Source organism: Macrotis lagotis, chromosome X (genome assembly GCF_037893015.1).
Source record: "Macrotis lagotis isolate mMagLag1 chromosome X, bilby.v1.9.chrom.fasta, whole genome shotgun sequence".
Taxonomy (NCBI): Eukaryota; Metazoa; Chordata; class Mammalia; order Peramelemorphia; family Peramelidae; genus Macrotis; species Macrotis lagotis.
In genome coordinates this window covers 666462217-666702396 of record NC_133666.1, presented here as the reverse complement: position 1 = coordinate 666702396, position 240180 = coordinate 666462217, and the positions used below count along the sequence as shown (strand labels likewise).

Here is a 240180-nt window from a genome sequence, read left to right as displayed (position 1 = left end):
TTAATAATTACCTAGCTGTGTGGCCTTGGGCAAGCCACTTAACCCCATTGCCTTGCAACCCCCCCCCCCCACAAAAAAAACAAGTTCAAAAGCCCAAGTACTAGAGGAGAAAAGAATTTGAAAATCACGTTTTCAATCCCAGTTCTACCATCTATTAGATGTGTGACTCTGGCCAAGTCACTGAGCTTCTCAGGGCTTCAGTTTTCCCTTCTGTAAAAATGCAGGCCCACAACACATCACCTACTTCAGAAGGTCATCATCGGGAGCAATCTAGTAGATTATAGGAATAGACTGACAACTGCAAGGCCTCAGAGGTCATCGAGTCCATTTTTACTCATGAAAAAGTGAAACCCAAGGAGTTTCGTGACTTGGCCAAAGGTCATCCAGATAGTAGGCACCAGAGACCAACATAGGAGATGAGCTCAGGTCCTCTGATTGCAGAGCCAACATTAATACCACCGGACCACACTTGAGCAGCTAGGAGACTCCATGGTGCACAGAGCACTGGGCCTGGAATCAGAGGACATCTTGAGTTCAAATCCAGCTTCAGAAACTTACTAGCTGGGTGACCCTGGACAAATCACTTCAGACCGTTAGCCTCAGTTTCCTCATCTGTAAAATGAGCTGGAGAAGGAAATGACAAAACCACTCCAATATCTGTCAAGAAAGCCTCCAAATAGGGTTATGAAGAGGAGGACACAACTCAACAACTACACTGATAGAGAAAGGCTATTGACAGAGTTTACCCAAATTTTAGCAAAATATATATGACAGATTCCCTCATGGTTTTAATGATGAAGAAGATGAATGGAGATAGTTGTCTAGATAACAATTCAGTTAGATAGACTCGGATTTGGCTGAATGAATAATCATTAAGGGTTTGACATCAACTTAAAAGGTCTCTAATGGAAGACACCAAAGGAGAATTCATGTTTGATCCTGTTACTGTTTAACATTTTTTTAGGTTTCTACAGGGTTAAGTGACTTGTCCAAGTTCACATAACTCGATGACCTTAAGTGTCTGAGGTTAGATTTGAATTCAGCCCTTCCAGGACTGTTACTCTACCCACTATACGACCTTGCTGTCCCAACTGTTTAACATTTTTAACTATGACCATAGTGTCTACCCTCTGAGACTATCCTTACTTTATCTTGCCCAAATCTTGCTTATAAAATGGTTGTTTGCATGTTGTCTCCTTCATTGGATGGCAAGGTCCCTGAGGGTCAGGGCTTTCTTTTAACCTGAACTTGTTTAGTATAATGACTGATTCAGAGTAGGTTCTTTAAAAATGAATGATTTCTTTCTTCCCCTGTGGGAACTGTGGAGCTCCTTGAGGGTAGGAACCATCATTTGCCTTCCTTTGTATCACCAAAGCTTAGCATGGTGCCTAGCACAACAATCAATTAATAAATATTGATTAAGCACCTACTATGTCCCCAATGCTTAGTGCACAGTAGATGCTTATAAATGTTTGTGTATTGATGGCATGTTCAATGAATTTATATTTTAGTTTTTTTGCTAGGCAGTGGGGGTTGAGTGACTTGCCCAAGGCCACACAGCTAGGTAATTATTAAATGTCTGAGGCCAGATTTGACCTCAGGACCTCCTGACTCCAGGGTGGGTGCTCTATCCACTGCATCACCTAGCAGTCCCCATGCTCAACAAATTTGCAGATCCCACAAGTTGAAAGGGATTGCTAACATAATGGTTGAGAGTCAAAATTCCAAAAGATCTTGACAGATCAGAACTTTGGAATGAATTAAATAGAAATAAATGTAAATTCCTTTCATTTTAATTTTTTTCCAATTACATGTAAAGCTAGTTTTCAACATCCATTTTTGTAAGATTTTGAGTTCCATATTTTTCTCCCTCCCTCTCTTTCTCCCTCCCTTCCCATGACAGCAAGTAATCTGATATAGCTTATGCATTATACAATCATGTTTAATATATTTCCATATTAGTCTTGTTATGAAAGAAAAATCAAAATAAAAAGGAAAAAACCATGAGAAAGAAAAAACAAAACCAATTTTAAAAAGTGAAAGTAGTCTGCTTTGATTTGCATTCAGATTCCATAGTTTTTTTCCTCTGGATGTGGATGGCATTTGCAGTCTTTTAGAATTTTGTTCATTGAACTGCTGAAAGGACATAGGTCTCTCAAAGTTGATCTAAATGTAAGTCTTATATTTAGATTAAAAAGAAATCAATTTCACAAGCACAATGTGGGCAGGGCAGGTCTGGACCACAATTATTCATCTAAATAGATCCAGGGGCATTAGTGGACTTTATGAGTCAATATGGTGACATGGGAAGAAAGTTAATGGATTCATGAGGTCTGGGGAGGAAAGTAAGAGTCTTCTTATTCTTTGTCCTGATCAGATTTCATCTGGAATGTTCTGAGTTCCACATATTAAGAAAGATATTGATACATTGAAGAGTATCCAGAGAGGGGCAATCATTATATTGTTCCTCAGGCTGATTCCAGGGGAGGAATCATGGAAAGAAAGGGTGGGCACATGATAGCCACATTCAAGCATCTAAAGGTCTATCACTTGGAAAAGGGAATACATTTGTTTGTCCTGGTCCTTGAGTGTAGATATAAGAGCAATAGATGGAAGAGTTGCCGAGAAAATTTAGGTTTATTATTGGAGAAATTGTTTCTAACAATTTGAATTATCCAATGATCTATTTTGAAAGGAATGGTATCCCCTTCCTTGGAAATCTTCAAGCAGAGAATGAACAACCACTGGTTAGCTATGTGACAGTGGAGATTCCTTTCATGTATGGTTGGACAAGATGACCACCAAGATCCCTTCCAATCTCTTAGAATCTGCTTCTGTGGGGCGGCTGGGTGGTATAGTGGATAAAGCACTGGCCCTGGAGTCAGGAGTACCTGGGTTCAAATCCGGCCTCAGACACCTAATAATTACCTAGCTGTGTGGCCTTGGGCAAGCCACTTAACCCCATTTGCCTTGCAAAAACCTAAAAAAAAAAAAAAAAAAAAGAATCTGCTTCTATGATCCTGGGTTGGACTAGATGGCTTCCTGCACCTTGCAACTCTGAGATTCTATATTGCATCCAATAAATCTGTGAATATACTCTACATTCCCTCCATTGAATCTTGGCCTCTGCTTTCCTTTTTCCTCTTAATCCAAATCCTACCCATCCTTCCATAGCCAGTCTTATATTTGACTTTCTGTCCTTCCTTTCATATGGAAAAAAGTAAATGATTTGCCCAGGATCACACAGCTAGCCAGCATGGTGGGGGGGGGGGGGCGCAACTTTTAACCCCACCTTTCTGATTCCATGTCCAACATTCTATGTAAGATATCATTACTGTCTCCTGAATCATGGCTGAATTGATCTTTCAACCCTGAAAATGAATCTCCAGCCTGCCACCTGTTACCTGTGTGACCTTGGACAAATCATTTAACTTCTAGTCACTGAACTATGACTTCCAGTTCTAAATCTATGATTCTATGAACCCATCACAGAGTGTATGCAAGAGTTATTTTTTAAAGTGCTGTGATTGAGAGGGAGGGCCATTACTAAGCAGGGCCATCAGAGAAGGCTTCCTAGAGAAGGAGGTGTTTGAACTGGACTTCAAAGAATGGATAGCACAAACAAGTGGGGGGGGGGGAGGCATTCCCAGCTTTTGGAGTAATATAAGAAGGTTTAGAGGCAGGAGAGCACTGTGTACATTCAGGAAATAGCTACTAGTTCTGTTTGTCTGCCTTTTTTTGGTAGAAATACTATGGAATAGGGATAGTTAAGTGGTTCCATAGTGGAGAGAGCACCAGGTCTGGAATCTGGAAGACTCCTATCCCTAGGTTCAAATCTAGCCTCAGACTGTATGACCCTGGACAGGTCACTTCACCCTATTCGGTCTCAGGTTTCCCCATGTGTAAAATGAATTGGAAAAGGAAATGGCAAACTACTCCAGAATCTCTGCCAAGAAAGCTCTAAATAGGGTCGTGAAGAGTTAAGAGACGAGTGAAAATGACTCCATGACAGCAACACTATGGAAGAAGGAGAAGGGGTGGAAGGAGGTAGCTTAGGAGGCAATAGGGAGCCCTTGATCATTTTTGAACAGAGGAAGGAGGTGACTCCATCCATGAATAATAGATTATTCTTCCATGATGACAGTGATCCATTAATTAGAGTGAGTGAAAGGGGACTGAAAATTTTGTTAGGGTTCATCAAGTAATCTAGAAGGGCTATCTTAAGAGTACTGGAAGGGGGCGGCTAGGTGGCATAGCGGATAAAGCACCGGCCCTGGAGTCAGGAGGACCTGAGATCAAATCTTACCTCAGACACTTAATAATGACCTAGCTGTGTGGCCTTGGGCAAGCCACTTAACCCCGTTGCCTTGCAAAAACCTAAAAAAATAAAATAAAAAGGGAATAGAAGAGGGAATAAAGAAAATAAATGGAAATAAAAGATGTCCTGGAGAATAGAGAACTATATTGAAACCTCTAGGTGCTACATAGAAGTGAAGACTTATTGTAGATGGGAGGAAATAAGAGATGGCCATTGACTGATATAGCTCCTGCGGTCAATGTCATTTGCACCATTAAGATGGGTCTCATTTTAGGAATGGCAGGGCTTCCTTGCCAACTGGCCATGGAGGAAGCTGCTGAGCACACAGACTTTCCTTGAGTCCTTGGGTAAGACGCTTTGCTTCCTTGGACCACAATTTCTTTATATGAAAAATGAATGAGCTGGATCAGCTGATCTTTAAAAATCCTGCCTCTGTCCCCAAAACTGGCTGACATCAAGGGGAGCCCATGGCCCTGACTAGAGAACAAGCTGTGGGCCTTGAGTGCCCTCCGGTGGCCCGACTAGGCATAACTTCTGACGCAGCTATCTTCTTCCAGCAGATGCTTCATTACAGACCCTCTCCCTACTCCAGGAGAGAAGAGGCCCGAGCTGATACAACAGGGTAGGTGGGCCCACCAGGAAAGGGTCCCTGCCCCCGGATACATAGCTCAAAGCTTCACGGTAGTATTTTAAGGGGTAGCCTAGAATATAGACTATACTATTGTATAATATATGCATAGAATGCAGATATGTAATATAAATATATGTGTGTATATACCTACTCATAGCTACATGTGTATTACATATATACACACACATATAGAAAGGTAGGTAAATACTATGCATATATACATACCTATATATTTATATGTAAAGCCCCTAGATGGTAGAATGGATACAGTGCTGGGCATGGAGTCAAGAAGACTATTTGAGTCCTAATGCAATCTCAGACACTAGCTATGTGACCTAGCAAGTCATTTTACCCTGTTTGCCTCAGTTTCCTCATCTAATAAAAATGAACCGGAGAAGGAAATGGCAAACCACTCCAATATCTTTGGGGTTTGGGGTGGTTAGTTTTTTGCAAGGCAACGGGGTTAAGTGGCTTGCCCAAGGCCACACAGCTAGGTCATTATGAAGTGTCTGAGGCTGGATTTGAACTCAGGTACTCCTGACTCCAGGGCCGGTGCTCTATCCACTGCACCACCTAGCTGCCCCTCCTACAAGATTTTTGAGAGTCATTTTTGGTACAAGTATGCTGGCATTGGAGTGAGGATAACCTATATTAAAATGTCTCTGATTCTAATTAGTCATGTCAAGTCACTTCATTTCAGCAGAGTAGTTATTGGAAAGAGGGCTGGAGGAATCTGTAGACCTGGATTCAAATTCCAGCTCAATCTGACACTTCCAACCTGTGTGATTTTAGGTAAATCACTTCTCTTCCCTGGGTTTACTTTTCCCCATTTGTAAAATGAAAGGGAGGGGAGGGGAGGGGAGGAGAGGGAGGGAGGGTGGAGAGGGGAGATACATGGAATATAATACATGTGTTATATATAATTATATATTCTATGATAATATATAATCTATTATGTCTACTATATTGTATCTCTAGCATTATGTATTTGTTACATAAGATATATCTAATATATCACCAAATTTGTATTGTGTGATATGGTATGATATGATACAATCTGGTATAACATGATATGATATATCATATGTATGCTATATGTGATGTGAAACAAAATATAACGTCTTTTCATTGGAGTTGTGATTGCATTGGTATAATAGGAACTCCTTTAAAGGCCCTTGATGTGATCTCAATGAAAGCAGAGCCCCCATTGCTGCCTTTCTTTGATTTTCCTGTCACTCAACACAACACCAGATGTATAGTAAATATTTCATAAATGTTTGATGTCTACCTGCCTTTCTGCCTCTAGCAGTGCAAACCAGACTTACAGCTTCTAAGGCCTTAAAAGATATCCCTGATCATATTTGAATAAAGATATGATTCCATTCTAACCCAAAAAGTAGTTTGCCCAAGGTCACTTAGTCAATTTGGAGGCACCGGGTATGAATCCAGGTTTCCTAACTCACTATTCAGTATCTATTAAAAGGTTTCTCCACATAATCTTGTTAGATCTCAGTTTCTTTATTTGTAAAAATAAAAATAAAATGAGGGGGAAGATTTGGTGATTTATTTTTAGGTTTTTTCAAGGCATTGGGGTTAAGTGACTTGCCCAAGGTCACGAGGCTAGGCAGTTAAGTGCTTGATCCCATATTTGAACTCAGGTCCTGACTCCAGGGTCAGTGCTCTATTCACTGCATCACCTAGCTGCCCCCAAGATTCACTGATTTTTAAACTTAAGATACTTTGCTCAAAATTGTTTGACCCTGGATAATTCAGTTAACCTCCTTGTGCCTCAGTTTCTTCATATGTAAAACTATGAAAGGGCTAGACCTGATGACTTCTAAGGTTTTAAGGACCAGCTCTGGTCATCCTTCCAATGCCCCCTCCAAAGTCTGTCCAAAGGTCACACCTTAGCTGAGTTAATGGCCTAACCTGCTTAGTCGATAGCCTTGGAGGAAGGAGGGTCCCAGGACCCAAGAGAAGCTCCTTGTAGTAGAGTAGAGGGGAGGGGGGAAGACTAAGACGAATGGAGATGGCCCTGGATGTGAGGTAATCAGGGTTAGGTGACTTGCCCAAGGTCACACATCTAGTAAATGTCTGAAGTCACATTTGAACACCAGTCCTCCTGACTCCAGGGTCAGTCCACTATCCACTGAACCTCCTAGCTACCCATAAGTCAGCTAATAGACATTTATTAAGAGCCTGTTATAGGCTCTTAGGATGGAGGCAGTGCCAGATCTCACCCTCCTCCTCAGGGAGGGACTAACCTGTATGTTTTCTCTTCATTGAAGACTGGAGGTGAATTCTGACTTCATGATTCTGTGGAAAGAATTGAAGCCAACACAGCATGCCTTTATTATTCTGTGTCTGGAAAGTACTAAAAGGGAAGGAAATGGACCAGTGTCCTCAAATCTCTCTAGATGCTCTTAGTTACTGATCCTGATACCTGAGGGACCCATCTAGATTCTAGGAATTTTTTTTGAATTTTTAAAGACAAAAAACAAAACTCAGTACCCGACCCCAAGAAGCTAGGAGTCCTGGAGTCTCCTAGGAGAAGGGTTTGAGAAGGTCAGTACAACCCAATGGAATGAGCTCTAGCTCTGAAATCAGAAGACCTGGATTCAAATTTCACATCTTATTCTTTCTACCTGTGTGACCTTGGGGAAGTCACTTGATTTTTCTGGGGCTTGGTTTCCTCATTTGTAAAGTGAAGGGGAAAAGAACTCCATGGCCTTTAAGGTGCTAAGACCAAATGAGTTGTGAGGTCCCTTAAGTTCTAAACCTATCAATCAATAAATAAACATTCACTAAGTGCCTACTACAGGGCCAAACACCACTGAGCCTGGGAGTCGCCAGATCAGCTAGTAATACTAGCCATGTGACTTTAGAGCAAGTCATTTTTCCTCTCTACAAAATGGGACAGCTAAATTGCGAGTCAGATAGAGATCTGGGTCTGGAATCAGGAAGGCTCATCCTCCTGAGTTCAGATCTAGTCTCAGACACTTACTAACTGGGCAAGTCACTTCACCCTGTTGGCCTCAGTTTCCTCATCTGTAAAATGATCTGGAAAGTCACTTCATCCTGTTGGCCTCAGGTTCCTCATCTATAAATTGAGCTGGAGAAGAAATGGAAAGTCATTCTGTTATCTTTGTCAGGAAGACCCCGAATGGAATCACAGAGTCAGACAAGATTGAACATCAAACAACAACAGTGGGGCTAATGCCAACTGTCCTGGTCATGCTCTAGGATCTGTTTTGCCCAAAGTGTCAAGATATCTGTCTTCCTGAATAGACTTTCACCCGAGCGCCACACCCAGATAAGAAACAAAACTGGACTTGTCCCCAAGGGCAAGAACTATGTCTTTATTTGAAGGGTGGGGAGAAAGCAGTCCTTTCCCAGAAAGAGGAAGGAGATGAAGAACCCCTGGTCACATTTCCTCTTAGTAAGTTCTTAATAATTGCCTTTTGATTCATTGATCACATGGGAGATGGAAGGGAATTGGGGTGCACAGTAACCTATGACTTCAATGTCAGGTTCCGGTACTTCTACATCTCACCTAATCGGGCAACAAACCATCCCTGCTTCCTCATCACCACCATGACTATCACTCAGAATTTCAGTTTCCTCATTAACTAAAAGCTCCCTTGCTGTTACAAGAGACAAAGTCACTAGAAGTCACTAGGACTAATACCTGTCCAAGAAAGTCCAGAACTTTAATCCCAGAGGGCCTTATGCCTTCATATTTATATATCTGTATATGTGTGTGTGTGTGTGTGTGTGTGTATGGCTGTGGCTCCTCCCTCTACAGATGCAGATGGGGGCCTTTCCTTACCAGTGCTACTCTTCAGTCAGTCAGCCAGTCAGTGTTGTTTCTCCTTTGTCCTTGAAGAAAATCATCATATCAGGGAAGTGATGGCATGCCAAGCAAGTGAATTGGATTTGAGGGAGGGGGTGCTGTGCTAAGTCATCTGCCTCGCTTTCTCCTCCACTGGACCCAATAGTCAGATATGGATCAAGACGAATGGAGATGGCTCTGGATGTGAGGTAATCAGGGTTAGGTGACTTGCCCAAGGTCACACATCTAGTAAATGTCTGAAGTCACATTTGAACACCAGTCCTCCTGACTCCAGGGTCAGTACACTATCCACTGAACCTCCTAGCTACCCATAAATCAGCTAATAGACATTTATTAAGAGCCTGTTATAGGGACAGCTAGGCGGTGAAGTGGATAGAGCACTGGCCCTAGAGTCAGGAGGATTGTTATATGCCAATGCTATAAGTGCAAAGGAAGGCAAAACACAGTCCCTGCCTTCAAGGAGCTTACAGTCTAATGGGAGAAACAATAAGAAAACATATAAAGCAAGCTATATAACAAATAAATGGGGGGGGGTTACCTTTATTCTTGAAGAAAATCAATGGCATCTCAAGTGAAGGATGTCTTGACTCATGGGTGAATTGGATTTGAGTGAGGTATAGTTGTACAAAGGTGTCAGTCTCCAATCTCTTTTCCAGAATCATTAAAATTCAGTGGCAGGAGGGGTGGCTAGGTGACGCAATGGATAGAGCACCAGCCCTGGAGTCAGGAGGACCTGAGTTCAAATGGGGCTGCAGACACTTAATAATGACCTAGCCGTGTGGCCTTGGGCAAGCCACTTAACCCCGTTGTCTTTCAAAAACCTAAAAAAAAAAAAAAATTCAGTGGCAGGACAAAGGTCAGGATGACTGATGATGGTCAGCCTGCAGGAGATGACCTTGGCATCTTTGATGTCTGACCAAGCACTATGAGCTTTACAACTTCAGGCATTTTGAAACAAATTGCTTTCATCTGCCCATTCAGAAAGAAGGAGCTAGAATTAAAAGGGATTGGGAAAGGCTTCCTGTAGAATGTGGGATTTTAGCTGGGACTTGAAAGGAACCAGGGAAGTCAAGAGGCAAAGATGAGGACAGAGAACATTCCAGGCTGGGAGAAATGAAAATGCCTAGAGACTAGAGATGGAGTATCTTATTCAAAAACAGCCAGGAGACCATAGGGCTTCTGGAAGGAAAGGACCAGTCTAAAAAGACTGGAAAGGTGGGGGAGGGAGAGATTATGATGGGCTTTTAATGTCAAACAGAACATTTTGTATTTGATCCTGAATAGGACCTCCGATAACTGTCATTGTGCTCATAGCCTTCCGTCATTTCCTTCGACATTTCCAGAACACCTTGGAAGCACAGGTTCTAGGAGTCAGTTCTTGCTCTTGTCCTGACCACAGCCCATATCCTCTTAATGTCATCTGGCTCAGTCCCTGATGTCTACAAACAAGTATCCTTTGGGGGAGAAATTTTTTTAAAGCTTTACTAGCTGTGTGAGCCTTAGCAACTTACTTAACCACTGCCTGCCTCAGTTTCCTCATTTGTAAAATGAGGACCTCCCATGGTTGAGATCAAATGAGATAGTTCTCAAGTGCTCAGCACAGTATCTGTTACTTGATATATTCTTGGTTGGTTAGTTGGTTGGTTGGTGTTCTTTGTGTTCAAAGAGGACAAATGACATCACTAAGTCGGGGTCAATGTACAGTGTGTCCAACTGTGACTGATCAGACCAATATGAGCTCAGAAGGTTCTACCGCAGGTCAGGCACAAATAGTCCAAATGAATATTCGGGGTGAAGATGGTGCTAAATTTTCACATCTCACATTTCTTTTGAGCTTCTGTGATTCTGCTTCATCCATGGAACACAAAGCCTTCTTTGATACAGGCACACCATGCTGGGTGGTCCTGTGCCAGTGTCTACCATGCTTCATAATTGATTTCAAAGTTTTTCAGAGAAACATTTACTTGTATCCCTTCTTTTGACCTCCATGTGAGTGCTTGCCTTGTGTGAGTTCTCCATCTAATAGTCTTTTAGGCAAACATATATTTGGCATTTGAACAATGTGGCCAACCTGTCGGAACTGTTCTCTCTGCAACTTTCTATTTGAATGCTTGGCACTCAGTTCAAGAAATGACCTCAGTGTCTGGTACCTTATCTTGCTAGTGATCTTCAGCATCATCCTAAGACAATTTAAATGGAAGAGATTCAGTTTCCTGATATGGCGCCAGTAGACTATCCAGGTTACATGGGCATGTAGTACTGAGGTCAGCGTGACTCTGTCAACCTACAGTTGGTAGTCACTCTGGTTGGTGGTTCTTGTCCTTTGTTATCAAAATGCCCTCACTATTTTAGAGTCTTGCAGTGTGGCTGATTGTGGCTGATCAGACCAATACAGCTCGGAATGCTCTACCACAGGTCGGGCATAAAGAGTCCATGGGAACACCTGGGGTGGGCACTCTCAACTTACAGATGTCACATTTCCTTTGAGCTGCTTCCATTCTGCCTTCCTCATAAAGTACAGCCTCCTCACCGATGAGGGCACACCATGCTGGGCAGACCTGTGCCAGTGCCTCCCAAGCTGTACAATCAGTTCCAAAGCTCTTCAATGAGACCTTCAGGGTATCTCCTATATCATCTTGGTATCGCCTCTTCTGACCCCCTTGTGAGCACTTGTCCATGTGAGTTCTCCATAAAATAGTTTTTTGGCAAACATGTGTGTCTGGCATTCTAACAACATGTCCAGCCCATTGTAGCTGCATTCTCTATAGTAATGTTGGAATGCTAGGTAGTTTAGCTGGAGAAAGGACCTCGGTGTCTGGTATCTTCTCCTTCCAGGTGATCTTCGGAATCTTCCTAAAACAATTTATTTGTTTGTTTATTTATTTACTTAGGTTTTTGCAAGGCAAATGGGGTTAAGTGGCTTGCCCAAGGCCATACAGCTAGGCAATTATTAAGTGTCTGAGGTCCCATTTGAACTCAAGTACTTCTGACTCCAGGGCCGGTGCTCTATCCAACTGCGCCACCTAGCTGCCCCTTCTAAGCCAATTTAAATGGAAGAGACTCAGTTTCCTGACATGGTGCTGGTTTCACAGACAGATAGCAATGAGGTCAACACAACAGCTCTGTAAACCTTCAATTTGGTAATCAGTCTAATACCTCTTCTCTCCTACACTTTCTTTCAGAGCCTCCCAAATACTGAGCTAGTTCTGCTAATGCATGTGTCAGCATTACTATCAATGTGTACCTCCCTTGGTAAGGACACTGTCAAGGTAAGTGAACGTGTCCACAGTACTCAAACCTTCTCCATTTGCTGTAATCGATGTAATATGGATGGTGAGATGCTGGCTGATGGAGCACCTGGGTTTTCTGAGTGTTCAATGTTAGAACAAAATTGATCCATACTTTGTTGCATCTCAGATTCAGAGGCTGCATTGAGTGCACAATCATCCGCAAACTTAAGATCAGGCACCAACACTCCCTCCACTTTGGTCTTGGCTTTTAGGCTTTTCAAGTTGAAGAATGTCATCAGTGAGGTAGCTGACCTTGAGGCCATGTTCATCCTCAGTGAAGGTGTTTGATAACATGGCTGAAAACATCATGCTAAAAACCATGAGAGCATGGACACATCCTTGTTTCACACCATTGGTGACTGGGAAATCTCAAGAGCTTATTCACTATCCAGAACCCAGGCACCATGAAATTAATGTTCAGTACTTATGAACTTCTCCAGACAACCAAATTTTGACATAAATTTCCATAAACCTTCATGACTGATGGTTTCAAAGGCCTTGGTCAGATCTACAAATGTTGTATATAGACTTCTGTTCTGTTCCTAGCATTTTTCCTGGAGTTGTTGAGCAGCAAATACCATATCGACTGATTCTCAACCCCTTTCTGAAACCACCTGACTCTCAGAGAGGTGACCATCTTCCAAGTAAAAGATCAGTCTATAGAGAAGGACTCTGGCAAAAGAATCTCACCAGCAATCCTTTGGAGCTTCCCAAACACTGAACTAGCTCTGGCAATATGTGCATCAGGGATGTGGACATCCCTGGAAAGTAGACTGCCAAGGTAAATGAACTTAAACCACCCCATGCCAATCTGGCTTCTAAACTCATTATTCAATGGCTCACTCTAAAGTTATTTAAAACATGGATCTGGCACAGGACCACCCAGCATGGGTGCCTGCATCAAAGAAAATTCTTTGCTCTAAGAGTGAAGCAGAATCACAGCAGATCCAAAGAAATGTGAGAAGTGCAAATTTAGAGACAGCTCCACTCCAAATGTTCAAATGAACATGGACTATTTGTGCCTGATCATGTTATAGATTCTTCTGTCTCTTAATAATAATCAGTCACAGTTGGATACACTGTACAATGACCCCAACATAATTATGTCATTTGTGTTCTTGTACAATGGACTTTTTTATCATTCCTCATTCTTTTTGGTTCCTCTGCAGCCTTGCACACTGCTGATAACCATCTTTTCCTCTATAGGTTTTCATGACACTGTTCCCTCATGATCCCCTTCTATCTTCTGTTGAATCTTTAAAAACACAACATGGAGGCAAAACTAAAATGGCAGAATGAAGGAAGCACTATAGTCAAGCTCTCTCCACATTTTCCTCCAGACAACTTTAAATAATGCCTCAAATTAAATTTTAGAGTACCATAGCCAACAAAAGGTCATGGTGGGACATTTTTCAACCCAAGATAACTTGGAAGGTCAGAAGGAGAGATACTGGAGTGTGGGCTGGACTGAACTACACAGGGAGACAACAGCAACTGGAGTCATTGGAACAGCAGCAGCAGTAGATGGTAAGAGGATTGGACAACTCTTCAGAAAGAGATAATAAGGAACTCCTGTGTGGCATTGGGTGAAGGACCAGGTTCTCTTGCAACTCTATTGCCCTTACACAGTTCCAGAGTGAAGAGAAGTGCTTCTAGTCAAAAGGGAGCAAGGGCCCTGATCACTGCTCTAGGGGAGAAAGAAGTGCTAATAATTATAGCTACAAGGGAGCCAGGGTTCCTTGCTAAGTAAAAATCAAACTCCAGACCAGCAGAGCAGTGACCTTACCATACCTTTCCCAAACCATACCACCTTGGAAACACTGACAACCTGCAGATCCCTAGAATTATCCCTAGAACACTGAGGCAAAAAGTCCAAACCTTGGGACAGCTACCTCTCTACTTCCAACCTTCAGTAGAATCTAACTAATGCAAAATTCAAAATCAAGAAATAAGTTGGAAAATGCTACTACTAGTAGTCCTTTGGAATGGAAGAGAACCACACCAAACAATCTGATTGGAGGCCTGAGTTGCACAATTATATTTATTATAGTGAGCAAGGTATCCTTCTCCACTTGCCTTTCCAGAATTGCTTCATGACCCAGTTAATAGGAAACTGGACTACTGGAGATGATCTGGATGCTGTGGGAGTCTCATGACTTTAAATTAGCTTCGCTTCCTCCAGTATCATCAAGGCACCATGGCACATTATCAACTCTGGCCAAGCACCAGCTTGTGATATGTGATGACAGAGCATGACTACTCAATATTTCCTAACCTGTCTCTCAATGGACTAATCAACAGTATGGCTTTCCCTCTCAGAACTTTTACCTTTGAGCTACTCATCAGTATGAAATGGAAGAATACAACAACCCAATACATCCAAGCCTGTCTCCCAGTGGATTCTGGGAAAATGAGCAAACAACCACAATAATTTGATGATTAAAAAGTTATGGATAAAAAAAATAAAAGTTATGGAACAGGAGCAGCTAGGTGGCGCGGTGGATAGAGCACTGGCCCTGGAGTCCGGAGTCTAGTTCAGATCTGGCCTCAGACACTTAATAATTACCTGGCTGTGTGACCTTGGGCAAGTCACTTTAACCCCATTACCTTGCCCCCCCAAAAAAGCTATGGAACAGGGAAAAGAAAACTCAAAGTCAGAAGAAGGCAACATGGAAACAGTTACAAGCAAAGCCTCAAAATGTAGAGTGGACAGAAGCCCAACAAAAAAAAAAACTCAAAATTTTTAAAAAGTGTGGTAGGGGAAAATGGGAAAAGAAATAAGAGTGATGCAAGATATTTATTTAAAAATAATACATAGGGGCAGCTAGGTGGCGCAGTGGATAAAGCACCGGCCCTGGAGTCAGGAGGACCTGGGTTCAAATCCGGTCTCAGACACTTAATAATGACCTAGCTGTGTGGCCTTGGGCAAGCCACTTAACCCCATTTGCCTTGCAAAAACCTAAACAAACAAACAAAAAAAAAAAAAAAACAGAATTTGCCAGTTAAGGAGGCTGAAGAAAAAAAGAACTTCTTAAAAAGTAAAGTTGGTCAAATAGAAAAAGAGATACAAAAATGTACTGAATTAAACAATTTCTTAACTGGAATTATCTGACAACAGAATGTGACTACTCAATATTTTCTAACCTCTCTCTCAATGGACCAATCATTCATACATCCTTCCTCTCAGACCTTCTGCCTTTGAGCTACTCATCAGTATGAAATGACAGAATGCAACAACTTAATACATCCGAGCCTATCTTGGGCAACAATAAAACAAAGTCAAAAGAATGAAAAAATGGAAGAAAATATGAAATATCTCATCAGAAATGCAACTGATCTGGAAATAGTTGTTAAAAAAAAAGATAATTTAAGAATTATTGTACTATTCAAAAACCTTGATCAAAAAAAAGAGCCTAGGGGGCAGCTAGGTGTCTCAATGGATAGAGCACCAGCCCTGCAGGCAGGAGGACCTGAGTTCAAATCTAGAATAATACACTTAATAATTTCTTAGCTGTGTGACATTGGGCAAGTCACTTAACCCCAATTGCCTTGCAAAAACAAAACAAAACAAAAAGAATGAATAAGAAAAAAGAAACATATGGGGAGAAGTGGAAAGGGAGAGATAGAATGGGATAAATTATTTTACATAAAAGAGCTTTACAAGAAAGAGCTTTAAGTTTTTTTTAAATTTTATTGTTTAAGGCAATGGGGGTTAAGTGACTTGCCCAAAGTCCCACAACTAGGCAATTATTAAGTGTCTGAAGTCACATTTGAACTCAGGTCCTCCTGACTCCAGGGATGTGTTACTCAGTTGCCCCAGAAAGAACTTTTATAATAAAGGGGAATGTGGGTACTACTTGAATCTTTTTCTCATCTTAAGTGGTTCAAAGAGGGAAGAATATTTACAGACACTCAGCTGAGTATAGAAATCTATCTTTCCCAATGGAGAAGTGAAGGGGATGAGACTAAAAGATGGGAGGACAGATTGGAGGAGGCAGTAGTCAGAAGAAGGTCAGAGGAGGGGCAAGATAGAAAGAGAGAAGGATAAACAAAAGAAAATGGAATGGAGGAAAAGGCTCAAGATTAGTAATCATAACTGAATGGGAATGGGATAAACTCTCCCATCAAACAAAAGCAGGGGGCAGCTAGGTGGCACAATGGATAGAGCACTGGCCCTAGAGTCAGGAGGACCTGAGTTCAAATTCAGACTCAGACCTTTAATAATTACCTACTTATGTGACCTTGGGCAAGTCATTTAACTCCATTGCCTTGCATAAAACAAAACAACAACAAAAAGCAGGTAGCAGAGTGAATTAGCAACCAGGATTCAACAATATATTTACAAGAAGCACACTTGAGACAGAGGGATATGCTAAAAGTTAAAATAAAGGCTTGGAGCAGAACCTATTGCTTCAAACTGAATTTTTTTAAAGTCATGATCTCAAATAAAGCAAAAACAAAAATATATCTAATTTTAAAAGTTAATCAGGGGGTGGCTAGGTAGCACAGTGGATAGAGCATCGGCCCTGGAGTCAGGAGAACCTGAGTTCAAATGTGAACTCAGACATTTAATACTTACTTAGCTGGACAAGTTGGACAAGTCACTTCATTCTATTACCTTGCAAAAAAGAAAGAAAAAAGAGAGAGAGAGAGAGACAGAAACAGACAGAGAGACAGAGGGAGAGACAGAGACAGAGAAAGAGAGAGAAAGGAAGGAAGGAAGGAAGGAAGGAAGGAAGGAAGGAAGGAAGGAAGGAAGGAAGGAAGGAAGGAAGGAAGGAAGGGAAAGAAGGAAGGAAGGAAGGAAGGAAAGAAAGAAAGAAAGAAAGAAAGAAAGAAAGAAAGAAAGAAAGAAAGAAAGAAAGAAAGAAAGAAAGAAAGAAAGAAAGAAAGAAAGAAAGAAAAGGTTAACTGTTACAGGAGGAAGCAAACAGTAAAACTATACTGGTGGGGAATCTCAACTTTCTCAAAACTAGATAAATCTAATCATATAAATAAAAAAGAAGTTAAGGAGATTAATTGAATTTTAGAAAAGTTAGATATGAAAGATCTCTGAAGAAATCTGAATGGAAATAGAAAGAAGTATTCCTTTTTTCCTCAGCTATACATGCATTGCACCTTTAAAAAAAACTGTCCATATGTAAGGGTATGAAAACCTCACAAGCAAATGCAAAAAAGTACAAATATTAGATGTTCCCTTTTTAGAAAACAACTCAATAAAAATTACATTAAATAAATGACTTTGGAAGTATAGATTAAAAATTAATTTTAAACTTGATGCTCTAATCTTAAAATGAGTGGGTCAAATAAATCATAGAAACAATCACATTTCATTCAAGATAATGACAACAATGAGACAACATACAAAAATTTATGGGAAGCAATCAAAACAGTACTTAGGGGAAATTTTATTTTTCTAAACACTCACATCAGTGAAAAAGAGAAAGAACAGATCAAGGAATAGACATGCAATTTAAAACAATAGAAAAAATTTAAATCCCTAATTAAATCCCAAAAGAGATATCCTAAAAATCAAGGAAGAGATTGATAAAATAGAAAGTTAAAAAAATGAACCAATAAATGAAACTGGGAGTTGATTTTATTTTTTAAAAAATCATTAAAATAGGTAAACCATAGGTTAATTTGATTCTTAGAAAGAAAAAAATTAAAATTACCAATATAAAAAATGTAGAGTGTATGAACTTCCAATGAAGATGAAATCAAAGCAATTATTAAGAGCTATTTTTGCCCAATTATAATGCCAGTAAAAACTGATAATTCAGTGAAATGGATAGACAATCACAAATATATAAATTGCATAGATTAACAGCAAGGAAATAGAATACTTAAATAACCCTGTCTTTGAAGAGACAGTTAGATGACTAAGTAGTTATAATACTGGGGGTGGAGTCAAGAGGACCTGAGCTCAAATGTGATTTCAGACTTTTACTACTTGTGTGAGACCCTGGGCAAGTCACTTAGCCTCTGTTTGCCTTAATCCATGAAAGAAGGAAATGCTAAACTACTCCAGTATCTTTCTCAAGAAAATCCCACATACAGCATAGTCTGCATGGCCATGAAGAACCAGAAACAACTGAACAACCACAGGAATCTTAGAAAAAGAAATTGAAGGAGTCATGAATGAAGTCTCTAAGGAAAAAAAAAAATAACCTGATGGATTCCAGTACTATATAAACTATTATATATATGTATATATATATATATGTATGTATATATATATGTATATATATATATATATGTCTATCAAACTCCTTCTATGATAAAATATAGTTTTGACACTTACACCAAGGTATCAAAGGAGGGCACAAACAGAAAGAAAACTATAGACCAATTTCCCTAATGAGTACAGAGGCAAAAATGTTAAGTAAAATACTAGCAAGGAGAATATAGCAAACATCACAATAATCATACACAAGGACCAGCTGGAATTTATACTAGAATGTAGCGATGGTTCAATACTAGAAAAACTATCAACACAAATGACCATATCGATAAGAAAAATAACAATTGCATGATTATATCAATAGATGTAGAAAAAACATTTTGGCAAAATACAAGACCCGTTCCTATTCAAAACCACTAGTGAGCATAGAAATGAAGAAATCCTTTCTTACAATAGTTAATATCTTTCCAAAATCATGAGCAAACATTACTGTTAAGGAAGATAAGCTAAAAGCCTTCCCAAATAAGATCAAGAGTAAAGCAAGGATGTCCATTATCATCATTACTATTTAACATTGTATTAGAAATGCTATTTATAACAAAAAGAAATGAAAAAGAAATTGGAGGATTACAATTGGCAATAAGGAAGCAAAATTATCATTCTCTGCTGACAATATGATGCTATACTTACTTCATTCTAGGGAATTAACTAAAAGCAAGTTGAAATAATGACTTTGTGGATTGAGCATCAGCCCTGGAGTCAAGAGGACCTTAATTCAAATTTGATCTCAGACACTTAATTACCTAGCTGTGTGACCTTGGGCAAGTCACTTAACCCCCATTGCCTTGCCAAAAAAAACAAAAAATGAATGAATAAGAAAAGAAACATATGGGGAGAAGTGGAAAGGAAAATGGAGAACAGATAAATTATTTTACATAAAAGAGGTGTCCAAGAAATAGCTTTATTTTTTTTAATTTTATTTATTTATTTAAGGCAATGGGGGTTAAGTGACTTGCCCAAGGTCACACAGAACTAGTAAGTGTCTGAGATCAAATTTGAACTCAGGTCCTCCAGGGTTGGTACTCTATCCACTATACCACCTAGCTGCCCCAACTACATTGATTCTTAACCTAAGGTTCATGAATTTTTTCCAATTTGTTATTGACTGAGAAATAGAATGGTGGAGCAGTAAAGCAGATTGGTACACATGGATGTCTCCATTGTCCATCTCTATAAAGGAAAGGGAACTAGGTTACCCTGTGACAATCTCTCTCTCTCTCTCTCTCTCTCTCTCTCTCTCCCTCCCTCTCTCTCTCTCTCTCTCTCTGCCAGTGCCAACAAGATTCATGCCCAAGTCCTCCTTAATTGACTGGTCCTTCATCTATCTATATATCTAATTGGTCATCTACCCATGAGCTAGCATGGCTTCAAAAAGAGCTAAGAAAAATGCCAGATGCATAATAGAGGTTGGTATAAAATGCTTGTCATCCTGACCAAGACCTTTGATATCTCAGTCATGAGAACTTGGGGAAGATCATGGAAAAATTTGTACTATCCCAGTCCATAGTGGAGTGAAGCAGGACTGTGTGAATGCTCCCATGTTTTTTGTCATGATGTTTTCAGCCATCTTATCCGATGTCTTCAATGATGATGAAGATAGCATCAAGGACAGCTACTGCACTGTCAGTTAACTATTTAACATGAAAAGACTGCAAGTCAAAATTAAAGCATAATTATGCAATCAATGTGACCACTGATACTGAGGTGCAACAGAATATGAAACAGTTCTCTTCTGCCTTGGTAATTTTGATCTAACAATTAGCACCAAGAAAACAGAGGTTCTCTACCATCCAACACCACAACACAAATCCAAATGTGGAACGAACCATCAGTTACAACAAAAGGAGAAATTATGAATGCAGTGGAGAAGTTCACTCACCTCATCAGTCTACTTTTCAAAGATGTCTACATAGATTATGGCAATGCATGAGCCATGAACTAGCTCAGTGTTTGGGAGGTTCCAAAGGAAAGTATGGAAGAAAAGAGGAATTAGAATTAGACTGACTACCAAATTGGCCTTATTATTATTATTATTATATGCCTATGAAACCTGGAGAGTCTACCAGCTCCATGTCAGGAAGCTTCCATGGAATTGCCCTGGGAAGATTTCTGAAGATTACCTGGCAAGATAAAGTACCAGACACTGAGGTCTTTTCTTTACCTGAATTGCCAAGCATTCAAACTCTATTGTAGACAGTGCAATTTCAATGGGCTGGCCATGTTACTCAAATGTCAAACATATGTTTGCCTATAAAATTAATTTATGGAGAACTCACACAAGGCAAGCATTCACAAAAGTGATCAGAAGATCGCTGCCAAGGTCTCTCTAAAAAACTTTGGAATCAATTGTGAGACACAGGAGACACTGAAAGGCATCCAGTATGGCGAATAAAGTAAAATTGTAGTAGTTTAAAAGAAATGTGGGATGGGTAAATTTAGAGATCTCTTCCTCCCAAATGTTCAGACAGACAATTTGTGCCTGACTTGTCTGTGTCTTTCAAGCTAGTATTGGTCTCATCAGCCAGTACAGTTTGATCTCAATGTAGTGATATCATTTTGTTCCTCTTTGAATAAGAAGAGTCACAACCAACCAAAGATGTATCAACATTGCACGTGGTATATAACAAGATAAGATCAAAATGGGTATATAATGTGGACCCCCAAATTAGGGCAAATTAGGAGGAGCCTGGAAAATTGCTTGTCAGATCTATGGATGTGGGAAGAGTTTATGACTAAACAAGAAATTGAGAGGATCATGGAAAGCAAAATAGGATAATTTTGTTTAAAAATTTTTTTAAGATTTTACACAAAACCAATGCAGCTAAAAATTACAAGGAAAGCAGGAAAATAGGGAACTTTGTTTACAGCAAGTTTCTTTGATAGTGATCTCATTTTTCCTTGTTTATAGGGTTTGGAGTCAAATACATAAAAATAATAATATTCCCCATTTAATATGGTTAAAGGATACAGCGAATGACAATCAGCATAACTCCCTCTTACTGAACTGAGAACAATTCTCTCTCCATCTTGTGTGAAGCATTACCTCACCAGTTAAAAGACTTCCTTGCCCATTCCTCTCCCAGTGACCCCTCCCTAACATCCTGTGTGCTAACTTCTGTTCTATAAGACTTCAAAGGTTCCCTGATTTCAGGAATCCGTTTGATCATCCAGGTCAAGGTATCTTATCTAATTAGCCGATTCTTGAAACATCCCCTCCAAATTTTCTTTTGCCTGAAGCTTTCCCCCAGAGCAAATTCAATAAACCCCAAAACAAGTTTGATACTCCTGGGTCTCTTTATTCCTGCACTACTCACAATATGAACAAAGATATTAGCGGAGAAGATCAAAGTAATAAATAGTCACATTAAAACCTGCAAATTAAAATAATTCTGAGGTACTCCCTCACACTTGTTGGATTGGCTTTAAGACAGGAAAGGAAAATGACAAATGTTGAAGGAAATGTGGGAAAATAAGGTTACTGATGGGTATTAAAGATGGGGCAGCTAGGTGGCGTAGTGGATAAAGCACCAGCCCTGGAGTCAGGAGTACCTGGGTTCAAATCTGGTCTCAGACACTTAATAATTACCTAGCTGTGTGGTCTTGGGTAAGCCACTTAACCCCATTTGCCTTGCAAAAACACTAAAAAAAGAAAAGAAAAGAAAATAGGGTTACTAATAAGTAGTCTAACTATTCTGGAGAGCAATTTGGAACTATGCCCAAAAGATAATATATGCATACCCTTTGACCCAACAATATCACCACTAGGGTTATATCCCAAAGAGATCAAAGAAAAATGAAAAGGATCCATATGTACAAAAATATTTACAGTAGTTCTTTTCGTGGTGGCAAAGAATTGGAAATCATTGGGGTGTTCATCATTTGGGGAAGGGATGAACAGGTTCCGGTCTATGTTTTGGAACACTACTGTACTATAAGAGGTGAAGAGCAACAACATTTCAGAAACGCCTGGGAAGACCAATATGAATTGATACAGAGTGAAGTGAGTTGAACCAGAACAATGCTCGCAATAATAGCAACATTACTATAACAATGATTAACTGTGAAAGACTTAGCTATTATGATTAGCACAATGATCCAAGACAATTCCAGAGAACTTATAATGGAAAAAATACTATCCAATCCAAAGAGAAAACTAATGAACTCTAAATGTACAATAATATATACTTTTTTCACTTGTTTTCTTTTTCTTTAATATGGATATATTTTGCATGACTTCATACATATAATTGATAGTATATTGTTTGTCTTCTCAAGGGGTTAGGGAGGAGCCTAAGAGAAGGAAAGAATTTGGAACCGAAAATTTTTTAAATGAATTCTAAAATAAATGAAGCATAAATAAAACCATGACATATCCCCCTAACTGTGAATAGTCTCTACCCCAACCATTTTAAAATTGAAGAAACTGAGGCAGGCAGATTTAGATTAAACATTTATTTAGCTTTTTAAGATTTCAACATCATAGATTTTAGAGTTAAATCTTAGACACCATCAAGTTGAACCCTCTCCTCACATTATTACAGCTGAAAAAACTGCAGCTCAGAGATTAGGTCATACAACTAATAAGTGTGTGAAGCAGGGCCTGAACTCAGGTCTTCCTGACTCCAACTCCAGTGTTCTATCTACTGAACCTCCAAAGTGCCACAGGTTTATTTATCATCTAATAATAATGATAATAAGTAGCATTTATATGTTTAAATCCATCAAAACTAAGTCATGGTAATTATAATACCAAACCCGACTCTGAAAAGAGAAGTAAAGGTACCACCCTTCTTTCTTTGTGGAGGTGGGGGACTATGGGTATGGAATATTGTATTTATTGTCATTTGGTGGATGTATGATGGGTTTCGTCTAATGGCCTTTGTTCCTCACTCATTATTATTAATTTTATTGTTATTATTATTTGTTTTAAGGCTAGGGTGGGGATTGTCCGGGTGGCCTGCGGGTTGCATAAGGTCCATGAAATCCTTTGGTCTGGCACTGCCAAAGCAACTGCAGGTGGGAACTAAAAACTCAATAATCTAGGAGATCTTTAGAAGTGAAGTAATTGAATGTTTGACCAAATATAACAGATGAATGATGTTATAAATATCCAAATGACCCTTGTCAGAAAAAAGGTTCCTCACTCCTGTTGTAAAAGAAATCTCATACACTTCAAAAAGATAAATTCAGGGGCAGCTAGGTGCACAGTGGATAGAGCACCGGCCCTGCAGTCAGAAGTACCTGGGTTCAAATCCTGCCTCAGACACTTGATTATTACCTAGCTGTGTGGTCTTGGGCAAGCCACTTAACCCCATTGCCTTGCAAAAACTAAAAAAAACAAAAACAAAAAACAAAAACATAAATTCACTTGAAAATAAAAATGTAAAAAAACATGTCTGAAGTTGTGACTGGCTCTCTGGATAGTGAGAAAAGGGAAGGGCATATTTGAAAATGAAGGTGATATTAAAAACAAGAGATAATATAGATTTTAAATAAGATTACATAATATATCTTCTCTCACAACCCCTAGGGCATGGATTACATACCTCATCACATTTAGTCACTATGTTGGGAATTTTTGCTTCACAGTTTTGTTTCAGTTATAGAGATTCAATTTGGGAAATGACTCTAACAACAAAATCCAGCAATATCATTTTTCAAAATTACAAGTCATTTGGGACCACTGGTGACAAGCAAAGGAAGTATCATGATAAAACAGATCAGAATCTGACTTGAAGGACCTCAGTGGCCAAAGAGATCCATCAGGAGCTGAGTGTAGAAAGTCTAACAACTCCATGGTTGAGGTCTTCCCTGACAGAGAGCCCATCAGAAGCAGCTCATTCCATTATATTCCAAGCAAATGTTTCCTTACAACTTCCATCAGCTTCCCCTAGTTCTTTCCTCTGGGGTCAAGCCAACTTGACTACAGGACAACTCTTCACATATTTATTGTGTGTCCTCTGAGACATCCCTTCTTTAAGCTAAGCCGTCACCCCCCCCTCCCACTCCATGATCCTGAACTCATCCTCTGGCCTCATCTCATGGCCATGTCAACTCTCCAAGAATCAGTTTCTTCACCCAAAAGAACAGCTAGAATTTATATTGCATTTTTAAAATTTGCAAGGCCCTTCTCAAATAGTATCTTATTTGACCCTCAGAACAAACCTGGGGAGGTGTTTTCATTATCCTTATTTAAAGGTGAAGATTATAAGGCAAAGTGGTCTGTCCAGAGTCATACAGCTAGCAGAATATCTAAAACAGTATTTGAACGCAGTTCTGTCCAGATCCACTGAGCCAACCTCACTCCAACTATAAAATGGAGATTATTAATTAATCTTTATCTGTCTCAGTCTTCTCATCTATAAAATAGGGATTATACCACCAACACTCCAGAGTTGAAGATAAGTGGATTAATATTTGAAAAACCCTTTGCAAACCTTAATAAGCACTAGCAGTCATTATTATTTGGGATGCTTACTCATCATTAGCTAAACAAAACAAAGGAGGACCGGATTCAGCCTCCACAATCCCTCTGTCCAGTCAGACTGAATTCAGCTCTCATATCACACTTCCCTTTCCCTCAATCTTTCCTCCAACTTTTTGGTCATATATCTCAATGGCCTTCACTGGGAGATGCTCCTGCCATTGTTCACAGGAACCTAAGGATAGATGATGGGTTGAGGCCAGGGAAGCAATGACCCCAGACCAAAGAGGAAGGAGTAGGGGCCAGTTCCAGGCCTCACCAGCGGTGCTGGAATGAGGATAAATTAGGGTCAAGCTCTTCCCGCTCCCAACCCTGCCCCTTACTGAAACCCTCAGCCCCAACACAGTCACAACTTCAGACATGTTTTTTTACATTTTTATTTTCAAGTGAATTTATCTTTTTGAAGTATATGAGATTACTTTTATTTCATTTTCTAGTAGAAAAAAAGTGAAAAAAGAGATAGACATTTGTCCAGGAGACCAGAAACACTGTTTGCCCAACCATAGTGAAGTGGGGCATCAATTTTCCAGTTCCAAGGGGATTGTAGGGGCCCTGAGATCTTTCTCCCCAACTCTGCCTTGTTTCCCTGGGAAAACATAGAGCACTGGGGGGGGGGGGGGATGAAGAGGGGGGGGTTTCCAGTGTTCCCAAGAATGTAAAGAGGAATCTCCCAGGACCACATCCTTCTGAAGTAGACAATATATCTCCATCTTTATTAAAAAAAACTAGACCGGTCTGTATGAAGTCTCTGGGAAGTTCAACAGTACTACAACCCCAAAAGGGATGACAACACTGCCTTGGACCACAAGTTAAGAGGTCTCCGTAACTGAAGGGGGCATCCAGCCTGTTCCCTGGGGGTGATAAAATGACCACTGGTCCTACCCTTCAGCTCCGGGGCCCGAGGGGTCCCCATCAATGGTGTCCTCGGCCTCTTGGGTGCGGCGGCTATAAAGGACCCAAGTGAGCAGCAATCTAGACCCTGGAATGAGTCTCCAAGTCCAACCTGGTCAAGCTCCAATAAGATGGAAGTGCTAGGTTCCAGAACCAAGACACGAGACATTACTACACAGGGGAGGGGAAGAAGATAGTGAACAGAGGGGTGGGATAAGCTAAGGCTCATATCAGCTTGAATTCACTTGGCTGGTTGTGCAGTACATGGTGCCTCCTGGCTCCTTTGGAGAGGACCAGATTCAACACCTTCAAGATGTTCTGGAGTTCTGGGATCTGGACAGATCAAGGGAGATGGAAGGAGCTGGAAATTCAGGTGTCAAACTCATCCCAGATTGGCTCTTATCAAACGTCCCATCCTCAAATGTACAATTTGGGAGTCTTCATTGTTGAGATCATCTCTATGCGTGCAACTCTCTCACTCTCTCTCTCTCTCTCTCTCTCTCTCTCTCTCAAACACACACACACACACACACACACACACACAGACACACACATATACACACTACGTGTGCACTCATGGCTAAACATGTAAAATGGTGGCATCACAGCCACTATGGACAGGCAGATGAGGCACGCAGGACTTGCTGGTGGCAGGTTGTCCGTCCTGGGGGGTGTCCTGGAGGAGAGGAGTCTGGGAGCCGGAAAGCTGGTCTTCTACAGGGCCTAGCCCTTCATGGAGAGCAGCCCTGGGTGTTCTCTGTGGATGAGAATGGACTAGGTTACACCTCTCATCCCACTGGTACAACCCCACTTCCCTCTGCACCTTTCCCATTACCACATTGACATGACTTTACTTGACAGGGAACCCACCTCCATCTGAGGGATTTTAAGGCCCATTCTCCTCCCTTTGGGTATGGCTTATTTTCTGGAATGACCCAGAAAATCATAAATGCATGTTATTTCTTGCATTCGATTTCATGGTGTCTCCCCCATAAGAATGTACAATAAGGTATTTTTTTGCCTTTCTGTCCCCATCACCTAGTATACACCAAGTGCCTATTAAGTGTGTGTTGGTTGATTAACATTGAATAGATCTCTTATTTTACAGATGGTGAAATAATTGAAATCCATCTAGCCAAAGTTTCTTTGTCGGTCTGGCAGCAGAGATGGAATGGGTCCCTGGCCTCCCCCTCCCAAGGCCAGCTCTCCTTTTTGCATTAGCCTGCCTCACCTCACCTCAAAAAAAGAGCATTTTCCTTATGCCTGGATCATCTTCCTAAACTTAGAGGGTATCTTTCCCTCTTGCCAGTCTGGCAGATCACCTTGCCCCAAACCTCTCTCTTAGCTCTCCCCTCTGGATACCTCTCTGGTGACTAAGAAACAGAAACCTAAGAAATCCAAGCAGAGGTATGATGGTAAATGTTTAACAACCAGCTCTCTCAAACTCATAATGTACTTTTACAGTTTAATCTGTATTTATTAACTCTTTCTAAAGACTTTTACTGTTTATTGATTCAGTGTGTATCAGAGGTCTGGCCTGGGGGAAAATAAGTCAATTAAAGCCCCTGGAGTGAGCCATCCAGCCCCATGGCCAGAATCCCAAGGGCTCTGATGTCAAAAGTATTGGGAGAGTCAGCCTCATGGAATGTATAGTCAACCCCCACTGCCTATGCGTGTGCGCACACGCACACACACACACACACACACACACACACACACACACACACACACCACCATTGAACAAGTTCAGGAATGGTTGGGGGAAGAGGGAGGGAGGAAAGCTGCCTCTTGAATCAAAAAACAAATACATATTTGGGGCTGGGGGTGGAGGTCTAGGGAGAGAAAGGGTAAATACTGCTTGCATAAAGCAGTCCCCACCAGTATCCTTGCTCAACAGGGGGAAGCAAGCATTTGAATAATCCCTCTGCAAGCCTACTCTGAGGCCCATGAGGACAGACTAATAAACTAAATTAAACTGATGCTACAAATAACCCCCCCTCCCTCCTCCCCTCCTCCCCCAGGCTTACACATCTAAAAATATGACCACAGCTGGCTGACTTCTCTTACAGTTGGTGCTTGGAAGGCCCCGCAGAAAGCCCTGCAGAACCTGTCTCTTTTTTTTTGAGGGGCGGGAGTGCATGAGGAGCTGGCACTGGGCCCTGAATATAAGAATACTGAGGCTACAGGAGCCCAGAGTCAGTGTCTCCCATATCTAGGCCTCCATGTTTTCTAATATTCTTTCTGATTCTCAGTCTGTGACGATAAAAAGCATTCTAGTCCATCCAACTTGGTTTTCAGTTATAGACTCTGGAGGCCCAGAGAAGTTGGTCTCAAAGGTGGAATTTGAACTCAGCTCAGGTTCCCATCCTGAACTTAGGTCTCTATATCACACTGCAACCCCCATCCCCCATTTCAACTCAGCCCCTGTGAGGGGAAACCCCACTACCTTCAATGAGCTTGCAGTCAGGGGGAGGCGTTCCCCTCCTCCAGAGACGTCACCAAAAAAATGATCAGCTACTAACTTGGGGTAGAGTGGGGAGAAGACCAAAGAATTTTCTGCTGCCCTTCTCCATCCCTTTCTCTCTCCATCCTCAGAGATCAGAGGCAGCACCGGCCTTGGAGTCAGGAGGACCTGAGTTCAAAGCCTATCTCAGACTCTTAATTACCTAACTGTGTGACCTTGGGCAAGTCACTTAACCCCATTGTAAAAACCAGAAAACAAACAAACAAACAAAATAATTTGTCTTGGGCCAGGAAGGAGACTGCTAAGTGGGGAACCCACCAAGTAACTTGGGAGATTGAATCAGAGTTGGTGGAGAAGTGTCTCAGAATTCTCCCTCAAGGGTCAATGCCAGCCAAAGCATGCCCAGGGAGAGTCTGCAGTCAGAGGTCCCCAGGGAGAGTATAGCCTCCAAATAGGAATAAACTCTGAAAAAAAGAGATTCTCCCATTTCATGGAGCTGGTGAAGAATGAGCTTTAGCTGAGCCTGTAGGTTATAATCCAGTAGCATTCCCCACCTCCCACATACACTTTAAATAAGAGACTTTTACAGATGGGAACCTGAGGACTTCATTTTCATGTTCTAGTCTCTGCCAAGTGATTTAAGCAAATTTGTGGGGGCAGGCAAAAGGAGGCCCCTGCCAAAGCCCCTGAGTAAGGACCAACGGAATTTACCACATCCTGTAATCAGTAGGCCCCATATTTATTTCAGAAACTTGTACCTGTTCTCTCTGTAGATTGTTTTTGAATTTTTTTTAGATCCTAAGCCAAAAGATAGAACTGCCCTCCATGGCTTGTAACCAATTTCAGAAACCAAGGAGCAAACATTCTGGGAAAGAAAATAAATGTCTACTGCTTCAAAGTCAGCAAAAATCACTTTGCCTCAGTTACCTCATCTGTAAAATAGATATAACAGCCAATCTGTGTTGCACGAATAGGATAATGAAAGGGAAATGCTTTGCAAACATAAAAAAAAAACTACAGAAATGAGAACTTTGATACCTATAAACTTCAAACTACCTTCCTCCTCTCTCCAACTTTGAGCAAGTAACCTTTTGATATCTCATTTAAAAAACAAAATCAAAAGAAGGAATATGGAACAGTGGAAAGGGCACTGGGTTTGGAGTCAGAGGTCCTGGATTCAAATCTCACCTGTCTACTCACTAATTGGATTTGATTTGAACTTGGAACTCTCTTACTCCAAAATCAGCACTCTTTCCATCTGTACCCCTTGCCACCAGAATGGCTTATTTTAACAGGTGATCTAAAGTAACAGTTGATTTTTGAAGACTACAGGTGCCCCAGAACTAGTGGAAGCTAAAGGAAATGAGAAGACATTTCTAGATTGCATAGTAAATAGAACACTGGAGCTATAGTCAGGAAGAACGAGTTAAATCTTGCCTCAGACACTTCCTAGCTGTGTGTCCTAAGTCACTTCACCTCTGTCTGCCCCAGCTTCCTCGTGTGTAAAATGGAGATGATATTAACCTCTCAACCTCTCAAGTGTGTTATAAGATTTAAAATGTTATTGAAATGTTAGCACTGATTATCATTATTATTTATACTAAGATCAATGGTGTGTGAAATGCTCAGTATATAAATTACCTGATTACCCACCTACAGTCGGGCTTCCTGTAGCACTTTCCCATTAGAAGCAGGGGTCATCAGGAATTCTGAATAGGACTGAATGGCCTCTGAATTCTTTGAGACCTTTTTATTACTACTCCAAAATAAAAAGAATGTTTCCTAGAAGATAATCAAGCTAATTTATAGTTCCAGTTGGGAATGAACAGTTGGGTTTTTTTTAAAATACGTTTTTTTTAAATACAGTTTAAATACGGTTCTTAATTATTTTTAAAACCTTGATTAGCCCCATGTAAAGGTTAATACTCAAGACAGTTGACTGATGAAGGTGACTTGTATATTATATTTTGGGGTGGGATTTGTTTCAAAGGCATGTTCAAAAATTGATTCATCTCCTTCCCCCCACCCCACTTCCATCCATCTAATGAATGGAAATCAAAAATCATATTCCACCAGAGTTCAAGTCAGTCTTAAAGGATTCCTCTAAGGATTAAAAATGAGTTGTATTTTTCACACAATGTGAAGAATAAAGACGTTTGATTCTAGGATGGCAAAGTATCTTGAGTTCATATCCTCTATGGATTGGCTGAAGGAAATGGGCATCTTTAGCCTAGAGAAGACTTGGGAGGGGAGGGACAGGATAGCTTTCTTTAAGTGTCTGAAGGGTTATTACGTGGAAAGGAGGTTATACTGGTTCTTTAGTTATCTGAAGGAGGGTTAAGGTGTGTTCCGTTTTGCCCCAGAGGGGAGATCCAGGGGTTGATAAGGGGACAATTAGCTGTAAGGAAGAGTTCTCTAATCCTTGGTGTTTCCTCTTAGTAGGCTGGGTTGCCTGGGAAAACTGTAGACTCCCCCCTTCCTTGAGGTCTCCAAAAGATGAGAGGTTTTGGAAGATGGGCCCCAATCCCTCCTAACTCTGAAGCACTAAAAACCCTTCCATTTCTGTGATTCCTCCCCAAACCATCAAGTATAAGGGAATTCACTTGGATTACGAATGGTCTCATTGAGGAATGAGTGACTTTTTTGGTTATTGCTTATGTTTTTGTGTGACTTTTTAAAAAAAAATCTGTGGAATAAAAATGGGATGGAATAGATGGTGTTTTTTAAGAAAGACTTGAACTGTGGGGGTGCCGCAAGTTTATGATGTTTGTATTCATATTTACTGAGCTAATGTTGCTCCAACTACAGTCCCAAAGCATCTTGGTCATCTTGCCACCACCAACATGTTAGAAAGGAATCAAATTAAGGACTCAGTCAGTTGTGATCAGTCATTTCTGTGAAACAGGACAAGAATTAGTTAATAGGCCTATTGGGGGCCCAGACATCACCAAGCACTTTGTTAATTGTGAATTCTTTCGGAGGGGGGGGGGAAATGACCCAATAGACAGCCAACAATCCACAGACTGGTAGGCTTCCCCCTACCCCCAATTTTATCAAAATATACATTAATGCTTCTGAACTTGGATGTCAATATTGACTTCAGGCTTGGACAAAAAAAAATGCTAAAGTGGGAGTTCAGAAAAGGATGCATCTTCAGCTTATGTTGGGCCACACTGGAAACCGTGTGGGACAAGATTTGGTTTATTTGGGGAACACTGGTCAAAGTAGCCTCAAGGGCACCAATAGGACAATCAGTGTCCACAAAGGAACAAGGTTTTGTCAGTCCAAGCCTTTGGTGATTAAAAAAAAAAAAAACAATAAACCTGGAAGTTAGAAACATCACAAGAGGTGGGGTTAGTAACACAAGGGTCTGTGAGCATGGTGAACTCACTCACCCAAATTAATCATTTAGAATGTTTCAGTTATTGTATTAGCCAGCAAGCAAGCATGAAAGAAAGCCTCCTCCTTTGATCAGAGTTCTGATGAAGAGAAAAAGAGAGGAAGAAATGATGCTGACAAATATCAGTTAAGAAGGAGAGGGTTAGCTATTGGGATAATGTTAACTCCAACAGAATTTAGTATGCTATGATTACTTAATAGATCAATAAATATTTATGAAGCACCTATTAAGACTAGTATAGTTTCTCAGCATGTTCAGAAGAACTCACTGCTTCCCTGGACCACAGAGGTCCTCCGGCCTCACATTTACAAATGGGGAACCTGAGTCAGGGGAAGAAACTTGCTTAAGGTCTCACAGAAGGATGGGTTACAATTTAAACCCATACTCTCAGACTTCAAATCTAACACTCCTTATGTTCTAATATGCTGCCTCTATTTGAAAAAAGAAATAGAATAAATCTATTTCATTATATATATAAAATCTCTATATAATTTAAAATAAATCTATTATACCTAATTCTAAAGGAACTGAGATAATGCAGAGAATAGATTAAAGCAGATTATAAGATTAAAAATTGTGAATCTCTTGGGGCAGTTTGTAGTCAAGAGGACCTGAGTTCAAATCCCAACCTCAGACACTTAATAATTACCTAGCTGTGTGACCTTGGGCAAGTCACTCAACCCCACTGCCTTGCAAAAGCTAAAAAAAAAAAAAGGAAAAGGACCTGAGTTCAAATTCAACCTCAGACACTTAATAATTACCCAGCTGTGTGACCTTGGGCAAGTCATTTAACCCCACTGCTTTGCAAAAAAAAAAAAAGAAAAGAAAAAAAGAAATTGTGGATCTCCAAAATTAAACTAAGCATATGCAAGTTAACTGTGTGGAAGGACAGACCTTGGTGAATTCCCACTAACCAAGTCATTTCAGCTATGCTAGCCAAGAATTCAGACTATTTTAGAAAAAGGATTATTCATTTTTTTCCTTCTTAGGGCTTAAGCTAAGCCAAAGACAAGAAGGTTCCTTTTCTCTTGCTTGCCTCCCCCAGGAGAGAAAAATGAACCCAAGTTGTTGGGTTTGTTTGTTTTTTCAAAAGGGGGGTAGAGGATATGGAGTGCCTACACAGGTTTAATTTTAAAAGATAGTTTGGAGTTGAGGACAACATTTTGAACAAAGGAAGCAGAAGGCAACCAAGGATTTAGGATACTAAGAATTCTTCTTCCTCCAAATTATTGGTTTCATAACTTTGATACTTTGGGCAGGGGGCTTAGTGGAGACCCCAGAGAGGGCTTTTTCCTTGCCACAAATAAGCCCCACCACACACACACACTCAAAAAAAGGTGGGGCTCAACAAAGTACCAGACAAATCTCAGGAATCCTAACATTTCAGATGTGCTGATATGTTCAAACTGTTTTTTTGGCAGTGGGAAGAGGGTTTAAAAACTATCTCAGCTTGGGGAAATGAGTAAGACAAAGACAGAGACTTCAGTGATTCAGAAAATGTGTCTCAGAGCTCATCTCCATCCCTTTTCAGGAAGAGAAGTTGACTCATTCTTGAAACAAAGATTTCTCGGTCATAGAGCCAGGAGTGAGAATTGGATTTGGGCCAGGTGGGGCATCAGTCAACCTCTGAGGTCCCTCCAAGAGCAGAAGGGGGGTGGGCAATGGCCCATCCTTCCCCTCTGGGTCTCCCAAATGGCTAATCGCGACTCTCCCAAATCAAGGTAAATGGGGGAAAAAACCAGATGGGTTCTCTAGAAATCCCATCACAAAGAGACTCAATCATGAAAGAGATGTGAGTGATGCTCTGGTCCAATTCCCTCATTTTACAAAAAGGGTAAACTGAGGTGTACAGAAAAAAAGAGATTTGCCCAAGTCCACAGAGCTTAATGAGTAGCAGGGCTGGGATGAACACATTGCCTCTTATTAGACCACACTACCTTTGAGTAAAGGCAAGTCACTCAATTCCTGCTGCCCCCTCCTCAAAATTACTTTACATCACTTGTTAGGAATATTTTCTTTTTTTAGTGAGATCTAATTAATAAGACCAGTGATCTCACTAGAATAAGGAATTCCTGAAATTCCCCCTACATAAAATCCTAAAATCCCCCCTACTTAGAGTTCTGACTGAGACCCTGAGTGGTTTAAGTGATTTATCTGGGCTGAAACAATCAATGATGGGTCTGAGGACTCCTCCTAATGCCTTCCTTTAGAGAGGGCAGAATTTGGACCCTCCACTATGTATCTGCTGCTCTAACTGGTTTCAATTCCATGAAACAAGATAGTCCCCCCCCCTTCCATCAAGGTTATCCCCATCTTGTGGCTCCACCTCTTCTGTCTTCCTTTAGTGTGATGTCTTTTCCCATCAGACTGTAAGCTCCTTGAAGGCAAGGACTATTCTTTATTTGTATAACCAACATTTAACAACGTTTAACATAATATCAGTTTATTGAATTGAATTGAAAGAAGTAGGGCTTGAACTCAGGTCTTCCTGACTGAGGTCAACTCTTCATTCACTATACAGCCTAATCTCTTATTATTTATTTATTCTTTAGATATTTTACATTTACTTATCATTTGGGGAGTATTTACATATTATCTTGTAGAATATCAGCTTCTTGAGGGCATGGATAGTTTCATTTTTTTTGTCTTGGCATCCCCAGTGCCAACACATAGCAGTCACTTTAAAAATACTTGAAGGGGTGATGGCGCAGTGGAAACATTACTGGCCCTAGAGTCAGGAGGACCTGAGTTCAAAATCCGACCTCAGACACTTAATAATTACCTAGCTGTGTGGCCTTGGGCAAGTTACTTAACCCTAATGCCTAAAATAAAAAATAAATACTTGTTTAAAAACACTTGAATAACTCAGTAATATTTTATTCATTCAAATGAATGAGCAGATTCTCAATAGATACGTGTTACACTGAATTGCTTTTGCTATGTTTCAGTTGATTTTTTTTTGGTTGCGCCTGTGTTGTCATGACCCTTCTTTGGGGTTCTCTTGGCAGAGATACTGGAGTGGTTTGCTATTTCCTTCTCCAGCTCATTTGACAGAGGAGGAAACAGAGGCCAACAGAGTTAAGTGACTTGTCCAGGATCACACAAGTAGGAAGTATCTGAGGCCACATTTGAAGTCAAGTCTTCCAGACTCCAGGCCCAGCCAGCGCACTATCCACCAAGCCGCCCAACTGCCCTAGATTGCTGTTGTTGTTCACTGAAAACCTGCTAATTCAACTAAATGTGTTGCCTAGTAATTCAGTTCGATAAGCATTCATTAACTATCTTCTATAAGACAGATACGCCACTAGACACTGGGCAGGATACCAATAATAAATAATTGTAATAAAAATAAAAATAAAAGCCATCCACAGTTCCATCCCTCCGGGAGCTCACATTCTCAAAGAACCAACTTTTGACTATTACGTCAAATTGAAAGTGTGCTAAGGTCCCACAGTTTTAATTTGGAAGTTGTCTGCACTTAGATTTTTCATTAATTCAGACTAGCCTCCTTCTCACAACCCACCACCTCATTCCTCACCCACTTGGTCTGAAAGGCTTTTTTTCTCCTCTATGGTTTTCTTGCTTCCATGGGAGAGAGGGTGGGCAACTTAACTCCTTCCTAGCCCTTCTATTAATTCCTAAGTAAGGCGTCTTCTGCATGGATCACTGGCAGGAGTACCCATCTTAATAGAAAACAGAGCACAGGAGAAATATAAAATTGAGTTTTTAGTCTAGGGTATTCTGTCTATTCTGGTTTGTAAAGAACCCAGAAAACCTAGATTACTTTGAATAGATTTTTTTTCCTGAATGAGGAATCATGCTGTAGAGATCTCATGGGAACAATTGCTCACTTCAGACCTAGAAAAAAATTTGACACCATCCTGGAAGTTTGCTAAGCCCCTTCCCAGTCAAGTGTCCTGGACCCCCTCTATCAGTCTGTGAAAGTTTAGGGACCCTTCCTCAGAATCCTGCTTTCAAATACATTAAATAAAATCTACAGGGTTCCAAAAGAAACCAATTCTATTGGAATTTAGTTATCAAACTTCTTTTTTTTAAGTTCACAGGCTTCAGGTCAAGAATCCCTGACCCACATTAAGCACCAGGTGTCTATATGCAAAACTCATTTCTAGTCACTATTAGGAGTGCCTCTGAGACATCTAGAGAAGATGGAAGTCAAAAGGAAGTAGCAGAAGGAAGAAGGCAGCTGGGATCTTACAGGGAGCCGTGGAAAGGAAGATCAATTTCTTGCCTCAAAGGAAAGAGCAGGAAAAGGATGCTCCCCAAAAGCCATGGGGATGAGCCCACCAGCCTGGGAAGGACCAGCCAAGGACAAGCTCTAGGATGGTCCTGCCCCTCTCACCCAGGCAGAAGCTGGCAAAGAGGCCAAGAGGGTTAGCGGGAGCTCAAGCTGGGCCGGCACTAACCTGATTCTTGAAGATGAGGATGATGGTGATGAGGATGAACAGGCAGCTAAATGCGTATAAGACATATTGAATGTACTGTATCAGCTGGGGCACTAATACCAGTCTGGTATAGAACGTGTCGAGGGTCTGGCCTTCCATTGCACCACGCTAAAAAGTAAGACAAAAAAAAAAATGAGAGGACCAAGGAGAATGGTCAACATATGAACACATTACATATTTATTTGTACATGTAATACAATATATTTATTTATAATATATTATATATTATATCATATTAATGTATTTTTATTTAATTTATAGATAAATAATACATATTTATATATCCTCTGATGGGACTGGGTCAACTTAATATGTAACAGTGGGAGGGCTTCCCTCTCCTTTGGGGATCTGTAAACCTTTTTGCGTGATAAACTCCTTTGATGAAGCAGAATCATGTTTTTAAATTCATAAATATGTAGATTAACCAATTATATTGAATATATTTACATACGTATTTTATATATAATATGTATATACGATTGTATGGAGTTTTAGGACAAAATATGTGTGTGCTTATACAAACATGTGGATACACAGTGTATAATAAATATAGAAATATAGAAATATAATATATAATTATAGAAATATAGAAATATAATAAATATATAATTATATTAATACATAATGTGTTGTCTGTGTATATATATTCATGTATGTCAATCCCTAAAGAGCTGGAGAAGAGGGATTCATTTCTTTCTACTTGGCCTCAATGGGAAGAACCAGGACTTGCCATGATGCAATGAGTTCTCTAGTCGGTCCCTTTTCTGCCTCTTACTATTTCAGATGTGGGTGAGTCACCTCTCTGGGCCTCAGTTTCCTCATCTGTAAAATGAAGAAGCTGGCCTAGAGACCCTCTGGGGACCCTTCTGATTTGACACTACAACCTCATGTTCAATTGATAAAAAAAAAAAGCCAAAAATGTACTTTTAGGGGAGATGTAAGGAAAAAAAAAACTTCCTAATGCAGAGATTAATAATCTGGGGTCTGTGGACTTTTAAATATAAAAATAAGATACAAATATATCCAGCTATTTTGAAATAGTCATTAAAATATATATTTATTATTGTGTTTATTTAATTAGTTATTTTTAATAACTTTCAAAATAGCTGCTTACCTTTGTATCTTATTTTATGCATTTAAAAACACGGTTCTGAGAAGTCTGTGGACTCCACCAGCCACTGACAAAGGGTCCAAAATGCAGAGAAGGGTAGGAATCCCCCCTGCCTCTAAGCAATCCCAAAGTCAATCAGGTTGCTTTGGGACATAGGGGCTTCCTCCTTCTAGATCCAGGTCTTCAGGCAAAGGATAGATGGATGCCAACTTCTTTGTTGTGTTCTAGATTGGGATCTTTATTCAGGTACAACCTGGTCCAGAAGGCCTTTGATATCCAGAGGTTCTGACTCATCAAAACACATTTGAACAATCTCGTTTCAGCATTGCTAGTGCAATCCCTTGGGTAGCAAGTGGTGTGGGGAAAGAACTCAAGTCTATTCCTCTATAGGACCCAAGGCCCTAGTTTGGAACACTGGGCTTTCCATCACGGTGGTCAACTAATCCACAGTAAAAAGGCTCTGGAAAAAAGCAGCTCCCAGACTCATAGGAGTCTGCTTAGATTCGAAAGTTAACCAAATATATGAGAGTAAGAGAGATCCTCTCCACTTCAGAGGTATGTAATCTTTTTTATATCATTAACCCCTCAGGCAGTCTGGTGAAGCCTATGGACTGCTTCCCAGAATCCTGTTTGTAAGTTCATAACAATACAAAGGATTAACCAGTTTCATTGACATACAATTATCAAAATTTTTTTTAAATAAGTTCATACATCCCAGGTTAAGGCGCCCCAGTAAAACTTGTATGTATTGATTTATATATGTTCTATTCCCCAATCAGATGGTGAGATCCTTGAGTGTAGGGATTATTTTTGGCTTTCTATCTCTCCTCCTCCCTCCTCCCCCAGTGTATGACATATTAAGTCAATATTTTATCAAGGGCCTATTAATAAGGCTTAATAAAAACTCATTGTCTGACTAATGGCAGAAGAATCAAATTAAAACCAGAAGGCTCACAAGAGGTACTGCCTATAAGATCAGAATTAGAAAGGAATGGTATCTCACTAGGCCTGGACAGCCCACCCAAGGTCCTCTCCAAATTCTCAATCGCTCTGACCACGGTAGCTTCGGGTGATATGGATGTTTCTGCCCTAGCGGCCTCATGTTGCCTCTGGAAATGAAGGCCCCTCTCCATCTACCACGGACAATAAGTTCTAGATGATCCTCTCTCCCTTGAAGGCTTTGGGTAGAGCCCCACCTATGCAGAGTCTCAGCCAAATTGGCTCCTAGTATACAAGTCCAGACTTGGGGGAGGCCGTCTGTCCCTAACTGAGTCGTCACAATAAACAAAGTGGGTCCTCCTCCCTAATATCCACCACCACCACCGACTAGATTGTTGTCTGAAATCTAAAAGAACTACATTGTGATTTCTGAGCCACTGTGGCACTACCTTCCATAAAAAAAAAAAAAAAAAAATGATGCCATAAGACAAAACAGCCTTGATGAAATAAATAGAAAACTTCAGAGTCAGGAGAGAACTCAGACACCAGTTAGTCCAATCTGTACGCGAACCAAAAAAATCCTCTAAATCATTTCCAGCATACGGTCACCCAACCTTTGTTTAAAGACCTCGAGTGAAGGCTCCTTCACAAGGCAACCCATTCAACCATTCAGCTCTCTCAATTTAGAGTCTAAACTGAGCCCCTGTGTCACTTCTACCCAATTCCTCTTGGCTCTACCCTTTGGGAACCAAAACAAAAAGTCTAAAGCATCCTTTAAGAGTCTATCTTAGGGGCAGCTAGGTGGCGTAGTGGATAAAGCACCGGCCTTGGAGTCAGGAGTACCTGGGTTCAAATCCGGTCTTAGACACTTAATAATGACCTAGCTGTGTGGCCTTGGGCAAGCCACTTAACCCCATTTGCCTTGCAAAAACCTAAAAAAAAAAAAAAAAAAAAAGAGTCTATCTTAAACATCTTCACTCCTTCATCCCATCTTCATAGGATGAAGGCTCTTTGCCTTCCTTGGTAACTATTCAGTTGAGCAAAATCTTTTTAAAATCATGGAGACCAGGATAGTAAACAATATTCCAGAGGACCAGATCAGAGTACACATCTGGATTTCCATTTCAATACCACAACTTTCTTAGTACAGTTCAAGATCACATGAATTTCTTAGTCACTACTATTAAGTCATCCTCCTCTTAAAAGACCCCTGTGAGGTATATCCATGTTATTCCCCTTAGACAAATGAGGAAACTGAGGGTCAGAGTGACTTTGATGACTAATCCTGGATGGTAAAAAGAATTAGGAAAAGAGCCAACAAAGATTGCAGATGGGCTGCTTTCCATTCCCAGACTATTTCCATATCCTCAGTGCAAGTGTAGAATGAATTTAATTTTCCCAACCATAGTCTGAGCTGCACAGAGGGAGAGGTTGGCTTGCCCTGGTCTCTGCCTTTTGGTCCTATTGTCTAACTGCCCACCCCTCCAACATTTCCCTCCCAGAATAAGATGCCCAGGATCTGGTCAAGGGACAGAGATATAACTTTACCTCTTCAAACCAAAGGATAGGAAGAACGACTGGCTTGATTTTTCCTGTTTGCCTAAAGAAAAATAGCAAGAAAAACCAGTCACATTTTAATAAAGTTGAAGACATAATTCCATAAGAGAGTAAGGAAGACCTGGTCCACCCCTGAAAACAAAGTAGCCAAGTGGTCCCAACCCTCAAGCACTGTGCTAAGCACTTTGAGAATAATACCACTTCTAAGATATGGGTGTTATTAATATCCATATTTTACATTTGAGGAAACTGAGGCAGAAAAAGGTGAAGTGAATTGCCCAAGGTCAAACAACTATTATTATAACTTGCAAAACAGGCTTTAATCTGCATGGAGTGAGGCACAGAGGAAGAGGTGGAGTTCCCTCATTGGGAATTGCTTTCATCAATGCAAATCACAGCCTCAGGCCTTAAAAATTACAATAAATTATATGTGTCATCAAGATATAGTTTAAGGCACAAGAGATCAAAGAATGTCATAGGATCGTGAGTCTAAAACTGGAAGGAACATAAGAGATATTCTAGGCCAACCCTCTCATTTTACAAATGAGAAAAATCTGTCCACATATCACAAAGATAGGATATGAACTCATATCTTCCTAATTCCAGGTCCAATGCCCTTACCCCTAGGGCCCTGGTATATCTCACCCTTTGTTAGTTGGCAGAATGGAAAAAGCTTAGAGAAGTGAAATTTTCATCAGGAGGGAAGACATCATGGCATACTAGAAAGAATCTTGCCCATCAGGAAGGCCTTGAATAACTCCTTTAGAATCCTAAATTTTGAGGACTTTGGAGGTCAAATCATGTCCAACTAACTCAGTTTAGAGAGGAAGAGGGGCGGCTAGGTGGTGCAGTGGATAGAGTACCTGCCCTGGAGTCCAAGAGTACCTGAATTTAAATTGACCTCAGACACTTAATATTACCTAGCTGCTTGGCCTTGGGCAAGACACTTAACCCCATTGCCTTGCAATCAAATAAATAAATAGATAGATAAATGAATGAATGAATGAATAAACAAATAAATAAATAAAGGAAGGAAGGAATAAATGAATAAATGCATGTGTATATATATATCAGTTTAGAAAGGAAGAAATCAAGACCCATAGGATTCCTCTAAGAGTACTCACAAGTGAGCCCTCAGACTGGCACTCTTCCCATTCCCTGGGTCCCCACATCAAGAAACTTGAGGGGAAGGGGAGTGGGTGAAGAGAGAGGGAAAAAAAGGCATTCCTATGCCTCAAGTTCTTCTCCCGGGGCAGAACCAACACATGGAGATACTACAAAGATCATCTTTTGGAGGCATATTTTAACCTTTAGGGTTAGTCGGGGCAAGTGACAGACAGATAATCAGTCCTGAGACAAAGACAAGGTGGCTGGTTAGACTTGGGAGCCAGGAAGACATGGGTGGGAATCCTGCCACAGGCACTTATTGACTCCTAGGTTTGGGCAAATCTGCTCCCTTCTTTGGACTCTAGCTCTTCCAAAGATAAAAACGAGGGCTTCGGCAATTTTGAATTTTAAAGGCCAACCTACAAGTCTAGGGTACATCCCTAACTAGCTTGGGGTTCATAAAGGAAATAAGGACTTGGGACACAGTCAAAGAGTTCTGACCTTTAAATTCAACCTTTAAATTATTCCTTGGTATCTCAAGTGAGGGAAGACTAGGAATGGCAGGCACTTTAAGTTTGGGCAGCTAGGTGGTGCCAAAGTGCATACAGTACCTGGCCTTGAGTCAGCATCACCTGAGTTCAAATGTGAACTCAGTCACGTAACAGCTTGGGAGACCCTGGGCAAGTCACTTCACCCTGTTTGCCTCGGTTTCCTCATTTATCAAATGAGCTAGAAAAGGAAACAGCAAACCAGTATCTCTGCCAAGAAAACCCCAAATGGGGTCATAAAGAATTGGACATGGTCAAAATGATTGAATAACAAATTAAAGTTTTCTTTTTTTGTGTTTTCAATTGAAATTTTATTTTATTTTTCCAATTACATGCAAAGGTAGTTTTCAACATTAATCCATTTGTAAATTTATGAGTTCATTTCTAACACTGTCCCTTCCCTCTCTCCTCCCTTTGGTGGCAAACTACTTAAAGTTGGTCACGTACAATTGTGTTTAAATATTCCTATATTAATCATCATTAATCATTAATCATTTCTATATTAATCAGGTTAATCATTAATCACGTATACTATTATCTACACTTTCTATGTTAATCATGTCAATATTAATACGTGTGTGTCAAACACACTTACAAACACAAAACTTAATGGGATCCCCCCAACAAGCCAGTGTGATTCATTGTTTTCACTTGTGTCAGATTCTTTGTGACCCCCATTTTGACTTTTCTTGGCAGAAATATTGGATGACTGACCATTTTCTTCTCCAGCTTATTTTCCAGATGAGGAAACTGAGGAAAATAAGGTTAAGTGACTTGCCCAGGGTCAACCAGTTAGTGTCTGAAGCAGGATTTGAATTCAGGAAGATGAGTCTTCCTTATCTCTAGGTCTGACATTAGTATTTCCATTTTAGAAATAAGGAAACTGAGGCTATGGAAGGAGTGAAAATGATTTGTCCAATTAATTCTAGTGGTTAAAACATGTCCACAAGAGAGGGTCTTTCTAGTATGTTCATGTTAGTTTTGCTCCAGGAGAAGAATAGTTTGAGGCTAGAAATGTCCCTTTTTATTTCTCTTCACCCACTATCCTCAATTTTGTTGCTTTCTTTCTAGAGTTGGGGACCCAGGTAATGGAAAGAGCCCTACAACTAGGAAGTTGTCTTGACACAATAAAACTGAGTCTGAGGTATAGACTGACCCCCGGTCTTCCTGACTTCTAAGCCAGTTTTTTCACTTCTACTCAGTCAGAGCCAAATTCTAATATCCATCCACTAGGACCAGTTCCTATAGACTTGTGGCTAGGTGGACATGGGGAAAATCTAGTGCCCACCTGTACTCACCCAATGCCAGGGATGGCCTTTGCATACAAATTCAGTTGAAATTTGACAGAACAGTTCATGGGGATGCCAGTGACCTGCAGATGGGACGAGAGTCAAAACAATAATGTTAGAAAGAATGAACAATGTAGGCTATTATTTACCCAGCCCTTGAAGGTCTAACGAGCACTTCTCCATCCCTACCATCTTCAGACAGACTTAGGGTCTTTCCAACTTTGGATTGTGTTTATGAAAGAGTCAAGGTGGGACAGTTTGGGGGAGAACCTGCTTATTCTCCCTAAAACCAATCCCACATGGCTGTGGATCACCACCCAAGTGGCAAAGTGAATGGAATTTTGGATGGAGTCAGGAAGATCCAGCCTCAGCAGGGTGACCCCTGGGCAAATCATTTCATTGGTTTTTGCCTCAGTTCCTTCATCTGTAAAAGAGGGAGAATAAGATATTCGACTTTTCTTAGCCTCAATTTCCCCATCTGTAAAATGTGGAGAATAGCAACAATTTCCCAGGGCTGTTGCAAGGATCAAATGTGATAAAGACATTCTGCAAACTTTAAGGTACTATATAAAAGCCAGCTGATATTGTTACCGCTATCATTATTATTATGTGGCTATACCCCTTGATTGGAATCTTCTCTCAGAATTATATTAGTTGTGTAACCTTGAGCAAACTCAGCCCCAGCTTACCCATCTATAAAATGGGGGTAACAGAAACTATCTCACTCAGAGTTCTGTGAGGACTTCTCATACAAAATCCACTAGAAGCACATTGAAAACCTTAAGGGACTTTAAACCATAAATATCAACTCCCATCATTATCCATGAATTGAGGGGCAGAATAAAGAGGTAGAAAAATGATGTATTTGGAGCAAGTCGAGAACTACTTTGCATGACTGCATTTATTTGTATGGCACTTTCAGACTGGGGGGCACTTTGCCAGTATCATCTCATTTGAAGCACACAACAACCCTGGGAGATGGAAATCATTATCCAGTCATAACAAAGGTGAAGTGATTTGCTGTTTTTAATTCCCATTTTACAGATGAGAAAACTGGGACAGAGGTGAAGGGATTTGACTAAGGTTACACAGTTTGTAAAGCATCAAGGGTAGTTGGAGGAGCGGCTAGGTGGCACAGTGGATAGAGCACCGGCCCTGGAGTCAGGAGCACCTGAGTTCCATCTGGTCTCAGACATTTAATAATTACCTAACTGTGTGGCCTTGGGCAAGCCACTTAGCCCCATTGCCTTGCAAAAAAAAAAAAAGTGTTAAGGGTAGGATTTGAACTCAAATCTCACTGACTCTAAGCCCAGGCTCTCTATTTACTGCATGTTAGTCTTGCTTCTGAAGGTTATTAGGTATATGACCAAGGGCAAAGGTATTACCCCACTCCAGATCTCCTGGGGATGGATCTCCCAGGTTCAATCACAGGCTTTTGGAGGACATGGGCTATTTCTGCCCTTCTTGGGACCTCAGAGAGTGTTGACCAATGTGCTTGGCAAGTTATTGTTAAGTCATATCTGACTTTACATGATCCCATTTGGGGTTTTCTTGGGAAAGATACTGGAATGCTTTGCCACTTCCTACTCTGACTCAATGTACAGCTGAGGAAACTGAGGCAAACAGGATGAAGTGATTTGTCCAGGGTCATTGTCTGAGGCCACATTTGAACTCAGGTCTTCCTGTCTCCAAGATCTGAGTCACCTAGCTGCTGGCATACCAGACCTAAAAAATATTTAGCTGATTGATTGACGATAGTACCAAATTCAGAGGACTGTGGGATGGGCAAAGGGACATTGATAATGTTCTCTTCGTTTAGTCTGGATCATGATATGCATGGGCCCCCATCCTCTAAATATTTCAGTGGTTTTAACCTGGAGTCCATGAATTATTTAAAAAAAATATTTGGAAAGCTATATCGCATGCTATTTGTGACATGACTCTGAATTTCAACTTAAATATTTAAAATATGGTTCTGAAAAGGGGTCCCTAGGCTTCACCAGACTGTAGCCCAGTGGGTCCAGAACACAAATAAGGAAAGAAAGCCTAATAGAATTATTTTCAAATGTCTTGAGATGTCATGATCTGCTCTGCATCAGACTTTCCAGATGGAGTAGGCCAGAGAATATTAGAGGAAAAGTCCAGATAAGAGCCACTTGTTTATATGCCAAAATGGGCAAAAAGGTGGATAATGTACCAGTGATCTGTGCACAACTGCCTTCAACCCCAAAATGACTGGGGGAAAGAGAATAAACAATATGACCCAAGGTCATAGCTTGTCTCATGAAAGTTTATATTTAAACCCCACAGAGACATATCATGTCCCTGGGTCCATTTGTCAGTTATTGTAAGATTATCTCTAATCAGGCAAGGCCTCTCCCGTTAGATAAATTCATTAAGTCTAGATAAGGAGTAATCTAATGAGAGACTGGCCCAACATCCAATATCTAGACCGCAATCTTCCTCGTAACTAGTATGGGTTGATATGAAGGGCCAAAGGCTCCCGTGAGCTAAGGTAGCTTCCCAAAGGTCTTCTGATGTCAGGAAGAATGACAAAGATCTCACCCTGTTCTCCTTAGATTTTGGCCCTCCCCGTTCATCCTCAGCCCCTGTCTCCTACAATCTGCCACTTCTCTTTGGATCTGGGTTCAAATCCCACTCTGAGCACATTAGCTATGTGTCCATCTCATCTGTAATATAATAAGGCTGATATTTGAGAGAAATGACTATTAACAACCAATGACTTAGGGGGATTTAGAGTTGGCCCCTTTTCTCCATTTTCTTATCAGGATTCCATTGAACTAACCTTCTTCTCTATCAGACCCTACCCAACCTTACTAGGAATCTCTAGTCTAAGGTGAATTCCATTCAATCAAGTTTGGCTGGAGACAAACCCTTTTGTCTAAATTAACCAAGGCCTGAGATGGTCTGGGAATCCCACTCCAAGGGTGACAGTATCACTCCTCAAGCCCCTTGTTGTAATATTCCTTTTCTCCTTCATTGATAACTTTTAAATCCCAGAAGAGAAGCTAGTTGGTGCAGAGGTTAAAGCACCAGCCCTGGAGGCAGGAGGAGGACCTGAGTTCAAAACTGGTCTTGCATCAGGGGCCATCTCCAGTTGTTCTGATCCATATCTGGTCACTGGACCCAGATGGCTCTGGAGGAGAAAATGAAGCTGGTGACTTAACCCAACCCCTGCCCCCTCACTCAAATTCAATACATGCCCTTGTTATGATATCACCATCCTGATATCATGAGAATGAAGGACAAACATCATCAATTGTTAATCAATCAGAGTTGATTCCTTTCCTGGGGAATACCTCCTCTTCTTTGAAGGGCAAATAAACTGCAAACCCTGCCATGATGATCTTTGAGAGAGACAGTCAAATGGTCATCATTTTATTAAAATGCTGGCATTATTAATAAAATGATTAGATTACCTAAAAATGATATAGCAAAAATTTTTAAATGCCACACCTTAATGATAATAACATTAGTTAAAGTTATATAGGATACAGGGAACCCCTGGCCTAGAGTGTGTGTTTCAGAGGAAGAGAAGGGGAAGGGACAGTCCTCACCTCCCATTTTGGGAAACTATACACTAGAGGGAAAAGTGGAGAAATCAAGGATCCTATTGCTAAATAGGGCACCGCTGTGGAGGGTACCACACCATCCTCCCCAGGTCAACCTCAACTCCTCCCTCTTCTCAGCCCACACAGTACAGCATCAGTTTCTCCCTTCCCCTCTTTTCTCCTCTCACCCAGTCACCACCCTGGCTCAGGCTCCCATTACCTCTTGCCTCGATGACTGCACCTCCTGGTTGATCTCAATGCCTCAAGCCCTCTTACCCTAAGGCACAGGTCTGACCTTGCAGCCCCATCCTTCTGTACCAGTGTCTCTCTATGAACTTCACCATCAGAAATAAAGTCTTTCGTTTGGTGTTTCGAGTTTTTCATAAACTGCTCCCTTCTTAGCTTTCTGTCTTTTTGAAATTTATTATGCAATCCAATCCTATTGACCTAAGGACTATTTGTTGTACAGGGCACCATCCTCCATGTCTCCAACACCCACCCCCACTTAGTCTGGAGTCAGGAAGACTCAGAGTGACAATGCACAAGTCACTTCCCCGTGTTTGCCTCAATTTTCTCAACCGTGAAATGAATTGGAGGAGGAAATATTGAACCATTCTTTATGACATGACTGAAACAACAATCTCATCTTCACCTCTTAGCATCAAGGGCTTACTTCAGGACTCAGCCCAACGACCATCTCCTGCAGGAAACTTTCCCTTCTAAGGTTTCCTTTTACTTAGTATATACATCTTTTCTCCCCCCATTAGATTGTAAGCTCCTAGAGGGCAGGGACTGTTTTTGTCTTTATTTGTATCCTCAAGTAGCCAGCACATGATGATGATGATGATGATGATTGATTGATTGATAATGATGCTTGTCCTTTGTTCTCCAAGAAAACCATGACAAGCAAATGTATTGGATTTGAGTGGGGGGGGGGGCTGTGCTAAGTCCCCATTCTCACTTTCTCCTCTAGAGCCAACTGGATCCAGTGCCAGATAGGAATCTGGATGACTGGAGATTCCCTGGATGCAAAGCAATCAGAGTGAAGTGACTTGCCCAAGGTCACATAGCAAGTGTCTGAGGTCAGATTTGAACTCAGGTTCTACTGACTCCATGGCTGGTACTCTATCTATGATACCACCAAGTTGCCCAGAATAAACATTCAAAAATTGCCCTCTGACTAATGAAATCACAGATCCAGATCACCCTCACCCAACCCCTTCTCAGCCCCCTCATTCCCAATAACTACTCTTTTATTTTGAATATTTTGGATTTGAGCTTTCATGAGTCGATGTGAATAATGGTAAAAAGAGCTAACATTTATGTAGCATCTACCATGTGCCAGTCACTCTGCCAAATGCTTTACAAATGTTACCTCATTTGATCTTTACAATAACCTGGGGAGAGAAGTGTGTTATTATTTCAATTTTACAGATGAAGTAGACCAGAGTCAGCCCAGAGTCAGCCAACTAGTGTCTGAGAGCAAATTTGAACTAAGGGCTTTGTCAGAGAGTAAAGATTCCTGACTCCAGGCTCACCACCCAATTGCTTCTATGACAAGTCTCTCAGGTATGGTTTTTATAAGAGATGAAGAATAGTGGGGGAGGGAGGGAGGAAGCAGCCTGGATTTGGCCCTGGTTCTTCTACCCGTGCTCTCCGGGTCCAGGACCATGTCTATATGGAAGAGAAGGGGCAAAGCTCCCATGTCTACAGCCTTCTCCAAGCCTCAGGTGGAGGCTTCTTGGCAAAATGCCCCAGGCCCAAACTGAACCTCGGAATCTTGCTTGATAACTAAAGTGCAGGGCTGCTAAGTTCCAAGTCAGAGTGTTGCTTCTGTTTCCTTGGCGGCCTAGGATCCGGGCAGACCAATAACCATTAATTAGTTTACCGCTTTATAGCCCTTTTATAGAGGCAATTCTTCCACAAAGCTCTGTAAATCTGTATACGCTGGAGTCTGGAGGAGGGAAACAGCTTCACTATCTGCCTCCAATAAGTATCTCCAAGGGTAATCAGTCAATAATCATTAGTAAGAGCCTACTATGGGCTACGATGGTGCTTAGAGCTTTCTGTTTAATTTTTAAATCTCCTTGATGAGGAGTGAAATGTTGGTAGGGCATCCAGGGGAGGTTTTCAGCAGGCAATGCATGATGTGGGATTGTGATTAAAGTGGGTAAAGACATCTGAATGGGTGACTTTGGGGGTAATATCCACAGAAGTGATCATTCAACTTATGAGAACCAATGATAGCACTTCAATCCACGGCTTTTTAACCTTTTCTGTGTCCCGGACTCCCTTGGCAATAGGGATTTGAAGCCTCTCTCAGCACAATCCTTTTAAATGTATGAAATGAAATGAAATAAAATAAAAGAGAAAACCAAGCATAGCAAAATGTAGTTATCAAAATTTTTTAAAAAGTTCATGGATTCTCTGAACTTCTACTATAAAAGGGTGAGAGAAGAGAGAGCAAGGCCTACCCACACAGCGCCTATGAGACATGAAGGATCTTTTGAAAAAGAAATTGAAAAGAAGCTGCTATAGAGCATCAGCCCTGGAGTCAGGAGGACCTGAGTTCACATTTGGCCTCAGATACTAACTAGTTGTGTGACCTTGGCCTTGCAAAAAAAAAAATACAGGAAAGCAATATCATGAGGAAGGAGCAGGCAGGCAGCAGAGTCAGAAGTCACTAAAAAAAAAAAAATCAAGAAAGAAGGAAGAGCCCCAGCAATGAGATGCTCAGACACCCAGTGGAGGTGACCTTAGAAAGAATTATCTCCATAGAGTAGAAGAGCTAGAAGTCAGCCCACCATGAATGGAGAAGTGTGTGGGAGTCAGATGTGCGGGTACCCAAGTTTAGGAAAATTCTAGAGTCTGACTGAGAAAGAGATCTGTGGCTTGAGAGGATGGTAGAGCCCAGTGAAGAGTTCGGGGTTTTCTTTTTAAATGGGATTGATCTGGGCACCCTTGTAGGCAACAAGAAGGGATCCAGTAAAGAAGGAGAGACTGAAGAAATGAGAAAGAAATAATTTGTTTTTGCTGTTTAGTGCTTCAGTCGTGTCTGATTCTTCATGATTCCATTTGGGGTTTTTTGGCAAAGATATTAGAGTGATTTCCTGTTTCTTCTTCTAGTTCATTTTACAGATGGGAAAACTGAGGCAAACAGGGGGAAGTGACTTGCCCAGGGGCACCCAACTAGTAAATGTCTGAGGTCAGATTTAATTTTTTTTTTCTCAGCAGAGATGTTGGAGCACTTTGCCATTTATTCCTCCAGCTCATTTTATGGAAAAGAAAACTAAAGCAAATAGGGTGAAGTGACTTGCCCAGGGTCACACAGCTATTAAGCATCTGAGGCCAGAGTTGATGTTCTCTTGGTAAAGAACGTGGTTTGCCACTGCATCTTCTAGCTAATTTTACAGATCAAGAAACTGAGGCGAAAAGTGTTAAATGAGGTCACACTGCTAGTAAATGTCTGAGGCCAGATTTGAATTCAGGTTTTCCTGATTTCAGACCCAGAACGCTTTATCGATTGCCTACCTAGCTGTCTCCAATAATGAAGCCCATGCTTGGCAAGCCCCTCCCCAAACACAACAGCAACCCAGGACCTCTTCCTGCTGAGGGAACAGGTGTTGACTTACCGGGTGTACCTCAAGGAACAGGGAATGTTTTTCCTTGTCGGGATGAAGGCCAATTACATCCTCAAGAAGCATCGGATCAGCATTGTAGAAATGTGGCTGGGAGAGGAAGAGGGGGGCATCTGGGGAAGACAGAAGAAAGGGTAAACTCTCCCAAGGTTATCACCAGATCATCAAGGAAGTCAGACCCACACAACCATGCCAACTGGTTGCCGAACCGTTTTCCAACTGAAGTGGGGCTAACCCCAGAGCTGGGCAAAGAAGGAGCCACCTTCATAATATCCTTTCAACAAGACTGGCTGAAGGGGCAGCTACGTGGCACAAGCAGATGGAGCACTGGTCCTGAAGTCAAGAGGATCTGAGTTCAAATCCAACCTCAGACACTTAATAATTACCTAGCTGTGTGACCTTGGGCAAGTCACCTAACCCCATTTGCCTTACAAAAACAAAAACCAAACAAAACAAAAAGACCAGCAAGCTTTCCAACTCCTCCATCAATAGTGGGGGAACCTGTGAAATGGGCTCTTCCATTCACTCAGACATGAAAAGAGGGCAATTCCAGAGTCACAAAGTCTCACTTTCAATCAATCATAGAGGGCAGGCCCATGACCAGCCATCCCCAAAGAGAGTCAACAGTGATCTCCAAAGAGAACCTTTCCCCAGACTCAGTTTTTAGTCAAGTAGTATATTCACCTATATATGGAGATTTTTAAAAAATCCTAAGTCTGTCCCTTACCTGTGTGACCTTGGGCAAGTCACCTTCTCTCTATTTCTTAATCGGTGAAATAAGGGTATTGGACTTGCTGATTCATATAGTCAATCACCCCTCAACAATCAGAGCCTTGTGTGAAATAATAATGACAATAACTAACTTTTATAGAGAGTACTTCAGGGCTGGCAAAGTATTTTACATGTCATCTCATTTGACCCTCACACTAACCCACAGTGGGTGAGGTGATATTATTATCACTATTTTCATAACTGGCTAACAGAAGGCTTGTCACATAGTGAGACTGGAGGCAGGATCTGAATTCAGATCTTTCTGATTCCAAGTCCATCACCTAATAAATCTTTGTTGAATTAAGGTGGCTTCCAGTCCTTTGATCCAGGACATAGGGAGGGCAACAGACACCATTCCCCACTTCTAATGATATTTTTGGTTATGTCTGACTTTATGATCCCGCTTGGGATTTTCTTGGCAGAGATACCAGAGTAGTTTGTTATTTCCTTCTCCAACTCATTTTACAAATGAGGAAACCGAAACAAAGAGGATTAAGTGACTTGTCCAGGGTCACGTAACTAGTGTCCGAGATCACATTCAAACTCAGGTCTAACCGGACTCCAGACCCAGCCTTGTCTCCACTGAGCCACCTAGCTGCCTAACAAAGATCCTACTGCATTTCAATTTCAAGCAGAAAGGAAAAATAGACCCCATCAATTTGCCAATGGGTTTTTCTTGCTGAGGTCATTATCAGCCTGGCAGGTTAGCCCTCATGATGGCAGAGAATCACAACTCTGCATAAGCCTCTCTGGTGTTTTTCAGGCAAAGTGCAAGAGATGGACCTGGGTGATAATTATTAATTAATTTATGCCTCCCACGTGGCTGCCAGCCTCACCACAGAGCTGAAGCAGCTCATTCATCCTGTACCTAGTACGACCTGTTTGGCGTGTGTGAGATGCCTCCAAAGATATCACAAGAGACACTAAGCCAATAACTCATAATTAATTTACAGCTTTATAGGCCTTTTATACCAGCAATTCCCCCACCATCAAAGGATGATTAGGATATGCTGGCTGAGCAAAAAATCTGGTCCGGGCTCCAGAACCAAGGCACGATTTTCTGAAAGTTCTGAAGGTGAAATTTTTCTTCAAGATTTTCTTCTCTGGTTTCATAATGTTCTTGGAACCCTAAAAGGGAAATTCTATAATATCTCTCTTATAGCTGACATCTCTGACCCTTACTGCCTATGTGATCTTGGGCATGGTCTGGGTCACTCTCTCTCTCTCTCTCTCTCTCTCTCTCTCTCTCTCTCTCTCTCTCTCACTCTCTCTCTGTCTCTTTCTGTCTCTGTCTGTCTGTCTGTCTGTCTCTCTCTCTCAGTCTCTCCCCCTACCTCTCCCCTCTGTCTCTCTCTCTCACCCCCTCTCCCTTTTTTCTTTCTCTCTCTCCCTCTTCCTCTGTTCTCTCTCCCCCTACCCCATCTCTCTCTCTCTCTTCCTCTGTTCTATTTCTTTCCCTCTCCCTTTGTTCTCTCTCTTTCTCTCAGTCTTCCTCCCTCTCTTTCTCACTCTTTCCTTTTCTTCTCTTTTTGTCTCTCCTCTGTTCTGTGTCTCTCTTCCTTTCCCTCTCCTGTTGTTCTCTCTCCCTCTTTCTCTTTGTATCTTCCTCCCTTTTTCTCCCTCCCTTCCTTTCTCTCTCTCTCTCTCTCTCTCTCTCTCTCTCTCTCTCTCTCTCTCTCTCTCTCTCTCTCCCCCTCACTGTGTTTTCTCTTTCTATCTCCCCTCCTTCATTTTCCCCATTTCTCTCTCTGAAGCACATGAAAATTGAATAATTTGGGGTTTTTTTAATTTATTTAAGGGCCAATAGGGTTAAGTGACTTGCCCAAGGTCACACAGCTAGGTAATTAAGTGTCTGAGGATGGATTTGAACTCAGGTCCTCCTGACTCCAAGACCAGTGCTCTATCCACTGCTCTACCTAGCTGCCCCTGAAAATTGAAGAATCTGGACTAAAATTTAGCAAAGTGTGATCTGCAGACCCCGAGGGATTCCCAAGACTCAGGGAAAGGAGTCCATGAGATCAACATTATTTTCACAATAATTCTAAGTCTTTTAGAGTTCTCATAAATAAATGTCAATAGATATAAGACATATAAACAAAAGTTCTTTGGGGTTGGAAATGGGGGGCACAATCCTTAATGATTTCTAAGAGAGTAAAGAGATCCTGACCAGGAAGGCTGAGGACCACTGGAGTGAATGATCTCTGAAGACCGGTCAAGTTCTAAGTCCTTACCAAAAGGAAAGCTCCTGGGCGTTGGCACCTCTCAGAGCCATAACCAGGATGGGACAGAGTGACTAAGGCTCAGGCCCAAGCTGCCTAAATGGACTGGGTGCCTCCAACAACACTTTTAGACCTTCTGCAGTCTAGAAGCAAACAAACTCTGCATTTAATTAGCAGTAAGAGCCAACATTTACATAGCAAAGCATATTACAACCCCAGGAGGGAGATGTTATCATTATTCCCATGTCATAGATTAGAAAACTGAAGCAAACAGAGGTTAAGTGACTTTGCCCAGGATCTCACATCTCAGCAATAGTTTGAGGTCAGATTTTGACTCCAGATCCAATGCTCCATCCACTGAACCAACTGGCCTCCCCCCTCCCCCCCAAAATGGGTTAAACTAGAAATGACCAAATATCTTACTACTCGTCATACCATGACTAGGGTTTTCCCTGGCTCCCCAGCAGCCTTCCCAGCAGTGTCTGAGGACTCCCACCATGCTATCTGTACCCTAGATTTATTACTGTGCTATTTTCCTTGGGAGGGGGGGAGGACAAGTTATAGTCTTGTGGCCTTTGTAAAAGAAATCTTACGGAAAATCTTCTGTTTCAGCAGGGAGGAACAAGACCCATCCAATCATTGCCCAGGGACACTGACTGGGAGGATAATTTACCAGTGGAAGCCAGAGCAGGTATAGATATTAAAGGGAGTCTGGAAGGAGTAATAACTGGGGCACCACAATCAGGGCTTTGCCCAAGGGTATGGAATTAGCAGGGTGCCCACTGGTGGCATTTCAGCCATGAAGAAATATACTAGGGCTAACAATCTTCTCTAAAAATGAGGAAGAAAGGGGCAGCTAGGTGGCGCAGTGGATAGAGCAACAGCCCTGGAGTCAGGAGTACCTGAGTTCACATCCGGCCTCAGACACTTAATAATGACCTAGCTGTGTGGCCTTGGGCAAGTCACTTAACCTCATTGCTTTGCCAAAAAAAAAAAACCCTAAAAAACAAAAAAATGAAGAAGAAAAACAGATCTTGGCAGGTTAAATCATTGGGTAGAATCAAGTAAGAGAAAATTAGGTGGCACAGTGGATGTAGTCCGATTTGTGCTTAGAGTCAGCAAGATGAGAGTTCAAATCTTCATTGACTTACTAGCTGTGTGATCCTGGGCAAATAAATCACTTCACTTCTGCTTGCCACACTTTCCCCAGCTATAAAATGGGGGATATGAGAACCCCTAACTCCCATTTTTGTTATGAAGATCAGATGAGGTAATAATTGCAAACCACTCAACACAGTGATGAGCACTATGTAAATGTTAGTTGTTCTTACTATAATCATTACTTAACTTCTGTTGGCCTCAATTTTCTCACCTGTAAAATGGGAATTAGAATAGTACCTACCTCCCAGGGCTATTAAGAAGATCAAATGAGATAATAATTGAAAAATGCTTAGCACATAGTAAGTACCAACAAATATTAGTTGTTATTACTTAACACTATTTGCTTCAATTTTCTCAGTTATGAAATAGGAATTAGACTAGCACCTACCTTCCAGGGTTATTAGGAGGATAAAATGAGATGATGTATGTTAATTATTTCTATCCACTGCATCACCTAGATGCCTCAAAGAGAATTAGCTAAAATAGAGGACCACCAAATAAGCTGTGGCTTGCCCAGACCCCATCTGAGCTCTTCCTTGGCAGGCTTTGCAAATTCTAATGTATGAATGCTAGCTATAATTATTATGACCTAGCTAGGGAGAGGGTAAACACATTTACATGAAATAAAAAAAAATTATCAAACTGCTCAATTAGAAGTCACTGAATAATCAATGTGGAGGTGGTACAAAGGATGAAACTTCATCTGGCCCAACTCTTTCATTTTTACAGAAGAGGAAATTGAGACTGAGTGATTTGTGCCAGGAGAAGAAAGGGGAAGCCAAAGAGAAAAGGAACAGGGAGAAGAGCTAATATTCGAGGCAGGACTGCAACTTGGGAGAGCCCTCTCTTCCCCCCACCCTGCTTCCCCTACTCTGGATCCCGTCCAGCTGACCCATGTCCTTCCCTACACTGATCACTGAAGGAGAAGGTTGAGCTCAGTGTGGGTGGAGGTGACTTTGGAACCTTAGGGAACTTCTAGCCTTGGGGCTCGCCTACATTGGCAGAGTATTTGTGCCAATGGGAATTCTGCCAACCCATGAGTTTCATCATGCTGGCAAGGAAGACATAGGAAAAAGGGATGGAATAATACAAAATTATTCTGCCACCTATTCCACACCTATACTCAGAGCTCAGAGTACCTTAAATCTAACTTATGTGTCAATGAATTTATTTTCATTATGTTTCTCATAACCAGCTTTTCGAATCTCCCTATTAGAATGGGGTTCCCCAGAAGACAAGTTTTTTGCCTTTCTTTGTATTCCTAATACTTACATGTGCCAACATATTATGCCTCATAAAAAGAATGATCCAGATTCTTAATGACTAAGAGGATGACAGAATGACCAGTGACTAAAACTGATCCCAGAGGATGTTTTACTTACTAAACTGACAAGAGCTCATATTCTGGATTCCTGATGCCAGGCAAGGACAGAAGCCTTCATTCGGTGGGTAGACAGACCCATTGGCAAATAAAGTCTTTGGGGCCACAAAGCGAAAGGTAGGAATTCCTTCAAAATTTCCTGATTTTTCATATTCAAAGTTCAGAGACCTAGATGGTTAAAAGAGGAAAAATAAAGTATTATCGACAACTACAAAGATAAAAAAAATCAGTCCATTAGCTCCTTAAGAAACCAAAAGTGGGAGCACGAGAGTTGGCAAAATTGGTTCTACCACAAACCTAATTTGACTTCAGGCATTATTCTTCAGATTTATGATAATCCCTCTCTTCACTGATCAGGTGAAGGGGTGGAGATTACTGCAGAGGCTGACAAACTCAGTTGCCAGTAGTTTGTTAAACCTTATTTTTTTATTCATTGGTTAAAAAATCAGAAGGTCCAATGGATAGGGGAGGGACAAGAACTAAATATGGAAATGACTGTAATGCAAAGACAAAGGGCATCAATACAATTTTTTAAAGACATGGTAATAATGCAAATGCAAGTTACACACACACACACACACAGACAAACACACAACCCACCATAGGACATGGGAGCAAGTTACTTCCTCCTTTCTAGGACTTGATTTCTTTTCTGTATCAAATGAGGAAATTGGGATAGTTGGTTTCCAAAGTCCCCTTTTTAGCTTTGTCACTGTGATTTTGCCCAATACAAGCTCAGATAGGATGATCTTGCTATTGTGGCAATCACTTGGGCTACCTCCCCAAATCCATTTATAAATAAGAGTCATAGGGGCAGGTAGGTGGTGAAGTGGACAGAGCACTGGCCCTGGAGTTGGGAAGACCCAAGTTCAAATCCTGCCTCAGACTCTTAATAATTACCTAGCTTGTGTGACCTTGGGCAAGTCACTTAACCCCACTGCCTTGCAAAGGCAAAACAAAGCAAAAAAAACAAGTTATTACCGGCAAGCCTCCGGGCTGTAGAATTGAAGGTTATATTCTGGAGTCATGAAAGGGGCCCACATCTGTCCAGATGTCCCATTAATCATATTGCACTGGTCTGAATTCCAGAAGCTTAACTAATAACAACAAATCAACAAATTTATTTGTTAGCAGAAACAGATTTGTTAGTAATAACAAATTAAAGAGGGAAAAGATGACTATAAGAATTAATTCTCAAAAAAAAAAAGAATTAATTCTCTTCTGATGCAAATGAGTTTCCAACATATGTCCTGTAGAAAGTTTCATGAGTTATAGTGCTCTAAAAACTTCAGTCACCCATGGGCAACTTTCTGGAGATAAGACTGTGAAATGAGCTAGACTAGTCCATGAATCAATTCAATAAACATTTAAGATTCGAATCCCACCTCAAACATTTATTAGTTGTATAACCATGGACAAGTAACCTTTATGAGTTATCACTTCCCCATATAGCAAGTAAGCATAATAACAACTATTCATGAGGACTATTCCCTTCCTTAATACACAACGTTCATCCTGTCCCCACTGGTTGCCCACCATGCCTAGGATGCTCTCCCTTCTTTCCTCATCTTTTGGAAATCCTGGTTCTCTCAAAGTTTGCCCAAATTCCACGTTCTTCATGAGGCCTTTCCTGGTCCCCTCAGCTACCAGTTCCTTTTCCTCCAAGGATATCTGTCATCTGATTTGTAAATACTTAGAGATTTCCAAGTTTTCTCCCCTTTTAGAATATAAGATCCTTGAAGGCAAATATTGCTCCTTTTTTGAGTCTGGAATTCCCCAGAGGTTTAAACACTCATTGAATTGTAGTATATGAACATAATAGAATTCTATTATGCCGAAATGATGAAGGGGATAGTTTCAAAGAAACCTATGAAGGCTTATATGAACTGATGCAAAGTAGTAAGCAGAACCAAAAGAACAATTTCTGCTATATTAACAAAACAGCAAAAATGAACAATTTTGAAAGGCTTAAATTCTGATCAGTGCAACAATCATTCATGATTCCAGAAGACTGATGATGAAGGATGTTCCCCACCTCTTCACATAAGGGTGATAATTAAATTGAAGAATGAGATACAGTTTTTGAACATAGTCAATGCAAGAATTTAGTTTGCTCAATGATGAATATTTGTTACAAAATGTTGACTTTGCAAGAATTGCCAGGAGCTTAATGAAAAAAAAGTGCAAAAGAAGGTGGCTTAGCCCTACCTGATCTAAAATTATATTATAAAGCATCAGTCATCAAAACTGTTTGGTATTGGCTAAGAAATAGAGTGGTGGACCAGTGGAATAGACTAGGTGTAAAAGCAGGAGATGATTATAGTAATCTGCTGTTTGATAAACCCAAAGAGTCTGGCCATTGGGATAAAAACTCCCTCTTTTGATAAAAATTGCTGGGAAAATTGGAAGTTAGTATGGAAGAAACTTAGATTAGACCAACACCTCACACCCTTTACCAAGGTAAGATCCAAATGGTTACAGGACATAGACATAAAGAACAATACTATAAGCAAATTAGAAGATCAAGGACTAGTCTACCTGTCAGATCTATGGAAAGGGGAGCAGTTTATGACTAAGGAAGAGTTGGAGAACATCACCAAAAACTAATTAGATGACTTTGATTACATTAAATTAAGAAGTTTTTGCACAGATAAAACCAATGTAACCAAGATCAAAAGAAATGTAGTAAACTGGGAAATGATCTTTACAACTAATGATTCTGACAAAGGACTCATTTCTAAAATATATAGAGAATTGAGTCATATTTTTAAAACAAAAATTCATTCCCCAATTGACAAATGGTCAAAGGATATGCAAAGGCAATTTACAGATGAGGAGATCAAAGTAATCTATAGCCATATGAAAAAATGCTCTAAATCATTAATTATTAGAGAAATGCAAATTAAAGCTTCTCTGAGGTACCACCTCACACCTCTCAGGTTGGCCAGTATGACCAGGAAGGATAATGATCATTGTTGGAAGGGATGTGGGAAATCTGGGACACTATTACACTGTTGGTGGAGCTGTGAACTCATCCAACCCTTCTGGAGAGCAATTTGGAACTATGCCCAAAGGGCAACAAAAATGTGCATACCCTTTGACCCAGCAATACCACTACTGGGTCTATACCCTGAAGAGATGAGGAAAAAGGGTAAAAGCATTACTTGTACAAAAATATTTATAGCAGCCCTGTTTGTGGTGGCAAAGAATTAGAAATCCAGTAAATGTCCTTCAATTGGGGAATGGCTTAGCAAACTGTGGTATATGTATGTCATGGAACACTATTGTTCTATTAGAAACCAGGAGGGATGGGATTTCAGGGAAACCTGGAGGGATTTGCATGAACGGATGCTGAGTGAGATGAGCAGAACCAGAAAACACTGTACACCCTAACAGCAACATGGGGGTGATGTTCAACCTTGAAGGACTCGCTCATTCCATCAGTGCAACAATCAGGAACAATATTGGGCTGTCTGCAAAGGAGAGTGCCATCTGTATCCAGATAAGGAGCTGTGGAGTTTGAACAAAGTGCAAGGACCATTCCCTTTAATTTAGAAAAAAAACAGATATCTTATTGTCTGATCTTGTTACCTCTTAGACTTCTCTTTAAGGATATGATTTCTCTCTCATCACACCCAATTTGGATCAAGGTACAACATGGAAACAAAGTAAAGACTGACAGATTGCTTTCTGTGGGGCGGAGGGGGGAGGGAATCAAGACTGGGGGAAAAATGTAAAACTCAAATAATATCTTTAATAAAAATAAATTTAAATTAAAAAAAACTGCTTTCAGAATAAAAACTAGAATTCATATAGCAAAAAGAAATGTTGACTTTGGTTTGAGTTTAAAACATAAAAATAAAAAATACCTGCTGACTGATTATAAGGATCAATTGAAATCATGTAAAAAAAGTGACAGTTTTTAGCATTAGTTATTATTATCCTGCTTCTTACCTTGCTTTTACCATTCCACTTGTCCACTTGATGGATTTTACTGAAGTCTTTGACCCCCGTAAACACAGTGAACAATCCTGAACTGGAGCCGTTTAACTATAGATAGAAAGACACAAGTTAGTCTTCTGAGGGAAGAACTCAGTGAACGTGTAAGATTATTCAATTTAACGCAACAAGCCTTTATTTATATTAGTATGAACAGAATTGGTATATTCTGAGATAAAGAAGAAGAGTGCTCTTCCAAGAATTATACCATCAGATTCTCATTCTTGTTAATGAGAGTATTTCATGTAGTCGATGTCTACTGACTGACTGATTTTTTTTTCAGTCGTAGCAACTTCAAGAGTTGAGATTTGGTGTTTATAATAGAGTTTAGATTTAGGTCTTAGTTCTGCAGTCAGAGATCTGGAGTTTAAATTCTATCTCTAACACTCAGTTATTTTCATAACCTTGGTCAACTCACTTAGTTTCCCTAGGCCTCAGTTTCACTATTTGTGAAAATAATAAGATTAACCTAAATGGTCTCAAAGAACTCTGAGATGACTAAGTTTAAAGCTGTAGGAATTCTACATCCATGGAGGGAACACTCACAATTGATAAAGGTCATTATCCCTGAAGTTAGATAAAGGTACTGGGGATGGTTAGCCTGGGGAAGAGAAAACTTGATAGGGAGGATGTCATATAAAGAAGGGATGAGACTTCAGCCCCAAAAATACAGTGGCAATGGGTGGATTGTTGTTAAGAAGGCAAACCTCTGGGTCAATGTCAGGAAAAGCTTCTGAACAATCAGGGCTGCCTCAAAGGGAGGCAGTTTAAGATGGAGGCTATCATTGGGATGGAGGGGGATGGGGGTACTCTAGCATAGAGAACAGATGATCCTTGGTTGGAGATTCTCCTTGAGTATGGGTGGATGACTAACATAGAAATGTGTTTTGCACATGGATAACCTCTGTCAAACAGTGTGATATGATTAATGGGACAACTGGACAAATGTGGGCCCCTTTCATGACTCCAGAATATAAGGGGTAGGAGAAGGAGAGAGGGAGAGAATATGGAACTCAAAAATTTTAAAAAAGCCAAAGTTAAAAATTGTTTTAATATTAAAATATTAAATTTGACTAACAACTCTCAAATTCGGTGATTCTGACATGCTGGTCCATCACAAGCCTAAGGTCACAACAAAAACAGCTTAGAATAGCAGAAATAAGACTTTCCCCATTCTTCTGCTGCAAACTTTCTGGATGATTTTGAACAAAAAACTTCCTCTCACTGTGATGGGATACATGACTTCCCTTCTACTGCTAAAGGTCCATGGGTCGAATTCTAAAGTGCAACAGAAAGATGCCAGACATTGAGGGCATCATCGTTGAGATGGTTGAACTATCCTATCCATCTCAGATACTCTGTGGAACAGTTTAATTCATCAACCAATGATCATCATTAAATACCTGCTAAATATTTGCCAATGACTCTCTTTACAGCATGCACCAAGGCTAGTGGCAAGAGCTTTTGGGAGACCGGGCAAGGAATGTTTTCTTTACTTATTCATTTGGGGTTTTTTGTTTATTTATTTATTTAGTCATGCTAATTTCCCACCATATCTAGCAAAGATATCTAACATTTGTTCATCTATTTATTGGTTTATTTATTTATCATTGTTCATGCTAACTTCACACTTTATCTAGTAAAGAATGTTTCATTTATTTGTTCATTTATTTATTTATTATTGTTCATGCTAACTTTACACTTTAGTAAAGAATGTTTTATTTTTTTTGCTCATTTATTTATTATTGTTCATGCTAATTTCACACTATATCTAAAAAAGAATGTTCCATTTATTTATGTATTTGTTTGTTTGTTTACATATTTGTTTTGTTCAACCTAATTTCAAACTATCCCTGGCAAGCCTATACAAAGCAGCAGAAGCTTCCCTCTTTCTGTTGGAGAGGTTGGGGATAAAAATGGAGAATGTTCCATAGGCTCTCAAGGCCATTGGGAGGTCAACTGGCTTTTCTGGGGTTTTTTTTTAAATCTTTGCCTATAAAGGAGGACTTATTAGGATAAAATTGGATGGGGAACCAACATAAAGAGGGGAAGAATGTGAAATGAAAGCAAAAGACATAGATAAATTTTAAACACAAAATAACAGCAATTGATCAGTTTGGGCTATTTGCTTTCAAAGAATGAGTTGATCAGCCTTGTGTATGTGGGTGATGCTTTGACACATTCCAACTCACCTGGGAAAATAAGCCAAATTTATCCTTAAATGGAAACTTGCCAGGGAGCTGTTTATTCATCATATTAATGAAGGGCTCCTGATAACCCCACATGATCTCCCCCACTGTGCGGTTCATGAAGGCCCTCTGGCCAAAAGTGGTAAAGAACAGGCTCAAAAGCAGCTTCATGGTCAAAGGTTTGTGTTCCATCATCATTGAGGCCGCCTAGAGAAGAAGGGAGAAGACACTGATATCATCAGGAGATCTGGGGTTCAAGACTGGGGGAGGAGGGATCCTCTCTACCACCCACCATACCCTTGGAGACTCTGACATATATTCTTATTAAAAATGTTTTCAAGTCCCAGATAAACCCCACCTTCTTCTTCAAGAAATTTTTTTCCCCATCCCCTTTAAGTCTGATTATCTCCAAATTTTTGTCCTTTGTTCTTGACATCAGGGAGGTGATTTGGATTTGAATGAGGGGGACTGTGTTAAGTCACCAACCTCACATTCTCCTCCAGAGTCACCTGGTCCAGTGGCCAGATATGAATCAGGATGACTGGAGATGGCCCTGGATGCAAGGTAATCAGGGTTGAGTGACTTGCCCAAGGTCACACAGCTAGAATAATCATCATCATCATCATCATCATCATCATCTATCTCCAATTTATTCTGCCTGTCAACTAGTCACTTTAGAATTGTTTGCATGTGAGATCCCTGAGAGCAAGGAGGATCTACTGTCTTTCTTTGTCTCCTGAGCTCTAAAGTTTAGTTCCTATCACACCCTTAATAAATGTTTATTGACTGAACAAAAGAACAGGAAGTTGATCTGGTTTCATTTCCTGAGATTCAGGGCAGATTTTCAATTCCCTTCCTCCCTTCAACCCAACAGTCCAGAAAGACCACAAGAAAGGTAAAGGAGAGTTATGGTGGAAAGTGCAAGAGCTTCCATCTGAGACTAGTCAAAAAGCATTCTTTAAGGGCTTCCTTTGAAGCATTATCCTAGGACAAAGGAAGGCAAAAGCAAGGTCCCAGTCCTCAAGGCGTTTACGATCTAATGTTTTAAAGGAAACTAGGAATTCAAAGAGGTGGGAGTCAAAGAAGGTGGGAAGATCTGGCAAATGGAACAGGTAGGGCAAAGGCTTAGAGACTAGAGATGAAGCATCATGTGAGAAGAACATTTAGAGGCCAGTTTGACTGGATCACAGAATATGTGAGGAGGACTAGTGTCTAATAAACTGTGAGGAATATGTGGGTGTGTTTGGCTTCCACAAGAATGTGAAGGGAGATTGTTAAAGGAGACATTTATACCATAGCACAAAAAGATAAGTGGTAGTCAGGTCTGGAAAATGGGGTTTTTTAATTTTGGGGGTTTTTTTAATTTTTTAAATATATTTTGCTTCTATGTCACTACATTTAAAAAAATTCTTTAAGATTTTATCTATTTTGAATTTTACAATTTTTCCCCTGATCTTCCTTCCCCCCACCCCCACCACAGAAGGCAATCTGTTAGTCTTTACATTGTTTCCATGGTGTACATTGATCTAAGGAAGAAGCATAAAGTATAAGAGATAGCAGAATTATATAGTAAGATAATGGCTTTTTTTTCTAAATCGAAGGTAATAGTCCTTGGTCTTTGTTCAAACTCCACAATTCTTACTCTGGATACAGATGGTATTCTCCTTTGCAGACAGCCCCAAATTGTCCCTGATTGTTGCACTGATGGAATGAGCGAGTCCATCAAGGTTGATCATCACCCCCATGTTGCTGCTAGGATGCACAGTGTTTTTCTGGTTCTGCTCATCTCACTCAGCATCAGTTCATGCAAATCCTTCTAGGCTTCCCTGAATTCCCAACCCTCCTGGTATCTAATAGAACACTAGTGTTCCATCACATACATATACCACAGTTTGCTAAGCCATTCCCCAATTGAAAGGACATTTATTTAATTTCCAATTCTTTGCCACCACAAATAGGGCTGCTATGAATTTTTTGTACAAGTGATGTTTTTACCCTTTTTCACAATCTCTTCAGGGTATAAACCCAGCAGAGGTATTACTGGAACAAAGGGTATGCACATTTTTGTTGCCCTTTGGGTGTAATTTCTGGAAAGGTTTTAAATGTTAAGCAGAGAAGGAGTTTAGATTCAATCCTGGAGATAATAGGGAGTCACTGAAGTTTCTTGGGCAAAGGAGTGACTCATTCAGTTTTGGTTGCTGTCTGGATGATGAACAGAAAAAACACTAAATCTAGGAAAGTGCTGAAGCAAGCTCATGTTATATTTCCAATGTAAGGATTTACACCTCAGAAATCACCTTGATTGTTTTATTGATTATCTTCACTTAAGAAAGCGATGGGGAAATGTTAAGAATGTAGTATGTTGGGAGAGTATTTAGGGAAGATGGCGGAGGAGGCCAGAAAAGTTTTGGTTCTCCAAATGTCCTCTACCAAAAAAGACAGAACATGGCCTCAAAGCAGGAGAAGTAAACAAGAGTAAGGCAGTGATCCTCCTAAGTCAACTTGGAAAGACTAGGAAAGGAAAGCAACCCCTGGAGTGGAGATTGACCTGAGTGAAAGGCAAACATCTCCAAGTCAACTGTGTTGAAATCAACCCCAACAAGGCCTGGGGGCAGCTGGGGATGGGAGGCCACCTCAACCTTAGAAACTATCATCAGTGTTGGGGTCTGATGGCTGAGCAGGAAGAGACGAAGGGTCTTCCACTGTGGAGGATCACCAAGCACAGCTATGCTGACCAGACCCTTCTTGGACTGTGGCTGCAAGGGAAAAAAGAAAGTACATCTGGAAAGTGCAGGTTCAGAGTTGTGGGCATTTGTGGAGAACTGCGTCCTTGGTTTCAGTTCCAGAGCGGAGAGGACAGCTGTGGTTTGGGAGGGTGGGGGAAGGAAGTCTCTAACCCTAGGAGTAGAGAGCTCAAGGTTGAACCCCAGGTTCAGACAGCAGAAAATACTAGTAAGAAGGAACCGAGCCTTGGGGCATAAAGTCTCAAGACTAGAACTTCAACATATTAATAGTTGCGAAATAATAATAATAATTAATAATAATAATAATAAATGACAGAAAAATGGGCAAGCAAGGGGGCGGCTAGGTGGCGCAGTGAATAGAGCACTGTCCCTGGATTCAGGAAGACCGCAGTTCAAATCCGGCCTCAGACACTTAATAATTACCTAGCTATGTGGCCTTGGGCAAGCCACTTAACCCCACTGCCTTGCAAAATCTAAAAAAAAAAAGAATTGGGCAAGCAAAGGAGGAAAGAACCCAATCCTAGTTACTACAGGGATGAAGAAGACCTAAGTTCATATTCAGTGGAAGATGATGGAGCTAAAAGAGCAATTCCTTTTTCAGTGAGAAACATCAAATGATCCCAAGCATAAAAAGATTTCCTGGAAGAACTTAAAAGGGACTTTAAAAATCAAATAAGAGAGATTGAGGAAAAACTGTGGGAGAAAAAGAGCAAGAAAATCAAGAAAATGATGAAAAAAGTTAACCAACTTGATCTAGAGAATCAAAAACTTGAAGAAAAGAATCCTTTAAAAACTAGAATTTAGCAAAAGGAAGCTAACGGCATTCTAAGACATAAAAAACATACAACTAAGCAAAAGAATGGAAAAATAGAAGAAAATGTGAAACCTCTCTGAAAAACAACTCATCTGAAGAAGAGATCAAAGAAAAATAATATAAGAATAGTTGGACCACTTGAAAATTATGATTAAAAAAAGGATTTTGATACAATGTTACAAAAAATTATTAAGGAAGTCTAGATGAAGAAGGCAGAGTAGAAGTAGAAAAAAAAATCCACCAATCACCACTTTTAAGAGATCCCAGGAGGAAAACTTATAGGAATATCATAGCCAAGTTTCAAAGTTCCCAAGTTGAGGAGAAAATATTGGAAGCAACAAGAAAAATATCATGGAGCTACATGGAGCATTACATAAGACCTAGCAGTTATTATGTAGAAAGACTATAGTTCTTGGAATACTATATTTCATAGAGCAAAAGAGGTGGGGTTGGGGGTGGCCAGGTGGTGCAGGAGATAGAGCACTAACCCTGGAGTCAGGAGGACCTGAGTTCAAATTTGACCTCAGACATTTAATTACCTCACTATGTGACCTTGGGCAAGTCACTTAACCCCACTGCCTTGCAAAAACAAAAAAGAGGTGGGGTTATAACTAATTTAAAAGTTAAGCATAGTCCTGAATTTAAAAAAAAAAACTAGAAATTTAATAAACTGAAAGACTTTTAAGATATTTGTGAAAGGAAAAATTTGACATATAACAACTGGGAGAAATATAAAGTAAACATTACAGACCAATTATAAGGGACTCAATCAGGTCAAACTGTTTATTTCTATATGGAAAATATCAGTTCTTTTATGACTTTGGGTAGCTTGAAAGAAAAATGGGTTAAGTGGAAGGAGTGAGTCAAAAATAAAACAAATGGTCTAGGGAGAGATTAAAAGGAGCAATTATCTCATTGAAATGAGGCAAAAAAAGGAAAAAGAAAAACTAATGGGGGAGGAGAATGGGTAGTGATTGAAAATGGGTTAAAGAGAGAAATAGATAGATAGATAGATAGATAGATAGATAGATAGATAGATAGATAGATAGATATACATGAAGATGTATGGATGTATAGATATATACAAATATATGTATAAAAGTCTTTTAAATTCAGAAACAAGAGGTCAAGGGGATAGGGTGGGGATGGTGAAAGGAGGGAATCTTGGAGAGGTGGTAGGTAAAAAAATAGAAGTGCAAGGATAGCAGGGAGAACTAAAGCAGAGGAGAGAGGAGGGATAGGAATAGGGTGAGATAGTGAGGAAAATAGGAAGGAAGAAAATACATAACAAGTAATTATGGCTTAGAATGTAAATGGGAATCATTCACCTATAGGGAGGACACTGACAGCAGATTAAAAATTTGAATTCAACAATATGCCACTTTCAGGAAATACTATAAAAAATGAGAGATGTGTACAAATATTTAAAAAGAAAAGTTCAAGAGTAGAATTTATTATGTAAAAAGAGTAGTAATATGATTTCAGACAAAGTTAAAGCTAAAATAGATTTAATCAAAAGAGAAAAATAAGGAAACTACACTATATGTCAGTCATACTATTCAATATTGTTTTAGATCATTTAAAATAACTGGTCAGTATAAAATACTTTAGATTATATCTGCCAAAACAGATATAGGAATTATATGAACATAAACATAAAAGACATTTTATACAAAAAATTAAAGTAGTATTTACTGTTCATGGATAGGTAAAGTCAATATAATTTTTTAAATGAGAATTTTAAGTAACTAATCTATTTGTGTAAAGCCATCCTAATTAAATTACTAAAAATTTATCTGAGTTAGAAAAAAATCATAGCAAAGTTCATTTAGAAGAACAAAGGATCAGAAACTTCAAAGAGACTAGGGAAAGAACAATGTCAAGGAAACAGATTCAGCAGTATCAGACCTTAAATCATATAAGGTGAGAATATTGCTGAAGTATAAAATGGATAATTTTGAACATTTTAAATTAAAGTGTTCTTGTATAAATAAAACATGCAGCTAAGAATAGCAGGAATGCAGAAAATTGGGAAGAGGCTTTCGTGGACAATCTCTCAGCTAGAATGTGATTGAGTTGGAATATCAGTATAGGAAATGATGAGCTGACTGATTTAGAAAAGACTTGGACCAGGGTGGCTAGGCGGTGCAGAGCACCAGCCCTGGAGTCAGGAGTTCAAATGCGACCTCAGACACTTAATACTTACTCAGCTATGTGACCTTGGGCAAGTCACTTAATACATTGCCTTGTAAAAAGAAAAAAGAAAAGATAAGACTTGGACCTATGAAGGAAGATGCTGTCTACCTTCAGAGAAACAGAGGACAGGTGGAGATCAACATGATATGAACTTACATATATGTGATTCAATGTATATAGGGTATATATTTGTATAAATATCCATGGATACATGTGCATGGGTATGCTGTATCTATATATATATATATATACATATATATATATACATATATATGTATATATATACATATATATACACATTATATATATATTGTGTAGATCTAAACAAAGAAAGATATACATATTATATTATATATATTATATATAAATTATAACCTTCTTTGACAGTAGTAGTAGTAGTAGTAGTAGTAGTAGTAGTAGGGCTTAGGGAACGAAAGAGGGGAAAAAATAAAATAAAAAGTGCCCAGCAGAGAACAAAAGAAAACCTGCAAGGAAGCAAAGAAAAGCTGTACAGCTTTGAAGGCAATGAGCAGTGTTTACTATACAGGCTTTCTCAAAATGGAAATTATTTTATATTGAATCTTCTATGTTCTGCTATGTACTTGACAATGTTATTTTATCTTTTCTTATTTTGCATTTAAGTTCAAAATCTTTTAAAATTATTTTTTAAAATACAGTATATTTGGGGTGGAACAGTATTTAAAAAACTTTTACTAGCAAAACTCTGGCTAAGTGCCTTTATCTCAAGTATATCTCAGTCTTCCCATCTGTTAAATGGAAAGAGTTCCTAACCTCCCCACCTCTTCCCCACTACTTACCCCTTAGGTAAGTGGTGGGATCCTGCACCCTAAGGAATGTCATGATTAAGACATAAATATTTCTAAATATTTCTAAAATATATAGAGAACTGAATCAGATTTATAAGAATACAAGTCATCCCTCAATTGATAAAAGGTCAAAAGATGATAGGCAATTTTCAGGTGAAATCATCAAAATTATCTATAGTCATACAGAAAAATACTCTAAATCACTCTTGATTAGAGAAATTCAAATTAAAACAACTCTGAAGTGCCACCTCACACCTATTAGATTGGCTAATGACAGAAAAGGAAAATGACAAATGTTGGAGCAGCTGTGGCAAAACTGGGATACTAACACATTGTTGGGAGAGTTGTGAACTGATTCAACCATTCTGGAAAGCAATTAGTAATTATTTTCAAAGGGCAATAAAACTGCATAAAACCTTTGGCCTGGCAATATCACTAAAAGGTCTATATCCCAAAAAGAAAAACAAAAATGTAAGGGACCTATATGTACAAAAATATTTAGAGTTCCTCTTTTTGTGGTGGTAAAGAATTGGAAATTGAGGGGATGCCCATCAATTGGGGAATGGCTGAACAAGTTGTGGTATATGAGGACAATGGAATACCATTGTGGTATAAAAAAATGACAAGGAGGATGTTTTCAGAAAAATCTGGGAAGTCTTACATGAACTGATGCAAAGTAAAGTGAACAGAGCCAGAACATTATACACAGTAACAGCAATACTGTATGATAATCAGCTATGAATAACCGAGCTATTCTCACCAACAAAGTGATCCAAAACAATGAAAAATTCTTTTTTGTTGTTTGTAATGTCAAATGTTTATTTCTGTGCCATAATTGCCTCAAAGACAAAAAGGAAAGAAAAGTTTTTCCTCAATTTTTTCATGATATTTTCTCTATAGCTAAAACAGAGGAAAAGAAACATCATGGTACCATAAGCATCGTTGCTTTCATATTATTCTCAAAAGCTGCATCTAAATATTTTTCGTGGATGCTATTTTTCAGTTGAGAGAAATTTTCAGTGATAGGGAAAATGTTTTTCCGGAATCAGGAAACTAAGCTGGGAATACCCTTGTGCAAAGAATATATTTGCAACATGTCAGATTAATAATGAAAAATTCTATCTACCTCCAGAGAAAGAATTGATGGGGTCTAAATCAGATAGAAGCATACTATTTTTCACTTTTTTTCTCCTGGGTTTTTTGTTTGTGTTTTCTTTCACAACATAACTGATATGGAAATATGACTGCCCATGTATAAATGAAATCAGATTATTTGCTTTCTCCAGGTTTGAGGGGATGGTGTGACATGATCAGACCTGAGCTTTAGGAAGATCAGTTTGTCAAATGTCTGGAGGATGAACCAGAGAGAGAAGTGACAATCAGCAGGCTCCTGCAATAGTCCAGGTGGGAGGTGATGAGGACCTGCATCCCAGTGGCAGCAATGTCAGAGTGATGTTACCAAGGAAAGAGGAGAGGTCTTCACAATCGAGTAGATAGAGGGGATGAGAGAGTATGAGAATTCAAATGGATGATTTAGAGGATGGCGATATCTTTGACAGTAATATTTACTGTCATACTCTCCCATTACTAACTGAGGGAAGGTTTTGGGGAAAAGATAATAAGTTCCAGTTTGCACATTTACATTTAAAATGTCCACATGGGCGGCTAGGTGTCGTAGTGGATAAAGCACCCGCCCTGGAGTCAGGAGTACCTGGGTTCAAATCCGCTCTCAGACACTTAATAATTACCTAGCTGTGTGGCCTTGGGCAAGCCACTTAACCCCATTTGCCTTACAAAAACCTAAAAAAATAAAATAAAATAAAATGTCCACAGACTGCTTTCTGTGGGGTGTGGGAGAAGGGAAACAAGATTAGGGGAAAATGGTAAAATTCAAAATAAATAAAATATTTATTTTATAATGAATAAATAAATAAATAGATAGATAGACAAATAAATGTATGAATAAATAAATAAGCAAATAAATAAATGAATGAATAAATAAATAGATAGGTAAACAAACAAATGAATAAATAAATGAATGAATGAATAAATGAAGGAACAAACAAACAAACAAATAAATAAATGAATAAATAAATAAGAGAAGTGTCCACAGGATGGTCCAAGAGGCAGTCCTGGATGAAAATCTAGCAAAAGAAGATTAAGGAATGGTCAGACAGATAGAAAGAGAAATGGGAGAGATCAGTGTCCCAAAAACCTAGAGAAGACAAGAGGATGCTCAAAGAGAGAAGACAAGAGCAAGGATCTGAGATTTGAACACAGATTTTCCTACCTCTGAATCCTGCCCTGTTACCCACTGAACCATCTAGTGTTTGTGGCAATGTGTACTGGACTCACCATGACCAAGATGTTCGGCATCACGATGTAATCCGTTTCTAAACCCTGGGACATTTGAGGCTGGAATTCAAAGGTCCGATATTCTAAGAAGGATACCGTGTCATTATCATAGAAAGTGATGTTTCGTTTCTTTCTGTATTCTCTGTGAAAACAAAGAGGACCCATGAGCACCCCCCTTCTGTCAACACCTCTTACACACTCTTTCCATTCACAGTTATGTGCTCTAGATCAGCCCTTCCCATAGACTATTCTTAAGAATCTTGTTATATGTGGACAACTTTGACCAGATTGTTCGTCACCAAGGGGAGGGGAGAGGGAAGGGAAGGTGGTAGAAAAATGTGGAACTCAAAAACTTGCAAGTGGATGACTGCTGAGAACTACCCTTGTATGTAATTGAAAAAAATAAAATAAAATTTAAGAGTTTTATAATAGGACTCTATGTTTTAAGTGTCTCCCCAATTAGATATGGGGAGCTTGAGAGTAGAGACCATCTTCCTTTGTTATGTATATTCCTAGAACCAAGCAAAAGGAGTAAAAATAAGTTGACACTGAATCCCATTCTCATTTGCAATAACACCACCACCACCCAGCCCCAGCTCACCTCCCCCAGACATTTTGACTTAATATTCCTTAGCATCCATCTCTTCTGCACTAACAAAAATCCAGAATTCAATTTGCATGTCCCCGGCCAGTCCTGTCCCCACATGCTCCTAACCTAAGCTCTTTTTAGAGATTTGTGGTATAGGGTATACTTAGACAAACTCCCCATGTGACTAAGATTCCAGGGATCCCATCCAGGGCTATATAATTCTCATAAGCACAGTCTCAATTTCTCCTCTTATGGTAATTAAAAGCTCAAAGTTCACCTGTTACATTTTTTCATGAAAAAAATCTCAATGCTACCACTAAAAAAAAAAAAAACAAAGCAAAACAAAACAAAAAACAATTGTGCTTTCATTGGTATGTGGTTGTTTGTCCTACATTCTTGAAGAAGACCAAGAGATAGGGAGGCGATGCCATGACACGCAAGTGAATTGAATCTAAATGAGGGAGAAATATGCCAAGTCTTCACTCCAGAGCCATCTGGGGCCAAGGGCTATAGATCAGGACTACTGGATATGACGCTGGGTGCAGTGGGAAACCTTGGTCTTTTTAAGCTAGAGTCTTTAACAGGTCTCAGTCTGACTGAGGCAACATCCATTTAGTGATTAAGGCTAGGTAAGAAATGAAGCAAAGAATGGTCTCTTATCTAATCAAAAAAAAAAATTACCAAGCTAGAAAGGGAAGACTCTGGGATAGAGCAAGGATTCTTAACATGCCCTAGATCCCTTAAACAATCAGCCTGATGAAGTCTATTTAAGGATCCCTTCTCAGAACCATGTCTTAAATGAAGAAAATCAAATACCTAGGATAACAAAGGAATCTAAACATCAGTAGAAATAAAGATGTAACTTTTTTCCTACCCAAACTGACAAACCCCTGAAATCTGTCTAAGGGGATCTGGGGAAGAAAGGAGAGAGAGAAAGTACCAGTGTACCCCAAATTTTAAAAATATGCCTTAGTATAGTCTAGAGAATTCCCAGTGAGGAAGTCCATTTATCAATGAAGATCCATGCTAGAACAGGATTTGGGAATCTGGGACTGTGAACTTTTAAAATAGTTGGATAAGCATATCTTTTAATTTTTATACTTTGGAGACCTTGGTGACATGGGTATGGTGAGCCTTGTGACCTTATTGTTGAGGGGGCTGGCATTGGGATGCCTCTGATGCGGCGTTCCAAACTGTCCTACCTTCCTGAAGAGTGGCAGATCTCTTTTGGGGAGGAAGCTGGAATATTTGGATTACCCTGACCCTGCTGACATCACATGATCAGAAATTTAGAACTAGAAGGATAGGCCAGTCTTCCCATTTTACCTTAAACAAAATAAAAACCTTTCTCCATTTAAGGTACAGGGGAGAGGGCTGGATAGGGAAAGGATTCAGGAAGACCTGAATTCTAATTTGACCTCAGATGTTGACTAACTATTTTGATTTGGGGCAAGTCAACCTCCATATGCCTCAGTTTCCTCATCTGTAAAATGGGGAGAATTGCTACACCCATTTCCCAGGGCTGGTTTGAGGATCAAATGAGATAATAATTGTAAAGTGCTTAACACAATGACTGGTGCAAAGTAAACACTATGTAAATGTTCGCTTTTATTATTATCTTCATCATCATCACCATAATCTGTAAGATGGGCATAATGACAGCACCTCCTACCTCCCAGGGCTGTTGTGAGAATCAAATGAAATAATAATTGTAAAGCACTGGTGCAAAGTAAACATTATGTAAATGTTAGCTATCATCAGCAGCAGCAGCAGCATCTGGAAAATGGGCATAATAGCAGCCCACAACCCTTCCTAGAGATGTTGTAAAGATCAGATGAGATAATAATTATAAAATGCTCAGCATAACGTCTGGCACCTAGTAATTCCTATAGAAATATTAGCTGCTATTATTATTATTATCATTATTATAATGCTTTGCAAGTTTTAAAATACTTCTATAAATTCTAGTTGCTATTGCTTGCTCGATTTAATATTTCATTAGCTAACATTTAATAATTGAGTTAAAAAATCACAAATAAAAGAAGTAGCTTAATAAATCCATAAATATTATTAATTTTAATAATTATACTCAAATTATCCAACTTACATATATCATTCACTTGTACCACATATTCATATACATATAATACACACACATCCATTATAACGCATATATGCACATAGACGTACTTACCAATGTTTATTCACTTCATTGACCTCGGACATGGGCAAGGTCCCCGATTCCTAACCTCTCAACTCTCTACCTCAATCAATCTCGCTCAGAGGATGTAAAATCATTTTATTATCTTAGGACAAACATAGAGTACCACAGATACAATGATTTTTGGGGGGAGTCAGAGATGCAAAAAGGGTTAAGTGACTTGCCCAGGGTCACACAGCTAGGAAGTATAAATTATAAAGTCAAATTTGAACTCAGGTTTTCCTGACTCCTGGACTGGTGAGCTATCTTCTATGCCATCCAGTTTCCCCATCACCTAGCTGTGCCCCAATAATTTTCTTCACTGAATCATAACCCTGATAATCCTGAAGAAGCATGTGGTAGGCACAAAACCCCCCACTTTTTTTAAGGCTTTGCCACCTGACAAATGAGCAATCACACAGAAGAAGCAATATTTTTTTTTTTGCAAGGCAGTGGGGTTAAGTGGCTTGCCCAAGGCCACACAGCTAGGTAATTATTAAGTGTCTGAGGCTGGATTTGAACTCAGGTACTCCTGACTCCAGGGCCGGTGCTCTATCCACTGTACCACCTAGCCACCCCTAGAAGAAGCAATATTAAGGACGTTCATGGAGAAATATATATCTGGGGAAAAAATGTGAACCAGATATCCATCGACATCCATATAATATCAAGAGAGCCAGAGAAAAGTGTTTGCCATGTTGAATAGACCAGCCTGTGTCTGGTGACTAGTGAGAAAAGGAGGTGAAATGGATGGAGAGGAGGGCTGATTGTGGATAAAAAGTGCGTGTGTGTGTATGTGTGTGTGTGTGTGTGTGTGTGTGTGTGTGTGTGTGTGTGTGTGTATTTGGATCGGCCCCATGAGGAACAGCTGTATCACCAGCATGGGAGAGATAGGAAGTGCAGCTCAGAGAGGTTAAATGCTTTGCCCCTGGGTCCACAACACTAATTCGGGCGGGGGGGGGGGGGGGTCTCTTGATCAGTTCACTGCTCTCTCCCCTCCACTGACCACCCTGAGCCCCTTGGCACAAAAACTCCAGGATCCTTGGCAGCGTCCTCCCAAGCCATCCTAAGCAAGTCAGAGCTGAGTGATTCCCAAGCTCCTCAAAATCACTATTTTACTTAGAAACCACTTTGTTCTGTGAATCCACCTGGACATCTTTTGACATGAGGCAAAGGCTTAGGGTGAGAGGCCAGAGCCGGGGACCTCACCCATGCAAGGGCTTCCAATGCCGACCTGCCAGAGCATCTCTGATGCCAGTTTCCTCATCTGTAAAGCCAATGGCTCAGTGGACATTGGGGCCCCTTCCAGCTCTAAATCAATGATTCTAAGACATAAAAAGGAGCCTCCTCAGGAAGAGCCCTAGGCAAAGAAGAAGAGACTTGGCTCTGTTCTTTCCAGTTCTTGCTAATAACTATATCACCCTGGGTAAAATTGTCCCCTCCTTGGGCTCTCTGATTCTTCATCTCTAAAATGAGGAGTGGACTAGGTGGCCTCTGAGCATCAAATCTGGATGGAGTCAGGAGAACCCAAGGTCTAATCTGACTGTGTGGCCCTGGGCAAGTCACTTGACTTCTGCCTGCTTCCATTTCCTCATCTGATAAGAATAACCCCTCTCTCCCAGGATTGTTGTGAGAATCCAATGAGAGAATAATGATAAAGTGCAACAAGTGCTAAATGAATGTTAGTAACTGTTGTTATGCCAGCCCCAACAGTCTGTGCTCTAAAATGATTTTAATATGATATAAACATACACATATATGATGCTATCATGATATATTATATGCTCATATAGATGGTGTTAGGGATGTTATTATTGTGGCTCTTATTCCAGCCCCAACAATCTGTGACCTAAGAGGCTTCCTAATACATGATGTACAAACAATAGCCAGGCGGTAATTCATATAGTATGTTACGTCCACACACACATCATTATTATTGTTGTGGTCGCTGTCATTCTAGCCCCAGTCTGTGCTCCACGATGATTTCTAATGTATATCTATGAACTCATACAAAGACATGTATATATAAAGTGATGTATAATCTATAATATAGAGAGATATGGGTATAGATAAAGTTATATATAAAATCTATTTTATATATAGTTATGATGGGTTACATATAAAGTTATATATAAATCTATAATCTATATAGTTATGGTTATATATAGTTATATAATCTATAATATATATATAGTTATGATGGGTTACATATAAAGTTATATATAAATCTATAATCTATATAGTTATGGTTATATATAGTTATATATAATCTATAATATATATATAGTTATGATGGGTTACATATAAAGTTATATATAAATCTATAATCTATATAGTTATGGTTATATATAGTTATATATAATCTATAATATATATATAGTTATGATGGGTTACATATAAAGTTATATATAAATCTATAATCTATATAGTTATGGTTATATATAGTTATATATAATCTATAATCTATATAGTTATGGTTATATATAGTTATATATAATCTATAATATATATATAGTTATGATGGGTTACATATAAAGTTATATATAAATCTATAATCTATATAGTTATGGTTATATATAGTTATATATAATCTATAATATATATATAGTTATGATGGGTTACATATAAAGTTATATATAAATCTATAATCTTGGTTATATATAGTTATATATAATCTATAATATATATATAGTTATGATGGGTTACATATAAAGTTATATATAAATCTATAATCTATATATATAGTTATGGGTATACATAAAGTTATATATAATATATATAGTTATTGTTCATTGCTGTTGCTCTTATTCCAGTCCCACCAGTCTGTGCTCCAAGATGATTTCTAATGTATAATCTCCACATGCATCCCCACATGTATTTATGTGTCTCTAGCTAGCATACATATATATATATATATTATGTATATATATATTACATAGCTATCCCCACACAGACATAGATACATATAATCCTGTTTGGAAGTTGTGCTGCTTCTGCTCCTCTCCTCCCCCAAAGAGACCAGGAACTCCTTGAAGGTAAGGACTGTTTTTGCCCGTCTTTGCATCCTTGGCCTCAGTAGAGCATAGAATGCACTTAATAAACACCTGTTTCCTCCACCGTACCCCATTCCACTGTGATGTTCTCTCATTTTGTTCCAAGATGAAGGTGACTCCCTGGCCCACCTACTCCACCTCTGCTGGGAGTGGAGCCCAGATCCTTCACTGCCCCTCCTCTCTGATGGTCGCCCCCTCCCTGCCGGTGTCGTCCAGTGATGCCAGAGAGCTCCAAGTGTCCAAGCGCAGAGGCTGAGTCTCGGGTGCCCACCTGCCCACCTGCCCCCAGTGGGCAGCAGCCACTCCTCACCTGTATACATAAGGCCCCCGCTCCTGAATGCTAGGCTTCTCTCCCTTCAATACTTCTTCTGCATTTTGGACGTGGAAAAAATACACAGACATGTAGAAGGGAATGGGGATCTCCCTCCACATTTCAAACGACAGGCTGCTGGGGTCGATCCTGACATTCTGTGGAGGAAGGACACACACATTAAAAAAAAAAAAAAGTAGAATCGACAAGCAGTATCTGTATCCAAGGTCTTTTCATCCCAGCTGCCTTGGGGGGTCATGGAGCCTATAGAGAAGGCCCCTGGACTCTGAGACAAGGGCATGAGATAGATGCCAACATCTTCAGAGAAGATAAGGAGGGTCCGTGGGCAATCCTGTGGCAGGTGCAGAAAGGACGGTCATGCATGCTGGATGTCTGGTTCACAAGTCCCAGGTCTAGAGGTCATCTAGTCCGACCACCTCATTTTAACAGGTAAAGAAAGTGAGTTTCAGAGAAGTTAAGGGACTTGTCCAAGATCCCATAGATTGTAGCAGGTCCCGTGGGAAAAATAGAAACTGGCATTACAAGGAGCGAGCTCAGTCTCCAAGAAGAAAAAAGAAAACTTCTCTCTCCCTTCTTTGCAAGGATAGTGAGTAGGGGAGAGACAGGTCTAGGATTTTGCATACGCAGTCAACTTCAACTAAAATGACAAATTGTTTTAACATCCTCTCTCCTCTCTTGGTTGTCTTTGTTATAAGAAAAATCTCAGGGAAAGGGGAAGCACAGGGGAATTAAGGGATGTGTCTAAGCGTATTTATGTGTATATCATTGCATATATGTCTTATTTTGTGTCGGGCTATGTGGGTATTATATTACATATGTGTCTGTGTGTAGACATGTACAGAGACAGTCAGAGAGAGACAGAGAGTCAGAGAGATATAGAGAGACAGAGACAGAGAGAGACAGAGAGAAAAAGAGATAGACTGAGAGACAGTCAGAGACAGAGACTGAGAGACAGAGACAGAGAAAGAGATAGAGACAAACAGAGAGACAGATGGAAAGAGAGCAAGAGACAGAGATAGAGAGAGAGAGAGAGAGAGAGAGAGAGAGAGAGAGAGCACGCAAGAGAAAGAAATGGAAAGATGGAGAAATAGATATAGTACAGTGAAAAGAATGGTGATTGAAGACAAGGGGAGCTAGATTCAAATCCTGTCTCCTGAGACCCTGAGCAAGCCACCTGGCATCCCTGGGTCATAGTTGCCTGTCAATAAAATGAAGGCAACTGCCCTGGCCAGCGTACCAGCAGCCAAGATAGAGCCTCATTCTTCTGGGAGTCACTTGGGGGGCGCAAGGAGAAACTGTGGTAGGTCTTAGCCCACTTTGCCAGGGCCCAGGGGGCCCAGGGTAAAGTATTCCACCCCCAACCCCCAGGTGTTGGGAAGAATGTTCGTACTTGTGCTCTAGCATTATCTGAAGTAATTATATCCCTTTGAACATGCCAACAAGTTACACACAAAAATGAAGGAGATGGACCTGAGGGTCTTTGAGGCCCCTTCGTGTTTTCCATCCATGATTCAATGAACCAAGCTGAGTCTGCCAACAAATCCGAGCAGAGGAAAACCAGGCCAAGGCTGCGGAGCCGCTTTCCCAGGGCTCCACTTGCCCCCGGCATCTCTCTTCTAGCCCAGTGAACCAGTCAAATTGAATAACTTTAGCATCAGGGCAGCCAGGCATTTTTTCTACCACAAGCAATCTGGGAATAGGGCAGGGGCAGGTTGAGGCAGCTGCATTCCCATTGCCAGGGCACCCTCCTCCCCCTCCCCCAACCCCAAACACCCAGGGAGGCGGGTGATCGGCTCATCTCATGCCCTCCTGGCTTGGCCTGCTTGGCCCTTCTTTGGCCTAAACAGCTCCATCTCTTTCCCTGGGGAAAAATACCAGAGCAATTTTTTTGTGGTGACAAAGAACCAGAAAGGGAGGCGGTACCTATCTGCTTGGGAATGGATGGAAAAATTATGATATTCCCCTATGAGAAATGATGGAGTCAATGTCGGGAAAACCCAGGAAGATTTGTACACAAGAACAATTTATACAATAACCTTACAAAAGTAAACAAGTTTCTGAAAGCCATTAAAAAGTTGGAGTAATACAAAGACTAATTACAATTCCATAAGACTGATGAAAAACATGCCACCTCCCAAAAGAGACACAATAGACCCAAGGTGCAGAATGACACACTTTTTTTGGACATTGTTGATACAAGAATCAATTTTTACTTGACCTTTACATATAATGAGAAGTTTTTCTTCTTTCCCCCTTACCTCCACCATGAGGAGTAGGGAGAGGAGAAAAGGGAAAATATTTTTTTTAATTTTTTTAATTAAAAATTTAAACTTTTAAATTTTTAAAAATTTAAAAATAATAATGAAAACAACAGCAGGCAAATCAACTTTAATATTCTCCTTCTTCCTCATAACTTATAAATTATTCAACTGCATTTCTCTGAAAGAGGCCAGCCTATCTAAGAAGGCCTTTGGGATACAAGAAAAAACACTCTCCATTTTCCTCATCTGACTGGTTTGTGAATGGTAACCACAAGAATACAAAGGTCAAAAATTTTAAAAAAAAAAAGGAAAGAAATATCATTCAGCCACCTTGCACTCATGTTTTTCCCTTAGAGAGTCCAAGCCTTCCACTAGCATCTCATCCCAAAGCCAGGCTACTAGAATCCTCTTCCCCTATTCACCCTGCCTCAAAGTCTACCCATCCTTCAGGACCCCAACCCATTTCCATGGAGTCATCTCTGCCAGTCTAATGTCTATTCATCTCCTTTGACACATGCACCTTCAGCTACACTCATCACCCAGTACTCTGTCTTTTCACCCATCAAAATGAAAAGGGCACTGGACATAAGATTCATAAAGACCTGAGTTCAAATCCAACCTCAAACATTTACTGACTGTGTGACCTTTCAGTGAGTCATTCACCTCTGCCTGCCTCAGTTTCCTCAACTCTAAGAATGGGGATCCAGGGTTGTTGGGATCATCAAATGAGATCATATTTGTAAAGCTCTTACTTAACATACTACACATAATGGGCATGCTATAGAAATGCTTATTCCCTTCCCTCTTCCCTATAGCTATGGATAATATCCCTTAATATATACATTTCCCTTATTTCTGTCCCTAAGGAGGAAGTGAGTCGGTATAGGAAGGTAAAAAAAAAAAAAGAGTACTGGACTAAAGACTCACAGGATTTGAATTCGAATCTCATTGCTGACTCTAAGTTATCTTCTCTATGAGATGGGTCCCTTATCTCTAAAATAGTTGACTCTTATAAGGGGCTTCCAGATTTAAATCTAGGAACCTACAAACTTCCCTATTGGGTGATACCTTTAAACTATTACAAGTTTTTTTTTAAGTTCCCCCCCCAAAAGATGTAGTAAAAAAAGTAAACTGATTCTGTAGGAAGAGGACTTGAATTCAAATCAAACTTCTTAATAATTGTATAATTTGTGCAAGCTCCAGTAACTACTTAATGATTTGGGGCCTCACTTTTCTCACCGATAAAATGAGAAGAATAAACTAGTTGGTGTCAGACTCAAATAGAAACATATTTGCTGGCCCCATATTGACTTAGAAAACCACAAATTAACATTATGTTGCATTGATAGGACAGCTAGGTGGTCCAGGGGGATAGAGCACCTGACCTGGAGTAAGAAAGACCAGAGTTCAAATCTGTTCTGAGACATTTACTAGCTGGGTGACCCTGGGCAAGTTGCTTAACCCTGTTCGCCTCAGTTTTCTCATTTGTAAAATGGGCTAGAGAAGGAAAATGGCAAAATCACTACAGTATTATTGCCTAGAAAACCCCAATGGGGTCACAAAGAGTCGGACAACAAACTGGCCTCCACCTCTTAGAATCCCTGGGTTTCTTTCAGAACCCAGACCAAACTCAGCCCCTTTACCTGCTCTGTATTTATTTAGTTTATGTACAGATCCTATTAAATCAGAAGTTCCTTGAGGGTAGGGACTGAAATGACTAAACAACAACAGCAATGAAAAAAATGATATACTGAATTCTTATTTATTTTGTTAAAAAACTGTCATTTACATTTGGGGAGGGGGGTTGTTTTTGCAAGGCAATGGGGTTAAGTGATGTGCCCAAGGTCATACAGCTAGGTAATTATTAAGTATCTGAGGCTGGATTTGAACTCGCCGGTGCTCTATCCACTGCACCACCTAGCTGCCCCACCATCTGCATTTTAATCTGGTTCTGGTCACACTTAGGAATTTGGGGAGTTTGATACCTCTTGAGGTGGCCTCTGAGCTCCCCTTCAGCTCTCTAGCCTAGAATCCTGTGAGATGTGATAGGTCTTCTTGCCTCCTATAGGCTGAGAGACTGCATAGGACACTCACTAGCTCTGGGAGCAGGAGCCAAACACAACTTTTCTTAGTCTCAGCTCTCTCATCTGCAAAATGGGATAGCAAGACCTGAATCTCGTAAATGATGAACGTGAAGCTCCTTGTAAACCCCAGAGCCAGAAAAATGCCGGCTGAAATTCTTTACCGGTTCTCAAGGGCAAAATCAAAAGAGCATTATAATCCCAAGCCCTACCAGAGTTGGAATAACTGGAAGTCATTTCAATTAACCTAAGCATTCATTAAGCACCTACTATGCAGAATGTTAGACTAAGGGTTAGAAAATCAGATGATGGCCCTTGGGACCTCAAGCAACTTAGAGAGGGCAACAAGGGAGGGGGAAGGGGAGGGAAGGCTGAAAAAACAAATTTTCATAATATATAAATTATATATATATATATATATATATATATATATATATATATATATATATATATATATCCCAATGAATGTTGTTGCTTTTGTTCATATCCAATTCTTCATGATTCCATTTGGGATTTTTTTAGTAAAGAAAACTCCTTCTCCACATCATTTTACAGGTGAGGAAATTGAAGTAAACAGGGTTAAGTCGCTTGTCCAGGGTCATGTAGTTGGGAGGCAACAAAGGCTGAATTTGAACTCAGATCTCCCTGACTCCAGGCCCAAAATCCAATACCTAGGAGAGCTCAAGAGATTCCAAAAAATAAGGAATCCCATCCAACTAGCAGTTGAAATCCAAAAGCATTCAAAAGTTGGAGATGTTGTCACTATCAAGCAAATATGTCAATTTTTCCCAAAAGTCTCTAGATGAAAGAGAGTAGAATGAGTGAACAAAGGATCAAGGATGATTTAACAGAACAAGTGGTGCAATAGTGGCTGCCCTGGAGTCAGCAGGACCTCAGTTCAAATCCGACCTCAGACACTTAATAATTACCTAGCTGTGTGACCTTGGGCAAGTCACTTAAACCTCCCCCCACAATTTCCTTGCCAAAAAAAAACCCAGTAAGCTCTCAGTGCTCTCTGAACTCAAAAACTGAGAAAATAGGACTCCCTAGAGGAATTCTGGCCCCTTTACAAAGCCTCTGGTACAAAACAACCTGATGTTTCTGGGTACTTTTGTTGTTGCTGTGGTTCTTTGGACAGAAAACCCACTTCCCTTAAGAAAAAAGTTTAATAGGACCCCAAGACACACTCTAATCAATGTTTGGGTCAGTTATACTTAGTGAATGCCCGGAAAAACCTATTGTCTGGAGGCAAATGACAGAGGAGGCTGCCTGTGGTCCAAATAATATGATCTAAGACTCTATTCCTCCTATGAGGAAACACACGCCCATTGGAATTAACCTTTGGGCAGGAAAAGCAACATCAAGACCCACAGTTGAGAAGGCCATCCTTACAGTATTCAAAATGGGCTTCTCTGCCTCCTCACCTTTTCCAAAGAATATGGGTGAGATTCCTTGCTGCATACAAAGTTAAATCTATGACCTGATGAATTAATGCACCAAAGTCAACTGGTTGCCTTTACTGAGACCTTATCCTGCTCACCAAAAGGCATTTGCTCTTTATCTAGAGGAAAGGCTGAAAACCCAGTGAGAAAAGATGACCTGATGCACTGCAGATGACATGAGTCAGGATGTTAGAGACAGCACTATCTCGAGCTCAGAATCAGGATCCAAAGAGTTTGACAGGTTGGAGCATTGGACTAGATCCAATAAGATGAAATGCCATTTGAATGAATGGAAGTCTCCTACTTGGATCCAAAAAGCAATTTCACAAGGACAAGATGGGGAAGAAGTTAGAATGTGGTTGGTCTGAAGAACACCTGGGGGTCAAGGGGATTAAAAGGGAATCTTGAGTTTCTGTCACCTAAGGCAGCTTAAAAAAAAAAAAAAGCTACACTGAGTCTTAGGAAATGAATTCTTTTTTGAATTAAGCATCTCTTGTGTGCCAGGCCCTATGCTAAGTAAGTACTCTATAAATATTATCTCATATGATCCTTACACCATCCTTGAGAAGCCAGTGCTATTAGGATCCTGAAGCACAGGTCTACCATGTCACTGTCCTATTCAATAAATACAGGATCCTGCTGGTGTTCTAAGCCCTTCTTAAGCTAACTCTTCCTTCTTCTCATTTTCTCACACCTTACACTTTCTCATGTACTTTTCAATCCAAAGGTCTTTTAGTTGTTCCCCAACAACTAAAGACTCTTCATCTCTCATCTCCAGTCATTTTCACTGGTTGCCTGCCATGCCTGGAATGTTCTTCCTTCTCATCTCTTCCCCATGCTTCCCTGGCTTCTTTAAAGTCCTAGCCAAAATGCTACAAGAAGCCTTTCCCAATCCTCCTTAATTCTAGGATCCTCCCTCTGTTGATTATTTCTGATAGATTCTATATAAAATTTGATTGTAATTGTTTACATATTGTCTTCTCATTGGATTATTTGTCCTTCGTTTTCCAAGACGACAAATGACATCTCAAGTGATACTTTGACTTGTTTGTGAAATGAGTTTAAGTGAGTGAGTAGCATAAAGTGATCAGTTCACTTCTCAAAGTCACTGACAAGACAGAAGCTAAGACAACTGTCTATGGTCAGGGATATAGTGGATCACCTTGGTGTCTTTGATGTCTAACCAAACTCTAAGAACTCCACAGAGCTGACTCCAGGCCACCTTCATGGCTGTTGAAACCAATTGCTCTACAAATTCCACCAGGGGACATCTTCAATGCTTGGCAAACCCCCTAACTCACCAATAGGTCTGAGTCCTATTGGATATCCTCAGTCTAGTTCAGTCCATTTGCTGAGATGGTTTTACCAGGATGTGGCTGCTGTAGATCTACAGCCTCTTGGAGCCACAGGTGAAAGATGACTGGTAGGTGAAGCAGTCCTGAAAAGGGTTTGGCAGGTCCTCAGTTGTGCTAACCGCATTGAATATTCTAAACACATACATCCCCACACATACACCCATTCATTAGATTATGAATACCTTGAGAAAAGGTATTATCTTTACCTTTCTATCCCTAGCACTTAGCATGGCGCTTAAAAATGTTTATGAACCATATTAAAAAATGTTCTAAATCACTAATAATTAAAGATAAACAAATGAAAGCAACTCTAAGATTCTATGTCATACCCATTAGATTGGTCAAGTTGACCAAAAAAAGAAAAAAAAAGAAAATAACAAATGTTAAAAGGGATGTGGGAAAATAAGGACCTTATGGTAGAATATGATATTGCCCAACCATTCTGGAAAACAGTCTGAAGTATGCCCAAAACACTATTAAACTTTACATACCCAGGAATATCAAATTACATCCATAAGTCAAAAAGATCAAAGATAGAGAATGAATCCATATGTCCAAATTCCTTGTGGTAACGAGGAATTCCTCATTAAATGGGGAATAGAGGAACAGGATATGATATTTGAAGATGATGGAATACCATTGTGTTATAAGAAATGATGAAGAAGATAGTTTCAGAAAAATCTAGGAAGATTCATGTGACCTGATACAAAGTGAAGTGAGCAAAACCAGGCAAGCAATTTATATAATAATAATTGGTTAGACATCAAAGACACCAAGGTGATCCATTATATCCCTGACCATAGACAGTTGTCTTGACTTTTGTCCTGTCAATAGACTTTGAGAAGTGAACTGATCACTTTATGCTACAATTATAATAACAACATAAACACAACTCTGAAAGATTAAAGAATTCATCACATAATTGATGTAGAGAATTATGAATATAGGAAATTTGTAATTTGAAACAAATTTTATAATCTTTTGTACTGTTACATTTTGTTAAAGTGTAAAATGTTATTTGCTCCTGAGATGTAAATTGACTCCTATTGTTACATTGCTAAATGTAAAATTCCTCTTTCCCAACCTCCAGTTTCTAACCTTTTTACCTGGTTTCTATCAAGTAAGGAGGAAGGATTTCCCCTTTGCCCTCAGTACCAAGATAATGGGCAAGACTATAAAAACCTGGCCTAAACTCCCCCTCAGGTGCTCACCCTGACCCAATCAACTCTCCCTGTCTTTCTCTCTTTCTCTCCTTATCTCTCTCTCTCTGCTTGTCTCTGTCTCTCAAGCAACCCTGCCTAGCCTTTTGTTATTCCCTTCTATCTTCAAAGTATCTTGCTTCTTACTTCTTTGTACACTTTGCAGCAATCTATAATAAATGCTGAGCAATTTTAAATCCCAGGGGGTACATGAATTCATTCGCTTTTCACTAACCCTCAATCTCTGTTGGAGACCCCAATTCTCATCCACTACATTTTCATTATATCAATTTTCAATTCTTTAATAAATCAATCAACAGTTATAAAATGCTAAGTGCTAGCATTGGCAAAGTGTGGATAATATCAGCACCTACTTTCCAGGGCTGTTGTAAGGCATTTGTTAAAAGCCCTTAGTCAGGGGCAGTTAGGTAGTACAGTGGATAGAGCACCAGCCCTAGAGTCAGGAGGACCTAAGTTCAAATTCAGCCTCAGACACTTACTAATTACCTAGCTGTGTGACTTTGGGCAAGTTACTTAACCCCACTGTCTTGCAAAAACCAAAACCAAAAACAAACAAAAAAAAAAAAACAAACAAGAGCAGCTAGGTGGTGCAGTGGATAGAGCACCAGGCCTGGAGTCAGGAGGATCTGAGTTCAAATCCAGCCTTGGACACTTAACAACTACCTGTGTACAGACCTTGGGCAAGTCACTTAACTCCAGTGCCTTAAATAAAATAAGAAAAAAAGTTTTTTTAAAGCCCTGAGAGGGCTAAGGCATTTTATACATGTTTAGTTCTTCCTTTCTTCCTTTCCTCAATGATTAAAAGTCAAGAATAGAGGCAAAGTCCCTGCCCTCATAGAGCTGACTATCTAATAGGGTAGCTAATATGCAAACAAGTCTACAGAAAGCAAGCTATATGCAGAATTAGCAGGGAATAATTAATAGAGGAAGGCACTGGAATGAGAAGAGGTTGGAGAAAGCTGCCTGTAGAAGATAGATCTGTTATGGTTTTAGGGATTCTTGTATCCTCAGGCTCACCAGGCAAAGGAATAATGACAATAATTTCCACTTAACTAGCCCATCAAGTTCCCTAAAGCACTTTCCTCCCTAACATCTTGTTAGATAAAAAGTATGAATATTATCTTCATTTTATAAAAGAGAACACAGAGTCTGGAGGGCGTGACTCCCCCACAGTCATACAAGTCATAAACACCTCTAATGTGATTCAAACTCAGGTTTTTTCTGGATCCAAGTGAGGTGGGGAACATGCCTGTCACCTCCTTATATCTACAACACTTGGTCCACCCCAAGCAGCAGTTGCTTAATGAACGCATTGCTCTCTAGTTCTCATTTTCTTCCTTTCCTCCTTTATTTAGTCCCCACACTCTGGGCCCCCAAAGTAAGTTGATTCTGGCCATATTATCCAGGGGACACTTGTCTCCTTCCTTCCCCTGCTTCAGTTTTCTGAAATCTACTTCCTTCATCTCAAAGCTAGTATGCTCATTCATTCATCTCTCTCTCTCTCTCTCTCTCTCTCTCTCTCTCTCTCTCTCTCTCTCTCTCTCTCTCTCTCCCTTTCTCTGTATCTTTCTCTCTGTCTTTCTCTCTCTCTCCCTATCTCTCCCATCTCTCTTACCCCTCCTCTCCCTTGTCTGAAATGACTTATGAAATACACCACCTCCCTCACACTTTTTCCCAATCATCAAGGATAAATTGGTTTTCCTCTTACACAACTCCCTCATGATGCTGGCCACCATCCCCTGGGTACAATATTTACCAGCTATCCCCCAGCTATCACCTTGATTTAGGTCTGACTATTTGTCACTCAACAGAGATGGCCCTGAAGTGCCTTGCCTCATACTGGCAGCAGCCAGTCAGGGAGCAACTATGTCCATAGGACTGTGTACCAACCAGCCTCCCTTCTGGTAGAAACATGTTGGAGTTATGAAAAGACATGAGATGATCCTCCTCCCACATGGCCAGCCCTAGGAGCACCGCCCCCCAGCCCAGAATTTTGCCTTTATAGGCTACCAGAAGATAGAGCAACATCACAGAATTTTAAAATGTCAAGGCCTTTGAAGATCATCCATTCACTCAATCTTTTTCATTTTGCAAGAAGTGTGTCACCATAGCCCAGAGATGTTGAGTCACTCTCCCAAAGTAGTACAACTCATCACTGCTGGAATATTGTGGGAGGCCTCAGCTGTTCTCCATTGACTTTCAACCCCAAAACCTTCTGGTTTATCTTAAAAATACATTTCTAATCTCCTGTCCACAAACATCCAAACCCTTTTTTGCCTTATTCTTGACTTTTAATCATTGCTTGAGAAAAGGTGGGAGGGAAGAAATAAACACGTATACACCTTAGCATATACAAAGGGCTTTCAACAAATATAATCTCATTTGAGCCTCACGATAGCCCTGGGAGGTAGGCACTGATATTATCCACATTTTACAGATGAGGAAACCATGGCACGTAGAGGATAAGTGATTTACCAAGGGCCACACGCTGGGAAATATCTCACATGAGGTATTAGTACTTCTCAATTTAGCCTCTGCGCTTTTATTATTTTTTTTTGACTGAGCATAAACTGGATTTAAGTGGGGCATAATTAGTTACTCAAACTGGTGGGCCTCCTGCTCTCTCTTCCAGAGTTGTGGGACAAAAGTTAGGATGACCGGTGATAGTCTCGGATGTGGTAGATGACCTTGGCATCTTTGATGTCTGAACAAGCCCCGAGCACCCCACAGAGCTGCTGACGTTGGAACAAACTGTTCTCATCCGCCCATTCTGCCTGGGGAAGTCTTCATATGTTTAGACTGGATATCCCCTAACTCAGCAACAGGTTTGAGTCCTATTGGCTACCCTCAAACTTGTTTTCACCCATCTGCTAAAACAGCTTTATTAGGATGGGACCTCTGTGAATGCTACCACTTCTAGGAGCCAGAAATGAGAATTGGGGAACAGGTGGATACCAAAGGTGGATGAGCCACCCTGAAAAGCTCAAAAGCCCCTCATACTAGTCCTCCAGCACCATACTAGGTGCTAGTCCTCTAGAACATGCATCCACTCTCTCTGTTCTTAATGAATTTTTGTGAACAGAGTAATTACTAATAAGACTTCTCTGAATCTTAGAACATGAAGGCAATTCAGAGGCCCATCCATCTACACCTGTTCAAGAATTCCTTTGGCAAATTAATCCAACCAATAGGCATTCAGTTTTTGCTCAAAGCTCTCCAATGAGAGGGAATGCAGCAGCAGCCCATTCCCCTTTCAAGGGACTGCTTGAAAAGTCTTTGGAGTAGAAGCTAAATGTGAGTCTCTTCAATTTCCACCCATTGAGTCCTGTTCTACCTTTGGAGGTCAAGTAGAATAAAATTAATCCCTCTTCCTCATCAGGTCTCTTCAAATTGTTGAAGACCATTACCATGTCCCCTGGGGCAGCTCAGTGGATAAAACTACAGGCTTAGAGTCTGGAAGACCTAAGTTCAAATCTGGCTTCAGACTTGGTTTTTTTGGCTAGGCAGTGGGGTTAAGTGACTTGCCCAAGGTCACAGAGCTAAGTAATTATTACCTGTCTGAGGCTGGATTTGAACTCAGGTCCTCCTGACTGCAGGGCTGGTTCTCTATCCACTGTGCCACCTAGATGCCCCCAAGCCTCAGACTCTTACTAGCTGGGTGACCCTGGGCAACTCACTTAACCCTGTTTGCCTCAGTTTCCTCATCTGTAAAATGAACAGGAGAACATCTCCTCCAGCAGAAGAACTGCTCTAGTATCTCTGCCAAGAAAACCCCAAATGGGGTGGCAAAGAGCTAGACACAACAATAACAAACATGTGCCTAGTACAAAGCAGGTTCTTAATAAATGTTTATTGTTTCTGCAGTGAAAATGAACTCAAAGCCCAATACCATTCTGGCCACCTCTTCTGGATGCTCTCTAGCTTATCTAGTTTTTTTTTTTCTTTTTGGCAAGGCAGTAGAATTAAGTGACTTGTCAAAGGTCACATAACTAGGAAGCATCAAGTGTCTAAGGCTGCATTTGAACTCAGGTCCTCCTGAGTGCAGGACATGCTCTATCTACTGCATCATCTAGCTGCCCCTTATCCATGTCTTTCTAAAGAGTATTGCCAATAACTGATCACAGTAGCTTGTTTCTCTTTAGCTGAACACCCATTAATTCCTACTGAGGGTTCAGTCCACCAAGACCCCCAGAACTTTTTCAGATAACATACTTATGCCTCCTAAATCTTGTTCTTCAATGTCAAGCCTTTATATGTCCCTCAATTAAATAGAATCTTATTAAATTTAACCCATTTTTGTCTATTATCTTCTGGTGAATGAGCTGTGCTTCTAAGTTCTGTGTCCTTAGCAAACTGGACAAAGATTTCCATTCATAGATTAAAAAAAATCAAAAACAGCAAAGGACAAAGATCCATGGGAAACTCTACTGGAGTCTTCTCTCTAAGCCAACATTGATCTATTCATGACTTTTCTTTGCATCCAACCAGTCAACATCTAAGGGACATTCGATCATGCAATTCCCAGCCTCTCCACTCTTTTTCCACCTAAGAAAATGCATTTACTCTTTAGGGGTTTTTTTTTAAGTTTTTTTGTTTGTTTGTTTTTTTGCAAGGCAAACTGGGTTAAGTGGCTTGCCCAAGGCCACACGGCTAGGTCATTATTAAGTGTCTGAGGCCGGATTTGAATTCAGGTCCTCCTGACTCCAGGGCCGGTGCTCTATCCACTGCGCCACCTAGCCACCCCTGTATTTACTCTTTAAACACAGATAAGTGTAAGGCCCTCAAGGCAGGTTAGTATAATTCATTACTTCTCTTCGGTTAAAAAGAAAAATATAGTAGGAAATTAGTACAAAAATACCACCAACACACTCATAGGTACATGTGCACCTAGATCTACATATACAGACACACACACACAAACACAATCCTCCCATCCAAGAAACTCACTTTGATTAAACAAAAACATCCCAGAAAGAAGATACCCATCTGCTGTGGGACAGAAACTCACAGGTAAGATGTTATCTCTTAGTATATAAACCACTTCAAATCATTTCGCTAACACAAGAGAAAATGATGAAAGCATGAATACAAAGTCTATGGGAAGCCCTTTGACAATGAGTACAGGTAAATTATTAATAATAACAATTGGGGACGGCTAGGTGGCGCAGTGGATAGAGCAGCGGCCCTGGAGTCAGGAGGACCTGAGTTCAAATCCAGCCTCAGACACTTCATAATGACCTAGCCGTGTGGCCTTGGGCAAGTCACTTAACCCCCTTGCCTTGCAAAAAAACTAATCCTAATATTAATAACAACAGCAACAACAATTATCACAATCAGCAGCAGTTGTTGATGGTCTAGAGGAAAGAAAGATGGTCTCAGGGAAGCAGATGATTGGGGTTCAGGTTCCAGCTTTGACACAGATTGGCTGAGTAATCGATCTGTGTCCCCAGAATCTTCTATGAGACTTTATGTGAGTTGCCCAGCACCAGCTGGTAGAAGGAGGTAGTTTCTTACCAAGGAGCTCCCTACCAGGTGAAGCCATGGATCCTGAGAGAAATGAACAGTCAATAAATAGTTATTAAGGATCTTCTATGTGACAAGCCCTGAGAATAAAACAGATGCTACATATAGTCCCTGCTCTTGAGCCAAAAAACATGCACAAAAAAATTCTGCACCGGATAAACAGGAAACAATTAAATAACGGAAAGTACTAGAATTAAGAGGTAGGGAAAGCTTCCTGTAGAAGGTGGGATTTTGTTGCCACAGCTTCGTCATTTCAATCATGTCTGACTCTTCATGACCCCGTTTGGGGATTTTTTAAGGGGGCTGAGATACTGGAATGATTTGTCAGTTCCTTCTCCAGTTCATTTTATAGATGAGGACACGGAAGCAAATAGGGTGAAGTGGCTTGTGCAGGGTCACACAGTTAAATAACTGTCTGAGGTAAGATCTGAGCTCAGGTCTTCCTAATTAACTCCAAGCTATTAGGATGTCTCTCTACTCTAGGTCTACCTGCTCCAGGAGGTAAATTTACTGAAAAAGTATAACTCTCTAATGCCTACCTTGAACAAGTCATATCACCTTGACAGACTTCAGTTTCATCTTCTGCAAAATGGAAGGATTGATTCCAAGAGCTCCTTATGGCTCTTAGAACTGAGATTACAAAAATGCAGTGGACAGATAATTAAACTTGGGAGTCACGAAGATAAATAAATTATACTATAGATACTTACTGGCCTTTGACCAGTCACCCTCTCTGGATATCAATTTCTTCATCTATAAAATGAGGTTAGCAGAATCACCTCTATACTTACACACACACACATACACACATACACACACACACACAGTTGCAAGGAGCAAATGAGATAATATATGTAAAACACTTTGCAAACCTCGAAGTCCTTATAAAAGCAAGATATTAGTTGTCTATGCAAAAAAAAAGGCAGCTTCTTTAGAGTCCATACCTTCTAGATGACTACTTACTATGATGCTCCCTTGTACTCTGGCTTAGGTTCAATTATATATGTCACCAGAGAGACTAGAACATAGTAGTCAACTGACAATTTTCTCCTAATGAAGAGAATTAAAAGTCTCCCCCTTTTCATCTTCTAAGGGAGGACATAAATAAAAACCCCCTGAATCTGACCCAAGTCACAATTCATGATGCATCCTCTCCACCCTCCCCAAAAAATATCCACGTATGGGTCCATTCCCTTCCAACCTTCCTTCTGTTTCCTCCAGATGGCAAGAATAACAGCCTGAACCAGAAATTGGGAACAAGACTATGAAAGAACAAACTAATTTTAAAGGATTCTAGCATTACAGTTCAAAGCAAAGTGAGCCAGTTCTGGAACCAGGGAAACATGGATCTAAAATGAGATCACATTTGCAAACCTTAGAGCACTATATAATGTAATCTATTATGATATTCTTATTTGTTTATTTATTATTGCTGCCTGTGTGATATTGGGTGAATCACTGAATTTCTTGGGAACTCAGTTTTCTCATCTGAAAAAAGTAAGGAAGGGGTGCATGGACTAGACACACATGCCCTTTCAGTTCTTATGATCTATGGTCCTTAATGGTCACCTCTTCCAAATCGTTTAGCAAATGAGAGAATTAAGGTACCTGAAAGGGCAGCCAGGTGATTCCAACTGGCTCTGGAATCAAGAAGACCTGAGTTTACAACTGGTCTCAGACACTTACTAGCTGGGTGCCCCCTGGCAAACCACTTATTCCTGTTTGTCTCAGTTTCCTCATCTGTAAAATGCACTGGAGAAGGAAATGGCAAACTATTCCAGTATAGGAGCAACTAGATGGTTCAATGGATAGAGTACCAGTCTTGGAGTCAGAAAACCCAAGTTTAAATCCGACCTTATATACTTACTAGCTGGGTGACCCTGAGCAAGTCATTTAATCTTGCTTGCCTCAGTTTCCTCATCTATAAAATGAGCTGGAGAAAGAAATGGCAAAAACCATTCTAGGATCTCTGCCAAGAAAATTGTTAAATGGGACCAGTTACTACTAAAACAACAACAGACCTCAAAAGATTAAATAATATGCCCAAGGACATAAAGACAATGAGTGGCAGAATCAAGATTCGAGCTCAGACCTTCCACTACTTCTAGGCCATCTCCATATCATACTGCCTCTACCCTCCTTCCCTGACCTTCAACTCCACACTTGGTTTGCCAGGATCTCATACAGACTCAAAATCAGGTCTCTGTAATATACCATGCTTCAATCCCTTTTACAGCTTCCCTTTATATGTTGCTTTCCCCCCCATTAGAAGGTAAGCTTCTTGAGGTCAGAGATTGTCTTGCTTGCTTCACTTTGTATCCCCAACACTTAGAAGAGCTTAATAAATGCAGAAATATTTGAAGTCTCCTTCATGCAATTTTATTACATAGAACATATATTATATATTATTGTATATTCTATTTGTAATATTCTATTATTTATTAAGTATCTACTATGTCTTTATACTCTGGTAAGTGCTGGAGATACAATAAAAAGTAAAAACATTCCTTGCCCCCAAGGAACTCATGCTCTAATGGGGAGACACCATACAGACAGACAGCTCTATATAAATATAGAGACCTAGAGAAATAAACAAGGAGAAATGGGAGAGAATCTACAGAACAGAGTCACTCCCATTAAGAGGGATTCAGACAATTTCATAGTGCTAATTGTTCAGAAATTCAGAGAGGGGGGTCCCCCGTCCCCCAACTCAATCCCTCACCTCCCACTCTCTTATAGTCAGAATGTACCAGACTCTCCATTCCAGATGGAGCAGTGGGTAAAAGGGCTGGGGAGAGTCACTTTCTGCATGCCTCAGTTTCTTCTCTTGTAAAAGCAATTAGATAAGGACTTTTTTGAGGGCAGAGACTGTTTTTCTTTGTTTTCTTTGTTATCTCCAACACTGAGAATAGCAGTCTCACACATAGTCGAGGTTTTATGTGATGAATGACATAGACAAAATTTGTAGCAATAATCTCCCTTGGATTGTGAACTAGGATTAAATGGGATAACATAGGTTTAGCAATTTTGTAAACCTTAAAGCATTGTTTTATACTGTTGTGTCCCTGAAACACCCATTCTACGGGGTTGACTGAATGACTAATACTAACCCTCAGAGGACAGTGGAAAGGGCCTGGTTCTTCCTCCTTTTGAACCCAGCGACACCTTAGGCAAACCACAAACTGTCAGATGACAATGGATGATAATAGAAAGCTTCAAGATTTGCAAACCTCATCCCATACATAAACTCATCTCATCTTCAGAAGCAAACTTGGGAAGTGGGAGCTTGTGTGTGCTTGGGCTCATTTTGCAATCAGGAAAATTGGGGCTCAGAAACATCAAATGACAGGAGCTTTTTTTGAGTGTTCTTGTTTCCATTTTTCAGTCAGGAAAATTGAGTTTCAGAGACATCGGGGTGATAAATGTCAGAGGTGAAATTCAAACCCAATTCTCTCCCAAATCCAAGTCTAGGACTTTTATTATCATATGTTAATAAATAAATTAATAAATAAGTAAATGAATGGATGAACAAATATAATAATAGTAAACATTTACATAGCACTTTGTATAGAATTCATATGGGGCTGTGCTAAGCACTTTACTATCTCAGTTGATCCTCACAGCAATCTTGGGACATATGTGTTATTATTATCTCCATTTTACAGATGAGGAAACTGAAACAAACAGGAGTTAAGTGAATTGCCCAGGGTCACACAGGTACTATGTACATGAATTTGAATTCAGATTTTCCTGACTCCAGATTTGGCTTTTTACCCTACTGTCTTTCACTGTTCTTCCTTGACAATCATTTGCTTTTCAGTCACTTGGAAAAATAAATTACTACCTTCCCAATCTACCTCAAAGTTGTGAAACTCAAATGAGAAGAGAAAATTTTGAGTTAAATCTGAAAAATGTGGTCTAAAGGTGGTCCCATTATTACTAAGTTATATTTCCAGTATTTGCTATGGAAAGTATTCCAGGAGGGAAGGAGTCAGATCATAGAAAAAGGCCAATTCCTTCATTTTACAGAGGGATCCTGAACCCTAGGGAGGGAAAGGTACTAGGAGATTAAGGTCACAAAGACACTCAGCAATAGGGGTAGGATTTGAATACAGGTTCCTGTCTCCAGAATCTCTCTCCACTGTACCAAGCTGTTTACCAGGACAGCCAAGTAAATAGTAGATCCTCATAACTGTATGATCTTGGACAATTCAAGTCACTTCTCTGGGTCTCAGTTTTTCTATCTTTCAAATGAGGGGGAATTCCATTAGAAAGATACAGAAATCAGTGTTTAAAAAACACAGTCTTATGATTTAAATATTTTCAGGTATCATTGGGCTGCCAAGGTAATTTGAGAATTACAATCAGATTTCCTACTTAATCATGTTAATAATGTTTCTTAATTTGAGTCGTTTGCTTTTTTTTTTTTAGGTTTTTTGCTAGGCAATGGGGTTAAGTGACTTGTCCAAGGCCACACAGTTAGGTAATTAGGTAGTCTGTCTGAGGCCAGGTTTGAATTCAAGTACTCCTGACTCCAGGGCTGGTGCTCTATCCACTGCCACTTAAATGCCCCTAATTTGAGTTTTCTAAAAGCTATACTAAGGGTGCTTTATGAGGCAGTAAGTTCCCTGTCACTGGCGGTCTGTGAGCAAAGACTTGATATCAATTTGTTCATCTCATAAGGCTGTTAACTGACACCATGAAGAAAGCCCTAGGGCTGAAGTCAAGACCTGAGTTCAAATCTGCCATCTGACACTTCCTAGCTGGGTGACCCTGGATAAGGCATTAACCTCTGTTTGCTTCAGTTTCCTCATCTGTAAAGCAGGAATAATGATAATAATAATAATAATAATATTATCTCCCTCCCAGGATTGCTGTAAGGATCAAATAGGATAAAAATTATAAATCTATTAGAATAGTATCTAGAATATACTAGTCAGCATTCCACACACACATCCATCCATATTGAAAGTTATTATTATTATTATTATTACATTTTTGATGCTATGTTCCATTGAATCCAGGTCTGCCCTAAGACCACCAAGCTTCACCACTAGTCACTATTTCTATATGTAGAGGAGCCCCCATTACAGTCTTTTTTTTCTTAATTACAGACATCTTTAATCTCTCTTGTAGCATGGACCCCTCTGATAGAATGATGAAGCCTTTTTTTGAGAATACTGTTTTTAAACACCCCCAAATAAAATACACAGATTGCAAAAGGAAAAAACATAGTGAAATAAAATTGTCAAAATGTTAAAAAAAAAAAAAAAGTTCATGGACCCCGGGTTAAGAAGAAGTACAGGGGCAATCAGCAGCACAAGGGATAGAGCATCAGTCCTAGAGGGACCTGAATTCAAATCTGCTCTTAGGCATTTACTAGCTATGTGACCCAAGGCAAGTCACTTAATCCCAATTGTCTTTTAAAAAAAAAAAAGACAAATACACTAGAATGAGGGTTCCCTGAGATCCCTGGCTGGCTTACTATTACTTTGCTATTTACATCTGCAGGGCTTGACAGACAGAAAGTACCTTCTAAATACTTCTTCAATCACATAGTCATCCTACAGAGGAGAATCAGTCATCCAGTGTGACGGTCTGATGAAATATTATTCAGAGCAAGAAAGAACTAAGAATGAATGAACAAAAACAAAAACAAAATGAATGAAAAAAAAAAACCTTCCATGTTCCAAGTGTGGGAACATATAAAAAAGTTGTAGCAAAATTGGAAATATTAAAAAAATAATATTTTCCTCTAAAGCCCTTTTCAGACTCCTAAGAAAAGCCCTTTTGGAAACATAGGTGTTGCAACCAGTAACAAGACAAAAAAGGTTTTTATAAGGTGAATGAATGAAGGGTGAATAACCAAGGCCAAACCACAGGGCCCTGGGACCCACCCTTCTCTACTGAGAAAGGATTAAAATACTAAGGGAATATTTTTCTGCACAATCTTTGTAGGATGGCCAACCATAATATCAGAGTTTGAGAATTCAATTCTTTATTTAGTCAATTAACAAACACTTCTTGGTTTAAAAAAAAAAAATTCCAGCTTCTCCAGGAAGCTTATGCTAATGTCTTCATGATTTATTTCAAATTGTAATATCTATTTTAAATTCTAATGTCTAATATCTACAGTTTGTTTGTCTCTGACTGTTTACATGTCATCTCCCCTGTAAGACCGCAAGCTCCTTGAAGGCAGGGACTGTCTTTCATTCTTCTTTCAATGCCCTTAGTCCAGTAATTACTTAATAAATCAGCTAGCTGACTCACTTACCCCAAGTTCTCAAATTAGACTCTTTAATCACCATCAGTGAACCAATAAGAAGTCACTGTTCCTTTCCCAAGGGACTTCCTCTCATCTGCTTGCCAAGTATTTGTGTGTGGGCACCCTTCTCTCTTCCTCTTGTACGCTGAAGTCCTGACCTTCTTTCAAGATCCATTTCAGGTGCAGCTAGGTGGCACGGTGGATAAAGCACCAGTTCTGGAGTCAGGAGGACCTGACTTCAAATCCAACCTCAGCCCCTTACTAGCTATGTGACCTTGGGCAAGTCACTTAACCCCATTCATTGCCTTGCCAAAAAAAAAATCAAGAACCACTTCAGATCCATCTCCTCAGGGAGCCCTGCCCAAGTTCTTTAACACCTTGGAGACTTAGTCACACACTTGGTCCTATACACTTCAGCATCAGAGGACCATAAATCAATCAGAGAAGGGGCATGTGCTGGCTGTGTGACTCTGCCCAGGTCACTTAACCTCTCAAGGCAAATTGCAGTTAAATTGCGAAGAAAGTCTCAACCTGCATGGGTGGAGGGAATCCCCTATAGTACCAAAATCACAAGGTACATCTCCCATTAGACCATAAGTTCCTTGAGGGCAAGGCCTTTTACCTCTTTTTATATCTCTATTGACTGACTCACTAACTTATTTCCCACCCCTTTTTGCTTTTTTTAAATACATATAGGACCTGTGCTATCTTTGTGGACAAGCTCAGACACTAAAGAGACCTTCCACAGGGTACCTCTTACATGTAGCAACAGGCAAAGAAATATGAAAAAGAAACCATTTGGGAGTTCCTCCAGGTCGGTGTCAAGAGATCTCTTGTTTCCTTCCAGAAACTCCGAGCTCCGAACAATCTCAAAGGCTCCATCAACCTGCCCCAAATTAAAGGAATCAAGAATCATTGGTGGGGGGGGAGTTAGTCTCCCATACCCTGGCATGGGCAGTCTATGGTACTTCTGGACAGCTCTCATCTAGAAGAGAGTCCTCCTGACCTCTACTCTAAATCTGCTTCTGTTATCATCTACCCACTCCTTCATGGCACTTCACTCAATCCTCTGGGGAAAAGAACAACAATATTTCCACTGTTGAATGAGATCCAGTTTCATTTCCATTTTGGCAACCTTAGTTCTTAAGAGTCTGGTAAATGAGTAGCTTTTAACACTTGTTGATAAGACAATCCCCAAGCCCAATTTTAGCCAATGGTTAAAATTAGGCCCCACTTACTGGAAGATGCTTTTGACAATTCCCCGTAGTGCCCGGGCCTGCCCTCTGAAATTATCTCTAATCTATTCTGCATAGATATCTTTATACAGAGTTGTGTTGGCAAGTTGTCTCCCCCATTAGATTATGAGTTAGTTCCTCCAGGCAGTTTTTTCCTTTCTCTGTATCTAAGCAAGGTGACCTGGTTTACAGTAAGCTGTGATTGGACTTGACAACTTTTGCTGCAATATTTCAACATCCATTCATTCAATTTAAATATTAAGCATTTATGTTATATCTGAATATTTGTAGAGTATGAATGCTCCACGTACTAGACTCTCCTCTCCCTTGCCCCCAAATGCTGTGCAAGGGGACCCTGGGTAAATTCTTCCCCTCTCTGGGTCTCAACTTACTCTTCCATTAGACTGAAAGACTGATAAGATGGGTTGTTCACTCTGGTACTTCTAGTTCAGTTGTTGTGTTTGTTTGTTTGTTTTCAAATGTGTCCAACTCTTTTTGAGTTCATTTGGAATTTTCTTGACAGAGATACTGCCATTTCCTTCTCCAGCTCATTTTACAAGTGAGGAAACTGAGGCAAACAGGGTAAAGTAACTTACCCAAGATCACCCAGCTGCTAAGTGTCTGAGATCAAATTTGAACTGAGAAAGATGAATCTTCCTGATTCATTCATTGAGCCACTGACATAATCTCAGGTCCCAAGAGGTCCTCAATTTAACATGACTTCCCTGTAAAAGTTGTTTCCCCACTGAGAATCTTCCTATACTAATGAAATCACAGACCCTTCCCTCCTCCCAAATTACATTTCAATAAGGAATCCTGCAGAGCTCTGACAATCTAAGATTCCAGGATGGAACAAGACTCCACCTGTAGCCTGGGCGGTTGCAGATGTACCAACATTGTGTGTGTGTGTGTGTGTGTGTGTGTGTGTGTGTGTGTGTGTGTGCGTGTGCGTGCGAGTGTGCAGACATGAAGATGCTACATGAAATTAGGAGGCTGTAGGAATACTCAGAGTTGGCTAAAATCAATCTTCTGTCAGTCCTGGCCTCTGTCCTTGGGAACAGAAGGGAGGACAACCTAGAGCTCCCAAGGACATGGAAAAGTCCAAGGCTTCTGATAGCTTCCCTCCTCCTTAGTGTCCCCCTGCGTAATTGGTGACCTCAACTCCCAAACAGCTGTACTGCTGAAAGTCCTTCTAGGTGCTCTTTCCTCATCCTCTGGTATTTAGTACGTATCCCCGGACATCCCACGCACCCATCTTCTTCTGGACTCCAATAACATCCCCCCAACGGAGAAGAGGTCCCTCCCAGTGAGCACCAGGGGATCCAAACACCACCCAGCTGACGTCCCTTTGGGTGCTCAACCTTCAAGGATAAGACAAACCGGAGGCCCCAGTCATCTGCCCTCAGTAATTCCGGCTCCGTGATAAGCAGCAGGGACAAAGGCCAGCTTTAGAAGCCTCCGGATCAAAATCTCACCAATTCCCTACCCGTCCCAGTCGGTAATGACCTTCCCCTTTGGACCTCGCATAGTCTGCTCTATCTTATATATGCCAGGTAATGTTTTTATGTAGTATGATAAGCATCACAGTTTATGTCGTTTGGTGACTTTTAAATAATAAATTTAATTAAATAGTACAAATAACTTGACAAAGCACTTTACAGAGAGTGCCGGACCTGGGAGTCAGGAAGACCCTGTGTTCAAATCCAGCCTGGAACATATCCTATAGCTGCGTGATCCTTAGCAAGTCACATGATCTCTCTACCTCAGTTTCCTCATTAGTAAACTGAGGATAATAAAAGCACCTGCCTCCCAGGATTGTTGAAAGAATCAGATGAGATAATCTTTGTATAGCTGAAGTCTATGATGAAGTCTTAGATTTGTGTTTTTAAATGCATAAATTAAATATACAGAATTAAAATTAGTTTGAAATAGTTATTTTTTAAAAAGGGGCAGCTAAGGGGTGGCTAGGTGGTGCAGTGGATAGAGCAGTGGCCCTGGAGTCAGGAGTACCTGAGTTCAAATCTGGCCTCAGACACTTAATAATTACCCAGCTGTGTGGCCTTGGGCAAGCCACTTAACCCTGTTGTCTTGCAAAAAAAAAAAAAAAAATTATCTAATTCCTGGGCCTCAGGTTAAGAGTCCCTAGGTTGAATGAGGTCCCCCCAACTCTAAATCTATGATCTGAAGATGATACATTCCCTCTTCCCCCCAATCCCATCCCCAATGTTTCCAGGCCTTTGAGAGAAAGTTTAACAACTGCTGATAGCACCAGGCTGCTGTAGGAAAGGGGTCCTAGAGAAACGTTGGAGGCGAGCAATGGAAGCAGGCTTGAGGGACTGAGGCTGTAGACATTTCACAATTAAGAAACCTCTTGACCTAAATTCTCTGGTTGCCAGGGCCTGGCCTGATGTCTGACATCTGACATCTGAGCTCTCCAGCTAACAAAGATTCTTGGATTTGCCAAAGAAATAGCAAAAGTCAAAAAAGAAAAAAAAAAGAGAAAGAGAAATGTAAAAGGGAGGGGCACATCCCCTGTCCCTTGGGGGGGGGGGCAGCTTCCACACTCCAGGAAGCTACAACCTCCTTCCAGCAATAGCGGGTTCACCGTGCCCTGCTCAAAGACGTCACACCAAGATCCAGCGGTCTGGGATGCAGTCCCCGCACTGGCCAATGGCTCTGATGAGTAGGCCCGCCTCACCAGGCTGGCAAGGAAGGCAGAGAAGGCAATACAAAACCGATGGCAGAGATTCTACCTCCTAGGAACAGGCTAAAAGGATTGGAGCTACACAAGCTTAAATAAAGGGAACAGGCTTCCAGAGCCAGAAAATCCAAGACAAAGGGGAGAACAGATTGGTTCACTACACCCTAGAACAGCAGAAGGCAGGGACAACGGCCTGCAAAGGCCCCGGAAGAAGTTATCATCATCAGGAACTCTTTGCTGTGATCTAAGGATCAAACTAGCTGAACACACTATTACAATCAACAATATCTACCTCTCCCCACCCCAAAAGCTCCTCATGGAAAGATACTGGTTTAGATTGTATGTTTTCCCTCCTCTGTTTCCTCAGAACCTAGTCCAGTTAGTGCCTCCTGGAAATCATAGGCATAGAGCTAGAATAACTCTGAGGTCCAACCTTCTCCTTTTACAGAGAGGGAAACTGAGGCCCAGAGAGAGAGAGAAAGTGTCTTGCAGGAAGGAAGGAAGGAGAGAGGGAGAAAGGGGAGAGGAGGAAAGCAAAAAGGGGGAAGGGGGAAGGGAGAGAGAGAAAGGAAAGAAACAGAGAAGAGTAAAAAAGGAGGAAGAGAAGGAAAGGAAAGGAGAAGGGAAGGGGAGAAAAGGAAAGGAAAGAGGGGAAAAGAGAAAAGGCAAGAAGGAAACAATATTTATTACACTTTATGCTTTTTACAAATATTATCTCATTTACTCCTCAGCACATTGGGAGGTAGATGATGATACTCGTATCTCCATTTTACAGGTAGTTTTTGTCCTTCTTTATTAAAGAAGGCCAAAATGGCATCACGATGTTTGAGACAAATTACAGTGGGTCCACTGTGGCTCATGAGATCAGTTTTACAGGTGAAGACACTCAAGCAGAGGTAAATGACTTGCCTAGGGTCACATAGTAGGGAAGATTTGAACTCAAGCCATCCTGATTTCAGGCCCAGAATCCCATCCTCGTGCCAATGCCTGGCTGCCTCTAGTGAGGAAGTCTCATATTATTGTTCATTCATTTCAGTGATGTCCAACTCTTCATACCACACTTGGGGTTTTCTTGACAAAGATACTAAAGTGGTTTGTCATTTCCTTCCCCAGTTCATTTCACAGATGAGGCAACTGAGGCAAACAGGGCTAAGTGGCTTCCCCAGGACAACCTCATTACTCTTCCTTATAATAAGGGATATTAAAAGTGACTTTTTATGCTTAAAGTTCACATAACATGTATTTATTCTACATTTTATACATATTATACATTATAAGTCTGCAAATATGAATGTTGAATGTTGAAAAACAACCATAGTGTATTATTGGAAAAAACAAGATAAAATATCAACTTAAATTAAAAAGAATAAAGTTCACAAAGCATATTACATTCACTCTCATAAAAACCCAAAACTCTGTGAGATAGGAACCATAGGTATTTTTTTCTCGTCTTAAACATAGGGTACTCTCAATATAGAATCGTTCTCTAGAGATGCAAAACTACAAACTGTAGCTCTAGAGACTTGCCTTGGAGACCTATGACATAAAAGAGCTGACTTGGGGTCATATTAGTGGTGTATCAGAAGCAGGACTCAATCCCAGCTCTCCCTGACTCCATGCTCTTTGTTACTGATAGCATTGCCCTCATTATATGGTTGGGGAAACTGAGGCCTGAGCTTCAGAAATGTAATGGCTTGTCCAGGACGGAGAGCTTGCCGAATCCCTCTGAGACCAGGGCTTCTCAGCTCCAAATCTGGAATTTCATCTACTGCCTGGAATAACAACTTCCTCACATGTAACTGAGAGGCCATTGTACTCAAGGGTATAACTTTGGTCCAAATTCAGGCTCAAGTACCAGGTAACCTGAACTCAGTGCCCCACCTCTGGCTGTTCCAAGCTTGACAGGCTCTGTTTGTTCACCTGTAAAATGGAAATGATGATGAAAACACCACCATCATCAACCTCACCAAGCAGTGATGAAAATACCTTACCAACATTTATAAATGTGATTTATTATTTTGTAATGTCTGAGTGAAGAAAAGAATATTAACAGAGGGGTAAGGGAGAAGCAATAGAAATAGACAAAGTAGGCATCATATGAACTGGACTTTGAAGAAGGGTAGAAATTTAATAAGGCAAGGAGGAGAAGGAAAAGCCTCTAGATATAGTAAGACTCACAGTAGAGAAAGCCCTAGCTCTAATATGAGGAAGATCCAAGTTCAAACTGACCTAGGACACTTACTAGTCAGATGACTTTGAGCAAGTTGTTTGATAGCTTTCTACCTCTATTTCCTCATCTGTAAAATGAGGGTAATAATACTTTCCAGGTGAATAATAATAATGTATTTCCTATTTCTTACCCTCAAGCTAATAGATTTAAGGTGCAGATTGAAATCTACATCCTCAAGATGGTCAACATTGCCCAACATAATGCATTTATTACAAAGAAGGACTTTTGGGGGGGGAGGAGTGGGGAGAGTGGAGGACATGACAGTGACCTCCAAGAAAAAAAGGAGATTATTACTGTCATCTCCTTGCACGAGCCAAAACAGAAAAGAGGTGGTTGATTTAAGAACAATTTGTGAAGGCGGACTTCACAAGAGCCATCAGATAAGAGTAGCGTGGGAAAGGGAGGAATTTAAAGTAAGCCAAAGGTTTTAGCCATAAAACTGGGAGAGTGGGGCAGTCACAAAAAAAAAAGATAAAAGTAGCAACTTAAGGGCAGTGAAATAGTTTGGGATGCCTCTAAATTTGAGGCATCAAGGGGTTCCACACAACTAGAGACAGTAAAAGAGAGGTTGGAAGTAGGAATACAGATTTCCATGTCAGTCACCTACACAGGCGAAAGGTGAAGATAGAGTGATGGGATTGCCCAAGAAGGGTAAAAGCCATCCTTTGATGGGGCTGCAAGGAGAGGGAGGCAATTTGCCATATAGAATAAAGAACAAGGCCTCAGAAAATGAGCGCCTGGGTTTGATTTTACCCAACCAAGCTTTTGGTTTTTTCCTTTCTGTAACATGAGAGATTTCAACTAATTGGTTCAAGGTCCTATCCAACTTGTTCAAGAAAAATATATAGACTCTCAGCAATATGCAAGCTTTTCCCAAAAAGAAGTACAACCAAATGAAAAAAAGAAATCCTCTGAGATCCAAAAGGAATGTATCTTTCAAGAGTCCATGAGAGTGGAACACTAGTGTTCTATTAGAAACCAGGAGGGACGGGAATTCAGGGAAGCCTGGAGGGATTTGCAGGAACTGATGCTGAGATGGGCAGAACCAGAAAAACACTGTACACCCTAACAGCAACATGGGGGTGATGTTCAACCTTGATGGACTCACTCATTCCATCAGTGCAACAATCGGGAACAATTTGGGGCTGTCTGCAATGGAGAATACCATCTGTATCCAGATAAAGACTGTGGAGTTTGAACAAAGACCAAGGACTATTTACCTTTAATTTAGAAAAAAACTGATATCTTATTGTCTGATCTTACTACCTCTTATATTTTATGTTTCTTCCTTAAGGATATGATTTCTCTCTCATCACATTCAATTTGGATCAATGTACAACATGGAAACAATGGAAAGATTGACAAATTGCCTTCTGTGGGGGGTGGGGGAGAGAAGTAAGATCAGGGGAAAAATTGTAAACTTAAAATAATTAAAATCTTTATGGGAAAAAAAAGAGTCCATGAGAGAAAGTGGTTGGAAATCTTAGGGGTAAGAATGGGCTTCCTCTTTACAGAACTCAAACCAATAGTCCCTAAATCTTCTCATCACTTCCAGGAATCTGGGATGGTAAAATCCAAGTGATACCTCATCCCAAGCTGAAAATACAATAGCTTTTAGTCTCACCACTGCTACTTAGAATAAAGTATAAACAATATCAAAGGATGAGGGTATATTCAAAGGCTATTTCAGGCCTTGTACATGATAGATGCAAGATATTTACCAATATTTATAAATTTAAATATTTTTATAAACATAACTATAAATCATTTTTAACAAAAAAATTCCAATCCATTCTTTGAAGCAATAAGGCAACACTGTGAATAGAGTACTGGGTCTGAAATCAGGAAGACCTGAGTTCAGACCTAGCCTAGTCTCTTCAATGCTTCCTGCCTCAGTTTCTTTAACTGTAAAATAGGGATGATCATAGCTTCCTACTTCTTACCCTAGAATTAAGTCCTTGTATTTTTGAAGGGTCAAATGAGAAAATATTTGCAAAATACGTTACAAAATGCCTGGCCTATAGGAGATGTTTAATAAATATGATTATTATCATTATTCTTGTTGTTATTACTATTAATGCCTGTTGGAACAGAATTCATTGAATTAGTTTCTTGCCCAGACTTTGTGGAAATCTGGTCAAACCCTGAGTTGTTATTGCCTTATTCCTGGTCCTAAAAACTAACTTTACTGCTTCAGGGCAATGCCACCCACCTAGATTCGCTCTTTTCCCACTCTGAAAAGTCCACGATACAGGGATATTGAAAAACAGAAGAAGACAAAGAACTAGGTCAATGTGGAAAGAACCGGGAGTCTGGAGATCTCCTTTCTCTGGGACTCACAGGCAACAGGCCAAGCATGATAGCCAGTGCCTTTGACTTGGCGTCAGGAAGAACGGACTCAACCCGGGGTTGAATCTAAGCTCTCACCCTGCTGCTAAGGAGGGAGTTGGAGGTGACTCCCAAGGTCCCTTCTAAGCAGCCAAAAATGCTTATTATGGATTTACTTGGGCTAAGCACTGGAGAATACAAAAAGAGGTAAAAGACAGTCCCTGCCCTCAAGGAGCTTACAATCTAATGAGGGGAAACAACAGATCATCAACTCAGTTTCCTTTTTTTTGGTAAACTGGAAAAGATTAGGCTGGTTGATCTGGCTAGGTGAAATAGGTAGGTGGCAAGATTCATAGTAAAATGGACCTGAAAAACAGCAACATTTGAGTTCAAATCCTATCTCAGAAACTAGCTAGATGATCCTGAGCAACAACTGTCTGCTTCCATTTCTTCATCTGTAAAATGGGGGAAATAATAACATCTTCCAGGATTGTGGTGAGGATAAAAATGAGATAATATTTATAAAGCTTTACAAAGCACTTTGTAGATGTGAGCTAATATTATGTTAGCTTAAACAGTAAGCTACCACTTGTTATGGTCACACCCTGTGTGGCCCAGTTCTTCTCTTCCCTGATGGGGGCTTCACACATTCTTGTGATGTGGCTTTTCTTTACTGATCAGAATGGATTTTCTTGGAATCTCTCCCTTTGGTCAAAAGGGGGAAATGTCTGGATATGAGGAGATACCCTGTTTTCCAGAGCAAGCTGTGCCCTGAGTTTGGTATAACAACAATCCTTTTGCACTCACCCTCTAGATGATACTGACTTATGGAAAAATCACAGAATACTAACTTTGACCAGCAACAGGCATTCTCTGAGCTCGGACAAGTTTTGGGCATAAGACTCTGCTATCAATCAAATGTGACACTTTGCTGCAGTTGCCCCTCATTTTCAGGGCTACAGCTCACCATGCAACCATTGGTATAAGTATTGAGATCTCCTCACACTACCCTGGGTCCCCCCACTTGGTGTCAGGACACTTGCAAGCAAGTTGTTTCCCTCACTTAGAAATTTTCACTTCTTTTTAGTACTTGACTCTCCTGTCTCTAGTCGGTTGTATTTGGTTCTGTCTACCGACAAGTTAGAGGTCAGTTTTGTCAGATTGACAGAATAGTTAAGTCATTCACAGTTGAGCATTTTATAATATGTTACTGTGTGCAATATTCTCCTGGATCTACTCATTCATTTGCATTATTTCATATAAGTCTCTCCAGGTTTTCCTGAGAGCATCTAGCTCATTATTTCTTATATCAATGGTATTCCATTACAATCATCATATGCTACAAATTGTTCGGTCACTCCCCAACTGATGGAAATTGTCTCAATTTCTGATTTTTTTGCCACCAGAAAAGCGTTGCTATAAATATGTGCAATTTGCTTTACATAATGGGTGAATCAGTTCACAGCTCCATCAACTGTGCAAAAGTGTCTCAATTTTCACTATATTCTCTCTCTATATATATAAGAGAGATGCAGCCTTTATCAGAGAAACTTACTTCAAAATTTTTTTCCAGTTATGACTGTTAACTGTATTTCCCTCCATACTATTTCCTTCATTTATTCTTTTTTTTCTTTTTTTAGGTTTTTGCAAGGCAATGGGGGTTAAGTGGCTTGCCCAAGGCCACACAAGCTAGGTAATTATTAAGTGTCTGAGACCAGATTTGAACCCAGGTACTCCTGACTCCAGGGCCAGTGCTTTATCCACTATGCCACCTAGCTGCCGCCCCCATTTATTCCATTCTCTTCTGTTATCCTACTCCTCCTAAAAATTGTTTTACTTCAAACTTTTGTCTCTTTCAATTCGCCCTCCCTTCTCTAAGTATATTCTCCCCTCTTCTATTTACTACTTCTCCTTTCCTGTAGGGTAAGATAAATTTCTATACCCAATTGAGTATATTTGTTATTCTCTCTTTGAGTCAATTTGGATGAGAGTAAGGTTCAAGCATTCCCTATCACTTCCACCCAGCCCCTCCTTCTCCTCTACTGTAATCACTGTTTCTTGCCTCTTATAAGTAGGTGATTTACTCTCATTCAACTCTACCTCTCCCTTTCTCCCAGTATATTCCTCTTTCTCACCCCCTTAATTTTATTTTTAAAGATAGCCTATCCCATTCAACTCATACCTGTGCCCCCTTTCTATATATACCCCTTCTGACTGCCTTGATAATGAGAAAGTTCTTGGGAGTTATAAGTATCATAGTCCCAAGCAGGAATGTGAACAGTTTAATTTTATTAAGTCCCTTATGATTTCCCTTCCTTGTTTACTTTTTTACACTTCTCTTGAATCTTGTATTTGGAAGTCAAATTTCCTAGTCAGTTCTGGTCTTTTCATTAGGAATGCTTGAAAGTCCCCCATTTCATTGAATATCCATTTCCCCCGCTGAAGAATTATGCTCAGTTTTACTGGGTAGGTGATTCTTGATTATAATCCTAGCTCCTTTGCCCTCCAGAATATCAAGTTCTAAACTCTCTAGTTTTAATGTAAACCTTGTGATATCTTGACTGTGATCCCACAATACTAGAAATGTTTCATTCTGTTTGCTTGTAATATTTTCTCCTTAACCTGGGAGCTCTGACATTTGATTATAATATACCTAAGATCACTTTCAAAAAGTCATCATTGGATTCTTTCAACTTCTATTTTACCCTCTGGATCTAGAAGGTCAGGGCAGTTTTTCCCTTGATAATTTCTTGAAAGATGATGTCTCAGCTCTTTTTTTTAATCATGGCTTTCAGGAAGTTCAATAACTTTTAAATTATCTCTCCTGGATCTGCTTTCCAGATCAATTGCTTTTCTAATAAGATATTTCACATTTTCTTCTAATTTCTTATTCTTTTGGTTTTGTTTTATTGTTTCTTGATATCTAATAGAGTCAGATTCCACTTGCTCAGTTCTGATTTTTAAGGAATTTTTTCTTCAGTGAGATTTTGTACCTCCTTTTTTCCATTTGACCAATTATAATTTTTAGTGAATTCTTTTCTTCAATGAATTTTTGTATAGCTTTTTCCATTTGGTCAAGTCTGCTTTTCAAGGCATTCTTCTCATTATTGCATTTTTGTATCTCTTGTACCATTTAGCCTATATTTTTTTTGTTTTTTGGTTTTGTTTTGTTTTGTTTTTTGCTTTTTGCAAGGCAATGGGGTTAAGTTACTTGCCCAAAGTCACACAGCTAAGTAATTAAGTGTCTGAGTCTGGATTTGAACTCAGGTCCTCCTGACTACAGGGCCAGTGCTCTATCCACTGTGCCACCTAGCTGCCCTAACCTATATTTTAGGGGAATTTTTGTTTTGGTTTTTTAGTTTTTTGCAAGGCAAATGGGGTTATGTGGCTTGCCCAAGGCCACACAGCTAGGTAATTATTAAGTGTCTGAGGCCGGATTTGAACTTAGGTACTCCTGACTCCAGGGCCGGTGCTCTATCCACTGAACCACCTAGCCACCCCCCCAATCTATATTTTTAAGGTGTTATTTTATTCAGTATTTTTATGCCTCCTGTATTAAGCTATTGACTCTTTTTTCATGATTTTCTTGCATTAGTCATATTTCCCTTCCTCTCTTACTTGATTTTTAAAATCCTTTTTGAGTTTTTCCATGGTCTGAGACCAATTCATATTTTTCTTGGAGGCTTTGGATGTTGGAATTTTGACATTGTTATCTTCTTCTATGAGTTTTAATCTTCCTTGTCTCATGTAACTTTCTATCATTAAAATTTCTGTTGTTTAGTCATATCCCTACCCAATTTCTTGACTTTAAACTCTTTGCTAAAGTGAGACTTAACTTTCAGAGTGGAGGATACACTGTCCCAAGCTTCAAGAATTTTGTACACCTGTTTTCAGAGATACTTCTAGGCACCTGTATGCTTTCAGTTTTTCCAAGGTACTCTCCTGGTCTGAGTACAACCACAAGAACTCTTTTCTGCCCTAGAACTATGATAATGGTCCCTGCTCCCTGCTACCCACAAGCTGATGTGGTAGTACTTCTCTTTGTCCTGAGACCCCTACCCAGGAGGAAACCTGCATCTGAGTATGGGCAAAGCAACAAAGTGTTCCCTGCTCCCCACCCCACTCCTGCGTCAGCAGCCCCGTAATCTTCTTCTGACCAATTTTTTGACTCCCTTACAGTCAGTGGACTGAGAACTCTGGAACAGCTGCTACAGCTGCTGATTCATTCAATCTCAAAACCTGTGCTAGCTGGACTGCACGGAACTGAGCTCCGTTCTCTCCCCAGTGTAACAGATCCCTCCTGCCAAACTTTTAAGCTGTGTTGAGCTGGAAGATTGCTTCACCTCATCCTGTTGTGGCTTTTCCCACTCCACAATTTGTTTTAGGAAATCATTTAAAGGGCTTTGGAGAGGTTTGAGGGAGATTTCAGACAAGTCCCTGCTTTCTCTCCACCATCTTGGCTCCACCCCCATCCCATATCTTAAAGTGGTTTCCTGCACCAAGAGAGTCTCATGATTACAACGTGCTTACCAGTAACCATGTGCATAATGTAACGCTCAAAGAGAAATGTCAAAAACTAGACATAAAAGTCACATGAGGCAACTATAGTCAAGGCCCTATGTTCTTGGAGGGGTAAGAGTTTCATCATACCCTTAGCTGCAATATGAAGCCAAGATGATCCTTTTCTTTACCATCTTCAAGGTTTCTTTTGAGTTTTTCTAACTAGTGTGGGACAAAATGCACAAGATAGTGGGGAAAAGAGGCAGACAAGTTTCTGGAGTTAGAAGTTCTCCTAGCACCCAGTGAAATGTCTCCCTGCTTTCTCCCACCTAAAGTGACTACTACCCCCAATTGCCCATGCATATTACTCCTCTCCCCCTGAGTACCAAGAGCCAGAATCAGGATACAGACCCAACAGACAGTAGGGTGTCTGTCTGTCTGTCTCTCTCTCTCTCTCGCTCTCTCCCTTCCTCTTTCCTTCCATTTCTCTCCCTCCTCTCCCTCCATTTTTGCGTGTCTCTATTTGAGGGTCTGTACATGAGCACGTCTCTATTGGATTCTATCTCTCTGTCTTTGTAACACCATTCATTGCAAAATGCATTGATTCCCCAGTCAGAGGCATGAGTTCAAATCTCACTTCTACTAATTGTGTGATCAAGGCAATGTCATATTATTCACTTAAGCTTCATGATCCTCATGAAAGGATTGGATTAAATAGTCTAGAGGTTCCTTTCAGCTCTAAGTCGATGCTCCTGGACCTCAGTTTCCACATCTGAAAAATAGAGATTGGACTATATGGCCACAGAGGCCTCCTCTCAGCTCCAGCTCTGTCCTCAAAACACCTACAGAGAAAGAAGTCATGGAGGAATGAAAAAGAACTGTGACAAGTCTAATAGGGTCAAAATTCTTCAGGTTGGGAAGGGGTAAACTTAGGATGGGGGAAAGTCCCAAAGAGGATAGAACAGATAAATCCAGTGGTAGAATTCAGCCAGTTCATACCAGTTTGGCAGAACTGATACCTAATTTTATGTTGAGTTCATCAAATCAGTTGTTAATTTACTGGAGTCCTATCACTGAGTAAATCCCAAGTATATCCTTGTAGTTTTGGAATAAGAGAACTTAGGGAATTACATCTGAATCTCATCCCACAAGTCACCCCCTTCTGTATTAGCATAGTGAGCACCAGGATCCCCTGCCATTCTTTGGATAGAAACCAGCTACAGACCAAGTGACAATGATCAGAGATGTTTTAAAAAGCACTTAAATTAAGTCATAGAATCTTGGCACTGGAATCTTGAATGAGCTACCAGGTACTGTATATTCCAACTCAAACAGAAATTTCCTCTACAGTATCGGGTAGAGTTTGGGTTGGGTGACCTCTGAAGTACCTTCCAACTCTAAGACATGGACATTTCAAACCCAAAAGGGACCTGGGGAATGTCAAAGAGAAAGAAAGTCACAGGCAATGGGGCAAAGGAGTAATGGGTAATAGAAGAAGGGAGAAGGAACCCAGTGTCCTATCCTCTAGGGCTCTGTCCTAGCTAGACCTTTATACTATATTGTTTGATGATCTTTTCAGCCTCCCATGGATTCAATTATCTTTTCAGTGCTGATGATTCTCAGATCTCCTTATACAACCCTAATCTCTCTCCTGACTTTCAGGACTGATATATCTGACTGCCTGTTGGACATCTCAAACAGGATATACCACAAATAGACATGTCCAAAAAGAAATTCAGTATTTTTCCCAAAAAAAAATTCCTCCTTCTTCCCAATATCCTTATTAATGTCAAAATCCCTACTATCCCTCCCAGTCACTCAGATTCACAATCTATCCATCATTCTCAGTGTCTCACATTCTATCCCTCCTCATAGTTAATGAGCTTCCAAGGCTCATCAATCATACTTTTATAACATCTCTCCTTCTGTCCTCTGACACTGGTCAGACCTGTGCCAGGGCAGACATTCACTACTTCACACCTAGGCTATTGTAATAACTGCTGCTGGGTGTGCCTATTCTAAGTCTCTCCTCATATCAGTCCATCCTCCTACTCAGCTGGCAAAGTGATCTTCCTTTGTGCCCATGTCTGCCCATCTCATTCCCAGTCCCAAGTCAATATACTCGTGACTCTTTTATCACCTCTAGAATCAATTGTAAAATCTCATTTAGAGTTCTAAGCCTTCGGAACCTGTTCGTCTCTACTTCGGAATCTTCTTATGCCTTTTACACACACACACACACACACACACACACACACACACACACACACAACCCCTGCAATGTAAATGACATTGGTCTCTTAGCTTTTCCTTACACCAGCCACTTCCATCTCCAGAGTCAGAGAAAGAGGTAATAATTGAATAGCAGTGGTGGCCCCCAAAGGGGTGCCAAAGGCAACTAGGTTAATCTGTCATAGAAAACTGCCATCTTTCCAGGGCAAGATGGCAGAAAACCATCCTGGCCTTGCCAAACAAGGTAACCACTGGTAATTCTCTGGGCATAAACACTTCTACTAGTTGGTGAAGTAGAGTCAGGAAGATCTGAGTTCAAATGTAACCTCAGACATTTGACACTTACTACTGTGTGACCTTAGGAAAGTCACTTAATCCTGATTGCCTCATATCCAAGACCATCTCCCATCATCCTCATTCATATCTGGCCACTGGACCCAAATGCTCTGGAGAGGCCGGTGATAACACAACACCTCCTCACTCAAATCCAATTCACTAGCTTGTCATGGCATCACCTCCCTTGATGTCATTGTCTTCTTCAAGAATGAAGAACAAACATCATCATCATCAGAAAGCACCAGCAAAAACTAAAGTCTGACAAAAGAAACCCAAGACCTTCTAAGTACTGGGAGGACTTCCGTCAACAATACTGACCAAAGTTAAGAGCTTCAAAATCAAAAAAGGCAGATTTATAAAGCAGAGAACTGGTCTTGCCCTCAAGAAACCTGGGGTTCAGGTAAACTCTGACCCATACTACCTATGTACCCCAAGTTATACTCTTAATCATTCAAGGCTACAAAACAGCTTCTGATTACTGGGGACAGGAACTTCCTCACCAGAAGAGTTTCAGTCCAATAAAATCCCAGATTTAGGAACTGATCCTCCTCCTCAAAACAACCAAAAAACAAATACTGTTTTCCAGAGATAAAGTAAAATTGAGTCTTAGTCTAAAATTACTTTATTCACAAAACATCAGCATTTTTGTATATTCCCACCAAAAATCCAGCAGGAAGTGACAGAAAGAGAAATTCTATTTAAAATTGTTATGGATAGTATTATATTCACACAACTGCAACACATTTCATACTAAGTATGATAAATACAGATCTAAATTATTAGGGAATTTATTCATAATAGTACTTTTTGTGATAGGAAAGAAATGGAAGCAAAGTTAAATGCCCATTGATTGGAGAATGGCTAAACAAAGGGTTCTAAACTCTTTTTGTGCCTAGTCTCCTTTGGCAATCTGGTAAAGCCCATGGATCCCTTAAAAACTTTTTAAATACTTAAAATAAAAAACTTAAAATAAAAAACTAATAATATATTTTATAATATGATATTATAATATAGTAATACAAAGCCTATTTTTACATATAATATATAGTTATCAACTTTTTCAAAATAAATTCCTGGTCCCATCAGTTTTAAAAAACCCTGAGCTAAATAAATTGTAGCATATGAATGCCATAGAATATTACAATGCTATAGAAACAATTAATATACTGTATATAGAGAAGCATGGAAAAACTCATAATTTACTCCCTATAAGAATACTAACACATGGAAATTTCTCACATTCTTATACGAAAAAAATTTAAGAATGGACCCAGAGAGGGTAGAGTAGAGAAAATGGGTAAAGATAAACAGGAGAAAAATAAAATTAACTTTCTCCCTAGAGAAAACTAGGGAACACCTGATCAGAAAGGAAAAATCTATCAGGAAATGGAAAACTGATCACAAACCCATCACAGAGCCAAGATGCCGTAACAGTGGGGAATTCCAAGTAGTTAGACATTTATTGGAGATTGCTCAGTCAAAAGCAGAGCAATGGATGATTTCTAGACCAGCTTTAATGATCATGTCATCCTCCAAGATATCTGAGGGGAATTGCTTATGAGGAGATTGTCTTCACCAACAAGCAAGAGGTGGTTGTTTGAGTAAGAATGATGAGAGTTAGAGTTAGGGTTAGGGTTAGGGTCTGAAAATTAGGGTTAGGGTCTGAAAATTAGGGTTAGGGTTAGGGTTAGGGTTAGAGTTTAGGGTTAGGGTTAGGGTTAGGGTTAGGGTTAGGGTTAGGGTTAGGGTTAGGGTTAGGGTTAGGGTTTGGGTTAGGGTTAGGGTTGGGGTAAAAGAAAGGGTAGGGACCACTTCATTTTGGGGTTTATGAGAAGAAGAAAAGTAAAATCTGGCATGAGCTCCTAGATTTCAGGGACAGGCTAGGAACCCTGGACTGGAGTCAAGATTACCTGAGTTCAAATCCAGTCTTAGACACTTATTAGCTATGGAAACCTGAGCAAATCACTTAACCTCACTTGCTTCAGTTTTCTTTCCTATGAATTGAGCTAGAGAAGGAAATAGCAATATACTCCAGTATCTCTGCCAGGAATGGGGTCACAAAGAGTCAGATACAACTGAAATGGCCCAACAACAACATCAGAAAAGACAGAGAGGCAGTTGTTTGTGTGTGTGTGTGTGTGTGTGTGTGTGTGTGTGTGTGTGTTTTAAATAAAATCAATTACCTTGGAGTGACCCTGTAAAAATAATTATCAAAAATACTAGAACACAAAATGAGCAAAGATTGATGACTAGCACTAAGCATCTTAGGATGGGGGAAGAAAAAAGATCCAAGCAGGGATATAGGAGTGGATAGGATGATAATAATGTGAAGATAGGAGACTAACCTTTGCACTGAAAAGGAGTGACAAGAAATTCAGATCAGAAACTAAAACCCAAGGATGTTACATTGCAAAAACATCGCATTGCCCTTGAGTTCCCTGGGAAAAGCAGCACTAATCAAATCAATTGTTAGAATTGTTAAGCTACAGTCACTAATCTTTGTTTAAATTGCACAAGAGTACAGAGGGTGATGGCTAGGACTGAAGAAGGGTAAATGTATCCATTTTTAAAAGGAAAAAAAGTTCTGCAAATTCCAGACTTGACTTAGTAAAATGACACAATATATTATTAAACAAGTGGTTAGTTATGGAAGAAAGAGGTGATCACCAAGAGCCAGCATGGCCTCACCAAGAACATATCTTTAAAAACCAACTACAACTTCCTTTTTAGAAACTGTTTTTCAAAAGATGGATAGGGCAATTCTAGAGAGAAATTTCACCCAAATTTAAAGGAGGAAAAAAACCCATTTATTAAAGGTCGAGTAATAATTTTTCAAAGAAGACCAGAACATCAGGGAGGGGATGCCATGACAAAGCACATGAATTGAATTTGAGTGAGGAGGTGATGTGCTATGTCACCAGCCTCACTTTCTCCTCCAGAATCATCTGGGTCCAGTGGCCAGATATGATTCAGAATGCCTGGAGATGGCCCTAAATGTGGGGCAATCAGATCTAAGTAACTTGCCTAATACCCCACAGCTAGTAAGTGTCAGAGTCAGGATTTGAACTCCCATCCTCCTGATTCCAAGGCCAGTGCTCTATCCTCTATCTAACTGTTCAAAGAAGGTAAAAGATACTCCCTGCCCTCAAAGAGCTTCCTATCTAATGAGAAGACAATATGAAAACAAATTATAAACTGGATAAACTTGTCCTTAAGAGCAGGGACTGACTTTTCCCTTCTTTATATTCTCAGCACTAAGCATAGTCCTAGTACATAAGAGGCCCTTAAAAAATGTCTATGGACCACCTATTCTGCTTGGCTTCAGAAGGCAGAATTCATAACAATATGCAAAGTCACAGAGGCAGATTTAACTCGATTTCAGGAAAAAAGAAATAGATAAAATTTTACAAATAATTAGTGTTATTCAAAAATAACTATAATCTAGAATCATCAGAGTCGCTTTAATGATGGCAGGGGCTCCTGAAGATGACGAGGCCATATGCCCTAGTGATTGTCCTTCAAGGTACCAATAGTGTTGACTTAGAGGAAACCCCATCCTCAGGCCCTTCCAGTCTTCACAAGGCCAGGAACACTTTCCCCTCACTCCAACCCCAAGCAGCCATCTAAGGCCAACGCATTTCTGGCAAGTCATTGGAAAGAATCTTCATGATGGCTAAATCTTTCTGCAAGCAACTAAAGGCAATAGAGAACCTGGGGGTTCAAAACCACTGAGGCATCAATCGACTCTTCAGGGTAGAAGTGTATCCCAACTTTTTATCTTGTAAATCCTCTTCTTAACCCTACCCTCATGAAAGAATGCTTGCCTAAAGCACATTAGAGAAATGAATCATTTTTCTGGTGAGCTATATCTGCAGAAGGCAGCCTCTATAGATGTCATTCTTCTATATTTTTCTATAGAGGAAGGTCCTTCTATAGGAAATGGTCATCTCCCCTAGAAGACAACTTGGAGGGGCTCAGCCAAGTTCAACTTTGTTGGCATCCTCGTAGCATGACCAGAAGAAGCTTCCTTACCCCTGATGAGTTGAAGAGCCTTTCTTCCCTAGCAAGGAAAGCCCCATCATTCAGAGAAGCCTTGGGAAGAGGAAATTTTTTAGATGACCATTTAGGGCAGTTGATAGAGCATTGGGCCTGGAGACAGGAAGAATCATCTACCTGAGTTCAAATCTGACTTTGGACACAACTATTTGTATGACCCTGAACCAGTCACTTCACCCTGTTGCTGCCTCAGTTTCCTCATCTGTAAAATACCTGGAGAAGGAAATGGCAAAACCACTCCTATGTCTTTACCAAGAAAATCCCAGTGGGGTCATTAAGAGTCAGACACAACTGAAAATAACTGAACAAGATGACCATCTATTCCTCTAGAGTGAGATTCTGTGATGCTCTAGTAACTCAGTAAAACTGTTTAAGCAGAATTTATTATTTATGCAGAGTTCACTTCTAAAAGAAGATTTATCCATTAATGTCTTAAAAAACATAGCTCTATAGTTCAACTATTTTCAGTCATTGCTGAATTTTCAGTGTTATCTGAGAAAACAATCACATTTCTAAACTGTGTATTAATGTGAGTTTCTAAATGTGGTGTTTTGTTTTGTTTTATTCTTTACTGGACTCAGGAGATAGTGAGTTTCCTGTCATTGTAGTCTCCACACAGAGGAGGGATATCAACCTGCTGTTATCATAAGACAATTAACTGGCACAGTGGATAGAACATCAAGGGGCAACTAAAGTGGTACAGTGAATAGCCCTGGTATCACGAGAACCTGGGTTCAAATTAGCCCTCACACATTAACTGTGTGACCCTGGGCAAGTCATTTAATCCTATTAAAAACTAATCAACCAAGCAGCTAGGTGGTGCAGTGGATAGAACACTGGCCCTGGAGTCAGAAGGACCGGAGTTCCAATTCAACCTCAGACACTTAAGAATTGCCTAGCTGTGTAATCTTGGGAAAGTCACTTAACTCCATCGCCTTGCAAAAACCTAAATAAAAAAATACATACACACACACACACACACACACACACACACACACATATACATATATATATATATGTATGTATATATATATGACAGAGTACATGTCTGAAATCAACAAAATTATTCTTTTATTCAGTCCAATCTGATTCTTCATGACCCCAGTTGGGGTTTTCTTTGCAATAATACTGGAACGGTTTGCCATTTTTTTTGTCATTGGACATTCCTGTTTGGTGTCCCCAATAGTTCAGCTGCCTGCCATACTCTCAGGGTTCTAGGGGGACCCCTTAAGGGTTTTGTTTCCCCATACAATTAATGATGATTCCCACTGGTAATCAGAATTATTATAACACAGAATTAGAGATTTAAAGCTAAAGAGGACTTTGGAGGCCACCAAGTTCATCTAGTTCCTTTTCTGAATGAGAAAACAGAAGCACAGAGAATTAAGTATCTTTCCATGATTAGAAAGCCAGTAAGCATCTGAGGTAGGATTTGAACACAACATCTTATGATTCCAAATCCAGTACCCAAACCATTGGACTTTACCGAGGCTCCTCAGGAAGTAAAGTCCAGAAGCAATGAATGGTTTTAAGATAATATTTGAAATCTGGATACATCATTCTTCCATTTTTTTTCCTTCACTTTTCATGAAATGTTAATGGTGAATCATAGAGTCGCTATTTCTTTGGCAAATTATGGCCTGTGTTGATGAGAGTGCAGTGCAGTTCCAGGGGAAGACCCGGTTAGTGATTAAATGCTCACGTCCTAGGTGTTTTGTTCATGTTTTAACATGGTTGCTAAAGGTGAATCATTGAATAGGCGTTGCCTCAGTCAGACCTTTTAAAGACTTTAGCTTAAAAAAGCCAAGGTCTCAGACTGCATCCAGGCCCACCTCCAGTCGTCCTGATCCATATCTGGCCAGGTGAGGCAGGTGACTTAGCACAGCCCCACTCCCTCAAATCTAATTCCTGTGCTTGTCATGGCATCACCTTCCTGACGTCAGTCTTCTTTGAGAATCAAATATAAATACAACAACTACAACCATTAAACCAATTCAGTTCGATAAATACAACTGTCTATCGATCAGCTAGACGGCACAACGGATAGAGCGGTGGCCCGGGAGTTAGGACCACCTGAGCTCAAATCTAACCTTAGCTACTTACTAGCTATGTGACTTTGAACAAGTCACTTCATCCTGTTTGCCTCAATTTCCTCATCGATAAAATGTCTTGGAGAAGGAAATGATAGACTACATCAGTATCTTTGCAAAGAAAACCCCCAATAGGGTGGAAGAGTCAGATACAACTAAAACGTGAACACACGATAACATCTACTATGTTCCAGATACTCTGCTAAATATTAGGAATACCAAAAAAAGGGCAAAAGACTGTCCTCAAGGAGCTTAAGTCTATTGATGTTATAACCCATACTATTAATTATATCAATCATGATGACTTATTTTTTAAGCATTTATGAAGAGAGTAGAGTAATAATAGTTAATATTTTGTTTGAGGTCCACTCTCCCACAATTACATTCAGACTCCAGGGTAAGAGTGAGCTTTAACAGACAACAGCAGTGAAACCAGAATGGTTCACTTATGGCCAAAAGAGAAATAAACTCCTAACTCTTCATTACTAACAAAGTCCATTGCAAAAGGTCAAGATCCTTCAAGGGTCTTCCTCTGTCTGGTAAATAGATATCTCTATTTTTCTATGTCTTCATTTGTTCTCTGGACATCTCTCCTTGCTTTCTCCTTCTGAATCTTTATTTCAATGAACTGGTCAATGGTAGGCGAGGGGAAGGGAGAACCCAGGAAAAAAAAAATAGAAACTCTTCTTCCTCACAGGAGCAATTCCCTCTGAGGGAAGCCTGAATTGGGAGTTCACCAGCCACTGGCCCACTGTTGAAATTTCTCCAGTCATTTATAACTACAGGGAGACAGCTAGGTGGTGCAGTGGATAGAGCACTGGTCCTAGAGTCAAGAGGACCTGAGTTCAAATCCAGCCTCAGACATTTAATAATTACCTAGCTGTGTGACCTTGGGTAAGTCACTTAACCCCATTACCTTGCAACAACCTAAATAAAGATCCCAGCTGGTTAACCAATCAACTGTTTCATTTATTCAATCATACCTAATCCTGGGGATAGACCTGGAGTTCTTAACCTTAAGTCAATGAACTTGTTTTTAAATTTTGATAACCTTTAAATTTTAAGGTATATTATATGTAATCAATTTTCTTTATAAACCTAGGTATTTTATTTTATTCATTTAAAAATTGTATTGTGGGAAAGGGTCCATAATTTTTTCAGACTGTGAAAAAGATTACGAACCAATGAAAAAGATCATCTTATTTACACATTTATAACTTCATCAAGCTCTTACAGTGATCACATTAATTGAGATGGGATGGAACTCCCGCTCTCACAGAGGAATAAATAGAAAAGTTCCTTTGAGACACTGTGGGTTCCCACCCTAGTCTATAAAAAAGGTAAATACAAATAGACTCATATATGTATATATAGGACACAAAGCAGCCAAAGAGTTGTGCAGGCTGGGGGGGTGCGGGGGAAGAGGACCAAAGTAAACCAGATTCAGACACTAAAAATAAACTGAAGTTATTTAACAGTAGCCAAAACTAGGCTTGGTAACTTGGAAGGAATAAATGTGAAGTCCTGAGGTGGGAGGAATAGGAAGTTAGATAACTTAAGAAGAAGGAAAAACAAATCACAAGAAATGAAATTTAATTATATTCTAAAAAAAATGCTAGTCTTTTGCTCTGCCAATCAAAGGGCTGGGAAGGATGACCTGACACCCAGACCTCAGTCTGAATCCAATAACATTCTACTAGTCCACTGTGATGCTGACGTACCAGACACCACAAACAAGGTACAACTCAGAAAGAGTCCAAGAAAACAGTAGGTTGGCCCACCATCAAAGGTTGGGAGGGTGGGGAGGAAGAAGGAAGAAGGAGGAGTTGTGCTTAAAGGTCTACAATTTAAACACCCTTGGGTCCAAAAAAACTAGAAATGGGAAAGACAGATCACAAGACAAACTTGGGACTCAACACCATCTTCCCCATTACTTTGAATTCAGTTCAAAACAACCAAGATTTATTAAACACCAATCTTGTGTGCAAGGAACTAGACTAAGAGTTAGAAATACAAAGTTTAAAATCAACAAACTCTGGCCCCAGGGTCAAATCTGGTATAATCTATACCAGCATTGATTTTTTTTAATGCAAAAATAAAATCATTCTTAGCTCTGTGGGTCAAGGGCCACTGTCTGTCCACTGTAACTTAAAGAAGCAAAACTAGTTCCTATCTTAAAAGGTCTATTAGGGGATACAGCAAGTCTGAAGGTAAGGGTCAGTGTTGTATGTTATATATATGTATATATGTATATATATATATATATATACATATATACATATATATATGTATATATGTATATATATATATATATACATATATATATATATATGGGTTCCCTAAAAGGTAGGTAACCCCAGGAAATCATTAACAGACAAATCTGCAATTTTGTCCTTCCCTCTCCAAGGGAGATTTTAATTCCTATCCAAAGAAGGCATAGAAAGGTTATAAGACTGGATGAGTTGGTCTTATCTGAGAGAAAGAGAGGGGTAGAGAATTATATAAAGAATTATGTATAGAATTATATAAACTAAATATTGATGGCCTAAGGAAATGATTTTTTTAGGTTCATGAAACTTAAGGGAGAAAGGGTTGCCCAAGCCTATATCTGAAAGTGTTGGGAATTCAGCCATGGAGTCATTCTCTCCACCATACATGTAGCAGACCTGAAACCCAAGTTACATAAGTAAATAAAGAATAACTTGCCGATGGAAAGTGAAAAGCCTAAAAGCAGGCGAGCAAAGCAGAGATAAGGAAGGTGTGCGCTGTCTTCCAGATACACGTGACAGAGATGAATTTCAGAACAGGCTTTAGGCCATTTTAGAAAACAGAAAATACAAAAGGAAAGAATATATAATAAAACACTGAAGAGATAGACTGGATCCAGATGGGAAGAACTTAAAATGCCAGCTGAGGAGGTTGCATTTTATCCTAAAGCATAGAGACTATGGGGAACCTGGGCTCCATGAAATGTTTTTTAAAATACTTTAATAACTGTATTTCTGTAAAGTTGGTTCCCTTTGTAATCCAATGTATTTCATGCATACAAAAACATGATTTTGAGAAAAGATTCACAGACTTCACCAGACTGTTGCCAAAGGAGTCCATGAAAATTAGGGAAATTACTTTCCCTAGAAGTAAAAGGGGGATACAGGGAAAAGAAACTTTTGAAGGTAAAGGACAAATAAGGTTCTTCCAATCCTCGCTAATGAGTGTTCTTTCCCAGTTAAATCACATATGGTTAAAATATGGAAAGACTAATAGAAATCATCTAAGTCAGAGGTCAATAAACTATGGTCCGAAGGTCAGATCTGGTCTACTGCCTATTTTTGTGTGACCTTTGAATTAAGAATGGTATTTTATGATACATGACCATACAGTTTATGGTAAATATTCAAAAGAACAGTAAAAATCGTTCTCAGCTCATGAGGACCACGGGTCATATTTCTCTGACCTCGATTTAAACCAATTTCCTCATTATATTAGAGGAGGAAATTGAACTCTAGAGAGGTGATGGTAACCAAGTGGGGAAACAGGGCTGGAACTAAGGTTTTCTAACTCCAAACCAGACTCTACTGTAGCCCACTGCACCACAAAGTTATCCCTTCATTTTCCAGATGAGGATGGAGACCCAGAATGCAAAAATAGCTCACTCAAGCAAGTTCAGCCAGGAGGGTGGATGACATTGGAGAAAGGAGCAGTATGCTCCGTTTCCTTTCATAGAATTTTGGGGTGCCCATTCCCTGCCATTTGTGACTCAGGGGTTTGTACTGTTTAAGGATATATTTTTTCCAGTTGACTGTTGATCTAGAAAAACTAATAATTCAAAACTACTAAAGAAGAAGGAGCTGAGTAGGAATGCAAAATATGAAACCATTCCCCTGTCTTTACTTTGCAACTTCAAGTGAGGCAGGACTACTGGGAGCTGCTCCTAAGAGTGAAGTAGGGGGGCAGCTAGGTGGTGCAGTGGATAGAGCACCGGCCCTGGAGTCAGGAGGACCTGAGTTCAAATCCAGCCTCAGACACATAATAATGACCTAGCTGTGTGGCCTTGGCCAAGCCACTTAACCCCAATGCCTTGCAAAAACTTCAAAAAAAGAGAGTGAAGTAGGGAAGGAGCAGTGGTCTTGTCTTCCATCTGATCAAGGTGGCTAGAAGCTCACAGAAGTTGTTTCTGTCTTTTTGGTTTCTTTCTTCTCTGATGGTATTGCAAGTTTGGGAGAATCAAAGGTCATACCAGAGATGAATGAGTGGAAGTGTCTGCACTGGGATTGGAGAGATACCAACGGAAGATGATGAATGTCAGAGATAGAGATCCCTCAGAAGCCATCAGATGTAGACTCAGGAGTATGGACCCCAGGAGCCTAACTGGGATACCCATCCATCAGGAACAAAAAGGGAACTTGGTAATGATTCCACAAAGAAAGAAAGAAAAGGACCATGTCTATGCAAGAGAATGGACTAATTTTGGGCAAGCTCTTTATCCTCCCTCAGGGTTATGTTCTCAGTTTCATTTGCAAAATTAGAGGCTTGGACTAGTTGTCCTCCAGAGTACCTTCTAGCATCAAGGTCATATCCTCAGTCTTTTGTCAAGGGCTTTTCACATCTCATTGGGCTTTATAAGCCATAAAATGCTATATGATATAAATCATAAATATATAATTAAGATACATTATACATAAATGTATAAAGAGCTACATTCCTAAAGGAGATACCTATATAGAACCAAAAAAAAAATCACAAACTCAGAAATATTAAAGAAAGAATAAAAAAAGAACGTGCTTTGACAATCATTGCATCTTGGGAAATCATTAGATGTTCAAAAGACCAAGTTTCAAGAAACAATCTGAAAGTAAAACCTGTAGGTATGAGCCACAGTTAAAAGTTTTCATCTTAAGAGTCTAATTCATTGAGGAACTTATACCAAGTGCTAATCACTAGAGAACATACAAATTTGGTGACCACTCCCTACAGGGTTGGAAGGCTCTGGATAAATAACTGATGTCCTTCTCAGAACCAGTGATAGTGCTTATTTAACTAGCATTATTTTACTCTAGCTTTGGAGAGACCAATCATAACTCGGGCAGTTTCTGAACTTGTCTAAGGGGATTTGACCTACATGGGTAATCTTGGTCAAGTCATTTTATTGCACTCATCAGTAAAATGAGGGGCAATGAGACCTCTGAAGTCCCTTTAAGATTCTAGATCTAGGAGCCCTATTATCATCATCATCATCATCATTATCATATTCAGAGAGAGCTAGCCTCAAAAAGACCTGAGGCATGGTCTTTTGCTTCTGACAACTGGTTGTTTTACAACAATGTTCAGTGAACCCTCTTCTCAAGGAATCATTCATCTCCTGAAGCTTAAAGTCAGAGACCAGGTACCTATCTACATTGGTAGATCTCAAGGTCCTTCTATCAATGAAACAAGATCATTACAACCCTTCTACCAGGTGGTGCAGAAGATAAAGTATTGGACTTGGAAACAGAAAGACTCATCTTCATGAGTTCAAATATGGCCTTTAGACACTTTCTAGCTGTGTGAGTTTGGGCAAGTCACCCAACTCTGTTTGTCTCAGTTTCTTTATCTGTAAGATGAGTTGAAGAAGGAAACAGTGAAACCACTCCAGTGTCTCTGCCAAGAAAACCCCAAATGGGGTCATGAAGAGTCTGAACTGACATTTGGGAGTCATTATGCCTGATAAGGTAGATGCTCGAAGAATGTTTTCTTCTTTGATTTGATTACCTAGTCATATCCTTTCCTAGAGAAAAATCAAGTCCAGACCTAGCTTTAAAGAGCAGCAGCTAGAGAAAAATAACTCAGTTTCTTCATTTGTAAAAATGAGGAGTTTAGCTATTTAGGCTCCTCAGTCCCTTCTAGCTCTTTGTTCTGAGCTCCAAAAGGTCCCCAAAACAATGAGATCTTGCATTGTTGGACACTAGTTTAAAGTGAAAAAGAGGGAATAAGGAAGTATCTGGATGGACCAAAAGTCCTCTACTTTCAGCAGAAAAAAGGGAGATGCAAGTTGATTTGAGATTCATCGAGCCAGCAGAGTGGGTTAGGACAGAATAACTGCAGGGGTCACTGTGGAAGATCCTGCCAAGGCCAGATGGGAGGGCAGGGGAAGAAACAAATAAACATACAGAAACTATATCCTTTAGAAACTTCCTCAAAGCTTTTCTCACTTCCTCTCCCATTTCTGTCACAGGAAGAAGTTCACTGTGGGAGAAATTTTTAAAAGCACATCATGAAAGCAAGAAGAAAGGAACCCCTTTCTGGAAAAAGAACCAAGAAGCCCGAAATGGTTGATGTAACAGAAGTCAACAAAGATTTGGGTTCAAATCCTGCCTCTCCAATTCTGACTCACTGTGTGACCCTGTGTGACCCTGGACCAATCACCTAATCAATTAGTCACCACCCATTTATTAATGAATTACAAGCTGTGCTAAGGGTCAGGAATGCTAAGACAAAAACAATTCCTGCCCTCAAGGGACTTACATTCTGATAAGGGACATAAAAGACATACAAAGTTACCCCCAATGAGAAAAAAAAAGCTTGGAGTTTCAGTTTTTCCAGCTACAGAATGGGGATGCTTGACTCTAAGACACCCGAGGAAATAGAAACTACTCTAGCATCTTTGTCAATAGAACCCCAAATGAAGTCACGAAGAATCAGATACAACCAAAACACAACTCGACATTAACAAAAACAATGGTCTGGTTTTGGTCAAAAAAACCCAACAAGCCAACAAGGATATGAAACTACTGACCAGAAGTCAATTTGAAAACAGGAAGATGGGAATTCAGATCTCACCTTAGACCCTTATTAGCTACATGACCCTGGGTAAGTCATTTAACCAGTCTCAACTTCAATTTCTTTATCTGCAAAATGGAAATAATAATGGCACCCACTCTCTAGGCTCAAAAGAGATCAATCAGAAGTACAGCTAGAAGTTTTAATCATTTTCAATACAACTAAGACTTTGCTATTTTTTCTCCACATAAATTCACAGATTAAATAACTTAAATATAACCCTAAAATAACCCCAGGTTAAAAACATCTTCCTTGATGGGACTTACTGCACCTGCCCCACATTAACCTGGTAAACATGTATCCCCATACTTACTAAAGCTTATATACCAGTAGAATGGCAGTCTTTTTGGGGGGGGCTGGAAAATGTTTTCCTCTTTGTCTTTGTGTGCCACATTTCCTGAAGTGACTCATACTTAGATGGTGTTTTATACCATCTTAAATTAGATTGTCAGTAGGGATATTTTTCACGCACTTAAAAAATGTTTAACTAGACCTATGTGGGGCGGCTAGGTGGCGCAGTGGATAGAGCACCGGCCTTGGAGTCAGGAGTATTTGAGTTCAAGTCCGGCCTTTGACACTTAATAATTACCTAGCTGTGTGGCCCTTGGCAAGCCACTTAACCCCATTGCCTTGCAAAAAAAAAAAAAACCAAACTTAAAAAAATAAATAAATAGACCTATGATCCTATGGCAGCATCAACTTGGAAGCTGAAGTTAATGATACTGAACTGATGCACATGCTGTGAGACTTTTCCAAATTCCCACCCAATGGGGACCATCAGTTGGGTCATCAGCTGACAATGAAGTCTTTACTTAGAGCAAGCCACAAAAGCAAAATATAAAAATGATCCCCAGTCCTTGGGCCCCTCATCAGCTAGGAGTTATAGTGAATAGATGAAAGGACTTGAATCAGAAGACCTGAGTTCAAATTCAGTCTCAGATGCTAACCAGTGACTCTAGGCAAGTCTATAAAATGGAGAAAATAACAGTAGCTACATCACAAGACTGTTATGAGGAGCAAATGTGATAATATTATAAAGTATTTACATAGGTCGCTATTGTTCAGTAACCCCTTTTGGGGGGGAGTTCTGCTGGCAGAGATACTAGAGTAGTTTGCCATTTCCTTCTCCAGTTCATTTCATAGATGAGGAAACTGAGGCAAACAGGGATAATTGACTGTTTTTGTAGCTTGCTATAAATAAAGACTTCACACAGCTACTATCTTAGCCTGAAAAACAGTAAGCACTTAATAGATGCTTGTTTCTTTGCTTCCTTCAACTTCTTTCCATTTCTATAGCTTTAGACACTTGACTCTTACTAGCTATGTGACTTTGGGCAAGTCACTTAACCCTGACTGCCTTGAATCCAGGGCTATCTCCAGTCATCCTGATTCAGTCCTGGATCCAGATGGCTCTGGAGGAGAAACTGAGGCTAGTGACATAGCACAACACCCCCCCCCCCCAATCCAATTTACTTGCTTATTGTGGCATCACCTCCCTGATATCATGGTCTTCTTCAAGAACCAAAGACAAGGGTGGTTAGGTAGCACAGTGGATAAAACACTGGCCCTGGAGTCAGGAGTACCTGGGTTCAAATCCAGTCTCAGACACTTTGATAATTGCCTAGCTGTGTGGTCTTGGGCAAGCCACTTTAACCCCATTTGCCTTGAAAAAAAAAAACTTAAGAATCAAAGACAAACATCATTTCTACAGTAGCAGAGCAAAGAGCACTATTTAGGCTATCTACACACTTTGACATTTCAAATTGGAAATTCTTGTCCAATAACTAAAAATAAAACCCAAATTACCATCTCATCTGTGTAACAAGGCTTTATAATTTTCAAAGCACAGTCAAAATCTATTCTCTCACTGAATGTCCCCAAATCTCTCATCCCAAAAGGAAATTCTATGATTCCAATATGTTTAAGCTGACATCATAATCTGTTATCAATAGGGTCCGTATTATTGACAAGAGAACACATGCTAGGCTAGCAAGAAAGTTATGAATTTCTTCAGAAATACATAGCTTCTTGAGAAGTCCCAGTCTGGTATCACTACCAGTGCACTTGGATAGGAGGAGAAAAAAAAATCTTGCCACAGTGGTGTCCCCCTTTGCCCCCCCCATTCCACCACCACTACCCAACCCCAGATTTTCAGAAGAAAACATGAAGCAAACACAAAACTAAAAAACCAGATCATAGCGTCATCACTCATTAGTACTCTCAATCATTTAGATTACAAAACTTAGGAGATATTTAGGAAAAAAAGGAAAAGTCAAGGAGATCTGTGGCATGATTGACGCAGAGGCAGCCTCCTAAGCCAAAGACCTTGGCTACATCCAAGTCTTTCCCTATCACCAAGGTCTTATCAGTTTCCAAGGGTACCCCATTGCCATGGGGGAGGGAAAGTGGTCACATCAAAAACACAGTAATGAAAAAGGAACTTTGAGGTCAACAGGGGGATACTCTTCATTTTACAGTTGGGGAAACAGAGTCCTAGAAAGGTTATGGGATAGCCCCTAAATCAAAGAGAGGAAAAATTGAAATCTGGGCTCTCTGACTATAAGTTGAAAACCACTAAATGGGCTTTATAAAAATCACCCATACAAATTGTATATAGCAGATTTGCAGTTTCATGTGTAATCATCTTTTCTATTATACTGTGCTAAGGCAATGTTTGCTTTATTGCATAAATTAAAAAATATTTTAAAAGAAAGAAAATAAAAACAAAATAAAGCAAAAAATAAAAATTAGACTCACATTTACCTCAAGGAAGTCGTGGAAAGAAAGGTAAAAAATATTCATAGTTATACTCTGTGATAGCAAATAAATGAAATCAAACAAATGACCACTGATTGAGAAATGACTTTAAAAACCATAGAATGGGATATCCAGAAGCAGTTGAAAAGTGATTATGAAGATCTGCCTGAACTAATGCAGTCTATATATATATATATATATATATATATATATATATATATATATATATATATATTTGTCTAAATATTGAATCTCCCATTAGATCATAAACTCCTTGAAGTAAGGACCTTTTTTTTTAAGTGTTTTGTTTTTTGTTTTTTGGGGGTTTTTTTGTGAGGCAAATGGGGTTAAGTGGCTTGCCCAAGGCCACACAGCTAGGTGATTATTAAGTGTCTGAGTCCGAATTTGAACTCAGGTCCTCCTGATTCCAGGGCCAGTGCTCTATCCACTATACCACCTAGCTGCCCCAGGAACTTTTTTTTTTAAATCTCTTTTAGTATTCTCGCCCCACACACACACTCCAAGGCTTAACACAGTGTCTGACCCATGTGTTTATACATTTTTCAGATATGTGGGATTCTTTGTGACCTCATTAGGATTGAGTTTTCCTGACTCTGGGATTGGCACTCTAGCATTGATTCACTCAGCTATCCCACCTGGTCACATAGTAAGATGCTCCATAAATTGAGTTTATTATTAATAAATTGAGTTTTTAATTCAATAAATTTATTTTTAGGTTTTTTTGCAAGGCAAACGGGGTTAAGTGGCTTGCCCAAAGCCACACAGCTAGGTAATTATTAAGTGTCTGAGACCGGATTTGAACCCAGGTACTCCTGACTCCAAGGCCAGTGCTTTATCCACTACGCCACCTAGCCACCCCTAATTCAATAAATTTTTATGATTGATTGACTGAAACTAAAAAGGCAATATACATACAATGACTGTAACCATGTAGATAAAGAAAAGTCAGTAAAGATAATCTGAACTCTTGAGTAAATGAAAAACTAATAAAGGTCCCAGAGAAAAGACAATAAGCTTTCTTCCCTCCTCAAAGTAGAACCACTGGAGCAGAATATCACATACAGGTATAGAGAGGGTCACTTCCTGGATTTTTTTTGGATTATTTTTTTTTTTGACAGAAAACAGCCCCTTCAAGAAAGGGACATATATCACATATGATTTTTTAAAAGGCATTATTAACACATTCTTTTCTTAAGTCATAACAAAGAAGTCTGCTATGCCACTGAACTGAGTCATTCAGAGGGAACAGACTCCAGGCTCAAATGTATAATATTTATTAAATGCCTATTGTAAACAAGTATCCAAAGATGTTTTCTCTCTGCTATCATATGAATAGTAACTGCTGAATGGTTCATACTGTGAATAAGGGTGAAAGAAAGGAAAGGGTGGGGTCTTAGGATTATAAAATCATCTATTTAAAGTTGAATGGGTAGAGCACCCAGCCTGGAGTCAGGAAGACTCATCTTCCTGAGTTCAAATTTGGCCTCCGACATTTACTAGCTGAGGGACCCTGGGCAAGTCATTTCACTCTGATTGCCTCAGTTTCCTCATCTATAAAATAAGTTGGAGAAAGACATGACAAACCACTTCATTATCTCTGCCAAGAAAACATCAAATGGGTCACAAAGAGTTAGATACAACTGAAATGACTGAGCAACAACATTTAAAGTTGAAAGGAACCATCCTGAAATCCCAATTCCCCCTCATTCTACAGACGACAAATCTGAAGTAAATCATCGTATTTGGTATTGTGGAGAAGAGAAGACTTGGATCCAAATCTTGGCTCCCTTTGACCCTGGGCAAATCATACTCTATACCTGTTTTCCAATTGTAGTCACCTACAATATCGTAATCATCTAGTTACAAAGTAAATGGCAGAATTGTTGCGGTCTTGGGAGTTTGTTATTTTTTTTGAAATGCTTTTTTAAAAGTTAGCATATATAACTTTATAATTAGTGACCCAACCTCTACAATTCAAAAATCTTACAATTGCCTGGAGCACTGGGAACATGAGAGACCAGTGATCGACTGGGCCACCCTTCCCTTCTAGGACATCCTGGCCAATGTTTACTTCTTGGTCTCCAAAGCTCTCTATCCATTGAGTTTCTCCAAGAGGCACCAATATGCTCTGGACTAGTCATCAAGAGAATGGGCTGATTCTGCTTCTTTGGGGCTCCCCACCCTAGACAAAGTCACCTCCCTACACATCTCTACCCTCATCTGTACTATTCAGACATCAAGAGATATCACCTCCGGGTGGCCTATGGGAATGCCGAGGGTCCCATCAAAACTCAGCTGCTTCAGACTGACCATCTCCCTGATTTGGAGGGAGGTATATTTTGTGATTATCTCCCCAAGTTGATTTACATCTCAGCATTTCATAGAGCTCCACGTCAAAGGCAGGTATAAACCGTTGACATCTGTAAGATGATCAAAGCTTCTCACTGAGGATATAGGCCTTACTTTTCTCAGCAACTATGGAGAGGGAAGAGATAGATTTACCTTGAAATATATAATGGATATATATATATATATATATATATATCTATTCATACATATATTTACACATACATGTGTGTGGGTACATAGACGCATACATGTAAGCAAACATAGATACGTGCATTTTTTGCTTGTTGAGGCCATTGGGGTTAAAGTGACTTGCTCAGAGTAACACAGCTAGTAGTCAAGTGTCTGAAGCAGGATTTGAATTCAGGGCCTCTTAACTCCAAGACCCTTGAAATCTTAAAAGCCCTGTCTACCTGTCCTTCCCTCCCTTTGCTTTCTATTCTGTTTAAACAAACCATTTCACCGGTATGGAATGGGAGCTGGTTCCCCTCATCTCTGCCACTTACAATTCTGATTTTCCCTCAAGGCTCAGCTCAGGGGGTCACTCCTAAACCCCTTCTGTCAACCTCCTGGGTGTTAAGGTTCCGTCTCCCCAGAATGCCATTGTATTTACGCGTGTGTCTGCCCTTTGGTCTTTTTAGCCCCAGAAGAGCGACTTTAAAAAAGGTTTGGACCTCTAATGGAAGGAAAGGCTCAGAGGCTGAGAACTGTTCTACAAAGGGCTGGTTATCTTGCAGCCTGCAAGCGGTATTTACTCATCAGGGACCTACATTGGGGGACCCAGGAATGCAAAGGATTATTCTGGATTCCAACTGAGCCCGGGGAAGAATGGCACACAGAGGAAGAAAAAAGAGCGGCGGCCACTCCAGGCTGAGGCTAATTAATGAGATGCCAAGCAGGCAACATCCAGGCAAACAAAAGCAGCGGGTTCTGAGGCCAACGAGCCGGGAAGGGCGGCAGCAAACTTTGGCCCCGGTCATGCCGGCTTCTCTGGGGGCATCTGCCCTCTCCAGGAGCCTCCCGGCCTCGGCGGGGCAGTGCCAGGACCTCTGTGGACTCGCTGACTTCTCCAAGCCCCTTCCCCAAGGGATGCCTCCAGCTTACACGGGGCTCCGGACCCTCCCCTTTCCTTTTGATCTGAGGAAGCCCCTCTTTGAGACCCTCCAGCCCCCCGGCGGAGCAGAGGACTGGGGCTCAGCTGGTGGCTCTCGGATGGGGGGGAGCAGGCGGCCCCAGGCCCCTCCGGGGATGCACCGAGGCTCCCCCCTGAGCCGGATGAGTCTCGCCCCGGCTCCCGGGCGCCCCGGCAGCAGGGGCGGGTGGGGGTGTGGAAGGGCGGCCGGGGAGCCCCGGGAGCCCCGAGGTCGGGGCGCGTCCGGGAGGTCACCCCCGCCCCGTCTGTCTGCCCGCCAGCTCCAACACGAGCGGGGCGCCGGGGTTCTGGGGCTTCGGGGTTCTGGGGCGCCGGGGTTCTGGGGCTCGGGGTTCTGGGGCTCCGGGGCTCCTGGCCCGCAGGGGAGGCCCCCGGCCCCTACGCACCTGGAGGATCTGGTCCCGCAGCAGCTGGGGCAGCACCAGGCTCATGACGACGCCCAGCACCATGCACAGCAGCCCCGCCAGCCCCAGGGCCGCCGTGGTCCTGCAGCCCCCCAGCTTCGGCGCCATGGCCGGCCCGGGGCGCCCCGACGCGCTCGGCTGCGAAGGCTGGCACGGCTGCGAAGGCTGGCACGGCCGCGGGGAGCGGAGAGGAGCCGAGCGGAGCCGCGGGCAGAGTCAAGCCCGCCGCCCGCGCCGGCTTATGTCCGTGCCCCACCCCCCGCCCGGGAGGCCACGCCCCCGCCCCGCCCATCGCCCCGCCCGGCTCCGCCCCCTCTCCCGAGGCCGGCCCCGCCCCTGAGAGCCGCGGAGGGGGAGGGAGAGGAGGAGGAGGGAGAGGAGGAGGAAGAGGAGAGGAGGAGGGGAGGAAGAGGGGGAGAGGGAGGAGGAGGGAGAGGGGAGGGGGAGGAGGAGGAGGGAGAGGGGAGGAGGAGGAAGAGGAGAGGAGGAGGGGAGGAAGAGGGGGAGAGGGAGGAGGAGGAGAGGAGGAGGGGAGGAGGAGGAGGGAGAGGGGAGGAGGAGGAGGGGAGGAAGAGGAGGAGGGGAGGAGGAGGGTGAGGAGGAGGGAAGAGGGGGAGAGGGAAGAGGAGGGGAGGAGGAGGGTGAGGAGGAGGGGAGGAAGAGGGGGAGAGGGAAGAGGAGGGGAGGAGGAGGGGGAGGAGGAGGAAGAGGGGAGAGGGAGGAGGAGGGGAGGAAGATGGGGAGGAGAGGAGGAGGGGGAGGAATGCTCTCCACTGCCGGCAGAGAGGCTCCAGGACCACTAATGTCGGGGCCGAGGTCGTCCCTGGAGTTGAATCAATTCTTTTCAACAAAGTATCCAGAAAACCTGGGTTCAAACCTACATCAGATACTTAATAACCAATAGACTAAACAAAACGCACTGGCCTTGGAGTCAGGAGTTTGAATCCAGTCTCAGACGTTTCTTGCTGTGTGACCTTGGGCAAGTCACTGACCCTGATTGCCTGGCATCCAGGGTCATCCCCAGGCATCCTGATCCATATCTGACCCCTGGATCCGGGTGATTCTGGGGGAGAAAGTGTGACTGGGGACTTAGCCAACACACACACACACACACACACACACACACACTCAAATCCAATTCACATGCTTGTCATGGCATCACCTCCCTGTTGTGGTCTTCTTCAAGAACAAAGGACAAATATTATTAACAAGTCTAATAAATGTACGACCTAAATTTTTCTCATTTTCTGTTTGAGGAACTCTGAAGACTAGCCCTATAACCCTGACCAAGACAATTGCCCTAGGGGCCCTCAGTCCCTCATCTGGGAAATGAGGGGTTGGCCTCCTTGACCCCCAAGATCTCTTCCCAAGCTAAATCTTGTTCAGTCGTGTCCCACTCTCTGTGATCCCTTCTGGGGTTCTCTTGGCAAAAAAGCTGGAGTAGTTTGCTATTTCCTTCTTCAGTTCATTTTACAGATGAGGAAACTGAGGCAAACAGGGCAAAGTGATTTACCCAGGTCACACATCTAATCTGTGTCGGAGGTCAAATTTGAACTCAGGTCTGATTTCAGGGCACCATTCAGCTGGCCCCTTTAAATGTATGACTCTATTAATTCAATCAGCTATCTCTTTAAACTAGCTGCACTTGATGACTTCCTGGAGGAGCTGTATAGCCCTGACTACATCACTTAACCTTTGTCTGCCTCAGTTTCTTCAGTTGTAAAATGAGATTGGACTCCATGATCTCCAAGGCCCCTGCCAGGTCTATATTGATGAATTCAATGAGGGCTTCCGACACCAGATATGTAATCTTGGGTGCTAAAGGACCAAATGAGATATAAAGTGTTATAGAAATGCCCTCCATGATCTCCCAAAAGCTCAGAGAAAGAGGCAAGAGTCAGATTATTCCCCATATTTACAGAAGAGAAAATAGGCATAGAAAGTGAAGCTCCTTGTCCAAGATCACAAGGAAAGAGGGAAGCTAAGACCAGTGACCCAGCTCACCTCCTGTCTAAATCCTCTCCGGTTTATTCAGGCTGATCCAGGGGTGGATGAGCTGGGGATTTTGGGGTGTGTGCTTTGTTTTGTTTTGTTTTGATTCCAATAAGGGAAGAAGCCAGAAACTAGAAACTAGGCAGGATTCTGCTACCCCCACCCGCAATCTGAGGAAGTAGACATTGCTTTCCCACCCTGGGAGAAGAGGCGACTTGTCTCGGGTTTGAGATTGCTCAGGGAGGGCAGCCCTGGGCAAATGCAAATGAGGAGGGCCCCCTAGCGGCATAAACTGAGGGGAGGAGGGGGTGTTGGTTTAGGATGAGAGGTCTAGCCTCCAGTCTTGGCCCTGCCAACTGACTGTGTGGTCTAAGGGATAGCTGCCTGTAGATCTCCTTGTTCTAACCCTCATCTGCCAAATCTATTCCTTCAGCTTTAGCTTCACTCTGTGATGTGATTTGGGAAAAGATTTAAAGCAATCCAAAAGGAAGCTCACAGAAAAACTTCTTATGGGATTTTCTTTTAAAGCAGTTAGCTTCTTAGGACAGCTAGATGGTGAAGTGAGTAGAGCACTAGCTCTAAAGTCAGGAGGACCTGGATTCAAATTCAACCTCAGACACTTAGTAGCTGTGTGATCTTGGGCAAATCCCTTAGCCCCTCTATCCAGGGCCATCTCTAGTCATCCCGATTCATATCTGGCCACTAGACCCAGAGGGCTCTGGAGGGGAAAGTGAGACTGATAACTGCACAGCTCTCCCTCACTTAAATCCAATTCATGGCATCATTTCTTTTTGAGAGCAAACATCATCATCATCATCCTCATCATGCAGTATCTATTTATCTATCTATCTTCTTAAGACAGGACTTTGCACTTAGAAAAAAAGAATTCATGAGAATGGGGTCCCACTTAAGGTTCTTTCATTGGCATGAGTTTAGAAGTATTATCTTGACCTAGGAATGTTTCATTTATTTTTTCCTTTATTTATTTTTTCCAATTACAATGCATGTTTCATTTATTTTGTTTTCCTTTTTTCCCCTTATGTATTATTCAATTACAATTAAGTTTCATTTTTCCTTTTTTCTCCTTATTTATTCATTTATTTCCCAATTACAATGCATTTTCATTTTTTCTGTTTATTCATTTTTCTAATTATACTGCATGGCTTATGTTTTCCTCATGTATTTCTTTTCCAATTACAATGTATATTTCATTTATTTTTCCTTTTTTTCTTATTTGTTTTCCAATTACAATCATGTTTCACTTCTTTTTTCTTATTTGTTTTTAATTTCAATCAAATTTCATGTTTCCTTTTTTCTGATTTATTCATTTATTTTCCAGTTACAATGCATATATAATTTTTTTCCTTTTTTATTTTTTTTTTTAGGTTTTTGCAAGGCAAATGGGGTTAAGTGGCTTGCCCAAGGCCACACAGCTAGGTAATCATTAAGTGTCTGAGACCGGATTTGAACCCAGGTACTCCTGACTCCAGGGCCGGTGCTTTATCCACTACACCACCTAGCCACCCCATTTTTTTTTCCTTTTTTTTCTTTATTCATTTATTCTCCAATTACACTGCATATTTCATTTAAACCTCTATTCCATCCTTGATGGGGTCTTATGTTCATTTCCAACAGTTTTTCTAAGGTCCAGGTATAATTTTGTTTACCTAAGAGAGTGGGGCTGAAAGCCAAATCCAGACTGTTGAGCAACTGTGTATTTGTCCCTTAAAAGAGGGAAAAGAAAAACAAAAATCAAAGGATTTTTGACATTCAGGTCAGCCAGTTTCCTCTGAAGAGAATTAGGTTTTTGCATTCAAGGTAACCTAATGAATGAAAAAAAATGCTTTTATATTTTAGGGGGGAAAGAAGAAAAAAAACAAAAGGAAGGAAGAAGATTGGAAGAGGAAAAAATGAAGAAAATTAGGAGAGAAGTAAGCTAGAGAAAGGAGACAGAATGGAGGAAATAAGGAAAAATAAAAGGAAGCAAAGAAGTGAGTGAAATAATAAAAACAGCTAATATTCATAGGACACTAAGATTTGCAAAGCATATATTATCTCATTTGAACTTTATTTGAACAACCCTGGGAGAGAGATGCTATTCTTGTTCCCATTTTACAGATAAAAATAATAATGATAGTTAACATTTACAAAACACCTACTATATTCCAGTACTATGCTAAGCAATTTACAGCTATTAACTCATTAGACCCTCACAACAACCTGGGGGGTTATTATCATCCTCATTTTGTAAATGATAAAACTGAGGAAGAGGTAAAATGAATTGCCCAGGGTCACATCAGCTAGCTAGGAAGTTTTTGAGGTGGGATTTCAGACTCCAACTCAAAGACTAGAACGAGGAGAAAATATGATGGAGGAAACAATAATAGCAAGAATTATCATTTGTGAGGCAGTGTCACAGGTCTTGGATTAAAATGAGACATCTGCTACTTACTATCTATAGTATATGACTGAGCAGTTCAATCTCTCTAGGACACTGTTTAAAATTAGTGACTTGGACTAATAATGGTTTAGCCTTCATTAAGACCATGACACCAGGGAAGTGTTGCCAAGACAAGCATGTGAATTGGATTTGAGTGTGTGTGTGAGTGAGTGTGTGTGTGTGTGTGTGTGTGTGTGTGTGTGTTGTGTTAAGTCACCAGTCTCATTTTCTCTTTCAGAGTCATCCGAGTCCAAGGACCAGATATGGATCAGGATGACTGGAGATAGCAGCTTGGCCTAGAATGAGCTTGGGGGTCTTGATCTTGAAAGTTCTTGAGGTTAAAGTATACTTTAGGGGATGGAAAGCCCTCCATGGGCATCCTCAGAAAAAAATCAACAAATAAACCCCAGCTCAGAAGTTGTTAAGGAAGGAAGAATGAGGAGTTGAGTTTTTTGATACCTTTTTTTGTCTAAAAAAGGAAGAAGAGTAATTCTCCCTGCCACATACACACAAATCATGTGTATTTGTGTTCCCCATCATCAAATACTCTCCAGACTTATGTACCAACAGTGTGTTCCAGTAAATGAAGTCACTAAAGAAATTCTCTTCTCCGTGAAAATGTGGACTTTTATTTTTCCATTTTACAGGCAGAGAATTGTAAACATAAGCATGTTTTTGTAAACTGACCTCAGTTTGGAAGACAGTCTTTCCAGACAGAGCATAACCTTGCACCATTATCTCTAAGGCCCCTAGCTTCCTCTCCCTTCTTCTCAAACTCCATCCTTGAAAACTTCATAAACAGAAAATTCCTTAGCTTATGGATACCTGACTAAGGTCTGATATCTTTATAAGTGATTGCCTTTTCCCCACAGCTAATCAACTGTCTTAAACCCCTTCTTTTCTTGAGCTTTTATGGGTTAATAAAGGCTGGCTGAAACAGATTCCTGCCTATGTGCGTTCTCTCACAATTATCTTTGAACCAGGTAGAGTTCCTAGACCTTTTCTGAGTTCCTTCCACCAATATCTTGTTCCTAAAGGTGGGGGAAGTGGGGAAAAGAGAAAGCAAAAAATGCATATCCCTATTCAACATATCCTGTTTGAATGGACAAGCTTCATTCTTTGGACTTTGCAACCAAAAGTTCATTCTGTTCTTAACAATTCATTCTCTTACTGACTAAAAGTTACCATAGGTACTTGAAAATAAGATGTTAGACTAGCAATACCTCTACTGGGTCTATATCCTGAAGAGATCATAAAAAGGGTAAAAACATCACTTGTACAAAAATATTCAAAGCAGCTCAAAGAATTGGAACACGCAGGGATGTCCATCAATTGGGGAATGGCTGAACAAACTGTGGTATATGTATGTCATGGAACACTATTGTTCTATTAGAAACCAGGAGGGAAGGGAATTCAGGGAAGTCTGGAAGAATTTGCATGAACTGATGCTGAGTGAGATGAACAGAACCAGAAAAACACTGCACACCCTAACAGCAACATGGGGGTGATGATCAACCTGGATGGACTTGATCATTCCATCAGTGCAACAATCAGGGACAATTTGGGGCTGTCTGCCAAAGGAGAGTGTCATCTGTATCCAGAGAAAGAATTATGGAGTTTAAACAAAGACCAAAGACTATTACCCTTAATTTTACAAAAAAAAAAAGTTGTCTCATGTCCCACATAGTTTTGCTTTTTCTAATATTTTATTTTTTTCCTCAAGGATATGATTTTTCCTCTCAACACATTCAATTTTAATCAATGTATAGCACTGGAAACAATGTAAAGATTATCAGACTGCCTTCTGTGGGGGGGGGGGGGAGGGAAAAATTGTAAAATTCAAAACCTTATAAAGATGAATAGTTTCTACTAATGTATATAATTGGAAAACAAATATTTATTTAACAAAATAAAATAAGATGTTGAATAAGAACTGGGCCTGTGATTTGCTAGTCTAGATAATGGGTTCTCAAGCCTTTTGGTTTTAAAGCTCTTGAAAATTAATGAGATATACCCCAAAGACCTTGGAGAGGCATGATCCAGACCTTGAAAGTGGGCAGGATCTGAATAGTTATCTAGGAAGGAAACAGGAAAGCACTTATGACTCCAAATCCAACATCTGTTTCTACTTTGGGTCAGGGGATTGTTGGAGACTCTCAGCTCTGACAATTTACTTATTATAAGCCTCAGTTTCTTCATCAGTAAAATGGACCTAATATACCAGGTTGTGGTGATGGAAGTGTCTTATAAACCTTTAAACCCTGTATAAACATTTTTGCTTGTTTTTCATTCTCAAAGACCATGATGTCAGAGGGGTGATGCCAAGACATGCATATGAATTTAATTTGAGTAAGGAGGGCTGTCTAAGTCACCTGCCTCACTTTCTACTCTAGAGTCATCCAGGTCCAGTGACCAGATATGGGTCATGATGACTAAAAATGAGCCTGGATGCAAGGCAGTCAGAGTGAAGTGACTTGCCCAAGGTCACACAGCTAGTAAATGTCAAGTATCTGAGTATTGTATTTAAACTCAGGTGCTCTTGACTCCAGGGCTGGTGCTCTATCCACTGTGCCACCTATCTGCCCTAGGTAAGTTACTGCTGAATGGTTCTGAACATGAGAGTAGAGGGTATATATGGGTCTTAGGAAAAAGACTTTAGGTGAGACACAAGATGGCCTGAAGAAGCTGAAGGTGAGGAGACGAGACTTATCACATATATTCAAAAGTAAATCACAAAGTAATAGTTATTAACACCTGGGTGACCTTGGGCAAAAGACAACTCCTTGAGCCTTAATTTCCCCATCTGTAAAATGAAAGGATTGGGCTAGATGACCTCTAAAGTCTCTTCAATTCTAACTCTGTCAGAATTCTAGGAAATTACATTACTAATTTACGAAGCATAATTAGACAATATCAATAAACCATGACTATGTGACATAAGATATGAACAAGGATGGTAGCAGTGGAAACAATGAGAAATAATGGACAGAGACAAAGTGTAAAAAGATTTGGGGGATAACAGAGGCTAAGAGAGTGATGGAGCCATCAAGCAGAGTGAGTGAAGTTGATAATTCACTGAAACACAATTCTTTGAAAATATCTCATAATTCAATTGGCAACCTAAGATAGCACCAGAAAGACCTATGCTGGGGCAGCTAGGTGGCCCAGTGGATAGAGCACCAGCCCTAGAGTCAGGAGTACCTGAGTTCAAATCTGGCCTCAGACACTTAATAATGACCTAGCTGTGTGGTCTTGGGCAAGTTACTTTAACCCCATTGCCTTGCAAAAAAAAAAAAAAAAGATCTATGCTCCATACACCAGCTTTGTGATAATTGCAGAGTACTGTTCATACTACAATTCATATTGATGAACTATAGCTCTTAATATGCACCAGCACTTTAACTCATTTTATATTATTTGATCTTTACAACATTTCTGGGAGGTAGATATCACTATTTTACCTTATTTGATTCTCACAACAATTCTAGGAAGTAGTTTATTATTATTATCATTACCATCATCATCATTATTATTATTATTATTATTATTATTATTATTATTATTATTATTATTATTATTATTATTATTATTATCATTCCCATTTTATGGGAGAGGAAACAGGCTAAATGACTTGCCCAGGATCACACAGTTTAGTAAGTGTCTGAGGACAGATTTGAAATCAGGTCTTCCTGACTGCAGGCCTAGAGCTCTAGCTACTGAGTTATCTAGCTACCTTTAGCATTGATGGAAAGAATTTTTTAATTAAAATTTTTTTAATTTCTATAATTTTTTAAATCTAAAATTTTTTAAAATTCTATAATTTAAATTTTTTTAATTCTGTAATTTAAATGAGTTCAGTAGGCTACTGCAAAATATTGAGGTGTTTTGGGGGAAAGATTGAGTTTTTAAAAATGCAAGATCAGCCTTCAGAAGCATCCTTAGCCCCTACCAATCAAAATTCCAAAAAATTATTTTAATGAGTTGTAAGTAAATTCATATGGAACAATAAAAAGTCGAGAATTTCCAGGAATTTAATGAAAAAAGTGCAAAAGAAGGTGGCTTAGCTTTACCAGATCTAAAATTATATTATAAAGCATCAATTATCGAAACTGTCTGGTATTGGTGAAGAAACAGAATGGTGATTCAGTGGAACAGACTAGGTGCAATGGCAGGAAATGATTATAGTGATCTGCTGTTTGATAAACCCAAAGAGTCCAGCTATTGGGATAAAAACTCTGGGGAAATTGGAAGTTACTATAGCAGAAACTTGGATTAGACCAACACCTCACACCCTATACCAAGATAAGATCAAAATGGATACAGGATTCAGACATAAAAGACAATATTATAAGCAAACTAGGAGGTTAAGGAACAGTTTACCTGTCAGATCTATGGAAAGGGAAACAGTTTATGACCAAGGAAGAGATGGGAAACATCATTAAAAACAAACTAGATAATTTTGATTTTGGGAAACAATTTTTACAAAAAGGTACTTTTTTTTTAGTTTTTGCAAGGTAATGGGGTTAAGTGGCTTGCCCAAGGCCACACAGCTAGGTCATTATTAAGTGTCTGAGGTCAAATTTGAAATCAGGTTCTCCTGACTGCAGGGCAGGTGCTCTATCCACTTTGCCACCTAGCCGCCCCACAACTAGTACTTTCGACAAAGGACTCATTTCTAAGATATACAGATAACTGAGTCAAATTTTTTAAAAATCAAGCCATTTCTCAACTGACAAATGGTCAAAGGATATACAAAGTCATATGAAAAATTGCTCTAAATCACTATTTATTAGAGAAATGCAAATTAAAGCATCTCTGAGGTACCACCTCACACCTCTCAGGCTGGACAATATGACCTGAAAGGACAATGATCAATGTTGGAAGGGATGTAGGAAATCTGGGACACTAATGCATTGTTGGTGGAGCTGTGAGCTCATCCAACCTTTCTGGAGAGCAATTTGGAATTATGCTCAAAGGGCAACAAAAATATGTATACCTTTTGATCCATCAATACCACTACTGGGTCTATACCCTGAAGAGATGATGAAAAACAGTAAAAACATCACTTGTACAAAAATATTCATAGCAGCCCTGTTTGTGGTAGCAAAGAATTGGAAATTAAGTGAATGTCCATCAATTGGGGAATGGCTTAGCAAATTGTGGTATATGTATGTCATGGAACACTATTGTTCTATTAGAAACCAGGAGGGAATTCAGGGAAGCCTGGAAGAATTTGCATGAACTGATGCTGAGTGAGATGAGCAGAACCAGAAAAACACTGTACACCCTAACAGCAACATGGGGGCAATGATCAACCTTGATGAACTGGCTCATTGCATCAGTGCAACAGTCAGGGACAATTTTAGGCTCTCTGCAATGGAGAATGCCATCTGTATCCAGAGAAAGAATTGTGGAGTTTTTAAATAAAGACCAAAGACTATTACCCTTAATTTAAAAAAAAAAAGTTGTCTTATATCCTACATAATTTTGCTATTTCTAATATTCTATTTTTTTCCTCAAGGATATGATTTTTCTCTCAACACATTCAACTTAGATCAATGTATATCATGTTAACAATGTAAAAACTAACAGACTATCTTCTGTGGGGGGGTTGGGAGAGGGAAGCAAGATTAGGGGAAAAATTATAAAATTCAAAATAAATAAATACATTTAAAAAAAGAAAGAAAGAAAGAAAGAAAGAAGGAGCATCCTTAGCAAGAGGCCTACAGGCTTTCCTGTCCAAAGAAATGGCCAAAGACTTTGGCTGTCATCCAGTAGTCCCACTCTTTGCCATGGCCACTATGCGCTTCTCCCAGGAGACACCCACAAGGATTGCAAACTGATTTCACATGGGGCTTTGGGATGCCCCAGTCCACTGATTCTCAGTATCCTTGTCTACTGTCAGAGTTGCTTCAATGAAAGGTCCCCTGAAAATTCCCAAGAGAGAATATCTTTATTCAGCCTAGTAGCCCATGAAGCACTGAATTAGCTTACCAGCGGTCTTGACCTCCTCCTCTCACTTCCTTCCAAGCTCAGATCAGGTGTTCTACAAGAGACCTTTCCTCATTCCCAGCATGGTAGTACCCTACACGCCCTAGAACAATCATTTCTGCATTTGCTCCTTTGTGTGTATATCTTGTTTCTTCCACAGAATGTAAGCTCCTCTAGACCAGTGAGTATGGCAGGTTTTTGCCTCTATGTCCCCAGGAAGAGGCTGCTGGGTTCTGACCTCAGATACAAGTCATTTCATCTTATTTGCCCCAGTTTTCTCATCTGTAAAATGAGCTGGAGAAGGAAAGATACTCTAGTATCTTTAAAAAGAAAAGCCCAAAGGGGCTCATGGAGAATTAGATACGACTGAACAACACCATCTGTCAAATATGAAGTCTAGGTAAGTATGATAAATTATTCATCTAGATAATTTTTGCTCAAATATATGACCATAAATCACTATAGTGACATTGATAAAGGGAGTTTCCTTACCAATGAAATCACTGACCCATCCCTACCTACAGTACCCACAGTGATAAGAGAGACAATTCTTTAATAACTACATATTGACTAATTCTTTTTCCATATGAATTAGGGCAGAAGACCACTGAAGTCCCAATTCTCAACTTATGTAATTATTTAATATTTAGAATTTCTCTTTTTTCTTGAAAAAGATGGTTCTTACCACGAAGATCCCTACTAAGAAGACCTTCCTCAAACCCACACTCTTGGCACACTCAGAAGGTCCTAGGCCAGAAAATTATAAATGGATAGTAAAAACTAAATAAATATTACCCTTAATACACACACATACATGGAAGTTTTCTCTGGCTTGGGCCACTAATATACCTTTAGTCACTTTGATGAGGATAAAATATCCCTACCTTTCCGATGGGTTCCCTATCTGAAATGGGATGAACCTTATACCCAGAACTATTTTCCAGGACAAAAGTATAACTGCTTTTCAGTGTCCCTCAAAACAGGAACTGAGTTACCAAGAAGTCTTCCTAGGTAACAGAATTCTTTTTATTTTTTTAAATTTGTAAAGGTTTTATTTGAGTTTTGAGTTTCACAATTTTTCTCCCAATCTTACTTCCCTCCCCCCACCCCTCCCATGGAAAGCAATCTATCCATCTTTATTTTGTTTCCATGTTGTACATTGATCCAAATTGAGTGTGAAGAATTCTTCTTTCTTAATAAACGTGAAAATGGAAGGACTTGATAATTTTTCCAAAGCTAAAACAACTCTCACTATATTCTCCCAGGATTGAAGTTGAAACATGACTCAGGAAAGGTCACCAGGTCTGCCAGCATCCAGAAGAGATGTCACCCAGTACAAAACCAGGTGTTGATAATGTAATTTGGGGTTTGAAAATTGGTTAATGACCCCTAAGACCATTCTGCTGCTTACAGTTCTCTTCCTGAATAACTCCACCCTTTCCAGTGAGGAGCCTCTCTTGTTATGGGGGTCCACTATCGTATGCTTTCTCTAATCCCTGAAATTGAAGATCATCACCCCCTCTTCTTCCATTTCCTTCAGAGATTTAAAAGAGGCTCTAAGCAAACAGGAAAAAAAACAAAATAAAATTTGGAAGAGAGCATAAAAAGGATTCAAGTCAAGAACTGCCTTTAGGTCAAGTTTTAGAATTCTAGAGAACTAAGTGGGGGAAGGAGGAAGGGAAATAGACAGTGAGAGACCTGAAAAGTTTTGTTCAGTCATGTCTAAATCTCCATTCCTCCATTTGGGATTTCCTTGGCAAAGATAGCAAATAGTTTGCCATTTATTTCTCCAACTCATTTTACAGATGGGGAAAATGAGGTAAACATGTCAGTGACTTGCCCAGGGTCACACAACTAGTCTGAACTTCAGGTATCTCACCACCCAACTACCCCACCTAAAAAATAAGCCTTCAAGTATTAAGGGTCTATCACATAGGAGAGACATCTGACTTGTTCTCTTTGACCCCAGAAGACAAAATCAGGAGCAATGAATGGGGGAAATTCAAAACAAATTTATACTTTGTCATGAGAAGAAATATGTTAACAATTTGAGCTATCCCAAGGTGAAATGGTTTGCTGTGGAAGGTCATGAGTTCCCCTCTTGGGTGGTGTTTAAGTAAAGGTTAGATGATGGTTTGTCTGGTGTATAAGTTGAATTAGAAAGCTGCTAAGAGTTCTTGCCCAACCAACTTTTAGAATTCTCAAAACCAACCTTATTGAGGCTGTATCTCAAGGAGATTACCAGAAGCAGTAAAGGACATGGATAACAATGTTCATTCATTGAGCATTGTTTGTGATAAACAAAAGTGGTAAAAATTATGTTAGCCAAAATAATTAGTGAAAACAGCTTCCAGTTGGTCACCCCAAGTCACATGCCAAGTGGGTTCCTCCCTGTGTGACCTTGCTCTTCTCCTTTCCTGGTGGGGGGCTGAAATCCTTATGATAAATTAGTGAAAAAATTTGGTGGATTTTGTAAAGTTTAGAGAAAATACAATTTTGTTCATTTAAAAATATATATATATATATATATATATAAACACTACATAAAATTCCTGCTCTAAGATGAATGAAAAAACTTTAAAATAGAGTATTATTATAATGACCAATGGGCAGGAATGAAGACATCACTGGTCTGGTCACTTTCCTTAAAATGGAAGTTCTGGAAGGAGCTGACCCATCGGAGGAAGGGGCCACAGGGACCAGGTGAGGCTCCACACAAAGATGAGCTAGCTATGAGGATGTATTTCCCTCTCTTCTTCACAAAGGTATACACTTGGCTGACAGACTGGTTAATTTTGCTGAACTGCCCTCCCCACTCTCTTTTATTCCTTGCTAAAAAGAGATGATTGAGTGGAAAAGGGTAGGAAGAGGAAGCCTATTAAGAAATGAACATAATGTAAAACAAATGATCATTTTAAATTCTTAAAAATTAATTTTATTTTTAATTTATGGAATAAAACATATCTTCATAATATAATAAAAAAAGATATTGCATATAAAATTGCACATCTATTAGGTGCAACTTGCTTTTGCTTTTAAATATATAATGAAATTATCACATAAATTTATTTTTCTTTTTCACCATCACCAACCTCAGAGATAACAGGTCCTCCAAACCCAAGTTTTGTCATTCCTTCAATCTATTCCTCATTTTAAAGTACATTTTTGCACCAAAGGAGTCCCATGATTGCAATGTGTTTGACAGAGATCATGTGCATAAAGTAATATTCAAATACTAAAGTCAGAGGTTGGACATCAAAGCCACACAAGGCAGCTATGGTCAAGACTGACTCATTTCTTCCCCAGCTTCGAGAATTCTGAGTTTTTCCAGCCAGTATAATACAAACTACATACTTTCTAAGAGAAAGAGTCATTCAGGAAGCCAAGTCACCAACTGATATCTGGAGTCAGAGATCTCCTAGCACCTTGTGAAGTGGCTCCCTGTCTCTTCCCACCTAGAGATACCACCCTCCCCTCAGTGGAAATATTGTCCATGGATGTTACTTCTCTCTACCTGAGTACCAAGAGCCAGAATCAGAATTCCCTGACCCAACAGGTTTTTAGCTCTCTTTCTCTCTATAGTAGCACCATTCATGGCAAAGTGTACTGGTTCCACAGAGGACATGGGTTCAAATTCCACTTTTGGTCCTTATTGTGTTGTCTTGGTAAAGTTCTATCACCCACTTGTTTCATTTTCCTCATGAAGCCCCAGAATAAATGGCCCAGGGAGCTCTTCCAGATCTAAGTCTTTGCTCCTGGAGCTCAGTTTGCTTATCTGAAAAATGGGGTTTGGACTAAATGGTCACAGAGGTCTCCTCTCAGCTCTATGTCTTCAAAGCACCTACAGAGAAAGAAGGGAATGATTGATCCCAGTCATGAGGGAATGGAAAAGAACTGCTGTTTGGACAAGTCTAAGAGGGTTAAAATTCTTCAGGTTGGGAGGTGCTAAATTCAGGATGGGGAAAGTCACAAATGAGGTAGAACAGGTAAATCCCAATTACATCCCTGTAGTGCTGGAATAAGAGAGCTTGGAGATTATACCCTAGACTCATTCACAAACCACCCCACACTCTTCTGCTGGGACCATGAACTCTACGATCTCCCATATGGTCTTTAGACAGAACCAGCTAGCCAGGTGGCCATGGGTCAAGGATGCTTTAGAAAGCACTTCAGTTTCACAAAAGTCGGAGACTCTTAGCAATGGAACCTTGGATGAGTTACCAGCTACCCTGAATTCCAACTCAAAAAGGAATTTCCTCTTCTACAGGATTGGGTAGGGTTTGAGTTTAGGTAACCTCTGAAGGTCCTTTCAAACCCAGAAGAGACTTGGGGCATGTCTCAGACAAAGTCAGGGGCAATGGGAGAAGGGAAAAGGAAGTGGTGTCCCATCCCCCCAGGTTTCTGTCCTAGATTTCTATACTATTTTAGTGATCTCATCAACTTTCCAGATTTACATCATATGCAGATGAGTCTTGGATTTCCTTATCCAGCCCTAACCTCTCTCCTAACCTTCAGGACTGAAATATCTGAATGCCTGAATTAGTCATCTCAAACTAGATAACCCACACATAGACATGTCCAAAATGGAACTCATTATCTTTTCCAAAAAAAAAAAACCTCTTCCCAATGTTCTTAATTAGTGCCAAGGGCCCCCACTATCCTAATCACCCAGGTTCCCAATCTACCCTTCATTCTCAATCTCACATTCTCTCCCTCCTCATAATCAATCTGTTGCCAAGGCCCATCAATCATACCTTCATATCTCTTCTTCTGTCCTCTGACACTGACAGAACCTGTGCCAGGTCAGGCATTCATTATTTCACACCTGGATAAGTGTAATAACTGCTGCCGAGTGTGTCTACTTCAGGCCTTCCCCATATCATCCTCCCACTCAGTTGACACAGTGATCTTCCTTTGTACCCACTTTACTCTCACCCCCCAACTCAATAAACCAGTAACTGTTATCAGCTCCAGAATCAATTATAAAATCCCATTTAGAGTTCTAAGCTCTTCAGAACCTGCCCTCACACCCTCAGAATCTTTCTGCACTTTTCACACATAACACCCATCCCCTGTACTGCAAATGATATTGGCCTCTGCTCTTTATTACATACGATCTCCAGATTTCAAACTTTTTTTTTAGATTTTTCAAGGCCAATGGGGTTAAGTGGCTTGCTCAAGGCCACACGGCTAGGTAATTAAGTGTCCAAGGTCGGATTTGAACTCAGGTATTCCTGACTCCAGGGCCAGTGCTCTATCCACTGGGCCACCTAGCCACCCCCAGATTTCACTTTCACAGCCTGTCTTCCATGTCCTTGTCCTAGTTATCATGGATTCCTTTAAGATCTCCCTAAAAGGGCGGCTAGGTAGTGCAGTGGATAGAGCACTGGCCCTGGAGTCAGGAAGACCTGAGTTCAAATCCAGCCTCGGACACTTAATAATTACCTAGCTGTGTGGCCTTGGGCAAGCCACTTAACCCCATTTGCCTTGGAAAAAAACTAAAAAAAATCTAAAAGTTCACCTCCAGGGGTGGAAACCCACTTTTCTGCCAAGGGTTATTTGGATATTTATATCATTCACAGGCCATAGAAAATTATCAATTTAAAAATCCTAACCCTAAAAAGTTCCTAGATTCAGTGAATTTCAAGTTCTGCCTGCAGTTGCCATGGCAGTACCAAATGACTTCATGGACCTTATAAGACTGACAGGTCAGAGGTTCCTCCCTCCTATTCTACAGGAATTCTCTTATTTCTTCTAATGCCTTCCCTTTGTTGATTATTTCCCAGTTTTTTCATAGTTGTTTTCTTGCTCTTCCTCCCATTAGATTGTAAGCTTCTTGTGGGCAGGAACAGCCTTTTTTACTTTCTTGGTATCTTCCCCCACAACCTACTCCCCCAGTACTCAGCAAGGTACCTATCACAAAGTGATCAATCCTGTAAATCAGGGATTCTTAATCTAGGATCCACAGATCCCTTGAAAAATTTCAGGGGGGCTCATAAATCTTTATGAGAATTTTTTTTTTAGGATTTTGCAAGGCAAATGGAGTTAAGTGGCTTGCCCAAGGCCACACAGCTAGGTAATTAGGTAATGATCTAGTGTCTGAGACCGGATTTGAACCCAGGTACTCCTGACTCCAGGGCCGGTGCTTTATCCACTGCACCACCTAGCCACCCCATGAGATTTTTTTTTAATTTAATATTTCCTTAAATTGTCTGAAAACATAATTCTGAGAAGGGATCTGTGACACAAAAAAAAAAGGTTAAGAACCCTTGACCAGATGATCTCTAAAGTGTCTCCCACTTCTAAATCACAACAGGGGATTTTTAGTTATAATCTAGAATCAGCAGAGAACTTGTTTTGGAGTCAGAGGACTTAGTTTCAAATTCCATGATTGTCACTAGGTAAGCCACATCACTTCTGAGCCTCAAAGATTCCATAATCTATCAAATGGGACAAGACGCCTTCTATGTTCCTTTCCATCTCTAAATCTAAGAACGATCAATACCAATTCCTTAGTTGACCATCAATCCAACTCAACGGCCTTCAGCTTAGCTCAGTTAAGTAAATATGCCACCTGCCTCATGAATATTTTGCTTTTTTTTTTCAGTTTGTTGGGCCAGGGTAGAAAAGTTAAACCCTTCATTTTCATCAATGAAAGATCTAGTCACTGTCAGATATCAAATCAGCATGATCAGCCTACTATGTGATTGGCTACTGTTGGGCTTAATGGTGCCAGGGTCATAAAGAACCCTTCTTCCCTTATGGATTAGAGTCCTTTTGTCCTTGAAAGTCCGACCTCTAGGGTAGTCCCCAAAGTTCTCAGCTAGTAACATTGTCATACAGCCTTCCCAAAAGAATTGCCTGCACTGATTTAACTGTATTTGAAAGTAACTTTCTAAGGGGTCCCACTTTCCCAGAACAGATATAATTTATTACAAAATTGTAAATTTAAAGCTATATAAAGTTTAAGAAACAAGTTAGTCCAGAAATTGATAAGAGTAGAAAGGGTCTCTTATAATAATCCAGTCTTTCCTCTACTAATCACAATCTTTAAAAAAAAAATAAAAAAGTGGGTAGAAGTTATCAAGGGTCTTTAGGTCAGCTTTCACCTGCCCAAAAGGTTGGAATGAAACAAAAATCCCAAAATAACAACAGCAACAACAAAAACAGCCTAGAATGCTATTCTATCAATGCATCTTTCCCTAGTGATGTTACAAGACTGAATCATAGGATACAATCTTCAAAGCATCAAAATTGAGAGGCAATGAAGAGATAATTTAAGTGGTCTGTAGTACTACCAATGATGACATCCCTGTGACAGAAGACACATCAAGGAAGAAAATGATCATTTTAAATAAAAGTAGGCTTATGAGAATAAAGGTTAACAAGTTGGCAGACCAAGCACTGCACTTGTATTCAATAAGTTAAGAAAAAACTAGAATTTATAGGACAAAAACTGCACAGTATATAAATGCTTTTTTCTGTACATATTTTCTAAATTTGGGGGGGAAGGGAACTGAGATTAGAGTACTGATGAAAAGATATAGTCAATTCAATAAAAGTAAATGAGAACTCAAACTTCATTACCCTACAACTTAAGTTTAGTAAACTATTTGCATAGCAGTTTCAAATATCCTTCTCAATGAAAACTAATATTCAGAGTTTGAAGTTAATCTATAGTAGTCTAGGAGAAAAAAACAAAACCTCCTGTCAATAACTCTTGGGGAAAAGTCCAAACATTTTATGTTAATTGTTTTGGATAAAAATCCAAAGCATTCTCTATTTTGCCCAAACAAAATCAATGTATTTAAAGTTGGAAGGTAGAAAAAAAGTTTTTTCCCAGTCAAATTTTTCATAAAGATGCAATACCCAAGATATTTAGGAAACTGATTTAAAAATAGAAAATTAAGATTCCAATTGATAAATGATCAAATAATATGAACAATTCTCAAAGGAAGAAATTCAAATCATGAATAGCCACATGGAAAAATTTCCCAAATCACTAATAGAGAAACGCAAATTAAAGCAATTCTGAGGCTCCACCTTCCATCAATCAGATTGGCAAGAATGACAAATAAAGTGACAACTGGTGAAGGCTGTGAGAGAACAAGTCTAGTCATTCATTTTAGTTTCTGTCTTATAGAGAGATGAGTTATTGATAAAGGTATGAATTCGTTCACCCATTTGGAAATCAATTTGGAAATACACTCTCAAGGTCATTAAATCATGCACATTCCTTAACCCAATTTATACTAATTATACATGCCCCCAAAGACATAAAAAAGGAATTCACATGCACAAAAAAATTAATAAAAGCAGCCTGTCATATCAAAGAAATGGGAGTTTAAAAAGTGTCCAAATGGGGAAATGATTAAATAAATTATAGCACATAAATGTAATAGATTGTTGTGTCAAGAAAGGAGTCAATGGATGAAAGAAAACTAGGAGTATTTGAAGAAATTCATGCAAAGTGTACAGAACCATAACATACATAACTACAGCACTGTAGATGAAGACAGATAAACTCGGTGACCAATATTTGTCCCAAAGATAACAATTGTATATGCTATCATTCAAAGAAATCTTGTCAGTTTTTTGTTTGGAAGATACAGCATTTTATAACTTTGATTTAAAAAACTAATAAGCAATATATGCTTTCCTTGGGATAGTGATTACTATCAAGGACTATTATTATACTGTTATAATGGTAATACCCTCACCAACTGTTTAAGAGTGCAGCTTTTTCCCCTACATAAAATAATTCCAAAACATGTACTTTTGAGTTCTTGGTTTTTGTTGTTTTTTATGGGTTTTTTTTTGGGGGGGGGGGCCTTTTTGTCTAGCCTTCTTATCAAGCTGACATTTATCACTTCTGGATACTATCAGCTTGTCCATCTTCAGCAGCCCGGCTTCTTCTTTCAAATATTCTTCTACAGGGTAGAAAACCAGACTCCCAAGCTTGGCCTAGGAGGAGAGATAAGAAAATGAACCTTCCCTCTATTCACTGCTGATTTTAACTATGGGTGTAAACTATTATACAATACAAAGTGAAAGAGAAAGTCAATGTGTTGGCTGGTTTTACTCAACTTTTTTTTCTGCCTATTACAGAGTTTAATAAGGGAGAAAAATGGAAGAACACATTGAGACAGAGATGTGATGTAAAAACAAAAGGCAGAGACCAAACTACTTAAAATTTTTAAAAACTGCAAAGGGAAGTCAAGATCTGAATTTTGTCTGCTCAAAAGTCTTTTTTTGGGGGGGGTCCTTCTTTCTGGTTCTCAATTCTGCTGAGCTTTAAGATTGCAAATCCATATAATAAAATACAAAAAGACTGTACACCATCTTACCTTTTCCAATATATATAATCCAATTTTCTCAATTTTAATGTTTGAAAAAACCTGAATCTATATTTTCTATCAAGAATTTCAAAGAGAACTTAAACAAAATTCTCGATCCAAGTCATTTTAGCCTATTAATTTTTAAAGTTTTCCAAAACACTAATATTTTTAATACAGATCCAAAATTTGCAGTATAAGCAGCTTGCTCTCTAGGACAGGAAAAAAGCCTGCTCCCTCAAGGGTTCTCCTTAGACAGTTTATTATCCATCTCCAAAGCAGGGATATGCTTTCCTCCTAAACTCTGCTCTGAGCAAAATTTCTGTAGTGTGATCAACCATGAGTTAAAACCCTATGCAGATTCCTAAATCCATATTAATAGCCCTGATCTCCTAAGTGCCTGATGAATTTCTTAATATCATATCAAACTTAACACAGTCAATTCTCCCCCTTAGGCCAAACCTCACTTCTTCCCATGTCCCTAATTTGTTGAGAGCATCTCCATCTGGCCCAGGCTCCCCAGTATGTCATACTACAACCATCTTCTTCCCTCTCCATTATCTAATACAATCAAGCAGGGGTCTCATCATGGCACTGTACCTAGAGGCTAAGACTTGAATCCAAATCTAACCTCAGAGATTTACTAACTGAAACCTAGGCACTTAAGTCGCTTAACTGCTGCCTGCCTCAGTTTCCACATTTGCAAAATGAGGACAACAAAAGCCTTACCTCCCAGGGTTGTGAGGATAAAAATGAGATGTTTGTGAAATACTTCACAGAGGGCTGAGAACAAATTGCTTGATACCTGGTTTCTTTCCTCTTTTCCTATTATACCCAACTGAGAACCCCAAAGTCCAGTGTCTATGACTCTCCTTGCTCAAAGCATTAACAGCTCAGAATACACCAAGTAGTTTATTCCAGAGGTTTTTCATTCAGGAAAAACTAAGAAAAACAAAATAAAAAACATCCCTCTTCATTTACAAAAGTAACCCCAATAACTGATCACTATCAATGTCATTTGTTCGAAATCATTTTTCCCAAGACTATGTTGTACCATCCACATGCTCCCCCTAGGGTAACATGGCATGCCTAGAGTTAATCATGAGATCCTATCTAAGTTGTTAGGGAACTTACAATTCTCTTGCTTCACATGAAGAAACTGAAACCTGTTGAAGTAAAATGAATTGATCAAGTCCAACAGTAGGTTGTAGAGCAGCTAGTTTCTCAACTATAAATCCAGGGTTTTCCTCTGTAGAAGCCACCCCATCCACAAAAAAAAAAAGCTGCCTATATTTCAAATCAATCACCTTGGCTCAGCCTATCAGCCTCTCTTCAGCTAATATTAAAACCTACTTTAAGAGTACAGAACTATGACTCAAAGAACCCATAGGCAGCACATGAAATGGTCTCATAAAGTCATTTGTCCCTCAATCTTTGAGGATTACATAGAATTTAATGAACAGCTATATGTTCCGGCAATAAACCAATTACAAAAAATGCCAAGTAAATTACCTAAATGATACAGTGTCACTGGAGAACAAGTTTATCAGAGTACTTCAGGACAACTTCACCTTTCACTCTTTTTAGTTAGGGTAGCTAATCATTAGCAATAATACAATACAAACTACAGGTGAAGCAATCAAACAAACATTAAGACTCCCTCTGGGAGGGCAAAGTACCAGAAAGGGGGGAAAAAGTCCAATTTTTATTTCACTTGAAATGTGATATAGAATGCTCCCTGGGGTTATATACAAGTCTAAAGATTTAAAAATTTGTTTTCAATCCAGTGAGGAAAAATTATACATCTTGAAGATGGAATTTACTTCCTCTTTCCAAAGAAGTTGATTTTTAAAAGAAAAAAAATTTAGATTTCCATTTCCCCCTTTTAAAAGAAACATGAAGGGAGATCAAATGCTATTAGGGTTCTTTCTGGATCAATCACACCTGTAAGGATATTAAGACAACCTCCTATATATGTTCACCTGGCTCAAAGATAGTACTTCGCTTCTAAAGACTACACCTCCTAAACTCCCTTGGAAAACGGAGCATCAGCAAATGACCCATGGTCGAGAGATGAAGAGCCTGCAAAGGTCATCAACAAAAGGGGTTGCTCTTATCAAAGTCCAAAGCCTGATTCACCTGAATCCTTTCACAGTACTACCCACTGGATCTGTGGGAGTGTCCCTTGCTGAATCAACAAGATTTGATTGCCAATACTAGTCAGGCACACAGAACATAAAGCATCTTTAGTCTTTCTAGAAATAGAAAGATTTCTTGCAATCTCAGAGAAGCAATCAAGACCACAAATTTAAGACTGAAAGTTATTTAGAAGCTATCAAAGACAACCCTCTCATTTTACAAATAAGGAAACTGAGGCTCAAAGAGATTAACTTACCTATTATTCTGTAGGTGATAACATGGTGGTATAATAGAGTACTGGTCTCAAATTTGAGTTCAGGGGGCAGGTAGATGGCACAGAAAATACAGCACCAGTCCTGGAGAGTCAGGAGGGCTTGGCCTCAGACCTTGGGCAAGTCACTTAGCCCCACTGCCTTGTGAAAACCAAAAAAAATAAATTTGAGCTCATTTACTAGATATGTGATTGAGTAAACCATTTAACCTATTTGCCTCAGTTTCCCCAACTGTAAAATGGGGATAGTAATAATCCTTCTCTCAGAACATTGTGAGAATAAAGTGAGATACCTGGCTCAAAATAAGTGCTCCTTAAATGTCAGTTATCATTATTATATGACAGAGAAAGGGTTGAACACAGGTTAATTTTTCATAGGCAATGTCATTTCAACGCAAGACTGATTTATATAACTATACAAAGATAATGGACAAATGGTGCATCTCATCCTTGAAATACTGATAATTCAGATGACAAGCAAAGCTCCTCCTAGATAAAATTAACAGCTTCCCTGTCTTCAATGCAAAGATCTAAAATTCAAGGCATTTTACAGCACAACTAAGCAGTGACAGAAGAGCAAACATTCACATAAGGCCTGCCTTTTAAAGCTTGCCAGGCTTACATTTATTACCTACTTGGAGCCTCAACACAAACCTGGGAAGTATTCCATTTTACAAATACACTGAGAATAGAAGTCTCTTGGACTCACACTGTCAGAGGGCCAGGCTCCAAGTCAGGTTTTCTTGACTATCCAGACTATTCCCGTTGCCAAATTCTCATCTAAAAGGAGACTTGTAAGACAATGCCAAAGCCTGCCTCCAAAAAACAGTACTGCATGACTCATATCGTACAAGATACTGTGCACAAAGAGTAGTTGTGCTTTAAGATTTTTTTGATTGTACCTTCAAAAAATTTACCAAAGGCAATTTGCTGTTGGGAGCCAGCTAGACACCCCAAATATAAAACTCAACCTGTTAAGTTCCCACTCAACGAGTAAATAAATATCCCTTAGTACAAGTTAAAAGTACATTGGTGCTCATTAAGTTTCCACAGAAGGCCTAACAATATTGTGATATAGTGGTTAAAGCACCTGATAAAGCTTGCAGCAGTAAACACATGAATTTTTAAGTCATTTTCATCTAGGCCCTTTCCTTCAACAGCAAACTTAGAATTTTTGCCCCTCTTGCATGTTTTAAGAATGAGATATTAGATGTGGAACTGCTCTAAGGGAAAGCAGAAAATAAATTGTATTTGTTTAAGGTCATCAAATCTCAAATGTCTGATAGCAGTCAAGACTTTCTAAAAATTTTCTTTCCTTCGGTATTCTTTAGATATGATTCAATAAAAAATTTTACCTACTCTTTAAGCAAATCTCATTTGTTCTTACAGCTCCAATTTTTGGGCATTTACTTCCTTTACCTATAAAATGTCAAGAATCATTTGAATTTTTTCTAAGCTATTACATATCTAATATAGTAAGAAAAAAAAACAGATCTATTCAAAATATACTGGTCACGATGTTCCAAAAAGATGATTTAGGCCTTGACTGATAAATGTAGGGACTGATTTGACAACTGTGTCAGACTACCCACATTTTTCAGTCAACTTGCACAAATAAGAAATCCTGTCAAGCTAAATGTCCTTTGAGAAAAGGAAAAAAAATACCATGACTTACACAAAATGAATTTTGTCTGATAAAAAAAGATAAGCAGGAAGAAAAATAAGATAAGCAGTTCTAATGATCACCATCATGAATAGCTGTAAAATGGTCTAAATGTGAAAAACAATTTAGGATTTTGCAAAAATAATTGCTCATACTTATTTCAGGACAAAGAAGGCAAGCCAAAACAAGTCCATATTCAACAGAAACATACAGAGTAACCCTTTTGGGGGGCAGTAAAGAAACAGGAACATAAAGAACCTAAACATACACAAATGCAAAAAAAAAATCAAAAAATCCCCCACTAGAAATCAAACTTATACAATTGTAATTAGTTCTTATGAAGTAATATTATTTGGGAGACGGACTAAGGAAACAGAATGTTACATCCATTTTAACAGTAATCATTGTCTTTTGTTAAAAATTTCATGCAAGTTGACATCACAGAAAAGCTCATTTTACATAAGAATCAGACTAAAAGTATCTAAAAATCTTCCAAATCACTTGTAAGCCCCAATGTAGCCATCTAACACTTTGTTAAAGTTCATTCTCCAAATTAAAAATAATTTTGTCACAAAGTCCCATGTCAGGCTCTGAAGGACACAGCATTAAATCTGCCAGTGCAGTATAGCTGTGAACAAAAACACAGGAGATAAAAAAGCCTCCTCAAATCTTGCTCATTAAAGCTTAATTCAAATTAAATCTCTTCCAGGAAACCTTCCCTAATAAGCCCAATTTTTTAAAATAATTTCCTGATCAGGTATTACACCACAGTGGCTTTTAACTCATCTATATCAAGTATAATGCAAATAATTACTGCAGTTTTATTCACTTACCATGTACACACTAAAAATAGGCAAGGGCCATTGCATTCCCTTCAATAACTAGCACAAAGGCCCACTGTACAGAGCAGTATATTTGAATGATACTTTCATGAGCCACATATACTTTTCAAGATTACGAGACCTAGAAATAAATTTTTTTAAATGTCTTCCAAGTAATTCCTATAAGTAAACAATATAAGCAACATCTATTTGAAATAGAAAAACTTATAACCAACTATCAATATAGGCTTCATTCAGTTCAATCCCATTCATGGAAATTGGAAAATGAAACCAGTCTATTACACTAGCTCCCTCTCCTGGCACTTGTGAGGTCTGCCATGTATTAATCTAGAGACCATCACTGAATCCCTAAAGGTATATTAAACTAATGAAAATGGGAATTAAAATGGGACAAGGCACCGCTAATCACTGTTTTGATATTTTGAAACCCACTCCAACCACAGGATGTAGTTTTTGGATAATGAAATTAAAGAAAACCTTAACTAGCTACTATTTATAACATGTAAAAAGCTATTCACTTTTAACAAGTAAAATGCATGATGAAAACTATTTGGTTAATTGTACTCCTAATTAAACTTGGAAAACCAACCTCAAGTGTTTCGCTTCCCTTTATAAAAATTTGATTGTAGTGAAGTTACAAGACACAGTGCTAATGACAATGCAAACCACATAGGCCAATCTTAGGTTGTTTTAAGGTTATTTCATGGGGCCGGCTGGGTGGCTTAGTGGATAAAGCACCGACCCTGGAGTCAGGAGTACTGGGTTCAAATTCCGTCTCAAGACACTTATTAACTGTGTGGCCTTGGGCAAGCCATTTAACCCCATTTGCCTTGCAAAAACCTTAAAAAAAATTTATTTCACTAAGACCTGATTGGATTTAGGAAAAATCCTTATCAACCCCTCATTATACAGTTGGACCACCTGCTCCTGTTTAAAATTTAGGTACCTTTTAAAACCATACGCCACAAATCTAGATTCAAATCTTTCTTTTAAATATTGTCCTTGCTTTCTTCCCCTAATTTGTTTATGTAATTTCCAATTCATTTGCAGCACAGGTGGTTTATAAATTACCTCAAATGCTTTTATCAGTTGGCCATAGTACCGTTCCCCCTTAGTTTTCCACTGTCCTAACTGGTTAAGGCAGTTAACAGTATAAAATTGAAGTTCTCACTTCTGTGCAATTCTACATAAAAAATAGAATGTCATGGGGCAGCTAGATGTCAAAGTGGATAGAGCACTGGGCCCTCAAGACACTTAATTACCTAGTTGTGTGGCCTTCGGCAAGCCACTTAACCCCATTTGCCTTCCAAAAACCTTAAAAAAAAAAACTAAGAAAAAAACCTGCTATGTAATTTACTATCTTATACTTTTATGATGATCTCTCATCACATTCAATTTGGTTGGATGTATACCATGGAAATAACGTAAAGACCTGACAAATTACCTTCTCGTGGGGGGGGGGGGTGAAGCAAGATTAGGGGGAAAAATTTTACAGTAAAACTCAAAATAAAATCTTTTAAAAGGAAAAAAATTACTTCTAAGAAAAGCCTGCATTTCAAGATGCTAGTTTTTCTCTAGCTTACCTCTAAACAAATGAAAAATCATAGCATTTCAGCATCTAATAGAGAATAAACCATTTTAACCACTTGATATTACAGACCAGCATGCTTCCAAAAGTTTATTTTCTTCAAGGTGATTAATCTTCACTGCTTGTCATTCAAACACTAAAATACTTATCTGAAAACATCCCATTATTTTGAGATTTTATTTTAAACAAGCAAAACCAAAATGACAAAAAGAAAAACAAGCATTTGGGAATGCAACAACTTTATTGAAAGAAAAGTGCAGTGAAATTACTCAAAAGCTTGAAAGAAACTTGAGGGAATTTAGACACCTCCCCTCAAGCGCAGGACCAAGTGCAGGGTGGATTCCTTCTGGATGTTGTAGTCAGACAGGGTACGACCATCTTCCAGCTGCTTTCCGGCAAAGATCAACCTCTGCTGGTCTGGGGGGATACCTTCTTTGTCCTGGATCTTTGCCTTGACATTCTCAATGGTATCACTGGGCTCGACTTCAAGGGTGATGGTCTTGCCAGTCAAGGTCTTCACGAAAATCTGCATCCCACCTCTGAGACGAAGGACCAAGTGCAGGGTGGATTCTTTCTGGATGTTGTAGTCAGACAGAGTGCGACCATCCTCCAGCTGCTTTCCAGCAAAGATCAACCTCTGCTGGTCTGGGGGGATGCCTTCTTTGTCCTGGATCTTTGCCTTGACATTCTCAATGGTATCACTGGGCTCGACTTCAAGGGTGATGGTCTTGCCAGTCAAGGTCTTCACGAAAATCTGCATCCCACCTCTGAGACGAAGGACCAAGTGCAGGGTGGATTCTTTCTGGATGTTGTAGTCAGACAGAGTGCGACCATCCTCCAGCTGCTTTCCAGCAAAGATCAACCTCTGCTGGTCTGGGGGGATGCCCTCTTTATCCTGGATCTTTGCCTTGACATTCTCAATGGTATCACTGGGCTCGACTTCAAGGGTGATGGTCTTGCCAGTCAAGGTCTTCACGAAAATCTGCATCCCACCTCTGAGACGAAGGACCAAGTGCAGGGTGGATTCTTTCTGGATGTTGTAGTCAGACAGGGTGCGACCATCCTCCAGCTGCTTTCCAGCAAAGATCAACCTCTGCTGGTCTGGGGGGATGCCCTCTTTATCCTGGATCTTTGCCTTGACATTCTCAATGGTATCACTGGGCTCGACTTCAAGGGTGATGGTCTTGCCAGTCAAGGTCTTCACGAAAATCTGCATCCCACCTCTGAGACGAAGGACCAAGTGCAGGGTGGATTCTTTCTGGATGTTGTAGTCAGACAGGGTGCGACCATCCTCCAGCTGCTTTCCAGCAAAGATCAACCTCTGCTGGTCTGGGGGGATGCCCTCTTTGTCCTGGATCTTTGCCTTGACATTCTCAATGGTATCACTGGGCTCGACTTCAAGGGTGATGGTCTTGCCCGTCAAGGTCTTCACGAAAATCTGCATCCCACCTCTGAGACGAAGGACCAAGTGCAGGGTGGATTCCTTCTGGATGTTGTAGTCAGACAGGGTACGACCATCTTCCAGCTGCTTTCCAGCAAAGATCAACCTCTGCTGGTCTGGGGGGATGCCCTCTTTGTCCTGGATCTTTGCCTTGACATTCTCAATGGTATCACTGGGTTCGACTTCAAGGGTGATGGTCTTGCCCGTCAAGGTCTTCACGAAAATCTGCATCCCACCTCTGAGACGAAGGACCAAGTGCAGGGTGGATTCTTTCTGGATGTTGTAGTCAGACAGGGTGCGACCATCCTCCAGCTGCTTTCCGGCAAAGATCAACCTCTGCTGGTCTGGGGGGATGCCCTCTTTATCCTGGATCTTTGCCTTGACATTCTCAATGGTATCACTGGGCTCGACTTCAAGGGTGATGGTCTTGCCAGTCAAGGTCTTCACGAAAATCTGCATCCCACCTCTGAGACGAAGGACCAAGTGCAGGGTGGATTCTTTCTGGATGTTGTAGTCAGACAGGGTGCGACCATCCTCCAGCTGCTTTCCAGCAAAGATCAACCTCTGCTGGTCTGGGGGGATGCCTTCTTTGTCCTGGATCTTTGCCTTGACATTCTCAATGGTATCACTGGGTTCGACTTCAAGGGTGATAGTCTTGCCCGTCAAGGTCTTCACGAAAATCTGCATCCCACCTCTGAGACGAAGGACCAAGTGCAGGGTGGATTCTTTCTGGATGTTGTAGTCAGACAGGGTGCGACCATCCTCCAGCTGCTTTCCGGCAAAGATCAACCTCTGCTGGTCTGGGGGGATGCCCTCTTTATCCTGGATCTTTGCCTTGACATTCTCAATGGTGTCACTGGGCTCGACTTCAAGGGTGATGGTCTTGCCCGTCAAGGTCTTCACAAAGATCTGCATTGTCTAGTAAAATATAAAGAAAAAGAATATTTTTTAAAAAATGCTGTAATCGTTCTTGTAAAGCAATTTAGTTCCTTTATAAACCTTGAAAATTTGAGGGAAAAAAAGCCAAACACTTAAGTTTCTACCATTTAAGGATGGCTAGGTGGTACAGTGGATAAAGCACTGGCCCTGGAGTCAGGAGTAAGTACCTGAGTTCAAATCCGACCTCAGACACTTAATAATTACTAGCTGTGGCCTTGGGCAAGCCATTTAAGTCCATCTGCTTGCAAAAAAAAAAAATCTCTACCATTTAGTCAAGATAGTTCAGATTAAGTGTGAGAAAAGAGGAATTTAATCAACCTTAGGATTCCTACACATTCATAGGCAGAAAACAAACATTAAAAATTAAAGGGGCAGCCAGGTGGCACAGTGAATAAAGCACTGGCCCTGGAGTCAACAGGTCCTGAATTCAAATGTGGTCTTAGGCACATAATAATAACCTAGCTGTGTGGTCTTGGGCAAGCCACTTAACCCCATTGCCTTTCAAAAAAACAAAAAATTAAAAATTTAAACATGGTGAGAAACAATTGATATTCAATAGTAAGATTTCATTTCTAAATTTAAAGTTTTTTTTTCTCGACCCTATTTAGGTGAAGATGTAATCCATACATAGAACTTGTGCCTTCTTACATAAAAAACAAGTTAAAATTTCTTTTAAACACGACACTGCAAAAATATTACTAATTATTTAATATTACTAATATTAAAACGATTAAATTTGAAAGTCTATCCCACCATCACTAATTTCTTTGCTTTCTGAGAGAGAAAAATAAGCTGGATCCTTCTAATGTGTAAATGCTAGTTAAACCCCCAAGACTTACGCCTTTTACTCCAGGGCCCCTGTCCCTTCTCCTGACTTAAGTCCTGCAGGATCCACCACGGCCCCCACCCGAAGGTGCCCCTTGACTGGCAAAAGAAAGCCCATGTCGAGGTAGGCGGCCTAGCGCCCCTCACTGCCGGATGAGAAAACAGAAGGGGAGGGGCCGGACGTCACGTGATGCGCGGACAGAGGGGCTCTGCCCCGCCCCCTGACGCGCCACGCACGCCGACTTCCTCCCGACCTCACCCCCCCCGACGCTGCGCGTCTTACTTCACTTCCGGTCCGCCCCGGGCCCCGCCCCCCGCGGCTCTGCGAAGCCTCCCCTCCGCTGCAGGGGGCGCGCTTCCTTCCTCTCCCCCAGGCCCCGGATGAAAGCGCCACGCGCCCCCGCCCCCACCGCGCTCCCCCCCAGCCTCAGCGGCCCACTCACGCCGAGGCCCCCGGCGCCCTCTCGCTCCCGAGCCCGGGCCTCCCGCGCTCGCGGGCTCGTCTCGTCAGAGGCCGCCGCAGGCCGCCATCTTGCGGGCTTCTCTCTCTCTCTCCCCCCTTCCTGGGAGCCCCGCCCCCCCAGAACAAACCGCCGCCTCGGGCGGGCGCTAAGCCCCCTAAGCCCGCCGGCCCCGCGGCCCCGCAGCCCCACCCCCCGGCCGCCCCGGGCCCGCACCGCGGGGCGAACCCGCCCCCTCACCAAGCGGCGGCGACGGCGACACACACTGAACAACGAGCCGACTCCTGTTCTCGGCGGATCTGGCTGCGCCACACCCGGCGCGCCCTTATATAGGGGCCGAGCGCGGCGCGGCTGCCGGAGATCCCTCCGCGGAAACGCCGAGAAGGGACTCTTTGCGCCACGCCGGCGCCCCGCCCCGCCCCCACCCGCGCCGCCCCGGCCCGTACTCGAGCTGGTGACTTCCTCTTCCAAACTTCCTCCCGTGCGGGTCTGAGGGAAAGGGGGGGCCGCCCGGGCGGGGGAGGGGTCGGCGCGTCGGCGGAAGGATTCGCGACGTTCGGCGGCAGTGCTCCGACGGCGCCGGACGTGGGGGGCGGGGCGAGGGGCGGGGCCGGCGCCAAAACCCGGCGTGGCCTCGCGGAACGGACCCCGCCCCCGCCCGTGGCCCCCCTGGCCCGGGCCTCGGCGTCCCCCAGAAGCGGGGGGCTGGCTCCGGGCCCCGCGCTCACCAACCTCCTCATAAAGAGCACAAAGCCGTTTGGGGGTCCCCCGGCTCCCCCGTGCCCCTCAGGCGGGGGCCCCGCTGGCCAGCCCCCCAGCAATGCCCGTTTGTTCCCGGCGTCGGCCGGCCCGAAGGCGAGTCCGTCACGGCCTCCCCGACCCTAAGGGGGGGCGAAGTGGCCCCGGGGGGCGGGGGGCCCGGGGGGCCCGGGGGGGCATCGGCCTCGTCCGCACAACAAAGGATGGAGCCGAGGAGCCCGAGGCCCCTTGTAACCCCGGACCTAGGGGCCCCTCCCCGAGGCCCGTCCAGCCGCGGCTCAGCTCGTTTTGGGCAGAAAACAGAAGCACCGTCCCACCCGGGACCTCGGCGTGGCCCCCACGCCCCCCGCCCGGGCCGGCCGCGGCGTCCTCCCGAGGGCCCTGGGCCTCCTGGGCCTTCTGGGCCTGCCCTGGGCCTTCTGGGCCTCCTGGGCCTTCTGGGCCTGCCCTGGGCCTGCCCTGGGCCTCCTGGGCCTGCCCTGGGCCTCCTGGGCCTGCCCTGGGCCTGCCCTGGGCCTCCTGGGCCTGCCCTGGGCCTCCTGGGCCTGGGCCTGGGCCTGGGCCTGCCCTGGGCCTGCCCTGGGCCTCCTGGGCCTGCCCTGGGCCTTCTGGGCCTGGGCCTTCTGGGCCTGCCCTGGGCCTTCGGGGCCTGGGCCTGGGCCGCCTGGGCCTGCCCTGGGCCTGCCCTGGGCCTTCTGGGCCGGGCCTGGGCCTTCTAGGCCTGCCCATCCCTCACCCTCCCCTACACATCCAGGGCATCTCTTGCCATAACTTCTGCGAAGTCATCCCAGTTTATAATGCGGGCCACGCTGCCCATCTCTCCCTTTGTGCAGTCCTCACCTTTCACTGTTCAAGGAATCTGGGCATTCAAACCCATTTGGCATCAGAATAATGAAATGCTGGTATTAAACCGTGGACCTTTGTTCCAGGGACAAGCTAGGAATCGTTAAGACAACTTTGCCCTTTCCCCAAAGCAGCTTCCTTCTATTCACCTCTGGTCCACCATGGGTGACCTCTACTGTGTCCAACATCCTATACTAGTCTGGACAATGAGCATTCAAATATTTTTATACATTTGGTTTTCCAGGTGCAGATGATAAAGCCTAAAGTCTTTGGATGTTGTGGATCTTATTAGAAGACACTAGGGCTCCTGGACCTCTTTCTCCTCAACCACCTTCAAGTCCACTATAGGAATACTTGGAGGACTTCAGATCCATGGACTCAGGCAAACCCCACAGATTTCCCTATTTTTGCCTCAGTGAATAGTACTGATTAAGAGAATTATAAAGCAAAATGGTCTCTTCTATCTTCCTAAGGATCCTGTATAATTGACATAAGCATAAACTATTGCAAAAATATACACCAAGTACAGGAAAGGAAAGCAGAGGTTCCTAATTCCTTTTAAAAACAAACTGAGCAAATTCAATCTTTTCCCTCTGAATTACTCTTTACTCCTAAAACTTCTATTAGGTTTTTTTTCCCCTTCCAATTTTCAGATTTAAAAACTCAGAGAACATTAAAAATAAATACCATTGAAATTTGACTTAGTTCAGGACTCCCTCCCAAGAGGCCAGGTTGTTTTATGATGTCAACCAGGTATTTATTTATGGTGTCATTTGATGAAAACCTGCCATAGACGAAATTGTTGACAAATCATATCACAAGATCAAAATGATTTCTACTGGGACAGTGGGTTAAGGGTTCCACTTGAGAAAAGGAAAAGAGTTATAACTAGTTAGTTGATTATTTCCTTATAATCACCATGATTCCCTTTCCTAACAATCTACATTGCTATATGTCGGCTCCTCAGCTGAGTTGACTCTTTAAGTTATACAATCTAAATTGGAATTTGGAGTTGGAAAAATCTTTTGGGTCATGTAAATCCAATGCCCTTAACTTAAAGCTAAAGAAACAAGCCCAGTGACTGGCTGAAAGTCAAATCTACAGAAACATAACAAGAAAGAAAATTCCCTTTACATATATATGTATATATTTGTTTAAATATCTTCTAGATTTAATTTACAATTCATAAACTCCACATTTATATAAATTAACTTATGGTGATTATATTTTATAAAAATCATTAATTATATACATTTTTATTGGAAACTTTATAAATTTATTTTCTATCATATATATTATAAATCTCTGCAGTCAGAAAAATACTTCCCTTTCTGGTGTTTTTTGATAGAAATATTCACATATTTGAAACTTTATTTATTACAATCTTTTAGGACAACACTAACACCCACATTATTGAAAGTGAAAATGTAGTACAATGTAGGTTTTCTGTTTAAGCACAGGATGAGAACAAGCCACAATTTCTTTCTGACTGACCTAGTTTCATGTGAAAACCACACCCTGCTTTTGTTTTTTTGTTTGTGTGCTGTAAGGCTGATGATTAATGTACCCTAATCACAGTTAGGTCACAAGTGTTGAAAGAGTAGGAGAGAAAAACAGCTATTTGGAGAGAAGCAGGGGCTGGTGGTGACCCAGATTTAGGAGATGGGGTAAGGGGGAAGGGAAGTTCTTCCCCAGGTAGATCTTTTGCCAGTATTGGAGAGGGTGGAACATTGCCTGTCCTTTCAGATTTTTAAATATATATAAATTGGTTTGATTTTTTTTTTGAGGGAAGGATACAAAAACTAAATACATCAATAAAAATATATTTTCTTTAAATGAAGATCTTGAGTTGATGATGAGTTCAAATTAAGACCTAGAACTCCAGGGAAAGTATCCAGTATTCTGGAGGATTTGCCTCAAGGCCAAGGGCCTAGGGAAGGGGGACATTCTAGGAAAGAAGGGCAATGATCAGGAAAGGGAGAGTGGTTCTCTTATGCCTCACTTTCCAAACTGGCCTCAGCAGCAGATGCCCTAAGGAGCCTCATCCTTATCCTTGGCTAGACCCCTGAGAGTGACAAATTCGATTCCCCCCAATGCCCTCTCAGATAATCCTTCCTTTGCATGCACAGAAGACAAGGGTGAAGTGGAGCAGCTCCAGAGCTGGTGGTAGGAGAGGAGGCCACAAGCCAGTGGAAGACGGAGCAGGGCCCAGCAACAACATCTTGATTGGTAGGGAAGTGAGCGCATGCACCAGCTCCCCCTGCTCACAAAGGAGTTAGGGAGTAGGAGGGAAGAGAGCTTTCTATCCCAGCTTTTCTCCCTTTCTTTCCTCCTCCTCCCTGCAGAGAACATAATCACCCTGAAGAGTTATACCCCATTTTAGTTTGCATCTGTTGTTTATGGAATAATTCAGCTTCAGGAAAATCCTGGTGGCTCTGGGCTGAGCCAACAAAGGATGCTTGCAAAGGAAAGAGAAAGGGAGGTGCCTGGAAGGCTAGGTTTGAAGGGCAGGGGCACCTCCTGGTCTTCTAAGTGGTTTGATCATAAAAGATGTAAGGAGGAGGCCCTGCAGCTAATCCACCAGGCAAAGGGGCTCCTTTGTTGTTTATCCCTGCCTAGCTTGGCTTAATTAAGTTGCCAGTTGCAAAGAATTAATTGCACATTCACCCCTTTTCTAAGGAAGGGTTTTTCCCACCCTGAACAATCTCAGAATAAAGGCTTCTACAAGTGTCCTCTTTCTCCTGGTGCATAATGATGAGGGGAAGATTTCTTTGCAGCCAAAGGAAAATCCCTGGAACCCAGGGTTTCACTGTCATTACTATTGAACATTCCTGAAGTCTGAACAATTACCTATGACTTCCAATAATTAGGCCTTTCCTTTCAAAGAAGCATATTCTTACAAAACCAGTCAAATGAAACCCCTTCAAGAAGTCCTTCCAACTCCCTCTCAATTCTAATGCCTTCCCTCAAAAGGGAATACTTGTAAAGCCTTAGAGAAGCAATCAGCTCTTAATTCTCTTAGCACAGATACTGGAGTGGTTTGCCACTTCTCTGTTTCATTTTACAAATGAGGAAACAGAGGTAAATGGGTACTTGCTGGTGTCTGAGATAGGATTTGAACTCAGGTCTTCCTTGGCTCCCAATCTAATGCTCTAGCCATTGCAACCCCTAGCTGTCCCAAGCAGAATAAAAATGTTAATTATTATTATTTCCACTGTATCCTGTTTCTATCTTACTTGTACATAGTTGTTTGTATAGTCTCTCCTCCATTAGACTGGCAGCTCCTTGAAGGCAGGCATAGTTTTTGTCTTTCTTTTGTATCCTCAGCCCTTAGCACAAAAATATGCTTCTGGATTGACTTGTTGATAAACACATTGCAGAAACTCAACCAATAAATAGCCCCAAGACATTAAATAACCTCAACTCTGCTCTTCATGTTATTAACTTGATCCATTTTAAACATCTTCTTTCAATCCATTTGGAAACTTTAAATTTGTTTTTATGGATATCTTTTGACTTAAACAAGAAGAGTTTAAAAAAAAGAACTAAAGAAAGATCGAGTAGGTTTGCTTAGTGCTTGAAATAATTTTACACAATTTAGATTAAAATCTGAGTCACTCACTAGCATTTGGGGGTGTGCCACACGCAGTGGAATCAGAAAATGGCTGCATTTTGTCAGGATCAGATTGGGAAGTTATTTCAAAATGTAGGTGCCTTGCTTCTCTGCAGAGGTGAGGAATTATGAGTGTAGAAGCTACATATACTCAGGCTCAATGTCTGTCAAATAATTGATGAATTATTTCCCTCCCTTCTCCCCTTTTTTGTTGCATTGCTGCTGTTATTATTAAGGGTGGCTAGCTGAATGAAAATATACCTTCTGAATAAAGGGTTGTTTAAATGCAAAAGATAGAAATAAAAACAAATATAAAACAATTTTAAAGGAAGGAAGATATTTCAAATGAACTCGTAAATTTGAACTTTCTACTTTTTAAATTTTTTTATTCTTTTTTTACTTTTTACTTTTTGGCTACACATTTAGTGCCATTATTGTGGCTTGGACCTTTGTTCATTTAAAGCAAACTTTTGAATGACTTAACTAGTGCAGGCTACGTGTGTCAGTGCTGCAGAGGGTCCCAAGATGAGGAAGTCCTATCCATGACCTCCAAAAGTTTTCTGTCTAAGCCAGAGGGGACCAATTTCTCAAATAAGACAGACTGTGAGGGGGACTAGATGAGAAGTGTTTGGGGGTAGCATTAGACTATGGTTAGGGTTATGCTCTGCTATAGATAGGAGTCCTTAACCTAGGTCTGTGATCTAGTGTAAAATATTTTGAAAACTGTGTCTTTTGTTTGATTCTTTTAATAAATGTGGGGCTCTACCCCATCACCCTGGACACAGAAAAGATGGAAAACCCCTATCTGGTACTGGAAAATAACCAGAAGTTGTATTCTAGAATAGCCAAAAATTGTTGAAAATAGAAGTGTTGAAACAAAGTAAAGACTGACAGAGCTTTCTGGGGGGGGGGGGGGGAAGCAAGATTGGGGGAAAAATGTAAAACTCAAATAATATCTTTAATAAAAATAAATTAAAAAAAAATAGAAGTGTTGTTTTTATGATATTTGGAATGGCTACAGAGAGTCAGGAAAACAATGGGCTCCTTAAAGTTTTGCAAACAGAATCACTTGTGACATTTGAGGAGATGTAATTGTACCTGTACAGGGAGGGGATTCGGTTATTAGAACACGACAGGAAAAATACAAACTCCAAAAGAGCTGTTTAAGGGAACAAAAAGGACACTTGGAGATGCCGGGGATTGAACCCGGGGCCTCATACATGCAAAGCATGCGCTCTACCACTGAGCTACATCCCCAGCCTCCTCCACTGGCTTCCAAGAGAAATCCCTAAAAAGGATGAGATGCTTGATCTATCTGTGTTCTGATTGAATAACAAAACGATCAACAGGAAAAGAGAGCTAAATGAAAAGGAGGAAAAAAAAAGGAATCTGGGTCTCTCCTTAATTCAGTTTCTTGAAATCACAGAAAAGATTGGATGTATCATTCTTGTCACATTGTCTGTGGATTCTTTTGTTTGCAAGTTTCTATTTTCTCGAGTACTTGAGAGAGAGAAGAGAAAGAAAGAAGGGAGGGAGGGAGGGAGGAAGAAAACTACAGTTTTCTGGTTATTTACATATTTTTTAAAAAACATGCTATTAACTTTTGTCTTTACACTATAGTCCCCAATCATCTATCACTTGTGATCCTGGTATATGATCTGTTTCCTTTTAGTCATCTTTTCCATCTCCATTGATACAGTCATTGTGCATATCTTTTATTTCAATCTGCTTAGTTCATCATGCATACCTTCCTACAAAATTTCCCAAATTCTTCCTTTTCATCATTTCTTACTCCTTATTATATTGCATCATTTCCTTTATGAATTTGTTCAGTCCTTTCACAATTGATGAGAGAACCCACTTCATTTCCTGTTCTTTGCTACCCCTATGTATATTTTGGTATTTATTGAACCTCAGTTTCTGGTTTTTACCCCCTCAGAATAAAGATAAGTGTTTTTAAATGCATAAAAAAAGCTATAGGATTACATGGAAGTCAGTTATATTAAATAATCTTCAAAATATTAAAAAATAAACAAATTTTGGAGGTAAGGTTAAAAGACCCTGCCCAGACAAGAAGGGACTATTAAAAATGCTTAAGTGGTAGAAAAATTCAGCCAGAGATAAACTTTGATACACATGTTATTTCAGGGAGATGGGTATACCCTTTACGGGTACATAGATGACCTAAATATGCCTTTTCATCTTAAATAACCCTTGCTAGTAATTTCCCCGATCTTTCAATGATCATAGATTTAAAAGCAGATAGGATCCTAGGGCCATCTAACCCAGCCACCTTATTTTCCAGATAAGGAAAGAGACATATTTAAGTGACTTGAGTCACTCATTTGTGAGTAACTCACATAAGTGATAGAAGCACTTTGAACCCAGATCTTCTGATTTCTCTCCTTCCAGTGCTCCATGCTACCCTTGCTTTTGGTGTTTTAATGTTTCGTGAATAATAAGACAACCTTAAAGTGTCACATCCATTTATATTCTTTCGCTCACATTAAATGACACTGAGGGAAAATACATGTAGTATCTCTAGATTGGGTTCTTAGATTGATTTCTTTTGACTGATCTAGGAGCTTCTAGAAGGGGCCTGTGGTATTACAAGCCTGGATAAAATCAGAACAATGTCATCTTTAGAAGTAAATGAATTTTTATAATCACTTTTCCCCAGACATCTTACCCTGATGCCTCCTTTTGGAAGCATGAAGGTTACCCATCCGGAAGGTCTCTTCACCCCCATCAATTCCGAAGATTCTTTTTTTTTTTAGTTTTTTTTTTTTACAAGGCAAATGGGGTTAAGTGGCTTGCCCAAGGCCACACACCTAGGTAATTATTAAGTGTCTGAGGCTGGATTTGAACTCAGGTACTCCTGACTCCAGGGTCGGTGCACTATCCTCTGTGCCACCTAGCTGCCCCAAAGTCCACGGACCCTGTAGATCTCTAGGGGAACTTGAGCAGGAAAAAAAAAGGCAACTTTCTTTTTAATAACTTCAGCCTGAAATATATAGTATTTCCTTTCATTTAGTTTTACTTTGAAAGAAGTCATAGATCTCCTAGATTGCCAAAGGGATCCATGACCCCCCCCCAAAAAAAGTTATGAACACCTCTTTTAGTCCAACTGCTTCATTTTACAGACAAAGAAGCTGATCTTATATGACTGGCCCAGGCTAAGTGGCAGAGCAAAGATTTTAATCCAGATCTGATGCCAACCCAGATCCCCAGGTGTGGCAGTTATGTGAAGGTAAGACTGGAACCTGTAGACTAGTTGCCATAAGCTCTTTTGTTAGAAGGCAAGCTCCTTGAGTCTCAAACACTTGCCCCTTACTAGCAGTGTGACCTTGGGCAGGTCACTTAACCCTGATTGCCTCACATCCAGGGTCATCTCCAGTTGTCCTGATTCATATTTGACCACTAGACCCAGATGATTTTGGAGGAGAAAATGAGGCTGGTGATTTAGCACAGGCATTCCAATCCAATTCATGTGCTTGTTATGTATGACATCATCTCCTGATATTGTGGTCTATATCAGAAATGAAGGACAAACTTTAGTTTTCTTCCTCCCTCCCTTCCTCCCTTCTTTCTTCCTCTTCTCTCTCTCTCATCCCTCAAGTACTCCAGAAAATAGAAACTTGCAAACAAAAGAATCTATAAACAATGTGACAAGAATGGTACATCCAATCTTTTCTGTGATTTCAAGAAACTGAATTAAGGAGAGACCCAGATTCCTTTTTTTCCTCCTTTTCATTTAGCTCTCTTTTCCTGTTGATTGTTTTGTTATTCAATCAGAACATGGATAGATCAGCATCTAGCTTAGCGTCTAAAACATAATAAATGCTTGTTATCTGGTTGATTGAGGTAATCATTAGGACATTATAGGTAGGATGTGATGGAAAGTAAAAATTAAACCCAAGGAGAGGAAGGGAGGAATCATTTATTAAGCCCTTACTAAGTGCTAGACACTGTGAAGAGTTTTACAAATATTATCTCTTTTGATCCTCACAACAATCCTAGAAGTTAGATGCTATTTTTATTCATATTTTGCAGAAAGGAAAACTGAGGCAGAAGGAGGGTTAAAAGGAAGAATGGTCAGAAGAAGGTTCTTTCCTTCCCTACCCCTGAGTAAATATATTCACAGGAAATGTAAGGCAATTATAATAGGATAAGTAAATCATTAATAATTATAGGTAACATTACATATTTAAGGTCTGCAAAGTGCTTGATATGTACGGGATCAGTTTAAAAGTGAATTTTACTCATTTGTATTCAGCATTATAAAATTTTAATTATACTTAATTTTACTTAATTTGTGCTAAGCACTATAAACCTCCACTGAAGAGGATTACAAGAAGACAAAGAGAAATTATTTTTGTATCATCCACCATTTTCAATAACCATACCATTTAGAGAGGCAGTGAAATTGAATGGATAGAGAGCCAATCACTAAGGTCTTATCAAGTCCTATGTTGGACACTTTATAGCCTTTCTCTCCCTAGGCCAGAAAGTAGCTTTTTTTGTCCTTTAGACAACTTTTTAAGACTACATTGCAAAGGAAGTGATGACCTTCACTAGTGGAAGGAGTTTTCCCTCCAGGGAAAGAACAGTGCAATGACAAGACCACTTGTGGTCTCTAGCCTTACAAATTACTTATTGTTGTCTGCTCTTCATTCTCGAAGAGGATCATGACATCAGGGACTTGCAAGTGAACTGGATTTAAGTGGGACAGGATTGTACAAAGTCACCAGCCTCATTCTCTCCTCTGGAGCCATGAGGGTCCAGTGGTCAGATATGGATCTGGATGCAGACCTTGCCTTTTTAAGCTAAGGTCTCTAACAGGTCTTATTGTGGAAGAAAACAGTGTAGAAGGTCTGAGAATGAATTCACAAGAAGGTAGGTTATCTCCTAGTTAAAGGAGGTGTTTATTCACTAGAGAGGAGGGAGAGTAGCCAAGAGGAGTGACATCTTATTTATCTTTGTGTAGGAAAAGAAGGAACAAGAGGGAAGAAATGATCTCAGATTAATATTTGTCTTTTTGAATAAGATTTGGAGGTTAGATGTTGGTGCCAAGAAGAGACAGAACTTCTAATTAAATTATACAACATGCTTGTAAGAAGGACTTTTGAATAAATGATTGTCTTGAGCAGACCCTTGCTAAAGGTTGATGGGTAAAGATAACCCCTTGCTGATAACAAAATCACAGGAGACTAAAGGCTTTAGGGTCAGTGAAAATTCCTGAACCTGAACCAAAAAGGATACTTAGAAGGATCTAAGGAAGCTCATTATTTGGGTTTAATTGAGGCCCTTTTCTGTCTCAATTCAATTGGTCTAGGCAATGTGCATTTGGAGATTAAGGCTAGGTAAGAAATGAGGCAAAGAATGGACTGTTACCTAGTTTAAAAAAAAAATTGGTCTGGGAGGGAAAGACCTTCAGGGTTTCTGGCCAAAACAGAAACAATTGCTATTTACCCATGTAATCTGAGCCATCAGGCCCAAAGACTTGGAAGAGTATACAGGAATCCTCCTATTTTCCCAATCTTATTGCAATTCATCTTCCTTTCATCTATTCAGCTATTGCAGTCAAGATAGAGAAGAGATAAATTGAAGGGGTCTCAGAAAGAAGGCAGGAAAATGAAGGATAATCAGGAATGTCTTCTTCCAGAAAGTTGGGAACTAGGAGGTAAAGATGAAGAAGATCATTCCTGGCTTGTGGGACAATCAGAGAAAATGTACAGAGTTGGGAAATGGGAAGGATCTGTTTGAGGAATAGCTAGGAGGTTGTTGTTTGACCCTGGTCAAGTCATGTTATGTGGTTTGCTTCAGTTTGCTCACCTGTAAAATGAGCTGGAGAAGGAAATGGCAAACCATTCCAATATCCCTGTCAAGAAAACCTGAAAAGGGTTCATAGCCAGACAAAACTGAAGTAACTGTACAACAGCAACAAAGGAGGGTTCTATTACTCAGCTTGCAGAGTACAGAGATAGGAGTAAGAAGACTGGAAAGGTTGGTAGAGTCTGCCAAACAGAGGATTTTTGTATACTGTCCTAAATGTAATAGGGATCCAGTGAAGGTGACTGAATAGGAAAGTGATATGGTCAGATATGTGTTTTAGTGTAATGAATTTAATAAGTGACATATCAGAGACAGAAGATAATTGGGACAGGGAGACCAACTAGCCACCTATTTTGAGAGTTTTGGAGTAAGGTGTAGAGGAGAGAAGGGGTATATTCAGCAGATACTAAGAAAAACAAAATGGCTTTGACTGATAATTGAATGGAGGCAATAAGAGATAGTAAGGAGTCAAAGATACTACATCACTTGAGAGCCTGGGAAGCTGGGAGGATAGTTGTACTTCAATATTAGAAAATTAGAAAAAAGAAGAAGGTTTTGGGAGGAAAAGAATGCACTCAGTTTTGGAAATGTTGAGTTTGAGACCTAAAGAATATCCATTTTGAGATAGGCAATTGCAAAGGAGTTGAGATGCAGATGTGGAGGTCTGCAGAAGTTAGAACTAAGAAGTAAGACTTGAGACTCATCTACCCAGAGATGATCATTGAAACTATGAGAGAATGAAATGGAATGGAGGGAAAAGAGAAGAGAGTCCAGGCTAGAGCCTTGGGGGGCCCCCAGCAGGCATAACCTGGATGAAAATACAACAGAAGAGAAAAGAGGATGTGTGGATAAAGCAAGGATTTTTTGAGGATGAGGAAGACATGGGCATATTTGATTATTAAGGGATGGGGGGGAAAGGGAGAGGTGGCCATGGGGGGAGAAAGGAGCATGCCAATGCCCTGACCTTGACTAATGTGTTGGAAGGAATAAATGAAAATGTACTAGAAAGAGATGTGAGATCTTGTCATCAGAGGGAGGCAGATCTTAGTGACTTCCAAAAGATGGAAGAAGCAGGAATGGAAAACATTTAAGGTGAAATCTAATTTGTTTCCTATGAAGTAGGCATTCCAGAAGCACAGTGGAAGGATTGGGTAGCTTTGGAGTGGAAGGCTGTGAGTGGATCAGGATTGGGTTGAGGGGTATTAGAATGAAGATCAGTCTTTAGAGGATGGATCTCCCAACTAAACTTCTTTGCATCCTCTCATCACCTCTAGACTTAAAGATATTAATCATTATATCCATTTATCTCCCTTGTTCTATTACTCTCCCAAAGGAATTAAAAAATAACAAAACTCATGGCTAATGCAGCAAAACAAATTCCTGCATTAGCCATATCAAAAAATATTTGTCTCATTTTTAAGTTCATCACTTCACTGGCAGGAATTGGGTGGCAAGTTTCACTTTCCGATTTCTTGACTCATGTTTTATCGTCATTGATCAAAATTCTAAAGTTCAATAGTCTCTTAAAGATATTTTTTTCCTAATACTATCAGTGTATACATTGTTCTCCAAGTTCTCTGCTCACTTCACTTCATCAGCTCATAGAGGCTTTTTCTGATTCTTCTGGAACTGTCATTTTTCAGTATTTCTTATGGCACAGTACTACTGTGTTTTATTCATATATCACAACTTATTTAGCTGTTTCTTGGGAGGTGGACTCCCCCCCCCTTAATTCTAGTTTGGGTCTATTATGAAAAAAGTCACGATGATATTTTTGTACATATTGGTCCTTTTTCTCTTTTTTTTTTAAATCTCTTTGTGGGTTTACATAGCTCTAGCTGGCTCAAAGGGCTAAGCACAATTTAGGAACTTTTTGGCCAGTTTGTTCCACCAACAAACATGGATATGCCTATATGAGTTCCACAATATTTACATAGCCTTATCATCCTGGACCAGTAATTTATTTATTTTATGTTTTTTGCAAGGCAAATGGGGTTAAGTGGCTTGCCCAAGGCCACACAACAAGGTAATTATTAAGTGTGGGAGGTCGGATTTGAACTCAGGTACTCTTGGCTTCAGGGTCTGTGCTCTATCCACTGCACCACCTAGCTGCCCCTAGGACAAGTAATTTAACCCTTTCCTCCTGTGTAAAATAGTGAAAATTAAAACACCTACCTTTCAGGGTTGTTTTGATTAATTAAATGAGGTAATTTATATAAAGCATTTTATAAAATTTAAAGTTATATAAATGTTAACTATTATTAATTTTCTTTTTTTTCAACTTTGCCAATTAGGTACAGAACAAAATTTTTGTGCCTGTAGGAGCTGACAGGTGGCACAATGGATAGAGCACTGGCCCTGGAGTCAGGAGTACCTGAGTTCAAATCCGACCTCCCACACTTAATAATTACCTTGTTGTGTGGCCTTGGGCAAGCCACTTAACCCCATTGCCTTGCAAAAAAACTAAAAAAAAAAATTGTGCCTGTTTATGGGACACTAATGCATTGTTAGTGAACTGATCCAACCTGAGGAGCAATTTGGAATTATGCCCAGCAATACCATTCCTGGATCTGTATCCCAGAGAAATCATGAAAAAGGGTAAAAAGTCCAAATGTACAAAAATATTCATGGCAGCTCTTTTTTGTGGTGGCAAGGAATTGGAAATCACGGGGATGCCCAACAATTGGGGATTGGCTGAACAAATTATGATATATATATATATATATATGATGGCACACTATTGTTTTATAAGAAATCATGAGGGACAGGATTTCAGGAAAACCTGAAAACACATGAACTGATGCTGAATGAAATGAGCAGAACCAGAACATTATGCACACCAACAACATGGGGTAATGATCAACTGTGGTGGACCTGTTCCATTTAGCAGTACAATAACCAGACAGTCCTAAAGAACTTGTGATGGAAGATACTATCCATATCCAGAGAACGGTGAAATTTAAATGCAGACCAAAGCTTACTATCTTCAATTTTCAAAAGTTGTCTTACATGTTATGTTTTTTTCCTGTTTTTCTTTAATTTGGATTTAATTCTTTTTTTAACATAATATGTATTTATGTTTAGTATAGTTCCATATGCAAAGTCTATATTAGATTGCTTTCTGGGGGAGAGGGAGAAGGAAGAAAAATAAGACTCAAAACCTTCTCAAAAATGATTGGTGCAAACTACTGTTGCATGTAGTTGGAAAAAATAAAAATATTTAAAAATGAAAATAAAAAGGGAAATTTCCTGTTTATATCCTTTGATCATTTTTGATTGAGGAATGAGACTTTTATTAGAGAAACTTGCTATAACAATTCTCCCTCTTCCCCCATTTCTGTTTCTCTCCTAATTTTAACTTAAATTTTAACTAAATTTTTATTGTGCGTAAAATTCCACAGAGGTAGACTAAGGAACATTCCCTCTGAGCTAAATAGCATTTTATTAATGGGGAAACTACCTGCCAATAGAATGACTCAGTTTTGCTTGTGGATACAAGCAAAGAACAGAACTTCATAGACCAGGAAAAAAAAATATAATGGTTACAAGGTTGACAGAATTATAGGAATGAGGATAATGCCATTGGTTACGGAGTTGAGGTGTGGGTAGACAATATGATTGGTTTTAAATTGGGAAATGAGACTCTAGCCTTTCATTTTGTGACTAAAAAATTCATTGTTTGAATCCATCTGCTAGGTCAAACAGAAAGAGTGGACTTTGGAAAGAAAGTAAAAAGTCTTTAAGGACAGTTGGGTGGTGTAAAGATACTAGAACAGACTCCCTGGTGTCCCCCTGAACCCCACAAGGATAACATATTTCCTTGAAGCAAGAATAAAATAGCGATTAGCAGGAGAAATGGGTTTCTAAGCTTAACTCAATCCAGGCCAGCTACATTCATTTTTTCACTAAGTTCACAGACAAAATCAATTAATTGTAAATAGGATCAGCAAAGTCATGATACAAAATCATTTAATCTTCTCATTTTGTTTGTGCAAAAATTTTGAAATTGTCATCAGATTCATTTCTTCTTCTGTCATCTGTTTTATTTGAACTCAATCTCCAAGGCTCTGACAGGCAATTTCTTCCTTGTTCCTTGTTCCTCCTGCTTTTGAAGTCACCTTTTGTGTTTGTCACCTTCTACACACTTTTAGAATTTTGGCTTCTACCTATGTATTCTCTTCCTTCTGTGGGAATGTAGGGTTTTTTTTTGTTTTTTGGCAAGGCAGTGGGATTAAGTGACTTGCCCAAGGTCACACAGCTAAGTAATTATGAGTCTGAGATCACATTTGAACTCAGGTACTTCTGACTGCAGGGCTCCAGTGCTCTATCCAGTGTGCCATCTAGCTGCTCCAGAACGTAGGGGAATTTTTTTAGGTGCAAAATTTTTCCACTTTAGAGTTTGTGTCTCCAATAGTTAGGTTGGAACATAGCAAACATTTAATGTTTCTTCATTCATTCTTCTATTTTTTTCTTATTTTAATTATTCATGTATGACCATTACTTCCTGTTGAATGACAAGCTCTTTGAGCAAAAAACCTTTTATTGGGGGGTTGTTTTTTGTTAAAGCAATGGGGTTCAGTGACTTGCCCAAGGTCATACAGCAAGCAAACTGCCCCTAACAAACAACCTTAATCTCATTGAGACAAGATTCCTCATAAGAATAATGTTCTTATAACTAACCTCAACTCAGGTTAGGCATTGTGTCTTTGTGATTTCAATGACAACATGAAATCTTACACACAATAGGTCCTAAAATGGATTCTCTTGGATTGAAACAGTCTGGCATGAACATTCTGTTCAACATTCCCATTTTAGCTTTTGAAATTTTTCTTTTAAATCTTAGTATGGCTACCATCTTTTCCATCCATCCATCATCCATCCATCCATCCATCTATCCATCTGTAGTCATTTATCTTAAAAGTATTTACTATATGTAAGGCACTATACCAGTTTAGGGATAGAAGGAGGAAAAACTGAAAAAGGCCCTACCTTCATGGAATTTACATTCTGAGAAAACAACCATGTATTTCCCTCTTGGACTCCTCCAGGTGGAAGTAATTGTTCCTTTCTGGAATTTCATCACCTGGCTTGATCTGTCCTAAGTATGTATCACAAGTAATGTATTATAGTTATTTCCACATTTTTTTTACAAGATTTCAAGTGGGGGGGGTTGTTTCTTTTTACTCAACTTTTTTTTTTTAGTTTTTTTTTTGCAAGGCAAATGGGGTTAAGTGGTTTGCCCAAGACCACACAGCTAGGTGATTATTAAGTGTCTGAGGCTGAATTTGAACTCAGGTCCTCCTGACTCCAGGGCTGGTGTTCTATCCACTGTGCCACCTAGCCACCCCTAAATTCAACTATTCTTGAAACACCTGGACACATATTGATGAAGTTGCTGAATTGAAGCTATTTTGTGGTCCAGAGGGACAAAAGTAGCCTTGGAGTCTATCGGACTATTTCATATACAGCTTCACTTATCTTTCAATGAAACACAGCTTTATGAAGCTTCTGCTATGGCCCTGTTAGAACGGGGAGGGTGGTGTGGTAGGTGGGGAGCAGTTCTCTAAGCCAGGAAGAATATGTTCATATTATACCTCCCTGTGATCCTATACAAGTCCTGTCTTCACATCCTCATGCAGAAGACCCTTCCCTCAAGGGACTTCCCTCCTTTTTCTCTCTCATGGACAGTATTTCCATTGAATCTTAACATTTACTAAGTGCTTTTACATACATAGATTTCCAGGAGAAAACTTAAGAGACCATCTAGTCCAATTCCTCCATTTGACAAATAGGGAAACTGAGGTCCAAGGATATGAAGGAACTTGCCTGAAGTCTCTTTTTCTTTCTTTGCTTTTTTTTCTCATTTTCTGTCTCTGTCTTGCTGTGACCCTGTGACACACACACACAAACACACAGACAGGCACAGACACAAACACAGACACACGCACACACACATGCACACGGACACGCATACAGCCACTATTTACAATGGGATCATTTTAAGCCTGTTAACCATTGTGAGGAAGATAGAGTTGCAGTCACTCAAGAAATATTTATAAATGGATAAATTTTTGCTTATTGGGTGGTATGGATGGGGGAGGGGTATACAAAGAAAGGCCTGTCCTTAAGGAGTTCACATTTTAATGGGAGAAATAGCAGATAATTTGCTTTGAATACAGATATGCATATACATCACTTCTTATCATGTAATTATATATAGTGCTCTTATTTGAAAATAAATAGTAGGTAATATACATGTTATATATAGTAGGAGGGACTATCATGTATGTATATTGCATGTGATACACATTTAATATGTAAATAAAGATGGAAGTTGACATTGTATATGGGTATATGTAATAGATGGGAGGTAATATAGGTAATACATGTCTAATATGCATATACATACTTTAGGTGGGAGCTAATGTGCTCTTTGGAGTAAATATGTGCTATATGTGTATAAGAGATGGGAGATGATCAGAGAGGGAGAAGGCAACTAAGATAAAACACCACTTGAGTGCAGTTAAAAGTAATTGAAGTCTGTTTAAGAATACAATAATCAGCATTTTTACAAATCACTTAATTCTTATGAGGAATACTAATTTAAGAGAACATAATCTTTTAATACGAGTAAAAAGTGTTTTTTAAATGAGAAATATTCAAGGTCAACCCAAATCATAATAAATAGGGCTATTTATTGAAGCGGAAAGTGGAAAAGTGATTTATTGAAGGAGCGCGAGAAGCGGCGTTTCTTCAGTTTTTAGGCGGCGTCCATGTAGTCATCTTTTCATACGAATGGGAAATATTTTCTTTTAAATATAAAATCTTGAAGATTTAAAAAAATCTTTTCTACGTTAAGCGTTTTAAAATCTTTTCAACGTTCTTAAAAAGCGGTTGGCGCCTCCCCGTCGGGGAATCGAACCCCGGTCTCCCGCGTGACAGGCGGGGATACTCACCACTATACTAACGAGGAGCGGCTGGGCGCGGGGCTGCCGCCGGCGCTTCTAAAGGCAGGCCGCGCTCCCCGCCCCTCCCCCGTGCCGACTCCGGGGGGGCGCAGGGCGCCCGCCCCGCCCCCTCCTGTGCGCCGCGAGCCGGGGCCTGGGGGGAAGGGGAGGAAGGGCCGGGCCGGGGCCCGGGGGGCGCGGGGGGAGGGGGAGGCAGGGCCGGGGCCCGGGGCCTGGGGGGCGCGGGGGAGGGGGAGGCAGGGCCGGGGCCCGGGGCTCGGGGGGCGCGGGGGAGGGGGAGAAGGAGGAAGGGCCGAGACGGCGCCCGCGGACCCGGAACAAAAGGGGGGCCGGGGCCAAAAGGCGGCGCTGCCGAAACCCGGGATCGAACCAGGGACCTTTAGATCTTCAGTCTAACGCTCTCCCAACTGAGCTATTTCGGCCGCTGCAGGGCCGCGCGCCCGGGCGCTCTACTAGCTGCGGCGCGCCGCCCGGCCCCTCCCCCCGGCCCCCCCCCTCCGGGCCTGCCCCCGTGGGCGCCGCCGCGCCGGGGCTACAGGGCGGGGGGCGCGGGGCGGGCCCCGGGACCCCCAGGGCCGGTTCCGGCTCCCCGGCCCCCGGGCGTCACGTCACCGCGGCGGCAGTGGAGGGGCGGCGGGGGGCGGCGGGGGGCGGCGGGGGGCGGCGGGGGGCGGCGGGCCTCGGGGTCCCCCGTCCGAGCACAGACTCGGGGCCGCGTGGGCCCGCCCCGCCCCACCCCCCACGGCGTTACAGCCCCGGGTCGCAGGTCGTGCCCTCCGCCCTGGGGTCACGGCTCGGGGTCACGCGCCACGTGGCCTCGGGGCGGCTCCGGCCCCAGGCGGAACCGAGCCAGGAAGCGCCGGGCGGAGGCGGGTCTTAGAGCCAAGGAGGAAAAAAGGGCGGGGCCTCCCCGTCGGGGAATCGAACCCCGGTCTCCCGCGTGACAGGCGGGGATACTCACCACTATACTAACGAGGAAGGGCCCTGGGCGCCCGCGCGGGAAGCCCCATGGAGCGTGCGCGGGGCGGGGCCGCCGCCGCCCTATAGCGGCCCGCGCAGGCAGCTCGCGGCCGGGGATGTAGCTCAGTGGTAGAGCGCATGCTTTGCATGTATGAGGCCCCGGGTTCAATCCCCGGCATCTCCAGCGGCCTTTTCCTCCCGCCGCCGGGACCCTCATTTTGGGGAGCCGGCGCCCTCGGCGGAGGCGGGGTGGGGGGCTCCGCCTGCCACGGCCCAGCACAGCCACTCGCCCCCAGATTGGCCAAGTGGAGCCCTCGGGTCAGGCCGGGCGGGGCGCCTCTACCGCCTGGTCTGAGTTCAAGTCCGGCTGGAGCACCTTGGCCAGCCCCTGCATTCGGTGCCCCCGCGACTGTCCGTGAGCGTGGGGGCAGCTCGGCCGGACACACGGGCAGCTGCATCTGAAGAGCTCCGGAGCAGAGAAGCCCACGCCGCCTCGTGGGGCCGCCCCCAAGCCCCAAGGCACCCCACGGCCTCTGGTTCTGGCGAGGCCGCGGCCGGACTGGAACTCGGGCCCGGGCCCGGGCTGCCCGCTGCACCCAGCCGCTGCCACCTTCACCCCGCCGCCGGGGCCCAGTAAGGACCCAAGGCCTTCCTGCCAGGCCCCGGGCCGGGCCGCTCTGCCCGCCGCGCCCACTCTGCCCACTCTGCCCCCGGGCCGGGCCGCTCTGCCCGCCGGGCCCACTCTGCCCTCTCTGCCCGCCGGGCCGTGCCCTGCTTTTACAGAGCGGAGCTGGCAGAACCAGCCCCGCCCCGGCTGACCCCACCCCCGTACCCCCGTACCCCCGTACCCCCGGCCTCCCTGAGACGAGCAGACACCCCATGATCCATAACATTAAATAGAACTGTTTCAACCAATGTCTACGTCAGACTAAGAAAAGGATCTTGTGGTCCTTGGTATTCATTCCTGCTGCCATAGTGACTGGGGCAGGGTGCAAGGGAAGGGGGAGAGCGGGTATTTTGGTGGCTGTAAGAGCAGAGTGCCCACCTGTGCAAGGGAGACAGTGTGAAATGTCTCTGGGACTCTCAGTCGAGTCGATTTAAAGGAGGGAAAGGGGAGAGGAGCGGGGAAGAATACTGTCTCGTCAGGGTATGGAGACACAAATGCTCATTCTGTTTTTTAGGTTCACAATTTTTAAATAATTTATTATGAAAAGACAAAGTTTTAGCACAAAACAGTCGCTGCAATAGTCCCTGGAGCTCTAAGTATACAAGTGAGGTAGTCCCTGCACTAGATGTTCACGGGTCCAGTAAATACAAACTATATACAAAATCTACAGTGAACTGGGGAGGGGGCCGGGGAAGCATGGAGCATTAGGAAGGGTCTCTGGGTCTTGATAGGATCAAGAGCTGGGTGGCTGCCGTCCTCAGGGAGGGGCGGCAGAAATCAGAGAGTGGGTCACTCTTGGGGAGAGACCTGGGTCAATGTGGCCACAGCAGTGGACAGAGGCTGGGCTGGAAGCAATGGTGAAGGTCCTGAAAGACCCAGGAAAGGAGCCTGGATCTGTCTTAGAGGCGACGGGGGGCTCAGCACTTCTGGAGGGACCAGGCTGGAGAAGAGGCCAGCCACAGGAAGCCCAGGGAGGCAGGTGGCAGAGAAGTGACAAACCCATGTCACCCTGGCCCAGGGAAAGGTCCGGTGCCACAGGAAAAACCAGGAGAGCAGGTGGGGCTCCTGGAAGCTCAGGGTCCGCAGGGAGGCCAAAGTTTGGAGACCTCGTTGTGCACGGCCTGGGGGAGCCATTCGCAATATTCAGCCAGCAAATCTGAAAAGGAGTTTAGGTATCAGCTGCCTGGGGTTCCCTGGTGTACCTGCCAGGCCAGGAGGGGGCCCAAGAGGTCTGGTGAAGGTGGGCAGAGAGGTCCAAAGCCCACCTGCACCACTGTGTGACCAGGACACATCAATGAACCACTCTCAGCCTCAGTTTCCTCTTCAGTCACTCTCACAGGGTCCCTGGATTGTGCATATCCCCAGGAGGAAAAAGACCCTTCTGACCCACCTGGACAAGAGCCAGCACTGACAGGGTATGCGGGTTTGTAAAGTGTTTCACACAGCTGCCCTCATTTGACCCTCACAACCCTGGGAGGGGGCTGCTCTTACTATCCTCATGTGCCACAGAGCAGGACACTGAGGCTGGGTGAGGGGTTCCCACAGCAGGCTCCATAGGGGTCTGGTGAATGGAGCACACTTACTAATACTGAAATAGTCCTAGGACTTGGGGGCTTTTAAACCTCCCATTTCACAGATGAGGAAATTAAGGCAAATTAAGGCAGGTTAGGTCACTTGCCTGAGATTACACTGCTAATAAGAGGTGATTCAAATTCAGGTCTTTTGACTCTAGGCCCTCCACATTCAAACATCTATCTCCTGACCCCAGTCCAGGATTCTTCCCACTGAATCCTGCTGCCTGAGTAAGTGTCTGAGGCAGCACTTGAACTCAGGACTTCCTGACTCCAGGTCCAGCCCCATTCTTTCGTGACCTCCCTGATTCTCTTTGAAGGGGAGAAATAAGCCAAGTTGAGACGGGTGATGCTCCCATGCAGACCCTGTCCCTGGGTGGTCCAATACTCACACTGGGGCTCCTGCTTCCAGGCCTCCAGTAAAGCAACTCGGCAATCGGCTTTCTTTGAAACCAGGGCTTTCAGAAGACTCTCCGTCCTGGGCTGCAGCCTGAAGGGTGAGAGTGCCCCCCAAACACTGGTCAAATCCAGGACCTGGCCCCAGGCCAAGAGACTCCTGGTGGTCCTCACCCCCCAGGACCCGAGCCAGCAGGCCCTGATGAAAGGGTGGCAGAGGTGGAGGTGGGTCAAAAAGGGCAAGGTGCACAGGCCCAAGAAGCTCTGCCCTCCCTGCCCAGCAGAGAGCACAAATCATAGGGAAGCTGATGTGTGGGCTGCTGGCAAACCGAAATGGATGCTGCCCACCCCTACCGCAAAGAAAGAGGGACTGCATGGGGTCATTCATTAGTCCCCTCGCTAGATGTTGGCGGGGCACCGCAGCCCAGCTAGGGGATGTGGCATAGAGCACATTGACCCTGGACGTCAGGAGGCTCTGAATTCAAATCCTGGTCCTGTGAATTTCTGACCTATCACTGCCATCTCTGGGCCTCTGGCACCTCATCTCTCTGAGGGTCTTGCTGCTCAGAAGGCTTGTGCTGCCACACAGAATTTTCCCATATCTAGCCACAAGACCCTCAGTGCCAGGCCCTTTACTCTGATTCCTCTGCAGTTGAGGGCAGGCTCCATAGGGGTCTGGTGAATGGAGCACATTTACTAACACTGAAATAGTCCTAGGACTTGGGGGCTTTTAAGTCTCCCATTTCACAGATGAGGAAATTAAGGCAAACAAATTATAGGAGATTAGGTGACTTGCCTGAGATCACACTGTTAATAAGATGTGATTCAAGCTCAGGTCTTTTGACTCTAGGCCCAAAGCTCTCTTCAGTACGCGTGGGCTCTGGCACATCCACATCCCTCAGTCAAGACTAAGCAAGGTCTGAAGGGCTATTGGATAGGTCTGGGGCAGAGGAGAAAAAGGAGGAAAGGCCAATGGAAAAGAAGACAATGAAGATGAGGGTGCCTGGGCTGCGCCTGCTGGGAGAGGCCCACCCTTCCTCTGGGCTCCAGGGCGCTGGCTGGCTCCCCAGCTTCCCCCCTGGCTTGGCTCCACTCACTTGGCCCATGTCTTCAGCATGATGTTCGGGCTGGACAACAAGCAGTTTCTGTGACAGGCGAGTTTTTTAAAGACCTGAATGGGGAGGAAGGAGACGAGTCTGGTGAGGGGGTTTGTCATCCCCAGGCCCCAGATCCCAAACCTTTCCCCCACTTGCCAAAGAAAAAGGGGGCTGCTTACCTCTCCTTCCAGGAAAAACTTGGCAAAGTATTTATAGCGCTCGAGTCCCTCGGGGTAGTCCACCTGCACGGCGGGAAGCTGCCAGCCCACACGATCTGCAAGGACAGAGGCGCAGGCCTCCGTTGGCAGGTGTGCATACCTGCAAGGGAGCCTGGAGGGTCCCGGCCACGAGAGGGGCCCTGCAAGCAATCCTCCTCACAACCCCATTTATACTCACAGAAGGTGCTGGCCCGGTGACACACAATCCGGCCAGTCTTGGAGCAGTAGGATGGGGGAGGGTCCTCGAGGGGCTTTTCAAAGTGGCAGTAAGGAGGCAGCAGGACTGGGATCCATGGGGCTTCAATGGCAGACACACCTAGAGGGGGCACAGGAGGCTTCTGGCATCCAGGCAGACCAGGAGGACCGCCCTGCTGAGGGGCACTGCTCTCTTGGCTGCCACCCTCTGCCCTAGAAAGCCAGACCAAGGCTCCAAGACCTGGGCCCTCACTTCACCCAGGAGGAAACTGATGCATAAACAAACGAAATGACTGGCTCAGGGTCACCCAGTCACAGGCCAGAGCTCTCCATGGGAGGATGCTCAGACCTGGGGTCAGACGCTCAGCGGGAAGTAGCCTCCCACCCCGACTCCCTCTGCCCAGCACTCCAAGCCAGTCCTCAGGCAGGGGGTGTCCCCAAGCTCCTACCTCTCATGTACATCTTGGTGGTCTCCACAATCTCCTGATAGACCACAAACTCAGGGAGCTCTCTGAAGAGGATGGAGCTGGGGTGGATGAAGACAGGATCATCCAGCAGAGGGGTCTACAGGGAGATGGGTGGGCACGGAACAAAAAAGAACAGAAAATCATCAGACTCAGATTCAAAAGGGAGGTCAGAGGAGCCTTAAACATCACAGAGTCCAGGGCCCTCCTTTGACTAGTGAGGAAACGGGACAGGGGAAAGGGAGTGACTTGGTCAAAGGGTACATCCAGGGCGAATGGCAAAAGCAGTCTCTGAAGTCAGGCAACCTCAGTCCTGATCCACCATTCCAGAGCATTCCAGCTCAGGGCCAGAGGGCTGCGTGACCCTGCACCAATCACTCGGTGTCTCTGAGCTCATGGGCGCACACCCATACGATCTGGACAGAGTCTGACACACTAAGAGGGGAAGAGGATGGGCACCAAATCTCTCTGCCCCTGGCCCGCTCCAGGGAAGGTCCCTGCTCAGGACAGAACTAGCAATGTGTCCACTTGACCCCAGCAGGTTTGGAAGGAGAGACTCTGGTCTAGTGAGGACAGGGTGGTCATGCCCAGGTCTGGACCCTGCTATAGTGGGAAGAGAGTGCTGTGTTGGCCATCAGGAACATGAGGGTGAATCTTGCCTCAGCTATTTCCTACCCAAGTGGCTGGAGGCCATTCACCCAACTTCCCTGGCCCACAGTGTCTTCATCTGTAAAATGAAGGAGTTCATTTTAGTTCTAAATACTATGATCTGGGGGAATGGAGAACTTTCCTAGATCGGAGGTTACCCACCAAAGTGAATTGAGCCCTGGAGGTAAGACCTCTGATTGTGCCCTTTATGCCAACACACTGCCATAATCATGATCTAATGCAGAAGGGAGTCCCTGAAGTTACCTAGTGGACATGTGGACATGCCCCTGGGGCTGGGGGCAGGGGGGTTGAGGAAGGCAGGTCTTCTGGCTGCCAACCACCTCAGGAGAGAGGAGCTGTGATCACCCCATTTTACTAATGAGGAAATTGACTCGAAAGGGTCTGAAGCTAGATTTGAACTCAGGTCCCTGCTCTCTCCAATGGCCCATCTAGTAAACGTGGAGATAAAAATAATGCAATATACACAAACCCATATCATTGCTAGTGGATCTTTTGGGAAAAGAATCTGCTGGTATTTTAGAAAAAGTAACAAAAAGAATATTCCTCTGTGGAAAATATATCTGAAAGTCCTACCATAGCCAAAAAAAGAGTTCTCTATTCCAAGACTGTCATGGCAATAACTGGAGACAACTTAAACCACCCAAGAGTAGCAGGATGGCTAAATAAATGGTGGGTACATTTTTTAGAAGGACCAAGTTTGGTAGAAAAAATTCACAGGTTTGCCATTTTTTTCAAAAAAGGGGAGGGGGAAATAGTACTGCATACACTGTTGGACACTCCTGATGTGTAAGTTGGTGGCTGGGCTGATTTTTTTTTAAGAATTCTTTTGAATTAAACTGTGATTGTTTTTCAGTCACTGAAAATCTAATCTCTCTCCACACCAAAATGAGAAAGAAAAACAAGATTCTTGTTATGAACATGTAAGTCAAGTCAAACAAATGCCCCCCCCCCATCTCAGCCACTTCAAAGAGGAAGAACACCTGACTCAGCTCAGTTAGGCTATGGGTAGTCACCCTGTTCCTCAGTTTGCTTTCCCCAGTGTGGCTACTGTTATTTTACTCTACGTTACAAGCATCAGGAGGCTCACTGGGGAGGGAGCTGTTCAGGAATGAAGGTGAGTTAAGAGGACATATAGGGGAGGGGACAGTTGGCCATGATGTCATGGACACTGAACAATGACTCCCCCACCACAGAGCCATGAGAAGGGAGGCCGCACTCACTACAGGTGTGGGAGGGAAAGAAAATCAGGATGGACAAATGATTCTGGGAGACCCTTAAACAGCAGGGGCCAGATGCTGGTTAGGAGACTTCAGGAGATCTGACACAGGCAAAGAGCAGTTGAGGTTGGTTGGCTGCACTAAAGCTTTTAATCAAACGGCTGATTATCAATTTCAAAAATCAATAGAAAAGAAGTGAAGAGACAAGCAGGCCCCTTCCTGCCTCAGACAGTACCCACCTGGTCCAGGGAATGCCATGAAAGTGATCCCTATCACCATGTCAACACGAGCCAGGGAGGCGGCTGAGCCAGAGCATCCTCACCAGTGAAGGAGAGGGCAGCAGGAGGCGGGCACCTACCTTGTAGCCATTCTTCCACTTTTCATCAAGGAGCTCCTCACTCTGGATGCGCCTGGCGACATGATCGCCCAAGCCAGCCAGCACCATCTGCCGCAGAAAATTCACCTGCTCTTCATTTGGGGGCTTCATTTTGGGATCCACAAAGAGACCTGTGGCGTGTTCACTGATGGAGGTCACTGGAGAGGAGGTGAGGAGGAAGAGACCCCTGAGGCACAGAAAGAGCGAGGAGCCAGGATTCTACTGGGGTGGGGGTGGCGCTTCGGTGTCCTACCACCTGCCTTGTGTCAAACCACACGCACTAAGCCCAACCCCTTCAGTCAGGACAGAGTCTTCCCTGGGTGACCCTGGGACTGTCACTTCCCCCTGACTGCCTCAAATTCCCTCAATTGTAAAACGGGGATCAGAGGAGCCATTATGATCCCAGGGTTGTCGTGAGGATCAGACAAGATAAAAATTGAGAAGTATTAGGGCAGTTGGTGGTAGACTGGTGGCAGTGGCAGCAGCAGGGAGTGTCTCAGGCCACATCTGACCTCAGATCTTCCTGACTGGGCCCCAGCTATGACATCACCCATTCAGGAGTTCCCAGGGAGAAGAATTCGTCCAGGCATACTTTGGAGCCTCCTCTACAAGTGCCCAGTCCAGGGTTACCCAGCCACCACAGGTCAGGGACAGGACATGTGCCAGAGGCCGCCTTCCTTCTCTACAGGGGTGACTCTGGACAAGTCCTGGACCTCTGTGCCTCAGTTTCCCCTTCTGTACTTCAAGGGGCACCTTAGGAAGCCTCTGCAGGTCCCTCTTCTGCTGTTCACAACCCATCCCCCAAGACTTCAGGATTCAAAGGAAGCCCCAAAAGCTTCCAGTATTGACCTACTGGAAAGAGGAACGGTGGCAAAGCTACATGGAGAAAGGGGACGGGAAGATGAAAGGCTCTATGAGAGGCTAACAGATGGGCAGGGGATCCTGAAGGCTCTGACAGGTCACGGGGAGGTACCTGCGGTGGTCAGCTGTCCCCGAAGCCTCCGGACTTCCATCATGGCCTTATACCGGAGCCCATTGGCTTCGCAGAACTGGGGCGTGCAGCCCGCGTACTCACAGGCTCCCACTGCACCTATGGGACAAGGAGCAGCAGGGCTGAGGTCACTCCAGGCTGGACGTCATCCACTCACACATGAGGAGGAGGGCTAGGGGCACACCTACCCAACAGCACCATCATGTCTCCCAGCTTCAGCGAGGCGCCCTGGCCGGCCCACACCCTCTGCATCTGGGACACACGCGCCTTCTTCCCCTTCAGCTGCGCCTGTTCTTGCTCGCTGGTGGCTGGCCTGTGAGTGCACAAGCACAAGCATCACCGATGGGGGCCTCCAAGGCAGTGAGAGCCCACAGTGGATTAGGCTTCCCTGCCCAGCACCGCCAGGAGCTCCCATCACCAGGAGGCGCGCCTCCCACCCCGGATCACAAGCACTTCCTTTCAGGGGGTGAGCACTCCCACCAACAGGGCCCTTCATGAGCTCCTCTGTCCTGTTGCACCCATGCCAGGAATGCCCACCCCTGTGCTGTTCCGTCTCCTGAGTGACCGCTGCCATGCCCGGGAGGCGCCCAGATTCAGTGACTTCAGAGATGTTGAAGGTGCATAGCTAGTGGGGAATTCATCTCCCAAGCGGTCAGAGGACACACAGACCCTGGGATCTCCAAGAACCCACTGCACACTAGCCAGAAAGAGGAGGCCTTCCTTCTAAAGGATTTGTGGCATATTCAAAGATAAATTACATTTAGGATACGAATTGTCCTTTTTAGGGGAAGCAGGAGGGGCCCCCAATAACTGGAGTGATTAAGAACAGCCTCAGACAAGGGGTGGCAGGGAGGTCTTCCGGGCATGGTGCCCTGCCTAGTTCCAGGCCCAGAAACGGGTAATGGGTAAAGAGGAGTAGGAGACCCGTTGGGCTGGCATGAAGCCTGTGTGAGGGGCAGGGATGGGAATCCAGCCTAGAAAGTTGGAGTGCGGTCAGCTGTGAAGGTTCTGTACTTCCCGGGCAAAGTTCTTCAGCGTGTTTGTGTCCGGGAATCCTGGTGCAGCCCCACGGGCCAGAGCAGAATCACATATTTAAATGAGTAAAGTAAGAAACAGAAGATTTACCAAAGAGCCCAATTAGGCTGAAATACCATTTTCACACGTAAGTTCATGGCCCCGAGTTAAGAATCCCTGGCCTGGAGCAGCCCCAGGCTGCACTCTGACACAAACACACAAAAATGGGTTGAGGAAAAAAAGCCATCTGGGCATGTATGCTTCCGAGGTCCCGGGGCTCCTTCCCACCAGACAGGGCCCCTCAGCTTCTCTTTTGGCTTCCTGCCCCACTTCTAAAGTTAGTAAGGGAAAACCCTCCCAAATAAAGCTTTGGCAGAGCTCAGGTCTACATTTCCTCAATTGTGGCTAAGGCTCCTGCCAGCCCCATGGCACACTCCAGGTGCAGCAGAGGTAAGGGGTCTGGGGTACCCTAGGACGTAGCTGGGAGGTACACTGGATAAAGCCCTGGGCCTGGAGTCAGAAAGAACTGTTAATTAAATCTGGCCTCAGATACTTTCTAGCCATGTGACCCTGGACAAGTCACCTCACCTCTGCCCGCCTGTTTTCTCTTGTGTAAAATGGGGATGATAAATAACAGCCCCTACCTCCCAGGGCTGCTGTGAGGATCAAATGAGGTCCTAGTTGTCAGGGGATCTGCACACCTTAAAGCACTTGAGCCCCCAGCTCTCCTCACTGGATGACCTGGAGGGTTTCACTGTCACCATCGCTGCTACTCTGGGTTCCCCAACCCAAAGAAGGCCCAGGCCAACCTCGAGTTCTCCTCATACCAGACTTCCTCTGGCAGTATTGATGAGGCTCAGCCCTCCAAAGCCTTGGCTCATTTGACCTCTATAGTCACCCTGGGAAGGTTGCTGGGCAGAAGTCAATTCAGGGATGAGGCCTCAGAGAAGAAAGGAAGCGAAGGGTGAATAGAGAGTGAGCTGTGGGGTCACAAAGTCCAGGCTTCCACACAGACAGACTGCGTGACCCTGGGCAAGTCACTGGCCCTTCAGTTGCCCAGGCTAAGACTGCAAGTGGCAGAGGAGAAGGGGCTTTCCACCTATGAAAGGTCAAGTCCAAATCCTTTAAGAACTCCTGTCGAGGGACCCCATGGAGGCCACACACAGTCAGAAGCAGAAAGAGAACTGGGGTTCCCAAGCCCCAGTCTTGCCTCCGCTCAGCATTGGCTGCACAGGGGCTCAGAAACCCTTCTATGCTGGGGGCATGTGGGGCCTTGGAGGCTTTGCTGAAGGGAGACCTCACCTCCTCCCTGCTCTTCGGGGAAGCCTTTTGCCATGTTAAAGCCAGATCTCTCCTCTGGAAGGCCAGCCCGCCAGCTATGCTTCATTTGGCTCGCCAAGGCCACACCAATTCCCGCATTGCTGCTGTGTCCAGACCGTCAGTGCCAGGCCCACTCACCCACCTGTCTAACTCCTCAAACAGTTCACGGATCGTCATGGCGGCCACGATGGTGATAATGTAAGGCAGGCACTCATGCTGCTGGCTGAGGGCCAGCATCTTGGCATAGCGGGGAGCCACTGGAAAGGTGGCCATCGTTCTCCCCAGGGGGCTGATTGGACAGCTCAGCTTTGCCCCCTGCAGCTGTTTCAGCCTGGGGAGAAAAATGAAGGGATGATGCCATGGGGAGGTCAGACTTCAGGGGGGCAGAAGAAGACAGTGGAGGGGAAAGGAGCATCACAGATCACAGATTTAGGTTTGGAAAGGAAGCTGGAGACCACTGAAATTATAAAAAAATGAAACTGAGACAGAGGTTCAATGACTTGTCTGGCTAGGAAAGCATTGGAAAAGGAATTCGAACAGGTCACTCTGATTCAAGTCCAGTCAGCTGACCACAGTCACTGGATTTTATTAAGCTTGTGATTTGTTCTCTGTGTATCTGATTTGGAGATACTCGGTAAGTGGAATAAGGAGAGTGGGCAAAAGTTTAACTGGAGTGGACCCCACCCCCTCACATTTCTCTGATAACTCCCCCTCCCCCAAACCCTACCTCTTCCTAAACCAGAGGCCCAGGAGACCCAGGCCCAGCCTACCGTCCAGTCTTCAAGGGCGCCCGCAGAGCGCCAAGTGCCGTCAACAACTCCTCTGCAGCGACCAGGGTCTCCACGGGGGGAGGGGATGGAAAGGGGAAGTTGACAACCTATGCAAAGAATTTGTTGAGGGTGAGAAAAAGTGCTAAGAATTAAAGTAGGGATAAAAACTTGTACAAAAATATTTATAGCAATCCTGTTTGTGGTGGCAAAGAATTGGAAATCAAGTGAATGTTCATCAGTTGGGGAATGGCTGAACAAATTGTGGTATATGTATGTCATGGAACACTATGGATTTGCATGAACTGATGCTGAGTGAGATGAGCAGAACCAGAAAAACACTGTACACTCTTAACAGCAACAGGCGGGTGATGATCAATCTTGATGGACTTGCTCATTCCATCAGTGCAACAATCAGGGACAATTTGGGTCTCTCTGCAATGGAGAATACCATCTGTATCCAGATAAAGAACCGTGAAGTTTCAACAGAGACCAAAGTCTATTAGCTTCAATTAAAAAAAAAATTGTTTTATTTACTACACAATTTTGCTATCTCTAATATTTTTTTCCTTAAGGATATGATTTTTCTCCCAATGGAAACAATGTAAAAACTATCAGATTGCCTTCTGTCAGGGGGGTAGGGGGAAGGAAGGGAGGATGGGGGAAAAAATTATAAAATTCAAAACTTTATAAAAATGATAGGTAGAAACACTATTGTGTATAATTGGAAAACAAAGAAAGTCTGTATAGAGGCCAGAGATCTGGATCCCCCTCACCTGCCCCGCCATGGGGGGCATCCTAAGGTCCACTCAAGGTTCCTCGGGGATCATCACCAAGTTCTTCCATTTGCACCTGTTTGCAAAGTGTTTCCCCATTAGCCTGTGAGCAATTTGAGGGTAATGTCTGTTTTTTGTCAGCACCCTCAGATCTTGGCAATGTCTGGCTCAGAGTAGGTGCTTACAGCTGCTCACTGACTTGACATGACCTTGGCAGACCTAGTATCAAGAAATACGGATGCCAAACGGGAAAGAGTGTCTTGGAGCCAAGGATGCTGAGCCCTGGCTGCCAGCCCGACAGTGCTGCTGGGAAAATGGGAGGCGCACCACCAGTGGGAACCCTCTGCCCTGTGGCTTCTGCTCATACAATTGATCCTGTTCTCTCCAAAGGTAACAGAACTCTCCAACGGAAATGGAGCCCTCTCCAAAAGGAGCAGAACCCTCTCAAAGGTAACAGAGCTCTCCATAGTGGTACTCTCTTAATCGCCCAATCAGCCAGTCTTGACTCAGTCCTCCCTCATCCCTCTGGATCTGTCTGCAGTCTTTGGCACTGCCTATCACCCTTTCCTCCTGGGTTCTCCTCTCTGTCCCCTTTAACTGAGATAACACTAATTATGAATGAGCTTCTTCCTGCTAACAAGTCAAAACCAGTCTCCTGAAAACTTGTGTCTGCATCTCAGGTAAGCATTAAGTAATGAATTAACCAATCAAGAGGTTATTAATCACTATTATGTATCTGGCACCAGATGGGTAAAGGTTGCAGATAAAGCTACAAAGAATGAAATGAAAACCCGTTTCATTTTATACATTTTTGAACCCATGTGGAAAACTTGACACCCATGCCTAGGACAACCCGGACCCTCTCCGAGGCCCAGCCCACATTCCCCAGCTCCCTGTCATCTCTAGATGGGAAAAGCACACCCCCTCGTCCTTTAACCAAGGAGTCTTGCCCACAGTTGTCTGAAGCCCCAAGAAATCTTGCTTCCCTCCAGGAAATAGTCAGGGAGAGCAAACAGTAAACTGAGAGTGGTGCATTCTCTTGTTTTGGGGAATTCCACCTTCCCTCCTGCAACCCCACTATGCACATCCGACCTCCCCCCTCTCACCTTTTCTATGTTCAAAGCTTTCATCTGAAGAACCAAATCCTCAACGGGTCTCCGGGTGATCTCAGGAGGAGAAAAGGTCTCAAAGTCACTGAAAACAGCTGACGAGTAGAGCCTGTGGAAGACAAACAGCTGCTTGAGACCCTCCTGGGATGCAAATGCCAGTCACTGCTTGGGGGACCCAAGGATCAGAACCCAGAAGCTTCAAGGAATTCTGGAATCCTGCCCCAAGGATAGCAAGTTTGTGGGAATTATTGCACATGGGGAAACTGAGGCTTCCACAGCCAGTAAGTACTGGGGGGGGGTTCAAACCTGGGTCTTGAGACCAAACACAGCCCTTTAACCACTGGGCAAGACTACCACAGAGAAGGAGTTTGGGGAGAATAGCCACAATATCTTTTTTTTTTTTTTAGATTTTGGCAAGGCAAACAGGGTTAAGTGGCTTGCCCAAGGCCACACAGCTAGGCCATCATTAAGTGTCTGAGACCGGATTTGAACCCAGGTACTCCTGACTCCAGGGCCGGTGCTTTATCCACTGCGCCACCTAGCCGCCCCGCCACATTATCTTTTACTTGACTTGTATTTATTGTTTCTTATTCCTTTAGGGAGGAGAGAGGAACCTTGATGACTCCCATCAGGGAGGAGAGGTAGGGTTACTCCTACTGTGCTGAATTTGATATGTACTTACAAAAGCCCAAGCTGTTTTGTTATGTTACAAAAACCCAGGATCAAAATTCCTAGTTTCACACAGAAACCTCTCCTATTCTTCTTTGAAGATGGAAATGTTCATGCTGATTTGTATTTGTCGGGATCATAATAAAATGTAATAATAACCAAATGTTTTCCCTCTTGCTGTTTTCCATTGAATGGAAATGAAAACTGGTTGTGGGAGTTAGGAAGCCTTGGATTCCTACGCCATCTCAGCCACTTCTTTGCTGCAGGACCCTGGGTAAGAGACTTTACCTCTGGGTCTGCCTCAGTGGCTACATCTATACTCTGGGGTCAAAATCATTTTAGTGGATTATGCCAAGGTTAGCCAAGTCAGAGAGAAGGAGGTGCCCCAAGACCTCCCTGGGAATGACCAAAATAGTCCCCCAAGGACTTAGAAGGACCTTGAAAGCCCTAGAGAGCCCAGAGGCAGAATGTAAGTGACTCATTCAAGGTCACACAGTTTGTCAGAGAAAGACACAGGACTTCAACTCCGGTCCTCAGGGCTCTTTCCCACTCTAATGCCCTATCTGACATCTTCTGAGGCACTTCTTAGTCCCTTTCCACTATCGTCCACTCCTGGTCAGTCACTCTCCTGCAGTCTTGTTACCTGTAGCAGTGGCCTGGTTCCGTCCTCCCGGCTCTCCCTGCCCGCTGATCAGCTGATGCCTGAGACACCCACGTTACTCGGAAAGAAGACACGCCGGTCACTTTGTCATAAAACCTCTTCTTGACCTTGCCACAGTCCACCACATATTTGATGCCAGGGATGGTGAGGGATGTCTCAGCCACATTGGTGGCTACAACGCAGAGTCTGCGTCCCTCTGGGGGGGGTCTGAACACCTGAGTAAGGAGAAAGCAAAGCCTTGTGGGTGTGAAGGGGACCTCCATTTTAGGAGGCTGAGATCCCGGGACCCTATGAAAGAGAACCAACTGGGGGCTGCAGCACAACCTGCCAAGAGCGTCAAACGCAGCTCCCTTCACCTCTCATTTCCAGAAGAGAGAAGGCTCAGAGGATGACACTGTCCCAGAACACAGAGTCTGTCCAGACTGGCCCAGCTCCTTTAAGGCTCCACTAACCCCCCCCCCCCCCGCCCCACCATGCTGGGGCTGCTGCACCGAGACCATCTCCATTTCATCCTGGTTTATCTGGCCTGGTAGACTGTTGGCTCTGGAAAGGCAAGTATGGCTTTTGACTCAGTTGTATGCCCAGCAGCTGGCATGCTTGGCCCAGAGGAAGCACTTTATCAAAAAGGCATCCTGGCTGGCTGGGAGATTGCAAGTGGCCCAGGCATAGATCCAGGTGACCCTCACCACCAGCAATGGCCACCCACAGCTCTGGTTCTGACCTCAAAGCCAAGCTACCTTTTCTCATTTGTTGAACTCATAGAGATACAGCAAGATGAGGGCTTTCATCTAATCAAAGTCTCTGATTTTACAGAGAAGGAAACTGAGGCCAGGAGGGAAAATAGGCAGTCCATGGTTCCACACACAGGAAAGGGCAGAACTGGATTAAGCTCAGGTCATTTAACCCCAAATCTACTGTCCCTCCACCCCACCACCCCCAATTAACAAGCACTTATCCCACCTCCTCTCATTAAAGGAAGAACAAAACCCTAGTAACAAATAAATGTATCCCAGTCAAACAAATGCCCCATTGGTCCATGCCCACAGAAGATGCTGGCAGGGATTCTATGGGTCCAATCTCTAAAAAGAGGCCCCCACAGGGCTGAGATCTAGCGTGTGGCTTAACTTCTGCCAAACATGTAATACTGGTTCAGGGCAGCTCCTGTCCTGCTTCTAGGGGGCAAAACGAGAGGCTCTTGGCCCTCAGCTCTCTGTGATCCTCAGAGCACCAGGGGCCGGAACGGGTCAGCCCATGGCCCCATGGTGTGGGCAGTCTTACCTGGGCTTGCTTCTCTGGAGCTAGCAGTGAATACAGTGGCAAGACGTGAAGGGGGAGGGAGGCGTCTGGCTTCTCGTCTGTCCCAGAAAACAAACAGGCTGAGGTCAGAACAAAGGAGCTGGTGTGGAATGCCTGCCTGCCAGCCCTCAGTGACTGGGCCAAAGACTGCTCAGATAAATATCATTAACATGATCATCATTATGATTAGGATCATTATTCTTTATTAGCACTAATGACAAATGCTAATGCTAGTTACTACTAACTCTAAAACAGTAAAGTTGGGCAGATGAATATTTGATCACCCAGTGCTCACAGAACACCGTAAGTTTGCCAGGCACTTTCCAAACAACTTGTGAGGCCAATGCTTATCATCTCCCTTTTACAGATGAGGGAACTAAGGGAAGGAGCAGCTAAGCTGCCCAGTCACACAGCCATAAAGTGTCTGAAATAAGGGCAGGAGCCCTGGGGGCCCCCAAGTATGGCCTTTGAATAGCAAGGTGCAGTTCTCTGTCCAGGGCACCTATGGGGAGGCCTTGGCTAGGGCCCAGTGGCCAGGCAGCCAGACACAGTGATATCTATCCAGGTATGCTGGGTGGGGAGGGCCCAGATTATTTCTCTTTGCTCAGCAGTCAGCACATATGCTTCCTGGCAATGCTGGCATTAAAAGATCTAAATGGAGGGTGACCCTGAGGGGCAGAGGATGGAAAGCTCTACCAGCGTAATGCACCATAATAATGGCAGCTAGCATGTAGAGGGCAGCAAAGAACATTTAATCCTCACAACAGGAGGTCTATAATCAGTCTCATTTTACAGATGAGGGAAACTGAGGCAAGGCAAGCTAAATGACTGAGGTGACTTACCGAAGACCAGGCATCTAATAAGCAGTTGAGACAGGATTTGAACTCAGGTTCTCCTGAGTCCAGGTCCAGTAGCACCAACCACTACACCACAGTAATAGCTGACATGAAGGTTTGCAAAGTACTTTGTGGACTTTATCTCCCACCATCCTTACAATGACCCTCAGAGAGGTTGTGTAGTCGGCTTAAAGTCACATAGCTAGGAAGTGTCTGTGGTGAGATTCAAACCCAGCTCCTGCCTGACCAGAAGCCCGGAGCTTTAACCATCAGACAAAAATGTGAGAAGGATAAAATCCATCTCCCTCTGAAAGCTGAGCAATGCCTGTCCCAGGACAGAGAAGGGGGATTGCTGTGGGTGATTCCAGAGAAAAAACGCTGTCGACCTACCTTCCCCAACTTCCCCATCTCCCAGGTCTAGGTCGAGATCAGACCCCACAGCCTCTTCCTCATCCATTTCTGACTCCCCATCCTCATCCCCTTCATCCACAGGCATCACCGAGTAATTATCCAGGTCAATTCTGGGCAAGGCCTAAGGGGAAAAAGAGAGATTGATACCCATAAGGAGCCCTGTTGGTCTAATGAAGCCTCATGGGCCCTTCTCAGAAGAAAGCTGTGAAATAACTGAAGCCAAAGGGAACTCTTGGAGAAGGACTTGTTTTTGGCAAGGTAAATGGGGTTAAGTGGCTTGCCCAAGGCCACACAGCTAGGTAATTTAAGTGTCTGAGGCAGGATTTGAACTCAGATACTCCTGACTCCACGATCGATGCTCTATCCACTGTGCTGCCCAGCTGCTCCAAGAGCAGGACTTCTTAACCTGGGTCTGTGACCTCTTTTTTCTTAACCATGTTGATAATTGTATTTCAAAATAGTTGGTTTCCTGCGTCACCAATCAAGACACCTGGAGTTGGGTTTCCAGTTTCCTAGCATCCTAGATAGGATCACTCTGCTGCCCATGGTTCCGAGAAGGAGCGTCACCAGACACTGCCCAAAAGGACCAGGACACAGCCACAGATGAAAAGAAAAATGCAATGTTCTTTCCTGAGAAATGTTTGTGGAACCCAGGCCAAGAAGCCTTGGCCTCAAGAGCCCCAAAGCCTAGACCGTCTGGGTCTTCTCAGTCTCAGTACCTGCTTCTGACACAGCAGGCCCCACCATCTCCTCCTGGTAAAACAAATCCACAGGCTTTAAGGGCATGAGAAGACTCAGCCGAACTTCCCAGCATTGGCTCAGAAGGAAGAGACCTCTTTCTAATGTCCTGATGGCCTGGGCCCCTACTTAACCAAAAAGCCCAGGCTCTGGCACAGGTAGCAAGGTAGACTGGAAGCACCTCTTCAAGTCTTAAGTATTAATGCTCTCTCGTTAGTGCCTGGCATGATGGCAGCTCCTGCTCCAACCTCAGGGACACCAGGGCACTCCTCAGCCAGCATTCTGACCAGCAGAGGCTGCAGAGCTCCCGCTTGCTCTCAGTGTCTGACCGGACCCCATTAGCACTATGGTTTGCTGCAGTCTGGCCCTTAGTGGGGCCCAAGGGCACTTCTTCTACACTAGATATTCACTGGCCCATTTCTGAAGGGAACAGGCCCTAGATACTTCAGATGCTTTTAAAGCATTTTGATCTGATCTTCACCACATACTAGAAATCATCGCCACTCCTAGGAATGGGGCTTCCAGGGCAAGCCTAGGTGAAGCTTGGAAAAGGGTCCTGTCCCGGTTATGGAAGGGAGCAGGACATGGAGTTGTGTGTGTATTTGCTAACTACAGTTGTGTCTTTGAATTTCTCATGTTTAACACAGAGGAGGCCCTCAGCAGGATCAGAGATCTGGAGCTGGAGCCCCAGGGGCCATCCAGGCCAACCTCCCCTCATTTTACAGATGAAGAAACTGAGGCCCATGAAAGCTAAGAGATTAAAACAAGGTCAGAGATAGGAGCTGAACCAAGGACCCTCCATGGACAGAGATGTGCTTCTTCTAATATACCATCTTGGCTGGTGAAATGAACTGAGGCAATCAGGGAAGGGGCCCGTCGACAGCTGTGAGTGGTATGGAGGAAGAGCTAGACAAAGTACATTGGCTTCTGTGGCAATCCTAGACTGAACATTAGCAAAGGGATCCAAGGTTACATGCGCAGACCCAGGCATATCTCAGTTAAGGCCAGGCTGTGGACAGGTCAAGGCGCCTGCTCGAGGTTGAGCAGAAAATCCTAGGATAGATCTTGGATTTTCTGTTGCAGAAAGATCTGCATGGGCACAGCCCTCTGGGGAAGGGGCTACCTAAAGCACATCTAAGGCTGGGGATAGAGGGGTACTCCAAGGAGGCACAGCCCCAGAGACCCTCTGATGGTGACTGAGGCTGCAGAGCAAGCCCGGGTCCCACCCTGACCACCTCCAGAGCTGCCCACGTACAGCAGGGGCCTTCTTGCCTCGGGACTTCTTGAATTTCCTCATCTCTTCCACAGAATCCTCTTTTTCTTCTGGTCCTACCAAAGAAACAAAAAAAAAAGTGAGCTAGAGCTCAATTCCTTAGCACATTCCTCACTTAGACATATGGCCCCTGCCCGGCCTTGAATGTGGTGTCCCCAGAGACACAAGCAGCCAATATATCTCTGGGAACAAACCTTGTGCCCTATGGTCCAGCCTGCATCAATGCTCCGAGGTACACAAGTGGCAGAGCTGCTCTCTCCTCCCATCCCCTAGCTCACTTAATGAGCTCAGGTGTCCCAGTGGTGGCTGGTGTACCTCTGGCACTGCCTCTGTAGCATGGGAAGGCTTTCCGGAGTCTTCGGCAGAGTGAGTGCACCTCAGCTTGCCCCGTCAGGAACACCAAAATACCTCCTGAGGAAAAAAGGACCAAGAGCCACAAATGATCTCAAAATCCTAAGGCCACAAGATGGGAGCTTGGTTGGTGCCAGGCAAGGGGACCCACATGCCAAGCCTGTAGATGCTCAGGACTTTCCAAAGCACTTTTACGCAACAGTTTCATGACTGAAAGAATGGGGGGGGGGTGTTCAGGATGGAGAGGAAATAGTGCAAGGCTGGGGGGAACTCATGACAGCTCATGTACCTGCAAGCTTCATGTGGAAGAGGGATGAGATTTACTCTTTTTGGCCAAAGGACATAACCAGGGGCCACAAGAGGGAATGGGCATAAAAGGCAAACCCAAGCTGATCACAGCAATGCTGTCCAAAACCAGAGGGCATAATTCCCCTCACTAAGGCTTTTAGAATGGAATTTTATTCTGGGATAGATCAGTCAAAGACCCTTAAGGTTCCCTCCTAGCTCTGGGGTTCTATGAAATTACCCAATGAAGCACAAGGGTACGTGCCATCATCCTCACTTTACAGAGGAGAAAAGTGAGGTGCAGAGAAAAAGCATTTTGTGTTTGAGGGAACTGTCATCACCACAGTTACTCAGTGACCAAAGCAGACCAGACCAAACCAGCCTCTCTGGCCCTTCTCAAGCATGGAAGGAGTGTCAAAAGAAATGAGGAAGACTGTCCAGGTTGGACCCACGGGGCTGGTTGCCTCACCTGGAGGTAACATTCGGTGGATCTTACAGACTTTCCGGAAACACTCGCCGCTATAGTCCTGGAGCGGGGTCCTCTTGTTAAAGTGGACAGTCACAGGGAACTGCCTGGCATCCACCTAGCAACAACAATCAGTGGGCACACTGAGGCCACAGAACAACATGTTCTCACCAAGCCAACTGCGGCTGTTTCAAAGTGGAACAGGTAGCCTTAGGAGGAAGCGAGTCCCCCAGTACTAGGTCTCCAAGTAGAAGCTATATGGCCACTTGTTGGGGGTACAGGACCAGGGTAGAAGAGGCAAGCTCTAAGATGCCTGGCCTGGGCCAATGCATGCTTCTCTGGCCTTTCAATTCACTACCATGGAAAGGCCACAGGAACAGACTGATGACCTGAAAGGACCCTAAAACTCATCAAGGGAAACTCCCTCATTGTACAGATGAAGAAGCTGAGACCTGAAGAGTTTAGGCCCAAGGGTTTTGCTCAAGGTCAGTCACACCCCTAAATCAAAGTTCCAACAGTCCTGGAGGGTCAGCATGGCATGCTCCTCAGGAACCCCTGCATGGGTCCCCCTCCCCCTTCCCAGGGCAGCCTACCATGCCTACTGGCATAGCAGGGAGGAGGGTTACCTTTATGACCGGGGGAGGCACCGAGAAGAGCCGGGAGTTCTGGGTGAAGTCCTCTACGCGGAGTGTGGCTGACATGATGAGCAGTTTCAGGGGCTGCTGTTTCTGCAGAGACACAGACCCACCACAGTCAAGAGGGGCCAGGCCCCCAGTCTGGCTTTGGGATGCTGGTCCTCGAAAGATGACTCAGCAATTGTTCATGGGTTCACAAAAGGCTGGTGGGAGGAACTCCTAGACAAGAAAACTCCATCAAAGGAAGTCAGCATTTCTTTTTCAATTTATAGCCTTAGAGAGCACAGAGAGGTGAAGTAACTTTCCAGTGTCACACAGCCAGTATGAGTCAATGACAAGACTTGAACCCAGGATTCAAGAAACAGACAGCCAGGGGCTTAGCTTTGTCCCAGCTACTGCCCTTCACTCAGAAGTCATCTCTTGGATGGGCAGCCACTGTCATGCCTTCTAGACCAGTTTGAGAATTCTGGAGCCCACCATCCTGATTAGGGAGAACTCATAGGGCCTCTAGCTCACACTCAGCTAGGCTGCACTCTCTTCCTTGGCCACATTCTTTCCATGCAACCAACTGCCACATTCCTCATGCCTTCCCCTCCACCCCCAGTCCTGTTCTGGTGTCCCTGGGACTTCCCCAAGAGAAAGATGCCCTCTCCAACTAGCGGCCATCACTTCCCTCTAGGTGTTTTCTGCATTCATGAGGAATAAAGAGAAGAAAAGTGAAGTACCAGGAGGCAGAACCAGGAAAGCAGCAACAGACATGGCAAGAACCACAAGCACAAAACAAGAACAGGAAGGGCAAATGACAAAGAACCAGCTTGGCCCCAAAGAAGAGATGGCTTTTATTCCCACAGCTCCTCTGCAGAGGGGCAGGACCCACTCCCAGATGTGGAACACTGTATAGAGTGCCACAATTTTTTGATGAGTTGATTGGATTTGTTGAATCTCTCTTTCTCTTTCTGTTGTGCTGGACCTCTCTCTCTCTCTCTCTCTCTCTCTCTCTCTCTCTCTCCCCACCCACACACACCTTCTGTTTCTCTGTGTCTCTAACACTCTGTCTCTCAATTATTAGTTACAAGAAATGGCCTTGTTGAAAAGAGAGAGAAGGGAGAGAAGGGACTCAAGTCAATATGAAAACAAAAGACAAACAAAAACTTATATTTCAAAAATAGAAACGGTTTAACAAAATCTCCACAGAGATCCCACCCACCCACCCATCAACGTAGCTATGGAGGAGTGAGCTAGAACAGTTTTCTTCCTTTACAATAAAACTTATAAAGCAAGGAGGCAGCATGTCTACAAAAGGCTTCCTCTGCTCAGTGACCCCTGCCTTCTTCAGGCAACAGGGAGGATGAGGGGAATGAGTGAGAATCTAGCCAGGTCAGAGATAGGCAGCTTCACTACTTAGCAATGGCTAAGCTTCATGGGTTCAGGCCCAAGGATGCCTGCCTACTGGGGGACTGTGAATACTTCGAGGGGGGGAGCTATCTTCCACCTTCAACTAATCATCGAGTCAAGAGAGGGTAATAAAAGATCATCTCCCCAGAGACTGGAATGCAGGGCTCTGCCCACAGACGGCCCTGATGATGCAAAATGAGGACTCGAGAGAAAGCAGAGCAACAAATATCTAACGTGGTAACAGGGAATGAAGACTATATTCAATGTGTTTTCCATCTGTAAGTCATCATCACCAGGAAACAGAAAAAAAAAAAAAACCCCAAACCTGATGAGTTAGGGAAAGGCTACATTTTCCCCACTTTTAGCAAGTGATAGTTTTATGAGGGGCTTTGGTTCTTATTTTCTCTACACATTTTATATGATTTTTTGGTTTTTAAACAAACATAGATGTTAACTGAAATGTTTCCATCTTCTTGGGGAGTGGGGGGGGAGGGGAGATCTACAGGAAAAGAACGTTGCAAACACTGTCAGCCGGTTTTATTTCAACTGTTTTTTCTTTGTTACAAAGAAAGGTTCAAATGGGGGAAGGGTTCAGAGGGAGAAGAGAGAGCTGATCCTAGGCAATGTCTGGTGTGAAAGACCAAAGGCATTGCTAATTCTTTTTAAAAAATTGTCCGGGAGTCAGTAGGCCTGGGTCCTAATTCTGTCTTGAATACTCCTTGGCATATAACCAATAGGGTGGTGCTGGGTTCAAATCCAGCCTCAGATAGCAGCTAAGTCACTTAAACCACTGGGCCTTGGTTTCCCCTATAAAATATAGAAGGGGGAAACCTCATAGCCTCTAATGTTCTCCAGCTCCAAATTGAAGAACCTATGACTTTTGACTGAAGGTTGAATGATCTGTGCAGCATATGAACTGAGATCTTCTTCACTCTTGGGTCTAACGCTATTCACTATGCAATGCTGCTTAGCAATGAAATATTACATTAAAAAACCAAACCAAACTTGGATGCTGTGGGCAAAGTACTGGGGGAATGCTGAAGTACCATCCCCATGTCAACCACTGTCGCTATGTTTCAAGCCACTAGGACCACTCGGACCTTCTCCCCTGCTCTGTCCTGCTTCTCATACCTTTGCCCGAAGAGACACAATTCGAGACAAGAGGCCAATCAGAATGTCCGTATAGACACTTCTCTCATGGGCTTCATCGATGATGATTACTTTGTACTTAGAGAGCAAAAAATCCTAAAGAAAAAACAGAAGTCAAGATTTTCAAGTGAACATTAGATTTATGGGCAGGAAGGCCTTTCTCCCACTGGCCCTGACGTCATCTCCCCAGCTCAGCCATAGGCCATAGTGCCAGACTTGGCTGATCAATCAACAACCTGGAGGCAGGTAGCTCAGTGGATAGAACACTTTGCCTAGAGGCAAAGGACTGGAATGCTTTGCCTTTTTCTTCTCTAGTAGATTTAAACTCAGTCTTGACTCCAGGTGGAAGGACCTACATGTTCTGCCCCTGGCGGTTCAGGCTAAGGCCAAGATGAGAACAGGACTGGATACTGATAGCCATTCAATACAATGGCAAGAAGGCCATCCCAGAAATTCTGATGCCCAGAATAGAGAATGCAACAAGGATCTTAGCCAAGTACATATTCATGCCTCCAGACCTACCTAAGTTCAAGAACCCCAGGAACAATCCTACCACAAAGAATTCTGTACCCATACAACTATGCTAGGAGTTGTTGGGTCACTCATGATCCCCGAAAAAACACATTCCATCTAAAGTGAGAAGAGTACCACCTTCTTTTTGAAAGAATCAATCTCAACGGGCAATAATGAATAGTCATCTTCTTGGATACACTACATCTCTCCCCCAACCCCCCCAAGTTATTTCTCCTTCCTACATATAGCTCAACTTCAACAATTTAATTCAATTTAACAAGCATTTATTAAATGCCTACTGTGTACTGGGCACTGCTTTTGGTTCAGGCAGCAGAAAGACAAAAATAAAATATCCTTGCCCTCTAGAAACTTATATTCTACTGGGAAGAGCTAACATGTACACTAGGAAAAGAATTCTGTGAACTTCAAAGCATTCTAGAAAGGTAAATGATCTCTCACATCATGAGATGGAATGGATGGCAAGTGGCCTACCTTCTGGATCTCACGGAGTAAGACTCCATCCGTCATGAACTTGATTTGGGTGTCCTCTGTCACATTCCCTTCATATCGGATTTGGTAGGAAACCACCCTGTGTGGGAAACATACATACTCACTATTCAACAGATCCCATGGGGCAATCATGTCTCCTCAACAGCCAGAGAGGCTCTTTAGCTCAAATGACAGCTAAGGAAGCAGCTCAGCAACCCTGAGTCTTACTCAAAAATCCTCTCCAAGAAGGCTAGCGAACCCCCTAACAATCCCTGCTTGTCTCATTGCTACGTCGCTCTAGGCGGTACAGTGGCCTTCGATTCAAGATGACAGAATTTGAACCCAGCCTCAGACACTCACCATTTACTAGCTGTGTGACCTTGGGCAAGTCATTTAACCCTGATTGCCACACATCCAGGGCCATCTCCAAGGGTCCTGATTCGTATTCACCCACAGGACCCAGATGCCTCTGGAGGAGAAAGTGAGGCTGGTGACTTAGCACAGTAACCCCTCACTCAGATCCAATTCATGTACTTGCCATGGCTTCACCTCCCTGATGTCAGTCTTCTTCGAAACAAAAAGACAAAACATTTGCTTCACTCATGCTTGTCCCATGTCTCCCCCTATATGTAGACTGTCTACCCATTGAGGGCAGGTGGCCTTCCTTTAGGTCTAAGGGAAGAAACAACTAGAACTGTCCAGAAGTGTGACAGACTAACTGTCATAGGCTCCCTCCTTGCTGGGCATCTCCTAACAGAGGCTGAAGCATCACTTGCTGGATGTGTTGTAATAAGGATTCTAAGCTGAGGTCTCGGGCCCCTCAGGACCCAATCAATACTGGAATTCGGGGAAGTGGCTTCTGCTTGAAGTCCTCCAATGATGTGGAATCTACTTCTCCTAAGTAGATTTTTTTTTTAGGAAGATTTTGCCTTGTATCAAACTAAATACTTGGAACTCTTTCCCTTGGTTCTGACTTCATAACTCATAGCCCTGTGTTACAAAACAGTCTTTAGCCCCTCCCACCATCCCATTTCCTTCCCTTCTCTTGGCCAAACACTCCTAGCTTCTTCACCAATCTGCATGTGGCCCTTCACCAGGTGGATGCTCTTCTCTAGAGGGACAATAGCTCAACAATGGCCCCCCCTTTTTTTAGGTTTTTGCAAGGCAAATGGGGTTAAGTGGCTTGCCCAAGGCCACACAGCTAAGTAATTATTAAGTGTCTGAGACCAGATTTGAACCCAGGTACTCCTGACTCCAGGGCCGGTGCTTTACCCACTGCGCCACCCAGCCACCCCGACAATGCCCTTTCTAAAAGGACATTAGATCCAAATCTGCCAGCCTCACCATGTGGCTTGAGTGTCTAGTGAGATTAATGCCTCCTTGTTCCATGCTGATTTGCCTCAGTTAATAAAGCTAATGGCTTTATTAAGAAAAAAAATTCATTAATAAAGTTAATGGCTGCCATACTGGGACATCTTGGCATGCTGCAGGCTGGATTATGGAATTCTGTGACCCCTGTCAGGGGGCCTGCTTAGTGATGAGCCCCATGAAGAGCTCTAATGAAGGTTGTGTTAATGCCACATGAATTAGAAATAGCTCTCTACTTTTCTCTGGAGTTTATTCAAAAGAATCAGGTTCTTACCTCCCCCTACCCCAATGCTCCTTGTAGGACCAGGAAAGATCCAAGTTCATTTCTCACCTTTGGGAAAGGTTCATCTCCTTGGCCACCCGCTGGGACATGGCCACAGCAGCCACTCGGCGAGGCTCAGTAATTCCGATGAGGCCGTTGCTGCTCAGTGAAAGGGAAAAACTTAGTTGTAAGTTGATGGCTCTGATTCAGCTCAACAATGCCCCCCCCCCTTTTTTTAGGTTTTTGCAAGGCAAATGGGGTTAAGTGGCTTGCCCAAGGCCACACAGCTAGGTAATTATTAAGTGTCTGAGACCAGATTTGAACCCAGGTACTTCTGACTCCAAGGTCGGTGCTTTATCCGCTATGCCACCTAGCCGCCCCCTATTTTTTCTTCCTCTTTTAAAAAAACAAATGATTATAAGGGATTATAAGATGCTCTGGGAAAGGCAGGGAAGAAGACTATAGAGGGAAATGAAAAGAATATGAAAAACCAAGAAAAAGTTATTTCAAAACTTAAGGTTCTTCTTTCATTTTGTCTAATCATGTCACAGGGACACCATTCATTTATGAATCTCATACTGTGCTAAGTAACAGGGATATAAAGAAAAACTCCTCAAGGAGCTCACCTTCTACTCTTAATGAAAGCTACAGCCCCCCTCATTACATAGCAACTCAGTACTAGCTGAGGCGATTGGTGGCACCATTGTGCAGAGGGCAACAGGGCTAGACTCAGGAATTCAAATCCAGCCTTAGACACCTACTAGTTGGGTAACCCTGGGAAGGTCACTTTGCTTCTGCCCATCTCAGTTTACCTATCTTTAAAATCAGGATGATAATCATTGCACCTATCTCGCAGGGTTGTGGTGAGGATCAAATGAGATAATCATTGTAAAGTGCTAATCTCTCCGTCCCTCTCCACCCCCAACATGATACCATTTCTGAGCTAGGGCACAAATTTTGTTAGAGAATTTTGCTTCTTTGATTTGTTCAAAAGAGCCTTCCCTGAATAGATATAGGTTATCCTAACTTTTACCTTTCTATATGAGTGGCCAGAAAACTTCTTACCTGGGAAGCCTCCTGTGGAGATGAGCCTCTCTGAACTTGGCTGGTGTTCTTAAGACACAACTGTAGGGCAAGGTCTGTCCTCTAAGTATTTTTTTTTTGGTTTTGGCAAGGCAATGGTGTTAAGTGACTTGTCCAAGGTCACACAGCTAGATATTTATTAAGCATCTCAGGTCAGATTTGAACTGAGGTCCTCCTGATTCCAGGGCTGGTGTTCTATCCACTGTACCACCTAGCCACCCCCCCCCCCATAAGTCTTTCTAAGTAGGACCCATCTGAGCCAACCATCCACACACCCAAGTCTTGAGAACCTTTGACCCCTCCTCACCAGGAAGAGTCCTGGAAGATGGTACCAAATGTGAATGCTGAGGTTGCCCAGACCCAACCTCCTTTGGAGTAGGTATCAAACAGACACCACGGCCATGGTTCCCTTCTTTCCACTGCTTAAATTTTATCCACTGAACTGTCCCTAGTAAGGACCCAGAAAGATGGGATGCATGGGTCCCACTCAAGAGCAAATTCTCTTTGTGCAAATGTGTGTTCAACAAAAGAAATACTTCAAAAGAATCTAGCTCTGGGAACAGCCTTTCTTTATTTTTTTGGCAAGTCAATGGGTTAGTGTTTAAGGCCAGATTTGTTTTGTTTTGTTTTTTTTAAGTTTTTTTTGCAAGGCAAGGGGGTTAAGTGGCTTGCCCAAGGCCACACAGCTAGGTAATCGCCACCTAGCCACCTCTTGAGACTAGATTTGAACTGAGGTTCTCCTGACTCCAAGGCCAGTGCTCCATACACTGTGCCACCTCTAGGAACAGATTCTAAGGGATACATCCTATGAAAGTGTCATCTGGTACATACCTGCTATACCCAGCTTCATACAAAAACTGGGGCACCTGGGTGGTCTTTCCACTCCCTGTCTCCCCACATACAATGACAATAGGGTTTTCAGCAACAGCCTCCATGATGACTTGCTCTTCTGAGAGAATGGGGAGCTTGAGCCGGGCTTCCTGTCAAAGAAACAATAGCATCAAAATCTACAAACGTTGGGGCGGCTAAGTGGAGTAGCAGATAGAGCACTGGCCCTGGAGTCAGGAGTACCTGAGTTCAAATCCGGCCTCAGACACTTAATAACTACCTAGCTGTGCTGCCTTGGGCAAGCCACTTAAACCCCATTGCCTTGAAAAAAAAAAACCTAAAAAAAAAATCTAGAGACATTTAAGGGGCTCAGAAGACCTGGAGCTGGAAGGGTCCTCAGAGACACCCCCCAACTCCCCACTTTGAAAACAAGGAAACCAAAGTACCTCAGTGTCATAGGACCATGTATTTATACCAGGGAGAACATTAGAAGCCAATGGGTCAACCCCTAATTTGAGAAATGAGGAAACAGAGGCCCAGAAAACATTGTGTTCTTCTACGTAAGGGCTGGAAAGGTCTTTACTCTGGCCAGAAGATGCCAGTATCAGAGACAAGGCCCCTGAAAACATTCTGTCCCAACAGAAGTTTCTCAAACCAGGACCCAAACAGCAAAGGCAGGCCTCCACTTTAAGAAATGAAAGACATAGCAAACTGCTGAATGTGAGTTTGGAGGGCTGACAAATCAAAGGGTAATCTTTTGTATTGAGAAAAGATGCTTTAATCTGTAAATAGAGACACCCCTGGGCAAGCAGGGTTAAGACTGGGTAAGCAGAAAGCATGGTACTGGCCTAGGAACCAGAGGACCTGAGTTAAAATCTTGCCTCTTATCCTTTATTTCCCCCTCTCTGAGGTCCAGTTTCCTTATATAAAACCCTTCACTGTTAAATAAATGACTCTACCTTCCTTGATCTGAGGGATAGAATGCTAGAAAAATAGCTAGAGAGAACTGTTTTGAAATTATGCATGTAAATGAGAAAATAAGATCTATGTTGCAAAAATGTTATCTTTCTTTAGTTTTTTTAATTTAGTTTTTCCACCATTCCCCCCTCCCCCACAAAATGAAGCAAAACTATGAGCCCCCCTACTTCAGGATATTCAAGAATATAGGCTTTAGTATTTGGAGAGAATAACAGAATTTGAGAATTGGAAGGAATCCGGGTATCCATCAAATTCAAATTCAACCCATTCTAGGGAAATGATTTAGATGCAAAAGGCAATAACATCAGTAAATTAGGGGAAAGAAATATCTGTCAAATTTATGGATAGGAAAAGAGTTTATGTTCAAACAAGAGATGGAGACAATCACACGAATTAAAATAGATAACTTTGACTATATGAAATTTGAGAGATTTTGCACAAATAAAACCAATAGTCATAATTAAAAGTGGGAAAATGGGGGAAAGATTTTTTTTTTTTACAAAAAGTTTCTCTGATAAAGGCTTAACTTTTCTATTCAAATATATGTGGAACAAGAAAAATTTAGAAAAATAAGAGCCATTCCCCAGTGGATAATTGGCCAAAGGACACGAATGGCAGTTTTCAGAAAAAAAAAATCAGATATCAATAGTCACATGAAAAAATGTTCTAAATCATTACTGACCAGAGAAATGCAAATTAAAACAACTCTGAGATACTATACTAATTCACACCCATCAGATTAGCTAAAATGACAGAAAAGGAAAATAAATGTTAGAGAGATCACAGAAAAATAGACTAATGGAGCTGGAACTGGACTGACCATTCTGGAGAACAGTTTGAAACTGTCCACAGGGCTATAAAATTGCACATACCCTTTGACTCAGCAATACCAATACTAGGTCTCTAACACAGAGAACAAAGAAAAGGGAAAAGGATTTATTTGTACAAAAATATTTATAGCAGTTATAAATGGTGGCAAAGAATCAGACATTAAGGGTATGTACATCAATTAGGGAATGTCTGAACAAGTAGTGGTCTATATTTGTGCAATAATTAAGAAAAGGAAGAAAAAGGAGGCTGATGGGTTGAGATCCAAAGACCAAACTTTGTCCAGCTCTCCAACGGCTGGAAGATTGCTCATTTGGATTTCTCAACTTTTTTCGTGACCCCTTACATTCTCCTTTGAGAGGCTGCAGTGTTAGTATGTATGTGGATAGGAAATTATATTGTCTTGACTATTAAAATGCAGAATAACCCCCCCAAAAAGGAGGGGGCAGGGGAGGTCTAGTTTCCAGGAGGTGATGGCCCAATTTTACTTTACGCTCACATCTGGAGTAGCGTATTCAGTTCTAGGCACTCCATTTCAGAAAGGATATTGATAAGCTGGAGTATCCCAAGAATGGCAACCATCATGGCGAAGGGGACCTGGTTTAGCTGTGTAAAGTTTGAAGGTATTAGGGATGTTAATATGGAGAAGAGAGGGCTCAGAGGAAATAGGACAGCTTTTTTCAAGGATCTGAAATTCTAATATTGGAGATATATCTTGATCTTCTCCTTGTTGATCATCACAGAGAGAGAGAGAGAGAGAGAGAGAGAGAGAGAGAGAGATCATCTCCCCCTAAGAACAAGGACCATCTTTTGACCTTTCTATCTCCAGAGCTTACTACAGTGCGTGATATATAAAGAAAATATTTAATAAATGTTGGTTGATTCCTATTTGGCCCCAGAGATAAGAACCAAGAGTGATAGAGGAAAGCTGCAAAAGGCAGATAGATCCAGGTTTGATGTTAAGAAAAACTGAACAATTGTAATTACATATCAAAGTGGAATGGACTGTGCCTCAAGAGCTCCTGGGCCTCCCAAAGAATGGAGGCTACTCAATGGGTATGATGGAGCAGAGACAATTTTCAAGGGAAGGGTTGGAATAGGTACCTTTCACATCTAAAACTCTAGGATCCTGCTCTGACACTCACTAGCTGGAATACTATGAAAAAATTACTTCATCTCTGAGTTCACTGCCTTGGGATAAAACAGAGATAATAAAAATACTGGGGTGGCCACATTATGGGGTAACATTAGAAGGCCAAAAGGAGCTGGCCTGTGTAAGAGACTTTATGGAATTCAATGTACTTTTAAAATGCTTGATGACATTATTATTAGTTTTTGCCAATATTGTTGGGAGCTCATTACCTAGGAAAAGGCCCCAATTCTTCAGCACAAATAGTGACTATGTTGAAAGAAAAGTTGGGTCAGGAAAACCTTCCCTGGAAGGCTTCTTGTAGACTATGGGGCACTGACCAAGCAGAGGACTCAAAGGAAGAATCAATCACTCTTGGTTATAAAAGGTAATCCAAACACACCTCTGCTTTCTTGTTTCTAGGCAGGGGGACAAGGTGTGTTCTTTAGGAATAGCTCCGATGGCTCTCGATCCAATGCCATCCAAGTCTGGTCAGCAATTATTTTATTTATTGCAAGGCAATACAGTTAAATGGCTTGCCCAAGGTCACACAGGTAGGTAATTATTAAGTGTCTGAGGCCAGACTGGAACTCAGGTCCTAGGGGCAGCTAGGTGGCACAGTGGATAAAGCACCAGCCCTGGAGTCAGGAGTACCTGGGTTCAAATCCGGCCTCAGACACTTAATAATTACTTAGCTGTGTGGCCTTGGGCAAGCCACTTAACCCCATTTGCCTTTCAAAAGAAAAAAAGAAAAAGGAACTCAGGTCCTCCTGACTCCAGGGCCGGTGCTCTATCCACTGTGCCACCTAGCTGACTTCAACAATTATTTATTTAAGGGTCTTTAATATGTCAGGCAGCTAGGGGTCCAGTGGAGAGCCAGCTGAACCTGGAAGTCACAAAGACTTAAGTTTGAATCCTGTTTGGGAGAGCTGGCCATAAACAAAGTCTCAGCCTCAGCTTCCTCATCTGTAAAAGTAGACAAGCAAGACCTAACCTGTAGAGTGGAAGAAAAATGTCACGTGCCTTATAAAACAACATCATCATAACTATCACTGAGATAGTTTCAAAACAGCATCAGGGTTGACAATGACCTTCAAGATCATCTCACCCAATGCATTCATTCCCAAAACAGAAACTGGAAATGAACAGAGACCAACCTGGATCTCAGGAGAGCGGTCCACAGGGATGAAAACAGCTGGCTTTGTAGATGGCTCATGGGAAGTAGGAGCAGGAGATGGCAGGATTGGGGCAGACTGGATGCTGTTGGGGGAGCTCTCATCCTTGGGGATGGGCTCTGTAGGCTTCACCAAAGCTGCCGTCTCTACAGGTGGTACCAGGGATTCCAAGTCCTCAGCCTCACTCTCTGTTTCAGCCTCACTCGAGGACTCAGTTTCCTCTTCTGATGACTGCCTTTGTCTTTTTCTGTGGGCACCACTGAGGCTACTGATCTTTCCAGGACCCCCAGGTCCAGTGTCTTCTGTCTTCCTGGAGGGGCAAGAAGATTAATCACATGGATGAAGGGATAGAGTCAGGTGAACTTGGGAGTCAGAAAGTTGCTTCAAGTTCAAACAATACTAGCTGTATGGTCAACATACTGTGATTCTCTAATATGAAAAGTAGGGATGCACTCTGCAGCTGTTTGACCAGGATGACCCTATGGAGTAGGACCAAAGCACGTGCACACACAGGTGTACACACTCCCACCAAGATAAGGCATGGGATCACAGAACATTAGACTTAGAATTGGAAGGGAACCCAGAGTTTTGTTTTGTTTTTCAACTATTTCATCTTACAGATGAAGAAACTAAGGCTGGATGGCAAACCCCTTCAGGAAGTTTTCGTTTATTTCTTCACATCCTCCACAAGTGTGTTTACATTTATCCCCATACATAGCATTTATGTAGAAGTCAAGAACAAGTTAATGTTATTCATGATAATAAAATTATCCAATGTATTCATATTATTATTAATGATAAAAGTAAATTATTGCTATTAATTGCTATTAAACTGACATTGATTGTTGCCTGGTTACAGGCTGTGATGCTTGGGGGTCAGGAAACTTAGGTCTGAATCCTGCCTCAGACCCCAGATTCTGGCTCTCTCTAACTCTGGACAAAGGAGTTAATGGCACAGTTGTGGAGAGCACTGGCCCTAAAGTCAGGAAGACCTGAGTTCCTCTTTCATTTCAGACACTTACTAGCTGAATAATTCACTTAATCTCTGTTTACCTCAGTTTTCTCAACTGCAAAATGGGAGAATAATCCACAACTGGGTTACTGTGAAGATCAAATGAAATACTCATGAAACACATTGTAAGCTTGAAAGCATCACACAAATGCTACTACCTCTATTATTATTATTCTTTTTTGCAAGGCAAATGGAGTTAAGTGACTTGCCCAAGGCCACACAGCTAGGTAATTATTAATTGTTGAGACCGGATTTGAACCCAGGTACTCCTGACTCCAGGGCCGGTGCTTTATCCACTACGCCACCTAGCTGTCCCTTATCATTATTATTCTAATCAAAAAACATTTATTTAGCTCCTACTCAGTGGCAGATACTGGGTCTCTCTTTCTTCTCTGTAAAATGAAGAGCACCTACTCACAAGCTTGTTGTAAGGTTCAAAATAAGGTAACACATGGAACGTGCTTTGCAAACCTTAAGGAAACAAGATAAATATGTGGACACTGAGGCACATGAGAACATAGAAAGATGAAGGGTCGGGCGGCTAGGTGGCGTAGTGGATAAAGCACCGGCCCTGGAGTCAGGAGTACCTGGGTTCAAATCCGGTCTCAAGACACTTAATAATTACTGTGTGACCTTGGGCAAGCCACTTAATCCCATTTGCCTTGCAAAAACATAAAAAAAAAAAGGGAAAAAAAAGATGAAGGGTCACACAGCTAGTTAACTGTTACTGGCAGAATTCAAACCCAAGTGTGACCCAGTCCAAGGTCAGCACACTTTTTTTTTAGGTTTTTAGTTTTGTTTTTTATTTTTGCAAGATAATGGGGTTAAGTGGCTTGCCCAAGGCCACACAGCTAGGTAATTTATTAAGTGTCTGAGGCCACATTTGAACTCAGGTACTCCTGACTCCAGGGCAGGTGCTCTAATCCACTGTGCCACCTAGCTGCCCCCATTATGCCACCTAGTCACCCCATCAGCACTCTTTTTAACAGCTCTGATGCTTTTCTTAATCTGCAGAAAAAACTAACTCCTCAATTAATGCATCCTATCTCTGATACCTACTTTCTGTAAAATGAGCATAAATAAGTGCAAGGCTCCCTATACAAACATATGCCCACACAGACACAATTACAGATAGACACACACTTCCCAACAGGATTCCCACAGGGAGTTCTCCCCTTCAGCATCTACAAACAAACTCAGCAAGGTGAGTTACAGAACTCTCAGACTAAGTGGCTTTCAATTGGCCATCCCACACACTTGGCTTCAAAGGGGCTCTCCCCAAAGGGTGGGAGGAGGCCCAGGCTGGAGGGGACCTCACCTTTTGCTGCAGTACATTCGCTCGCCAGTCCCTAATTTGGAAGTGGTATACAGGAGCTGCATTTCTGCCTCCGAAGCCTGGACTTCACTCAATTTCTGCAGTAGCTCTGCTCGCTGGAAAGGAAGGAGAGAAAAATAAGGATGTCAGTCACATGGGGCTACTGGCCTTCCCATCCCTCCAGGTAAGTGGGAAAGAAAAAAGACATCAGATCAAAACTTCAGAGAGATGGCCAGGGAAACATTCTAACAAGTCCCCTATCTACACCATTTGGGACAAAGTGGAGAAAAGCCAGGCCTGCGGACGATTCTCCTTCTAGATGAGTCTGGAAAGTAGCAGGGTGGAAGGACCTAGGCCCTTTAGGGAAATGGCTTTTGGGAAGGAGTAGCCCTCAGTCCCAGGGAGGAGGGGTCTGGGCAGCAGGCCACCAGCCCTGCTCCCAGAGGCAAAGGCTGATTTTCAAGTCCTGGGGAGTAATACATTAAATCAGGGTAACCACAGCCAAGGTTCTGAGAAGAGCTGAGCATAGGCACAGTGTCTCCTCAGTGGCCCATTTAGGACATATTTGTTCATTCAATCATTGGACCATTCATTCAGTCATCCATGGGGTCATTCACTGGATCATTCCATTCATTTATTCATTCAAAGACTTATAAACCACCTACTAAGGACAAAGAATCATCCTGCTAGGTATTAGGGATATAAAGATGAATAAACACTGTTCCTCTTATTCTGCCCACTGCTAAACAAGAAGATGCTGGCAGTGAGTCAGATGAACTTTTACCTTTCCATTCAATTATGAAAAGCCATTACTTTATAAACCTATGCACCAATCTACAGAATACAACCTATTAAAAAGAATAATAGCAAGAAAGCTGACATGCCCCAGGTCCCATCTATATGAATGCCATCAAAATTAACAAGAGAAAGATTTCAGAACAACCAGAACCACCATTTTTACAACACTTTTAAGACCATGAAAGAATTGCAGAAGACTGAAAAGGACCTCAATGACCCTTCCAGGAACTGCACAAAGCTGCCCCCATCCCCAATAGGGCCATACCTGGGTCTTTTTTTTCTTTTGCTCCAACACTTTCTGTAGGAGCTTCTTCTCTTTCTTGGTCAAGGGTTTCTTCTCCTTCTTGGTGGTGGGTGCAGCTTTCTTCTTTTTCTCCTTCCGTCCAGGCAGGACAAGTACATTGCTCTCATCCACTCCTTTCAAGAGGTCCCTGTCTGGAAAGACACATGCCTCAATTCTCATAGCCCAGAGGTCTTGATCAACCTGGTCAGTTTGGATAGGCACAGAATGGGAAGGGTCATGCCCCAGGAATCCAAGCATGTAGACAGCAAAGAGATAGGAATACCAAGAAGGATTTTAAATGAGAAGAACCAATCATTCAATCAAACCAGGACAACTTTATTTCCTTGTTTTGATGAGGAAACTTAGAAAGACCAAGGGAGAGCTAGAGACAGGATTTTAGGCAAAGCCTAAAATAAAGTAGCTCATGTTATCTTTGGAGAAAAGAGGAGGGAGGTTGGCTTGGAGATAGCATTTCCTTAGCTGGACTGGGACTAACTGAAGGGTCGGACTCACCCCAGAGTCACCCTGGGAGAAGAACTGGAGTAGCATCCCACTAGAATCCCATCTCTGATACCTACTTTCCACCTAACTTTGGGTCTATCCAGCTCCAGTCCATTAACTATAAAATGAGAGAGGGCACTGACAGTTCTAAGTGGAGGGCTCCCTAAGGCCTAGCATGGTGGACAGGACCCTAGGCAGGGGTCCTTACTGCCCTTGGGAAGCAGGAAGGCAAGAACAAGAGGCAGCAGTGTCTCTAGGCAAGCCAGGGAGTGCAACTATTAGCACCGGCATTTGGAGGGATTTAGATTGAGAGCTCTTTGAGGGCAGGGGGCTTTTTCTTAAATAACCAAAAGCAGGTACTTAAGAAATTTTTGTTGACTGATTGAGGAAATCACTGACGCACCTCACTACTTATTTTATAACAACAACAATCACACTAACAATAATTAGCCCTTAACACATGCCTTAAGGTTTTCGAAGTCCTTCACAAATATCTCATTTGATCCTCACAATCCTGGGAAGCAGGTGCTACTGTTAGACCTATGTTGCCACTGAAGAAACTGAGATAGGAGGAAGTTCAACGATGCGTCCCGAGTCACACAACTACTAAGTGTCAGAGGTCAGATTTTAACTCAACTCTTTCAAGTGCAACTTTTTGTTGGTTTTTTTTAGTTTTTACAAGGCAATGGGGTTAAGTGGCTTGCCCAAGGACACACAGCTAGGTCATTATTAAGTGTCTGAGGCCGGATTTGAACTCAGGTCCTGGGCTCTATCCACTGCGCCACCTAGCCGCCCCTCAAGTGCAACTTTCTATCCAGTGCACCAGCTACATAGGTCCCCAAAAGTACCTAGGGGTATGTGTCTATATTGCTTTCAGTCGTTTCAGTCGGGCCTGACTCTTCGGGACCCCATATGGGGTCTTCTTGACAGAGATATCGGAGCAGTCTGCCATTTCCTTCTCAAGTTCATTTGATAGATCAGGAAACTGGTCCAGGGTCCAGGGTCCCAAGGAGCTAATATCAGTAACAATTCTCACTCATGGCTCCATGTCTGTATGTCCCGGAGAAGCAAGTCCTTTCCCTTTCTCTAGTCTCAGCTGACTCTTTGCAAAACAGAGTTAAAGGTTCTGTGTCCCCCAAGTCCCTTTGCTTTTCTGAACCTCAGTTTACTCCTCTGTAGAATGGTTCCTTCACTGACATGCTAGGCCTTAGGGAGCCGTCCACTTAGTTATGCTCATTTTCCAGAGGAGCAAAGCAAGACGCAAGGAGGAGAGGGTATAAAGGAAGACAACCCCTTTGTGCCCATTTCGAGATTAGGTAAACTGAGGCTCAGAGGAGAAGGCACCTGGAGATCACACACCTTTTATGACCATTTTACAGACGAGTGAACTCAGGTTTGGAGAAGGCCCTCAGAGACCCCAGCCCCTTGGTGCCCCTTTCACAGAGGAGTAAACTGAGGTTCGGAGGAGACCTCGGAGACCCCAGCCCCTTGGTGCCCCTTTCACAGAGGAGTAAACTGAGGTTCGGAGGAGACCTCGGAGACCCCAGCCCCTTGGTGCCCCTTTCATGATTAGGTAAACTGAGGCTCAAGGGGGAGAAGGCGGTCCTGGGAGACCCCAGCCCCCTTCTGCCCATGTCTCACGCTTAGGTAAACTGAGGCTCGGGGAGCCCTTACCGCCCAGCTCCAGCTGCACCTGGACGCCCGGCCGCTGGGCCGCGGGCCCCGGCGGCGGCTGCTGCCGCCCTTTGACGTTGAAGCGCCGGCGCAGCCTCCCCATGACGCCGGCGCTCAGCCCCGCGGGTCCGGCTCGGACGGCGGCGGCCGCAAGCAGGAGACTCCGCACGTGCGGCTGCGCCGGAGCGTCCGAGACTTCCGCCTCCGGTTCTCGCGAGAGCCGCCGGAAGGGGGCGGGGCCGGGCCGGGCCCCGGAGGCTTGTGGGAGAGCGGCCCCTCCTCCCTGGCGGGCGCGGGAGGGGAAGCGCGCGCGCCGGGTTCACCCTTGGGGGCCCCCGAAGCCCCGCCCCCCTCCAGTGCTGCCTTCGCGGGGCCCCCCAGCTCTTGTATTTCTTGCCTTAGATCGGAAGCAGCTTGAGGGCCCCCGCACAGCGCCCGCCCCCCGAGTTAGCGGGACCCTTTCAGCTCCGGAGGCTCCCCTCCCCCACTCAACCTCCCTGACGTCACCTCCCTGACGTCACGGGCCTCTAATAAGGCCCCACAGCCATGACCTCATCTGAAGTGCGCTTGGCAGAGATCCCGGAATGGTTCGCCACTTCTTCCTCCACTTAGCACACAGTAGGCAAACAAATATTGATTTATCCTTTGACTGTCTCTACCAGACTATACTCCAAAGAAACCAAAGCGGGATTAAAGCTGCTAAATGTCTAAATATAGTCATAGATGCTCTTTTTGTAGGGGCAAAGGACAGAAACTAGGGGACAGTTGTGTTCTACTATTCTTTTTTCTTTTTTGCAAAGCACTGGGGTTCAGTGGCTTGCCCAAGGCCACACAGCTAGGTGATTCTTAAGTGTCTGAGGTCACATTTGAACTCAGGTCCTCCTGACTCTGCCACCCAGCTGCCCCTGTTCTACTATTCTTAACTCTTATTTGGGATTTTCTTGGCAGAGATACCAGAGTGATTTGCCAATTCTCCAGCTCATTCTACAGATGAGGAAACTGAGGCAAACAGCGCGAAGTGACTTATCCAGGGTCATACAGCCACTAGTATCTGAGGTCAGATGTGAAGGCAGGAAGATGAGTCTTTCTGACTTCAAGATCATCACTCTATCCACAGTGCCATCTAATGTTGGCCATCAATTTAGAAAATGGCTAGGGGCAGCTAGGTGGCACAGTGGAAAGAGCACCTGCCCTGGAGTCAGGAGGACCTGGGTTCAAATGTGACCTCAGACACTTAAGAATCACCTAGCTGTGTGACCTTGGGTAAGCCACTTAACCCCATTTGCCTTGCAAAAAAAATGACTAACAAAATTATGGTATATGTATATAGTGGAATATTATTTTGCCTTAAGGGACACCCTGGGATTTCAGAGAGACCTGAGAAGACATGTCAATACTGATGCAAGTGAAGTGAGCAGAAGCTATTTTATATATTAAAATTTTAACAGAAAAAACAACTCTGAAAAACTTGGGAGGGCCGCTAGGTGGCGCAGTAGATAGAGCACCGGCCCTGGAGTCTGGAGGACCTGAGTTCAAGTGTGATCTCAGACACTTAATAATTACCTAGCTGTGTGGCCTTGGGCAAGCCACTTAACCCCATTGCCTTGCAAAAAAAAAAAAAAAAAAAAAACCTTGGGAATTTTGATCATTGCAATGAAAACTATGATTTGAGAAGATGGATGATGAAGCATGCTACCAATCTCTTGACAATAAAAGGCGTTAGCTTCAAAATGTAGAACGGACATTCCTTTTCAGACATGTTCAATGTGGGGATTTGTTTTGCCTCACTATGGATATTTCCTACAAGGGTTTGTTTTTTATTTTTTCAAACGGGAGAGAGAGAAAATAGACGTTTGTTAATATAAAAACAAGATAAAAGTTTGTTTTTTTTAAAGACATAAATGACTTTGGAGACAATGTAATCTTCAGGCAGGAAAATGGGTCCCAGAGAGATTAAGTCACATTGCTAGTCAGTGGCAGGGCAAGGGAATTCTGCTGACCACTGACCACTAGGAATAAAGGTTTCTAGTTTGTCCTTGGTTCCCATCCCCAGGATCCTTCCAAGACTCCAGTTTTCAGTTTCCTCTGTCTGTAAAATGAAACAATTATTCCTATCATTTCTTCCTCCCTCACCAATGGAATAAAAAAACAATGTTATCTGATTCTCAAAATAACTATGAGGGAGAACAGGCAGGCTTTATTATTTCCATTTTTTTTTCAATTCTACATTTATTAGGCACATTTTCTGTGAGAGGACATTAAATTTCTCAGGCTTGCAAAGTGTTTTGACACATCTTGAGAGAGGGTGGATCAGTTCCCATTTCTGATACAAACTGGTTCAAACCACTGGCAAGTCACCTAACTTTGGGATGCCTCAGTCATCTCTCTATAAGAATTCAGATAAATTGGGCAGGTAGATGGGGCAATGGTGGGAACACAGGCCCTGAAGTCAGGAGGACCCAAGTTCAAATACAGCTGTAGACACTTGATATTAGCTGTGTGACCTTGAGCAAGTCACAACTCTATTGCCTCACCAAAAAAAAAAAAAGAAAAGAATTCAGTTAAGTTGCAAATCTGCTAGGGACCTAGAAGGATGTTTCATACCAGGAATTTCCTGGATAAAATCACTGGGTCCAGGCCCATCCCACCTTACCACTAGAAGAGGAAGCAGAAACTAGACTAAGAGAAGGGAAATAACAGAGTCAGGACTGGGACCCCAATTTCCTGACTCCTACTACCAAGTAAAGCATTAGAAGAATGTAAGATTTTACCCTGAGGCCAGATCTGCAATGATCTCCAGGATACAGTTGAGCATGTTTTCAATGGGTACAGTTTAAAGAGAGGAGACACCTCTAAATTTGAAACAGCTAGTTGGTATAACACTGGAAAAGAAAATAGTAATTAGAGGGGGACTAGGCTGTTTCACACAGACAGATTTATAACTGAGGAGACATAGACCTTGAGAAGAGCAGAGGTTAACATTCTTTCAAACCCCAATTAGAGACTGATAAACCAATTTTTTTAAAATCAGAAATATAGAATTTAAAGCATATAAGATTTGGTCAGCCTCTAGCCTCCACCTCCTTTTCCTTGAAGGATCTTTCCAGTGGCAAGACCCAGTATCTAAAATAGTTGGCAAAATTTAACCACCCAAGATAAGTTTTTATCAACCCAAGGTCTGGTACAGGGAGGCAGACTTTCCCAAGGATGGAGGCAAATTTTTTCCCAGAGATGTTTACAAGACAGTTTTTTTTTCTATAACATGTTTCAAGATACACGAAGTCAGCATAGAAAGGCACAAATTTAACTATTTGCTTTCTGCCTGGTATTTCCTCTGCATCAATAGGATCATAGATTTAAGGGAGGGAGGAAGCTCAGGGATATATCTAGTTCAACTGAGGTAGAGAAAGGTGAAATAACTTGACCAAAGTGAATACAGAGATAGGATTTGAACCCAGGCACTGTGGCTTCAAATGCATTACTGTTTCCAGTGTACCATAGGCTACAATGAACCCTGCTAATCAAGAAATAACCTTGCTAAGAGCAGGGATCTTTCCTGGCCAGATCAATAAATTGGTGAAGAATGGAAGGTACAGGGGCACTCAGATCTATTGATGGAAGGAGTTTCCACACTGATGAAATCACTAATCCATGGAATATTGAAGTGTAAAAGCATGATGACCTATCTCCTGTCAGATGATCGACTCTATTTACAGAAGAACCACATTTGAACTCATGGACAATGAAGAAATTTGTTTTGCTTGAATGTATATTTGTTATTAGCCTTCTGTTTTTCTTTCTTTTTGCCCCTGGTGGGGTGGGGAGGATTGGGAGAAAAAATAAAAGCTTGTTCCTAGATGAGTGAGCACACTTTTATTTTCTCTCCCAATCCGCCTCATCCCTCTAGGGAAAAAAATGTTCTTATTCATTGAAAAGAATTAATTAAAAAATACAAGTGCATTAGAGGATTGCAATGTTCAGCCCAAGGGTGCTGTGTGGGAAGAGATTCCAAAAAGCAGGTATTTGAATTGGGCTTTAAAAGATGGGTAAGGACAAAAGAAGCAGGGAGGGGTGGGGAGAAAGGGCATCTGACAAGGATTCAGATGTGGGAGAGCCCTTTAGCTCAGAGCATTTGGAGGGAGGGGCAGCAGAGGAGTGAAATGGAAATAGGCTTGGGAGGCTGGAAAACTTTCAGACTGAGGAGAATCTTGAATATCAACAGCAAAGGGCTTTGAGATCTACTCGAGCAAAGGAATGACATGACCAGGTCATGGGTAAAATTATTCAGGCAGCAAAATGAAAAAGATGAAAGGGAAGAGTGGAAGCAGGAAGATGGTTTGGGAGGTTTTTGCAAGAATTCAGGGGGTAGCCTGTACCAGGATAGTAGCTCCCTCTGATCCTAGAGTCACCCTCCCATAGAGAACCCCAATAAATAGTTACCTCCTGATAGAAATATGAACTCTGAATGAGCAAGACACATTTTTCTGACTAGGGCCAATGTGGAAATCTCTGATAAATTATATCTGTTTTTAAGGGTTTTGCATTTCTCCTGTTCTCATGGGATTGGAAAGGGAGGGTGAGAAAGCCAAACTTGATTGAGTAAAACAAATAGAATATTTTAAAACCAAATAAGAATTTGTTAAGTGTACAACAAAGATTGGCACTGTGCCAACCCGAGAACACAAACGTGAAACAGTCCCTGACCTCAGGAAGCTTACATTCTCTAGGAGAAATACAAGGTAATTTTTAGGAGGGCACTAATATCTCTTGAGATTAGGAAATGCCCCAAGCTGGCGTCTGAATGAACTTTGAAGGAAACCAGGAGGCCAGGTGAAGAGGAAATTATTTCTTCATGTAGGATGGCTTATGCAAAGAATGAACGCAGATGATGTATGTTAGAAGCTGGATTGTAAGGTTCATGATGTAATATATTGTTATTTAGTTATGTATGACCCCATTTGGGGTTTTCTTGGCAGAGATACTGGAGTGTTTGTTTGTTTGTTTGTTTGTTTTAGGTTTTTGCAAGGCAATGGGGTTAAGTGGCTTGCCCAAGGCCACACAGCTAGGTAATTATTAAGTGTCTGAGACCAGATTTGAACCCAGGTACTCCTGACTCCAAGGCCAGTGCTTTATCCACTACGCCACCTAGCCGAACCCCCTCCCCATTTCTAAAACTCTTTTTTATCTTGAGCAGGAAATAGATTGGAGAAATGAATCAATAGAATTCTTTAATAATGCTTTATTTCTTGCCCACAGTCACAGGGTAATAAACATCAGAAATAGGATTTGAACCCATTCCATAGGAATTAGAGTTCTTTTCACTGAATAGAAGATAGGTCAGAAAGGGTAAACTTAAGTCAGACTTTGCAAGAGTCCAGGTGAGAGATGAGGAGGAGGTAGCTTGAATGGAGGGGAAGATATATGGATGTTTCACTGACAAGATTTAACCACTGATTAGATTATGAGGTGAGAGAGACTTGAGGTGGTAGAGTCAAAAATGACTTACCTAAGAGGCTGGAAGGATAGAGATACTTCTTACAAAATAGGGAAGTTTACAAGAAGAATGAATTCTGGAGTGAAGATAGTAAATTTTATTTCAGACAAAAGATAATAGATTGGGAACAGAAAGATCCCAACCCTCTCAACTTAACAGAAAAGGAAATTGAGGCTTCAAAACATGGTGTGACTGGTTGTACATGCATAACCCCCATCAGATTATTTGCTATCTTGGGGAGAAGGAAGGGAAGAGAAGGAGGGGAAAAAATGTAGAATTCAAAAATCTTACCAAAAAAATGTTGAAAACTAAAGGCAAAGAACAAAAAGGAAAAAAACCCCCAACATGTTTTATTTTGTTAGGAACCACAGAGGCAGCATCCCTGGTGGTATTTGTAAAAGACTTTCCATACTCCCAAACTGGGTATCTCTTTATCCATGATATTATCCTGTTGTTTAGTTGTTCAACTGTGTCCCTCTTTGTGAATTGGTGGACCATATCATACCAACACAGACAATGGGGGTTGTTGGTAAAGATTGCATCTGCAAGTTTGGGTTTTCACAGTTGCGTGTAAATAATCAGAGAAAAGACCATCCTGAGGAGGCCGGAAACTGGTCTGGTTATCTCTAGGAGACTGAATAAATTCTTATGACATTTTGGAAATTGAGAAATCTCAATGTTTTATATGTCTATATTAAATCTGATAACAACATAAAATATCAGGTCAGAAGAGGAGATAGTAGTCCTGTTGCCAATTGGATCTTTGTCAGTTCTGACTTGGAACAGACCTTTTGGATGAGTCAGAGAATCATAAAATAATCAATGACACCTTTATGTCCTAATGTGTCTCCTGATTGGTTGGCTGCCAAAATTTTACTGTCCTTTGTGAGATTTCTATAAATATTGTTTCCTCATTAAATTCTCCCACTCATGGGTTCAGTAAGATCCTTGAGAATAAAACTTCATGGCTAAAGCTAACTTTTTATTATTTCATTTTTAGTCTAAGAAAATTATGGTGGAAAAGGTCAACAAAAAATGTTGAAATAGTAAATTGTTACTCAAAATGAACTAATTAGCCTTGAGCATCTGAATATAAACCATTAAACTACGCCTGCCTATGACCCTTATCCTTTCCAGCATGAATGTCATGCCCTGTTTTCCTATTTAAGCCATAATATATCTCCTGTTAGCTGCTTATTCACTAAGGATCAGCCCACATGCAATAACCTAGCAACTGCATGGAAAAAAATTATATATGTCCCTCATATTTCTGAGTCTTGAGACTCTCTCTCCTGAATTCATTCATTACTTGAACCCTAAACATTCACTGACTTTCTAGCTTGACAGAACCTACCAGAATTTGTGTGCTTCTGCAGTAGTCTTTGATTTAATTAAAAATTCTTATTAAGACACAAACTATTATTGACTAGGAATTGGACTCAGCTGGACATGTCAAGATAACAATAAAATAACTCTTCTACAAAGAGTTTCTATTTTAGGGCACAGGGTGGGATATAAATGCAGATATATACATACATACACACACACACACACACACACACACACACACACACACATATATATATAAAGTAAATACAGAATAATAATGTTTGCCATATATATATATATATATAAGGAAATATAGAATAATAATAATGTTTGCCCATTTTCAAAGAAGACTATGATCAAGGAGGTGATGCCATGACAAGCATGTGAATTGGAATTTGAGTGAGGGGGGTTGCTGTGCCATATCACCAACTTCACTTTCTCATCCAGAGCCATCTGGGTCTAGTGACCAGATATGGAGATGGCCCTGGATTCGAGGCAAAGTTAAGTGACTTGCCCAAGGTCATACAACTAATAAGTGGCAAGTGGCTGAGGCTGGATTCAAGCTCCTGTCTTCCTGTATCCAAGGCCAGTGCTCTATCCACTCTGCCACCTACCTTCCCTAAAAACTGAATAATTTGGTGGAGAGAGAGCAGCAATAATCCAGTTGATCAAGAAAGGCTGCCTGGAAGAGGTAGGAGCTAAGAATTCTACCAGGTGGGAGAGAGGAGGGAGAACCTTTTAAACATGGCAGGGTAAACCTGGGCAAAGGCCCAGGAATATTCTATATGGGGAACATGCTCCTGCTCATTTTTACTGGAACAGAGAGCATATAAAGGAAAATAATATGAATAAAACCAAGTACAAAAAGCATTAGTATAGAATTTCTTTTTTCTTTTTCTTTTTAAGATTTTATTTATTTTGAGCTTTACATTTTCCCCCCCAATGTTATTTCTCCCCCCACACACACAGAAGGCAATTTGTCAGTCTTTATATTGTTTCCATGGTATACACTGATCCAATTAAGTGTGATGAGAGAGGAATCATATCCTTAAGGAAGAAACATAAAGTATAAGAGATAACAAGATCAGACAATAAGATATCAGGTTTTTTTTTCCTAAATTAAAGGAAATAGTCCTTGCTCTTTGTTCAAACTACACAGTTCTTTCTCTGAATATAGATGGCATTCTCCATTGCAGACACCCCCAAATTGTCCCTGATTGTTTCACTGATGTAATGAGCAAGTCCTTCAAGGTTGAACATCACCCCCATGTTGCTATTAGGGTGTACAGTGTTTTTCTGGTTCTGCTCATCTCACTCAGCATCCGTTCATGCAAATCCCTCCAGGCTTCCCTGAATTCCCAACCCTCCTGGTTTCTGATAGAACAATAGTGTTCCATGACATACATATACCACAATCTGCTAAGCCATTCCTCAATTGAAGGACATTTACTTGATTTCTAATTCTTTGGCATCACAAACAGGGCTGCTATGAATATTTTTGTATCTTTTTTTTTTTTAGGTTTTTGCAAAGCAAATGCGGTTAAGTGGCTTTGCCCAAGGCCACACAGCTAGGTAATTATTAAGTGCCTGAGACCGGATTTGAACCCAGGTACTCCTGACTCCAGGGCCGGTGCTTTATCCATTGTGCCACCTAGCCACCCCTTGCTATGAATATTTTTGTACAAGTGATGTTTTTACCCTTTGTCATTATCTCTTTAGGGTATAGACCCAGTAGTGGTATTGCTGAATCAAAGGGTATGCACATTTTTGTTTCCCTTTGGGCATAGTTCCAAATTTCTCTCCAGAAAGGTTGGATGAGTTCACAGCTCCACCAACAGTGTAAGTGTCCCAGATTTCCCACAACCCTTCCAACAATGATCATTATCCTTTCTGGTCATATTGGCCAATCTGAGAGGTGTGAGGTGGTACCTCAGAGAAGCTTTAATTTGTATTTTTATAATAAATAGTGATTTAGAGCAATTTTTCACATGACTATGGATTGTTTTAATCTCCTCATCTGTAAATTGCCTTTGCATATCCTTTGACCACTTGTCAATTGGGGAGTGGCTTTTTTTTTAATTTGACTCAATTCTCTGTATATTTTAGAAATAAGTCCTTTGTCAGAAACATTAGTTGTAAAGATTGTTTCCCAGTTTACTACATTTCTTTTGATCTTGGTTACATTGGTTTTATCTGTGCAAAAGCTTTTTAATTTAATGTAATTGAAATCATCTAGTTTGTTTTTAGTGATGTTCTCCATCTCTTCCTCAGTCATAAACTGCTTCCCTTTCCATAGATCTGACAAGTACACTAGTCCTTGATCTTCTAATTTGCTTATAGTATTTTTTTTTGTCTAAATCCTGGATCCATTTGGATCTTATCTTGGAATAGGGTGTGAGGTGTTGGTCTAATCTAAGTTTCTTCCATACTAACTTCCAATTTTCCCTGTAGTTTTTATCAAAGAGAGAGTTTTTATCCCAATAGCTAAACTCTGGGTTTATCAAACAGCACATTACTATAATTGTTTCCTGCTATTGCACCTAGTCTATTCCATTAGTGGAGAATTTCAATGGAGATTTTGACTATTCAATTTTTGTGTATGATTATCAATGGTCGCATCTTTAAAAAATTTTGTTTCATTAAATATTTTCCACTACATTTAGGAAATATTTTAACATTCACTTTAAAAAACTTTTTTAAATTCCAAATTCTCTCTGTCCTGTGTCTCCCTATCCTTTGAGAAGGCAAGCAATATACATGTGAGGTAATGTAAAGCATATTTTTATATTAAAATTTATGGCTGTATCTTAACTTTTTAGTTTTAAATTTATTTTCAATTAAAATATTGGCAGCTTTTAAGAGTTTGATCTTAATAAAGACAAACAGAATTAAACTAACACCTATTAAGCTCCAGAGTTTGACCTAAATAAACAGAATTAAACTAATATATGTTAGCGTTTTAAAAGTTATAATTTTATATTTATTAATATATGTATTATACATTTTAATAATAATTTCATTTTTAAAGATCCTTTGCCTGGGAAAGCAGTGAACAGAAGTCATCCATCAATCATGACAGGTCTTGTCCTAAATTGTACTTTACCTGTGTTAAGTGAAATGTATCAGTATAATTTGTACTGTACTGTAACCCCAAAATTATATAGGCAACCCAGCTATTCCCTCAAGATTCCTACTTGGATGGTAACAAGTGATATAATTGCTGTATTGTCCTGCATAGCGGGCTCATCCTGGGAAGATTACTCATGCTGCAAATCTGATTAGTCTATGATCCACCTGTCAAGTTATGATCTTGTATAAAATAACTGGTTCCATAACAAGGTGGAGCTTTAAGGAATGGAGTAATGCCAAGATTTGCAAATTGATTCGTTGCCAAGAATCTGATATAGGATGTACTAGCACTGTCTCTGGCCTGTTTTTTCACCAAGTTAGAGATAGCTCAGTAGAAACTGGGCTGACATTAATTGGTGGCAGCGGTTCTCTAAGGGAGTGATAGTGGAGGAGGGAGCCTTAAGTCCTTTCCAGTCCTGGAAAACTTGTTCCTGGGTCCCAATTCATCTACCTGGTAGAGACAATGCATCTGATCCCAGCTCCACCATTGGGCCCAGTCTTTGAGCAAGTTGGTTTTTTCATTGTGAAGAGTGTCCCTGTTCAATACCAGGAACCTTCTGGATTAAAGGCTTTTGCATTGTTTTCCTACCTGGCACAGATTGACAAAGTTTTTGTGTGCATTTTTAAAAATTTATTTTGTTTATTGGCATTAATTTTTGAATAAAATTACTTCCTTGGTTGGTTTGTGGGTGCAGTTAAACTAGTTGACAATAACATCTTTTGTGGGCTTGATTAGTTATTGAATATTGACTTTTTTTTTGGATTTTTGCAACGTGTTGGGGTTAAGTGACTTGCCCAAGGTCACACAGATAAGTATTAAATGTCTGATGTAGAATTCGAACTCAGGTCCCCTGACTCCAGTACAGATTTTCTATCCATTGTGTCACCTAGCTTCCCCCTAGAATATTGACTCTTGTAATTTAAGTAGAATGCTAGCACAGTGTGGATCAATTGAATTTGTATATCTGTGTTTTTAAATCTCTTACTTAAATTGTAATTGTTATTTAAGTGGCCTTATTATCTTTGAGTGTATACCTTTAAATTGGGGCAGTTTTGTGGTAAAGTTGAAAGGGAAGTTATAATTCCTACTTGCAAGGCCCCAGAAATTATGAGACCCAGCCACTTGATTGGTACAACTTTAACAAATGATACTTTAGAGATAAGGGAAAGAGAGTATAGGACTAAAATGAAATGAGTGTAGGAAAAGCTTTAATCTTTTGAAACCCTCCTTAATAATCCCCAATTTATCCAACTACCTAGAATTATACCCACCTTTACCATAAGATCCCATGGACTCCCCAGTTTCTATGCTCCCTTTCAAAGTGTAAGATAGTGGCTAGATCAGAACCTGGAGTTTCAAGCTCTGGCAATGAGAACTCCAAGTTATTGTCAAAGAATATCTTGGCTTTGAGGAGGATCCCCATAGGCTTTGCTGAGCAATTTCAACTCACCCTTGTTTCTCAACAGACCCAAGTATCTGGATTTCTATTGTGAGAAATATGGGGGTGTTTGGGTTCCATAAGAATGTGAAAGGAGAATTGTTAGTTTACATTACAAAGACTGGGGCCTGCCTGTATTGTTGCCTATGGGCAGGTATGTGAGTTAAAACCAAAGATTTAGTCTCAGTCTGATCAAAAACTGAGATTAGGACTGGTCTACTTCACCTAGCTCTGATTTAATTTAGGGTCTGTGTCCTTCTCCTTTGCCCATGCTCAAGGAGGTAGCTGTTCTTGCTCATTAGTAATAATGAGCAGGGTGGGGGGAAAATGTGTGGGGATGAATATAACAATTAGATTTGTGACCCTAGTCAATGATTGGCAGGAAAGGGCAAAAACAAAGTCTTTTTTTTTTGCAAGGCAATGGGGTGTCTTGCCCAAGGCCACACAGCTAGGTAATTATTAAGTGTCTGAGGTTGGATTTGAACTCAGGTACTCCTGACTCCAGAGCCAGTGCTCTTTCCACTGCACCACCTAGTCACCCCAAGAACAAAATCTTTTAAACTGCATAGAGGACCTAACATTTCTGGGATTTCTCGCCCTTCTCCCCTTGAGAAAGGTGTGCCATTTATTAAGATGTCTTAAAAAAAACACCATTTTAATCACTCCAGACTAATTTATTCACAAGTCATTTATAACATCAACTGTCTTTAGTTGAGAAAAGAAATAAGAAGTTGGAGAAGCTTTCTTATAGAATGAGATAAAGAGTAAAATGGGATTAGAATTGATAATCCTATGGGGAGTATTCAGATGTTGCTTCATTTCATATTTTAGGGGCAAAGAGTAACTAAAAGGAATTTCATGAGGTGTCCCAATCTGACTCAGGACTTTGATGCCTTATCAGTTATGCTAAAGACCTCCACAAAGCATGGGAATCTTCCTCCCCTTCCAGGATATCTGTGCTATGACTACTGATACAACAAAATTTATTTTTGTTTTTAGACAACATTGTCAATACTTAAGAAAAATTGTAAACAGTAAAACCCAAGAGAGGATTCAATACAGAGCAATAAATTTTCATGTTAAGAAAACGTATATAATAAATGCTATACATTGTGTTTAAAATTGTCCATTTTTTCTTTATATCCTTGTAGGTTTTCTTTTCTTCTCTGTTGTGCATTTTTTGCTTTATTCCCCCCCCATTAAATTAAGTGAGGATCTATATGTATTACATGTAATACATATACACATATATATATATATACATATAATAGAAGTAAGCTAGATGGCGTAGTGGATAGAACACTGGCCTTGAAGTCAAGAGGACAGAGTTCGAATGTGACCTCAGACATTTGATTCATATCAGCTCGGTGACTTGGACAAGACAACCCTGACTACCTGGCATTCTGAGCAATTTCCAGTCATCCTGCTTCATATTCTGATCACTGGACTCAGGTGGCTTTAGAGGAGAAAATGAAGCTGATGACTTAGCATAGCATCCCCTCACTCAAATCCAATTCATGTGTTTGTCATGGAATATTATGATCTTCTTTGAAAATGAAGGCCAAGGGGTGACTAGGTGGTGCAGTGGATAGAGCACCAGCCCTGGAGTCAGGAGGATCTGAGTTCAAATCTGTACTCAGACACTTAACAATTATCTAGCTGTGTGGCCACTTAACCTCTTGCGCAAAAAAAAACAACCTAAAAAAAAAGAAAATGAAGGACAAACATTATAGTTACATACAATCTATAGTCATACATATGTATCCACATATTCATATGCATAGATATAAGACCACACTATTCTTATTTCCACTTGTACACTTTTGCAATGCTGGATAGCATTATCCTTCATAATTCCAAGTATCTATTTTTTCTAAATCTACCAGCTCATCTTTTCTTTCACTATAGTGCTATTACCAACTTTAGACTGTTATTTTAAATAGTCTATATAAATATTTGATAGTGAAGCTTCCTAATTTTTCTCTTTTGATTAAACTTATTTTAACTTTAACTTTCTCAGAGATCATGATTACTATTCCTGCTTTTATAAAGTCTACTCCTGACCTTTATTTTTTATTTTGTGTTTCTCTCATTTTTATAGCATTTCCTAAAATTTACTTTTGTCAAAGTTAACAAGTTTTTAAGTTTATAATCCTGGTAAGAAGTCTGATTTCTTACTATTATAAAACATGGAATGCTATCTTTCCATATGTTAATTATATTCTCAGGAAGATAGATTATTATAACATTGTATAAGGATGATATTTTTTGATAAGCATCCTAACAGACTGGACTCCAAAGAGTTTAATGTTTTTATCCTTTTTTATATATAAATATCCCATTCTCCCTCTGCTCAGGGTAATCATTTCCAAAATGGTTTCCACCTATAGGGGTTTTTGTAACTCTTAGAGAAGAGAATAAACTTCATGTCAAACCTAATGTTTACTTTTGTTTTATTTTTATTTTTAGACCTAAAATTTATATTAATACTTTTTATTCACAAGAACCAAGAACTTGTCTCACCTAAAGTTTGTGCCTCTCCCATCACACTGCAAAATAAGCACCTGATGAATGTTGAATGAATAAAACTCCTGGGAACATCCTTCTAGAGAACTTACTAGGTTTGAGTCCCAGTGATTTAAGAGATTTCAGAGCACTGGGGTTTGCATTCCAAATTTGCAGCTTAAAAGCCTTATGGAACCTTGGGCAAGTCATTTCATTTTCTAAGGCCTTAGTTCAGAGGGCTTGGACTAGTTAGATGGCTGCTTAAGATCCCTTCAAGTTCTGCCTCAATGGTTCTTAAATCATGGGTTCAACAATTTTATTGTTTATTTACTAAGCACCTACTATCAATTAACAAACATTTTAAAAGTAGCTAACTGGAGCCAACCAGCATTGGGCTAAGTGTGAGGATGCAAAAAGAAAGGAATGACAATCCTTGCCCTCAAGGAGGTTACTATCTAATGGGGCAAATAGCATGAAAACAAATCTATACAAAGTAATCTATTTACAGGATAAATGGTTTTGGGAATTTGTTACTGAAGAAGACAAAAAGCAAAAGACATTACAAGATAAAAGGTTTGGGAAAAGCTGCCAGTAATGGAGTATGTCAAATCAACAAGGATTCCTTAAGCCTCTACTATGGGCCTTGAAAGCACTGTGTGCTAAGCCCTGAAGAATTCACATAGTACAAGTGGTCATGGGGGTCAGGGGCACCCTGAAGGTCTCTCTTAAGAACTCTGGAATTAATTGTGCAGCATGGGAGAACTAGCACAGGACCACCTAGTATGGTGTACCCTCATCAAAGAGGGTGCTGTTCTCCATGAGCAAGGGAGAATGGAAGCAGCTCAAAGGAAATGTTAGATACAGAAGTTTAGAATAACCACCCCATGTGTTCACATGGATAATTTGTAACTGATCTGTGGTACAGCTTGTTTTGGGTTGATGAGTCCCAGTCCCAAACACTCTGTAACTTGTCTCTAACATATTGATGTCATTTTGATCTTTTTCAAAATGAAGGACAAGAACCAAAAACCAACTGGCTAAGATTTGGGATATACTAAGAGGCAAAAAAGATAGTTCCCCCCTTAAGAAGTTTATAATCTAATGGGAGCAGGAGTGGTCAAGGAGTGGTATCTGTGAAAATTAGTATGAACAAACAGGAGAAATTAAGAGACATCTCAAGAAGGGATGAGCTCTTGAGATGTGCTGGAATCAAGGTCCAAAAAATATTAATAGTCACTGTTCGCAGGCCCTTTCCACCAAATCCTGAGATGGATGGAAGGAAGGAAGGAAAATAAGAATGGAAGGCTAGGATGAATGGATGGATGGGTGAATAGGTGGATGGAACGATGGAAGAAAAAAGAATAGATGGGTAGGTAAAGGATGTGATGAATAGAAAGATAGAAGGAAGATGGGTGGTTGGATAGGTGGATGGAAGGAAGGTAAAGAAGAATGGAAGGATAGATAGAAGGATGGATGAATGAAAGGAAAGAAGGAGAGACAGGTGGGTGGGTAGATGAATAAGTGGGTGGATAGCTGGATGGATGGATGAATGAGTTAATGGAAGGAAAGAATGGATGGATGGGTGGGTGGAAGGAAAGAAGGATGGATGAATAAGTGGGTAGGTGGAAGGATGGAAGGAAGGATGAATGGAAAAATAGATGAAAGAAGAGGATGGATGTATGGATGAATGGATGGATGGAAGAAAGGAAGGAAGGACAGATGAAAAGCTGGATGAATGGAGGGAAAGATAGAAGGATGGATGAATGGATGGATGGATGGATGGATGGATAGATGGGAGAGTAGATACATGGGTGGATGGGTGTGTGGATGGATAGAAGAAAGAAGGATGGATGGATAGGTGGGTAGGTGGAAGGATGGATGAATGGAAGAATAGATGAAAGAAGAGGGTGGATGGATGAATGAATGGATGGAAGAAAGGAAGGAAGGAAAGATGGAAAGATGGATGAATTGAGGGAAAGAAAGGATGGATGGATGGATGGATGGATGGATGGATGGATGGATGGATAGATGGGTGGATGGATGGGTGGATGCATGGGTGGATGGGTAGATGGATGGATGGATGTAAGGAAAGAAGGATGGATGAATAAGTGGGTAGGTGGAAGGATGGAAGGAAGGATGAATGGAAGAATAGATGAAAGAAGAGGGTGAATGTATGGATGAATGGATGGATGGAAGGATGAAAAGCTGGATGAATGGAGGGAAGGAAAGAAGGATGGATAGATGGATGGATGGATGCATGGATGAGTGGGTGGATGCATGGGTGGATGCATGGATGCATGGTTGGGTGGATGCATGGGGGGTGGATGCATGGGTGGATGGGTGGGTGGATGGGTGGGTGGATGGGTGGATGCATGGGTGAGTGGGTGGATGCATGGGTGAGTGGGTGGATGCATGGGTGGATGGTTGGGTGGATGCCTGGGTGGATGCATGGATGTATGGTTGGGTGGATGCATGGGTGGATGTATGGGGGGGTGGATGGTTGGGTAGATGCATGGGTGGATGGTTGGGTGGATGCATGGGTGGATGGTTGGGTGGATGGATGGGTGGATGCATGGGTGGATGCGTGGGTGGATGGGTGGGTGGGTGCATGGGTGGATGCATGGATGGATGGGTAGATGGATGGATGGATGTAAGGAAAGAAGGATGGATGAATAAGTGGGTAGGTGGAAGGATGGAAGGAAGGATGAATGGAAGAATAGATGAAAGAAGAGGGTGAATGTATGGATGAATGGATGGATGGAAGGATGAAAAGCTGGATGAATGGAGGGAAGGAAAGAAGGATGGATAGATGGATGGATGGATGCATGGATGAGTGGGTGGATGCATGGGTGGATGCATGGATGCATGGTTGGGTGGATGCATGGGTGGATGGATGCATGGGTGGATGGGTGGATGGGTGGATGCATGGGTGAGTGGGTGGATGCATGGGTGAGTGGGTGGATGCATGGGTGGATGCATGGATGGATGGTTGGGTGGGTGCATGGGTGGATGGTTGGGTGGATGCCTGGGTGGATGCATGGATGTATGGTTGGGTGGATGCATGGGTGGATGTATGGGGGGTGGATGGTTGGGTAGATGCATGGGTGGATGCATGGGTGGATGGTTGGGTGGATGCATGGGTGGATGGTTGGGTGGATGGATGGGTGGATGCATGGGTGGATGCGTGGGTGGATGGGTGGGTGGATGCGTGGATGGATGGTTGGGTGGGTGCATGGGTGGATGCATGGATGGATGGTTGGGTGGATGCATGGGTGGATGGTTGGGTGGATGCATGGGTGGATGCATGGAAGGATGGTTGGGTGGGTGGATGGATGGATGCATGGATGAGTGCGTGGATGCATGGATGGATGGTTGGGTGGATGCAGGGGTGGATGTATGGGGGGTGGATGGTTGGGTAGATGCATGGGTGGATGCATGGGTGGATGGTTGGGTGGATGCATGGGTGGATGGTTGGGTGGATGGATGGGTGGATGCATGGGTGGATGCGTGGGTGGATGGGTGGGTGGATGCGTGGATGGATGGTTGGGTGGGTGCATGGGTGGATGCATGGATGGATGGTTGGGTGGATGCATGGGTGGATGGTTGGGTGGATGCATGGGTGGATGCATGGAAGGATGGTTGGGTGGGTGGATGGATGGATGCATGGATGAGTGCGTGGATGCATGGATGGATGGTTGGGTGGATGCAGGGGTGGATGCATGGGTGGATACAGGGGTGGATGCATGGAAGGATGGGTGGGTGGATGGGTGGATGCATGGGTGAGTGGGTGGATGCATGGGTGAGTGGGTGGATGCATGGGTGGATGCATGGATGGATGGTTGGGTGGGTGCATGGGTGGATGGTTGGGTGGATGCCTGGGTGGATGCATGGATGGATGGTTGGGTGGATGCATGGGTGGATGTATGGGGGGTGGATGGTTGGGTAGATGCATGGGTGGATGCATGGGTGGATGGGTGGATGCATGGGTGGATGGTTGGGTGGATGCATGGGTGGATGGTTGGGTGGATGCATGGGTGGATGCATGGAAGGATGGTTGGGTGGGTGGATGGATGGATGCATGGATGAGTGCGTGGATGCATGGATGGATGGTTGGGTGGATGCATGGGTGAATGGTTGGGTGGATGCATGGGTGGATGCATGGAAGGATGGTTGGGTGGGTGGATGGATGGATGCATGGATGAGTGGGTGGATGCATGGATGGATGGTTGGATGGATGCAGGGGTGGATGCATGGGTGGATGCAGGGGTGGATGGTTGGGTGGATGCATGGGTGGATGCATGGGTGGATGGGTGGGTGGATGCATGGGTGGAAGCAGGGGTGGATGGTTGGGTGGATAGTTGGGTGGATGCAGGGGGGTGGATGCCTGGGTGGGTGGGAGGAGGGATGCATGGAGGCGGGGCTCGGGTACTGGAGGCGCAGGGCGGGCTCGGGCCGGCGGCGCGCGCAGCAGCGGGGCCGGGGGGCGGAGCGGGGCGGCGGAAGCGGAAGCAGCGCGGCGGGCGCGGGGCGGGCAGACGGCGCGGGCGGCGGGGGCGGCGGGAGCGCAGCGGCTCGGGACGCGCAGGAGGCCGCGCGGGGCCGGACCATGGCCGCCGGGCAGCTGTGGGCGCCGCCGCTGCTGCTGCTGCTGCTGCTGGGGCTGGCGGGGCCCGGGGCGCTGGGCGCGCGGGGCCGCGGCGCCGACAAGCAGAACACGTTCCGCCGCGCGGCCAGCGGCCTCTACCAGAGCGTCAGCAGCCTGTGCGGGGAGGACAACGTGCGAGCCGTGCAGAAGGTGCCCCCGCCCCGCCCCCTGCCCCCGGGAGCGCCCCCGGGCCCGGGGCGCCCCTCCTCGGCCCCCCGGCCAGCGGCCGCCCGGCCAGCCCCCCGCACCCTGCATTGTCCGCTTGGCCTTGGGGCGCCCCCGGAAGGCTCCCCGCAGCCCCTGCCACGTGCGGCTTCGGGGGGGTGGAGGAGGGGTGCTGAGTGAGACTCGGGGTGCACCCTGGGGGGCCCCGGCGCCCACAGCTCATCCGGGGAATGAGCACAAGTTCAGCGGGGCGCCCCCGGGACCTCAAGTGGGCCGGACAGCCCCGGGGCCGCGGCCCAGCCTCGGAGAGGGCCCCGCAGGGCCGGGGGACACAGTGCCCCGCACCCCCCGCCTTCCTCCCTTAGGAAACCCCGTGGTCTGCTTTGGAGGCCTCGACCCCCCGGCTTTATCGGGGAGCCCCCGGCCCTATTATTTCCTCACTGAACCGTGGGGGAGGTCCGAGTCGTTGCCTTGACGTTGGCGCCCGGGGCCGGGCCGGGACTCGGGCCGATAAGGATCTGGCGGTTGGTCCTGGCCGAGTTCCCGGAAGGGATGGGTGACCTCTGTTCAGCTTTGTGAGTCGTGTTGTACCGCTTCGAACCCCCAAATGGTAGGTGCTTGAGTTAGAGGATGACTTGGAAGGAGAGCATTCTGGCTGGGGCCGGAGCCGAGACGAGGGCTGGGGCCGGGCCCCCCACCGGCCTCTGGAGCCTTTCCTGAGAAGTTCGGTGGGGGGATCCACAAATGACCTTGTGGGGAGGATGTGGCCAGAGACAGCCGGCTTTTTATCTCTTTGGCTTTCCAGTTCCACCTCTGGCTGAAACTTTGTATTTCCTGCCTAAGGGACGGAAACATTGTAGCCAGACAAAGAGGCGGGGGAGCCTGTGTCCCCGAAGCCTCAGCTTTGCTCCCCAAAGCTTTGGAAGGAACCAAGACCACAGAACGCCGTGTTCTTTTCTTCACCAGATCCTGAAAGGAGGCTCTGAACCTGGAAGGAAGGTTCCTAGAGCATTAGATTAAATTGTAACTCCTTGAAGGCAGGAACTGTCTTTGGTTTCTTTTTGTAGCTCCACTTTTTTTATTAAGGTTTTTGCAAGGCAGTGGGGTTCAGTGTCTTGCCCAAGGCTAGGTAATTAGGCCAGTACTCTAGCCACTGCACCACCTAGCCACCCCTGCCTCTTTATTTTTTTATTTTTTAAATTTTTTTTAGGTTTTTGCAAGGCAATGGGGTTAAGTGACTTGCCCGAGGCCACACACAGCTAGGTAATTATTAAGTGTCTGAGACCAGATTTGAACCCAGGTAACTCCTGACTCCAGGGCAGGTGCTTTATCAACACTGCACCACCTAGCCACCCCTTGCCTCTTTACTTTTAAAACTTAAAGTTTTAAAAGCTGGGCCGAAATGCCTCCCTTGGAAAACTGAGGAATTGTCCAAATTCTTTGAGATGGCAGCAGACTTCTTTCTTTGGAAGATTTCTGAGGTGGGCAGTGTAGATGGTTGGACTTCCTGGTGAACTCTACCTCCCATCTTGAATTCTGTTTGCCTCTGTGACCTTGAGCAAGTCCCCTAACCTCCCTGAGACTCAACTTTCTTCATCTGTAAACGGAGGAGGTCCTATGATTTTCTTGGACCTGTCCAAAAGACATACCAGATGGTTGTGTAATGAAAACTTACTGTATGTTTGGGAGAGTGGATAGAGCTCTGGGCCTGGAGTCAGGAAGACCTGAGTTCAAATCTAGTTCAGATTGTATGACTGTGGGCACTTCCCTGCCATTGACTTCAGTTTCTTCATCTGTAAAATGGGGATAAGTAAAACTGTTGAAGGATTGCTGTGAGGATTGAATGAGATACTTGTAAAATGTTTGACACAGATGTGTTAACTGCTGGTGTAGATAAAGGTAGTACAAACAATCATAGCCACAGGGTCAATGATCAGGGAACTTGTGATCTAGCTGGAGAGCCCATATGTGCACATGAAACATTTAAATGACCCTGCCAGGCATTGCTGCCAAGTGAGACAAAGAAATGGGACACACCCGGAGTGCAGGAGGAGGCCAGATACAGGAGAAAAATCAGAGGACTCATGCAGATCTGAAGGAGGGCGTCCTAGGCAGAGAGGAATGAGAGGGACACAAACTGGCAGCCCAGGGAGATTGGGGAGAATGGAGAGAAGAGGATTGGCTGCTAATTTAGCTCAGTGACCTTGAACAAGGCATTTCCCTCTCTGAGTCTGGGGTTCTTTGTAAGGAAAGACAATGGTTAAGTAGATGGTCTTGAAGCTGGGTTCATCCTCCAAAGCTCAAGGGTTCTTGAACTAAAGAGGAGCAGAAGCCTTGGGAGAGGGGGGAGATGGCCTTGCCTACCTTGGACTGACTCCTGTATGAGCAGCCAAAAGAACTGAGCAGTTATCTGACCTTTCCTCCCTAAGATGATAGGGTATTTACCTTCCCGGCTGGCAGAGACGGGTCCCCTTTTGTGGCTCATCCTCTCTTTGTGGTGAAGCCTTTTTTGGACCACAGCTCAATTGTCTTTGAGGCCACCTGCAATTTTACAGCCAACTTGGAGAGAGGGAGAGACACCTTCCCAGCATTAAGCTTCAAGATGGTTGACTGTGATGAGGCAAAGCCCAGTAGCTTAAGGACTCAACCTTCCCCTTGGCAGTGACTTGACAAACCAGTTTACTTTAGGTTGTTGGTCTCAGATGGTTGATTGCACCAGATTGTACCCTAGATAATTTGAAGATCTTAACCTTCACCAGAAAGTCCTCATGTTCTTAAAAAGTTAATTAAGAAAGCAACCCTTAGCCAAATCATTCAAGTCCACTGGGAAAGGAGGGTTTGGTTTGGTTTTTCCTAAATTCATTACTTGAAAAAAAAACAGTTGACTTTAATTTCTTTTTTTTTTTTGGCCAAGTTTTAGGGACCTTCTCAACTTAATTGGCCTAACTTTAGATCTTGAAATGGTCCTTTAAGATCAACAAAGGCCCACTGCAATCATTTAATAGGTGAAGGAGCTCTGACTCAGAGGTTGACTTACTCAAGGTCACTCAGGTGGTAGCAATTGGCAACACTGGTCCTTGACGTCAGATCCTTAATCTCTAAATTCTGTACCCTTTTCATTGGGCCATGATCCCATTTAAGTAAATGATGTTTGTCCTTCTCAGAGAAGACCATGACATCAGGGTGCTGATGCCATGAGAAACAAGTGAATTGGATTTAAGGGGAGGTGCCATTGCTAAATGACCAGCCTCATTTTCTCTTCCCAATCATCTGGGCACAGTGGCCAGATATGAATCAGGACAACTGGAGATAGCCTTTTCAGTAAAAGATCTTTATTGGTT

General features: G+C 42.1%; 4 protein-coding genes, 1 long non-coding RNA gene and 5 other non-coding genes across 16 annotated transcripts in view; 3 read left to right on the top strand and 7 right to left on the bottom strand.

Annotated features, from left to right (window-relative positions):
* Nucleotides 1-22773: 22773 nt before the first annotated feature.
* SCARB1 (scavenger receptor class B member 1) lies at nucleotides 22774-132192 on the bottom strand. Of its 3 annotated transcripts, none has more exons than XM_074205386.1 (13): nucleotides 131963-132191; nucleotides 76608-76765; nucleotides 70456-70597; nucleotides 61523-61726; nucleotides 59286-59381; nucleotides 56313-56428; nucleotides 55333-55499; nucleotides 49794-49912; nucleotides 42599-42672; nucleotides 39637-39688; nucleotides 36000-36146; nucleotides 29829-29957; nucleotides 26378-26468 (listed from the first exon to the last, which is right to left on the bottom strand). In XM_074205386.1, the coding sequence occupies exons 1-12, from the start codon at nucleotides 132086-132088 to the stop codon at nucleotides 29829-29831; spliced, it is 1530 nt and encodes a 509-aa protein (XP_074061487.1). In that variant the 5' UTR covers nucleotides 132089-132191; the 3' UTR covers nucleotides 26378-26468. The 3 variants fall into 3 exon arrangements, with proteins under 3 accessions (XP_074061486.1, XP_074061487.1, XP_074061488.1); XM_074205387.1 differs by having other exon boundaries at nucleotides 26383-26468; nucleotides 29817-29957; nucleotides 131963-132192; XM_074205385.1 differs by lacking the exon at nucleotides 29829-29957 and having other exon boundaries at nucleotides 22774-26468; nucleotides 131963-132192.
* A 26271-nt stretch (nucleotides 132193-158463) lies between these two features.
* UBC (ubiquitin C) lies at nucleotides 158464-162439 on the bottom strand. Of its 3 annotated transcripts, none has more exons than XM_074205380.1 (2): nucleotides 162354-162439; nucleotides 158464-160600 (listed from the first exon to the last, which is right to left on the bottom strand). In XM_074205380.1, the coding sequence occupies exon 2, from the start codon at nucleotides 160595-160597 to the stop codon at nucleotides 158540-158542; it is 2058 nt and encodes a 685-aa protein (XP_074061481.1). In that variant the 5' UTR covers nucleotides 160598-160600; nucleotides 162354-162439; the 3' UTR covers nucleotides 158464-158539. The 3 variants fall into 3 exon arrangements, with proteins under 3 accessions (XP_074061481.1, XP_074061482.1, XP_074061483.1); XM_074205381.1 differs by lacking the exon at nucleotides 162354-162439 and adding an exon at nucleotides 162148-162255; XM_074205382.1 differs by lacking the exon at nucleotides 162354-162439 and adding an exon at nucleotides 161461-161589.
* Nucleotides 162440-168307: 5868 nt separating this feature from the next.
* On the bottom strand, nucleotides 168308-168379 carry TRNAA-UGC (transfer RNA alanine (anticodon UGC)). The gene has a single exon. It is a non-coding gene; the product is annotated as a tRNA-Ala (tRNA).
* An 11479-nt stretch (nucleotides 168380-179858) lies between these two features.
* Nucleotides 179859-179930, bottom strand: TRNAD-GUC (transfer RNA aspartic acid (anticodon GUC)). The gene has a single exon. It is a non-coding gene; the product is annotated as a tRNA-Asp (tRNA).
* A 344-nt stretch (nucleotides 179931-180274) lies between these two features.
* TRNAF-GAA (transfer RNA phenylalanine (anticodon GAA)) lies at nucleotides 180275-180347 on the bottom strand. The gene has a single exon. It is a non-coding gene; the product is annotated as a tRNA-Phe (tRNA).
* Nucleotides 180348-180831: 484 nt separating this feature from the next.
* TRNAD-GUC (transfer RNA aspartic acid (anticodon GUC)) lies at nucleotides 180832-180903 on the bottom strand. Its single transcript has one exon. It is a non-coding gene; the product is annotated as a tRNA-Asp (tRNA).
* A 94-nt stretch (nucleotides 180904-180997) lies between these two features.
* Nucleotides 180998-181069, top strand: TRNAA-UGC (transfer RNA alanine (anticodon UGC)). Its single transcript has one exon. It is a non-coding gene; the product is annotated as a tRNA-Ala (tRNA).
* Nucleotides 181070-182072: 1003 nt separating this feature from the next.
* On the bottom strand, nucleotides 182073-218316 carry DHX37 (DEAH-box helicase 37). Of its 3 annotated transcripts, none has more exons than XM_074205377.1 (27): nucleotides 218134-218316; nucleotides 215941-216110; nucleotides 214881-214993; nucleotides 212533-212860; nucleotides 208444-208592; nucleotides 206599-206688; nucleotides 204903-204999; nucleotides 203880-203993; nucleotides 201345-201446; nucleotides 200722-200836; nucleotides 199932-200027; nucleotides 199599-199672; nucleotides 197585-197726; nucleotides 196341-196417; nucleotides 195045-195277; nucleotides 193730-193841; nucleotides 191851-191957; nucleotides 191223-191411; nucleotides 188935-189059; nucleotides 188729-188845; nucleotides 187738-187913; nucleotides 185479-185593; nucleotides 185013-185150; nucleotides 184796-184890; nucleotides 184617-184690; nucleotides 183516-183613; nucleotides 182073-182708 (listed from the first exon to the last, which is right to left on the bottom strand). In XM_074205377.1, exons 1-27 carry the CDS (start codon nucleotides 218234-218236, stop codon nucleotides 182626-182628), a joined length of 3432 nt encoding a protein of 1143 aa, XP_074061478.1. In that variant the 5' UTR covers nucleotides 218237-218316; the 3' UTR covers nucleotides 182073-182625. The 3 variants fall into 3 exon arrangements, 2 of the variants coding, with proteins under 2 accessions (XP_074061478.1, XP_074061480.1); XR_012472236.1 differs by lacking the exon at nucleotides 182073-182708 and adding an exon at nucleotides 184316-184459 and having other exon boundaries at nucleotides 183531-183613; XM_074205379.1 differs by lacking the exons at nucleotides 182073-182708; nucleotides 183516-183613 and adding an exon at nucleotides 183620-184459.
* Nucleotides 187310-194556, top strand: LOC141501443 (uncharacterized). The gene is made up of 4 exons (XR_012472237.1): nucleotides 187310-187924; nucleotides 193014-193073; nucleotides 193747-194013; nucleotides 194332-194556. It is a non-coding gene; the product is annotated as an uncharacterized LOC141501443 (long non-coding RNA).
* An 18282-nt stretch (nucleotides 218317-236598) lies between the features above and the next one.
* Nucleotides 236599-240180, top strand: part of BRI3BP (BRI3 binding protein) — a 12576-nt gene continuing 8994 nt past the window's right edge. Inside the window, exon 1 of the mRNA XM_074205376.1 lies at nucleotides 236599-236824. Coding sequence (XP_074061477.1) covers nucleotides 236636-236824 — 189 coding nt within the window. The 5' untranslated portion in view covers nucleotides 236599-236635. The remainder of the gene's footprint in view (nucleotides 236825-240180) is intronic.

Bases quoted from the DNA above. Each gene is read 5' to 3' on its own strand.
- SCARB1 (XM_074205385.1), bottom strand. From the start codon at position 132,088: ATGGCGCCGAAGCTGGGGGGCTGCAGGACCACGGCGGCCCTGGGGCTG. The intron at 61,727-70,455 runs GTGAGTCCAGTA...CTTCTTCTCTAG, and splicing joins TGCCGAACATCTTGGTCATG to GCGGCCTCAATGATGATGGA. The intron at 56,429-59,285 runs GTAAGAAGCAGG...TGTTGTTATTAG, and splicing joins AGTGGAATGGTAAAAGCAAG to TTAAGCTTCTGGAATTCAGA.
- UBC (XM_074205380.1), bottom strand. From the start codon at position 160,597: ATGCAGATCTTTGTGAAGACCTTGACGGGCAAGACCATCACCCTTGAA.
- DHX37 (XM_074205377.1), bottom strand. From the start codon at position 218,236: ATGGGGAGGCTGCGCCGGCGCTTCAACGTCAAAGGGCGGCAGCAGCCG. The intron at 212,861-214,880 runs GTGAGGTCCCCT...TTGCCCCTCCAG, and splicing joins CGAATGTACTGCAGCAAAAG to GAAGACAGAAGACACTGGAC. The intron at 191,958-193,729 runs GTGAGAGGGGGG...TTCTTTGCATAG, and splicing joins AAGCTTTGAACATAGAAAAG to GTTGTCAACTTCCCCTTTCC.